The sequence below is a fragment of the Chrysemys picta genome, chromosome 3, assembly GCF_011386835.1.
Source record: "Chrysemys picta bellii isolate R12L10 chromosome 3, ASM1138683v2, whole genome shotgun sequence".
Lineage (NCBI taxonomy): Eukaryota > Metazoa > Chordata > Testudines > Emydidae > Chrysemys > Chrysemys picta.
The window spans coordinates 155,897,742-156,159,477 of NC_088793.1; the positions used below are offsets into that span (position 1 = coordinate 155,897,742).

Here is a 261,736-nt window from a genome sequence, read left to right on the forward strand (position 1 = left end):
AGAAAGGTTGGAATTGCCAGACTGGATCAGACCCCAGGGGTCCATCTATTCCAGTACCCTGTCTTCAACAGAGGCCAGTGATGGTTGCCAGAAACCATGCAGTAATTTGTAATAGGATAATTTGTCCCCTGGGAAAGTTCCACCAGCTAAGTGTGTATGTGTGAAAAGGTAAACTTGCTCCCTTTCAGTTTCATGTAATGCCTCCTTGCTCTTGTACTCAGAGAGGGCATTGCTAGTCACCTTCTCTACATTATCCATTATTTTGTATACCTGTATCATGTCTCTGGTTGTTCATCTCCACTCTAGGTAAACCATTTCAATCCTTTCATCAAAGGCTCTCTGTTCCCACTACTATTCGTCTGAGGCATCCAGTCCAATCTTCTGCTCCTTCCTACCCATCTGCTATAGCAATATCGCCCATTGCAAAGATAAGCGTCTCTGTAAATGCCGGTGGTTACAAATGAATGCATCCTTCAGAAACCTTTTATATCATTTTCCATGATGCACATTGTAAACGAGGAGTAACAGATCTTCAGCATTACCCAGGAAATGTTACTCTGCAAGTGATATAAAAGCTTTACAACAGCCGAGTATGCACCATTGCCAAAACATTTTATTGTGAGCCAGATAATGTCGTTTGCATTGTACACATTTTCATATAATAATTCCAGGAAAACATTCTTTACAATTGTGTAAGAGCAAGTCACATGGTTCAGTGTAGTTTATTGTTACAAATGCTTAGTGATACATGGCACAGATGAATTCTGTTCCTTTTCTGGATCAAATAATCAATAGCGAAATAATCTCCCTGCAATTATGTTGCTCAGCAGTAAATGGTGAGAAAATAAATATGTATAAAATAAACTGGATATAGCCAACAATCATACCACTGTATAACATAACAACCTTGGAAATGGGTCCCTCACCCCAATTCTAAGTATAACCAATGCAAGAGGCTATTCAAACCATGCCCAGCACTTAATCCTATTATTTTTGGCAAACTCCCCCAGCTGTAAATGATTCCTGTTCACCCTGAGCCCACTTTACATAACAAACCCAGTGGCAGGTCTTCCCCATCTGTAATGCCAGGCCCCAATCTGCAATGAACTGCCTACCCCAGGGAGTGTCTGGGCAAAGCTTGTGGCAAGATCAGGGCCCATGATTTCTCAAATGTCCATGTGGTTCATATGCTGTTGGTATTACACTCAGTAAATCAGTGAGCTGAGTGCAAATGAAATCAGCCTTGTTTAGTTTGCACTGTCCCAACATGTTCATCTGCAGGTCAGGAAGGAGGCTAGAGGGTTGCTTGCTTGTGGAAAGCCGCATGCTTTATCACAGGATCTGTTAAAAGCACCTTGGGGGCGCGGGGGGGGGGGGGGGGTTCTGGGTCTGGGATCTCTGAAATGACACCTATGCTCAGGAAGCCATGCCATTTTCTACGCACCGTACACAGTTCTGCTAACCCAAGGATGGGCACATTGGAGAGATCTGAACACTGGTATCTATCTATGTCGCAGCAGGCCACACAGGCAGATATGTTGTCTATTATAAATAAAACCAGATACAAAAAGTACAAAAATAAATATTTTAACAAGAATACTTCAAGTTAGAGTAACTACATGAGAACAGACTAACTATAACTGTAGAAATAGACTAACTGCTGGGGGACAAAGCATCGTACTTTAACTAGTCCAGCTAATGAGCTATAAACATGAGCAGCCCTTGGGCGAGGCTAGCCCCTGGCCCCACCCTTCTGCCAGAGGCCCCGCCCCCCTCTGCTCCCTCACCGGAGCCCAGAGCACACTGCCCCGCAGCCACTTGTCCCCCGCTCTGCCCCAGTGCTGGGCGGGTGGCGCTGCCAGTGTGCCTCCGGCCCTAGTGCTGGGAAGGCGGGCAGCCTGGCAGCCCAGCCGTAATAGTTCCAGTCCCAGGTGGGAAGGCAGGCGGTACAGCCAAAGCATCCTCAGCCCCAGCATGATCCCAGTGCCGGGAGGGCAGGCGGCATGGCGTGGCCCCAGCCTGGGGGGCTTGCGCACCGCAGCCCTCAGCCTGCCTGCCCCAGCCTCTTGGCCACAGAATGGAACAGCAGACAGGAGGGGGCCTGGTGGAGCGTGGGCGGGGCCACACCAGGCTATTTGGGGAGGCACAGCCTCACCCTGCCTATGATACCTGCCACTCATGGCTATAAAGATTATCTAATCTATAGGGGGTGGCATGTTATTAAGGGCCAACGCTACTGTCATTACACATGTGCTGCTCCATGGACTTTACTGGGGTATTGTACAGTATTCGGTAACCAGGATCTGAATTTGGCTCAGTTTCTTGTATTATCTCTCTCTCTCTCTCTCTCTCTCTCTCACACACACACACACACACACACACACACACACACACACTAAAAGAGCATTAGTGAGGCTGCCTGGGTAAACTTCATTTGCCCCCCTTGTGCGTATGCATTATGATACAGTCTTTAATTACATGATCACATGCTCCGCCCCACACAGACGCAACCCCTGGCTCATTCAGTGAGCCAGGCTGGACTTGCTCTGGGGATGAGTCAGGGTGGTACAATGCAGGAGGTGTTGTCAGTAGGACCCCTGCTTCATTTGTTGCCGAGCTGGAAGGTGTGTAATCAAAGAGGCAGGGAACTGCAGGAAGAGCAAGATTAAGGCAGCTGAATGCCACCCTGGGGAACTGGATTTTGTCCCTGTCTATGCCACACAGTCTCAGTGTGATGCTGGGCAAGTCATTTCAACCAAACTTACTCCGCGATTGTGTGACTGAAAGACTATCTCATAAGACATACACACAAGGGGGCTGAATAAAGGCTGTACAGGCAATCTTAATTCTGGAATTTCCTAACTTTTGAGTGTTTGACTTTGCAACCTCAATAATCTTCTTTGAATGTAGTTAGTGACTTCCTAGATCTGAAAACAGAACACTGCAAAAACCAGCATTTCCATTCTGTAGCATCATCTTGATGCCCACATGGGTCAATCAGCAGGGTGGGGACCTTTAGATCCATTGCACAGCCCTGGGCCACTTCAGCTAGCAGAGTATCTGAGAGCAGGAATATGTTCCAACTCTCATTGTGGACCAGCTCTAGAGGGGGATGGGACATTCTGCCAGTGGGTATCACAGCTATTTGCTGACAGCAGAGGAATGTAAGACTCAGGAATCTCTGGTTCCATTCCCGGTTCTGGAGGGGAGTGTGCTTTAATAGGCACAAACTCTTCTGTTCATTCCCCCCATGACCCCTTTTACCCATATCTTCCAACCTGCTCCCATCCCAGTCCTGTGTCTTCTCCTACCCTGGTTCCTTGTCCCAATCCCATTCTTCTCTCTTACCCAGGCCCAGTCTGTACTCCTCAGGCTTCTCATCCACCTCCCAAGTCTCCTTGCACAGACAATCTTAGTCTCTCCTCCTCTTCCAGTCTCCATCCCCTTGCCCAGAGCATACCAGTTCCCTCTTCCTTGTTCATCAACTGGCATAATCAGCATAGGTCCATTGACTTCAATTTCCACCTGAGGATCTGGCCCTAAAGCTTAGACTTCAGCTTCCAAATTCATTGGTAGTTTTCAGTGATTCTTTTTACACATGGCGGGAGGGATGGACCTGAATTACATTTGCCTGAAGGGGTTGTGGAATTTGAATGTGTTTGCGTCTTTAGAGCATAAGCCATTTGGGGCAGGGATCGTCTCTTTTCTAGGTTTGTCCATCGCCCAGCATAGTGTGGGCCCAATCCTAACTGGAGCCTTTGGGCATTACCATAATATACATATCTATTACTAATTGTAACAGTGTCCAACTACAATCAACCTGAAAACTATGGGGAGCCTTACAGATTCAGGGCATCCAATAAGGGACTTTTCATCCTGGTAGCTTTGCTAGTTATAAGAACTACATGTCACCCTGGTCTCTCAGTGAATCCACAACTCTGCAGCCCCATGCTAATGGTTCTCAGAGGGGTCTGAAATGATGTATTTAAAAATAAAAGCTGATCTTCATTTCACTGCATCTCGGGTCTTTAGATCCAATCTGTTCATAAAAGTAGATCCTCATGGGATAAAATCTATCCATATGGAAAGAGTCTGATCCAGCAACCCCTATTCACTTCAGTTCTCCTAATGCACTTAAGCCACCCCATTGGCTGACCTGGGACTGCTCGCATGAGTAGGGATTGCAGGATTGGCCCAAAGTATCCAGCATGTGTAACAAGTTGATAAGGAACAGCCCTCCATGTCCTGGGAGGGGCCAGTGTGTCTAAGTCCAACTCATTCCTCCTTCGCTGCTTTGCTTTAGGAATAGAGAGTCATCATCATCCACTGTAAAATAACGGGGAAAGTGGGTTGAACTAGCACATCCAACTTGACTTCAGTAACATTCACAATTGAGTAGGAGATCTGTGGGTTCTCTGTCTGTGGCAACACAGTATGCGGACCTCACATATGGTCCAATCCTGCTCACATTAGAGTCAATGGGGGCTTTACCATTGACTACAGTGGGATCACAATGAGGCCCACAGAGCAGGAACTAAGATCTGTGCTCTTCAGATCCCATAACACATAACCCATCCCAAGGGTGCAAGAGAAGCAGCTCCATTACAATGAGGAACATATAGACACTGGAGCATGTGTAGTATAGATTCCATCCAGCAGCAGCCAGTGATGTGACCACATGCACACATCCAAGCCATTTGCTACATTTTATATCACCAATTAGCCCTCCAAGAAAGTATGATCTCTTGCATTTTATTGGTGGGCAGATGATCTTGTGGCTAATGCAAAGGTTTGGGACTCCAGAGTTCTCAGCATTAATTGCTGTGAGACTGTAGTCGCTCCGTGATTCAGTTTCCCCCATGTATAAAATGGGGATAACTAACACTTCCCTATCTCACATGGGTGTTGTGAGGCCAGGTTAATGATGGTAGCATTTTACAGTCATTATGCACAGGTGCCTGGCAGTGCTGATTCAGGCCCCGTTGTTCTAATAAGCCCTTTACTACAGCCGGCAAAGAGGTCTAAGGCATGGAGCTGTATTTCAGGGAATGGCCTTACCTCAGATTCCTGGAGATATATCCCTTTGCCGTCTTTAGTTAAGTTCTGAAAGGCCTCTGTGAAGAAATAGAATGAGGAAAATTAATTTGATGGCCAACAGGGACAAAGACAACTCAGACTCGCCAGCCCAGGAGTGAACTGAAATGCAGAGCCTCTAGCAGTTCTAGGGGGACTCAACGCCATCCAGGATAGTTTGAAATGCCTGTGTTGGGCATATGGGACATTTGCCAGTGACAGGTGGGGTGGAGTATGAGCTGCCTCATGATGCAGTGATCATTTGACCCCCGTGGAGATCAGAAGGTTTCCCTCTCTATGGCAGCTCTGGCTGGGACACGTCACAGGTCCTCCTGCTTCCTGCATAATAGGAACATCTCTTATTCCCTTAACTCCTTGCACAAACAAACACTGCAGTGCCAGATACAAGACCTGCTCTCTCCACAGAACCAAACCTTTCCAGGTTGCCTGGCCTAGGAGTCTGGGAAAGAGGCTTAGGGCCTGATTCTCCTCTAATTCACTCCATGATTTCAGTGGGGTTACTCTTGCTCTACACTAGTTTATATGAGAAGAGAACCAGGCCCCATATCTTGGATCTTGCAGCCCCGGGGACTGAGCTGAATGGCTTTGCAAGAGGCCCCAGACTTGCTCTGGGGTCCAGCATCAGTGACATGCTGAGTAATGTCCATACCCCCCATGATCTCCACTCGCAGCATGAAGCAGACGAAGCTCTCAAAGCTGATTTTCAGGTCAGGGTTGCCGTATCTGATCGCCATTAGGTTACAGACTTCGTTGCTGAGCGAAATACCTACAGAAAGGAAGAAAGGGAACGATGAGGCACCTCGCAGCCATTCAGAGGATCACAGGGTAATTGCAAAACTAACAGGACTTCACCCTTCTCCAGCATCTTTCATGTGAGGATCTCAAAGAGCTTGATAGACATTAACTATGCCTCAAACGAGGGATTGACCTAAACCAGGCCCTCAGATCCAAATGCGACCCCCAGACTTTGAGTGGTTCAAAATCTGGATCATCTCTACTCACAATATCCATGGGAGGTAAAGCAAGTAATATAACGGATCCCTCTACCCGCCACTACAATGCAGCCACCTCTGGGGTAAGGCACAGAAATTGTTTAGCAGCAATATAACACAAGAGTTTAGGAAAAGAAGTGAAGAAGAATGTCCAGCTGAAACTAGTGGGGAAAATTATCTCCACACCATTTTCAGGGTCTGGATATCTCTCCAAGTCCAGGTGGTTGTTTTTTTTGTCTCACAAATAAATGCAGGTCAATTCACCCCAAGTGTCTTTCAGTATTTGTGCCTGGAAAGCACAACCCTTATGATTTAATGTAAATAATGGCAATGCCTGGATTTGGAGGTTATCTTTCACCTCTTTGGTATATTATAGCTACAGTTTTGAATGTTACCAAGCAAAATGACTTTAATTAACCAGATGGAGGCAAACTGCCAATAAATCATGAGCATTTAAAAGCCCTGATCCTTAAAAGAACTGTGTGAGTGAATCCTTTCTCCCACTCAGAGCCTCACTGAAGTCAGTGTGGCTATGCCCAGATCAGGGGGAAGGAAGGACCTGCCGCCGAATTGCCGCAGAAGAATGAAGCGGCGGTAGAGCTGCCGCCGAAGTGCTGCCAATCACAGCTTATTTTTGTATTTATTTTTTTCCCGCCACTCGGGGCGGCAAAAACGCTACAGCCGGTCCTGGCCCAGATGCAGGGGTCCATCTGTCTGGTTCTCCTGGCAGGATCGGGGCAAGGATCTTAAAGGAATAAAGTCTGACACTGCTACTGCTTGTGTGCTTGTCTAGCTGACATAGAAGGCCAGATCCTCAGCAGCTGTAAATCAGCATTAGCACCACTGACTTTGATGGGGCTGGACTGATTTGTACCAGCTCAGGATCTAGCCCACACACACACACCCCCAATTGGCTAAGGTGAAGTTAGTTATGACTCTGTGGGGATCCTATAGGTTTCCAAATAGGGCTTATAATGGAGAGTTAACTATGGAGTGGTTGCCTTCCTACCCCAGTAGAGAGCTGACAATGAGACGTGGATATACTGTACACAAAGCTAAAGTGAAACTTCACGCTGCAAATCACTTTCAGAAGCCAAGGTCTGGGGTCCTTGCGACACTGATAAAGTAGGCTTCATCTGACTGCTGGGAAAGTGGTTGGGAGAGAAGCTAGAGGGAGTAGCAGAAGTAGCTACGGTTATGGGGGAGAGGGGGTTCTGTGCTGTTTGCCCCTCTTACTGGCATTTAGTATTGTCTTTTAGTTCTTTCCCAGTTGGGGGGATTTTGATGAGGATGTAGTTACTTGCCAAAAGTCGGTGACCGGCTCACCTGTCTCCTGCACAGCTGCATGCAATTCCACTAAGTCCAGATTTCCTGATCTATCAACATCTTTCTTCTGGAAAACTTCCTGGTTTTTTTTAAATAAATCAAACAAGCGAAAGAAACAAAAATGAATCTGAGCATCTTAGAAGGGGAGATCTGTTGGTCAGCAGCATTGACACGCAACCCCCACTTCGCTATGTGTGGGGCTCATCAACGTGGAGGTGTCAAAGCAATTCATTACTTATACTTAGTAGTAGTAATAATATAGGAAAGTAGTAGGTTTTTCCAGGAATCTCTATTAACTTCCTCTGCAAAGCAGCCACAGAGTTGGGAGTTGTACATGGAAAAGTTACAGGCCAAAAGTCTGTCTTTATTTACAATCTGATTCCAGCGGGATTTCACAGGGGGTAAAGTCAGTGCAGAATTTGGTCCCAAGGAATCTGTTTGCAATGTGTGGATGAAGCACCTATTCAGGGATACGGTGTTCCCACATGCAAGAATACGCCCTGACTAAACTTCGCAGGGTCCAGAGTTCTGATCCCAGATGAACCAGTGACTTCCCTAAATCAGTTGGGGCTAGATCCACGAAGGGACTTATGCATTGCAATGCCTAACTTCTAGTGCCCTGCTGCCAGGTGGAATTCACAGCCCTGAGTTAGACGCCCAGGCTCCCTATACCAATGAACAGAGAGAGTTAGGCGCCTAAGAATGGGATTCTCAGAAGCCAGCAAGCTGAGTGGAGAGTTGCCTAAACTAGCCAACACAAAATGCTGGGGAGAGGAGCGAGCCCTAAGCCCTGCCCCCAAGAGTAGTTTGGTGCATAACTCCAGGCCAGAGAGAGGTGCCTATATCTGCTCAGGATTCACAGCCATAAACGCTCTCCTGGAGTTGGATGCCTCAGTCCCTTTGTGGATCCTAGCCCCTGACTTTCTTGTGCATCAGTCACAGACAGCAGGTCAATTGGGTTTTAAAATCAGGCACCTCAGTGAAAACAGATGCTGCACCAGCATTGATCTTTCTTAGCTATACACCTCTTACAAAGGGGTATCTCCATTCTCACTGGATCCTCCCTCACCTCTGGTGACTGACCAGCTTAAGACTATGTATTTCCCTGTGTCTTGACAAGCAGGCAACTTTCCCATCCAGTTCACATCCTCATGAGTCTTCATAGCTACCCAGAGATCAGACTGGTTTCTTGGGATTTAACTATCAGAGGGGTAGGCGTGTTAGTCTGAATCTGTAAAAAGCAACAGAGGGTCCTGTGGCACCTTTAAGACTAACAGAAGTATTGGGAGCATAAGCTTTCGTGGGTAAGATGCATCTGAAGAAGTGAGGTTCTTACCCACGAAAGCTTATGCTCCCAATACTTCTGTTAGTCTTAAAGGTGCCACAGGACCCTCTGTTGCTTTTTTGGGATTTAACTGTTTCCTAGCCAACACCGATTGAGAAGTATACAGAGAGGCACGTCACATATTTTTTTACCAGATAGAAAAGCAGCCTCTTCCACAGGACCCTGAATTCCTGAATACTCAGTGTGCCAGTGGCATTAAGCTTAGTGGAGGAGTTAAGGTTGATGATGTCTTGGTAAAGGGGCAGAGACTCCAAAATTGAAAAAAAAAAAAAAAGGTCAGTCCATATAATTTTAGGATAGTGGTGATGCTGATTCTGGGAAGTTCCCCCTTCACTATGGGCCGGCTCCTGCTCCCACTGAAATCAATGAGTGTTTTGTTACTGATTTCAATGAGAGCACAATCTGGTGCTTTACAAAACAAACTCTGTTTCTTCCTGACTGAATTGTTGTTATTGGGAGTTAGGAAATAAGTGAGCAGGGCAATGCCCTGATGATGTAGAAATCACAGTGTAAGTCCCTCCCCCATGAAGAATAAAGCTCAGGTAAGGTATTAGGTGCATCAAATAAATATACAGCCCGAGCTAAAGGATACGTCCAGCAGTGCCAGGATACCTTGGCAGGCATCCAGACTAAATCTCAGCCGAAAGCTCTGGAGATCTGGAAAAGAGAGGATTATTCCGGTGAATCACTCAACACTGCTCAGAAAAATAGACTCCCAGGGCCTGAGCCTGCTGCCCTCGAAATTCAGTGATGAAACTGCCATGCATTTCACTGGGGATAGGATCGGGCCCCCCAAACCTTTTATGACACCGTTCCTCTCATTTACAAGTTACATCACTTGTGATTCAACCTGGGCAAGGGAAAAACGTGAGACAGTAGGGCCAGATTCCACTTTCAGCTGCATGGGTGTAATCCCCATGGAAGCCAATGGGAGCTCCCTGCAGCCATGTGATGAAGAGCAGAATATGACCCATTACCTGTAGCTAATACAGGAAATAGCAGTTAAAGAGCACCCCAAATATCATTTACTGGGTGACCTGGAGCAGTCACTTGATCTCCTTAGGCCTAATTCATCTGTGGTGCAGCTTTACTAGCCACAATGAATTGAAACTCTTCTGCTTAGTGTTTTTCTCTGTGTCTCTTACAGACAGGCAGCTTTTAAACTCACAAGCATAATTGAAAACCTAATTCTGAGCATTCCTGGGCCATACACGAGTGACGTGAAAAGAAACAGAAATAAACTAATCTTGTTGCAACTCATGGTTATAGATTGCCTGTAGGCTTCCACAGAGCAGATGCCATAACTCACAGATCACTACTCTACAGAAAGCGAAGATGCTGTAATCTCATTATAGCTCTGTTTATTAAATATGCATCACGCACAGTAAAAGTTTTGAAACAAATGTCTTCAAACTGATAGCCTATGAAGAGTAAAGACACTCCACCTGGCTTGGTTAGTTTCCTTACAAATTTCACAACACCCAATGGGTGACTTTCGAAAGATACTGACATGAAGATAAAAAAGCAATCTTCATTCACCCTTGAAAAAATTAAAGGAACTTGCAACCCTTCAGATGTTTTATCTCCCCAGAGATAGGTGCAATGAAAGAGACTAGTGCTGATAACGCCCATTATTAGAACTGATCAGGAATTCTATTGTCTGCAAATGCCAATTTGTCAAACCAAAACTTTTTCATGGGAAAGGGTCAGTTTTGACCATTTTTTTTACTTGAAAAAATTTAGGAAAAAAAGTTTTGAAATTGTCAAAACTTTTAATTTTGATATTTTCTAACAAAGAATTCTGTTTTTCTGGTTTGAAGCTGGATTGAAGATGGATCACTTGATGATTACCAGTTCTGTTCATTCCCTCTGAAGCACCTGGCATTGGTCTATCAGAAGACAGGATACTGGGCTGGATGGACCACTGGTCTGACCCAGTCTGGCCAATCTTATGTTCTTAAGCAACTTTTGTCTTTAATTTAAGCTAATTATAATAAAAAGTCAAAACTGAAAATAAATGTTTCAACTAACTGAATCCCGTTTTTTTTTTTCAAACTTTCAGTTTGTGAAAATATTTGAGATTTCGACTTTTCATTCCCATTTTTGATGGGAAAATTTGTTGAAGTCTCAAAAGTTTGCGGCATGAGAAAGCCATTTCCCACCCAGTTCTATTCATTACCCTCCCATGCCTACATCAGCCCTTATCTGCATAAGTATAAAGGGACTCAGCCAACTTATTGCTCAAATGTTTCAGGCATAGTGTTTTTGGGCCATATCTGTACCAAATCCTGAGAACTGATCCTTTCCGGTTTGGAATCCAATTTGGAACCTAAATTATCAGAAAAGGTTCAAACCCGGGGTTTCAAACCAGCTCCTCTACTCCCAGAACTCAGGGAGGGAGTTTGGGAGTTACGGGTCCACTTCAGGCTCTACTCTAACCAGTACCTAATTAATGTTACTAAACTATTATCTCCTAGCACTTACGTGTCCAGACGACGTTATTCAGGATCCTCTGGAGTTGGACAGCGTTTATTTCCGGATGCTAGGGGAGACAAATACTATTGTAATAAATTTCCCCTCCTCTGGATTTCCCAGCATGTCCTGTCTTCACTATCTGCCTTTTCAACCCCAGTCCAACTCCCACGGAAAGACACCTATTGACTCTGGGGGTGTTCAATTAGACCTTTAGATGGTTAAAAGCACATTCTCATCTGGTATAAAATGGTCGAAGCTCCACAGACATTCATGCATTTACAGTTATTTATACCAGCTAAAAATCTGGCCCATTATTTTCAAAAGACCCTCTTTCTCTTTTGTACCATCTGTCACATCAAGCACATTGTCAGCAAAGATGGAAAAATTAAAAAAATATTTCCATTTCAGTTTTCAAAACAGAATTTTGTTTGTTTTATCAATTTTTTCATGGTTTCCAAAAACTGAAATTGAATTTTCTGGAAACTTTTGATTGCTGAAAAACTTCAGTTGCTGAAACCCAAAACTGTCCAAACCACAGAGAAACCCCATGTGAAAGACAGTTGGAATGAGATTAGCAAGTATTTATGTGCACACTCATCCAACCAAGGAGTCAAGAAAACACCCCATGACAACAATCAAAAGTTACACACGAAATGAAAATAATGAAAAACCTGGAAAAAAAATTTTTTTTTCTTCCCCCATGAAAAATAAATCCTCAAAAATTTTCAAAAATGTTTACAACCAAAAAATGTTTTCAGAACCAAAAAATTTTTGTGGAAATTTTCATTTGTGAACATATGCTGTTTTTTATGTGCAAAAAAAAATATGCACAAAATTTTGACCAGCTCTAATTCTCAGAGTTAAACAGGGCCTGATCTTCAGAAGAACTGAACAGCTACAGCTGGTATCAATGGGAACTGCCAGCACTCAGCACCTCTGAAAATCAGGTCCATAAATAATAATAATTAATAACAATCTGTAAGAATAAATATTGTTTCTCTACGAGCAAGACTAGTAATCGACTAATAGATTCCGAGGTCCATTGTGGTCATCTAGTGTGACCTCCTATAGAACACAGGCCATAGAACTTCCCCAAAATAATTCCAAGAGCAGAGCTTTTAGAAGAACATCCCATCTTGACTTAAAAATTGTCAGTAATGGAGAATCTACCACGTTGCTAAATTGTTCCAGCGGTTAATTACTCTCATCATTAAAAAGTTATGCCTTATTTCCAGTCTGAATTTGTGTACCTTCAACGATTGTGTTATATCTTTCTCTGTTAGACTGAAGAGCCCACTATTAAATAATTGTTCCCCATACATATCAGATGATTGGAGCGGCTTTGCTAATGCCTATGTTAACTTTCTGAGCACACCCAGAGTAAATTAGTGGCTTTCAGAAGCCTAAGCAGACCCAACGTGAGCGGAGTGCTCGTGAATTTAATGACGAGTGCTTTTCGCTAACTGGCATGTTTCTCGAATGCTTACGTATTCCATGTATCAGAGGGTTAGCCGTGTTAGTCTGAATCTGTAAAAAGCAACAGAGGGTCCTGTGGCACCTTTGAGACTAACAGAAGTATTGGGAGCATAAGCTTTCGTGGGTAAGAACCTCACTTCTTCTTCACTTGCATCTGAAGAAGTGAGGTTCTTACCCACGAAAGCTTATGCTCCCAATACTTCTGTTAGTCTCAAAGGTGCCACAGGACCCTCTGTTGCTTTTTACGTATTCCACAACTCCTTGAGTGACGTTCACACTGTACCCTCACGCCGATCTCCTACATTCCCCACCAGTTTCCAGCACACTCCAGCTCCCAATTTCCCCAGTACATTCTAATTTTTTTTTTTTTTTTGCACAATTGCTCTGGCAGCGCAAGCAGCTGGCCTTGAAGCATTTCCTTTGGCAGTTAATGTGTACACTTACTTGTTCAAAATGCTTATTGAAGAAATCCTCCCAAATCTTGCCTTCGTGTTTATCAATTATTTCCTTTAGGGAACAAAAAAGTCAACGTTAATTGAAGAAACAGAAGCAGGAGTATCCAACATACGATCACATTCTTCCCAAATTTCACTGCATTCCCTGTCCTGCCATCGCCACTGCAATTACTTGCCCAGCTCCCATTGTGGTTTCAACTTCGCTAGTACACAAAAGGAGAAGAGTGGAGAGGAACACAAGTAAATAAAAGGGAGACCCTCTGCAGGCAGATGGAAAAGAAAGAGTGAAAATGAATTGTGATGATCTCGCCAAAAAGAATGGTTTGCACAGCAGTGAAAAAGCATCTGTGTCTGCTGGCCTGTCTGTCTTGTTCTGGACATTTATACCATGTTCACCTTCATGGTACAATAGATTCAATTTATAGAACAAGACATGGCCTCTCATTCTTAAAGTGCTTAAAGAGACACGAGGTCTCACATTCCAACTCAACCCCGACCCATCGCTGCCACAGGAGAAAAGCCAAAGTCCTGATCTGAAACACAGCTTCCGACAGTCCACCTCCCTCGTTCCAACTAACCTTGGAAAGGATGAAACTTGAATTTCCGCCCATTTCGCTGAAAATGGAAAACAATGGAAATGTTAGACCGTGTCTCCCTTATCATATGTGATTTTCCACCTGCCAAGCAGAATGCCTTCCTCTGTATCTCATGCAGGGACCCCAACCTGCCCACACACAGCTGCTGTGTCTACAATAGGGATCTTTCCCACCATTGCAACTCCATTAGTGGAAGCAGTAGTGTCAATATGGCTCCAGGCAGCTACTGGCATTTTAAGCACTATATCAGCTAACCCTGCACAGAACAGGTCTCCTGGATGTGATGGAAAGAAGGCCAGTGGCTGGTTGGGCCTAGTCTGCATTAGAGCTTTCACCGTTGCTACCAGCCATGGTGATGAACCAGTCGTAGCAATGGTGGAAAATGTAAGAGGAAATATCCTAGTGTAGACAAGGCCAGTGTCCTGTGTCTCCCCATACAGTATGCACAGTGTCCCGAGTGCTCCTAGTTCTGTGCCCTTGCCCTGTTGCACTTCTCTGGAAAGACCAGGACTAATAGCATTGTTTAGGCTATGGAGCAGGTACTTATCCTGCCCCGTAGCAGACAGCACTGCCCTATGACTCCACCACCCCGGTGGAAAGGCACAACTATCCAGGAGCACCAAGAAAACACTACAAGTAAGGGAATGGCATCATCTCACCGAAGGATGTGTTTCCTGGAGAAGACCCGCAGGATGAACTCGGACTCCTGCTGGGGTTCCGCGGTGGAGGGGACGATGACATAGACCCCAGGCTGCAGCCGGAAATCCTGAGTCACTTCCCGCTCATTCAGGAAGAAATGCCTTTGGTTGACGGAGGGGTTCCTGGCAAAGAACGCTGGTGCCAGCCTTTTGTTGCTTTTGTGGTACTGTCCAGGGAAGAAATAAAGGAAATTCCCATTGGTTTCAGGGGAAAGTCATGTGGGGGGCATGCTTAAAGAAAACCTGCCAGAGCAGATCCAGTTTCCATAATCCACAAGCAAAGGAGGCAGACATTAGAGATCTAATCAGAGAGCCAAAAGATCATTCTCCTTGTCTGTCCTCCTGCCAGATTGTCCTTATGGTACATTCTCATTGCCCAGTTTTAAAAGTCACCAAGCAATGGGGCTTCCACCCAAGTCCCTCTGCAGCCTACTCAGATCTCACTAGGAACAGCGGCCCGGAACTTCAGCGGGGGACGGGGCAAGAGTGGCCTTACGCCACCTTTGCACCCTTCTTATTCTGGGCTGCTGCAGGGGTCATTTCAGCCCCCAGTGAAAGTTATAACAGCCAGGAGCTGCCCTAAGCTCCAGCAGCCTTCTGAGCACTGCACTACCCAGAGCAGCACACAACGCCCTATGTTGAGGGCTACATCCTCAGCTTTTTCCTCATGCTCCACAGCTCTGCCCCAGTATGCCCCATGCACAAGAGTTTTTTGGGGGGGACTAAGGGGCGTGGATTTATAGGGTCACCTATGGTGGTGGTCCTACACTGTGTCTGCACCAGGACAAAGTGGGGTGAGGGCAGAATTCCACCTTAAGTCTTTGCTACAGCTTCCAGGCCTCTATGTGTGTGTATGTATCCCCGATACCCCAGGTCCTACTCAAGGATGCAGCACTCTTTGCTCTTACAAATGGTTTTTATTCTGCAGGCCAAAATACTGCAGCCTCCTTACATGGGCTGTGCCTCAAAACCGCTCAGACGTTTCACTCTCTTGCAGAATGGTGGAGTTCCTATTCTTCTCCCTTTGTCCATATTTCTCTCATGCTAATGCAGCAATCTCTCATCTAGGGGGGGCGTGAGGCTGCCCCTTACCATGCATCATATATTACATTCATAGCTTTTATGCCTCTGTCAATACCGTGATTCACTGTAGTTCCAATTCCAAAAATGGTCTCGGTTTTACATCTCTCAGCATTAATCTCGGTGTTTGATACAAACCTGAAACTGAACTCCCCGCCACCACCATCCCTGGTCTCCCCATTAGCATGGATGCAGCACAGACAGTGCTGCGGTGTTCTCCTAATCCGTGTCAGGCCCATGTGTGCTAGTGCTAGCAAATTTAATCTCACTTGTATTCCTAATGGTGCCCTAACATACCTAGTTCAGAAAGAGCCCATATCTGAGGCTACTGTTTCTAACACAAGGTAATTAACATTGCAAACATTGCAAACATGCTGGGGTGACTGTTCGCTAAAGTTAGTTCTTTACCAATCCATGTTCCTGGGGACACTGATTTTGGAAGTGAGTTAAGTGGTTAGCAGGGCAGTAGGTGCAGGATTCCTAGATACAAGATCAGAGCTAGATCCTGCCCTGGCTTATACCTGCTATAGCCCCTTTCAGATCAAGGGGTATAAGTCAGGGCAAACTCACTCCTCAGTTTTTAACTCCCAGGAGCCCACCTTAGGTTCCAAAGTTCCATGAGGAGGTGAAAGGGTTAAGAACATCCTGTAAATGTTGGCAAAGCCCAGATGGCAGAAGACACCTGCAGCCTTTTCTCCGGGAGATCCCCAACAATGAGCTGGTGGGAGGGTGAATTACCTTGAGACTCCTCTAACTAATTCTGGGCACCTTCCCAGACCTTGGCTGATCCCAAGAGTAGGAGGGTGGTATGCCACTTTTCCCTCCCCCTTCCCCCATTGCTGCTCAGAGCACAGCTCAGATGCAGCCCAGGAGCAGGACCTTAATGCTGAATTGAGGTATGCTCCTCTCAACACAGCCTGAGTCATAGCTCTGTATTAACGGTGATTTCTTGTAATGCCTTCTAAAGCTTGTATTAAGGCATTTTGAACTGTGGGTCAAGAAACAAAGGCACTCGCAGCTCCACAGGTGGTGGCATAGAGTCTGAATGGCCCCCATGTGATGCCAACGGAAGGCAGAGAGGGACTTACCTCTGGGCCCACCTAAAGGGGAAGAAAGAGAGAGCATCCATCAGTCAAGGAGTTCAGAGCCCTTTGGCTCACAGCTAACAGCAGATGTAGTTTAACAACTGGAGGAGATTCAGTGGGGCTCCTTAGCTTAAAAAGCCCGAATTCCTCCCTTCGAAAACCTTTCCAAGGCCATCCACAGCCCATTCACCAGAGTGGGCCAGTAAGGCTGGGGTCGCTGAAACACGTGGTGGCAACAGGACCCTCAGCACTTTCAACAGTCAGGAAGGAGGCTCCCTGTGGAAGGGAGTCCCTTGCTAATGTGGCCCACAGGACGTTGGTGCTGCGGCTGGAGGAGCACAATGCCCCAGCAGGAAATGGGGGAGGCTTTGTACCTGACTAAGGCACAGTGGCCCTAGTTTTCAGAACGGCTGAGCACCCACAACTCCAGCTGAAGTCTGTGGGAGCTGGGGCTGCACATTACCCCAGAATGGCTGGGGCATAGAGGGGGAACCTATAGCACTCATTCACCAGTATGTTACACATGGCTGCAATATCATACCCAGGGCCAGCTCCCTGCCCCTCCCCACCCTTGGTGGGGTGATTTTGCCATTATGGATGGTAGCCTGAGAAGGACTCCGTATCCAGCCTCTGCTCAGGAGGCTCCTATCCCTTCCCTCAGCAGTACACACTGGGGTAGCAGGAGCTCCTTTACCGCCCAGCAGTCTGACAAAGACTATGCAAACACAGATCACGTCCTGAGCTTGATGAAAAGCTGAAGGAAAGACGTGTCTGAAGGGGCCCAACCCCGCCAATTCAAGAGGAGATTCTTGGATGAATGGGAGCCACATGCAGACAGGGAGGTGAGAACACAGAGCCCATTGGGCTTTGCAGGATATGTAACTCTGAGGCTCTGGAGAGCTCTCACTTGGTTCGGAGGTAGGAAGTTTCTCCCGCTGGGCAGAGCGGCCCATTTATTCCACCACAGACCAGATTTCTACCCACCTTGAAGATGGAAAACCCTATGGAGAGGTGAGGTGCCCGGTTTCGGTGTTTGCTGCTGGGTTTCTGGATCAGGGACACCAGCACGCTGCAGGAATGCAGGGACCTTTTGCTGCCGTCACCCTGCAAAACTTCCAGCCAGTACTGGGGATTCATCCAAAATGTGTCTGAGAAGCAAAACATAAAAACCTTCTGGCCACATTTTCCATCACACATTTTGTCGCTGGGTTTCCACGTGATACCTGGCTTCAGGCTGAGTGGGGGAAGCAGCTCATTTATAATCCCCAAAGGCCCCAACCAAGGCCAGAGCCCTGCTGGGCTAGGTAATACACAAACATATAGTAAGAGAGAGGCCCTGCCATGGAAGATCTCACAACCTAAGCAGACAAGACAAAGGGTGGGAGGAAGGAAGAATTATTTCCCCTCATTTTAGTGGGAACTGAATACTGGGGCACCAATTGCCAGCGGTGCTGAGCACCTGTGGTTCTCCTGGACTTCAACTGGACTAGTGAATGCTCTGCATCCCTGAAAAAAATCAAATCTTAAGCGGCTTGCCCAAGTCACAGAGTCAGGCATTGAAACCACTTCTTCTAAGTGCCACAATAGGCCCATCACCACAAGACCATCCTAAGGAAACCACCGGATTTCAGTGGTAATGGAGAATAAGCTGGCTCCCTTGCCTGTTCATTGCCAGGCTTTCTAACCTTTTTTACAAGGTGTCAAATTTTGGTTATGATAGGGAAACATTGGGCTTTGGGTCTTGAGCCAAACTTTGCTTTGCTTGAACAAATTCCTCTCTTTACTATTTACGCAGAAAAGTCTAAATCCGGATCCCCTAAAGGGCCACCCAAGTACCGTTCACCTTTGTAGGGCCTCAGCCTGCCGCCCGCCGTGCTTCCTTTGACCCATCTCCCAATCTGCAGAGAATACATCCACTTCTTCCCATCTTCCTGGCTCATCAGGTCGGGAGTCAATTTACAGATCATCAGATCTACAAAGTGGGTCTTAAAATCTTGCAGAGACATCCTGTGAAAAGACCGCCACAAGATGCTTAGTCAGCAGCCAATCCGTGTGGTTAAAAAAGTAGAGGCTGGCTATCCCCAGCATGCCCCATTCTGTGTTACATATGGTAATCCTTACATATTATTAGCTAGTAAAGAAGTTAATGTTTGCTCCAACAGCAACATGCAGCAGTGGTGAATGCATAACTAAAGGCCCAACAAAGGACAGCAGCAGAGAGATTATTATGAGAATACTAGCAAAAGAACAAGTATAATGAAACCGGCTGAAACATTGCCACCTAGTGGCAAAAATATATGGGACTGGGAAGCAGTTGAACAAACACTATCTGCCTGACCAAAGCTTTGCCCGGGTTTGTGTTGAAAATATAATGACAAAAATAGACTTTAAGGTCAGAAGGGACTGGACAAAGATTCTTCCTCTACTCTTGAAAGCGCTCTTGACTTCACATAGAAGAGCGCTTGTATCATACAGGCTGTTTCTCACGTCCCTTTACCACCAGATGGCAATGTAGCAGCCCCATGTAATTTCTCCCTTTTAGTTAAAAAACAAAAAGCGATCCAATTGCTATAAAACATCATGCACATATCTCATCTTAGAGCGCAGCAGAGAGACAGATCAGCATTAGCTGTGGCCTTGGCGCTGGGTGAAGGAGGAGCGGAGCTCAGATATTCACAGTTCCATTACCAGAATTCTCCATCATCTTGGTTTCTCCGCAGCAAAATCTTCTCCTTCGGGCTGAGCAGCTCCCAGTTCCCAGAGCTAGGGACAGAAACAAGGCAGCTGATTTTGAAGCAATAATTAAATAAATGCTCCAAATCTATCTTCAAGTTCAAGAAGCTCAATACAGACATCTGCCATAAGATCAGTTCCCGCTGTAACAAATCTCTGGCCCCAAGCAGTTCACCGTTCGCACTAGACGCTGCACTGTGGACACTCAGAATGGCATGGCAGAAGCAGGGATAGAACCTAATTCCCCCTATACCTAAAGCATAGGCTTGAGCTAAAGGCAAATCTCCATCAGTTGCTAGCCATAGAGATCCTATGTAAAACAGCTGAGCAGTTCTGTTGTTCTTCTGTAGAGAGCACTAATGATGGATAGCACACTGGCCAGCAGATCTAAGGGTTGTCCCATTCCATGAGAATTTTTGAGATTGTGAATTTTTTTTCCTGTCTTGAAAGAATGAAATGTCAAAATCTGGGGAAAAAATTATATACATTTTTTACTATAAATTCACTTATATTTCTAAAGAAAGTCATTTTGATCTGAAAATTTGAACTTTTTCATTTTGAAAATATCAAAATGGAACATTTCAACCATTTAGAAACTTTTTTTCTCATTTTTTTTTTAAATGGGAAGTTCATCAAAACAGGCCCTCTCCTGAAAACAGTTTTGGTTTCAACTAATCAGCATTTTCCAAAGAAAAAACATGTTGGAAAATTCCCACCCAGCTCTACTGGCCAGTTCATTAGATTATACATGCTGCTTCCAAATGTTTAAAATATAGACCTTGGGTTCTATTTTGTTTGTCAATTCTGTGTCAAAGGACACGTAATCGGACGAATATTCTGCATCAAGTACCAGAGGCAGCTGGAAGTGATTTACAAGTCAGGCCTACGGTATGCTCTTCATTCTTTCTTCAGCATGGCCAGCTTTCATGTTATCACATGACAGATGCAGATCAGAGGAAAGTTACTCTCTTTTCATATGAGGCAAAATCCAGACATGTTCCCAACACCCCCTCATAAAACCTGAGCAAAGAGGATTTGTGCAGGGAACTAACTGGAGCTGCCAAAGAAGGAATCCGCCCCAACCTAAAATGAGAGTAGGTTGCAGAGCTACAGCACAGTCCTTTTGCAGACTCCAGCCTCTGAGCTGGAATAGCAGCCACCGTCCCTCTGTGACTGAGGGGCAATGGCTACTGTACTTACTATGCCCTCCGTAGAGGGAAAGGAAGTTCCCAGCTGCTGCATCCATGTAAACACAGATTCGGGGCCCTTCCACCACTTCCCTTGCCATCTCTACTTGTGCCTTCCCACTTTGTCATATTCAGAGCCAGCCTGATGCCTACTTCCCTGAAGAGCAGGTAGTTCAGGCCCTGCCCCACTCTAATCTCAGAATCCCAGAAGTTGCAGTATATAGAAGATCTTGCATGATCCGCAGACAAAGGGATGAATGTCCTGATATATGATATCAGATCACCTTACTATTCTAGCTGTCCTGGGAGCAGCCTCGCTGATAATCAGAAAACACCTGTGTCTGATGCTAGATCCCACCGTGTTCATCATTTTGCATTATGAAGAACCCCCTTTACGTTATGTTTCTTTTGACAATAAAAAAGCAGAACCAACGTTCTGTGTTTTAAATACTCGGAAGTAGCATGTGTGAAATAACTAAGTTAGTTGAACTGAATTAGCACTGGCTGATCTAGCAAAATATCTCCATGAACTCATTGCCTTGAAACCAAAGGGTATCTAAAAGCAGCCCCATCTGTTCCATTAATGCAGATCTCATCAGCACTAATTTATGCCTGCAGGTGGCAGCATCATTTCATCCACCCAAACCTCTCCTCAGCACTAGCCCTTCCCTGTTTCACTCACCTATCGCTCCACTCTCCTTTCCATTCAGTTTTCCCCCATGGATTTCTCAGTCTCACTAAATTTTCCGGTCCATATTTGCAAGTCACCTGCACAAAACAAATAACATTGAGTTTACCGGGGTCTTTGTCTGGTTTATATTTGCATAATATGCCATGGTGACTCCTCTCCTTTTACTGATGTCAACACGTGTGATGATAACGGTGCGCGCGCTATTCTTTTCAATTACTCTGCTCAACGCAGAACTCTGAACTGAGGCTCAGAGTGATTAAGTGTCTTGCCCACAGTCACGCAGAAAGCCTATGGCTGAGCCAGGAATAGAGCCCAAACCTCCAGAGTCCTAGTCCAGGGTCTTAACAATAAAACCATCCTCCCACTACAATATCTGTGTAACTCCCTAGCAATCAACCTGGAGTAGTGCCTGCATAGCCGAGGGCAGGACTGGGCCATGAAGACTAATTCTATCAGTAGGATGAATAATCCAAGGCAGCCTAGAACGTTGCTACAAGAAGCTTAATTTTAGCACTTCCTGAAGTGGACTGTAACTGGGGGAATGGAGGGGAGGGGCATTGTGCCTGACCTAGGGGGCAGAGAGAGGGTGAAAGGAGTTTCCTCTCTCCACGCTCGCCTTCTTGTGTTTTTGCGCAGGTTCTAGGCACAGCAGCCGCGCTTGTGCTCTCCTGCATGGAAAGAATGTTTCAAGGCAAGTGCTGCTGGTGGTAGCCCTCCCAGACGCGACAGGGCTGTGGTCCCCGGGCACTAGGCACCTTGTGAATGGGATTCTGACTGAGCCTTTTCACCTCTTGTTCTGAAGGCACCTCATGTCAGCAATGACCTAATGCTGTTATAACAGACGGCTGTTTGGTGGCCTGTGTGAACTGAGTCTCAGTCCATTTCCGAACAGTGATCACACGAACCACTACCAGAACTGGCTCCCATCTCAGCAAAGACACCAAGGAATAAATTGGGGCCCAGGGAGGCTAACTCTTCTTTACCAGCAGAGGTTGAACCTTTGGGTCAGGGATGAGCCCAATGAGCAGGGTGAGGAGTGAGGACACTTGCCCCCCTGCTTGTGCCCCTGCTAACGAATAAATAGGATGCTGATCACTGAGATCATCTTTCACTCAGCGTTTGCCTCATGGCCCAGGATCTGGGAGACCTGAGGTGGGCAGTGGCTTGCCAAACCATCTGTTTGGTGGCCTTTTCTGCCCCGGTAACAGCAACAAGAGCTCTTCCCACCCATGCTCATTCCCATCCAGTTGGCTTCGGATCCGATGCTCTATCTACTGCCTATCTCTTCCACAAATCCCTCCCCCCGATGAACTGAACCGATCCGATCTGGAGGCCAGGCTGTCTGATCAGTTCCAGGCTTGGACAGGGCTTCTTCGGTGCCTTTCCCTTAACCTCTGTATCCTGCTGTGACACTAAATGGTGGGACATTCTACCACTCAGTGAAGGTGAGCAACCCCGGTGGGCCAGCCTTTGCTCCACAGTGGTCCCACAGCCAACCAGAGATGTTAGCTGGAGGCTCCTTCATGGAGCTGTGAGTATGAGCCATGGCTCATCCACAGACACCCCTAATGCCTGCCCCTTCTGCGGCACACCCTGGCACAGATCTACCCAGAGTGCATCAGGCTGCAGCACCTCTTGCTGGGATTATGGCTGCACTTTTCCACACATCTGTCCCTTTATGCACTCCATGCCTGTGGCCCACAAAGTCACAGATCCTCCTTGGCAGTCTTCTCCTGGTGCTGGCCAAGATGGCCAGCCATCAGTACAAAAGGATGCCAAGTGCTGCGGGTCTCAAACCCCAGTCCACAGGGCTCTTAGGAGCCTGTATGTTCCAACCCACCACTCAGTGACCTGTTAATCACCGGCACTCGAAGCTCAAGTCTGACAGAGCCCTGGGATCTGAATGGTGGAACACCAGGGATCCTGACTGGTTCCCTGCTTCTATTTAAACAAAGCAGAGAAACAAGAAGTCAACTGTGAAAGTGGATTTTCCCCGCTGAGGACTGCCTCCCCTGTGCTACCTGCTCCTATTGCCTGACTCAGATCTCCTGGTAATCTGACCCTGCCTGTTTCCTGACGCCTGACTCTTGGTCTGCCCTCTGGGCTGTCTTGGCCTCTGATATCCTGGCATCCTGACCCGGCCTGCCTCCTGGCTTCTGACTTCTCTTCTGACCACCAGGCCTGACTCCTACTCCAACCACTAGGTCCAACCACCCATGTCCCAGTCATGACCGAGGAGGAAGCTTGAGGGGAAGGTGCTCTGCGATTGTGGGGCCTATTCCCGTAACTTGCTCACAACATGTATCTGGGCAGAGTTCCTCTGGGCAATATCCACCATCTCTTCGAACTCCTTAGTGGAACAGTGGGCGCCATCTGGGGTTCGGTGCTTTGTGTCCCCATCCAGTTTCTTCATTTTAAACCTATGCCCCCACATGCCTATTCCTGGTTTTCATTTTCCGTCCCATGCATTCAGATGGCTTCTGGGCTCTGTGGCCCCTCACTTGGTTGCATGGGTGTCCTAGGTAGGCTTAGGCCCACCTGCCCAGAATTCAAATAGACCAGCCCCTTTCACTTTAAGATAAAGGGAATTTAGACAGCTCGGCTTAGCATGCTTTTGTAGGTTATACCGTCCGCAGAGCCCATGAGTCAATTACAGCCTGAGAGTTACACTGAGGTCGAGCCAGTGTCCCCTATGTTTTATTCCTGCTGGCAAAAAGAATGCAGTTTTGAAAGGAAACCTGTCTGAAGCACTCCTCATTTTCAAGCCACCCTGACATCACTTAAAAGGAAGTGGATGGCACATGAGCTCCCCAACACAGCACACAGCCTGCTCATGGTCTGACCAAAGGCTGCAACAGGGAATGCTGCTGGCATTAGAGACAAGTTTGGAGCTAGAGAACCAGCGTTGTCCTTACCTTTCTAATACCAGTGACTGTGTAGGCATGGCCAGCCACCAGCCCATTCTCTAGGACCCTTGCTGTCTGCATATAGGGAAGAAAAAGAGAAAAAACTGCAATAAATGTATTAATAAAGCAACAGCTGAGCCCAATGCTGCCCTCAGCTCTGAGGGTGCGGTTCCCAGTGGAGTCAATGGGAGCTATACTTGTGTATATGAAGATAGAATTTGGCCCCGTGTAACTACAGACTGGCTCCAGCTGCAAAATTCTGATCTGGGCTCCCAATGCCGCCTCGTCTGCAGGGCATTTAGAATGGGGGTTTTAGCTGAGCCCATTACAAAGACAGGGGCCATTTGCAAATCTCAGACATAGGTTTGCAGTTCAACTCCACTCCCTACCCCAAAGCCCAGACCCATCTCTGATGGTAAGAAATGTGGAACACCAAGGGCAGTTTAGAAAAAACATGCAAAACTTAAAAAGAAATCTGTGATTTTTAAATAAAGAATGTGAAACATGCTAATGTGCATCATCTTAGATACCACAGGGATGGCAGCTATAGAAAAATGTGAGAGAGATCGGTATAATAAACTGCTGCTCGGCTTGGTGGAGGGAAATATTCCCAGGAAAGATGGTGCTGGTGGTAGCCTATCCATCCATTTGACATCAGACTGGGCCTCACCCCTAAATGCGTCTGGCAACCCATAAGAGATCTGCTGTAGGTTGCTCTTGTCAGTATATCCCATAGATCAGGAGGAGCCTCTGCCAGTTTTATTGTCATATTAACTCCGCCTGTAAAATCCACCAGCGCTTCCGACACTTGTCCAATCTGCAGATCTTCATAGGAGCCATAGAGCCTAGCAAGAGAGATATCAGTTTATCGGCTATTAATTTGTGGTACAAACATAGCTAATAGGGATGCAGTGATATTAGAGAGGGGCAAACCCCAGGATGGGCTTGCAAAACCAAAGTGAAGGTTGAAATCTATGATTCATTTTATATGAATCCTCAATATTCAGGAGGAGGGGAATACAGATAATTGATTTCAGGTTTGGAAGGGACTTCTGGTTTCCTCTATTTCTAGTCTAAGCCCCTTCACTAAGAAGTATTGAACTTCTCCTACACTATTCCTTTCATAATCATATCTTAGCTAGTTTCTTCTGAATATCTACTGCATCTTAAGACTTTAGTCCACTGTCTGATTTTCCTCACCATTAACATATTATTTCAAAATAGCAAAGCAAAATGGAATCTTCTCAAATGTAGCTAGTCTCTCATTGACAGAAGGCTAGTGTCCAGTGAAATTAATTAATTTTCCCTCTTTCATATTGTCTCCCTTCTAATATTTATTTAGAATTCTCTCCCATTCTTGGGATCGTTTTTCAGACCAAATACGTTAAGCTCCTTCAATGTCTCCTTGTAAGATTATGAAGGTCATGTATCATCTAATTTGCTCTTCTCAGTGCTGTCTCTTTCTTAGTGTTGATGAATGGAGCTGGATTAACCACCCTGGAGGAGTGGGACTGGAGTGTTCAAACGTGACTTTGTGGAGTGGTTCAAAGTGAGTCCTTCAATTATTGGGTGCCCAACTGGAGTCATCTTAAAAGGGCCTGATATTTAGAGGGTGGCTGCTCAGCCCTGTCTGAAAATGAAGCCCCTCTATGGTGTCTCAACTTGGATAGCCAAAAAATGGAGGCATCCCAAATCACCAGTCATTTTTGCAAATCTTGGCCTAAAGAACTATATGAGTCACAGAATAAGTACAGGTTTCAGAGTAGCAGCCATGTTAGTCTGTATCCACAAAAAGAACAGGAGTACTTGTGGCACCTTAGAGACTAACAAATTTATTTGAGCATAAGCTTTCGTGGGCTACAGCCTACTTCATCGGATGCATGTAGTGGAAAATACAGTAGGAAGATATATATATATATATACACACACACACACACACACACAGAGAGAGAGAGAGAACATGAAACAATGGCTGTTACTATACACACTATAAGGAGAATGATCAGTTAAGGTGAGCTTTTATCAGCAGGAGAGAAAAAAAAAACTGTTTGTAGTGGTAATGAAAATGGCCCATTTCCAGCAATTGACAAGGAGATATGAGGAACTGTAGGGGGCTGGGGGGAAATAAGCATGGGGAAATAGTTTTACTTTGTGTAATGGCCCATCCACTCCCAGTCTTTGTTCAAGGCTAATTTAATGGTGTCCAATTTGGAAATTAATTCCAATTCAGCAGTCTCTCGTTGGAGTCTGTTTTTGAAGTTTTTTTGTTGTAATATTGCGACTTTTAGGTCTGTAATCGAGTGGCCAGGGAGGTTGAAGTGTTCTCCAACTGGTTTTTGAATGTTATAATTCTTGACGTCTGATTTGTGTCCATTTATTCTTTTATGTAGAGACTGTCCGGTTTGGCCAATGTACATAGCAGAGGGACATTGCTGGCACATGATGGCATATATCTCATTGGTAGATGTGCAGGTGAACGAGCCTCTGATAGTGTGGCTGATGTGATTAGGTCCTATGATGGTATCTCCTGAATAGATAAGTACAAATAAGTACAGTGTTTGCAGTGGCAACGTAAACTTCCCCACCCCACCAACCGTTTCAAGCCTACCCTAGAAGAACCTTCTCCCAGGGTGAGAGTGTGTTTCTGTCTCCATGACCACTGCTTCTTACAAGTGTTCTAAACTGGGGCTAATTATCATGGTGGTAGCTTTTAATTTTTAAAGTATAGAGATCAGAACCACACACAATATTCCAGATATTGCAAAATTTACAATACCTATTTGTTAGAGAGAAATAACTGCATATGCAGGAGGCAACAAATTGTAGACAGAGATTATCTGCATAAAGCACGATGATTCACTTACTTGGCATACGCCTTCTCCAAAAGGGCTCCCCAGAAGAGATTCTTACAAACGGAGGAGAGAAAAACCAGCTGACCAGCCTCGTTGACTGGCAGTCGGTCATCGACCACCACATCAACCCATTCACCAAAGTGCCAAAACTGCAAGGGGACAGGAACGAGCAAATATTTCACTGGGAAGTAACCTGCTCTTCAGCAATAGGAAAGGACCCATCTATTAGCTATGGGCTGTAACAGGCTGTCAGAGTAACGTGTAACCTGTTAGAGGGTGATGATTCTATTGTGGTCAGTGGGTTCTGCTGCCTCACAGGTGCAGCTAGTTTTTATACATGGGTGGGGTAAAGAGAGATGGGAGTAGCTCTCAGGCTAAAAGAGAGACCAAGTGTGTAAAGATTTGGAACAGATGGGTCCTAAGGGCAGCCATACTGGGGGGTGTAGGAGTGGCGAAGACTTAGGCTGGAGTAAGGTAACCACAGGGGGCAGCCAAAGCTGGATAGAAGGATTGAGCATAAGCTTTTTATATTCACCAAGAGGGGGGACTTTATTTTGACTCTCTGAGTGTGTCACTTCATTTAAAGAGGGGTTGGGATGACACCCACTTCCTGACTTGAGTTACCTATTCACAGCGCTCACTGAGGGCAACGGGAATTGCACATGGACTATCTGAGAACACGATCTTAGTCACGGCCCCGTCAAGTATAAGGAATAATTTTTGAGGACCTCCAGTGCTAGGGGGACGAACGCTCACCTGGAAATGGAAAATGCCAGCGTACTTCCTATCAAAGCTTTGGTTTTGCGGCATGACCACGGCCAAGATGTCTTGGTGGAACGTCAGCGCTTCCAACGCGGCCAGGAACCAGCAGTTTTCTGTACCAAAAGAATGAGCAATTACACTGGGGTGGAATAAAGACAGAATTATTGCTGTCATTGACAAATATTTTTGGAGGAGGCAGCGTGTTGGATGCTTTTAAGTTATAACTACATCAAAAAAATTAGGATGAGCTAGATTTGTGTTTTATTAAGTTAAAACAGGTTTAGTGCTTTAACTGTCCTCTCATAGCCTTTTCATTTGGAATGGAGTACAAATGAATTTGGAATTTCACAAAAAAAGTTTTCAGTTAAAATATTTAAGTTTTTTTTTTTAAATGAAAACACCTTTTTTTTCCCTATTTCAACAACCAGAATTGCCAAAATCCCCAAACTGTTGGGGGTTTTCTATGAAAACTTGAATTTTTTCACAGGGAAAAAAATCATTTCCTGACCAGCTCTAACAGTAATGATCTGTGTTTATTATACCTTGTGTCTGAGGATCTCAAAGAACTTTACAAATGTAATGAAGCCTAAGAACATCTGTTACCCTTTTAACCTGGGTAAACTGAAGCACAAATATGACTTGTCCAACCAGTAAGTCAGTGGTGGAGTTGAGAATAGAACGTGGCAGTTCTGCTCTAACCACTAGGCCACACTCCCGTTTAGAAGAAGACAAGTCTTCACACACCTTCACTAACTTACCCACCCTTCCTCGTCTCACTTCATAACAGATGCAAGTCAAGGTTGACACAAAGCCTGCTTTGTGCCCACATACACATATTGCAGTAGTCACAGGCCCTTCTGCTGTCTATGTGATATGAAATACATTACATGCTCTAATAACTAGGTACAGTGATGAAGCTTCTATTGTTATCATTTACGTAGGATGCATGGCACTTTATAGACAAGTATGAAGACAAGGTCCGTTCATGTTCCAGCACCAACATTAATAAAAGTCATGTTTATGGCATACAGTGGAGCTTTCAACTAGTTGGGACACTTCTCACCTCTTTGGATCACATCTTAGCCTAGAACATTAGCTTGTTTGTTGAGCATATTACATAATTACCTAATCCATTTTATGCAGAGCTGGAATGATATTGAAATCAACACCCTTTATATGCAGTCTTACACAGTTCAAATTAAGCTCAAATTGCTCTGTGTATAGCTATATATACAAAAGAGAAAGCAGCCATACCAACCAATCCTTGGCAGAGATCAAGCCTTCTTGTGTTTGCAGTATAAAATATTGGAGTTTTATGAAGCTCCTGGAAGGTACAAGACCAAAAAAGAGAGAAAGAGAGAATGTCAAATCATTGCAGTGGTCCTGCAAAACCCTGAGGACTGAATGGCTTCTTCTGAAGCCTCTTCACCACTTATGGAGTGAGTTTCTGAGGAGTCAAAGGTCTCTCTGACATTCAACCGCATTGCTTCTGGAGGTCTCTATCATGTGTCTAGAAGAGGGTGTAGGGAAGTCACCTCACTCCTTTCTGACTAGACCTGGACAAATCAGGGATTTTTTGCTTTGCTGGCAATTTCAAAAAGTCAGAAAAAAAAATCATTCTGGGTTGATCAAAACGGTCTCACTTTGAACAATTTGTAAATGTTTCGTGATTTTTTTTTTTTTTAACAAAAACTGCGAAACCGAAAAACCAAAACGTTTCATTTTGAAAATATTACAGTGAAATAATGTTTGAAATGAACAATTTGGTGAAACTGACACAAATTTGCAAAACAACAGTATTGCCAAATTGGTATTTATCACCAAAAAAAAAGAGATGGGGCTGAAAAATTTCACCCAGCTCTATTCCTAACAGGGCTATTCCTGCGGCTGAGCAGGTCAGGTATCAGATCCTGTACTGATGCCATGAAATTACTATATGATTATCACCGAGACATTGTTTGTGGTTCCAGAGTAAACTGATTTTTAAAGATACCTTAGGGATTTTTTCTCCCTTTGTTCCTCCCATAGTATAAATACACAGCAGAGTTGAGATTGTTTCAGTGCCATAACTATGCATTTGTTACCTTAACATGTTTGGATTTCTTTTAGGTGTAGCCTTAACTTTGAATTTCCTGAGTTTGAAATGCCTGATTTGGAGATAATTAAAACAATCCCTATAAGGTTTTTCACTCTTGAGTTACTAACACGTAGATTCAAACTTAACTTTAACATAGTTTCTTGTCTTGGAATTCTATAATGCTGTTCATTCTTTTACTCTTAGTACTGAGATTCCAGTGATGTAGTTCACAACAGAGGCTACCTCCTGTCATGTCTTCAACAGCTATGACTAATAACTGGGCTAGACAATGAAGAAAAAAAACTGATAGCTGCTGAAGAACTTTCTGTGACCGTAAAAACTCTGAGTAATAGTTCAGAAAGAAGACATATTATTACTCTCCAATGCCTCTCCGGGCAAATTCATAAAATAAATGCCAAACTTCTCTTTCACTATTATGATCCACAAATTGCTCAATTTAATTTTCACACTGTCGTCTTCCCCATCAGGGGTGGCAGAGAAATGCCAAGCACTCAAAAGACACTTAGAGTAATTAAATACTAACCCTTACCCCAGATGAAACTGCTCAGCCTGTACTTAGGCGAACAGTCACAGAGTATGTCTGCAATGCAATTAAAAACCCGCGGCTGTCAGCAGCATGGGGATTTCAGAGCAAAAGGCCTCAAACCTGTGGAGGTACTTCCAGATTATACAGGGAGAAATACAAAATTTGGAGGCTTTTCCAGAGCACTGGGCCCACATTGCCCCATCCATTCAATCCTGCCAGTATGTTACTTTATTACTGCGCCTATGGTGATGAGCAGAAAGGTTATATTAGACAGATGGATCGACTGTGGTATATTTTTCTCAATGCACAGACATTCTCTGCATATGTCACTCCCCATCGAATCAAGATGATATTTTACTTAGGGATGTCTGAACATTACAAATGCTCCATAGTGTCATGGGCCACAAAAATGTCAAATAAATCTAGCAAGTAGTTCTGGGGCATGAGAGTATGGGGAAATTCTTTTCTACCATAAATCAGTTCTTTATTAAAAGAAAGGAGAACCATCGTCTGTATTTTGGAGTAATGTCTTACAAAATCTAGTCTGAAAAAAGAACGGGTCAACACCTGGTCCTTTGATACATGAGCACGCATCTCTCAGTGACATTTTAGGGCATTTCTGTTTAAAGGGGAAAAGTAGACCCAAATCCAAATAGACCCAAATGCCAACCAAAGTTTGTTAATCAATTAAAACAAACTGCTCTAGGTCTGTCTGCAGAACATGTGTTAACCCAAGGTGAATGTTAATAGCTGAGTTATATATGAATCCTTGAAAATGGGGCTGTTACATCTGCCATTTATGGCCTGATTTTCAAAGATATATCTACAGCTCCTATTGATTGCAGTGGGAGGTGTGGGAGCTCAGCTCTTCCGAAAAACAGACCAAACCCTATGGCCAGAGTATAACTTAACCAATGAATGGAGCCCTCCATTAAATGGCAGGATTTGCGTCCGGACAGGACAGTGTGATGGGTTGAGAAGGAATCTCCCCTGCCCCTGACTGCCCCCTGCCACCCCGTCCAAACCCCCCTCCTTCCTGACTGCCCTCTGGGGCCCCACCCCCATTCAACCCCCTGTTTCCCCCCGACCACCATCCACACTCCTGTCCCCTGACCACCACCCTGAACTTCCCTGCCCTCTATCCAATCCCCTCTGCTCCCTGCCCCCTTACCACGCTGCCTTGAGCACCAGGGGCTGGCGGCGCTACAGCTGCGCCGCCCAGCTGGAGAAGGGCCATGCCGCCGCTGCCACCGTGCAGCACAGAGACCAGGTCAGGCTGGGCTCTGCAGCTGCGCTGCCCCAGGAGCTCACAGCCCCGCCACCCAGAGCATTGCACCGGTGGTGGAGCGAGCAAGCTGAGGCTGCGGGGGAGGGGGGACAGCGGGGGAGGGGGGACAGCAGGGGAGGGGCCTGGGGCAAGCCTCCTGGGCTAGGAGATCGGGGGATGTGGCCTGCGGGCCGTAGTTTGCCCACCCCTGCTTTAAGGCATAATTAAATGAAGACTGTAGACGAGTGGCCACCTCACAACACCCTTGGTGGCCCAAGAGCAGCACTGCAGGCAGCCTCTCACCTCATTTTCCCTTCTCGGGTCCCCAAATAAATTCTGCATACGGTTTTTCCAGTCAAATCACACCAGCTATGCTGATTTATTAACTTGAAGTTCAAAACTAGACACAACAGTGTTCCCTCCAGCCTTCAGCTGGGTACAGCCGAAACTCCCCTGGTCTGGTCAAAGTCCTTCCTGCCTTAGCCCTCCCGAGCCGAAGCAATTCCCCTGACCTCAGGGTCTTTCCTGCAGGAGGCTCTTGCTCTCTCTGCAGTCTCACTACAGCCTCCTGAGCTTCCCCCTTACTGTAGCCACTTTCTCCTCTTTATAGGAAATTGCCTGATTCCCCTCAGATGGGACTCATTCTGTAACCAGGGTTAACTTGCCCTAGGATCTTCAGCCCAAGGGCAAGCCACCCTGTTTCAAAGACCTATTAGTAGGTTGTTCCATGCTAACATGGAACATTAATGGCTATCCAGCGTAAACAATCCCTCACATAAGAGCCATTCACTGAACATGACTTACATGTGGCCTCTTCCACTGTAGGTTTGGTGGCAGTTTCTGCAGCAATGATCCCATTCCAATGGAACGAAGGTCAGCTGGGAAGTTCTCATCCTTGAACAGGCATTTATTCTTCAAGCATGTCTCCAGCAAGGTCTCGTAGTTCTGATGAAGAAGTTTGTTGGGTTTTTGAAAGGCTCCCCTGCATGAAGGCACCCGTGGTTTTGATTTCCCTCGTCTCAGGAACGAGAGCAAGGCCATGGTAGTGGTAGGAGAAATTCTCAGCTAGTGATACTTTAGGGGTCTTGTCACTACACAATGCCAGAGGACTCTCTCGACCTTCCTTGTGCAGAAAAGTGTCTCCTTCAGTAGAGTTCCTGGCTGTTAAAGTAATTGTAATAAGCAAGTTTAGTCATAACTGGTTTGTGCATTTTTCAAGAATAACCAGCAGGGAGTGATGAATCTCAAAAGCAGAGTGGGCATCTTACCATCTGTCTAGCATAGGTTCTATCATTGCACCCAACAGTGTGGTATCTGAGGCTTCAACTCTGTAGACCTGATCCAATGCACATTGAAGTCAAAGGAAGGACTCTCATTGACTTCAATGGACATTGAATTGGGCCTTAAATGCAAGACCTTGATAACTCATTTTAAGCAACGCACAAGGATATTCTGAGTCTCTCCCCATATTACCTCCCCGGCGCAGTAGACTATTCTAAATCCCTTCTAAGACCTTTTCCTATCATGCCACAATCTTAGTAACACCTTTATTCCAGTCACCTGGAGTCACGCAGACATTACTAACAAAATGCCCATCTCTGGTGGCATAACTAAATGAAGACCTAGGAGTAGGTTGTTCCATGCCAACATATAGCTAGCAATGTTATCGATCTTAAAAATCCCTTTATACAAGAACCATTTACAGTACGACAACAAATCAAAGAATAACACCAGCTAGAGAAAACAGAAAGCCATTACTCATAATCTGCTTTTGGATTTCCTCTGCTGAGTTTTCTTCCCCTTTCTAACTGTGTTTTGATGGATGGTAAATCCTCCTATTCTAATAGCCATTCCACCCTGCTGAATGCAACACACCCACTATAGAAATCACACTGAGGTTTCTTTTCCGTTTACATTCAAGTCAAGACAAGAATTTCTCCTCTCCTCTTATGTGCTGTAACCCAAAGCGTTAACAATGATCTTGCACATATTTTTTATGCCACATGCCTGTTGGATTTCCTTTAGCAGCCATGCTAAAAGCTAACAGAACAACATCCTTTAGCTCAAGTGGCAGAGTCCCCTGTGCATGGAGCAAGAGAATCCGAGTTCTATTCCTGCTGTAATTGGGAATTTCCACACAGCCCAGGTGCACATCTTTGCGATAACCAAGAAGTTCTTAAGGGACCCTGGTTATGCTACTACAGTATAGACTGAAAAAATGAATTAGTCTTGAAAGAAAAGTAGTTCCCAGGCAGTAATGAGAGGGTGAGCATTTGGGAGGCTTTTCTGCAGCAGATACTCCGCAAAATTCAATTTCATTGCGTCACAGTAACCTTAGAAATTGTACTCACTTGGAATCAGACATTCCAGGCTCAAATGTGGCTCTCATCAAGGAACTCAAGTTGAGCTGCTTTCCCCATTGATAGCTCCTCAAGATTCAGAAGCCAGCCAAAGTGCTATATTCTACCTTCATTCCACATACAGAATTCCCACTGGCACAGACAGGAGTTTTAACACAAAGAATGGGGGGAGAAGGTGACCCAGAGGCTGCAGTTTGTGTGGCTGGTGCCAAAGGGCCTGAGATGAAAAGAGAGGCCTCTCTTATTTTAAGTGTTATGGGGTTTTTCCTGTGTCGTGATTACCAGCCATTGACTTCAGTGGAGCTATGCTGAGTTACACCCACCGAGGAGCTGACACATGGGGTCTGATTTTTCAGATGTCCAGAGCCCCCACAATGCCAGATTAAGTCATTTGCAGCCCTACCCATCTCCGTACCTCAGTTTACCAATTCATTACATTTGTAAAATACCCACCCTTTACAGGCATGTTTTGAAACTTATTAATTATAAAAGCTAAGACATTCAAAGGGGGTGCCTAAAATTAGACTCCTAAATCCACATTTAGGTGCCTAAATAAATGGCCTAAATTTTCAAACGTACTGATCCAGCAACTCCTAGTGACTCCAGTAGGACCCACTGAAAGTCAATGACATTTGTGTTCCTAAATGCCTTGGGTACCTTTGAAAATTTCCCCTTAGGAATCTAATTGTAGGCACCTAATTTTGAACATCTTTGCCAAATTGCTTTGAGATCTTTGGATGACAGATGCCATGTAAGTTAAAAGTAATGCAACACCTAATTACTTACATCATGGGCAATTATTACTCAGATGGCTACAGGATCCTTTCCCCACTTATTTTAATCTTCTTCTTTCCCAACAGTCTCAGAGCCTTGGGTGGAAGGGGCTGAAGATGTGCAAAGTACAGTATATACAGACGCCTGCGTGTATGTCCGTCAGTAATGTTACTGAATGTGGCTCTGAGCATATACTATTTATTCCACCTCCTGTACTGGGGGCGGAGTATGATATGTGTCTTCCTTTTCAGTAAGTGCAGTTTCTAAGGACAAGCAGCTGTGGGTAACAGACAGAGGATAAGTGCTTTAACTGAAAGCTGTGAATGAGAAGGCTGGCTAGATCTGGCCCTGTTCTCTTTTCGCACCTCCCTCTGGTATGTTTACTACTGGAAGCAGTGTGTCATCTGACTTATACCTCTGCACTATGGATTAGCAGTATGTGACCTTGCCTGACCTTTCTCACACTGTTAGATGCTCTGAAGCTGCCAGGCGTTGGGAATGAGAGTCTCAACAATCCACAGTCAAAGCTTTTGCATGTAGTAAAAGCAGTAAGCATATAAAGTAACTCTCTGAAAGCCTCTCACTTCCTCTTTGCCGTGTGAGTGCACTTATGCCAGCAAATCCTGAAGCAGGTTGTTTTCAGGGGCCAGATCCTCAGCTGACGTAAACCAGCCTAGCTCCATTGAAGTCTTTACACTGGCTAATGATCTGCCCCTAAGTCTGTAGCTGTTAGGGGTATAACAAACGTGTCTGCGCTGAAAGGTGAATTTAGTGGACAATGAAATAGTCCTATCTTTTATAGCTGGTCATTCGTCATAGCAGAATGTTACGTATCAAAACAAAACACCAGTAGTCAATCTGGAAACCTCACAGCAAAGCTGAGTTTCCTAGGTTTTGGTAAAACTTGCTAGCACACAATAATACATTCTGAAGACAGCACGGCAGGCACAACATCCAATCTTTGATTAACAAGCGCATGGGTATTTTGGTACCAAAACTCTAATCCTGGTTTCCATTATTTTAAATACATTTTAGCAAATAAAGTTATTCTGAAAAGAATCACTGCCTTTTGTTTGTTTAAGTGAATTAAAGCACTTCAAGGTTAAAGACCTTCCTCCAAATCCTCAGTGCTTAAACCATTGCCCTAAAGGGTTAAGAGTAACATCTGTCAATGTCGAGATTTTCAAAGCAGTGCCAGGGATTTGGCCATAGACTTCTATTGATCTTAATAAAAGATGCCTGGCTGAATTGCCTGCACGGTTCTGAAAATCTCAGCCTATCAGTCTACATGCTGAGATCCACATCGCAGCTTTTAAGCACCTCAGCTGAAATTTTCAAATTACCATTCAGATCATCAGATGCCACCTGAGCCCCATGGAAACCCATGAAAATATGCCATTTACACCTGCAGAAGATCTGGCCTGTAGTGCTCATAGTTAAGCACCTGAATCCATATTTAGGCACCTTAATAACTGTCGTGATTATCAGAGATGCCGAGCACATATAACTCCAATGTAGTCAATGGCCCCTTCCAATCTCTGCAGCGTGGATTATGGCCAAATGTAGCCTAAACTGTATCCCCAAAATGCATAGCTCTTGATCTTGAAATGGAAGTGTGCACAAGGTGTAGATTAGTCACCCCTTTATCCCCCCGTTCCCAGGAATTTGGTGGGCAAGAGCCTTTGATGTGTGGAACCCAGATCATTTGATCGAGTTGGTCTAGTTGTTAATCTAACATGGATTGCACCTGTTCTGTTTGAACTGATCCGATATGAAAAGACCCCGACTTCTCTTTCTTTCCCATCTCCCGTTAAAGAGCAAAGAACAGCAGCAACTTCTCTGTTCTGTACAGCTAGTCGCAACATGTTGCAAATATGCCTACTTGAGCTGCTAAAAGAACGTCATCCAAGCATGATAAAAGAGAAGTAACTACAGCAGCACCACCTGTGCGCCTCTCCTCCACTTGGAAAATCCTAATCCTCATAAGCGCATGCAGGCACCAGACATCCTCTGAACTTCAGCACCAAATCACTCCAACTATCACTTACAGTTTAAATGTCCTACCTTCTTCCAGGTGGCTTTGCTTCCTCACAAGAAACAGTAACGTTCCACTGTCAACAACACTCCAGTGGCACCTGTTTTTATATATACACTGTATACATATGCACGTGATATATCTTGTCTATGCAAATCTGACACGTAGTTTCCACCTATCAAGCATAAGAGAGGGGAAAGAAAATAGGTTTCATGGTATTGAGCAATAATAGGCATTTTCTGGAGACCTGCCCAGGAGGCAACGTCCTGGTCCCACTGGTGGACTTGAAAGAACACGTCAGTCCATCGCCTTTACCAGAAACTTACACATCCACTGTTTAAATGGAAGGCAGTTTCCTTGTTTGTATAGTTGTTTTTCTACCCAATCTCAAAGATGAAACAGGTGACACTGTTCACACCCTGCTGATAATGCATGATGAGTGGATTTATTTGACTCCATCCACATGCATTTACATTGGATATCGGTTTTCAGGAAGGGAATCCAGCTCAGAGCGGAATGAGCCTGTACAGTGTTTAGAATTGTGTCACATCGATGATTAAGACAAGTGCGGTTTCTGAAAAAATGGAAATTCCAGGGATATGATCTTCTGCTACCACCATACAAATCATCAGAATTATTCAATAGCTATGGTCAAGCCCTGTCAGCTCTCTAGACAGAAAGGATGGTCTAGTGGCTAAAAGAGGGTCTGTCTTGCGGCATGGAGCTCAGGCAATTTGACTCTTCTGCAAACTCACTGAGAGAGACCTTTGGCAAGTAACTCAATGTCACTGTGCCTCTGTCACCCCTGTGTAAAACGGGGTTAATAATACATAACTTTCTCTATTGAGATTGTAAGCTCTTGGGGCGGGGCTCTCTCACACTCGTGTATGTACAGTGTCTAGCACAATGGGGTCTTCAGGCCCCATCATAATATAAATGACAAGCAGGAAGAGGCCATCTGGCTTTGTTTGCCAACTACACATCCTTGACTTTACCAGTTAACAGAGTTACTTATCCATATGCTGCAGTGCGTGTATCCAGCATATTATGGTAGCCAACGTTCATACTGGTAATCTAGACAGCTGCTCCAATAGAAGTCTCCTGCAAACCAAGCCAGTAGAAGCTGGGCTGAGATTATCACAGCTACAAGTTGTCTCTTTACAAGTATTAAACCATCTTATCTTACCAGTCTTTTTATTGTTCTGTTTTTAAAAAATGAATTATAATTCAATTATTTATCATATGACTATACCATTGAATGCAATATTAATTCCTAGCCAGACAGGACAATCTTTGCAAGAGAAAATAGGCTGCTCAGGGTTTCCTTGATGCTTTAGAAATGTGTTGGCTTGACAGGTAGGAAGAAGTAGGTACAGCACAAACAGCAGCAGTGCAGCTTTCTCCACACTGCCCCACCCACCAATGTACTGCAATGGAGGCCACCTCCAAGACCAAAGGGGAATTCAGATTCCATGGTTCCTTGAGACCTTGACCTCCCTGCCTGTTAGTGCTCCTCTGACTCTTCCACGCCTTGGCCAGGCCCAGGCCCACCTGCTTATACATCCTGCCACCAGCACAGAGAAGGGCCCATAGTCTGGGGAAAGGGGCTGCTGGGACTGTCTAAAAACCTCCTCCACCTGAAGCAAAGAGGATGCAGGAACATATGGAACAATGGAGTGAGACAGTGGAAGGGCAGAGCAGTGGAGAGAGAAAGGGTAGAGGGACATTTACTATGTGGGATCTAGATACCTGTAGCGGGGTGGTTACCCCGCTCCTACCCGGAAGGGCTTAAGACAGCCTTGGGAGAGGGCTGTTGCAGGGGGGAAGTAGCTAGTAGGCTGTTTGGGGCGTGGCCCAGTTGCGGCTGCTTCCCCAATCAGGCCTCAGCTGGCCCTATATAGGAGGCTGGGAGCCAGGAGCTCCGCAGTCTCTCTCTAGCTGTAGAGGGAGATGGACCTGGCTGCAGGGACCTGAGCAGAGTATCTGAGTGGAGCAGGGCTGGGGAAAGGCAGAGGAGCTGAGGAAGCTCCAGCCTGGAAAGCCAGGAGCTGCGGCCTAGCAGAAGGCCAATGGGTACTGGGGGTTGCAGAGGGCAGCCCAGGGGTAGGCAGAGGCAGCAGGTCCAAACCCCTTTGCCTGTGATGAGTGGCTGATACTGCAGTCTGCCCCAGTGAATGGGGACTAGATGGAGACTGGGCAGTAGCCAAGACTAAGGCAAAGTGGGGATAGTGGGTGGGGGTTCCTCTGGGAGGGGGGAGACCCAGAACTGTGGGAGTACTGCCAGGGGGCAGCACCCAGAGAAAGGGGCACCGGGGTCCTGGGAGGGACATGGGGCCAGTGGCAAGGTGGATCACTGGCCTGCAGAGGGCTCTCCAAGGTTGGCAGAGCTAATTCCTGGAGATGACCAGCAGGCGGCGCCGCAGGGCTGAGTCTCGCACTCCTACAAGACCCTAAAAGGAAATTGTCCCCACTTACACACACTTCTTCTGTCTCTCCATTGCAGCTCAAAAATCTCCCTCCCTTCCATCTATCACCCTCATCACCTCTTCTCTTCAATTCCACCTCAGATACTTTGTTTCTCCCTCCTTTACTCCCAATAGTGAGAGGCTTGGTCCATCAGTAAAAATGCAGCAAGGGAAACTCTCCTTTCCATATCTATTAAATTAATGACTGGTTTAACATTGGGGAACCCTATTACCCCTCACCTACCACCAAGCCCCATAAGTGCTGGAAGTAGGGGTGCTGGGGGAGCTGACGCACCACCTGGCTTGAAGTGACACTCCATTATATCCAGGGTTTACAGTTTTGTTCAATGGCTCTCAGCACCCCCACTATACAAACTGTTCCAGCAGCCCAGCCTCGCCCCTGCTCATTCTGCACCCATTGCTACCTGAACTCTTTGCCACTTTTCATTAGGTATTAATGCTTAGTAATGAACAGGCCTCAATGCCTCTGTCACTGTCCTGAGAGGAAGTGGGTTTTTTTCTGAATACATTCCTTCCTCAAACCTCCTGGAAAAGAGACAAAAAGCCATGAGTTTATGGGACTGACTGAATCACCATTTGTTTTCAAAGCGAGGTGCCCTGCTCACCTTACCTCAACCTCAGACAGATGCAATGGAAGACACACCTTCCAATACAACAGGGAAGTGGACAAAAACAAAATCCCAAAACATTGTGTCATCGACACTGTGCTTCGATGTGACCTTAAGTGAAACTAGCTGAATCTCAATGGTGTTGTGTTTAAACCCAAAGACTCACCTCCTATTTTACAGGAATGTGGGTGTTATAAGATTAAGAAAACTAAGGGCCTGATTCCACCACTCTTCTTCATACAAACAAGTACCTTATCTAGCAAACCTAGACAGCTGCCCCATTTATGTGATGGTCACCATCTTGACAGAAGAGATTGAACCAGGGACCTACAGAGCTAAAAGTGTCAGCTGCTACAGCTTGATCTGAAAAACCAACCTCAGCAGCTGGGCACTGTAACAGATTGACATCCCCTCTGTATCTGGGACACACAACATGGATTGACTAGTGGGTTACTAGGGGAGTATCTAAATTGTGACCTTTCCACTAGTTATTGATCAAACCATTTTATTGAAAACTGCCCTGTTCTCAACACTGACATTTTTCATAAAAACTCATTGTTTTTTGGAAACTTTTATCAATTTTAAAATAAGGCATTCCCAAAAATTATTTTTTACACATTTTTGATATAATTTCTCACCATATGACTAATCTGAGCAACATAATCACATCTGAAAATGTCCTGTTTCAAAAGATTAACAACAACAAACAATAAAAACTGGATTAAACTTTTCAATGAATAGGTGGGAAAATGAAACAAATTATTCTGACATTTTTCTCACTTTTTTTCTGCCTTATTTTTCAACCCGCTCTATTTTCCACAAGGTGAGGAGACTTTGAGAGACCATCAAAACAGACTGTCTCCCTCCTGGAAGGAGTTAGCAAGTAAGCCATTTTTTTAACCTTTGTAAAGATTGGGGGATAAACACCTCTGAAAAAATTGTGAGGCTGTGGGCTCATTTTGCTGAAATAAATCCCCCAAACTGGGGAACTTTCTGTTCATAAAAGTTGAGGATGTGCATTTTGCTTCTTATTGTTTGGCCTGTGATATCCGCGATTAGCTTAGTGGTTAATATAAAGCTCCTTTTGTAAGTGTCTGACTACTTCTCAGCTATAGTGGTTAGTTAGCTTAACTTTCACAACAAAAGTCTGAGACCCCCTGTCCTGCAATTCATGGCTCACAGACACTGACAGTTGCAAGATTGGAAACTTCGTTCAGTATCCGATAAGCACAATTCAACCAAATTTTCTACCTGGACTTTCCTAATAATACTAGCAGATGACATGTTCACATTCTTCCCATTTGGAAGACTGTCCGATCTTTTCAGCTATACTAAACATGAACTGCAAAATGCATATTTCATGTCTTGACTACGGTTCAAGATACTAGTGAAGTAGGTCAAACCTCTGACCAGCACTAGGCAGGTAATGTTATCATCTTGAGGTTCTGCTATCATCTTGAGGTTCTGCAAATATGTACATAATATGTTATACCTGGATGACACGTCTCTTAATAGATCACTTTAATTTGTTTGGCATGCATTTTTAACTAGACTCTCTTGTGGTTAGTTAGGACTGGGCAGAAAAACAAAAACAAAACTTATGAAGTTGTTTTTGTTTTTCAAATATTTAGATGGAATTGTTCTGACCAGCTATAGTAATGGTTAAAAGTTAGCATCAATCCAGTAAGTAAAAACACCCAAAATAAATGCTGTGAGCCCGATTCTGCTCTGATACAACAGAGTAAAGCCAGTGTAATTCTGTTACAGACTGCTGACTTCAATGTATTTATGTGGATTTACACCTGGGTAACAGAGCAAAATCTGGCTCCATTGTATTGATCAATTTATGCTAATAATCTCTGTAAATACTCTGCAATAACTCTCTTGTGCTCTCCTACTATTTATTGAAGTTCCCTTAACAGTATCGCTTTCATCAACATCAAAGCTATTGGGGACAATGTACATTTTAAAAGAGCATATTGTTCATTAGAGGCAGCTTGTATTGCACAGAGCAGAATAACAAAGCTTGGAGGTAGAGCTGATTGAAAACTTTTCTATAGATTGTTTTTCCATTGGAAAATGCTGTATTGTTGAAGCTGAATTTATTCATGGGAATGTTTCAATTTCAATGACATTTCACTTTGGAAAAAAATGAAAAAAAGCATTTTGATAACATCTTAATGTTTTCATTTGACATTTTTAGAATGGAACATTTTGATTTTTTGTTTAAAAAAAAAACCTCTTGGTTTTGAATGACCCAAAATATTTTCTGAAAAAAAATTCATTGTGGGAATCTTCCAAATTATTTCTGGTTGTCCCAATTCAGAACAAAAATAAATGTTGAAATCACCGAATAGCCTGAAAAAGTGGAAATTCCAGTTCCTGTCCAGCTCTATTTTGGAGCCACTTAGCCATACTAACCCTGTTAACAACAGTTTTAACATTTTTTTGCCATTGTATAGTTTAACTTTAGTTTCAGACACTGCCTAGTCACTTTAATGTGGCAAGCTGTCACAGAAGCCTGATAGTGCAGCATTTTTAAGGACATATCCCTATTAAAATAACATGACTGTACAATGCGAAATTCACTAGGTATATGAAGAGAGGTATCAATAACAGTTATAGATAACCCACAAAGGTTCATGTCACCATTGATCATATGACTTGTTTTATATGGCAGCTATATTTATCTGTCAGTTTTCGAGCAGGCTAAACCAGATTCCTTGGACAAGCAGTATTTCTCCAAGCTGCTCCACTGCCCAGAAAGTAGGAAAGAGAACAGGCTTTTATAATGACACCACTTCCAGGAAGGTGAGGGAGTGTTTGTGTAGAACTGTTTGAGCAAAATATTGTAATTACTATTACAATTTGTATTATGTAAAGCACCTACGGGACCATTAGAAATCAGGGACTCACTGTGTTTGGTGCGGTACAAATGCAGAGAGAGACAGTCCCTGACCTAATGAATTTACAATCTAAACACACACAAACTTGGAGGGGAAACCAAGGCACAGAGCGATAAAGTGAATTGCCCAAGATCACACAAGCAAGTCAGTGGCAGAGCCAGAAATAGAACATGTCTCCTGTCTCCTAGTCTCAAACTCTATCCACCAGACCAGGGGTGGGCAAACTTTTTGGCCTGAGGGCCACATCAGGGTATGGAAATTGTATGGTGGGCCATGAATGCTCACAAAATTGGGGGAAGGGGTGCAGGAGGGGGTGAGAGCTCTGGGGTGGGGCCAGAAATGAGGAGTTCAGGGTGCAGGAGGGGGCTCCGGGTTGGGATGCTGGGGGTGAGGGCTCTGGGGTGGGGCTGGGGATGAGAGTTTGGGGTGCAGTAGTGGGCTCCAGGCTGGGACCAAGGGGTTCACAGGGTGGGAGGGGGAATCAGGGCTGGGGCAGGGGGTTAGGGTATGGGGGGAGGGGTGTGAGGGCTCCAACTGGGGGTGTGGGCTCTGGGGTGGGGCTGGGGATGAGGGGTTTGGGGTGCAGGAGGGTGCTGTGGGCTGGGACCAATGGGTTCAGAGGGTGGGAGGGGGTTCAGGGATGGGGCAGGCTGTTGGGGCACAGGGGGGTGAGGGCTCTGGCTGGGGATGTGGACTCTGGGGTGGGGCTGGGGTTGAGGTGCTTGGGGTACAAGAGGGGACTCTGGGCTGGGATTGAGGGGTTCGGAGGACAGGAGGGGGATCAGGACTGTGGCAGGAGATTGGGGCACTGGGAGGCTCAGGGGTGCAGGCTCTGGGCGGCACCTCCGCAAGCAGCTCCCAGAAGCATGTCCCCTCTCCAGCTCTGAGGTGCGGACAATGGGAGCTGCGCGGTGCACCTGCGGATTGGACACAGGGCCGCCTGGCGACACCTCCGTGTACTAAGTAGGAGCCAGAGGGGGGTCGAGCTGGGGGGGTGTGGTGTCATGCCAGCTGCTTCCTGGGAGCTGCGTGAAGCAGGGCAAACCGCCGACGCCGCTCCCTGGTGGGAGCTGAGGGTCAGATTAAATGGTCTGACGGGCCAGATGTGGCCCCCGGGCCATAGTTTGCCCACCCCTGCACCAGACCATGCTACCTCCCCAAGTAGTGCCCACTTAGTTCTTGGATCTACACATATTGCACCTAGCATTTGTTCTCCTTAATTCAGCAAACATTTGTAGCTGCCTTCATGAAAAGCAGCACAATATGCTGATAACTTAAGTGTTGTCCCTGTTTTATAGATGGGAAAACTAAGACATGGAGGTTAGATGGCTTGCATGAGGCGTCACAAGAAATTCCATGGCAGGTTCAGGGACAGAATGCCAAACGCTTGACTTCCAGTGTGCTTTATCTCCTGAGGTATGATATGTCCACCTACCTGAAAAATGTAATGACACAGAAAGTTTGTGGCCATTATTTAATGTCTATACTTTTAAGATAGAAATAGAGACAATCATATTGGCTGTTAGACCCAAAGAATTAGTATTTTCCTAGCATTTTTCATCCAACAATCTCATGGATATTAGATGTATGTCCCTGTGGAATAGACAAAGGCTACATACAAATAATGATCACTTCACCCAGCACTAAAATATATCCACCCTGGAGTGTCTTGTAGCTGTTTAACATCAACACAAGGAACAGGTTTACACAGGAAACAAAGAAAACAGTATCCATTTGAAATTGCAAGGGGAATTTAAGTTGTAAGATGTAATAATACCAGAAGCAGAATTTAAGAGACATGGAGGTTAACATCTCTCTCTTACGAGCAGTACAATGGGCTCTCTTATGTTACTAGTGGTCAGGACCTTCATTTTACATCTCACTAGAAAGACAGTACCTCTAAAGCACCGGTGGTCACCTAGCACAATCATCATGGGGCATAGATTCAGTGCTTCTGAATCACCAACCCCACTTTCTACAGCATCTAGCTTCTTGAAGAGATTAAGGGGTGATTTGATCACCATTTATATATCTATAAATAGGGAACCAAAAATTGATAATAGGCTCTTCGATCTAGCAGACAAAGGTGTAAAAAGATCCAATGGCTGGAAGAAGAAGCTAGACAAATTCAGACTGGAAATAAGACATAAATTAACCATTGAAACAATTTACCTGGGGTTGGGGTTCATTCTCCATCACTGGCAATTTTGAAATAAAGATTGAATATTTTTCTGAAATATATGTTCAAGTTCAAACAAGAATTCAGGGAAGTCCTGTGGCCTGTGCTAGGCAGGAGGTCAGACTAAATGATACAGTGGTCCCTTTCTGCTTTATAATCTCTGAATCTAGGTTTTCATTGGTTGTCTCCCATCCACGGCCTGACCTGGGTAAGCTTGGCTTAGTTCATGACAAGCAAGGCAATCACAAACAGACTGTAAAGCAGAAGAGTCCAGCCACTCAAAAATAGCTGGATAGATACTAGAATGCTCTTGCAGGTGTAACCATTCTTGAATGGTAGAGACAACTAGGAGATGAAATTGGCCATTTTTAACAAAACAGAAACATTTTGCAAAGCCATGGTGATTTCTTCAGAATTATCCGTTTTAAAAAAAAAATAAAAAATGCACATTCAGTTGAGATGCAAATGCTTTAAAGTTGTTTGTTTGTTTTAATTTTACTTTTGCTCCATCTCTAATAACTAATGAAGAATCTGAGGTAAGAACCTTGACCTTCTGCAGAAAATGCAACAATATAATTTTCTGCCACAATGGATATATACTTGCAGAGCAGATAAATCACCACTTCGATTCAGAACTATCCAACTTACTAAGAAAGGAAGACCACATTTAAGAGCCTGAAGATCATATTATCCCTAACTTGTTCATTCTTATTCAATGCAAGGATTGTTTGTTGTCATATTGTATGGCAGACACAGAGGGCCAAATTCAGCCCTAGCTTCAGCAGATATATGCCAATTGTCTTTCATGCAGAGTTGGAGTTGTTTATGCGAAACACATTTGGTTGAGGGATTCTTGAATTTAGCTGGAATTTGGCCTAGGGACTCTTTTCACTATGAAGAGTGTGTTATATGAACCACCCACCACCTGCTGGGAAGGTGTCAGAGCTTATGACACTTTTCCAAAAACATCTCCTGACAGCTGGTAGCTTTTCCAAAAATGCCTCCTGACAGCGTTCTTGGCAAAGGACTCAGGGTTTGTCTTCACTACCGCGCTACATTGGCGCCAGTAGCCGACATAGCATGGTGTGGACACCGCTTTAAGTCGATGTAACTTACGTCGCTCAGGAGTGGTTTTTTCACACCCGGGATGATGTAAGTTACATCGACTTAATGGTAGTGTAGACCAGCCCTCAGTGGAAGCATAGGCACAGGAACTAGGGGTGGAGGGGATGCTGTAGCATGCCCAGGTTTTATGCTGGGTCCTGACTAGGGTTGCCAGGCATCCGGTTTTCGACCGGAATGCCTAGTCAAAAAGGGACCCTGGCGGCTCCGGACGGCACTACTGACCGGGCCATTAGAAGTCCGATCGGTGGCGCAGTGGGGGCCCGGAGCTAAGGCAGGCTCCCAGCCTGCCCTAGCTCCGCACGGCTCCCCGAAGTGGCTACCAGGTCCCTGTGGCCCCTAGGTGCTGTCTGCACCCCGAGTGCCAGCTCCGCATCTCCCATTGGCTGGTTTTATTGAGGGTTGTTTTGCATTAAAAACATTTAAAGGGGAAAAGTTACTCAGATTATGGGCCAACCAAATTAAGTGTCCTGTTAAATAATCTTTAGTTATTACTGTAAGACTATAGGGTAAAATATTCAAAGTTGGGCACCTCACTCTAAATTTAGGCATCTAAATAAAAGGGGCCTGCTTTACAAGAGGGGCCAGAGGACCTGTAATGCTTCAAAGGGACTTCACTGGGAGAAGACTGCTTGGCTCCTCTGGAAATCAGCCCCCTTTTATTTAGGTGGCTAAATGTGGCGCTAGAGACCTACCTCTAGGTATCCTAGTTTGATAATATTTGCCATGGTTTTCTTGTACCATGCCAGCCACATATATGGTATATGGTAGACAGGCTGGATTAATGTAGCTCATATTTTAATTGCATGGTTATATACCCTACTGTAATGTAACACAATTAAAGAAAAAGAATATGTTTGCTAACAGAAGAGCTAAAATGCCAATGAACTATACTACTCAGCTGGCAGGTGTGGTGCCAATGCAAACATAAGACAGATCCGGGAGAGCCACACTAGTGGCTGTTGACACACATAAAAATGAAATCCACCACAATACAAGCTTCCTTGCTGGCAGGTTCTAAGAAGACCTCAAAGCCCAAACAGGAGTTGGAATCTAAACTACCCTCTTGACCCCGGAGGTCATTCCTATGGGTCAGAATTGAGGTACATTTTGGGGGCAGTATGAGAGATCATAAGGCTTCTCTCACACATGCACAAATAGAGATATACAGTTAAAGAGCTCTGTCATTCTAGATTCTGTGGGATGACAAGCACCATAATACACATACATTACGGTCCAGCTTCTAACCTGGCCTGCCTCATCACATCACCATTGCAGTCAGTGGAGCTATGCCAATGAATGCCAGATTAAAAATGAAAAACGAAGTATTTTACATCAATAAACTGAGTCTGTGTGTAATCTGCTAATCGAGATCCTTGCGTGTCCCTCTAGAGGGCGCTGTGTCCTGATCCTCTCCCACCCCAGAGATGACTTTGTCCTTGATCGCAGCTTGCAATCTGACCATGCCCAGCCACTGCAGCAAATCCTGAGCAGGAGCAAAGCCAGCTCCTCCTCCAAACATGGTGCTTCCCTGCTCAGCCTCACCCTGCCCGCGAGAACGGCCAGACCTTGCCAGCAGCTGATGACTTCCGTCGCTCGTCAATTTCCTGAAAGGCTGGCATTTAAACACCAGCTGCGGCACCAGGGGAGGATGCTGTTGTGATTCAGCCACCTCTTCTCCGGAGCTGCAGCATGCACCCTCCGGGAGCAAATCAGCGCCTCGGTCCCACCTCTACGATCTGAAAGGAAAGAGTGAATGAAGTTGCATTTAATTGCCTCGCAAACCGGGCTGGGGGGAGGCATTTTCATTTTGCATTATAATTGCAATTCAAGATGAGTTTTTATGCAAATGCTTAAAAAAGCCTCCCTATTGCAGATTTAAACCCACAAAACCATCAAAGCTCCAGTTGTGGATAACAAGAGATCCTGGACGAAATCAAGGGCAATCATCTCATCTTCCATTGAGGCAAGAAAAAGGACGTTGTTTTGCAGCCAGTACGGGTATTTCATCCCCCCTCTCCACTGCATCCTGCCTTAGTGTCTTGCTTTGCGTTACAGAGAATGCTCTTTCCTAGAGGATAACCAGCAACCTCTGGAGATAAACAGAAATTTGCTGCTTTAACATAAACAAATATACAGTGACTAAATTTAGGAATTGTTGCCTGGAACCCTCCCCAGAAAGACCACCGGCTGAGCTATATACCTCTTCTGCTCCGTGCTTTGGAGACCAAGCTTCACTGAAAAGGAGAGAGCACTGAAAGGCAATCACCTCTCCGGCCATTCCATCATGTTCAGCTGGTTGGGTACCGATGACAGGAGGAGGAAAGACCCTGAAGTGTTCCAGACTGTGAGCGAGGGACTCAAAAAGCTCTACAAAACCAAGCTGCTCCCTTTGGAAGACTACTACAAATTCCACGAGTTTCATTCGCCAGCCCTGGAAGATGCTGACTTTGATAATAAGCCAATGGTGCTGCTGGTGGGGCAGTATTCCACTGGGAAGACCACCTTTATCAGGTAATAACTTGGCCTATTTATTTGAGGGGTGGAAAGTTTTGCTGGGGTGGAAGAAGCCAATTTTGATACATACATACATACAATTCCCATCACTGTCAATGGGGGTTGTACATGTCTTTCCCAGGGCAGGTTTTGGCCTATTGTATTCTTTTGCTTATGTTTGAGGGCGAGGGCAGCCCTGGTTCTCTTCCATTCATCTCCTGTGGTGCCAGCCACCAATGACTTACAAAAAGGCTGCTTCATAGGAAATTCTCAGAGCTGTTTCTTTAAAATAATGGGTAAGTCAAATTCTAACAGAAATGTACAGTACTCAGATCAGGACCAAATGACCCACAGCAAAAGTGCTGGAGAGTTAGGGCATCACTCACAAGAAATAAGTCGCATTGACACCTTTTTATTAGGTAAGCCAAACATTTACACTTTGGTGCTCCTGCAGTTGCATGGTAAGCATGACCCCTAATATGGCCTTACTATCAATTATCCCCCTGGCTTTTGGAAGGCGATGGAACAGTGTGGCCCCTGGACATTTCTCTCTCAAGGAATTCATTGATTTCCCAACTGACAAGTCCTGGATAAAACTTATTGTGGGTTCTCTGGGATTTATATTTTTAAGTTTATTTTAGGATTGTTTTTTCTTTGTATAGTGCCCTGAGGTGCCCTTATGAAGAAGGGTGGGAGGGTGAGGGGGTGGGTGTGAAAAAGGACGGTCAAACTTCAAGGCTCTAAAAGCAGCCCCTCCTACCTGTTTCAGATCCATCTAGCACCTATGTACTGACTGTGCTGCTGCAGGTGTCAGGTACATCCTAAAGGCGAACTGATTTCAGTGGAAGGTTAATGGCAGATAGCAGGTCTGGTGGAAGACTAGCAGAGGGAGGGTTAAACATATTCACAATCTCAGGATGAGCTGGTCTTGATTGCAGGTCAATTCAGATGCACCACTTATATACCTCAGCAGTAATACTAACCCCAGGTCAGCTCCCAGTATCCTCTCTCCTCAGATCATACTTGGGCTGCACCTTCTCCATTTTCTCTCTGGATTCACAAGATGAATATCTTGGGTCAGATTCACCACTGAGTATCGCTAGTGTGATGCTGGGGTAACTGCATTGAAATCAAAGGAGTAACACCGGCATAAAACTGCAGTAAGCCAGAGGTGAGGCCAGCCCTTTATCTACCTGGGAGGAAGCTTTATTTTGTACCAACATTTGAATGGGAGTGTGGGGAGAATAGGAGAGGGCCAGTGAAACTGGCTGTGCCTGAACGACCTTGTGGAATGCAGGCGTTTTTACCTGTTCTAATATTCCTGCAACCTAATGCTGTAACCAAGAGCTAGACCCAGAATGAATTTGCAATGCCCAGCCAGCCACCTGGCTGGCGCATGAACCCTGTGTGCTAGAAAGCAGACAGTGCAGGGGTCTTGCTTGGTCTCGTGAAGTTATTTATAAAGATGGGTTGGGTGCGGGGAGGGAATTGCCCTGCATAAAGTGAAGCCGGGCTGGCAGAGCTAACCCTGCCCTCCTCTCCTCCACACACCTGACCTGAATCTTTGTTCTTAAACTCTGCTTCAGACTTCTTGGAAGATCTGAAAGGTGTGGTGGGGTCGCATGTTGGATCCCTCCTCATTTTCATCCTCAGCCGCGCTTCAGAGCGGAGCTGACTCCAGATTTGGGGAGGTCATTAATTCTTCCCCTCTAAGCTCGCTGCCTGCACATCCACTCCCTCTCTTTGCCTTTCAGGCCCCATATATACGCAGTGCTTCTTCCCTGGTCTCTGCAGCCCCCACTGGCTTCCCCCCCCCACTCTCCCCTACTTCCATCACTAACCCTAGCAGCACGAGACTCACCACCACCTACCCGCCTTCCCTCCTAGATCCCCTCTCCCACTCAATCCCTCTTCTCTCCAGGCCTGAGAACTGGGCTGCTCACTAGGTGAGTATGCCCAGGTGACACAAGTGAGACTCCACAACCGCTGTGGGGTAATTAGTGGCCTGGGGGGGTAGCATCCCCTCACCTCTTGGATTGATGCACTTGTTTGGTGAGTCAGCTGTCTCTCCTGAAGCAGCAAGTTCTCATTAGTTACCCCATGCCTAGCTGCTCTGCTTTCCGCTCCTGCTGTGGACACAGATGTGATGAACACATGTGGGAGCCCTGGGCAGAGCAGAAGAGGCCAGCCTGTTTCTTCCCGGGAGCAGCTCCACCAGGATGGATGAGTGGGCCTTTCGAAGTGTGTCTGTCCCTCTGCATGTGCCAGTGGGTGGTGGGTGCAATTCGGGGGATATAGGGGTGCTGGGATTGGATACAAAAGCATTAAAATAACGTAAGAGACTGGTCTCCAGGTAGTTCCAGCCTGTTGGAAGCAGGAAAGGCCAGGAAGCCCGAGCTCTCAGACCCCGTGGGTCCAGATAGTTTGGATAAAAGCATCAGAAGCTAACCACAACAACAGAGAAGTAAGAAACTCCTCCTCTGCCTCAGCATTAGGATGAAGTTAGCAATGGCTCTGATCCATCCTGGGGACATTCCCCTCCAGATTTTTGACCACGACTCTGGAACAATGAAAGGACAGGCTGCCCCCGGAGAATCCATCTTATCTTTACATTGAGCTCTGTGTGCTTCAGGGCAGGACTTGGAGAGATTACTCAATCCTGTTGTGCAGTGCAGATATGATCAATAAAACTCATTCAGATACCTGACCATTGAGTCTCAGAGCATTGATTTAAGGAGCTCCCAGCGACAAACAGGGCCCAAGCCACAAAATTTGGGTTTGGACCCCAAGCCTCCTCCCTGAAAGTTGAAGGGGGGCATCTCTAGCCAAGGTTTAGATCCAGATGAGATGTTACGGGGTCTCGGTCTCTCTCGGGCTAAGCGGCAGGATCTTGTGATCAGACTCCTGCTGTATCTGGAGGTGGGGGTGGAAACAAGACAATCAAGGTCATCTGTGAAAGATTTCTAGCGGCCCGGCAGGGGGGAGGCTTGCTGCGTGTTTGGAAGTCGGTGAAGCGAGACTGAAATGCGCCCTTTGGTTTAGGTGGAACCAGCCTGTTCTCTTGTCTGCCTTCGGAGACGCAGGGGACTGAGCCTTATTTTGCTAGGTGAAAGATGTACTGTCCTGAATTTCAGCTTGTACATTTCAACCCTCCCATCACTCACTCCTCCCATTCCCTCCCAAGGTTGTCTTGGCAGAGTTTCCAGATCCGCAGAAAGGGCATACGTGCCCGAAGAGACGCAGTGAGCTGGCACTTTTACCTGGGAAGTTAAAAATGCTTCCTTTAACCACTAGCAGCCCAGTCTGATGTTAGCAGCGACGACAGGATCCCATCAGAGTCTGACTCTGCAACATTATTACCTTTTATGTTTCCTGCTTGGGGAGGGGACGGCAGGACAGGATGTTACTATTTTAATTAATTGGTGGGCTGTAGTCTCTGCTAAAAATAGCTCTGGCCTGGGTCCAGCCTCCCTGTTAATTAAATAAACAAGGGGCTAGAGCCCTGCTGTCCGTCAGCACAGGTTGCTTTTGGTGCAGGCATCTCCTCACTCCAAACATTCTCATGCTCTGCTCCCCAGGCCAGTTCCATGCTGCTCCTCCAGCCACTGCTCCCCACCTCCCCTCTACAATCACGACATCATCTCTGCCTCTCCACAGCATCCTGCCTGACTCATCGCTAAAGCAACCCTCCCCTCCCCACACACATCCTGCAGCATCCTTGCATGAAGATCATCACTTCTGTCCTTTCTAGCAGGAGGCAGCAGTGTCTTGGGGTTAGAACGGAGGAGCCTGCAAGCGTGCCCTGGAGAGGCTGCCAACACAGTTTGGACCTGATAGACCATGGGGGCAGTGGAGATTTGTCTTCCCTTTTATTCCTAGCAGGGAGTCTCACAGCTGAGGGTTAAGGCACAGTGGCTGCTGGGGGAAGCTTGCACTGTAGCTGCCCAATCTCAAGGGGTAGAGAACGCTGGTGCTGTCACCCAGCACCTTTTACAAGCCATTATTCACTGTGCCTGTGTATTTATAGGATTCCCCCTGCCCCCGAAGCGTGCTTTGGTTTTCTTCTTTCAGTGCATGCTCCTTGCTTCACTGACCATCAGCCCAACAGACGAGTGTACACAGCACTTCAATAGATCATCTTATGTTTGCCCACAGCATAGCAGAACCCTTGTTCAGTAGTTGCCCTGCTGTACAATGCGCCCAAATCTCCCGGAGAGTTCTCCCTGGGCAGTGTAAATTCTCAAATATCTTAGAATCTACTTCATTGGTTTGATTTCATACCAGTGGTTACACATCAATTAGCTTTAACTTGTAACTTCTTTTGTATCTGTTTGAGTGCTTGGGGGTTTTTAAAGTGTTTTATATAATAAACAAAAACAATTGGGGGGGAATTACTAGATGAGTGGGGATGTGATAAAATTCATCCATTCCAGGTGACTAGAAGAGGATCATTATTTGCTTTGTCTTTCTTAGAGGTCTTGTCTATAACAAAGGTGAAACCACAGGCTTTTTTTTAAAGTCTGTATTCACCGACTAGTTGCATGTTGTCATGGTGCTTGTGCATCACAGAAAGGAGTGTAAAAATGATTTTATTACAAAGTTAAAGGTCAGGGTGGAGGTCTTCAAAGGGGGCCTAACTCCTCTTTGTGCCTTTAGTATAATATCTATTTTCCTATCACATTTTAAAGTAGGAATTCTAAAATATCTAACTCTGGATTCAATCTAGGTCTGTGTGGGGAGAGCTTTTGTGTATATTGGCTCAGATAAAAAACTTTGCAAAAAGATCAGAGGAAAGACAATAGAAATGAAAGTATCTTAGGGCTAGGCTATTGGTCTAGGGCAGGGGTCGGCAACCTTTCAGAAGTGGTGTGCCGAGTCTTCATTTATTCACTCTAATTTAAGGTTTCGCGTGCCAGGAATACATTTTAATGTTTTTAGAAGGTCTCTTTCTATAAGTCCAGAATATATAACTAAACTATTGTTGTATGTAAAGTAAATAAGATTTTTTTAAATATTTAAGAAGCTTCATTTAAAATTAAATTAAAATGCAGAGCCCCCTGGACCGGCGGCCAGGACCTGGGCAGTGTGAGTGCCACTGAAAATCAGCTCACGTGCCGCCTTTGGCACACGTGCCATAGGTTGCCTACATCTGGCCTAGGGGCTAGAGTTCTGCACTGCCACACAGGAAGTCTATGTTCAGTTTCTAGAATCCATCAGTACAGCTTCCGAACTGGCTAACGGGGATGCTAAAATGAGCTTTCCAGGAAGTGAGCTAGCCCTTCCTAACACAGAAAGATAGGCCCAAGGAATTGAATCCAGGTCCATGAAGCACTTGGTGGTAGAAAGTTGGCTGGTCATCTAGTGCTGCTAAATCCCCGTAGAGATAGGAAAACATGGATGTATGTTTTACTAACATTCTTGTACGTAAAGAGCTGCTGTAACTGCCACAGAGAACCTATGTGATCATGATCAGGAAGGGAGGTGGCTCATACGATCATGAATGAGAGGGGAGCTGAGCCCATGAGATAATCTCTCTGTTAAGATATGGCCCATCTACAGTAGAACCTCAGCTTTATGAACTGACCGGTCAACCACCACATCTTGTTTGGAACTGGAAATATGCAATCAGGCAGCAGCAGAGACAACAACAAAAAAAAGGCAAGTACAATACAGTACTGTGTTAAATGTAAATTGCTAAAAAATAAAGGGAAAGTCATTTCTTTTGACAAGGTAAGGAAACTTTCTGTGCTTGTTTCATTTAAATTAAGATGGTTAAAAGCAGCATTTTTCTTCTGCATAGTAAAGTTTCAAAGCTGTATTAAGGCAATGTTCAGTTGTAAACTTTTAAAAGAGCCACCCTAACATTTTGTTCAGTTTCGAACAACCTCCCTTCCTGAGGTGTTCATAACTCTGAGGTTCTACTGTTCTGGAGAAGTTTGAGAACCTCTACAATAGTCAACTGCTCAGGAATTTCAGGTAGCCTAGTCTAGGAGCTATTAGGCTGTTGTATTTTCTTCTCTTCCTGTCCTAAATTATTGAGTGTTGCTGTGAATTGTTAAGCAGTTTCCACATTTCACCCCAAAGCTCCTTATATTTCAGTGGTATATTATAGTCTGTACAGAGCTTCGAAAGCATTGGGATGAAAGGCATGCACGATAAAATGATTGTGACAGGAGAAGCAGGGCAAGACCAGCTCCTACTGGAGACTCACCGGTAGAGTTAATGTTGCTGTAGCTGCACTGTTCGCTAATTAATCCCTTACAGGATCAATAGCCCTCAATCTTGGGTGCTTCCTTGCCACATGGCCTTTCAATTGGCTTTTAAATCTTATACTTGTCTGTAGTGTAGTTCCTCCTTGCTCAACGAGAGTGGAAAATGCAGCTCCAGCCCAGGTCCCTGAGTACAGTGTACCCGGATGAGCATAAAGGTTGACTTTCCTAATATGTCTATATGGTTTTGCTGGATGAGAGGACATTCATTAAGGTGATGAGAATTCACCCAAATGATTGACCCAAAGACCCTCACATGGAGGATGGATTATGGGTGGCATGCCCAGTATCACCCTCCTTCATAAAACTCATCCCATATTAAAACAACACTAGCTGTGAAAAAGCTATAACCTCCCGCTCCTCGTCTCTCCACTAGCTGTTAAAGACGGTAATCTCAAAATGCAGCCTATTTTTTACCTGTATTGACTTGCAGAGTCCATACCATATGTATTTTCCCCCACCTCATGACAAGGTTCAATGGTGTGCTTTAAACAACAGGAAAAAACAAAGTGCCAGCTACCCGGCTTTGATGATCAATACAATATTAAACTAATGTGCACAGTCCAGCACTCTATCACCTGTAGCAATCCAGTACTCACAAACTAGGCAATGCCAAGTCAGTATGTGCAGCCCTGTATTCACCAGCAGCCTTATAATCAATGCCCCATATACTGTGATAAACTTGCCCTAATTTTTGCAGCGTTCCAACTTTGTCTACGTTAAAAAATACCTGAGGGTTTTATTACTTGAGAGATGTTCTGTAGCACAGAATTGGTAAGTAAACAGACTTACCTCCCCTCTATCATTTTAAAGTTCAGTGTGCTATTGTAACAAGAGCTGCATTGTAGAAGCTGTCATGGAGGAAGGGAAGAGAGATTTTGACAGCAGAGTATGGGATAGTTGTGGCTTTCAGCATCTGCGAAGTAGTTCTGGATTGTGGGCTGAGCCCATCAGCTGAACGCTTCTGCTAAAATGATCAGCAGTGATGTTAATATGGAATGTTGTTAGGTTTCAGAGTTAACAGCCCCACTTGCAATTAATGGGGGCAGTTTGCACTTTTCTTGGATAAAGAAATGGATCAGTTCTAAACTTCTAAGGGGTCGTGACACAGATTTACAGAATGACTAATGACGAGAATCTCTTCACAGCATCTGACATTCTCTGTTTCTTCATCTGATTATGCTGAGGCAGCCGTAGCTTTGAGATCCCAAATGAAAACCTACCATTGCATTTGCAGATTTCCAGTGCTAAAAATAGTCTCAAGGGGCTGCACCGTGCACCTCAGCAGCAGCTCTGATAGGAATTCAACAGCTCAGATCTCATGCATCATCATGCCCTGTTTTCTCTCTCAAGGTACCTGCTGGAACAGGATTTCCCAGGGATGAGAATTGGACCAGAGCCTACGACTGACTCCTTCATCGCAGTGATGCAGGGGGACGTGGAGGGGATCATTCCTGGTAATGCACTGGTGGTGGATCCGAAAAAACCCTTCAGGAAACTCAATGCTTTTGGCAATGCTTTTTTGAACAGGTGAGTGTATTGCGCTTGTACACCACGGTAGAGCTGCTCTTCAGTGTCATAATGAGTCCCTGGCAAACACTACAATGAGTGTCATGGGGGCAAGATATCACCCAAGCTTCTCCCCACATTGCATCGGCGCAAAGCCACCCCAGTCACACTGGGCAGCACTCCTGCCCTACCATTCCTTGTCATGGGCCAGACGACCAGGCATAACGGCCTGGGCTGAGCTGTTTTGTAACACGGACAAACATTCACTAGAGAGAGCTGAGAACACCAAACTTGCCTTGAGTCATTTACTACCTTGAAACTAACAGGGTTGAAGGATCACTGCATACCACTCTGCTCTCCCCTGATTTTATATTCCTAGATTTCTCTACTATGCAATCACTTCAGTTCCTTGGCCAAATCAGTCTTTGGTGTAACTCCACTGAAGCCAGCAGAAAAATATTAGAAGTGAAAGAAGATAAAGTCATTGCGAAGAAACTAAATGAATTCTTTGCTTCAGTCTTCACGACTGAGGATGTTAGGGAGATTCCCAAACCTTAGCCGCCTTTTGTAGGTGACAAATCTGAGGAATTGTCACAGTTTGAGGTGTCACTAGGTGGTTTTGGAATTAATTGATAAACTTAACAGTAACAAGTCACTGGGACCAGATGGCATTCACCCAAGAGTTCTGAAAGAACTCAAATGTGAAATTGCGGAACTACTAACTATGGTTTGTAACCTGTCCTTTAAATCAGCTTCTGTACCCAATGACTGGAAGATAGCTATTGTAACACCAATATTTTAAAAGGGCTCTAGAGGTGATCCCGGAAATTACAGACAGGTAAGTCCAACTTCAGTACTGGGCAAATTAGTTGAAAGAATCATAAAGAATAAAATTGTCAGACACATAAAAGAAAACTTGTTGGGCAAAAGTCAACATGGTTTCTGTAAAGGGAAATCATGTCTTATTAATCTATTAAAGTTCTTTGAAGGGGTCAAACATGTGGACAAGGGGGATCCAGTGGACATAGTGTACTTAGATTTCCAGAAAGCCTTTGACAAGGTCCCTCACCAAAGGCTGTTAGGTAAATTAAATTGTCATGGGATAAGAAGGAAGATCCTTTCATGGATTGAGAACTGGTTAAAAGACAGGTTTCAGAGTAGCAGCCGTGTTAGTCTGTATCCGCAAAAAGAACAGGAGTACTTGTGGCATCTTAGAGACTAACAAATTTATTAGAGCATAAGCTTTCGTGGACTACAGCCCACTTCTATTCCACTCTGTATGCATCCGAAGAAGTGGGCTGTAGTCCACGAAAGCTTATGCTCTAATAAATGTTAGTCTCTAAGGTGCCACAAGTACTCCTGTTCTTTTTGCGGTTAAAAGACAGGAAACAAAGGGTAGGAATAAATGGCAAATTTTCAGAATGGAGAGGGGTAACTAGTGGTGTTCCCCAAGGGTCAGTCCTAGGACCAATCCTATTCAACTTATTCATAAATGATCTGGAGAAAGGGGTAAAAAGTGAGGTGGCAAAGTTTGCAGATGATACTAAACTGCTCAAGATAGTTAAGACCAAAGCAGACTGTGAAGAACTTCAAAAAGATCTCACAAAACTAAATGATTGGGCAACAAAATGGCAAATGAAATTTAATGTGGATAAATATAAAGTAATGCACATTGGGGAAAAATAACCCAACTATACATACAATATGATGGGGGCTAATTTAACTACAACAAATCAGGAAAAAGAGTCATCGTGGATAGTTCTCTGAAGACATCCACACAGTGTGCAGCGGCAGTCAAAAAAGCAAACAGGATGTTAGGAATCATTAAAAAGGGGATAGAGAATATGACGGAGAATATCTTATTGCCCTTATATAAATCCATGGTACGCCCACATCTTGAATACTGCATACAGATGTGGTCTCCTCATCTCAAAAAAGATATACTGGCATTAAAAAAGGTTCAGAGAAGGGCAACTAAAATGATTAGGGGTTTGGAATGGGTCCCATATGAGGAGAGATTAAAGAGGCAGCTTGGAAAAGAGGAGACTAAGGGGCAGGATATGATAGAGGTATATAAAATCTTGAGTGATGTGGAGAAAGTGAATAAGGAAAAGTTATTTACTTGTTCTCATAATATAAGAACAATGTGCCACCAAATGAAATTAATGGGCAGCAGGTTTAAAACAAATAAAAAGAAGTTCTTCTTCACACAGCGCAGTCAACTTGTGGAACTCCTTGCCTGAGGAGGTTGTGAAGGCTAGGACTGTAACAGGGTTTAAAAGAGAACTGGATAAATTCATGGAAATCAAGTCCATTAATGGCTGTTAGCCAGGATGGGTAAGGAATGGTGTCCCTAGCCTCTGTTTATCAGAGGGTGGTGATGGACGGTAGGAGAGAGATCGCTTGATCATTACCTGTTAGGTTCACTCCCTCTGGGGCACCTGGCATTGGCCACTGTCGGTAGACAGGATACTGGGCTGGATGGACCTTTGGTCTTACCCAGTACCGCCATTCTTATGTTCTTATGAAACTGACTCAATGTGTTCATGTTTCATCTCTGGATTTCAGCATTGCTTGAGCATGACTTGAAACAGTATATGGGGGTCTCTCCATTCTGTTGCACTGGTTTCAAATACAAACTGACTAGGGCTCCAACTTCCCCCAGGACAATCTCTGCAAGGAGGGATGTATGCTGTGTCACAGCTAGACGTGGGCCCTATGCTGTGCTGTTCAGATCTTAACTTCTCCAAAATTCAAGGTCCTTGGTTTGGGCTCATTTCTCCAGGCCCAAGACAGCCAGTGTGAGCATTAGGTCTAGGCAGCCACACAGACCTTTCCCACTCCAGAGGCCCAGCAACACACAAACCCTAATGCAGACAGGGCACGAGTCCCAGCCTTTCCTGTGGCCTTGTCTGACTCCAGTAATAGCATTGGCAACAGAAACTGAGTTTTCTAACTGCCCTTCCTCACTTTCCCTGATGGTTCCTGGTACACAGCAAAGGGGGGCACGCAGACACTCTGCCACATGTTCTGCAGCGTTGCACTTTGGCCCTACTCCTGGCTTCCAGGCCATGAAGGTGGTAATCAAAAAGCAGCAGTGCTACCATTAGGAGAGAAACATGGGGGTATTGCTGCAGCTGGGCAGGAGATGGTGTGGGCATACATGGCGGGTGGGGAGAGTTGTCCTGTGACACAGACAGCTAGATGGATTCCTGTAGGTGTCAGTTTGCAAAGAGCCTCGCGGTGCCTTTGGTTGACTCTGAAAGTGACATTTGATCACAGCACTCTAACAATGCCAATGTGATGTGGCACTAGTTCCAGAGAGATTTCCAGCTGTTTTCAGTGTCCCACAGGGCCCAGAACATCTGCATCCAGCCAATGACCAGGACTTGTGCCAACCCACTCTGCCGTCCGGGATAGGGGGTGGTTTGCACTGTGGAAATAACAGATCCCCTGCTTAGGGCACAGAGGCATTGGATCAAAAAAGCACCATTAAGAGCAGCTCAGAAAGGAGTTGCAGAAGCTTCCTCACCACAGAAAGACAATGCAGGAGAGCCCTTGCTGCCAGAAACATTCAGGGTAGGGGACAGGAGCAGTAATAAGGAGGCTACACAAAGTGTAAAATACAAATGCACCTTACTTTGGCTGCCTGATTTATGCTGGTGACCTAGTACAATCCATGAATCTTCATATTGTTGCTAAGCTTCCAGTGGACGAGCTCATCTCATCACGGTGTGCTGTTATCCTATCATCCTTCTGTGCTGAAGGAGCTGGATGTGTGCATGTGGGGTGCGTGGGGGCATTTGTCTGCACCCATGATTCAGTGGCAGGAGCAGCAGCACAGGTCCTGCTGTTAATTCAGGGAGTAGAATCATAGAATCATAGAATCATAGAATATCAGAGTTGGAAGGGACCTCAAGAGGTCATCTAGTCCAACCCCCTGCTCAAAGCAGGACCAATTCCCAGCTAAATCATCCCAGCCAGGGCTTTGTCAAGCCGGGCCTTAAAAACCTCCAAGGAAGGAGACTCCACCACCTCCCTAGGTAACGCATTCCAGTGTTTCACCACCCTCCTAGTGAAATAGTTTTTCCTGATATCCAACCTGGACCTCCCCCACCGCAACTTGAGACCATTGCTCCTTGTTCTGTCATCTGCCACCACTGAGAACAGCCGAGCTCCATCCTCTTTGGAACCCCCCTTCAGGTAGTTGAAGGCTGCTATCAAATCCCCCCTCATTCTTCTCTTCTGGAGACTAAACAATCCCAGTTCTCTCAGCCTCTCCTCATAAGTCATGTGCTCCAGACCCCTAATCATTTTTGTTGCCCTCCGCTGGACTCTTTCCAATTTTTCCACATCCTTCTTGTAGTGTGGGGCCCAAAACTGGACACAGTATTCCAGATGAGGCCTCACCAATGTCGAATAAAGGGGAACGATCACGTTCCTCGATCTGCTGGCAATGCCCCTACTTATACAGCCCAAAATGCCGTTAGCCTTCTTGGCAACAAGAGCACACTGTTGACTCATATCCAGCTTCTCGTCCACTGTGACCCCTAGGTCCTTTTCAGCAGAACTGCTACCTAGCCATTCGGTCCCTAGTCTGTAGCAGTGCATGGGATTCTTCCGTCCTAAGTGCAGGACTCTGCACTTGTCCTTGTTGAACCTCATCAGGTTTTTTTCTGCCCAATCCTCTAATTTGTCTAGGTCCCTCTGTATCCGATCCCTACCCTCTAGTGTATCTACCACGCCTCCTAGTTTAGTGTCATCTGCAAACTTGCTGAGAGTGCAGTCCACACCATCCTCCAGATCATTAATAAAGATATTAAACAAAACCGGCCCCAGGACCGACCCTTGGGGCACTCCACTTGAAACCGGCTGCCAACTAGACATGGAGCCATTGATCACTACCCGTTGAGCCCGACGATCTAGCCAGCTTTCTATCCACCTTACAGTCCATTCATCCAGCCCATACTTCTTTAACTTGGTGGCAAGAATACTGTGGGAGACAGTATCAAAAGCTTTGCTAAAGTCAAGAAATAACACATCCACTGCTTTCCCCTCATCCACAGAGCCAGTTATCTCATCATAGAAGGCAATTAGGTTAGTCAGGCACGACTTCCCCTTCGTGAATCCATGCTGACTGTTCCTGATCACTTTCCTTTCCTCTAAATGTTTCATAATTGATTCCTTGAGGACCTGCTCCATAATTTTTCCAGGGACTGAGGTGAGGCTGACTGGCCTGTAGTTCCCCGGATCCTCCTTCTTCCCTTTTTTAAAGATGGGCACTACATTAGCCTTTTTCCAGTCATCTGGGACCTCCCCCGATCGCCATGAGTTTTCAAAAATAATGGCTAATGGCTCTGCAATCTCACCCGCCAACTCCTTTAGCACCCTCGGATGCAGCGCATCCGGCCCCATGGACTTGTGCACGTCCAGTTTTTCTAAATAGTCCCGAACCACTTCTTTCTCCACAGAGGGCTGGTCACCTTCTCCCCATGCTGTACTGCCCAGTGCAGCAATCTGGGAGCTGACCTTGTGCGTGAAGACAGAGGCAAAAAAATCATTGAGTACATTAGCTTTTTCCACATCCTCGGTCACTAGGTTGCCTCCCTCATTCAGTAAGGGGCCCACACTTTCCTTGATTTTCTTCTTGTTGCTAACATACCTGAAGAAACCCTTCTTGTTACTCTTAACATCTCTTGCTAACTGCAACTCCAAGTGTGATTTGGCCTTCCTGATTTCACTCCTGCATGCCTGAGCAATATTTTTATACTCCTCCCTGGTCATTTGTCCAATCTTCCACTTCTTATAAGCCTCTTTTTTGCGTTTAAGATCAGCAAGGATTTCACTGTTTAGCCAAGCTGGTCGCCTGCCATATTTACTATTCTTTCTACACATCGGGATGGTTTGTTCCTGCAACCTCAATAAGGATTCTTTAAAATACAGCCAGCTCTCCTGGACCCCTTTGCCCTTCATGTTTTTCTCCCAGGGGATCCTGCCCATCTGTTCCCTGAGGGAGTCAAAGTCTGCTTTTCTGAAGTCCAGGGTCCATATTCTGCTGCTCTCCTTTCTTCCTTGTGTCAGGATCCTGAACTCGACCATCTCATGGTCACTGCCTCCCAGGTTCCCATCCACTTTTGCTTCCCCTACTAGTTCTTCCCTGTTTGTGAGCAGCAGGTCAAGAAAAGCTTTGCCCCTAGTTGGTTCCTCCAGCACTTGCACCAGGAAATTGTCCCCTACACTTTCCAAAAATTTCCTGGATTGCCTGTGCACCGCTGTATTGCTCTCCCAGCAGATATCAGGGTGATTAAAGTCTCCCATGAGAACCAGGGCCTGCGATCTAGCAACTTCTGCTAGTAGCCAAGAAATCTGATTAACCCCCTCTTTGCCAACACCAGGCAGAAAATAGAAAGGGGCAGTGTTTTCTGAACTGCTGGCTGAAGAGACTTCAAAGGGGGAAAGTCTGGTACAGTGCACGTGGCAGAGTTGGAGGTGCATTTTGCCTAGTGCATACAACTATATAAAGCAACAACCAACTGCTTCAGAAGATAAGTAAGTACCCAAAAGAATTGTCCTGCTGCTTTATCTGCAAGAGGTCATGGGCCAGATCCTCAGTGAAGTGAACAAAGTTATACGAGTATACACCAGCTGAAGATCTGGCCCACTGGCCAGAGAGAGGCAGGGTTCCCCAAAGAAGTAGGAAGCTTATTTTCCAAGTGCGGCAAGTGCTACAGTTGGGGAATATCCTGCTCTTGGTACGTATCTCTCTGCCAGTGAACGCTTGCAGGATCTGCATATGCAGGGGAGATGGGGCTTTCATCACCCAGGGAGGCATTGGCTGCTCCATCCCTTTGCATTGTGTTCCATGGGTCATTCCAGAGAATGAACTGCTCAGTTCATTAGCCTTTCGGGATTTCAGTAAACCCACTTCTGGAAAGAACGTATCTTAAATTCTGACAATCAGGTCATTAAGAGTTAAAGCCAGGGAACAGAGAGCCAAATACCACCCTCCTTGGCTAATTCTGCCAACCTAGTAACACCCAGGTGAATTTGGCTCAGTATGTTCAATCTAAGGAGAATGGTATGTGGATACAGAGCCTCTTGGAGTTCAAATCCAACCCAGGCTAGCAGTGGCTACCACCAGATGGCTGTGATTGTTTAGCCATTATATTGCAGCAACACCCAAAAGTCCCAGTCAAGATTAGGAAAGATTATATTCTGTCCTGTATGTATTTCTATTGATGAACCAAATTTCATAGCGCATCCCTGGCAATCCCCTGTATTTGTAGTGAACTGTGGCTGGTTATTTTAAGCCATCACTCTGGCACATATGATCAGTTGCCTATAGAACTCTTGCCCAGTGATACCATGGGGGGGCGGGGGAGGAAGAGAGGGAAGTAACATTCCCTAAGCAAATTAAGAGACAACCCATGTCTGAAGTGGGTGTTATTTCTAACAGATGAGAATTTCACCAGCCTGTTAAAGGAGGTAGCAAACATATCTTGGTCTAGTGAATGAGTCATCTGAGTAGTCAATCATAATGGTCAGCCAGTCACCCTGAAGATCAGACTACCTGTCCTTCGCCCTTGCATTTCAGGGCTGTAGCTGTGTAATGTGCTTGGAATTTTTCCTGGATGAAGATCCTGCACCTTATAGTGCAGTTCTACTCTGAAAAGTGGTATCAGCATGACATCATAGGGCAGAGGTCCCCAAACTGTGGGGTGCACCCCCTAGGAGAGCACAGAGAAATGCTTGGGGGGGGGCACAGCTGGGGTCAAGGCCAGTCCCCACAAGGGGCAGGGAGGGAGCCCCACAGGTCCCTGCCTGCCAGCTTCAGCCCCCTTACCACATCCCCTTTCCCCCTCACCCCAAGCCAGAGCCATGACAGAGGAAAGGGGGTACATGAGGTAAAAAATTTGGGGACCACTGTCATAGGGATTCATTTTTGTTGTTGTATTGGGCCAGGTTTTCTGCTGCATTCAGCTCCCACAGCAGAGACTGGGTAAGCAGGTAACAACTGTTGCTCTCAGTTTCTACAGAGCACCAGCTGCAGGACCCTCCACCAGCTGGGGATTGCTGAGGCAAAATCATGCTCTGGCCCCTCCTTGACCATGCTGTGCCATGGGGACTGAAATGAGGGAGACACACACGCACTTTGTATCAGCTGGGGCTCCCAGACTCTTGGAAGTATCCCCGGCAGAGAAAGTATATGCCCACATCTAGAGCAACTTGAATGGCACAAAGTGCATGGAGCAGGACCAAAAATCTGGCCCATCACTTTCACATCAAGTTTGCACCATTGGCCAAACTGGGTCTCCTTGTTTGTGTATTGTCAACAAGGAGAGACACTCTGTAAGCTGGTCTGCCCCCCACATATGAAACAATTATGCAATCCCTACTGTCTTCACATGGGTTTGGCCCTGCAGCTGGAATTGAGCTAACAATGCCTGGGCCAGAACAGAATCCAGCCTCCCTTTCTTTCTCCACCATCAAAGGAGTGTTCTTACTCTCTGGATAGAGAGGGGGTGGCAGATGGAGTTGCAGTCACACCTCCTTGAAGGCAGATCAAAACCCAGCAGAGAAACAGCAAGGAACCAAAAGAAACATTGTGGACTCAGTCCTGAGAAAACAGCCCAGCCCAGGCATGGTTCCCCCTAACCTTAGGTCCCAAGGCATGAACCAATTACAGGGCAGCTGCTTTCCACCTCACCGCTGTGTCCAAACAAAACAGAAATAGTCTTGCCATGATAATATGATCCTCTTGGGTCCTAGCAGGCCTTAACTTCCACAGTTACTCTCCCCTCAGCCTAGGACTATGACAGCCACTGCCTGAGGAGAATCTCCTCCTCACACCCCGCTGCTTCCCTTTTATAGGCTGCTTCACGCCCATCCTAGCACAGCTGTCAGTTGCTCCTCTCAGTCTCAAAGTCTGACAAGCCACACCTGCCAGCCCTTTCCACCAGATCTAGCAGCCCTGCTTTCCCAGAGAAAGTGTTTAACCCCATCCTGGTTTCCACAGTGATGGGTATTAGATTGTCTGCTCTAGGGGGCTGGCGCTATGTCTCATTAAGCATGTGAAGTGCTAAGCACAACTAATTAAGCATTATCTGTGGAGGAAGAAGGTGGCACTTGTATGTGGTTCCTTTCCCTGGTATAACCACATTTTAAACTCTGGTTTCATTGATCACTTTAGCAGTGGAATCATAGCAACTACACTGTGGAAAATACATTGTGGCTGCCTCCAAGTGATGCAGAGAACCCTTAATATTTAATAGACAGGCCTACTTTTTGCCCCCCCCCCCTTTTTTTTTCCGGAGAAAATGGTACCTGAGGTGAGTGTGCTAGTAAATAAAATGGTTTCAGCTCAACCCCTCCCTCCCAGCTACGTAACTACTGAGACACAACCATCTCTGCAGTGGAACATCTATTGCTGGCACAGAACAGCTGCCCGCACAAAGTTTTAGTGAGGCATAACTTATCCCACTGGAAACGACGGCAGGATTTCAAGAGCAGCCAGGATGCAATTACTTGTACTGGCATTTTATTAAATCCCCTTCTTCTGGCCTCAGAACTGATCTCCTCTGTGGAATAGCTTCCCCAAGGAAAGTGCTGAAAGTCCCATTGCATGGGTCATTTAAAACTAGCCCTGACAGAGTACTCAGGCATATACTGCAGGGAACAATCCTGTCTTGGTAGAGGATGGGCTACATGACCAAATGGGTCTTTCTAGCGCTGACTGCCCTGTTGATACGTAAGCTATGCAGTGAGAAAGCCACGACAGAAATGCTGCTGAATACTCCGGTTTTGTTAGCTAACAATTATGCAGTGAGAAATGGCCACTTGCCAAGCTGGGGTAGTGTTTGAACTGAAATCCCTAACCATGTGGGGCAGAAGTTTGTGGGACTCCCATTGCCAGATGACTAAGCCCATTCCTATAAAAAACGACTGTGTCATACTTCAGAGTGAAAAGGTATTGAAGAAACAACCGATAGCAGTGACACTAGTTTGTCCAGATGCCACCAGGGCCAGCTCTGGCTTTTTTGTCGCCCCAGGCAAAAAAGCCTCCCGCCGCCCCTCGGCGGGGAGCGCGGCAGGGGAGGGCACCGAGCCCGGCCACGGCCCCACTCTCCCTGGCCGGCCGGAGCACCGGGAGGAGGGCAGAGAGCCCGGCCGTGGCCCCGCTCTCCCCGGCCGGCCGGAGCGCCGGGGGAGGGCGGCGAGCCCGGCCGCGGCCCCACTCTCCCCCGGTGAGCGCCGCCCCCCTCCAGGTGCCGCCCCAAGCACATGCTTGGAGGGCTGGTGCCTGGAGCCGGCCCTGGATGCCACAGTGACTTCAGCAGCACTGTTGGACTGTGTTCCCCCATCCTGACTGCACCTAGCCGTCCGGTGTGCCAAATTTACTTCTGGGTTGGGCCAAAAGTTCTTCTGGTGCTGCTGCTTCCTCCCATGACAATGCATGGCTGTTACTTCTCATGCCAATTTCCACTGCCTTGCGCCTTGCCCCACACATAACTCCCCTCCCTTGTGATATGATTGCCAAAGGGGCACCCATGCAATGCTACCACGGGCCAACAAGATAAATAACAGTGTATGCTTTTGGTCTTCTTTTGGCTTTCTCATCAGTGAGGTTAGAATGGTCAGTTTTGCTTTCCGTTTATAGCCAGCTTTGCTTTTGGGTTTCCTGGCATTAGCACTATGCTGTTGCTTTTTCAGATGTGTTGCTGTTTCAGCTCAGTTGAGTCCAGAACCCTGCAGGGGAATGTTTACAGGAAGAAAAACAAAAATTCTTTCTCACTGCAATCTAAACAGCAAAAGAAAATAGTTTTCTCCACATTGGGATTTGCACATTGTTTTTCTTTAGCAACCTACATTTGGGGCCCACATGGAAAAAGCGCCGCATAACAGAGTGAACATAAAAATATTTTCCAGAAGAGCCAAAGAAGCATAGAAGGGACTAGATTCTGGCTTATTTCCACCTGTGTAAATCCAGAGGAACTCCATTGATATCAACAGAGTTCTGGATTTACCGCAGAGTAAATGAGACGAGGAGCTGAATCATACATCCTGAGGTATCAATTTATCACCAGATTTTTTCCCCTTCTTTCTACACAGATTTGTATGTGCCCAGCTACCCAACCCAGTTCTAGAGAGCATCAGTGTGATCGATACTCCAGGGATCCTTTCAGGAGAGAAGCAAAGAATTAGCCGAGGTAAGGGCTAGGCCATCTTCTGGCTTGGAGACACAAATAGAGACCAGTATTCAGAGTTTCTTTTCAAACTATTAAAACTCAAGAGGTAGGTAACCATAATGGGAGTCTTCAGAGTTACCTTATGGTCATATTGATCTAATATTGGACTTAGTGTGCAGTATGGTACCGGAAATGGTCCCAGAATGGGCTGCCAACAGGGACTGAATTAATTGCATCTCACCCAAGCAGAGATGGGAGAACTGATACAAATGGAATAAGCATTGACCTGGAACCTAAGCTGAACTTTTCTGAGGCTTGAGAAGGTCTGGTCGGCTGGTAATTTCCTCACCATTTTTTATTTTATTTTATTTTCTGCACTGCAGGTTCTGGGTGGGCATTCAGCAGGAGTGCGGGCTGTAACTGTCAGGTGTCTGACCTGACTCAAAGCAGAGAGTGGCAAGAGAGCAATGTGTTTTAATGGTATTCAGGACTCCTTTGTGCTAACCCCCGCTCTGCCCCTCTACCCCTTGCTATGTGATCTTGGGGGAATCATTGAGGACAGAAATGTCAAAAGTGTCCACTCATTTTGGGTGTCTTCATTTTTGGGAGCCCAGCTTGAGACATGCAGATGCCTCATCTTAGGCACCCAAAAAGAGTGGATAGTCTTCAATGTTTTGGCCATAACATCTCGGAATCTGTTTCTTCGTCTGTCAAGTGGGATTGGTGACACTTGCATTTCCTGAGATTATGGTGATACAGCAGTTCACGTCTGCAGAGTGTCTTGATGACAGAAAGCGCTATGCAGGCATTAGGATGAATAACCTAGTAAGCGATACCGACAACCCCAAACACAGGTCTGAAAAAATAAATGTTTGTGAAAGTCATATTTTAATGCTTGCTAATTAAATCTCAATGCAGGCCTTGCTAATCCCTTTCCCTAACCTTAATGCATGCCCTTCCCCTAATGTTTCTTATGCCCTGAATGCCTTTTCTAATATTACACTCGTCTCCATCCCATAAATAGGGCTTTTCTTGTGCATTTCACTTTCTCTTGTCATTGAGTAATCAACTCTGCAATGAACAAGGTTTAATGCTTTTTGCTGACACCCAGTAGCAGGTTCTCAGTTAAAAAATCAACAGAGGTATAAGATACACAGACAATATCCTGTAGCAAAATGGACCAGTGTTTTCTGCAATCTCTGCTGTAAATTTCCCCAGTGCTTTTCTACGTGCCTCTGAGGGTGTGTCTATGCTGCAATCAGAGATGTGACTGCAGTATTGTGGATATTTCCAAGCTTAAATAATGACAGCAGTAAAACCGTGACATTGCAGGCTGTACAACCCCACCCAGGAGCCTGTGTATGTACTCGAGTAGCTAGCCCATGCTGCCCAGGGCACAGCTAGCGTGGGTTACTCTGATTGCAGTGTAGACATACCCTGTGTCCTATTCCCCCATCTTAGCTATGGCAGGCAGCATAATGGGAGCTCTCTTGCTTGGAGCATTGTGTGAGTTGTTCACACAATACCCGTTTGCAGATTACAGTCTGGAGGACTGCTTCAGCACATGGGACCCAGTTTTTCCCTTGTCTCTATTGACTCTAATGCAGTCAGATGGTGATGGATTGGGCCTGTGACTTGAAGTAAAAAATCAAGGGTTCTGCTCCAGTTGCATCTTGGATCACCAGCAACCACCTGCCACACAGTTTGTGTAAGGAAGAACGTGGCCATCTGCTGCTGTCCCACACGCCAAAGCCCTTTCTACACTAAAATCGTAACCAAGTCAAGGGAAGCAGAGACAGCGTGGTTGTCCCCTGACCACCACCCAATCAGATGGTACAGTGTAGAAGAGACCTAATGTCCCCATAACTGAATTAAAATCCAGGACCATCTGAGGCTTTAGCTAAATTATGGGGATATGGCTGGGTTGTGTCTACATTCATCTTGTAGCAGGTTGTACAATGACCTGGTTAGGGTTGTAGGGCCAGATCCTCCACTAGTGTAAATAAGTGTAGCTCTGTTGAAATCAATGGCCTGATGGTGACTTGCACCACCGAAGGATCTGCTTTGCAGCACAGAAAGGGTCTAAAGGGGTCGGGGTGTGATGCATGAGGGAAGAGGCTGCCCACAGGAAAAACTTAGGAAAAACTTTTTCACTAGGAGGGTGGTGAAGCACTGGAATGGGTTACCTAGGGAGGTGATGGAATCTCCTTCCTTAGAGGTTTTTAAGGTCAGGCTTGACAAAGCCCTGGCTGGGATGATTTAGTTGGGGATTGGTCCTGCTTTGAGCAGGGGGTTGGACTAGATGACCTCCTGAGGTCCCTTCCAACCCTGATATTCTATGATTCACAGCTCTTCTCAAGGAAGCCATCTTTGAAAAGGGGAATTTTAACTCCCAACTATGATAGAGAAGAAACAAGAAGAGGTGGGGAGGCTGGCCCCACCCACCTGGCTAGCCAGTTGCTCTCATTGGCAAGCTGGTGTCAGAGGCGGGTGGAGTAGCAGTGTGGTTTCTGGGAAGAGAATGGGAAAGTGCCAGGAATTGCTGACATAGCAAAATGCTTTCCCCACACACACACACACCTTGCCAGCTCACTGAGATTTCACTTGGGCACCTAATAGAGATAAATGTCTGACAGATGTTTCCCAATGGAGACCTTGAAGTGTCTTAGCTGAGACTTCAAAATAGCTAGGAGCGGGGAAGGAATGGCTTTCTTTTGGGGAGCTCACTTGTAACAACTATGAAGCCTTGCTTTCCTCGCCCCAGCGTACCTGTGGTGTAGGGTCCTGAAGGGGCAGCTTCCATGGATCCCAATATTTGAAAACTATTTGAAGGGGAAAATAAGGCTGATAATAGGGGTGGTGAAATACGTAAGATGCAGCTGATTTATTTCTCCCCTTGAATGAACTAAATCAGCGTTTTATTTTATTTTTTAAATCCTTAAAGGTAGGGGCTTTCCTTCCAGCTAGCATCATCTAGCTGGCATCTATAGATCTCCTTCTCCCACTGATGCGGAGCGGGCATTATTGGGAAACGGAGACTAGAACTACACCAGGAGACTCCTGCATGCTGTGTTGAAGTGGTTTAACCCACAGGGGCCTGGCATGTTTCCACTAGTCCTCAGAAAAGAAGCATAGAAATAATCCCTGTCCCAATGGTTCAGGGAGTCTTGGGTGCCACAGGGACACACTGGTTCAAGGCAGAATCAGTATACATTGGTGTCTGCATGGCCCAGGGGACTGAGTGTGAGGTATGGAGCCTCTCACTAATTTGAACCCAGCGAAGGGTCACGTTGACCAAAACTCACTGCTGTCTGCTAGACTACTGAACAGCCACTGTCAAATGGGGGGTCACAGTCCATTTCCAGTAGGCAGGTGACCCTCAGAACACCAGCACATGTTAGCACTAACTGCCCCCTTGCTGACAGTCTCAGTAGAGAGAGCCTGGAGACTAGACACCTCACCCACTCCTGGGGGTGGTCCCTCCCAAGTAGGGATGAGGCATGCAGGCGTGCAGTATCACAGCCCACGCTGCAGCTGTGCTATGGGTAAACAGAAAGCCAATGCTCTCCTTACGTGCTAATGTTACCAGTGGTCACCCTCCAAAAGAAAGTCCTGAGGGTCCTTGAGAATCTGGATGTAGGAACAGACAGGCGCAGGACGCTGAGGAGCTGACGGCCCATACTGTCTGTCAGTGCAAAGGTCCGGGGCATCTAAGTGTGCAGTAAGAACTCCATCACTCGTGCTGCCGAGCAGAACAGGGCCAGAGTCAGAAGGCTGAGTGCCAGAGGGAAATTACACAGAGGGAGGTAAATGGCTGTGAAATCAGGAAAGGTGCAGAACTTTGCTGATGAGCTGCCTATAGCGATCTGCCCTGTTCCGCTCCTGGAGCATAGCACGCTCCTTGCCTAGGGATCACTAGGGTCAATGCTGCTGTGCTTCAGGGGTGGAGCTACCTCACTGAGAGGTAAAAGGTGGCTTGATTTAAAGTACCTGAGGGAAGTGTTGCCTGGAAGCCACAGCACAGGGCATCCCTTCACTGCTCTGGACTCTCCTGGGCATGAGAAGAGTGGTCATTTCTTTCTCTTGCTGAGATGGGTGTCGGTGTCCACGTTTAAAGCATTTGTCATTATCTAGCTCTGTCTCTCACTCCGTTTCCTTCCCCTTTCTTTTATTTCCTCCAGCTCAAGAAGAGGGCTATAGCAGTCTGCGTAGATGCCTGTATGGAGGTATTCTTACCAAAGCAGCGGTCGCTTTGTAGTCTTGGCCGCTTTGATCATTTGATAATAATACTGAATGCTTTGTCTCTTCAAAGCGTTGTTCAGATATTGCATAACTAATCCTCACCACGCTCCTGGGAGGGGAGTTTTATGCGCACCTGTAAAATGGGAATAACTGTGACACAAGGGGGGAGGGTGCAGCTTGTGCCATGTCACACAATGACTCGGTAACAGAGTAGGGACCAGGAGTCAGAGGCTTCTGCCTCCTTGCCCCTATGTGCAAAGCACTAGGCCATGCTGCCTCTGTTTATTTTGCAGTGATGCCCTGCACGGAGCAGTAAACTGCATCACACTCCTAAATAAGCCAATAATCCTCTGATAACAATTACTCATCCTCTGCTATAGCAGTGCAGCACTGGAGGGCTAAGCATTGCACACTTTGCTAACCAATGATTGACAGCTTCACACTGGCCTAAAGATAGATCCTCAGCTAAGCAAATGGAATTCCACTGAATGCAATGGTGTTCTGGCTGGGCTGTATTGGGCTCCTGGTTGAGGTAAGGGTTGAATAGACATCCAGAAATCTGAGTTCTTGTGTGAACGAAATCTTCTCCTAGTGAAAATCCTTCAAGCCAGTCTGCTTTTCTTCCCGCACTAGCGGTTGAGTGTGAGGCCTGGTCTACACTGGTGGGGAGGAGTGGGTGATCGATCTAAGTTCCGCAACTTCAGCTACATGAATAATGTAGCTGGAGTCTATGTACTTAGATCTACTCACCACAGTGTCTTCACTGCGGTGAGTTGACAGCTGACGCTCCCCTGTCGACTCCGCCTGCACCTCTCGCTCCGGTGGAGTACCCCAGAGTTGACGGGAGAGCGCTCTGTGGTCAATTTATCGCGTCTAGTCTAGACGCGATAAATCAACCCCTGCTGGATCGATCACTGCCCATCGATCCTGTGGGTAATGTAGACAAGCCCTGAGAGCCTAGCCTGGAGATAAAGGATGAGAGCTGCTAAACTGGCTTTAGGTTTCATTTCCAACATATGCATTTAGCCATGTCCATTTTTGCTGGCTCAAGTCCAGCCCAGGGATCTGCACAGCCAAGGAAATGTATATTCTAGCCCAGATGTCTCTCTTATGAAGAATAAGCCTCAGTGATGACAAATGCAGGGCAAAGTCATTCTTTTTAGAAGCAAGTCTGTCCATGAGAGTCCTGCATTTTCATGGTACAGTGTAAAGTTGAAATCAATAGCAATCTTATGTGACTACAGGTTCTGCCTGTAATGTCTGTGCTTGGAGCAGAAAGGAGAGCAGTCAGAGGGCTTTTCACCTCCTATCCTGCATGAAAAATTAAGTTAAATGGACACTATCAACATGAAACTAATTTTACAAAAAGTTTCTTTACCAATATTTCTTTACCAGTATGATACAAAATTACTAAAGATAGTTAAGACCCAGGCAGACTGCGAAAAGCTACAAAAGGATCTCTCAAAACTGGGTGATTGGGCAACAAAATGGCAGATTAAATTTAATGTTGATAAATGCAAAGTAATGCACACTGGAAAACATAATCCCAACTATACATATAAAATGATGGGGTCTAAATTAGCTGTTACCACTCAAGAAAGAGATCTTGGAGTCACTGTGGATAGTTCTCTGAAAACATTCACTCAATGTGCAGCAGCAGTCAAAAAAGCAAACAGAATGCTGGGAATAATTAAGAAAGGGATAGATAATATGACAGAAAATATCATATTGCCTCTATATAAATCCATGGTATGCCCACATCTTGAATACTGTGTGCAGATGTGGTCGCCCCATCTCAAGAGATATATTGGAATTGGAAAAGGTTCAGAAAAGGGCAACAAAAATGATTAGGGGTATGGAACGGCTTCCGTATAAGGAGAGATTAATAAGACTGGGACTTTTCAGCTTGGAAAAGAGATGACTAAGGGGGGATATGGTAGAGGTCTATAAAATCATGGCTGGTATAGAGAAAGTAGATAAGGAAGTGTTGTTTACTCTTTCTCATAACACAAGAACTAGGGGTCACTGAACGAAATTAATAGGTAGCAGTTTTAAAGCAAATAAAAAGAAATATTTCTTCACACAAAGCACAGTCAACCTGTGGAACTCCTTGCCAGAGGATGTTGTGAAGGCCATAACAGGGTTCAATAAAGAACTAGATAAGTTCATGGGAGATAGGTCCATCAATGGCTATTAGCCAGGATGAACAGGAATGGTGTCCTAGCCTCTGTTTGCCAGAAGCTGGGAATGAGCGACAGGGTATGGCTCATTTGATGATTACCTGTTCTGTTCATTCCCTCTAGGGCACCTGGCATTGGCCACTGTCGGAAGACAGGATACTGGGCTAGATGGACCCTTGGTCTGATCCAGTAGGGTTGTTCTTATGTTCTTATGTAACATCAAGAACAGTGTGATAACCAAAATTAAAAAGGGAAGAATTTTAAACCTGTGCCTAGTCTTCACCACAGATGCTGTTTGCTTACATTTTGCATTTCACTCAACTCACAGGATGAAACTACATTGGTCAATTTCAACTTCCTCATTCTCATCCATTAGCACAATGCTGTTACAGTTTTGCCAGCTCTTGTAATATTATCACAATATTTGGTGTTTTACCAAATGCCTCTGCTCCTGGAGTCATATGATTGCATGCAACTCAGGTTTCTTTTTAAAAAAAGCAAGTTGTAACCATTCAGGTTGCAGAGAAAAGCTTGAAAATGTGACCTGAGCGTAACACTAAAGGCTCAGAAACCAGAACAAATAAAAAGAACCCAAGATTTATTTTTAATGTCTCATGAATTTTAAGCCAGTCTCATGATTTTTTTTCACGGCCTTACTCATGAATCTTGAACGTTCAGTGATGGAAATGCTGCAGTTGTGTTGTGTTTCCACCAACAGCAGAGAGGCAAATGTTGCATTTTTGAAATAAAACATTTTAATTCCTAATAGGTTTCTGTAAGATATTTTATTTTTATAACCATAGTGACTTATAGATGTTTTCTAAGTGTCTCATTTATTAATCAGGGAATGTTCTACCATATTTATGAATCAGATTTTAAATCAATTCACAGTATTTAAGCAGATCACTTTTTCTTTCAATGCACTGAATAATGATTGATGGTGAAGGTATTTCGAAGTTGTCAGTAGCTGTGGCTGGAGGAGCGAAGGTTCTTACTGCAGATAGTCATTAAGGGCTAGATTTTTCCAAGGCCTCAGCATCTCTCAGTTGGGGCCAGATTTTCAGAAGTCAATATTCATAAATGGGATCAGATTTTCAAGAGACACCTGGCCACAAGTGTCATGATAGGAGCTGCTGGATGCTGAACGCTTTTGAAAATCTGGAGCTTATTTATGTGCCTAAATGGGAAATTCGCTCTTCTGAAAATGTGGTCCCAGTTGTGGGTGCTGAGCACTTAAAAATTGCACTTTGAACTCTTTTCAAAATGTGGTTCCAAGTACCAAGAAATGCTTAGTCTGGCTGGTACAAACGATGAGATATAACACTTAAAGAAAGTAGCAATTATATTTTGTGTAGAAATAAACAGTCTGTTGCCAGGAACATGGGTTCGGTTTAGAAACATGAGAACTGGCTCATCTCCCCCAAGTTTTACACCCATCTGACTCAAATGCTGTTGTTGAAATTATTCTTGATTTACCCTGCGAGAACAGAATCAGGCCCCATGTCTCTTCTTAGCCCTGAAACCACTACAATAAACACCACGAAAGCAGAGATTGCTCTGTTCCATTCCAAATACTTGTTAATGTAAATGTTAGTGTTATAAAGTTCACATTAACACATCATTCCTGACTGAGAAAGCACTTGCACTGCAGTGTGGTCACTTGTACCTTTGCTTTGGAAACATTTACATATCCAAGATGTGTGAGAGGATTCCACTAGCCAGTTTCTCTCTCTCTCTCTCTCTCTCTCTCTGGCCTGGTCCACACTAACCCCCTACTTTGAACTAAGATACGCAACTTCAGCTACGTGAATAACGTAGCTGAAGTCGAAGTACCTTAGTTCGAACTTACCGCGGGTCCAGACGCGGCAGGCAGGCTCCCCCGTCGACTCCACATACTCCTCTCGCGGAGCAGGAGTACCGGCGTCGATGGTGAGCACTTCCGGGATCGATCCCAGAAGATCGATTGCTTACAGCCGGACCCGGAGGTAAGTATAAACCTACCCTCTAACACACACATATCCACCCACCCACCATTTTTCATGCACTGTTAGTACTTTAAATTGCTAGCTCTGTGTTGGATTGTTTCCTTAAACACAGGCAAGGGCGTAAGTATCATGGTGAGCCCTGCTCTGGGAATGATGACATGTTACATTCATATAAGCCTTTTCATTCTGAAGAGTTCCTATGCACTTTACAAATACATCTAGAGAGGGGGAGAGAGGAATATCTTTACCCATCACTGAAATGCAGCCACCTCTGCAGAGGAACAGGGCAGCTGCTTAAAACAATAGGTTAGGACAAGATGTGAAGAAGAATATAGGATCCATCATGTCTCCTTCTGTTTTCATCTTCCCTTCCCTTTTGCCCTCCTGTTGCTGCTGCTCCCCCCAGCTCTAACTATACTCCTCACCCTATCTTCTCCCCATAAATCCACTAATCCTCATCTCAAGAGGCATCTGCCCAAGCCTTGGCCTTCCTGCCCTCCTTCTCACCTTTGTCTCCTCCCTTTCAGACTTCACCCCCATGCCTCCACCCTTTGTTCCAGCTGGAACAGCCACTCCACCTCAAAGACCATCACTACCATCCATGACCTCCTCAGCTCTCCCTCCCTCCCTCTCCTGGCTCCAGCTGAAACCTAGATTCCCATGTCCCTGCGGCCACTGTCTCTGCAGCATTTTTGCACACTCCCTACCTTGATTCATGACAAAGAGCCATGGCAATGGCACAGGGCTCCTCCTGTTTCCACCTCTAGGTCCTTCCTCTTCCCCCTTCTCACTCATTGTTTTCTAAAGAACTCTCCATCCAACTCTTCTCCATTTGTCCCTCCATGTAGCCATCACTTATACCCAGCTGACTCCCTGCCCACTTTTCCGACACTGCCTCTTGCCTCTCCTTCCACTGCCCAGTTTCCTGCCCTCAACCTTGGTGGTTTCGGCTCCCAGGTTGATGTCCTGTCTGATCCATTAGATCCTGACTCCTCACCACCTAATTTGATTTCATCTCTCTGACCAAAGTGGCTACCTACTCAAACTTCTCACTAAACTCTGATGCTTAGTGTGGCTGCTTCCTCTCCTGACCATCATCTCCGCTCCTTCAACATTGCTCATGTGCCCCTCTCTGACTCTGCAACTGACTAACCGTGCAGCCTTGGGCAAGTCACTTAACCTCTCTGTGCCTCAGTGTTCACATCTGTAAACTGGGCATGATAAAACGTCTCTCCCTCCCCGGAGTGTTATGAGACTCAGTTCATTAATGTTTGGAAACGCATTGAGATCCTTGCTTTAGAGGTACCAAGTATTATTATTATTATTTAGAACTGATCCCTCCTACCTGGTGACATCTGATAAGATCACAGGCTGAGGGGGATGCAATAAAGGGATTACTCCAAAGTAGGCTGATGGAAACAGGCTTATGTTGCCTGGTGGGAACTCATTTGGCGTTAGCATGGGCGGTGCCAGTACAGAATGCAAAAGGGCCTAGAATAGTGCTGAAGACTGAGCTACAGAGCAATCCCAGGTGCTCTCCAGAGCTGATATACTGTCACAGCAGTTGAGCCTATTAGTATTCAAGTCATGATATGCCTCACTGGTTTGTAGCCCAGTGTAGGATGCTCTTAGGTATCCAGGAGGAGCTTTTTTGACTCAGAACCAATCTTTCCATCGGTGGAAGATGCAATCTCGCTTCCTTAGGGTTTTCGTTGGTATAAATTCAGTGGCCAGGTTCAAATTTGCAGGCAACACCAATATCTGAGGTGTGCGGGGGTGGAAGTCACCAAAACACTGGTGGACAGAGCCAAACGGCTCAGGAAGCTGCGCCGTTTAGCACAGTGGAGGCTGCTGGCTACGAAAGGCAACTTGGGGTGAATAAATGGCTTGTCTATTTTATCCCCTCTTGATCTTATTTCCCCATGTAACTAAGCTCTAAGTGCCACAGAGAGTGCGTGGAGCTGGGGCTGGGCACAGAGGTGCTCACAACAGGACCTGTATCTCTTTCAATTTAGTCCACCTGATGAAAAATCCCCCCCATCAGACTTGCCGATTTGAAATGCTTGTCAGCCCTGGAGCTGGGATAAATCCGTTGACTGCCTCTCAAGCTGGCAGAAGGAAACCTGTCCCATGAAGAAACATCTGATGGAAGCAAATAGTTTTCCTGTTTATCTTGTCTGGTTCCCCTTCCACTGTCGGGACTCATTTTCCATTCATGCCCGAGTCTTACGTAGCGGCGGCAAGGAAACGTGATTTCAGAGCTAGAGTAAATGCCTGGGGCAGGGCATCTGCTTATATCTCTTGCTGCGTTTTGCCAGTGAAGTTCCAGCAATCAGCATCATGAAACTCACTAACTCAAGCAGGCCATGGAAAGCCCAAAGGAATTACATTCTACTCAGATGTGTTGCATTGCATTTGACACTCAAAGGAATTTATGAGCACAGCTCCTATTTGTGCCAAGCAGAGTGATAAATAGCCCTCTAGCGTGCACGAGTGCTGCATTCCAGTCCTCCCTGTAGTCATTTGCACTGACAGGCACAGCTAGACTCAGAATGAAAACACGCGCAGGTGGGGGAAATTTTTAAAAAAACCGACAAAAGAGTTTAGAGAGGAGGAAAAGAGGGGGTGGGACAGCCTGCACTCTACAGCGCAGGATGATCTGTGAAAATGAAAAGGGGAGATGGGTATGTAACCAAGGCTGGCTGCGGAAATGATTGAGTTGATGCTATAGCTACTCCCTTCATTTGGGTCCTGATAAGGTCATTAAATGTTAGTAAACGTTGTACACACACAAACTGCTGAAAAAGTATTTCCACTGATAATCATCGACCTTTACAGCTAGGCAACATAAAAAAAAATGCTATTTGAGAACTTTAAATTAGAGTTTGCTTTAAGGATATTTATATATTTGTATATTTTGACATGATGTTGACAGTTTTTGTTTTACTAGTTAGAAAGCTTTAACTTTTTGAATCTCAACATCTGCCATCATTAAATAATTATTGTCTGTACCCTCCTGTAATTTCCTGCAACTGTAAACATGGATAAAAATCTAAAAAAAAAAAAAAAGTTTAAAAGTAAACATCCATATTATCCCTCAAAATTATATATAAAAAAAAAATACAAACTGAATTTTGCCACGGCTAAATATTGTTAATATGGAGAAAGAAATACACCTCAGAGCAGCCAGGGTACAGGTTATAATTATCCAGAACCCTGCAGCCTTCGTGGGTTACCTTGATGAAAAGTAATTAAGAGGCTAGCCTTTCCTGTCATGTGACTGTATGCAGGGATATACCCGTTTGCGTTCTGAACATGGCAGTTTCTTGTGTGTGTGACTTTTAAAACTTGTCTGGCTGCTCCCCTATAGCCAGTCCAGAGAAGAGGACTATTGTCTGTAAAAAAAACTGTGCATGTCTTAGGCAAAATAGTGTTGGTCAGAATGAGGTGCGGGAAGCACACATGTTGGAGTCAGGGATATGGTGGAGGGGAGAGTGATGTCTCCAGTACCTCTCTTATCTGGCTCCCACAGAGCTCTGCACAATCTGCAGCATGCTGCCTATTCTTTCTCAGCCTGTCAATGAATACAGCACTGCATTGCCTCTCTCGTCTCCCATGTGTCTCTCTGCTCTTCCTCCTCCCCCATTAGGTTATGACTTTGCAGCCGTGTTGGAGTGGTTTGCAGAGCGGGTCGACCGCATCATTCTCCTCTTCGATGCCCACAAGCTGGACATCTCAGACGAGTTCTCTGACGTCATCAAGGCGCTGAAGAACCACGAGGACAAGATGAGGGTGGTGCTCAACAAGGCTGACCAAATCGAGACCCAGCAGCTGATGCGCGTATATGGCGCCCTCATGTGGTCCCTGGGGAAGATTGTCAACACGCCCGAGGTGATCAGGGTCTATATTGGCTCCTTCTGGTCCCATCCGCTGCTGATCCCTGACAACCGCAAGCTGTTTGAGGCCGAGGAACAGGACCTGTTCAGGGATATTCAAAGCCTGCCCCGCAATGCAGCCCTGCGGAAGCTGAACGATCTCATCAAGCGGGCACGGCTGGCCAAGGTGGGTCTTGCCAGAGAAACTCAGCCTTGTAGAGTTTACGGTGGGGAGGATGGAGGAGAGGTCTTGGCTATTTCAGCTCACTGGGTCATAGCCACTGTCCATCATGTTGCACGGGGGGGGGGGGGGGGAGAAGGGGGACTGTGTATATGAAAAAACAAATGTCCCAGCAGCAACTAGCCCTTGTTGCTGTACCCAGAGGTGCTGTTATAATAATGTGTGTGGGAGTAGGGTGAAGCAAAAGCAATCATATCAGGGAGGCTGTCAGCACAAAGTGGCAGGCGATGGACACCATCTCTTACAGTCTCTTTGCTTTAAAGTAGCAACTTTAAAATTCATCCCGGATCACCAGACTTAATAAAACACATATCGGCGCTTGGTCAGTTCTGGGCCTTTGGCTTCCAATTTTGAATAGTCTTAACAGAGCAAATCTGGCTCAGAGGAGACCCACAAGAACAATGCACACTGGAGAAGGAGATATAGTGCAATTCACGGAAACTGCTAGATCATACTTGAGCTTAGTAGCAGCCTGTGGAAGAGTTGCTCAAAGCAAGTGGTGGAAACCCACTGGAACTATTTGAACTGGGCCGAATGTAGCTCTTGAGAATATACTGTAGGGCACAGTCCTGCACTAGCTGAAAGAGGGACCAGGTGATACTTCAGGCTTTTGTATCATATCTGGACCAGCATAACACACTATTAGGGGAGGAAATAGAAGGATGGCCTCACCCAGTACTGTAGGTCAGGTTAGCAATGGAGGCACTGAGACAGATTCTGCCCTTAGTCACATTGATATAAGTCAACATCAGTGGAATTAGTTCCCTTGGGTCGGCAGAATCCTTGCACATAAGATATTCATTTTATGTATTCAGATTAAAGTCAGCCACACAGAAAGTATGAATTTTAAGATTAAACTCTAGCTAGATCCAAAGTGCATGATGTCTGCTAACCCAAGTGGCATTGCTAGCTGGAAGGATGCTTTGTCCTGCAGGGAGGTGTAAAATTAAACAAAACGATTCCCCGTGACAGGTGACTTTCAAACACATCTCCCAGCATGCACAGTGTTCTTGTGTCAGACCAATCAGGACGCACAATTCAGAATGGTATGTGTTGTGCAGCAGTGATAACCAGCAAGAGCAGGCAGAGAGAAAGAGCTCAGTGAAGGGGAAGGGAGAGAGGATAGAGTTTACTCCGAAGCTTGGATGCATGAGTACCACCTGCTGGAGATCATGTTCAGCTGTACCCATTAATGCTCTTCTTGGTCTTCTTTCCCATCTCTTTTTTATGCCCGTCAGGTCCATGCCTACATCATTAGCTCCCTGAAGAAGGAAATGCCATCAGTGTTTGGTAAAGACAATAAGAAGAAGGAGCTTGTGAACAATTTGGGGGAGATTTATAGCCGGATCGAACGGGAGCATCAGATCTCACCAGGAGACTTCCCGAATCTCAGAAAGATGCAGGTAAGTGCTGGAATAACAAGGCTGGAGCATTGACCAGCTGTAGGGAGTCAGTCAGAAGCAATGCTGAACTGATGCTGTTACAAGTGTGTCAGGACTTTTGTAAGGCAGAAATGAAACCTGTGTTATGTCCAGGCTATATTTAGACATAGATATTTCAACAATGGCAGGTTAACGCCCTCGCGAGAGGGAAGACTCCTTCACTTGAGTCTATGGCACAAACAACTCTTACAGTGAGTTACTTAGCTCCTTCTGCCTTTTATTTCAGACCTCAGACTTACAGCTTTCAGGACCAGCCTGGCCTCACAAATGCTACTAATGTAATATTTATAATATTCTGTATTCAAATAGGGGCTATTTTTTTTTTTTGCTCTCTACTCCCTTGCTTGTTTATTTCTGGCAAAGAAAGACTCCTGTAGAGGAAGAGGATGTGACAATTAAAGTATCCCTCTGTGTTTTTAAAAGGACAAGCAGGTTTTCTGTGCTACACATTTGGGGCCTGCGCCAACGGCCATGTAAGTCAATGGGAGCCTTTCCATGACTTCAATGAGTTCTGGATCAGGTCCTCGTGTAGTGTATGCTAACCATATTGGAGATGTTCAAACCACCGGCTGGCTTCAATCCAGGCTGCAGCCTGTTTCCAGCGGTTGCATAGTGAAGATTATTACCACATTTTTATGGAGCAGATGGAATCTGCTGTTCTTTTAAAGAGGAGGAAAATACTCTTAAGTCCTTAAGAGCCAGCTGGAGGATCTAGTTCATTAGTTGTTAAGATGTGAATTTTATACCACTGTTAGGAGTAAATGGATGCTGTTTAAGAAGGAAGTAGAGGTTGAAGGATAAAGATGTAGGTCACTTGACTTCTCTCAGTAGAGGATGAACTAGTAACACTTGCTCTAAGCACTTTTACTTAGCTGTGAAAAGTCGGGCAGTCGAGTTTGTCACATCAAATAAGGCCAGAACGCAGGTGCAGAGAGTGACTGGTATCTGATGTGTCAGAGGAAAACAAGTATACACTCCACCATTTGTGCAATGCTGAGCTTAAGGGGAACCTCCCCCCCCCCCCCTTATTCTCATGGGCAATCAGTTTATGCCCTGAAGTACAAGGGGTAGAATGAAATTATAGCTCACGTCAGGCACTTTCTCAGTTTGCTCCATAAGATAATGGAGAGGGGCGCTCGTGCATTTTTAAAGGAAGGATTACTCCTGAAATGTCACAGTTGCTTCTAAAACTATTTGGATGTAGACTGAACCGTGCCTCTCTTTATTGTAATATGAGATAGTACATTCCCCTGTAATACTAGGGTTGTATGTCCCCACACAGTAATATGGAGTAGTACATTCCATAGTACATGCCATAAAGTACTGGCCTCTTTTTGATGTCTTGAAATTGTGGTTCATGATGGCTAAAATCAAAGCCATATAAACAAACAATTCTTATGGCCCAGCAGTGGCCTCCCTCCTCTGTGGAGCATGGGTATGGGAGCTCTGCTGTGCAGAGAATCAGAGAGACCAGCTGGGGTGTAGCAAGCCATGCAGAAGTGCTCTGAGACGCAGAAGCAGATGTTGGGCTGAATGGGTCAAGGAGTCATGGCTTGCGGGGAGGGTACTCTGCATAGTACTACTTGTGCCTGCTTTTGGCAAGAAGGTTCTATTCCTGGTCCTTATGTAAGTCTCTGATCCTCTCTGCACCTTGTCTCTCCCCATCTATAAAACGGGGATAATAATCTTTACCAAGGGTTAAAGTTGATTGAAGCAGGAGTGAGAGCTTTTGCCACACCAGCCAGGAAGGAAGGGGTCTGTCTACCTACTGCTCTTTTACCAGCACCAGCAAAGGGGACAAGAGAGCTCTCCCTTTGCTTTTGGCAGAGGAGGGGGAGCCGTGTTCTCCTCTAGTCCCCCTCACTCGAGTCCCCGATCTTTACCCACCCCCCTTTTTGAAAGTGCTTTGGGATCTGTGATAGAAAAGAGGTGTACTGAGCGTTGCTGTTGTGTCACCTCCTGCCCGGCAGCCTGGCTAAATCTTACTAATGCTTGCAGTTTACCCTCTCTTTGTTGTTGTCCTGCTTTAAGGATCAGCTGCAGGGTCAAGATTTCAGCAAATTCCAGCCACTGAAGAGTAAACTGCTGGAGACAGTGGAAGACATGCTGGCCAATGACATTGCACAGCTCATGGTGCTGGTACGCCAGGAAGAGTCCCAAAGGCCCATGCAGATGGTGAAGGGAGGTGCCTTTGAGGGCACCCTGCATGGCCCATTTGGACATGGCTACGGCGAAGGAGCGGGAGAAGGAATCGATGATGCAGAGTGGGTGGTGGCCAGAGACAAGCCCATGTACGATGAGATCTTTTACACGCTGTCGCCCGTCGATGGTAAAATAACTGGGGCCAATGCCAAGAGGGAGATGGTGAGATCCAAGCTGCCCAACACCGTGCTGGGTAAGATATGGAAACTGGCTGACATCGACAAGGACGGGATGCTGGATGATGAGGAATTTGCCTTGGCTAATCATCTCATTAAGGTCAAGTTGGAAGGTCACGAGCTCCCAAATGAACTTCCTTCCCATCTCCTCCCTCCATCCAAGAGGAAACTGACAGAGTGAAAAGAAGGTCACCGGAGAGACACAGGAGGAGGGGGAAAGAGAGAAGACCCAGAGACACGTTTACTTAAATTATACCTTTAGATGTGAGATCACGTTTGGATTTATAACAATTTTAATGTACAAAGGAAAACCTAAAGCAAAACAAAAAAGCTCTGCCCTTTCTCATAATAACATGCAACTAACTCTTCCTATGTAATGTCCTTGCTTCCTAATGTGTAGTCTGTAAAGATGAAGGGAAAGGAAAAGCTTAGAGGCAGTGGCAGAAGTTGACAGAAGGGGATGGAGGGAAGAATCAAGTAGGCTGTGTCTTCTGGGGTTGGATTAGGCACAAGTTATCTGAGGATAATCTCCAGAGTCATTCCTGAACTTCATCCACACTATTTAGTTGGGTTCAGACGCAGCCTGAGATTTGTGAAATTCCTGGTGGGAAAGGAGAAGCAACACAAAAGTCCCTGAGCTGCAGATCAAAGTAAAAGACCACATCACCGTTAGTGATGAGCCCCCACAGAAACCCCAGATAAAAGCCCTCATGGACAGGGTCTATAGAGGTGTCTGCAATCTGGATCCAGATCTAGTTATGAATTTTCCAAATGGCCCTTGTCATTAGGGCGGGCTCAGCCAAAACAGCAGATCTGAACACACGCAAACTTCATTGCTTTTGAAATCTGGATCTGAATTTGGCAGCTTGAATTCCTCTAACCACAGTGGGTCAGATCCAACAAGCTACTGAGCACCTGTATCTCCCATTGACACCAGTGGGAGATTCCGACTCAGGGCATGGCCAAGCAAATGATAATACAACCCACAGGAAAACAAAGAAGGAGGGGACGAAGGCATGGAGATAGTTGAATGTTTAGAGGCAGAGATCAGATGGTTTAGAGGGGAGGAATTTCCCCCGCTTCATCATCCTCAAATAATCCACTGAATGTGTCATACGGAACTGCTCAGTGTTTTCCTCTTCTGAAAGCTTTCTGGACAATGGATGGTATTTATCATTCCGAGAAAGTGATATGTTTACCTGTTATCACAGAAGTGTGTACAATGAAAACCGCAAGCTCATGTTCTTATCTTATAAAAAAAAATCCAACACTGTCAGATGAATCATCTATTATCAAGAGTACAGAGGCACCATGTAGCAGTAGGAAGGGCTTGCTGTATTTTCTGTGTCCTTGTGAGCAATAGCCTGGATACCGGTAATGAGCCCTTGCTTAGCCCTCAAACAATTACTCTTTATTCCATCCAGAACTTCCATCCTGAGCCAAGAAATGTCCAACTCTTCCTTTCATTCACTATGAAATTTCTGATTTCCGGGGATTTTACTTTGGTAATAATCCCTCCATTTTAGATTTGTTTCCCCCCTCGCCCCTTGTACTTTTTTCATTTGGGACGGGGTATGGCTCCACTTCTTGTTGTCACTTGATATATGCTGAGCTCCTACTGTGATGAAAAAACCAAGACAAGCATAACTTATTTTATATCTGTGTTGATATTATATAGAGAAATATATTCTATGTATGTAGGATGTGCTTACTGCAGTGCATTTATCTTTTAAAAATTAATGCATTAACCTTTTTGTACCCTGGTCCTAAAATATTATTAAAAAAGTTAAAAAAATAAATAAATCAGGACTGTTTCTTTCTCTATTCCCTTATATAGTGGAATAAAATATCAGTGGTTTCTTAAAGAGACCCCTGTTCCTACCTGGAGGCTACAATAGAAGCAAACCATTCCAGGTACCATCTGTATTGCCTGTGTACAGAACAACCTTATTGGCTTGTGTTGGCTCATGGTTGGTTAATATCTGCATTAAAATTTCCTGCTACTTTCTGGGACTCTAATCATAATCACAGGTGTAGCTTCACTGGAGCCAGTGAAATTGCACCCAATATTAATTTAGCTCAATATATAGGAAGGGTAAACCCAAATAAGCTCATTTGTACTCAGCTCAGTTGAAGTTTTGCCACTAGCTTCAGTAGCAGCAGGAATGGTCCCAAGTACCCCTCTACCCCGATATAACGCTGTCCTCGGGAGCCAAAAAATCTTACCGCGTTATAGGTGAAACCGCATTATATCGAACTTGCTTTGATCCGCCGGAGCGCACAGCCCTGCCCCCCCTGGAGCGCTGCTTTACCGCGCTATATCCGAATTCATGTTATATCAGGTCGCGTTATATCGGAGTAGAGGTGTAATTTCTTTCCTGCCAGTCATGGAAGGAGAAGGTGCCAAAGCTCCACAGCTTCACTGGGACCGGAAATGAACCAAACCAGGTAGTCCCACGGCCCCTCACATAGTCTTCTGAGCTTGCATTAATCGACCACTGCAAGATGTGATACTTCATTTGAGTGACCTTTATCCCAGGTAATAACACAGTGAGGGCCCAACTGAGTGCTGGTAACATGCAGAAAGTGGGTGTAAGCAGTAACACAGCACAGATTTAGCATTCAGTGAGTATAGCTAAGGCTGTCCCGACACTATGAGCTAGGGTAATTCCCAGCAGGTATAGGTATAGTCGCACTAGCTCGATGAGGGCTAGCATGAGTATAAATAGCAGTGTAGCCACGGGCGCGCAGGCAGCCGCAGCATGTCTTAGCCAAGCCACGTACAAACCCGCCTGAACCCTGTCTGTATGTACATGGCCCAGCAAGGCTGTGCCTCTGCTGCCGTCGCTGCTATTTGTACACCAGCTAGCTCTCAGCGAGCGCGCGCGAGTATACGTATGCAAGCTGGGGATCCCAGTAGATATAGCCTTTGTGGGTAGTGTCGACAGAACAGCAATTAACACAAGGTTAGATGCTAAAGTAGGCTGTGTCTGTTTTCCCACTCCATTATCAGGGTCCACTATTTTGCCAGTAACACCTGTTTTCCAGCTAACTTGCATTGCAATTCACGTGTCCGCTGCATGTTACTAGCTTCCTCCAACGAAGTTGCTTTCACTTAACTCCAAACCCTGAGTTTCTGTTAGATTTCAACAGGGGCTGGGGCTGGCTGGGAAAGTGAGGGAAGCACCTTGTGTCACTCCTTCATGATGTTCCCACCTCCAGGCTGGGTTCAGAGTTCTGGGGACTGGCTCTAGAGGGGGTTTCTAATCTGGAAGGGCTTGTGGTGAAGTTGTGACACGTTTGCTTTTAGCAGCAAAAATCCCAGTTCCCAACATCAAAAAGCTGAGTGTCTATCACCCTTTCTTCCCGTATAAAGTTCCTCTGGCAGGAGTATTGAGGTCAGCCATAAATTTCATTCTAGTGGGGGCTGGAGGATCCAGAGATACAAAGCCTTCCATTCTGGATCAACTCAGTCCAGCCTTGTACTGACTGAAACGTCATTAGCGGCTTCAGTTGTTGAGCTGTCCATATGAAATTAGTCAGTGGTTTCGGTCCACATTACAAAAACCTTCACACCATGTTTGGCCACTTGATCTTAGCGGTCTCAGAAAAAGAGGCCAAGGATTGAACAGGCTGGCAGCACAGACAGATTTTGTCCCAAACTGAGGACAAGTCAGCAGAGTGGCATGTGGCATGGCTGCTGCCCATCCTGTATCCACACTGTATGGATATACAGGGGACTTCAGTCTCCATAATAGCCAATCTGGTAGCTTTCATCAGCTCTCATTTAAAGATGCCAACAGGAGGGGTCCACAGAAGAGCTCTACCATCTGTTACAAGTGCCCAAAACATAGAAGATTTGTAGGTTGTAATGCAAAAGCCACTTTGCTTGGTCCAAATGTAACTTTTCAGGAGAGGAAAAACTAAACAGACGTGAATGTTTTGTTGCTTAGAGATCTGATTTATTATGCATTATGGTTTAACAAGAAGACAGAAGAGGTGAAGCACCCTCAGCATTCAGTGAAAATGGGACGGTATGAAAGGGCAGGATGCCAAACAGGAAAGTTACAAATAAAAAGAAATCCATGTACAAATAATACTAAATTGCATTTACATGTTACATTTCATCCTCATGGGTTCCAAAATGCTCTGCAAACTATGAGACAGAACCAACCCCTTGGAGGGTAAAAAGATGCTTAAACCCCACACATCTGCATACATAAAGTACATACAAACTTCTCTGGTAAATAGAGCCAGTCAAAAATAAATAAAAATTGAAAACTTTACAAATAAAGTGTTGAAATTCTGGCTATTTGAAAAAGTCTGGCCAAGCTATAAATTGGATGAAAAACAGGAAAAAGACTTTTCAAAAATAATTCTTGCCAATGTTTTTGACCAGCTTTGCCGCTGAGTAGGTGGAGTGGCCCCTCCAAACCTATGACTGCCTCAAAATCCACTAGGCAGTCCCATAGATTTCAAGACACTCATGCTACTCCTTAAGCCCCAGTCTCCTTGGCCGTTCTTCTCCAGCCTGAGCCATGCTGCCATTGCCTCTCTGTCTGTACCTGTCCCCACTTCCTCTTTCCAAGAGATGTTTGCCAGTGTTGGGCAAGAAGTCCCCAGGAATTTGTGTGGAGGACTCAGCATTCATTCATTCATTCTGGTTTGTTGGAAGATGATGACAAGCAGAGGAATGCTTCTACCACCCTACTCAGCCACTTTCCTTTTTGCTCCAGTCATGCCCTCCTAAATCTGAGGCGCCCTAAGCAGACAGAGGAATTTTCCACAGACTCAGAAGGAGGGGATGATAAGATGCCATTTGGCTCAACTCCTATTGCTCCCATTTTTAGCCATTGTAATGGATTTTTCCTCTACTTCCATTCCTCCCTGGACATGTCTCAGAGGGGACTATCTGACCCTATGGATGATAGCTGCATTTTAGGGTTGCTGCATGTATCTCTAGGGTAAGACAGCCACTTCGTACCGACAACACGACACAACAAGTTGTTCCGGGAGAAGAAAATGTAAATAAATGGAATAAATTGTTCCATTAAAACTTTAGGGTGCATTTAGGTTGGCAGAATGCAGTTAATTAGCCCAAGCTGGTGCTTTGTTAGGACAGTGAGGTCAACATTCCTACACTGCAGTGGATCTTTAATCAAACAAACAGTCAGAACCTGTTTTACATCACATTAACTAACTGGCATAAACTGCATACAACCAAGAAATTCAGCGTTAAGGCTGAAAACTGCCCTCTAGTAACTCCCGTTCTTATGCCTAAACATTTTGCCTTTGCATAGAGCTGTGGGTGACCTGACCTTACACAGACCATGATCTGCATCACCCACAATACAGCACCGGGGGAATACCTGACGGAGTGTCTGCAAAACTCATCTAGGCGAGTGCTGCCGCTTTTCCAGTTGTCTCCTCCACTATTATTTCATGGTTTCCCTTATTATGGGGCTAGCTGTGGGAAGGAAGATTGTGGGGCTATTTATCTGGGCTTTGGCAGTCAAGAGAACATTGCAGACCCAGTGAAATCTTTCCCCAGCCTCAGGATTGCTTGAGTTCGCTAAGTTTGGAGTGTCTGTGCTAGGAAAGAATTGTGGTGAGGAGGAGGATACTGAATTGTTACACAGGAATAGCCGGACAGTAACCTCGCCGGTTATTTTTTATGATGCTTTCATAATACAGCATGCATCTGTTATTTTTGGTCTTTCCCTTTCCTTCCTTGTGCTTCCAAGTCTCTCCCTCCCTCCTTCCCTTCCCAAGGCTGGACTGGGGATGTTCAGACCAGAGTTTAGTTTGAGAACTCTGCACACGGAGAAAGTTCAAGGCTAATGTAGGCAATTCACTCAGCATGTCATTTTCCTATTCCTGCAGGCAGGTCAAATGGAACAATGAATCTGATATTTCAAGGGAGACGCAGTGTACCTAAAACATCTAATCTCTGCCTAGGCAGAAGGAAATCCCCTATGAATGTGGCCTGCCTGCTCTGGGCTTTATTATATTGTACTGGTCCTGTGGATGGCATGGGCCTAAGAACGCTGCAAAAGTTTCCAGGGTTTTAGATCAGGCCCATTTCCACCTAACGATGTGTCATGTAAAGAAATGAGAATAAAGGCTCTAGTAGCATATTTTAAATGGTCTTATTGGCACAAACCACAGGAGGTATTGTTAGGAATAGTCCTGGGTGGTTGGGGGGGGTTGGGTTTTTCTGTCGATCTCTTTCCCCCATTGTAGTGAACAGCATTAAATCAGCTGTAGGGTCTGAGTGTAAAATTCCTCTCTTCGGCCTTAGCCCTAAATTGATTGCAACACTAATGCTAAGTGGAGATTTTCTATCTCTAGCTTTGTACACACTACTTGGCCTATGAAACTATGCCCTTACCAGTAAGATGAGAATGAAATAGGCGCCTACAAATATACACACATAGGGAAAGAAATTGCAGTCACTCGGAGGGATAGGATTAAGCTCTCTCACTAGCTTTCCACTGACTTGGGCACTTTATTATTTCTGAAGTCAAGAATTTTAAACTCTTTGAAAATAAAGATACTAAACAGGAATAAAAGCCAGATCCACCTGCATCTGTGTTATTTAAAAGATTCACAGATACAGCAGAGGGAATTGTTCAGATACAAACACCCTCAAGATTTACATCTCAGGCTTGTAACTTGGGCCCATCTCTAATCTATACCCTAACTATGTCAGTGGACTCTCAAACTCCAGATCTGTAAGACCACAGGGGCTGGAACTAAGGGTGCTGCCACACCCCCTGGCTTGAAGTGGTTTCTATCATATACAGGGTTTACAGTTTGGTTCAATGGCTCTTAGCACATGCACGCACACACACACACACACACACACCCCATTATGCAAATTGTTCCAGTCCCACTGTGTAAGACTCTCAAGAGCCTGAATGTAACTGACCCATAGTTTTGACGGAAGGCACATATAGCCAGGTACAGATTTCCTCAGTATACAAGTTAATTTTTCTCTTCCTGGTAGGACATTCTGTATCTCTGTACACCTTGAAACGCTACAGTAATGTTACATCCAACGCACATTTTATGCATCCATCTAAATCTAGCATAGCAAAAGTATCTGTAAAGTCAGCAAACAAAAGGACAGTGGTGACAATTCTCTGGCAGTCACAGCTTGTAAGTTCAGCCATAAAAATTGTCTAACTCATCCAAGCTTTCTTATTAGCAGGTGCCAGGATCTGCTAGTTGTGGGCATTCATCGACCCCTTCCTTTTCTTTAAGGTCATATATTTGATCTTTTCTTTTTGACACACATGACAACTCAATGTCTAATTCTTTAAGGAAAATCTCCTGGACCCCAAGCAGTGTTAATTTTGATCCTCGAGTCTCGGTCTATGGCTTTTGAGCTGTAAGTGTCTGCTCCTGGGTTGGAGTAAAATGTCCTAATTCTGATGCTAACCGAGCACCTGCTACTGAGGATAGCTAGTAATTTAAAACAAAATCTCAGAGACTCACTAATACACATGTGGGTGGAAAGGAATATCTATAGAACTAGACTTCTTGAAATTGATGATGGATTGTTACCACCAGATGTCACAGTGAGCCCTAAATAAAATATTGACATAATGGGCCAAATCCTCTGAGCCTTATGCCCTCTCTGCTAGCAAAATTAGCAATACTGCTTGAGTATTTGCTTGAATGGGCACTCTTTGTGCTGTGTGATTGGACATCAGTCACAGGATAATGTTTCTGCTCCCTGACTGGACGATTCCCAAACCCACCAAATACTTCCAAGATAGCTGCCAGACCCGTATGGTGCAAGTACAACATTTGCACAAGCTCTCACGATGGGTGCCAGCTGCTGCTTTTTGTTTCTGTGAATATTCTTGTGAACAAAAATGTACTGACACAAACATTTGTAGGAAGGGACTAAAGGGGTCGCCGAGACCCTTTGTCACCTGCAGCCCTGATAGAGCACCCCTTGGCTGGATACTCACCTACCTGCTGTGTTTGGGCCTCACACACGGGGCCCGTATGCTCTTAAGCGTCTCCTGGTCTGAGTAGGTGGCAGTGTTGTCTCTCCCCTTGGCCTCTGTGGTACACTTCCCTAGGCACAGGCTCTCCATTACCCCTTCATAGAAACCAGGCCCTATAAACCAACTACCCTAGATCCCCAGGACCAATGCTGCCCCCCACACCGAAAAAAGACCTTCCAGTAGCTTGGGAGCACAGCCTTTCCCAGAACTCTAACCTTGTGGGTACTCTGGGTTTACAGTTCACCTCTTCAGGGACATTAAGGACATTCAGGGCGTTGGACTAGATGACCCTTGTGGTCCCTTCTAACCTTATGATTCCATGACATGCGATCACTGAAGCGAATAGACCCAACGGTTTTGCAAAGGTTTCTAAACACAATCATTCTTTACCTTATATAACACAAAATATATACAGAGCCAGACAAAAATAATAAACACACCTACAGACATTTCCCTACCCCAGTTTCCTCACCACTCTGGAGCATTATCTGGGCTTAGGTCAGAGTCCTCTAGATTGTTCAAGATCCTTGCCCTGCAGTTCATGACTTCTCCTCTGAATCATGGAGTCTCTTTCTCTCCCTCCTCCAGATTAGCTTCCTTTGGTCTTGGCTAGTTCCTCCATCAAAAACAGTCCCCCATGATACAAAAGCATGCCCTGTTTTGTTCCTATCTTGTGGTAGGTCTATACTTACCTCTGGGTCCGGCAGTAAGCAACTGATCTTCTGGGATCGATCCCGGAAGTGCTCACCGTCGACGCCGGTACTCCTGCTCCGCGAGAGGAGTATGCGGCATCGACGGGGGAACCTGCCTGCCGCGTCTGGACCCGCGGTAAGTTCGAACTAAGGTACTTCGACTTCAGCTACGTTATTCACGTAGCTGAAGTTGCGTATCTTAGTTCGAAGTGGGGGCAGAAAGTAAAGAATAGCACATACAGTTGAAACTGCAGAGGGAATTTTCATAGGCAGAATTACTTGAGATGGAATTCAGCCAGGATACCAATGTTAATGTCCCTACTCTTAAAGAAAACACCAACAGATCTTAGAGGTCTACATAAGATCAAGACCTTGGTTTAATGTCTTGTCCTTATAGAAAAGGATATAATTTCCCCAAACGTCTCAGAAATCAGCAGTTTGCTCTGAACAGCAGCAGCAGAAGTCAACCATGATATGCCCTGAAAAATCAATGCATATTTTAGTAAAAACAAACTTCCAGCCCATTCCAAGATTCTTTCTGATTGTCCACCTTTTTGTTTTAATATACCCCTCCAAGGAAAAAGCTGTAGGGTATTACAGTGCTAGTGATTCAGTAGGAGGTGCTCTTCCCTCTGGGTCAGTTCTGATCCAATGCTCCAGCATGGTGGCTGGGGCACACAGATGCATGTTGCCAGTAGTAGATCGATTGTTTTACAGAGTTGTGTGTGTGTCTTTTACCCTGCCAGGTGTAGCCATTTCATAAAGAATGCTATGCTATGGCCCTGTCCAGATACCATGTAATGCTCTAGTCCCGCGGTTTTCAACCTTTTTTCATTTGCAGACCCCAAACAAATTTCAAATGGAGGTGCAGACTCCTTTGGAAATCTTAGACAGAGTCTGCAGACCCCCAGGGGTCCACAGACCACAGGTTGAAAACCACTGCTCTAGTTCTTTATCTGCAGCTGCTTCCCTGGCATTGCCCTGGTGTCCGCCTCCAGCACAGCTATACAAAGAAATTTCTGCTGCAGAAAAAAAAAAAAAAAAAAAAAAAAGCCTGTTGGAGCAGAGGCAGAGCACCCTGATGGGATGAGGCACCTCAAATGTGACCATGGACAACTTTTTTTTTTTAAATCTTCCCTATATATCCCCAGGATGAACACCTTTCTGGTCTCTTTTTACTTCTCTCTCTCTCTCTGTTAGAAGTGTATTGACACACACATCCCCCTCCGCCAGATGTGGTGCACATCCTGTCCCACCGAAGACCCCTTAGGCTTGGCAGAAGCAGTGGTGCTCTGGCCCCTCAAAGTGCCCACCTGTGGGAAAGCAGCCAGCTGGCATGCCCAGAAGGGCTTGGGATGTGGCAGAGGTGGCTTCTCAGCCCAAAACTCAGAGAGGTCCACTGGAGATGTCAAAGGCAGCTAGTGGAGAATGGAGGGGTGGCTAGTGAACCTGTGAAAATTGGCTGAGGCACAGTTCATCAGTGAACCACTCACGCAGACTCAGGCATTTCACACAGCCCTAAAGCGTCTCTGCCAGAACCAGGCCTTTCTGAGTGGCTGCATCCTGTCATGAGAAAAGGGTCAGCCCTCCTCACAGGAGAGGAAGTAGTTGGGTTTGGAGAGTGGGAAGAGATTCACCCAACATGACAGTGAGGATTCTTTGCCCAAGTTCCTATCCATCTTGCGTGTCCCTGCCTTAACCCCGTAGCTCCTTTAAGAGCATGTATATTTCTAGCTGTGTTTCTACAATTCTTACTGCTAGATTAAAAAGGGGCAGTGTTTTTTTACCGCCTCCTTTTAATGCATTGTTAGGAATAAAACCTGGGATATTATTCTCTTCCAGGTTTAGATTGCTGTAGAATATCCCACAGTTGAAGGAAGGAAGCAAGCACTCTCCATGCAGTCTGCAAAACCCACTGAGATCCCATGCAGCAGAAATGTAGTTTATTAGATTCTCACTAGAGACAAGCATGAACCTCAGCGTTCAGATCTGTAGCCAATGCTCCAGAAAGTCAGAGCATTCAGGGCTCATGTGTTTGGTTTAATTCATTATAGAGTTGGAGATGAAGGCCGGGACAGGGACATTCAGATCTGAAGTTCCCTCAAGTATGGGGCTGTTCAGACTGGTCTTTCATGTTCACAGTCAATTCTTACTTATTTAATGATTTATGTTGATTGTTACTACTCTGTAATGACAGAGTGCCCTTCCAGGGATCAGAGCACCCCGGATAGTCTTCTAAAAATTCAACAGACATGTCACTTATCCCAGATAAATTCAAAGCAAATAACCCAGCCCTAGCATAAACATAACCTCCATGCACAACTAGATGCAAACTGCAACTTCATCCAAAAATGAACCTATCCAGCAGAAAAAAGGCCAGTGACATTAGAGGTCAAACAGTTACAAAATGGTAACACATCTGGTCTTGACAATATTTCAGCAGGTCTGCTGAAACGTGGAGGCCTGGACTTAGTTCACTGGCTTCACAGCACTGTCTTAGAAGATTGGAAAGGGGGCTGCATCTTCCCTTTTTTCAAAAAAGGAGCGCACTCAGCTTACTCAAGTTATAGGGGAATTACACTACTGTCAGTCCCAAGGAAGGTGTTTATGATCATACTTCTGAACCAACTGAAATAGTGTTTCAACCCTAAAAAGAGACAACCAGTGTGGTTTCTGTACAGGTTGTTCTACAATCCATGCTATATATGCTCTGTGGAATGTTACTGAAAAACAACTGGAGCAACAAAAGGAAAGTAACACTGCATTTATAGACTCTGCAGCCACTTTTGACTTAGTACATTGATCAGCACAGTGGATATTGCTATTCCAGTATGGGGTGCCTGATAACTGAGCGCACCTAGTGGAGGAATTCTGTTGTGGTAATTTAGCTGTGTGAAGGACAATGGTTGTCTTACAGACTGACTTTCAGTAGAATCAGGGGTACACCAGAGATGCATACTCTCATCTATGTTATTTAGCATTCTATCTAGACTAGCTGATGACAAAGGCGAAGGAAGCCAAAGTAGGAGGTGTGAAATTTAAGAATCATCTTTACAGGATCTTAAGTATGCAGATGATATTGACTTACTTGGAGAGACTATTGACCAACTACAGCTAATGCTGGAAGAGCTGAAAAAAAATGCAGAATCTATGGGCCTTAAGATCAGTGGTGACAAAAGCAAAGCTACGCATGCCGCCTATAAAATGGAAATGAATGACCTGCTGATGCTGCATGTAGAAGGCAATGACATTGAATGGGTGAATAGTTTTATCTATCTGGGTAGTTGGTTGACAGCAGGCGCTTCTGTAATTGCAGAACTTAGAATATCAGGGTTGGAAGGGACCTCAGGAGGTCATCTAGTCCAACCCCCTGCTCAAAGCAGGATCAATCCCCAACTATTTTTTTTTTGCCCCAGATCCCTAAATGGCCCCTCAAGGATTGAATTCACAACCCTGGGTTTAGCAGGCCAATGCTAAAACCACTGAGCTATCCCTCCCCCCAAAACTTACACGTTAATTCAGTCTTGCTTCAATGGCATTTCAGAGTCTTCAAAAGTCTCACTTTGGGCGGCAGGATGTCTATGCGACAATTAGGATACGACTGTTCAACATGATAGTGATGACAACTCTGTTACATGGAGCAGAAATATGGCTGTTAAAAACAACTGAGGAGAGGAAACTAAACAGTTTTCAGTGTCAAAAGTTACACTGTATTATTAGCATATGTCCGTTTGATTTTGTCACAAACAAGGAGATACGCAGAAGATCCTGGCAAGTTGCAGTCTAGCACCAGCTCCAATGGCGGAGTCATGTCCCACATGCTGAAGAAGGTATGCTTTTATAGAAGGTGTATAGAGCGGAGGTTGAAGGAAGCAGAGCACGAGGATGACCATGAACAAGGTTAGAAGATGCAATTCTGAGGGATTTAAGAAGCCTAAACCCTCCCATATTGTCAAAGGAAGAAGTCTTGTAATGGATCATTCAACTTAAAAGTCCATTCTATGCATCACCACAGCTATATCATAGCCATCTGAATCTGCTGCCACACAAAATCTCTACCCAGCCCAACCCAACAGCCTTACCCTCAAGGGGAGGAGAGAAGAGCTGGCTCCGGCCATGCACCCTGAGGACTAATATACTCAAGCTATTGCACCGGGGAAGTGAGCTCTGGAGCCCTGGAGCCCTTGTAGAGAATGGCCTGCCAGCCAACCCTCTCTCATACCAATAAGGCTCCAGCTTAGACACCAATGCTGACCACAACTGTGGTGGTATGTCATTGGGAGAGAGGCCATTTCTCACATAGATAGGTCATCACAACCTGGTTTTTTTTTGCATGTTCATATCTGGAGAGCTGCTACTTGAGAAGTTACACCCTTTGAATCATTCCTCTTCAATTGTTTACCCAGAAAAGCACTTGACACTTGACAGAGGAAAAAGCCCTGAGGCACAGGGAGAGGAAGAGTGATTTTACAGCCCCAGCAAAAAGCTATTTACTTCCTAGATAAGTACAATTGGAAATGTTTTATCTAATCCAAGGACAAAAAAGCCATTAGCTGTGTTTACTAAGCCTGAGATATGTTTCTTCAAAAAGCCTAGTATAGAGGTAAGCAGATAAAAGACAAAGAGATGCACATACAACGAGAATTCTTATGCTACACATCTTTTTGTATCAACAACCTCTTTAAAAACACATAGACCAAGATTCTAAACAACCTAAAGTTTATAATTAGACTCCGAAATCCATATTTAGGCACCTATATAGGTTGCCTGCATTCAAAAATGCGGAATCCCCAGGGATGATATTCAAACACCAAATGAGAGGAGAGGTGGTCTGTACAATTTTCAGTGAAAGAGGAGGTGTTCACAAGACACTCTCCCTATTAGGATGTGTTCCACACTATGACAAAGTTTGCGAACTCCTGTACTAAATCATTTCTGCTTATTAATTTTTCTCCGAGTAAATCGTACTATTGGGATAGGAGGATGTAAGTTTTACTGCTCATCTGGGGAAATCAGCTAGAAAGGTCCCCAATTAAGATGATGACAGAGACGAACTCTAAAGGGTTCATGTGAGAATCATCAGAACATTGGACATGAGACATGCAGTGGAAGAGAAATAATATGCCCTGGTGGGATTACTGTATTTGAAGGGTCATGGTTGGAAGTGACTACTTAAAGTGAATGGGATAAAGCCTCAGCTGCACTGAGTTCACATGGAGCTGGGGAGGGGAAGGTGGCTCTGAATATTCGCTTTCAGAAAGTGCTGAAGTGTGGGGAATTGGACCTGGAATACTACTTTGGGCCCATATGAATAAAAAACCCTAAAAAACCCAAACCACTTAACCAAACCTTTAAAACCTCAACAAAGAGTCAGCTCATATTTTTAACACAAACAGATTTCCCAGGCTTAATGATAATATAAGATGAACAAATAATGGACAGACACTTTGATCGCCACTCAGAGCTTTGAAAGTGATAACGGAGCAACTGGATGCTATTAATGGGTTTTCTTCTTTGTATGGGGGGAGGGATAGCTCAGTGGTTTGAGCATTGGCCTGCTAAACCCAGGGTTGTGAGTTCAATCCTTGAGGGGGACACTTGGGGATCTGGGGCAAAATCAGTACTTGGTCCTGCTAGTGAAGGCAGGGGTCTGGACTCAATGACCTTTCAAGGTCCCTTCCAGTTCTAGGAGATGGGATATCTCCATTAAAAAAAAATTACACATGCACGATACAGTTTGCAGATAATACATGATTCCATTGTAAAGATATCCAGAATAGGCTTGACCACAGTGATGAGAACAATCCAAAATAGTCAAACAAATATAACAAAAGGGATCTAATATTGGGTAGTGAGCCAGTGCTGCCAGTTCAGTAGGAATTATTACGTACACTCCAAACCCAAAGAATACATTGCACTCAGCCTCTAAAAACCAGGCCCCTTTAAGCAGTCTCATTTCAAAATTGAGGTGCCCAAAAGTACTACTCAGTCCTTTATGAAAATCTTACCCATTATATAGTTTGATATACATACATATACATATATATACATATACACACACATTCTTTGGGTTTGGAGCACACGGACACACACATTATTTTATATGCTAAGAGTTTAGCAGATGCTCTTCCAGAGAATTTCATATCTTCCTGCATCCCTCCAGATCTCACATTCTATACATACCGATTTCTATTGAATAACAACGTCCAAAAAGGCTAAGACTGTGTATTTTTTAAAAGATGCAGGTTCCCTGCTTCCTGTATCTGAATATGGAACAAAAACAGGATCGTAATTTACCATAGAGGACAATGAAAATATTATCAATGTGAATGTACATTGTAAGATAATACAAGCTATTTCCCTTGTCATTTCCCCCTTCCTCCACCCCTCTGCCGCTACCCCTCCCAGGCAAAGGGCCACTCCTCCTGTTCATGGAAGGCTTGACGCCTATCTCAGACCATAAATTACTCACAAACAGCTCCTTAAAGTAGCAATGACCCTAAAGTAACACTTCCACAAAGCAATAGAACTTCCTGCTGAGCTGATAAGAGTTTCCTGTTTTGAGGTTTTTTAAAATAATTGACTCCCTCAGACTTCTGAGAGAGGACAGCAAGAGTCACCACTAGGTATTTTTCTCCCCCACATTCCTTTCATGCCATATGTACTAATTTGGGTTTGTTAAGTCTCAATTAAGAATTGAGTCTAAATACACAGACCACCAGGACAATGCAGGGAAGAGGTAAGAAGTTCTCGATCCAGGTCCATCACACATTCCAGTCAATGGATTTAGAATGTGGATGGCCTGTAGATCCTACCTTTATCACCTGCTGATCTCTATTGCCTTAAGAGCCCAATTTTTTATTTCACACATCATAGAAATGTAGGCCAGGAAGGGACCTGGAGAGGTCATCTAGTCCATCCCCTGCACTCAGGCAGGAACTCCTAGGGTGAGGTTAAGGCTGCCACTACTGTAACTGAAGAGGTGACTGATACTGTGATAGTATTAGTTGTCTGTGCTATACAGGGCACAGTGACGGGGTGTTCACTCCAGCCCTGAAGGGGTTAAGGTGGCCCAGAAGAGGCCAATTAACCTTCACAGTTGCACTTGAAGGGAGGCCCAGGAATTTACAAATACTCATTGCTGATGAAGCCCAGCTGGGTAAGGAATATAAACAGGAGGAGCTGCAGGGGGAGAGTTCCCTGTCACTCACTGAGAGTAGAGAAGTGGGGAGGGGGAAACCCGGGCAGGGGGAGAATAAGCCCTGGGATCCTAGCCATGGAAAAAGGGTCAATCCCAGACAAGTTGTGGAGAATGAAAGCCTGAGAAGGCAGGGAAAGAGCAACAAGGAAGGAGACTGTGTAGCCTTTGCCTGCTGATTACAGGGTCCCTGGGCTGGAACCAGTGTAGTTGGGGGGCCTGAGTTCCCCTGCCAGCCACTGGGAAGTGGCATAGGACAGCCTGAGGCACCATCCGAACAGCTGGTCCAGTGAGACTTTGAAACCCCAGAAGTGGGGACCATGTAGCAACTTAGCAGGAGGGCTCAGTCAGGAAGAGGCAGCACTGTGAATTACAGGAAGAGAGGCCACTTACAGTGATGAAGTGACCATCGGCAGCAGGAGCCATCTGGGAATTATCCACTCTGCCACGCCTGGCCAAGAGGAGACTTCTTGCAGTGAGTGGACCCTGCTACAGGCACTCTCACAGCTAAGGATAGTAATGGTGATTTAGGCCGCACGGTCGCCACTTGGTACCAAAAATAACTTTGATGCCAAGAAAGTCAGTGTGGAGACCATCTGTATCATAGGGGTCAACACTGGAATCAAGGGCATTGGGGTGCACAAATGTTGGTAACAAGAAGTCAGTGCCAGTTGAAGTGTGGATCTTGGCCTGTGACAATACCATATGTGTTCTGGCACCTTGTCAAAACCTGGTCTCTGAGGGACCCGATTTGGGCCATTACCCTTTGGCTGAGTAGCCTGAAGACATCTATGCCTTCTTTAACTAAGTCCTGAGGAGGGTGACCTAGGCCTGTGCTTACTGTGGGAATGATGTTCCTTCCCACTCCTTTCAGATAACTGGGTGGCGGACGACATAGCTGCTCTGCCAGTCTCTGTGGATGAAGGTGCCTTTGAAGAGCAGGCCTGAGATCTGGGCGGTAGCTCACAGGAACACTGACAGATGAAGCCTGTTCAGGCCCAGTAGGCCCCTTCCTCTGGTTCTGAGGGGGCTCTCATTGAGTGCTCCAGAGAAAAAGGTTAGGATTGGCCTCTCTTGTCTTCTGTGTCCTCATAGAGAAAGAGTGACTGACAGATTGAGCATCTACCAGGGATAGGCCCTTCTCCCAGAGAAAGAGGCACTTCAAGTGCCCTTTCTTCAACAGAATAGGTACGTCACAGGAGGCGCATGTACCAACCCTGGGGACTTTGTTTCAGCCATAGCTTTGTACATTTGACAGAGGATGAGGTAACCCGAAATGAGGTAAGAGCAGTTTCAGGTAGTACACCTGTCCCTTAATCCCCCAGCCAAGTTTTGGGGGCTTTATGTATCTATTTTCCTCCATGTTTTTCTCTCCCCAGATGCTATATGAAAAACCCATAGGAGCAAAAAAAGAAGCAGTTCTTTTGGATATACAGGGGAAACAGTGAAATGGACTGCCAACAAAGTGCGGTCAAATGCACAAAGTAAACAAAATGAATTAAAAAGAAATGAAAATATCTGATTTTAGGTTTACTTCTAACCACAGAAGATTTAAAATATTTCAGACAGAAGCCTGATTTTTAAGTTGCTGGTGTCCCCCAAGGAAGTCTTAAAACCCTGTTGACTAGTGCTTCTTTAAATCAGAAGGAATTAGATTTTGTTCTATTTCTCCTTTAAAATAAATTGTGAATTTTTGTATAGTGCATGACTAAGCAAGCAACTACTCACATGCTGTAGCTGAATAGCTGGGGCATTCGTTTTCATCCATTTGGTAGCAGGCTTTCATTCTTCTCCATCCAGGGGCCAGGCACGTGGACTGGGATTTCCTAGCGTGAGTCAAGTTCTTGCTTGCTCTGGTAACTGAAAGTTTCATATTTATGACGAAGTCACTTGGCCCATGCACATGCCTAATTCAAAGTATGAGGGTGAAAATATGTAAAATGAACAATACCATTAAGTTGCAAAGTAAGCAGCTTAAAAGATCAGATAGTAATAGGGGCCTTTGTATTGTATCATTCACATCATTTGCAGATCTAGATTTCCCCTTTCTCCCCTCAAGTATAGCCAAAGAAACGGCTAGATGATTGGTAATTACAGAATTCAGGCTCTATTCCCACCCAATCAGAATTCGTAATTTCTCTCTCTCTTCCCAAACCCGGTGCTCTGTGCACTAGTGTCTAACCACAGGGAGCTCTCCCGGTGCACCATAGCCACCTTACTGCCAAAACTTTTGATAGAGTTTAGTTGACCCAATCCCTCCCCATGTCATTTTAATTTGTTTCTGCGTTTGCCTTTTCTAGTTAAGACTGCAAATACTCCAATGCAAGGAGAAAGGCTGCTCTCGTGACATTTCTGGCCATCTAGTTCTACGTCCCACCTGAAATCGCACTGCGAAGCGTAGGATTTCCAGCCCAATTTAAGTTAAGGGAACAAGCTAAGCATCAGACTATGCAGGATTGTTTGTAAACACATATGGCAAACAGGTGGAATGAGCGCGCTTCCAGATGAGAGGGCAGAGTCAAGATTTAGTAATGCATTAAAGAACAAAATAGAGTGAGCACACTGAGCTTAATAAATTAAAGAATTTGCCCACTATCACTTTCACTTCAGCAATGTTTCTTCCCCCCCCCCGTTAGTACAAAAAAAAAGTTAACAATTTGTTGGTTTAAACTTACAATAAGAAGTTTTTCAGATCATGTGGGGTAAAGAGGTCATCGAGCCACTCCAGACAGAAGAGACCTATGATCTGCTCTGGGTTCAACACAGCTATGCAATTACATAAACAAACACATTCACCTGGGCATCCAAATTTTTTGGTGCCTGTTTATCAGATCTGAACCTTTTGTGATTCCCTCTCCACCCTGTTTTTCCTGAGTCACTTCTTTGACTCATTACTTTCCTGGCTCTTTTAATGTAACTAATACCTACTTTGTTCTTACACTCACTTTCCTAAAATACCCACCCCCTTCTCTGCTTTAATTCCTTCTTTTAAACTGAGCTGTACTCATCAGTGTCATCTGTGTGGGAGACCCTTCCCCGACTTCTGCACCCAGTCAGCCAACTGTTCACAGGGTCAGCAGGCTTAAGCCATCTTTCATTCATGACTGAAAATCCTGTTTTACCACAGACAACCCACACAGCTGCCGTTAAAAACCTTTCTGTATTCAAAAGTCATTTTAAAGTGATTCTTTCAGGGATCTCTAAAAAGAGATTATGTACAAATGGCATCTTATAAGTCATTCAACAGATTTGCCCCTTGGGTGTCATGAGTCACATCTACTGACTTTAGTGAGCAAGATTTAGCTGCTTTTTGCTCCTAATAGCCCTGCAGAGCCAGCACAGATGAGAGAGAATGATCTGGGTTCACTTTGTTTTTCTCTCTGATCAACAGACTTGTCTACTAAGTACCACTAGTTACACCTGAGCAAACCCATGGGTGCTAATGAAATTGCACAAGTGTCACTGAGGGCTTAATATAGTCTGCAGAACTTTTGCTGCCAGTGACAGCACACAAGAAGGAAGGCCCAGATTCACAAACAGACTTAGGCATTGCAACACTCAGTATCCCGGCCCCTAACTTTTAAATGCTTAGAAGTCACAGGAACAACAGTTCACTCCAGAAAGGCAGGTTAGGTGCTTAGGCTCCCTATGCAATGAATGGAGAGAGATACCAGTCTTAGAATGCAGTCCACAAAAGCCAGCATCCTAGGGGGAGAGCACCTACAAGAATCATTGCAACACCCCAAGTAGAGGAGTGTGTCCTTAGCCTCACCCCTCTCTCGGACATAGGTGCCTAAGTCCACGCCGCTGGAAGACACCTATCTCTGTTTAGTCATCCATGAATGGGATCTCTGGCCCACTGACTGTTCCCATATGGATAAATACATAGTCATTGGGTAAGAAAGAGAGAGAGAGAGAGACTTTGACATTTAAAACACTTTTCATAAAATTAGTACAGCAACCCAGTAAAAACAAGAACATCAATTATAAATCCAAAACAATTGCCCATCCCAAACAGTACAAAGTGCCTTTCCAATAGCCTACTGCTGAATAAATTGATCCAAATCACTTATAAGAGTATAATATCTAAACTCCACATGAAGGTGGAAAACCAATAAAAACCTACAAAACCGAAGAACAACAGCAACCTCAGTACCAAATAATTTACATCATCTGCTTTTTAAAATGGCTGTCTTTGCTTACCTCAAATAAAGTTTGCAAGGCATACCACCGATCTATTTGTGAACCTATACTCAACAGTAAAAATAAACACAGTATGAGAAAAATGAAGGGACAATAACCGGAAAATACCCTGAAATAAAACAAATCATATCTGAAACAAGTAAGAAACATATGAAAAGAAGTCTCCTCCATGTCATAAAAAGGACATGACACTGACACGTCCAGAGTCAGATGATGCACAAACACATTCATGGCAATAGCCCCGTGAAGAATTCTCCACTAGAGATCACCCATCCTCTCTGCAATCAGAGGCTTGAACATGTGAGAACATAAGAATGGCCAAAGGTCCATCTAGCCCAGTATTCTGTCTTCTGAGGCACCTGGCATTGGCCACTGTCAGAAGGAATGAGCAGAATAGGTAATCACCAAGTGATCCATCCCTGTCACCCATTCCCAGCTTCTGGCAAACAGAGGCTAGGGACACCATACAGTTCACTAGGCTGGATGGCTGGAGCCCATTACCAGCAGCTGTCTCCTCCATATCATATCAGGATAACCAACAAGCATTTGAAAATTATGACTCTTTTACCACAAGCATATACAATGACTTATGGCTTAAGCTATGAAGAAGACCCATTAAGGGCAAGCAAGCTACAAGGCTTGTCAACATCCCAATCCTCAGCAGGAACAACAGGCAAGAAGATAGAAACATTAGTATATTCAGGAATGGCTCGCTCAAGGAAGCAACTGGCCAGCCTGGCAATACTGCCCCTAGGAAGGGCTGATTCCGCTTCTGATAAAAACCAAGAAACCCTGCGAATGGAATGAAAACCAAGCTTGACAGCCAAGTTAGCCATGAGACCCATGTAAAATTAGTAACATCAATTACATGAACCAGTTTTGTTACACCTGCTGCCATAACGGAAGAGACAAGACTCCTAGAATCAAGATTACCAATCCTCACAGCACGGTTATAAACAAGGAGTTGCAGCAAGCCACCTGTCCTGAAGCCTCAACTTTAAAAATCTCCAAGCATTAAAAGGATAAAAACTGAGTAACACCTCAAAATGGAGGCACCCATGGTCCAACAAAAAAGAGCCCAATCAAAACCCAAATCCCCCACCCGCTGAAGAAAAGCAAAGTCCAGTTGCTTCCAAGGAACAGGCTCATCCACAAACAACAGGCGCTGCAGAGACAGTGACCAAAAAGTAACAACTCTGGTCAAAAGATCAATGAGACCTTGAGCTCCTTCCACAATGGGCAGATACAAGATACTTTGCCTCTGCCAACGATGGCCACCCCGGAAAAAATTCACAAGAACCTTCTGAACTTTTTCTAAACTTTTGGCGGGGGATCCAAAACAATACACTGATGTCACGACACAGAGGCAATTCAATTCTTAATGACTAACACCCGCCCTTGGGAGGAGAGCCGAGGCAAACGCCACTTCCGCCTTTGCAACCTCCCCTCCAACCTTTCCATAACTCCCTCCCAATTCTGACCCAAATATATCAGCCAGTCCCAGCATAATCCCAGTGCCCTAAAGCTCCACAATAGCCCCTGCCCCAGCAAAATCTCTTTTGCACTCAGTAAGCTGGCACTGGGGTACACAGGATTACTCAATTGTACAGGCCGAACTGGGGTCACCTAGCACAGTGAAATGCTGTGTGGCTATTTACTGTCTGAATGATTTTGCGGGGCTGGGAAGGGAAAACGTCTTCCAGCTTGTCCTGAAGCATCAAAACCCTAGAGACTTTGCACACAACTCATAGCCTGCAGCTTTCGCCTTAGCCTACCTCTAAAATCACAGCCTGGTCTCACTAGAATATCTCCAAGAAGAACCAGTAGTCGCCACCTGCCAATTGACAAATAGTAAGGTAGGGTGGTCTAGACCATCTTAGAACACAGGCCTGGGTTCTATTCCCAGCTTGGCCACTGGCTGTCTGGATGGGCTTAGAAAGTCATCATTGTCTCCACCTACAACGGTGAGATTATGATGATGATGATGATGATACTTCCCCTCCTCACAGGGGTATGGGGTAGTTTAATTAATTCATGCTCATAAAGCACTTTGAGAATAGATGCTCAGAGGAAAGGCACTACAGAAAGGCGAAATACCATAGCAGTGTTAATTTACAGTACAATTCTTCTTGTAGTGCAGCACCGGTTGTTCATGGAGGACGGCACCAGGAACAAGCAGAATGGTTTAATTTTAGCACAACCCTTACGCAAGCGCGTGTGCTTGTGTCTTTCTCCTGTATTTTTAATTCAAACATCAAGTAAAAATAGAATTTCCTGTTGCGCCGATAAGAAAATCCTGTTTTTGCTCCGTCTCGTTGGGGAGCCGGCAGTTGCAGGGTTATTGATGGATTCTCCGAAGGGTGACAGTATTCAGGAGGGGATGGAATCGCATTTGTTACTTGCATTGTTCATGGTCTCCTTAAATATAATAAGTAGTACCACCCCCAAAGTAACTATAATGGGATTACAAATTTCCGGAACAATCTGTGCTTTGGAAAAATCTCTCCCCTTAACCCTGATTGGCTGGAGTATTTTTAGTAGCAGGGTTTGTTTTTGCATTCTTCCCAGGTAAGTATTTGTGTGGGGAAAGAGAGCATCGTGAGCTCCAAATGGGTGCATCCTGCTTTTCAATGTCAGTAAAATATGGGGGGAAAATATAATCACAGAAGAATATTGTCTTTCCCACCCTTTCCCCTCCCCTGCACTGTGGCTCCCAAACTCCTCAGTGGATGTGTGAGGCCAGGACAGTCCCACAAGCTGAGTGCTGCCCTTCAATGCTATTCCATGTGTGCACTGGAGAGCAATACGTGGCTCCCATTTGTGTCCCATCATCAGGGCTGAGTGTTTCCCTCTGTGCAGCACTGCCAAGTTTGTCACGGTGAGGAGCAGAAGATTGAACTTGAAGCCCAAATTCAGATCCAGAATTCAGATCTTAAATCTGGATATCGAACTTAGATACCTAAATTTAGGCCACAAGCCTGGGGACACTGGGGCCCAGATTCACAAAGGTACTTGGGCTTCTAACTTTAATTGAAATGAATGGTGGTAAGGAGCCCAGGCACCTTTGTGGATCTGGACCTGAGTAACTTCACACATGTGAGTGCTCCCATTGAACTCAAAAAGTTACTCCAGTGTGTTAGCAGAACCGGGGTACTGCTCAATTGAGATTCAAATCTTGACTCTCAGATTTAGCCCCAGAACTCAGATACCAAACTTGGATCCAAAATGTGGATAACATAGGATCCAAAATTTGGGTGCAGAACCTGGATCTTAAATCTGGATGCAGACATCTGATACCAAATTAGGATCCTGAACTTGGACATCCTCTCCCCCCCGGGTATGAATTGTTGCCCAAATTTTGGTCATGGTTTCAAAAGGAATTCCATTAGGAAAAAAATATCTATTGCGTTTTAGAATAGTCCACAGATTAATCAGTCATCCCATTTTTCATGTTGCGCCTGGCTATTTATGCAGCTAAACTCACAACTACTGCCTGCATGTATGCTTTCATCATTAATCATATGGGTCTCTTTCTGTCTCCTGCATTCCCTCTCTGCCCAGATTGATGAAATTGTGAGAGTCTGGGGCTGAACAGTCTCCTATGCAGCCCTACTGGCTGGAAGCCCCATCCAGCACAGTTCTTACATCTGTTTATTCTAATCTGCTGTTACTGTTTCGGTGTTATAGCGCCATATACAAATCTGAAGGATTTATAAAGCAGTGTGATTTATAAATTGGAAAGGGGCACATGCTCTTCAGCCAGTTGTGCAGCAGTCTTCACAGGATGGCGTTCAGCTGGCTTGAGAAAACCATTTTCATTTTTAACACTACACCAGGCCATGATGAAGAGCCGGGATTAGATATTTTCAAAAAGGATCAGAGACAATGGAGTTTTCTCTTCTGTGGCTTAGTAGGTAAATAACACAGAGAGAGACGTTTCAGATGTGGGGAACACCACTTGCCACACCATTCAAAGATCCCTGGAAAAATACCAGACTCTGCTAGGTATACAAGTACCTGAGTCTGCCATTTGACATGATGTCCAATGACTGCCATGTTCTAGATTCTAGAACATTCCCAGACGCGTGATGTTCAATTTCCTTAAAGGCACAGTCTCCATTACCACATATGGAAAACAAGGACATAGTAGCTATGGAACTGTGATGCCTTTGTTTCTGATGTACTCCACCTTTAAACTCTAAGCCCTCTGCCTGTGCACAGAGAAAGTAGCCATTTTGTCCTCCAACTCGCAGCAGCCACTTGCAAGGGAAACCCAAACACTATGCTCTCTCACATGAAGATGTTTTTTTAGTGCTGTTATTTTCCTTAATCTAAAAGAGAGCCATTTGGAGGGAAAGCATATGGCTGCCCTTGCCTAAGGAGAAACATAAAAAGAATTCTGGTGATGAGGATACAGTGTAAAACAAGAAAGTGGCTATTGTCTCTGCAAACAGAATGTTTTAAATGCAGGACAGGAAACAAAGATCTCCCAATTTCAAAGCTCCAGGTATCACACAATGTAGGTGGTTAGGCACGGAAAGCTGTTATCTTCTTCAGCGGCTTGGGTGAAATGAGTTAGGTGTTCTCAGTCCAGATCCTTGCTGAACAGGTAACCACATAGAAAAGCCACATCAGAAGAAACTAAAAAAGAAACATTTGCAAGTGATTGTTGCTATCAAGGATCTTTCACTCACCAGCCTCTGCTCACTACTGGGTATTTCTTCTGCTTGAAGTTCCCTACAGTCCTTGTTACCAGTGAGGTAACTCATAGCCAATCTAAGAGCTAAGAAGAGAAGCCAGAAAAGCACAAAATAGGTCATACATTTCTCAGGCCTCTAACAAGGAAACTTCTCTCAAGCCCTAGTAACCTCCTCACCTGCTCCTGGAGATGAATGGGAAAGGGCTGGTATTTTTGCCTGGGGAAATGGAAGATATATGTCTGTTTTTAAGCAGAAAAAGTTCTTGATTCTTATACGCTGAAATGCATCATAAGCAGTGATGGCTCAAACCTGCTCCTGCTGAAGTCAATGAGAGGGCCTGATCCTGCTCTTACTGCTCGCATCAGTGATCACCCAGACACACAAACACTGATTCTCCTCCAGCTTGCACTGGTTTGAATCAGGAGCCTGTGCACTGAACTCAATAGCACTACATTAGCAGCTGTGAGAAGAGAATCAGGTGCAGCGGCTCAGGAATAAACCTGAGTTGAAAGCAGTGTGCAGTAACAATGTCCCTGGTGGGAAGCGAGGCTGTAAAAATGTCATCCTAGGACAACACCAGAAATCTTGTTCCTGCCGTTTTGAATGTTGGGAAGAGGGAGAGAGAAGACAGTGATAAGAACAGTCTGTCATTAGCCCACTACCTCTGGGAGAAAATTCTGGGCTTCACAATAGACCGTGGCAAGACAGAAAGACATTTTGTAAAGTTTCATGATGATCCAAACTTACCAATTCTCTGTTAATTGGCCAAACCAGAACAGACTCCAAAGTCCCTAAAAGTTTGAGAACATTTGCAGTTAGAACCACTTCCAGGGCTGAGCTTCCCCATGATGGGGCCCATCTCTACTAAATCTATAGCATCTTTTTGCATGTGTGTGTGTGTGTAATTTTCCAGATCCCCTTTATATGTCAGTAGCACTTGCTACCAAAAGTAAAAGATTTTATTCTAGCAATGAGACTGGGTAAATGGAAACTCTGAAGCACCAATAGTGATGCGCTGCTGTCAAATCTGATAGTAAAAAGATAAGACTTTGATCCTCTGAACATGTCATCACTGCGTTTTAATGTCTGATCTCGTTATGCCATTCACAAAAACTAGGCTGGTTTCTATTATGACTTTTCTAGGCAGATCCCCTGCAATCCCATAATGCAGTAACAGGTCATGAACTTGTATTGATAGAACTAGCAAGGACTGACTCACCTACTATGACACCAAAATGGAGCTCAATAAAGGCAGTCCGATGGGGACAAGGAAGAGGGGAGTGCTTCCCCTTTTATTTTCAAACCTAAAAATAGGATCAGCCTTCAAAATTTGGGCTACAATTTCCAAAAGCACCTAAATGACAAAATAGGACTTGGGCTCCTAAGTGCCTAAGTCACTTTTGAAAATGAAACTTAAGCTCCTAGATTCATCTGAGTGCTTTTAAAAACATTGCTCTTGGTCTGTGCAGGGTGTTCAGATCTAGGGCTTGGATTCAGGCTCATCTCCACTACAGCTGGGATTTTCAAAGGACCCTCTGGGAGTTATGAATCCATCTCCCATTGGAATTCAATGTGATCTGGGTTGGGTATCTCGCTCCCTGAGACGCCTCTAAAATCCCAGGATAAATAACTACAGAATGTAATAAGGCTAATTATCCCCATCACAAGGTCTGTTCACACATGTTGTATAGGTGGGGCCGCCATGAGGGGGGATGCAGCAATTGTGTCTGAATGGATAATGCAACATATTATTATTGTTTAGCATCATAAATAAACACACATCACTTTCCAAGGTACACAGAGACATGCCACCTGCCACAAAGCTCAGTCTTTATTGAGGCAAATACAAAGCCATAAGATTTCAGTGACAGCATGGGAAAAATCCAGGATCCTTGTGAGTGAGAAAAGTGTGGCACAGACAAAGCCTTCATAGAACATGCGGGATTTGAGGGGGGGAATGGGAGTAAGAGAGGGTGAACACTGGGCATAGGGAAGTGACAGGCTGTTTTAAGTGTAGCAAGCAGCATGGAAAGAAAAGCAATATCATGAATGAGAGAGGACAAAGGGAGCAGTTATATATTCCCCTTACAGTAGTGCACTGTTTACTATGCTAGCAACGCCCTTCTACGCAGCAAGGACCTGGAGGCAGCTTTGTGATGTGCTGATTCTCTGTCTGTCAACTAAACTAGACAGATAACTGATAGTGACTGATTGATATATATAGTTCCTTACATCGAAAGCTCCCAAAATAGTCCTCATTCCTCACACTGGTTAATGAGTTCACACACACAGAGCATATGCACATCTCTTCACCCACCTCTGAAATGAGCCATCTCTGAGGCTCACTGCAGCAGCAGCAGCTTTTAAACTGCACAATAGCCCAGGAGAGGCAATTAGGGTGGGTTGAGATTTTTCATTCACAATTTTTTTTGGCAAAAAAATGGCTTTTGGGGGGTCAATTTCCACAGGAAATGTCTGATTTAAATGAAATGGGGGGGGGGTTCATTAACAAAACAAACCAGCTTTTGTTTTCAAGGGAAACTGTAGCGACCTTGTGGCTAAGATGAAGTGGGGCTTCTGGCCAAGAAAAGGCACGCGCAGGAATGCAGCAGGGAAACTCCCTTCTAACCCAGGGGTACCTGTGCCAAACCCCCAGGATCAAATACACACACACACACACAATGAATAGTAGGATGAATATACGAAAGGAAATATTTATTTACAGAGGGATGAATGGAGAAAAACAGGGGAGAACAGATAGAGGGAGCAGTAAAATGGGGTTACATCCAACACGAAGATCCAGGTGCTGGTGGTACCACAGTATAAAAGGATAATAGATGCACCTACTAATGTGCAAAGAAAAAGAAAATTAGTTGAACCAAACTGAGAGACACAAAGAATAAGCAACAAACTGATTTTTCAGACAGTGTTGTTGGCAGTTAGACGAATATTGCAAATGGTGTGGACTAACTGATCCAAGGCCTAATCCATTAACACAGAGAACTCATCTGATACTTTAATATTGTTATATTAACAACGCTGAACTTTGCAACTCAGGCTGGGTCTGGCTCTAAAATTCACTGCTGGGCCGTATCTCTCCGATGGATCAGACCAAAACCCAAGATCAAAACACCTTGAGCATTGGGGGAACTCAGCTCTGGATCCAGAAGTGAATTTTGCAGGTTAAGCCCATATCTCTTGATGATGTTTACGTGCTTCAGTGAGTCAAGTAAAGTTGATCTTGAGATCCTGAAAGAGCAGAAGATCAGGTATTGCAATCACCTGGTATTAGAGGCATGTGATATAAACTTGTGTGGGTCACTGCCCTGTCTTTCTGCCTGCCTGCTCCATTCTTGTTGGTGATGTGTCCCTGGAATAGCATGGGAAATGGGTATTGGTTTCTGGTTTACTGTCAGTGTGTTCTGAAACAATGGCATTTATGGGGAAGGGAGGAAGGGGAAGGGGTGACTTCTTGGCACCACTGAGATTGATGATGGCAGGTTGGGTTACATTGTTTTCCCACTAGACTCAGGGCCTCCAGATTTCCTTGGATGTGTTCAGAGGACTTTCAGCCCACAAAAACATGCACTCAGAAGGGGGGAGGAGGTGGAAAGTGGGTGATGTCAAAGCTTATATGATTCTATGCAGGCTTGTGGTCGAACTCTACCTTTCCTGCATGTTTGCCCCAATAACCTAATGCTGCAAATGGGGAAAAACAAGGTTACACAGCTCTCCTCTTATTCGTTGTCATCTCGGGCTTGGCACTTAATGCGGGTTCAGGCCTGAAGTGCATAGGCACTGACTCCGTGGGAGCACCCACAGAAAAAAAGTAATGGGTGCTTAGCACTCACCGGCAGCCAGCTCCTTCCCTCCTCGCCCAATGCCTCCCATCCACTGTCAATCCCGCCAATTAACTGCTCCCCCTCCCTCCCACCCACCCGCCGTGATCAACTGTTTTGCTGCATGCGGGAGGTGCTGTGGGGGGAGAGGAGCGGGGGGTGCGCTTAGAGGAGGGGGCGGAACTGAGCGGGAAGAGGTGATGGGGGCTGATTGGGGGTGGGAAGAGGCAGGGCAGGGTGGAGGCTTGGAGGAAAGGGTGGGGTAGGGGCGGGGCCTGGGGTGGAACTGGGGCAGGAAGAGGCGGGGCAGTGGGCGGGCTTGGGGGATAGGGAGTGGGTGTGGGCGGAGCGGGTGGTTGAGCAGCCTGCGCCTGTGCTGAAATGTATATCCAATCAAATTCATCCCTGGTGTCTCTCCACTGAGATCAACACAGTTCCATCAGGGCTGCCTTTGGCCAACTCTGTTTTTCTTACACTGCTCAAGAAATTATCAGAGCCAAATTTTCCACCAGCCTCAGCTACAGCCTCCATGTGCCCACAAAAATGTCCGTGCACTGGGCAGCTCACAAAAGGAGCTGATTTGCAACAAGGCAATTACAAGTGTGGGTGTGCACATGCAGTTTTTGCTTGTGCATCACAGCGGTCCTGGGTATAGCTGGCAGAGTGATAATGAAAACACTGATCCAGTGTAGAGTGATTCATCCCCAGCAGAGCTGGAGGCAGGATCATTAGTGGCAGTTGAGATCGATCCCATGCTTCTCTGATTTACTGTGAATGCTGTCTGCATTTAATCTTATGGGGATTAGCTGCATTAGGGCCTGATCCAAAGCCCACTGAAGGCAATGGGAGTCTTTCCATTGACTTCACCAGGCTTTGAATCGGGCCCATAGGGAGACTATGTGCTTTGTGACATTACATGAGAATTTTGGCAGAACTGTCCTAGCATTTTTCCCCTTGTGGTGCATTCGTTCAGTAAGAGCAGGAGCTCGGCCCGGATGTGCCGATGACAATGTTTCAGAATCCCAGATTCTTTTCACCTTGAAAATGTAATAACTAAAACAAAACTGTGGCTGTGGCTGACACCGATTTACCTGGGGCTCTTTTTTATTTCTGATTCCCTGGGGTAAATCTTAGCTACATCGTGGTAAATCTGGAATAACCATATGAGAGTCAATAACTTTACTCCAGCTTTAAATCAGTTAATTCAGCCCCTTGTGTACACTGAGCCGCATTCTAATGTGTGGAGATGCCCACCTTTCATGCAATTCTGGGCATCAGGTTTCTGGTTGCCAATAGTTGCTTCCCAGTGTCACACTGAAGAGACAATGGGCCTGTTTCAGTGCTCACCCCAGTTTTATGCCAGTGTAAGTGGGATCAGAACTGGACTCAGTATCTTGTGGAAAAGGCCCCTTTCACTCACTTGCTACTGGAAACGGTGGGCCAAATTCTGCTCTCAGTTTACCATGGTGTAAATGGAAAGTACCTCCATAAAGTCAGGGAAGTTACACCAGATTTGGGCCATTATAAATGAGAGCAGAATTTGACGGAGTGGGTTTAATTACCATCTAGTATTTCGAGCCAAAGGGGAGGGGATGCTGCTAGACAGGAAAGGGCATCTACTCAGGAAAGGCTGATACTGTTATCTAGAAGGCAGAAGGAGGAACACCTACCCAGACTAGAGGGTTATTGCCACTAGCCAAAGGAGGGACAGTGCTCCTAGCCAGAGGGTAGGGGACACATGGTTCTCCCAGACAGAGAAGGTGGCGAGGGAGGGAAGAGATCACAACACCACCATACTTGGTAGGTTGAAGACAATCCTGTCCACCCCCCTCTCCACCTTTCGATGAACACTCAGCAGAGTTAGCAGTCAGCTCACCGAACCAGGCCCTTGTCGCCAGAACTGTTTCTCTGAGCTGCGTTCTGATGTACAATGGAGTACGTCTCAGTGAGAGATGAGAGCCTCCGGACAACTGCCATTCTGAGCCACTCGGTTGCCTCTCTTTCTCTTTTCCCACTTCATACCCAGCTGAGTTGCATCTCTGCCTTTACTTGCCTGTGGCCAAAGGCCAGGGTAAAGCAATAACAAAGGCAGAACGTGCTCTGTCTTGACCCAGCTCTGCGGTGACAAACACGGGTAACAGCAGCAGTCACAAAGCACTGACTCAGGCCCTTCAGCACATACTTTCAGCCACGGCCAAGCACTATCGGAACAACACACCTTTCATTCAAACAGCTGCTCACTGCCCTGACAGAAAGGTCAGGGCCTGGGAAAAAACCAAATGGCGGTGCCATGTAGGGAAAGAATCAGCCGTGCATAACAACTCTGTTAGTCTGGTTAACTATACAATTTGTGCTTGTTCTGAAAGTCACTGGGCAGCAAAATGCATGTCTACTAATAGGAACTATGTGATGGTAAGAGGGGTGCTTTGCATTTTTCACTGTCACAGTTTTGGGATGATTGTTTCACACAAGTGGTGGAAAAATCATTACTATTATTTAACTATTATTTATATGACAGTAGAAAATTAGAAGCCTCCACCAAGATCAGAGCCACATTGTGCTAGGCACTGTACATACACAGGATTAGAGACAGGGACAGCCCTGAAGAACTTACAATCTCAGCAGACAAGGCAGACAAAAAGTGAGAGAAAGGTTGTGTTGTTATCCCCGTTTCACAGGTGGGATGTTGAAGCACAGAGAGAGTGAGGGCTTGTCTAGACAAAGTGCACAGCACGCTGGAGTATAAATCTACCTCACACTAGCCTGCTGCACAGGAAATATCTGTGTGGACCCTGCTGCCCACAGTTCCCTAGTGCACTTTGATCTACTGCCGTTCCAAAGCAAAGGAGGTCAATGCACACTAGGGAATTTTTAATGCGTGGTAGCAGACAGTGAGTGTGCAGCAGACTAGTACAAGGTGGATTTACACTCCAGCTTGCCACAACCTATCAATTAATCTAGTCAAACCCTAAGGAGCTTACCAAAGATCACACATGAAGCCTGTGGCAGAGCAGAAACACGAAATATGAGGCTCTATGTTCCTGAACCTGTGAGAATCAGTCTGTATAAATGCTGCACCGGTGGTAGTTCAGGGAAGCACGTCAACCAACCTTGCACACATTTACACACACCTGAACCCCCCCTTCACTTTGGTGCACGGATCACAAGGGAGAGATCAGGCCCTGGCTCCGTGAGCGGATGCTTTAGGTTTGACTTTTCCTCTCCCTGCACTTCATTTTCACTTTCTTTTCTAGCAAGCTCTGAGGGCTCTTTGATTTAAGCCTTCTCTGCTGTACAAGAGCCTCAATCCAGCCAGCATTGCCTCAGATGAAAAACAGAGGACCTGATCCTGCCGTCAGTTTGTATGAAGAATTCCCATTGGCTTCAATGGGAGTTCCACAGGGGGGATTACCAATTAATTGGGTCACTCCCTCATTCCCTCCCCAACACACACACACACACACACACAAAATATTAGGCTAAGGCGACAAGGTGGGACTCAGACATATTGTGCCATAAATCTGAGTTATTGTGCTGATTAGGTATAGAGGGTTATTTCATAGACAGCTCCATGAATCTAGCCTGTAATTAGCTACGTCCAAAATAGGATGGTGGATTGGAAATGATCCGAGTCTGAGAGAGATAAGTGTGTGGAGACCTAAACTCATCATTTACCCCCTACCTATTTCAGATCTCCGTGGATCCTAAGATGTAAGGTCAGTAGATAACCACAGCCTAAAGGAGGAGGTAAACTAATGGCCAGCACAGGAGCAGACTTTTCCTTCCTATTAAAAATAGATGAGCAAGGAGAGGCAGAGAGCTAGATTTTCAGAATTAAGCATGCAGAAATTCACAGCACCTAGTTTGTGGGTGCATTTTGGCAAAGTTATAAACAGCTGAAGGCAGGGTCTTACAATGGGAAGTATCTGGCAACCTTTATATTAGATGGCACTAACCAGCTCCATCTATCATTATGGGCCTTATTCTTCTCCAGAGTAAATCAGGATTAAAACTGCTGAAGTGAATGGAGTTACACCAACGTAAATGGGAGGTGAACCAGGCCCTAAGTATTGTAACATTCATGCAATAAACCTATGTAGAGCACACTAAAGCACTGATATTTTGGACCAATTTCCAACTCCCAACTGACGTCAATGGGAGCTGAGTACTTGCACACAGGCCTGAATTTAGCCAACCATGTCCAATTTATTCCTCTGCTGTTACAACACCCCTCACTTACAAGAATGCATTTCTTTATCTTCCCTGATAGTTGAGGCTGTGAGACAACTGGTAACCAATGAGAATAAGCCCCATTGCATACCTGGTTTTGTTCTAACAGACCTTGCAGATGCCTAGCTCCTAAAATGGGAGGGGGGCATGACATCACTAGAAATGCAATGGGGGGAGGGGGTCTCATGTGGCTGAGTCTGAGCTGATTATGTTTATCACAATTAAGTATTAATGTTAATGCGGTCTATCTGAGTGGATGTGTTTAACGGCTTACATTGTAATTAAGCAAAGCCTCTCAATGCAGCGTCACTAATGGTATGAATCCCCACTAAATTACCAATAGTCCCCAGCATCTTGTCAAATCCTTTTATAATAGCCGTAGAAAATGACATTCTGAGCGGGCAAGAAGCCAGCCAGCCTGCATGGCAATCGTTAAGAATCTTGAGTGTTTATGGCCCTTTTTTGAGTGTTTATGGCCCTTTTAAAAAAAGCGTTACTGAACACTTCCCCCCCCCCCCCCCCCCCCTCCCCGACTCTGTTCCTGGGAGTATTAAAAGCAGCACCTTGACTCAGTCTGCCATATAAACATCCTGCTGCCCTCATACAACCTGATATTGTCTTCCTCCCAGGATGAGACGCTGAATAAGAAGTGACAATCACTACTCCTGGCCGGAGGAAAACAGGAAGTGTCTGAGTTGTACAACCCTTTTAAACATTGTCCTACCTGTTTTACTCCTTGAATGAAATGTGAAATGTCTTTCCTTTCCCCTCTTATGTAACCATTTCTGACCCGGGGAGATGATTCATCTAGCAATACCATTGCCTGAGGTTGCCCTGAGACTGCATAAGGCACTGGGCTTAGGTGGAAGACACATTTGTGACTTGGACCAACCATGCTGCGGGTCTCTTAAAAACATAATGATATTGGCCCAAAGGCCTTGCCCTCAGACACCTTTCTGATGGCCCCTGAGTGAAATGAGCGTGGTGGCATCAGGCCAGATGCTAGTGGACAAGTGTCCACATTCCATCTGCTACTTTTGGTGCTGGAAATAAGCACAGAGAAAGGAGCTCAAAGAACGGACTGATTCCTCAGCACTGCAGCCTGGCTAACTCACTCAGAAACAAAGTAGCTTCCCAAAGCCCCCTGAGTTTTGTCCATAGTGCCACACTTCCTTAAAGGGCTCCACCTCCATTTGGTGGAGCCAGGCAGTAGAGAACCCAGGAATTCTGGTACCCAGTCCATTGCTTTATGACTGTATCCTTTCTTGATACGGAAAAAAGATTTTTCCCATTTAGAATGCCACTCTTGGAAGAGGGCTATTTATACATTGCCATTTCTTTGGAGTGACTGATGATACAAAGAACTTGGCAGCATTTTCTGCTCTAGAGCATTCAACAATTAGATCTCAAATCCCGGTTTCCAAGTGCTGGCCTCCCAAAAAGAAACAGGAGAAAAAATAGGTTTCCGATGTGCTCCTCTTTCAGGCAGCAGGGTAAAAATATCCCTTGATGAATTGGATGGTATTTGCCATCACATAACAAAGTTCACATTCCCATAAACAGACACCAACACACTCTGCCCTCCTCCACCCACACACAATCCACAAAAGCCATTTTAAGGAGGATTCCGGTGCAGCTTTGTCTGTTATATGCAGTGCGGAACAATAGCCCAGGATTTGCATATTCTTTGATTAAGGTCACAGTCCCAAACAACAAAGCTTTGTAAAAGTCTTGACATGTAGGAGTAACTCTTGGGACCAAAAATGAGGGTGGTCATTGACACACAAAAATAGCTTGGAATGGGGTTAGGTGCCAATGAGCAAAACAGAATCTAGCCCAAATAGTTACCATGTAGTCATCTTTGGGGCCAAATCCTGCAGTCCTCTCTCAGGAGAAGCTGCTGCTGCTTTTTCTTTTGAGGTAGGAAAGTAGTGTTATCACGTGCATTTCATTGGGAGTTTTGCCTAAGTCAGGAGTACAGGATGTAGCCCTTAATGAGGTGCATTGTCAGATAAATCCCGGATGCACTCTCCAGTATCAACCATTGTATGTTTGCAATGAACCACACGCTGTGTGTACATTGTCCTTTCTTGGCTGAGTTAAATGCTGGCCATGGATGCTGCATGGACACACTTTACGCCTGGAGTCCTCTAGTCATCTATTTGGAAGTTTCAGGGGGCGGGGGGAGCAGCTATGCGAGTTTTCCCCCACGCTGACCTCACAGTGCATCTCAACTGTGTCCTGGAGGATCCACCTCCAGGGGTGCTGGCACAGTCTCCATGCCCCACTCAGTCCACGGCCGCTGCGCTAAGTGAACAAACCAGGAAGCCTGTTGTGGGAACGATGCTGTTTACAAGGACTCCGGCTGACTAGGAGAAAGACTGAGACCATCAGACTCATTTTATACAGACCACTGAAGAGATTCAGATGGGAACACCCTTCAGGCCCCATTGGCCTGGGTGGGACCCAAGCCCCGACCTAGGTAGTGACACCACGTTGTCCTGTTAATCAATTTTTGAGGGGTCTTGAAATTCATCCCTGCCCTAGCACTAAGGCAAGCACTGGGACAGAGACGAGGTGACTTGCACCCAGGGCCGACGAGGGGTGGGGAAGCCAGTACAAATTACTGGGGCCCAGCGGTCCAGAAGGGGGCCCAGGACCCGGCTTCCCTGGCTTCCCACCCACCCTCTCGTCGGCCCTGTTTAGCCAGTCCGCCCTTGCTGGGGGGGCCCGAAAATTCTTTTTCACCAGGGCCCGAACCAACTCTCAGCAGCCCTGCTTGCACCTCCCCTATTCGGGGGGGGGGAGGGGCAGTTCTTCCCCTGGTGTGGATCAGAGCTGTCCTAATTTGTACCCTTAGCTGGAATAGCCCCTATGGACCTTGCATAAGTGGTAAACTGCCAAGGTGCAGGATTGCCCTGGCCATGTGACTTCCCTGCCCCAGTCTGCTCCTTACATGACCCCAGCCTACTGTAGAATGCCCCAGGCACCAGAGGCGCCTGAGGTGGGCTCTGCACTTGTCTCTGTGAGTGGGTGTTTAGCATTACTGTCCCTATTTGCACTGGCTAAGCTGGTGCATATCAGCCTCAGCACAGAGGTCAACTCCCCCCTTTGCTTCAAACCAGCCAGACTTCAGAAGCATGCATTTCAAACACCATAATCTGAACCCTCATGTGACAAGAGTTTGCTGTCCCCAGCACGCCTGCTGCCAGAAATAGATGCTGTGACACTGGGGCCAGACTTGCAGAATCTGTCTGTGGGCATCGCTGGTAAATCACAGGGACCAGTGATGGAAAAGACCTACTAGGCCATGTAGTCTAGCTCTGCTAGTCCAGCATATTCACAAGCCATGAGAGGGGACAGGACTGGAGCACACAGTGCTCCAATAGGGTTACCATACATCCAGATTTTCCCGGACATGTCCGGTTTTTGGGCTCCAAATCCCCGTCCGGGAGGAAATCCCAAAAAGCCGGACATGTCCGGGAAAATCGGGACATGCGGAGCCGGCGGTGCTGGGCCGGGGGCCGGGCCGGCGGTCGGCGGTGCCGGGCCGGGGGCTCGGGGGCCGGCGGTGCGGTGCCGGGCCAGGGGCTCGGGGGCCAGGCCGGGGACCGGCAGTGCTGGGTGGGCCGGGGGTGCTTGGCCAGGGACCCGGGAGCCGAGCCAGGGACCGGCAGTGCTGGGCAGGCTGGGGGTGCTCGGCCGGGGGCCCGGGAGCCGGGCCGGGAACCGGCAGTGCTGGGCGGGCTGGGGGTGCTCGGCCGGGGGCCGGGCCGGGGACCGGCAGTGCTAGGCGGGTCGGGGGTGCTCGGCCAGGGGCCCGGGGGCCGGGCCGGGGACCGGCAGTGCTGGGCGGGCCGGGGGGCCGGGCCGGGGGGCCGGGCCGGGGACCGGCAGTACTGGACGGGCCGGGGGTGCTCGGCCGGGGGCCCGGGGGCCGGGCCGGCGACCGGCAGTGCTGGGCGGGCCGGGGGTGCTCGGCCGGGGGCCGGGCCCAGGGCCGGCACCCCAGGGCCCGAGCCGACCCATGCTGGAGACGCTGGGGGGGCCAGACTGGGCTGCGCCTCCTCCCCCCACACCTCCCTTACCTGCTTCAGGCTTCCCGCGAATCAAATGTTCGCGGGAAGCAGGGGAGGGGGCGGAGTTGGGGCGGGGACTTTGGGGAAGGGGCGGAGTTGGGGTGTGGGCAGGGCTGGGGCGGGGCCGGGGCCCCGTGGAGTGTCCTCCTTTTGGCGGCTCAAAATATGGTAACCCTAGCTCCAACAATTCACTCATTGGCCTTATAGCTCCTGGGAGGCAGGGCATTGCTAAGCAGCAGATGTTAGAGCAGCCCTTGGACTGTTCTAACTGTTGGCAGGGGCTAGGTCAGCCACTGGCCAGACCCAAGAACAGGGCAGGAAGAAAAGGACTCAAAGTCATCTCTTTGGTGGCTGCTAGTTCAGCTCAGGCCTGGCTGGGGCTTGAGCCCTATGTCTCCATGTTACAGGTCTGTGTGAGGACAGGGTTGTATAGCGGTAAGATCATATTGTTCAAGTCCATCTGAGAGGCAGAACGATCGTGTTGGCAGAGCGCTATTGCCAGCATCTAACTGTCATACAATAGCTGCTCCTCACTGCCCCAGCACCTGCCAGCAGAAAACACACACAAAAACCTCCCATCTGCATTTAGGTTCAACCTATTGGCAACCTCTGGTGGCCGTAGTGCAAAACTGCAGGCAGGGGTTAGCTGAATCAAACAGCTTTTGAAATACGTTTATTACACTAGATTAACAAACATGAATCTGAATTTGTGTCGTAATCCTGTTGATGAGAGCCCAGAGACATTTACTCAGCAGAAACAATAAAGCCCCCTACTGAACTCAGTCAGCTCTTTTGATTCACAGCATAATGCTGCTTATCATCTCTTTGGGGGGTTTTCACTGTACATCAAGCCTTGAATACACAGTAGATATAGTTCGCTTTTTTCTCATGTTTAGCTTTGGGCTGCCAAAGTTTTATAGACATCACTTTCTTGAAATGAATGTACAAAGGTGGAATACACTTATTTTTCAACCAAAGACTGTCTCTTCACTTTCATCTTATGACTTTACCCTGATCAGCCCTGATAAAAATATATTACCCTGTTTCATAGCAGCAGCTCAGTTGTAACCCTGCTAGGAGTGGCAGAGTTTGGATCAGTCCTGTAGAATATGAGAGCATTTTTGAAATAAAGGGGGAGGTGCCATCTGGGTTCCAGTGACAAATGCGTAATAGAGGGACTTCTCCTCACTCTCTTCTGGCCCATCTATTTATTAAACATTTGCTCCTGATTAACAAGAGGTGTTATGTAGCCTACAGGATAGCACACTGGGCTGGGACTCAGGAGACCTTGGCTCTATTGCTGGCTCTGACACTGACCTGCTGAGTGACTTTGGGCACATCACTTCACTACTCTGTGCCTCAGTTTCCCCATCTGTAAAATGGGGATAACTATAGTGACCTCCCTTGTAAAGCGCTTTGAGTTCTATGGAGGAAATGTGCTTGATATTATTATTTCCCCTTCATTTGATTCCAGGCATCATCCTCTCCTGCAGCATGGAGAAAATAGTTTGTTTCTGTTACCTTCAGGTCTGGATCTCTCTCTTGCACCGCCGTACTGGCTGGGCTGTACTCTGAAGATTTGATTCCTTACCATGGTTTTGCAACTGGATGCAAAGTTCCGTGCCTGTCCTCCACTAGAAAGTGAGCAAAGGAGCCCACGCTGCTGCCGCCTGGGTAATCTAGTCCCTTTGATAGTCCAAACCCAGGCGCTAGTCAAACTGTGTTTCTGTGGGCAATGGGTAAAAAATTAGCCGACTACTTCTCTGCAAGCCCTGCTGAAAGTTCACCTGTGACTCTGACCTCTTTAGTGCTGTCCTCTGTTGAATTTGTCAGTGCACGTGCCGGGGGCATGACAGTGGTGATGGGCAGTACTGCATGGGCAGGGATGCTCAGTCCTTGCCTTGGAAACGAGGCCCTGACATTGAGGGGTTTTCACTGCCTGGCTTCCTCTGTAGCACTAAGATACTGTCATGAAAGAATGTTGCCAATGACATTTCTCAGCAAGTGCCTGAGATTCCCATCTGAACCCCATGAGCTCATTGAGACCCAGCTGGCTCCTACACCCACAGCCATTACTACGAACGCATCTAACCTAAACATTTATTTATATTGCAGCAGGAAAGGGGCTGTGGTATAAATAACCACATTCTATTCTCTGTTTTCCAGCAGGCACACATTGGAATCTGCAATGATTTCTCATGTCTGGAGCCCCCTCTAGTGGAAATCTAGAGCTTAACTGCCTGTAGCAATTACAAGGAAACATATAAGAGCCAAGATAGGGAAGGTTCGGTGCAGGTTCTGTGCAGCTAGCATGAATGTTCACCGTTCCTTCACAGGAGACCAGGGTAAGCAAAATGCCCTCTGGGCTTTCAGTTTCATATTTCTACGAGGTTCTTGTGTAACAAAACACTTGTACACACACAAAAAATCCCTCCCACAGATTTGCTACCATGCTGCTTAATTCCATAACAGTCACACAACGCATGCACACTAATCACTACAAAGGACATTTTGCTATCAGTCTCGAGCTCCCTCCCTCCCTTCCCTGGCTATTAGAAAGTAGCTCCTTTTTCTTGCCTTTAAGTAGCATGGACTCATTGGGTACAGAGGCTAAGCTGCAACCAATTCCTTCCCATGGAAGAGTGCCACCCTGAGCTGAAAACTTGCCAGGATGGCTGGGCCTCTCCCAGGAGGCGACATGGCTGCAGGGCTATATGCCATGGATGGAAGACCCTGGCGAGGAGCACATCTCTGCATAAAGAGAAGGTTAAAAAATACTGATTTTACAGCCTTTGTTAACATCAAGATTCATCAGGCACCATCAAATTGGGCCGGAGCTAATCATAGAATCATAGGACTGGAAGGGACCTTGAGAGGACATCTAATCCAGTCCCCTGCACTTATAGCAGAACTAAGTATTATCTAGACCATCTCTGACAGGTATTTGTCTAACCTGCTCTTAATAATCTCCAATGACGGAGATTCCACAACCTCCCTAGGCAATTTATTCCAGTGCCTAATCACTCTGACAGTTAGGAAGTTTTTCTTAATGTCCGACCTAAACCTCCCTTGCTGCAATTTAAGCCCATTGCTTCTTGTCCTACCCGCAGAGGGTAAGGAGAACCCTGGGGACTCCTGGTTGAGAACCGCCACTCTAGATGCCACAATAGGACAAATAATGATAACATTGCTAAGTGCAAAACAAAACAAAAGCTATTGAGCAGAGTGCCTCAGAATGATCCCGTATGGGGGACCAGACATGGCTACCCCCTGCCAGACCCTCAACTTCCCTTAGGAATTACGAGGTCACTTCCTTGGTTTGATGGCACTATATCTGCTTGTGAACTACTATTTGTTATTTGTATTACTAGACTGCTTAGGAGCCCTAGTCAGAGACCAGGACCCCACTGTGTTAGGCAGTGTATAAACAGAGCAAAAAGACAAGCCAGGGGGCAAAGAGTTTACAGTCCATGTAGAAGACAAGAGACAGCAAACGGCTAAAGATAGACGTGGGTAGGAGACTCCACTGTGTAACCTTCCTGTAGGAATTGTTTTTCCCCAGAGGTTTCTCTGACACTGGGGACGGCTATCCGTGAGCTGCGCAGTTGGACAAATAGTACTTTAACCCTGCTCCTGAGTAAACACACAGAGAAATGTTCTCGTGCCTTTATGTCGGGCCCATGCCTGCTCTTTGCTGTCGTTGTCAGCTCCTGGTGGGGCAGCTCAGAGTTGCCCAAGATGCGGTTCCTCCTCCGCCTGCTCATCTTGGCTCTGCTCTGCTGCCTTTCCCTCTTGTGGTGGGGGCATTTTCTCAGGAGTCACCCTTCCCAGCAAAGAGGTAATATTTGCCTGTTCATGGTGATGCAGGACAGGTCAGAAAAGCTTTGAACATTATTTTCTATTGTCCTTTAAACACCCCAATCTGCCCAGTTTGGTGGTGACTGAAATTCGTTACCAGCTGGCAGCTCTTTTATGGCTCTTGTGAAATGAACTGGTGGTTTCCTGTCCAGTTCTCAGTGGACCAATGTCCACATCATGAAAGACACCCCCACAACTGGCACTATGGGCCCCCTTGTCATCAGCAGAGATGCCAAGGACTGACTAGGCCACAGAGACTGAACTACCCCCTTCCAGCCCTGTACCTCAGGAGCCTGATTCTTTGCTGCACTCCTCCTTGTACAGTCATTTATACCAGTATATGGTGAGAGCAGTGTGGGGATTAAACACTAGCATTCCTGTGGGGTCACATTGAAAACCCACTTTGCACTGGGGTAGATGACTGCACACAGTGGAGAAGGGTGGAGGATCAGGCTCTGTAGCTTCTGGTCACATGGAGGAATATTGGTGGGACAGTGCGGGAGGGTGGGGGGAAGGTTGCACTTCTTCTGTACTTCATACCTGATCAGTGGATGAAGAGATGAATTCTTTCTTCCAGAGCTCTCAGTCCAGCACTAAATTCGGCAGACACCATCCGTTTGAAATGTAGTCAGTCAAAAGAAGTTACAAATAATTCCAGACACCAGTTGTGTCCCTGAATCCCTTGCTCCCTGTCTTTCCAATGGGCCTTTCCTAGTTTTAAAGTGTTTTCACTTCCCTGTTGCTGAATGAAAGATCCGCCCAAACAACAGTAGAAATGGGCAAACTATCCAACTACCCAGGGGAAACTGACTATCCCCTAAGAGCTGCCAGATGCATATAGGAACAACTGATAAAACAGAGACTAAGTCTTTTTCTCTAATCTCTTTTAGCTAGAATAGACATATGAGTAGGGCTACTGGTTTGGGGGGGAGTTATTAAGATCATTGTTCAGGCTTTATTTTTAGCAATTTTCGAGTTGTATGTAGCTGTCCAAAAATCAGGGGGGACTGAGGCTTTCTCTTTGTATATACTGTAATGAGTAAGGTATATTGTAGACATTATGTGTAGTATATACCGTAATGAGTAATCTCTTTGTAATGTTCCCTAGCGTGATTTAACATAGTATTGTTACTGTTTCAAACAGCACTATGTCAAATCGCAGTCGGAAACCTTTACTGCACAACAGCAGAGTCTACATGAGCCAAATAATACACAATGCATTCATGTGCTGTAGAAATACACCCCCGAGGTTCTTATTATTGCTCTGTGTAGATAAACCCTTAGATAAAAGTAACCATTTCTGGTGTTTTTCCAGTGTTTATTGGATAAACACCAATTTCTTCCTTTTTTAAAATTAGATGTGTTTTATCAATCCTTATCAGTTAAAACTGAAAATCAGAAGCTTTCCATATGAGTTACCTGTAACAATAGTAAGGAAAACATACCTAGCACTCCAACATTAGTGTGAGTTTTAAGCTGATGGAGTCCCCTTCATTTTAGAAATCAAATTAGAAAAAGTAAGGAGTGAAATTTAAATTTGCCAAATTAAAAGCCATCATCACAAAAAAGGACTGGGCACTTGCTTTTTTTAAAAAAAATGATTGCGGTAATATTTTCAAAAGTGCCTAAGTGACTTAGGAGCTTACGTCATTTGGGGGGGGATTTAGAAGCCTATGTTCTTTTTTTTCTTTAAATGACAAGCTCCTAAGTCACTTTCGGAAATGTTACCCCTAGTCTTTAATTAATATCTCATGATTTAATATACCTTTGATAGCTCCTGAGTCCATAATGTGTTCTGATATTAATCATCAACTGTAAAGAGGCTATCAGGGGGTGAGTATGTTCTAACTCACAAATCAATTTACCATTCCTATGGTTTTTATACTGTATCTTACTATTTTTGCTAGTTATTAAACCCATCTCAACTAAAACCTGGAATCCTCACACAGGCAAAACTTCTTTAGGCCAAATCCGGATTGTTACTCATGTTGACACTTAAGATAGGCTAAGAAAGATTTTAAAGCTTGCCTCAGAGCAGGATTCCCATGATGCTTTGCAGTTAAGATAAAGATGTCTAATGAGGTATAGAGAGTTTTCTTCTTCAAGCTTACGTCTACCCAGCTCTGTAAGCATCTACATTAAAATGTCTCTTCCGCCAATGTAAGTCACCCACTATGCCGACTTTATAACGCTTAAGTCAATGTAGTTAGGTCGATTCAGTGTCTGTGGAGACACTGTGTTGCTTACATTGCCTGTCCCACACCATAGTGTAGAATCCTGCAGCACTGGTATGAGTGGAGAATGTTGCCCTAGGTTTCCTTATGTAGCTGACCTGTGGGAATAATGCCCAGTATACAAATGCTGTTTTGCAGGTGATCTGGAAGCAGACATGAAGGATGATTTACCTTTGACATTTGACACCCTCCTCCATGTTCAACAGCTCAGGAAAAAGACACTGAGGTCCTTCTGCAGCAAAACTGCTAAAGTCACCAAGCTTCCAGCCAGCCAGCAACAAGCAGCTGAGGTGCTTTCAAGGATCGCAGTGAGCACCAAGCTGGATTTCCTGTATTGCCAAGTACCAGCAATTGGGCTGGAAATCTGGGAATGGCTTTTGGAGGTGCTAGAGGAGAAAGCAGATGTGACACTGGAGGTGCCAGTTCGCCAGCCCCAGCAGCGTGGTCTACAGAAGCGACTCAGTGAGTACAACCTGACAGCAATGGAGACTATGCTGAGATCCTACACCAAAGTGCTGTTCATCAGGGACCCTTTCCAGAGACTCATCTCGGCTTACATGCAGAGAATGGCGGATGGCCTAACTTTCAAAGAGTTCATCCAGAGCATTTTAAACAGGGGACCCCAGAATGCCAGCATGGAGTGGAAGCCACTGGTCAGCCTGTGCCGGCCATGCCTCATCCAGTATGACTACGTGATGATGTTTGGCTTCCTCAACAGGGAGGTGCATCACCTAATGCGTCGCATGGGGCTGCCAATGGATGTCCACCTGCCCGAGTTCACAGACTCGCAGATCCGGAGCACTTATAGCTGGCTATCAGAGCAGTTACTCAGCGAGCTGTCACTCAAAGAAAGGAAGCAGCTGGCCCACTTCTATCGCTGGGACTTTGCTGCCTTCCGGTTTTCTAGCAGTTTGCTTTGGGACCTCCCCAGTACTGAAGGGAGCAAGTAATTAGGAGAACAATTACAGACAGTAGCCATCCAATGACAGTCCTCAAATATGTTAAGGACTATTATAAAGAAGGTGGTGATCAATTGTTCTCCCTGTCCACTGAAGGTAGGTCAAGAAGTGATGGGCTTAGTCTACAGGGAAGGAGATTTAGGTTAAATATTAGGAAAAACGTTCTAACAATAAAGGTAGTTAATGTCTGGAATAGGCTTCCAAAGGAGGGTGTGGAACCCCCCTCATTGGAGGTTTTTAAAAACAGGCTGGACAAACACCTGTGAGGGATGATCTAGGTTTACTTGGTCCTGCCTTAGCGCAGGGGGCTGGACTTAATGACCTCTCGAGGTCCCTTCCAGCTCTACATTTCTATGATTCTGTTATTCTAAAAGCAAATGCTTCACAATTCAAGCTAATCACCAGCTGGAGTCAGGAAAAACCCTCCCTCCATGGTACAGTGCTGTACAGTTGTCCAAGCGCACCACGCAGGGCCGCACCTTCCAAAGATGAGTCTAGTACAGACCACTGTCAGAGACAGGTTACCGAACTAGACTGATCATTGCCCTGTGTTTAAATACTGCAGTGACGGGGGCTCTAGAAATGCATAGGACAGATAGGTGTATTTTGATGTAGCACTTCCTATGATTCTCGAGGACTTTTGCCATGAGAAAGCCCATTAAGGACAAGACAACTTTGAGAAAAAACAGTATTTCACAGAGCAGGTTTGCTTAGAGACCACAACAAAGCACAGGCAGTCGCATCTCCATCAACATCATTCCTTCAGCAATCTTCTGTGCCCCAGTGGAGCCCTGAATATCCCCAGATTCTACCCACCTTTGGGGTTGGAAGCGTCTCCCTTTACAGCCTGTAATCATATCCCCACCATACACACATGCCCCAACAAGAAGGGAGCCTGCAAAATAAGCAAAACAACTTGTTCTACAAGAGAAAAAATAGAGGCAACATTTGAACTGTGAGGCCCTCTGTGGGGAAAATGCTGACCGTGTTTCCATTCCCGGCATGTCCTGAAGAAGGCCTTGCACTAACCATAGCTTTGCTCTATCTGTTCTACCATTACCAGTTTCCATTTTCATGGGCTCACATCCCTGCTGCCGCATTGGCCAACAGAGCTGGCTGGCCCAGAGAGACATGCTCCTTAAGGTGGCACAGTGGCTGCTCTCCCTAGGAACTCTGGGAAGCATTGTGCGTCCTTTCATGGTTCTGGGCTTAATGGGCAAAATCTCAGCGAGTAGGATCTGTAAGCACTCACCATTTCACTTTGCTAAGTTACAGATATGTTGTGCAGATGAACTACAGTTATTGATATATTACTGTATATTCTGTCTTGTCTCAGCCAACTTGACATGACATGTTGAGATGAATAAAGCATCAGCGCTTACCTTAATAAATGCTTTCCATAACAACACAGCTAAGTGGTTACTATAAACCTCTCTCTGCATAATGTGCACTTCTTGATTGAACATGAAAAGCAACGGCTCTTAGGGAGAGGCTTTAAAAGAGTGTGACCTCTCTTCAAGAGTCCTGGAGTGCAGGTTACCATATGGTGCTAGAGCTACCTGGATATTTATGCTCATTATTGGCTCTAAGAAGAAGAACTTGTAACAAGTGTGTGGCTGCCCATATGAAAACATGATCATCTGCTAAACTACAGCAGTGCAGCGTGGGGAACTTTTTCTGCTTGTGAGGTACTGAGTGTCCTCAACTGCTTCTGAGGTCAATGGGATATTGTGTAGTTTAATTAATAAATGTGTCAACCACTGAGCATTTGAAATGGACAGTGCTATTGAAGCACAAAACAGTGAGGCAGTGTGGCCCAATGGATAGGGCACAGGCCTGGTACTTAGGAGACCTGATTGCTATTCCTAGCTCTGCCTCTGACCTGCTGGATGATTGTGCTTCAGTTTCTCGTCTGTGAAATGGGGATAATCATACTGACTCCTTTGTAGAGTGCTTTGAGATCTATTGTTGAAAAGTGCTATATATGAGCTTGGTATTACTAAAATATCATTACAAATTTGTGAAAATGTCCATTATTAATGCACTAACTTCTAGAATAACATTTATAAATGTTTATTTTGTGATAATGTTCAGTTAATGCAGAATTTCATACACGTTCATGTGACAAAGGTACCGACAACAACAGTGCTAATTAAAAGAATATATGCAGCGTTGTTGTGGCTGGGTCAGTCCCAGGGTATCAGTGCAAATATTTGTAATAAAAAATGATAATATAAAGTGAGCACTGCACACTTTGTATTCTATGTTGTAATAGAAATCAATATATTTGAAAATGTAGAAAAACATCCAAAAATATTTAATACATTTCAATTGGTATACTGTTGTTTAACAGTGTGATTAATCATGATGAATTTTTTTAATTGTGATTAATTTTTTTTGAGTTAATCACGAGTTAACTGCAATTAATCAACAGCCCTAGTAAATTTCCTTTTTTTCAGACAGTCTATATGACAGCCTGAGACATACCAGGGTACAGTCCAAACTAATGTGTGGCTGTGTCACCCCTGCCCTGGAACTTTGGGTGAAATCATTTTGGGAAAATTCTATGGCCTGTGTTATACAGGAAGTCAGATTAGAGGATCACAATGGTCTTTTCTGGCTTTGGAATCTACGAATCAATCAGTGCAGCCATTTAAATGTCATAAAACAGAGGCCAAATTCCAACCAGATATAAGTGGGCAACACTCCATTTAAGTCAACAAAGTAATATCTGCTTACACCAGATCTGGTTAGTGACTTCAACGTGCAAAAAGGAAAAAAGGCCATTTTGACTGGATTTAGCACATCCAAGTCCTCCCCAGTTTAACACATCTCAGAGTTTTATAATCATACTTAACAAAAATAAATGCTTTTACAAACAAGCTTGTTGTAATCATTTCTCTGATTCTTGCAGCAAACTTAAATGAACCTTGTAAGATTTTCAATTACACAGACAGCAAAGCCATCAATTTACTCTTCATTTACATTTTCATCCCAGCAATAACCTGCAATGAATACCCTTTCCTCATGGAATTGATGATTCAACAATTGGATTATAGAGCTTCATGAATCAATGGATGAGACACATGAATACAGATTTGTTTTCTGCTACAGAGTTTTTCTTTTTGGTCCCATGGGGTAAAACCAGCTTCATGAACAGACCTTGTTCCTTAAACTTCCCTTTTATACCCTCACAGACCATGGCTTAAAGGTCCCTGATTTGGCAGGTGGACACTGTAAAAAATGAACACAAAAAGTTAAATTAACTGATGGCAGCAACAAATTGGAGGCATACACTGAATTCTTAATGCAGGCAGACTGACCAGATTGTTACCATTTGTGGTAGGTGGGCTTCGTACTATTAAATATCTAAGCTTAGAATCCCCATCAGACAGAATACAGGATCTGTACCACATGTAACTAGCAATGAGAGAACTGCAACAGTTCTGGTTCAGAGGCCGGATGACAAATATGCTGGGCATAATCCTAGTATCCTTACACAGAGCTAGATGCTGCTCATCTCATTCACAAGACAAGTAGTAAGGCATGAGCAAGGCAAGAAGGCTTTGGCCCATAGTCTTTGCCCTTAACTACAATGGGGTTTATATTTGAGTAATGACCGATGCCCCAGTCTTGCAAATGTCTGCACATGGACAGATGCCTGCACAGAGCCCCATTACAGTCAACGGGGCTCCACTGGGATGCAGGAGTCCACCTGCACACACTTTCAAGGAGCAGGGTCAATGCAAGCCGAGACAGATGCAGGATCAGGGCCTGTAGGAAGACTTCAGGATAGGCCCACAGATGATCGGAAGACTGGAGAGGTCATAATATTCAGTGATGGGTTTCAAAACAGAAAGCACAAAGGCAGGCCTTAGTGGTACTCCTCCAGTCCAGTATGGAGACCAACAATGTTAACGATAGACTTGCTAGATGCATTAAAGTTTGGGAGGCCCTCAGAAATAAGGGTGAGGAGCACCATGGAGATGCCAATGAATCATTTAATCTGTGCCTTTGCATTACAGTAAACTGGAGTCCCTGGGAGTTGCCCTATTCGCATTGGTTAGTAGAGCCTGGGAGCAAGCTAAAGTTGAGACAGTGTTGCAATTTGTTCTAGCCTGAGCCCTGTTTTATTAATTAGATTGGAGAGACAGCTGTGCAGAGAGCTGGCTTCTAAATTTGTTAGAATGCTGTTCTAAGCTCTGTTACTCTGAGAAAACTCTCTCTGTTTAATAAAAGCAGTGTATTCTTTTGAGAAGGAAATGCAAGTGGCTGCTTTAGGATTCTTCAGTACACAGTAAGAATTTCCTCTCAACTATATAATGCAGATAAATAGAAGGAAGAGTTTATGGGAGCCTTTCCCCCACTCTCCAGGTTCGGCACATGCAATATGGTCTAATAACAAGAGCTCTTCTTCAGGTCTGGGAAAGGTAATCCCAGTGTCACAGCAAAATGAAAGATGGAAAAGATAGTTCAGCATAAGTAGTTAGCACACACTGTAAAAAGGGACCATTCAAACTAGAGTGGCCTGTTAACATCTCTGCAGTCATAGGACAAAAAGGGGTTAATGGGTTACTGATCGTTGTAATAAGCCATAAATCCAGTGTCTCTGTTCAGTCCATGATTAGAGCAGTTACTCACTAAGAGAAGTCGGTCCAATAAAATATATTACCTGACCCACGTTGGCTCTCTAATATCCTGGGACTCACACAGCTACAACTACACTGCATACAAGATTCTTCAATACCCACTGTATCTTGTGCTCAATACTGAGCTGTTACTTAATAGGAAATCCAAACCCTGGTATGAAAGATTGTATATATACACACACATTATACACACACACACACACTCTTTAAAATTGTACCAATGTTGTTATCATTACTTTTAGTTTTTAATTCAAAGATTTCTAAAAATCTCATTTATTTGTCATTGTTTATGCTATATATTTTTCACACTTCACTCAGTATGGACGGTGTGCAGTGTAGTTGTAGCTGGGTTGGTCCCAGGAGATTGGAGAGCAAGGTAAATGAGGTAATATCTTTTATTAGACCAACTTCTGCTGGTGAGAGAAACAAGCTTTTGAGCCACATAAGGCTGAAGAAGAGCTGTGTGTGTATCTCAAAAGCTTGTCTCTCTCACCAACAGAAACTGGACCAATAAAAGGTATTACCTCACCCACCTTGGCTCTCAGTATAGCCTGGTCAGTTTCACTTCCTGCTTAAAGCCAGGGTCAATACTGAGCTCTGCTTGCACTAACACTGATGTAGGGGTTGGGTTTACAGCACAGCAGAAAAATGTATAAATTAAGGAGGTAAAACCTGCATTCATTGACAAGGTTTCCATCCATACTAACTTTTGCAATGTCTGTTCCCTGCCATGAAATTTTATTTTGTGGGTGAGGGGTATCCTGAATTAGGTGGATAATGTCCATTTAACATACTGAAGTCACAATACCACATTGTATGGAGGCCCTTCTTGTAATGGAAGCTCTCCATAAGTGGCTGATGTTTGGATTTGCATCTCTCTTTTAATAGCATCAAACCGTTGGACACAATAGAAAGCCACTATCTCTATTAAATGTCCGAATCTGATCACATGATCTGCCCCACAATGACTCATCTACAACCTGGGATGGGATAGTGTTGTTGAATCGGACATGGAACATTATGAAGCCAAGGGAGCCTAAATACTGTACCAATTTGGTGAACATGTCGACGCAGGCATTGCGGATCCTCTCCGGGGTGGCAGGGCTGTCTAGTCTGAATGGCTCTGTCAGGCCAGATTCTGCCCTTGCAGCGAAGATGGCATCTTTAATGGCATAAAACACAGAGGCAGACAGGAACAGGGGAGGCTCACCCACAGCCTGGACAGACAGAACACATGAGAGAATCAGACTGACTCCAAACAGACTCATCATAGTCTGGATTGTGGCTCTATTGGAGGAAGAGGAGGAGCTAGCAGAGGTCATTAGCTGTTCAGCTTACTCTTGACTTCCTTCTTTTGTAGGGTCTCGACCTCCTTTCCCGCTAACAGCATGAGTACATGATCATGATTAACAATAATAGACAAAAAATAGCCTTACTGATTTGCAAGCACGTTTCCATGGGGCCAGGGAGAAGGCGATGAGTGGGGAGACAGACAAGGTATAAACAAATATTTAGATAATGATGTTCTGGGGTCTCTTTGTGTGCCCCTTGAACTGACAGTAAACTGGACACTCTTTGATCCTGTGCTAGATACTGTTCAGTCCTAACAATATGACCAGCTAAAGAGAACAGAGACGATCTGCAATGGCAACAGCTGAAGAACATTTACAATACATTATTAACCCCTTATGGCGAGGGACCTGGCAACCCCGAAGGAAAAACAGCACTCTGCAACCAATGGGGGAAAAAGATAATGGAATTATAACAAATCTGTGGGAGTAACACTTTTGTAAATCTGTAGCTTGACAGTGGTTTCTGTGCTGCGTACCACAATTGCTCAGAGCTTTCAGAACAACAGGACGAATAGAACTCAGAACACCTGCGCCGAAAGCCCAGGCTACTTGAGCTAAAGACGAATCTTTATTAGTGTTAGCAGTATAGGGTCTAGGACACAGGTGAGCAGTTCAGATTCTCTCTGGTACAGGGCAGCGGTGATAATGTATTAGCTGTTTCATCATTAAATCTTTTAATAGGGGTATTATCATTCATATTAACAATTACTGGTAGAAGGAATGCAAACAAACCGATTATAAGATGAACAGCTAATCAAAATGCTCTGATCTCTTCAAAGCCAGATACATCATTAACCTCCTCATTACTGTAAATGTGGTCTCTTTGCACAACACTGTTATCAAGTACAGCTTCCACGGAAATAAGGATTAGTAGAGGGCATGTGGATGCCAGGAGGATACCTTAGATGAATAAATCGCTTTGCTGTTGGGACAATCCCGGAGAAGAGAGACACAGAACTCAGTTGGGATGTCTCCAAACGCTGGGATCTTGTACGCTCCAGGCCCTCGGGTATACAAGTCTCCTTCAGGGGAATAGCGTAACTCCTCCATGGTAAAAAGCCCAAGGCCTTGGATAAATGCTCCCTCTACCTACAAAAGAAAGAAAGACTAAGTCACGTTCTTCTTTGGGCTCCTTCACACAAAAAGGCAATGATCAGTCCAAATGGGACTGTCCTGGCCAAATCCGCACATGGATAATTACATTCTGTGTCCTAACATTCCACTTGCATTTTTAATTGGATATGGTATTCTCCTTCTGTCCCTGCCCTATACTTGCTGGGTACTGTGGCTGTGCCCACCCAAGAAGTGGCTGCATTTCAGTGGTGGGTGGAGCAATTCCATTATATCACAAATTGATACATGTAAAGTGATTTGGAATCTTTTGGGATAAAAAATACTATATGCAGTAAATGTAAGATACCATGTTTCTTATGCAGTAAATAAAAATCAACACCCATAAACGGCAAGCTAGTGGTTTCTTCATAGAAGTTGTTATTGCAGGCCTACATCCAAATTTAACCCTTTCGTGAATCCAATGGTAATTCAAAGATTTAGTGCAAAGACATCCTAGAAGCTGAAGGTGACACAAGATTTCTTTGAAAACAAATGATTTTACTTATTTTATGTATTTCAAAATAAAACCTCCCACTTGCTACACACTGCATATTCCTGCATCATCAGCACAAGCAGAGATACTTGTACATATTTGCCCATGTCTCTGGGTATCTCTGTGGCGGTTTGCACACCGTAGCAATCAGGTAGGGGTGAAATTCCCTCAGCCATTGCTTAGACACTATAATGATGGGAGCTATAGAATAAACTAAAGTAGATTGGGTCAATAGAGGGCAAATTTTTCACAAGCATTTAAGTCTCATTGAAAGTCAATGGGAATTAGGCTTCTAAATCCCTTAGGTGCTTGTGGAAAAATTTGCCCAGACAGACTAGAGAGAGGAGATAGCAAATACTCTAGAAGAACAGGCTCTGAATGCAAATGGGTAATCATAAATTCACAACAACTCACTCCAAAGAAAAGGTTAGAAGAAGGGAGAAAAAAAGAGCTGCTTGTTGAAACACTAGAACTGTCTTTTAGGGGCAAGTCCCACTCTCTGTGCCAACCCTGAACACCAGTACATGGAGATTTGATGCAGGGGTGTAATAATCCCTGCATGTCTTGTGCTTCCTTCTTCCCACAGGCTCCATATATTTATGGATCTATCAACCATGTCCCCTGGCCGTCTATCACCTGTCCCCTAGCCTGCTCTACCCTCAAATCTTCCTTGTGTGGCAATACAGAAGGAGGCTCCTTGGAGCAGGCTTCAGTTATCCTGCCCCCTTCTTATGCATTCAAGGCCCAGCATGACTGTGGAGACAGTAAGTAGGATTTTCCCCATCGGGATTTTTGTTCCACAGAAAGACGTCACTCTAAGTAGAAATTTCATTCTAACCAGGATAACAACCTGTACCTGGTGATGCACGGGGATCACTTGAGACTTTCATCCAACTTCATTATAAATGGAGTTTCACTCTATCCCAGTCCACTCTCCGTGGGAGAATACCATTGCATTCAGTAGGGCAGTGTGTGCAAACTTCCAGTCATTCAGCCTCCAGAATAAGGAAAAATCCCCAACTCATTACTAAAGCTAAGATTTTGTCACAGATATTTTTAGTAAAAGTCACGGACAGGTCATGGGCAATAAAGAAAAATTCATGGAAGCCCGTGACCTGTCCTTGACTTTTACTAAAAATATTCATCACAAAATGAGGAGCCGCTAGGCAGCTGCGGGGGCCTGGCTGAGAGGTCTGGGAGCCCTCACCACCCATGGGGGCTTGGTGCTCCAGGGTTCCCCCCTCGCCCCCGGTTCTGAGCTGAGAGGTACCCCCACCACCAGAGGCTGGGAGCTGCGGGGTCCCCCTCACCCACAGCTGCTTGGAACTTCCAGCGCCCATGGCAGCAAGGAGCTACGGGGGCCCCTGCCTCCCGCGACAGCCAGGAGCTGCATGGTGCCCCCTGCTACCTGTGGAGGCCAGGAGCTCCAGGGTCTCCCACCACCTGGGAGCTCTGGGGGTCCCCTGCCGGCACTGGCAGCTGGGAGCTGCAGGATACCCACGCCACCTCAGAGCTTGGGGCCCCCACTGCCTTGGGTGGTGGCGATACCCTGCAGCTCCTGGCCACCCCGGGCAGTGATGGGACTCTGCAGCTCCCAGCCACCTGTGGGCTGATGTCATGGATGTCTTCAGAAGTCACGGATTCCATGACTTCCATGACCTCCGTGATAAAATCGTAGCCTTACTCATTACTGCTAGTTACTGAAAAGTGTTACTGTCGCTTGTTACTGTACAGAAGACGGAGGAAAACACAGTCCCTGCTCAGGGAGCTCACAAGCTAAACTATTAATCTAGGTTTTAATACAGCTCCCAGCACCACTTGGGTATCTGAGCACCTTGGGCACTGATCCTGCAACCCTTACTGATGTAAGTACTCTTTACCCACACAAAACACTCCCATTGACTTTGACTGGATTACACACTGGGGTAAAAACTGCAAGATTGGGGCTTAAATTAGCCATCCTACATTGCAGACACAAAACATGCCAGATGAGGATCCAATCTTAAAGCATTGCAAATCTTCTCTTCCCCCCAAACCCAGTATGTTCGCTTTCTCTGAGTTCATTCCTCACTTGGGTTGAGGTGTAGAAAAAAACATCAGTGTGGTGATAACTGAAGGCCACATAGGAGTCTTAATAAACAATACCAAACAAGAGGATATTCCCCCCTTCTGCCCACAACCCTGGGTCTATTCCTTCTCCAATTTTGGCAGTCGGTTATTTCTCATCAGCCAGCACAATATGCTTCTCTGTTTAAACCTGCAGTGCTATGTTTGCAAAGATATGGCCCGTAGAGAGAAGAACAGGAGAGGTTGTCTAGAAATGGCCCATAGCAGCATAATTTCCTGACCAAACAAAACGAGGGTGAATCGGTGACAGTAACACTTACCTGTCCTATATCTATGGCTGGGTTCAGGCTGGTGCCAACATCCATTACTACGTCTGTGCGAAGGTTCTGAAAGTTACCGGAAGTAAAGAATAAATAAGCAGAGAGAATAACTGATCATTGGGCCACTGTGACTTTATACTTTTTAGTTAATATATCCAATACTATCCACATTTTGGCCAGCGTTTCTGTTTTCACACATATATGTGTATGGTATATAAGGACTTCTCACTCCCCATAGGTCATATGTTAAACAAAGCTGATTGTTGTCTTTAAACTTAATATTGAGCCTGAAACCAAATTCAGCCCTGGGGTAACTCAAATGAAGGCAATCAATTTTTCTCAGAGATCTGTTTGACCCATTATCCAGGTTGCCAGTGATCAGTGCTTTGTATCTGAACACAATAAATGAAATCAATGTCATGTTCAGGCAAGCATTTTTTAATAAAAATTTCCCAGCCCTACTTTTAATGAGTAACACAATTCTCTAATCTTTTACTGCTGCTTTGGGCTTACAAAGTGCTGGCACCTTTGATTTAACAACCTCAAATGGCTCTGCAAGGCTCGTAATACACTTGTGAGGTAGATAAATATTAATATATTATAACAGCTTTACATATGGTTACATTGAGGAACAGAAAAGTTAAGTTTCAGAGTAGCAGCCGTGTTAGTCTGTATCCGCAAAAAGAAGAACAGGAATACTTGTGACACCTTAGAGACTAACAAATTTATTAGAGCATAAGCTTTCGTGGACTACAGCCCACTTCTTCGGATGCATATAGAATGGAACATATATTGAGGAGATATATATACACACATACAGAGAGCATAAACAGGTGGGAGTTGTCTTACCAACTCTGAGAGGCCAATTAATTAAGAGAAAAAAAACTTTTGAAGTGATAATCAAGCTAGCCCAGTACAGACAGTTTGATAAGAAGTGTGAGAATACTTACAAGGGGAGATAGATTCAATGTTTGTAATGGCTCAGCCATTCCCAGTCCTTATTCAAACCGGAGTTGATTGTGTCTAGTTTGCATATCAATTCTAGCTCAGCAGTCTCTCGTTGGAGTCTGTTTTTGAAGTTTTTCTGTTGTAATATAGCCACCCGCAGGTCTGTCACTGAATGACCAGACAGGTTAAAGTGTTCTCCCACTGGTTTTTGAGTATTTTGATTCCTGATCAGGAATTATATTACAACAGAAATGGCTATATTACAACAGAAAAACTTCAAAAACAGACTCCAACGAGAGACTGCTGAGCTAGAATTGATATGCAAACTAGACACAATCAACTCCGGTTTGAATAAGGACTGGGAGTGGCTGAGCCATTACAAACATTGAATCTATCTCCCCTTGTAAGTATTCTCACACTTCTTATCAAACTGTCTGTACTGGGCTAGCTTGATTATCACTTCAAAAGTTTTTTTCACTTCAAAAGTTTTTTTTCTCTTAATTAATTGGCCTCTCAGAGTTGGTAAGACAACTCCCACCTGTTTATGCTCTCTGTATGTGTGTATATATATCTCCTCAATATATGTTCCATTCTATATGCATCCGAAGAAGTGGGCTGTAGTCCACGAAAGCTTATGCTCTAATAAACTTGTTAGTCTCTAAGGTGCCACAAGTACTCCTGTTCTTCTTTTTGAGAAAAGTTAAGAAATTTGCTCTGGGTCACAGTGAGTCAATGGCATAGCTGGAAATAGACTAACTCCCAGTCTTTGATCTAACCACTAGACAATGCTTTCTTCACCTTAACTACAGAGGGTTTTTTAATCATCTACCCCACTCACCTTGTGGTCACCTGTCAGGCAGTCTATCTCAACCTCAGAGCAAGCAACCCCATAAGAGAAATAATTGAAAGGATGTCCTTCATTTTCCTCATAGTCATACCAAAGGCCAGGAATTCTTAACAGAAAGAAAACAAAACATTTCTGATTGCATGAACAGCCAAAATAAATAAGTTATCACTGACCCATTTTGGTCTTCATAAGATTTTATTTTCTTATACTTCACCCATTTTTCCCTCTGTGTAGACTAGATACGCAGAAAGTAAAAAAAATAAAGAAATCCGAGGCTCTCCTGCACTTCATAAACGTAGTAAGACTCCGTGAAGGATTTTTTATCAATCAGTTGTTTCTCTGGAACATACACATTTATAATGCCCACATACAATCCCAATCCCAAGAGTCCAATATTAAATACTTTATGCAAGGCATACATTTGGGCATGTCCCAGAACTAGTTAAATTCTGTGCTGACATGAAATGGAGCCAGAGAATAAGACTGAGTTGTGGAGCGATTCATTTTTTGGAAGTAGTTCACAGCAAATCCTGTGTTATGCAGCTGTGACTGTTTATGTAAATACTGGTGTTTTGTTAAACACCAAGGAAGCCACTTGGCTCGGAGACAAATGCATTTCAAAGATGCAATGGAAACTGGCTCATATCATACATTTCAGTCCCATAGGATCTATTCTTAATATCAAGTTTAATGTTTTGTGATGAGTCCTATGCCTTTTATAATGATGGGGTTGAGTTTGCCTCTGACAGTAAGGCTGATTGATGGGAGAAATGTTTCATTTTAGAGCTACACAAGAACCAGCATAAAAAAGAAAAAGCATGTTTTTAAAATGTGAAAATGAAATTGAAAACAATGGGATCAGCTCATGCACTGGAGGCCAGAATGTGGCTTTATTTAATTGACTGCTTCGTCTAGTACCATTCTGAAAGCAACAATGATCCCTTTGGAGGTTTTCCTAAGGAGCAAATCGTGAACCCTTCTCCACTGGGCATGGAAAACCTAAAAGGCAGTGAAAATCCACCTTGTTCTAATCTTAAGGGAAGGCAGAAAGCTGTGAGCCAATTGCCTTGCAGACCCCTGGGTCAGATTCACTTACATCTCTTTAAATCTGAACTAATTCCACTGAAGTCAACAGAGTTACATCAGGTTTATAATCGTGAACATGAGAACTGAATGTGGCCCCACACTTGTCTCAGAACTGTGCTCCACTAATGACTCATCTTCCCTAGCTCAGGAGCATGCTTGAGAGTAGAGGTGTGGCTGATGGATGGGCTGCTACAAGCATCCCTCAGCTGACTCTCACCACATAGGCCAGGACATGCAACTGCTGAGAGGGCTATTGCAGCCTTCACCAGCCATAATAGCTGCAGAACAGCTTCATGGCCTGAGAGGAGAGTAATTATCCACACAATGATCATCATGGAACGCTCCTGCACATAGACTATGTGGCTAGGGAAAAGTATTACTGCACTACCCCAGCTTTAATACTCACTCACCTATAAAATCCTGTGGCTGACAGGCTAACACTGTTAACGTAGGCTGCTCCCACCTGATAAAGTAAGCAGGTTTTTAAAATGTTAGTATTATTAAACTAATTCTTGTACAATAACCTTCTGCGAATGCATTCTGAGGAAGCCCGGGGCCCACCTACTCAATAGGGGATGACAGTCACAGTAGAGCAGAGTGAATAATTGATTTTTGGGAGCCAAACATCCTGCAATTTCTTGATTTTTTCATCTTCCTTGAAAGGTCTGCACCATGGTAAAAATATCCCCAAGCACAGGAGACTTGGAACTTGGAATCTGGCTGGGCGATTAACACATGGAGGTATTTCAACTTGAGTAGTCCTTGACAATACAATACAAGGTGTGCCCATTCTTTAGATGTTGGAGTAAGGAAACTATTGTCCCCACTGAGGATGGTTGAAAAGTGTGCTGGAAGTTTCTTACAGAGAAGTCTTCTTTTTTTCCCCACAGAACCACTTTGCTGTGAGCAGAGATTTCATTCTCATCAGGACTGCAATATGACCATTTAGCTACAATGGGACCATTTGGGATTTTTCTCTTAACTTCATTAGAGATCAGACTTCAGTACACCCAAATTAATTATAAGCAGGTTCCTGTGTGGGAAATCTTCCTTGTAAAACCACAAGTGGAAGCTAGATGTCACCCCTTTGGAGTTCACCCCTCTCAAGTATCCTCTTCCTCCCAAGCTAAGTTGCTGCTATACTGTCTATCCTAGAGCCTCCTGGAACCTTTCCTTCAGGATGAGCAAGGATGGCAGATTTGTCTACATGCTTGATTTACCAACAAAATAATTCTCCGAACAGCCCACATCTAATCGGTACCAGGTATAAACAACTTACCCAGTCCTTCCAGGATCCTTCGGGGTTTGAACATTTGAATGGCTCTAGCCTTTCCAAAATAGTCTGACACGCTTTCTAAAAAACAAAACAAAATAAAGAGCAACACTTTTTAAAGTAGCCCTTGAAAATATGAGCTTATTACGCAATTGTTCACAGTTACTCTCTGCCTAAATCAATGTTGTCCTTAGGACACTGACGTATCATTAAATGGACAAAGTTCAGTAACTGGGAGAGCTGATCAGAAGGGCGTAGTTTAACTGGGAAATAAAAAGATTCTAAAGCTGATTGGTTATGCTTATGGTAAAGGGAGATCCCAGTGATGGCACATAGCCGGGCCAGTTCTAAGGGTGGGAAAGCAGGGCGGCCGTCCGGGGCACCAGCTTGCAGGGGACACTGTACTGTAGTGGCCTGCCATTTTGGCTCAGCTCTGATTGGCTGGCTGTGGTGATTTTGTTATGTTTTTTGGCTCAGCCATTGTGGTCAGGGGTGCCAAAAATGTTTTCCATCCTGACAGGCAAAATGGTTCAGGCCACTCCTGGTACAGGGTCTTGTGAGTCATGACACACACTATTGGATGGATTCTAGTTTATAAAGAAAACTTGGCCTATTTTAACCCCATCCGGCCACTTGAAAATATCTAGCAAGGCGAGCTTGTAGCAACATGGAAATAATTCACCATGCCTTCGTGCAATTCCCTGTCCCATGCAGCATGCCTGTAGATTTGATGCCAATTCCAACTGTAGTCCCCAACCCATCTGCATGTTAACAGTGTGCCAGGCTTGCGGTTAACACCACAGACATTACTAGGAAGCTATTCCTTTAAATGGCTGCCTTTCTTCCATTTACTAATTGGCAATAGACTGAACATGAGAATTTCATAAAAACCTTGAAAGAAATATGGTCATTCATTATCTGCTGCAGCCTAATAATTGTGGCCATCACAAGGAATTATGAGGTATCACGTGCTTAATATTTCCTTTTCGAGGACATTGGGCTCCCATAGCTTTTTAAAGAAACATGTAGACAGCATGTTTTTCTATTCTGGAACCCTCGCCTATCAGATAAAGGTTTGAGTTACTCAGTTGCCTTACGAGGACAGCCATCCCATTGATGTCTGCGCTGACAGAAGCGGCTGTTGGAGAGGTATTTGGGACCGTGTTAGTGCTGGTCTCGCTGATGTGAATGCTGGTGGTGGGGATTCCCAGAGTTTTGCTGGCAATCTGCAGAGCAACAAAAAATGACTGTCTAGTGTACATATTTGTGAGGCATGCCATTCCCTATCCACAATATCCATGCTGCAACCTTCTCTTCTCTCCCATCCCAAATTTCACCTCTTTTGGTTGTTTAGTTGCTGGAGTTAGCTCTAGGCTTGTCATGGTCAAGCCTGAGAATTTGTGTGTTTGTCAAATATCCTTACAACCATTTCATTATTCAGGCATTTTTTTTCTCCAGCCCAAGATTCAACAACTGTAGAAGATAGAAAGGAAAAAGCCCCAGTACATCACCCAATCCATCTTCTTGCCAATGCAAGAAGTTTTGTCACATCTAGCTTTAAATGCCTCCAAACAATGGGGGGGCATATGCTACCTGTACATATAAAATATGGAGCAATATATGCAGCAAATGCCCTTTAATTGCTATAACATTTATTGCGGTTACTGTTTCTGTAACCTTCCAGAATTTAAGTCCATCCTAGGTATGGGCACTCCTGAGCTCTTACTGCAATTTTCCATTAGCACTGCAAATTTCAAACTCAAAAACATTACAATCTACTTGGCACTCTAACTGTTTAAATGAGCCATTGTGCAAAAGCTTCTGGTTATCAGAAGATGATGCTTGCTGCAATACTGTCCTGCATGAATAGGTCACAATGACTTCCAGATAACTGGCTTTATATATGTCATGTAGCATCACAGACCAGGTTATGGGAAATCATGGTGCGAAGGAGGGATGGAAGAGCCCAGAAGTTTGGGGTAAAAGGTTTCTGAACATCTCTCTCTTTGACGTGAAATAAAATCTTAACATGTTCTACGAGTCTTAGGGTGAAATCTTGGCTCCACTGAAGTCCGTGAGAGTTTTGCCATTGACTTCGATGGAGAGAGGATTTTACAAACAGAATTCTAGAATCCATTAAGTTATAAAATGTTCTGAATTATGGGTTTCAGATTCCCCCATTTCTACCAAAGCCTTTTAAAAATAATTAAGCTAGATTCTAACCTTGCTTATCCTAATGTAAATCTAGAGCAGGGATCGGCAACCTTTGGCACGCGGCCCGTCAGGGAAAGCCACTGGTGGGCCGAGATGGTTTGTTTACCTGCAGTGTCCGCAGGTTCAGCTGAGCACAGCTCCCACTGGTCGTGGGTTGCCGTTCCAGGCCAATGGGGGCTGCGGGAAGCGGTGGCCAGCAAATCCCTTGACCCGCTCTACTTCCCGCAGCCCCCACTGGCCAGGAACGGCAACCTATGGCCAGTGGGAGCTGCGATCGGCCGAACCTGCGGACACTGCAGGTAAACAAACCATCTCGGCCCACCAGTGGCTTTCCTGACAGGCCGCGTGCCAAAGGTTGCCAATCCCTGATCTAGAGTAACTCCATCAACATCAGTGGAATTCCTCCAAATTCACATTGCCGTGAAATCAACATCTATCTTCATTAGAAGTTTAACAACATATGTCAAAATACAAAAGACAAAGAGAAATATTAGTTTAAATATAATGTGAAAATTACAGTTTTATAGGATCAGAAAGAAAAGATGTAGCTTCTTCTGGCAATAAAGAGTACAGCCTTATTCATACTGCATAGTCTGCACAGCTACATTAAACTGAACACATTAGTGTAAACCAATGTGTATAGATAATGCAGATTATAATCTTCATTTCCCATTACAACACCATTTTAGAAATCTAGCATTGGTGCTGATGCAATGAGGGTGATTATTAGAGTTTAGGTCCCTAAACCTACTAGCCATTACAGAAGCTCCGTTACTGCCTGTTGAAAGAATATTAGGGAAGTGAGATTGGAATTTGTTTTTAAAGAGGTCTCATGCTAATGTGTCTAAACTCATCATTACCTGGATCATCTTGGTGTGAAGTCCTTGACCCATCTCAGTCCCACCATGTGTAAGCAGCACTGAACCATCTGTATACACATGTACCAGAGCCCCAGCCTGCAACAGAGATTATTAAAAACATAAAGGGTCACCATAAATGAGCTAATAAATTACCTGGCAGATTTCAGTTCCAGGGCACACAAATAAAAGCAGACTTTGGGACTCGCCTAAAGAGGCAAGTCTGGTGTAGAAGCTATCAGAGACAAACTCAGGAGATCATGTTCCTCTTCGGTATAACTCTCTGAGGCCAACGGTGTTCAGACTCACAATGAATTTGGCCCACGATCATCAGTATAACTAGCTTCAAATTACAGAATCAAAACATTAGCCACAGTTTTCAGCTATGGGAGTTGGATGAACCAATCTGAACCTGCTGTTAGTTACTTGTGAAACAGAGGAGCACCCTCTCATCCAAACCTGACAGCGTCCCCCAAAACCCAGCTAGCCCAAGATGTGTATGGACAATAACGATTACTGAATTTCAACAAAGCCAGCATACTTCACACTGCTATTATTTTTGAGGAGATTGGGGGGGGCATGAAACTGGCTGTGTCATGGGGTCTTCTGGACATATGTAAACCGGTAATTGTGGCATATAATGTCTGCATTGGTTTTGAAAGAGTCATGTCATTTCTCCAGTGGGGACTTTCAGAGAAGGACTCAACCATTTTGATACAGAAGGAGAACCTGGACTGGTGAGCATAACATCTAGTTAATCTCCTGCAAAGATTAATGAGACTTGCACACCTGATTCAAAAAGGAAAGAGTGAAGCTGATCCCAAACTTCGTAGGAATAATGGCTATCCCCCTCTTCTTCCATCGATTTTGTCTGGAAGAACAAAGCACCGTTAGTACTCCTTCCCCTCTCTTCTGTCAGGCTTTCATCCTAAATAGGACACTGTGCTTTCCTCTAATTCAGTAAAGACAAGTACAAACTACTACAGTTAGGAAGGAAAAAATCAAACACGCAACTACAAAATGGGAAATAACTGGTGAGGCAATAGTACTGCTGAAAAGGCTCTGGGGGTTATAGTGGGTCACAAATTTAATATGAGTCACCAACGTTATGCAATTGGGAAAAAGGCTGATATTCTGGGCTATATTAACAGGATTGTCATATGATGCCAGGCATCTGGTTTTGGACTAGAACACCTGGTAAAAAGGGATCCTGGCGGCTCCAGTCAGCACCACTGACCGGCCCGTTAAAAGTCCAGTCAGCAATGCAGCGGGGCTAAGGCAGGCTCCCTGCCTGCTCTGGTTCTGCGCAGCTGCTGGAAGTGGCCTGCATGTCCCTGCGGCCCCTAGGTGGAGGGGCAATCAGGGAAGCTCTGCACACTGCCCCCACCCCCAGTCCTGGCTCCACAGCTCCCACTGGCTGGGAACCGCGCCCAATGGGAGCTGCAGGGGTGGCAATTGTGGGCGCGGGCAGCGTGCAGAGCCCCCTGGTCCCTCAGCCTAGGAGCCGCAGGGACACGCCAGCCGCTTCTGGGAGCCGCATGGAGCCAGAGCAGGCAGGGAACCTGCCTTAGCCCTGCTGTGCTGCCAACTGGGAGCTGCCTGAGGTAAGCGCCGCCTGGCTGGAGCCCTGAACCCCCTCCCACACCCGAACCCGCTGCCCCAGCCCTGCATCCTCTCCTGTACCCTAACTCCCTCCCAGAGCCCGCACCCTTGCCCCAGCCCTGAGCCCCCTCCTGGAGCCTGCACCCTGCACCCCCTCCCACACCCCAACCCCTTTCCCCAGCCCTGAGCACCCTCCTGCACCCCAAACCCCTCATCCACGGCCCTACCACAGAGCCCGCACCCCCAGACAGAGCCCTCACCCGCTCCTTCACCCTGAACCTCTCATTTCTGGCCCCAGCCCAGAGACCACACCCCCAGCCGGAGCCCTCACCCCCTCTCACACCCCAAACCCCAGCCCAGTGAAAGTGAGTGAGGGTGGGGGAGAGCACATGACAGCGGGAGGGGGAATGGAGTGAATGGAGGCATGGCCTCTGAGAAGGGGAAGGGCAGGGGCGGGGCCTCTGAGAAGGGGCATGGCAGAGCCTCGAGAAGGGATGGGATGGGGTGTTCGGTTTTGTGCGATTCGAAAGTTGGCAACCCTAGTCGTATGTAAGTCACAGGAGCTTATTGTCCCATTCTAGGCAGCATTGGTGAGGCCTCATCCTGGAGTATTATGTCCAGTTTGGAGCACCACACTTTAAGAAAGATGTGGGCAAATTAGAGAGAGTTCTAAGGACAGCTACAAAAATAATGAGAGATTTCAAAAACATGACCTGTGAGGAAAGGCTGAAAGAATTGGGCATGTTTAGCTTAAAGATGAGAAGGCTGAGGGGGGACCTCATAACAGTCTTCAAATATGTAAAAGGTTGTTTATAAAGAGAACAGTGACCAGTTGTTCTCCATGTTCACCAAGGGTAGGACAAAAAACAATCTGCTTAATTTGCAGTGAGGGAGATTTAGTTTAGATCAACAGTTCTCAAACTATGGGGCAGGCCTCCCAAGGGAGGCACAGGAATGTGTCAAGGGAGGCACGAGCTGTGTGCTTTTTTTAAAAAAGAGCTCTGGCTGTCAGCCCCGGGTGTCTGGGGCTCAGGCAGAAGGGCCGTGCACACCTGGGAGGTGGGGATAAAGAGGCCAGCTGGAGCTCCACCACCCGAACTGGAGCTCTCCTCCCCCCCCCAATCAGGAGGCATCAGGGCTCCGGCTGTCAGCCCCAGGGTGGCAGCAGCAGTGCAGAAGTAAGGGTGGCAACGGGGCGCTAAGTCTGCTGTGAAAGTGAAATTGACAAATCCATATTGCCACCCTTACTTCTATACCGCTACCGGCATGCTGCAGCCTTCAGAGCTGAGCACCCAGCCAGCAGCCGCTGCTCACCACTCTGCCTTTAGAGCTGGGTTGCTGTATATGTCCTTGGCGGGGGCAGGGCACATAAATGACTACAGACACAAAGAAGGGGGGCCCGATCAACTAAGATTGAGAACCGTTGGTTTAGATATTAGGAAAAGCTTTCTAACTCTAAGGCTAGTTAAGTACTGGAATAGGTTACCTAGGGAGGTTGTGAAATCCCTGTCATGGGAGGTTTTTAAGAACAGGTTAGACAAACATCTGTCAGAGATACCCTACATATACTTAATCCAGCCTCAGTGCAGGGGGATCGGCTAGATGACCTCTCAATTGGTCTATAACTTTAGCTTGCTTATACATTTACCATGGAAAGTAGGGCAAGTTATTTTCAAGAAGGAATGTTACAAACAGATGCAAAAGAACCAGACAGAGACTAAATTAATCCAAACAAAAAGCCACATTGATATAATCCAAGGGCTGTTGAAATGATGCTTATTAAAAAACAAATGATGTGGAGCCACAAGTTAATGAACCGAAATTGGTGTGTCAGATATTAGGCCTAATGGGTGGACAAAATAATAAGGGGATGGGCTATTCCACCCATTACACCCTTTATGGATCCTTAAAGGAAAAGACTTTGGGGGGGGGGGGAAAGAAAATACAGAAAGAGCAGATGGAGAGGAAGATCTGATGGAAGCTACTGAGGTGAGTTTCACCATCCTAGCTGCCACCCCCACTATCTCCTTCGCCATCCTAATCCTGAGGGATGTCCTGACCAGATCAGGCCAGAGAGAGAGAGCCAAATAACATTGCTACCTCTACCGGCACCATCTGAATCCCAACCACCAACTGGGATGAAATAGGATCGTACTTTAACAGCAGCATCAACTACAACCGCTTCAGTCCATCTCATCTACCTTCTCTTTTCCCCAAAAGGACAATTACCATCTTTGATACCATCTAAGAGATTGTCAGACAATCCTTCTAAACACTCTCTCCAGCTAAAAGGAAAGGGAACAAGGGATGTTGTTAAAATGAATGCCTTATTTAATACTTTACATTTTAAATGTCTTAGCTGTTTCTCCTTCTTTTCTGTATCGTTAATACAAGATTTTTAATGGTGTGCTCTCCATGGTACTAAGCAGCCTCATGTCTTTATATCCCAAACCCCTAACGTTGTTTAACACTGTTTAATGTTGGACACTGGCATGGTTACATTGACACCTGTGGCCCATTTATTCCATCTAACTGAATATAACAGGTCCATTGCAGCCCTACCTTTCTAGGATACTAATGTAAAGCATTAGGCCAAATCAATCCCTGGTGCAAGTCAATAGGATGACTTTGACCCACTATAGTACTAAGGGTCCTTCCCACGATGGGACTGAAGAGGCTTCAAGAAAAGAAAAGGGGGGAAAAAGTCACACCTTTACCGCATGACTTTGATTCTAAATCACCTAGGTTACTGATTGGACTTTAGTGCCTGGTATCCCAGCAGAGAGTAAAACACCTACCTATTGAATTCATCAATGAGTCTCCTTCTGAGACAATACTTTGAGTTCTCTAGACACTCTTTCCAGCATCTTCGCAAAGTGAACTCTTCAAGCTTTTGGTTAAAATGGGTCAGGTCTCCTTCATTGTAAAGATTCAGCTTTCGCACCTTCCCAAAGAAAGAAATATTGATAGGGCTCGTTAAGAATAATGAAATCAGTGCTTTAGTGCAAGTCTTTTTATTGAATAATATCAAGAACAAATTGGACTTTAGTTGTTCCTCCTACTTTTCTGGCTCCACTGAACAATATGATTCGTTCATGAGAAAACCTGGTGACAAGAATTTAGAGTGGGATTTTCAAGAAAGCCTAAGGGATATAGGAACTCAAATTCCTTTTGGTGGGATTTGGGTACCTAATTGCCTTAGATCCCTTTGAAAATCCGAGCAAAGCTGATGTTACAGAATGAGACACAACTGAAATGACAAAGGAAATTCAATGAGGCAGAAGATAATGATCCAGATTGCAATTTGGCCTATTGACTTCAATGGGCACAGAACTGGGACCCCTGGCAAAAATAAACAGAATTCCTGTGCTTATTATCTAGTTGTAGTGGCGTGTCAAATTCCCAAGACTTAGCTAAAATGCTGCACTGTACTGTTTCAATTGATTTGTACCTGCTCTGCTGGCAGACCACACGTCAGGATAACGTCACTCATCCAGCACTCAGCGACCATCATTCCCTGGGGACCTCCAAAGCCACGAAATGCTGTGTTGGAGGACAAGTTAGTCTTGCAAACTGTACCCACACCTTTGATGTTGGGGATGTTGTAAGAGTTATCCATGTGAAACAAAGCTCTGTCCATAACCTGATGAAAAACAAATACAAAACGGGAGGGGAGGGGAGAGAGAGAATCACTTAACATAAATCCCATGTCAGATTTTACACGTCTTGCTAAAGCAGTGATATGATGCAATAAGGCAGCAAGGGCTAATTTACAAAAGGAGGACTGCTTTCTGTGTAAGCCCTGGGATGCAAATCACCCCAAAGGAAGGCAGTGAAGGAAGCAAGGCCAGGCTCCAACCTGGACTGCACGGGCACATGGAGTTGACTGGCCCCAGAAGGAGGAGCTTGCTGAAGCTTCCTGAAGGATAGCGCAGCGTGTACACACACCCTGTGCTCTATGGAGCAGTAGGAGGTATTGTGACTCCTGGAGCAAAGTCCTTCTGAAAACTCCTCCTGAGATGGTGCTGCCCCACATTGGCCCCTACTCTGGACTGCAGCTAAATGGCACAAACCAGCCCTTAAAGAGGCACTATTTGTGAGCTTGACTTTGCCACCCTTATGTAGGTTGAGTAGTATGTTACTGAGCAAGTAGCCTTGCTGGCTTCAGTGTGAGTAAGGGAAGCAGAATCTGGGCCCGTGTGAGTGAGGACGACTACATGAGTAAGGGTGGTCAATGGGACTATACACAGAAGTGTTTGCAGGATCAGGTCCCTTGCCTTCCTTTCTGTTTTGTACAGCACCAAGCACACTGCCAGCACTAGGGTGAGGTTTTCAAAAGCACTCAGCATAGGTGCTACTCAGCTCCCACTCAAGTCCAAGGGAGTTCTACCATTGACTTCAACAGGGATTGGTCCTGCTTTTGGGGATTGGTCCTGCTTTGAGCAGGGGGTTGGACTAGATGACCTCCTGAGGTCCCTTCCAACCCTGATATTCTATGATTCTATGAACAGAGTGAGGCCAATGCTGAGCTCTTTTAAAAATCCCATCCTAATTTAATAACAAAAGACCCTTAATGGGCAATGAGCTAATCTCTGCATGAAGGGCCAAAATCCATGTGCTGTTATGTAAAAACCTGATAGAGGCTGTGTCAGCTCTTTTTACAGGCCCAAAGTCCAGAGTTTGGTCAAGAGGCCAGAGGCCCAGTAAACAGTGAACAATATTAGCTAAGAAAAGCAGAGCAAACAAAAGACAACCTTGCTTTTTACTAAGATAAACTTGGTCAGCAAAATGCCAGATGGGGAGCAATAATTGGTACTTTTATCTGAAGCTGCAAACAGGCCAAAGGAATGAAAGGAGCCCATATGTTTGTGTCCACTCTTCTGGCAAGAGGAGGTGGCTATACTCTCCCCACACATAAACCTTGAGTTTATGGAAGAGGTTCAAACATGTCAGTATGAGATATGACATCCTCCCTCCTGCTTCCCACAGATACCAGTGCCTGCCTTTAGAAGCACAATGAGCAACATGGAAAAACAGTTTCTATTGCCATATACTTTTCAAGTGTCTTTTTGTTTTAACCCCTAGGTATGTACCTGTTGGACAATCAGAAGGACTACCTCATACCTATTAACTAAAATCAGAATTCAACATATATATTTTATACTAATATACTTTATACATTATTTAAAGAAAAACACCTGTGTACTAATTGTATGTTACTTGTTAACCTGAAACCATGGGCAGAGACATTATGTAATCTTTGACTACAGGCTACCGTACTTATCTTGTCTTGCTGCTAGACCTATCCAGGGGCTTGGGACCACCCACCCCGTCAGTTCCCTCCGCCTATGGAAAATCCATATAATCCTTTGTAATCAATTGTTTGGTAGTGTCTCTGAGCCTAATAAGCAAAGTGACACTCGGCCAGTGCTGTGTGTAATAAACCCATGTGCTTGATTCTACACAGTGTCCATTCTGATCCTTCACTGTGCTCCCATAGAGCATGCCCACCCAGCTCATGATGAGTGCAATGCGAGCGATACTGATGCAAAATGCAGGTCACTCTAAGAACCTGACTCCAAAATTGTGTTTAAAATTGTTGAAAAGCTACTGTAGCCCTAAAATTCCATTACTGTACTTTTTAACATTTCGTATCATCTAATGTGTTTAAACTAGGTGTATAGACCAAGTGAATCAGTTTTTTTGCAATATGTTGTTTTACTATTTATAATAATTGAACAGATAAAATCATGTCCAAATGTTAGTCCGTGGTTGCAGAGTGCTTTGAAAATATAAAGCACCATATAAGCACTAAGTAGTACTATCAATATCAAATAAAGACATGCATGGTCATTTATTTAATTATATATTAACTATGACTTTAGGAACTACATTGCTATACTGATGATATAGCATCCATATTGCACTGTGCAACAAATCTACTGCCACCACCATTTGTGTTCATCTGTCTTATAAAGTAAGCTTTCCTGAAGTCTGTTGCACAGTCTGAGTTCTTACAGCCGTAGTGAGGATTGTGTACCGTGTGCCATGGCAGTCTCTGCTGGAGCTGGCTCAGACAGCAGTTATTGGTACATCAGAATGGGACCATTCTGTCTTCAGTTACAATGGAGAACCAAATAAGTGAGTGTTGCTGGGGACAGCTGAAAATGAATGCAACTCTGAAATGAAATGTGGCAGGCCTCAGTCTCTAACATGTCGAAACACCAAGACAAGCTTCTTTCCCAACATTTCTGTCAGGTTGGTTTCTCTAGTTAACAGCCAGGACATTTTTTCCTACTTACGGCCACAGAAAGATCTTCAGAGTTGCCCCCGTTGCTGTAGTATGACACCTCCAAACTATTGATCTTACCACTCTTCATGAAGCCAACCTGTGAAAAAACAGTCCCTTCAGGTTTAGTTAAGCTAGTTGCTTAAGACCGTACAACCCTTCCTACTGACATCTTGACAAGAAGATCTCACTCCTCAGGTAGAGAAGATAAAATGTCAGAGAAACAACTTTGTTCCAAAAAAAACCCCCAACCCTGAATGGCCCTCATGTTGATAAAAGGTGGCAGCTTGTCAGCCCTGGTGGGTGATGTCTTCTGCTTAGTCACAGAACAGCTACATCATAGACAGTACCAGTGGAAGCTTCTCTCACAAGGGGTCCCATCAATGAGCCTCAACCTTCCCCCAGAAAGAACACCTCTTGAGTGAGTGTCGTTCATTCATGGTGGCCAAACCCTCTTTCCTCCCCCCCCCAAAGAAAAGTCAAATATAAAGAGAAGCTCAGGAGGTTTTGAGAAGACATGAGGTAACAGAACTTTACATCAGTGAACAATCACAAATTCATGGCCATCTAAAGAGTGTTACATTTGTCAATATGCCACATGCTGTGGTTGCAGTGGAGACAGAACTTAGATACTTCTGCTCCAAAAGCCCAGGCTCTTCCTTCTTGAGCTAAAGGAGAATCTCAGTTAGGTGTCAGCGGTTTAACGAATATGACCCAGGTGAGCCTCTCTGACTCTATCCAGTTCAGGTCAGTGACATTCACACTAGCTAATTCATTCCAATACCTCACTACTCAATTACACTTGTTAACGTGACATTATCTAGATAACAGACGTATATTTCTTCACAATATCTGTGTACCTTATAGCGTCCCAAAAAGGAGTGTCTCCCACCAGTAATCAGCATATCCTCATCTCGATCCAGCATGCATCGTACGGGGTGACCAGTTCTGTTAAAGGATACATTGATTATGCTGAGATCATGTTGAGTCTGAAACTTGGTAACTTCTTGGCACAGGGAAAGGCTTCTCTCTTTTTGTAAGATTTTTCATTACAACTAAACTGCAGATTGGCAGTGGCTGCATGAGCTAGGAAGTAAATCACCTGGATCATTCTCTTTCCTCTCAAGCAATTAGCATTATTGATGGGCAGGAGAGGCTAAGATCTTTCTTCTTATAAAGTGGGGTTTGGTGTTTTATATTCTTGCAACAGTGCTTAGATACCAGGGCTGCTTAGAAACATGGGCACTAATCATTAAGTAATTCATCATTAATTAACATCCTCTAGCCAGCTTAATTATGTAATGGTGCTAAGAGTAAGTAGCCTTCTGTTTGACAGCCTGGCTTTAGTTGTTTAGATACTTAAGTGAGTTTACATTTCATCCTTTAGGGGAAGAGTTGTTCTTCCTTGTCTAATGAGCCTTCTGCCTTTCCTCTGCTTTTTCTGAGGTTTCAGAGCAGAAATGTCCAGGGATATGAAATACTTTATGTGGCTTACAGAGGGCAGAGGAAGAACAAATAAATTGTTTTACTGATTCCTCAGAAAAGGCAAGAGATGTTTCTCCACCACAGCAACTAACCCCAGTGGACTCCATCAAAGTTACTGCTGCAGCGCAGTCTCCAGGCAGTATCCTTGGCAGAATGCATCCCAGCTTTATGACGGGGGTTGCAGACACATCTCTCACTTCAAAGTACATAGTCAGTTACAAAAATGGAAACTGTACAGTTAGAGATGGGCCCCCATCAAAGCTCCAGAAACAAAAACCTTAAATTTGGGGTTTGTTTGAAATCCTGATCCAAATTTTACAAAATGGCCATGCTCTTTATGATGGTCTGAACCAAAACCCCAGATCTAAACACCCCTGAATTTGGGGGCATTTGACAATTGGGTTCAGTATTCTGTAGATTGGGCCCATCTCTAGGTACAAACCAAAGGTCAGAGGGCACACAGAAAGAGCAGACAGAGAGACACCAGTGGTGGTGTGGGGATAGTAATAACAGCAAGAATCAGGGTGGGGAACTGGTTGTCATATCCCTGTCGGTACACAGTGTAGCTGAGGTGAGGTTTGTGCTGGGTTCTGAAAGCGGCTGGGGAATCAGTGAAGTGAAAGAAGGGGACCAAGCATTTCAGATATAGTAGCTATACGGAAACACAGAAGTATCAACAACGTGGCTTTATTTCCTTCAGGTTCCCTCAGTTGATGTTAGAGATGGCTGTCATCCTGCTGCTCTGCCCACCCTATTCACATGTATTAACAAACCATTCAAGGGCTGCATCTGCTCGAAAGCTATTTAAACTTCCCTTTCCAGCTGAGGATCCCTCAGTGACCTACCCTAGAGACTCTCAACCCTGTTAAATGCCTTTGGGAGTAAGAAGCTGAGAAAGATTCTGGTCCAGGCAGCAAGTGCTTCAGCACCAGTCCTGAATCAAAAGCACTCCGACCTCCCTCATCTTGTTAAAAAGGACAATGATATGTGACTCCTGGGTCTATGCAGTAGGTGACAAAGGAGCCCACCTCTCAACAGCAAACCTTACTTGAATGCAGCCACAGCTACTGCTGTTGACAAAAGAGTACTTCTGGACTCCTTGCCTCCAAAACCTCCTCCTATTCTCTTCACTCGAACTAAAATTCGATTCGCTGGGACCCCTAATGCACTGGCAACACAGTCCTAAAGGGAAAAGGAAATAGGTTAGTCATGCAGGCAGCAGTGCAGGCACTGGGAGCTAGAAAAAAAACAGCCTCTGTCTTAACTTTCTCTCTCCTATGTCTATAGCATCAACATAGGTGCTCAGACACTGTGGTCATGGGGGGAGGATCATACAAGGAGAATGATGGATAGATAGATAAGATAAAGCCTCCAGACAAGTTTGTGCATCATCTCCACCTGCAGCAAAGGCTACCTGACCCTCGCTCTGTGTTTTTCAAGCAGGAAGCTTGTAATCAAGGAATTGGAATCTAAAGTCATCTGCTTGCTAGGTTCCTTACCTATCAATAGAATCTTTTTACCAACTTAAGAAGGAACAGAAGAATTATCATGCTGGATCAGACCAGCAAGTCCACCTAGCCCAGTATCCTGTCTCCAACAGTGGCCAGCACCAGAAGCTTCTGAGGAAGGGGCAAGACCCCTGCAGAAGGCAGATGTGGGATAATCTACCACCCACATAGAGACCAGAATGAGATAGACTCAAGATCTGAAGCATGAGGTTTAATATCCCTTCCAAAAATTTTACCGTAATTAATAATAACTATGGATATTCCCAAAAGCCATATAAAAGTCCAGTCTCTTTTTGGAGTGATTGTAGAGCTCATTGGAGGGACATTATTGGCCTTCAGACTTCAAGGTTTTAATTTATCCACAAGAATACAAAAGCACAGGCAGAGCCAGTGCTAGCTCCCCCACATTTCCCCAATTGGTCTGAAGGAGGGTGACCAGATGTCCCAATTTTACAGGGACAGTCCCGATATTTGGGACTTTGTCTTATATAGGCGCCTCATCCCTGTCCCAATTTTTCACACTTGCTGTCTGGTCATCCTATTCTGAAGGGATCACCCCTACAGAGGAAAGGGTTGTTCCAGTTAATTGGATTTTATACTACCCCCATCTCTGTAGTGCAATTCAGCCTCTGTGCCCATTCAGCCCTTGGCCTCTCTGCTGAGATAGCCAACAACTAATGCAGGGGTGGGCAAACTTTTTGGACTGAGGGCCACATCGAGGTATGGAAATTGTATGGTGAGCCATGAATGCTCACGAAATTGGGGGTAGGGGTGTGGGAGGGAGCAGGGGCTCCAGCTGGGGGTGAGGGCTCTGGGGTGGGGCTGGGGATGAGGGGTTTGGGGATACAGGACGGGGCTCCAGGCTGGGACCAATGGTTTCAGAGGGCGAGAGGGGGATCAGGGATGGGGCAGGCTGTTGGAACACCGGGGGGGGGGGGTGAGGGCTCTGGGCTGGAGAATAGCGGTTTGGGGCACAAGAGATGGCTCTGGGCTGGGTCGAGGGGTTTGGAGGGTGGTAGGGGGATCAGGGCTGTGGCAGGGGATTGGGGTGCAGGGTGGGGCTCAGGGGTGCAGGCTCCGGGCAGCACTTACCACAAGCAGCTCCCGGAAGTATGTCCCCTCTCCGGCTCCAAAATGCGGCAAACCCATGACCCTGCTCCCCGGCGGGAGCTGAGGGCCAGATCAAAAGGTCTGATGGGCCCGTTGTGGCCCGCAGGCCATAGTTTGCCCACCCCTGGACTAGTGCAAGCTAAAATGGAAGGGTTTTTTGCAACATGAACACTTGCCACCAGGAACTGGATTGCCACTGGTTACCTAAATGTAAAAGACATTATAGCCTAGTCCCATCTCTCTGAGCCAGCTTTCTATTTTCACACAAGAGAAATCTAGCATCTATTGCTGATGCACAATTTATCCCAGTCTAATAGGAGTGATCTCCACAGCACAAATTCACTATGGACAGCTGGGTGAATAAAAGAAGTTACCTGTGTCTTGGTAGGATTCTGGGTGGAAACAAACAGTTCCATCTCTCCATCTTCACCTTTAGGCACGGCAATGGCGCAGTTAGTCTCCAGATAAAAGTGGTCCTGCCCACCAATGTACATTTCCCCTACAGAACCAATGAAAAGGTGTGAAGAAACATGCAGGCCTGTGCTGCTACGGGGCTGTTTGCAGCTCTGTCACCTTTCTGGTCTCTCTGAGTGCACCCCCTCAGGTGGTAGGCCCCATGTCTTTATCTGTTTTGGGGTGGAATGTCACAAGTCTCACACAATTGGACCAGGATCTGGGTACAACAACCCATCTATGACAGCTTATTACCCTGCAGATTCAACCGGACACCTGTGTTTCTTTCCTTCGGGAGCCAGTGACCAGTGATATATAGTGACCAAACAGCCTTCTTAAAACCAAAGTTTTTATTTAGCAGTAGGAACAAAGCATTAGAGAAACGGAATTTTAAGACAACAATCAAGTCTACACACATGGCTACTTTATCTAAGGTCCTACTAACCTAATGGTTACCCTAGGCAGTCACCAGACAGCGGGTTCCTGTGTCTGATTCGCCCTTCACCTTTGGGAGAATGTCCTTTTCAATCCCTGCCAGAGTTCTTTGTTCTCCTGTGTTTGGCAGGCCATGGCTATTCCGGGTCAAACTAGTTCCAGTGGCTGGCTGGAGGCTGAGGCAGGCATTCCAGCTAACACTTCTGGCACTGTCCCTGAACAGCTCTTAAGTGTTTGCTGATAAGTGGCTATTCTTCTCCGTCCTGCCTATATTCCAGAGAGGCCCCTTTTGAGTTAAATCAAGATATTCATACAGACCCCAATAACTAGGTGTGATGGGGTGTCCACCCCACACATGACTTGAAGGGGTTAAGGTGGCCAGATGGGCCAATTAACTCCCCAGGCTGCACCTGGAGGAGGAGTCAGAGAGCAGGGATTGATTAAATGAGGCTCAGCTGGACAGGAACAGTAGGGGACTGTATAAAGCCCAGGAGCTGAGAGCAGAATGGGGCTGCAGGGAAGTAGTCTGCAGTCACTCCCTGGGAGAAGGGAGGTGTGCGTGGGGACAGAGATAGGTAGCCTACAGTTCCTCCCTGGGAGTAGGGAGTTTGGGCTGCCAAACCCAGAGAAGGAGGAGAGCCAGAAAGGTAGGAGAGGCTCAGGGGAAAAGCAGCAAGGTATAGGATATCAGCAGGCAAGCTCTGCCCTGAAAGGGCCCCAGAGTTGGAACTTGGAGTAGAGGACAGGCCCGGGTCCCCCTGTCAGTCACTGAGGAAGTGGCACACACCAGATGGCGGAGAGCGGACTGCCTGGAACAGTTTGCCTTGAAAGACTTTGATACACCAGAAGGGGAGGATCAAAGTGACCTGAGCAGAAGGCCAAGTCATGAAAAGGAAGCTGCAGCTCCTGGAGTGAGAGGGATGAGAGAAAAAGATGGATGGAAAGACCGCCAGAGGAGGGTGCAGCACCTGGACAGAGCTAATCCTCAGAGCAGCCAGGAGGAGGTGCCCTAGTGGTGAGTGCACCCTGCGACACCAGGCCAATATATAATATTAATAAATTACTACAGGACAGCTCCATATTTGTCACAAGACCTAAAGCCAAAAGTCATTGGGGAAAACTTTCAAAAGGGACTATGCCCCCATTTTCAAAAGGGATTTAGGCACTTAGAGGCCTGAACCCATTGATTTTCAAGGAGACACAGGCTTCTGAGGCCTTATCTACATGGAGAAACAGACTGGAATAAACTGTTCCGCAATAGCTCCTTGTGTGAGCACTCTATTTCTGAATAAAAGTCACTAAGTGGAGTAATTAATTAGCCTATAGTTAAGTGACTTTTATTCCAGAATAGTGTTCACACAGGGATCTGTTCCAGTCAATTTCTCCACGTGGACGAAGCCAATGTGTCTAAGTCACTTTAGAAATTTTGACATGGGAACTTTTGAAAGTTTTACCCATTGTCTATTTACACAGTTATTTTCAGTAAAATGAAACCTTGCGCCCAGTCCAACAAACTTTATTCACATGATAAATCTTACTCATTCAATTGCTTCTCTTGATTTCAGTGGGATTTCTCATGTGAAGGTTGCAGGATAAGGAGCTGTATCTGTTCGAAAAATAGAGTTGATATCTTTGTGCTCACCTTCTACAACATGATCAGATTCTTCAAATCCTTTCTGGACATTTCCTTTCTCAATCTTCCTTGGAGACTGATAAAAGGATTGTTTCTCGATAGCTTCCTGAGAAAACATAGTTACACATTAAGGTTTCCTGGAAAGATAGTAGATCAAAATATTTCAACTAGAGTGGCATCAGTACTTTTCTCTGATTCAAGAGGAAGTATGTGGGACAAAGCCAAGAAAACTGGCTTGAGACTAATTACGTTTTTAATTGTAAAGGCCTGTTGATATCTGAGTTAGGGCTGTTTGAAAATTTTCCATCTAAATTGTCTTTGACAGAAAATTGGGGTTTCAACAAAAAATTGTGAAGTGTCTGCTTTCTGTGGAAAATTTTTTTTTTTAGTGTTTTGGCCAAAAATAGGAGTTGTCATTTGCTCATCATGTTCCCATTATTCTCTGTGGGCTGAGATCCCAGGCTGGACTACATTTCCTATAATGCACCACAGATAGGGAACCTGTGATGCATTATGGGAGATATAGTCCCATGAGGGATCCCAGCTCATGAAAAGAATAGGGCCACAAGAAGCAAACTCCCATTTTCAGCCTAAATATTGGTTTTTTTTATTTTTTTCAGTGGAAAATTTTCACCAAAATGAAAATGCTTTCATTTTTGTCAAAAATTTCCATTAGGAAAAAAAATTTGTTTAGACCAGCTCTAATCTGGGCCCTTCCATGATCTGACATTTTTATACTAAAGGTCACATCAATTATTTGATAGCATCCAAAAATGAGCAATTTTTAAATACAGTTTCACAAGGAAACTTCCTCATAAAATACTCCAAAAACATGAAGAGCTCCATTCAAGCTCTGTCAACAAAAGATATCTATATATCTATACGCTTTATACCTGTACAGTCAGATAAACCCATTTCATGTTACATGTCACATGGGCATGCAGTACTGACCATTACAAAATTCACTAGAATCCCATAGTAACTTTAAATCCTTAGAATTCGTATTTAAATCTTATAAGTATTGTTAGCAACAGTTTGTTTCTCCTATCCAGGAGTGATTTATGATTCAATATTGCCATTTGCTTGTATCATCAGAAACACATGCAATGGTCACAAATTGTATATACCCAGAGTTCTTCTGCTTTGAAAACTAGCTGACTGATAGTATTTTCATGGGTTTGTTCTCAATGTGTCAATGGAAATGTATAAAGTAAGTTTCAAGGGTCATTTCCTTAATTTCATTAGTCTTAGAAAAGAGGCAAAATGTTCTGCAAAGTCTCACATAGAGTTAATACAGTAATGTCGTTAGAGGGCTCAATTTTCCTCTCCCACCAATGCAAATTAGGAGTAACCCCAATGAAGTCTCCCCAAGTGTGCAATCTGAATCAGGCCCAGAATATTGAAAATTAGCCAAATTCTGTGCTGATATACACCTGGTGCAAGCCCATTGACTTCACACTGACTGCGCTATTTCACAGAACTTGAACCATTGCCTTCACATTAGACAACATGGTATGTATTGGAGTATTCCTAAAATACTCAAGGAGCTGGCTGAGGAGATATCTGATCCATTAGCGATTATCTTGGAAAAATCATGGAAAATGGGAGAGACTCCAGAGGACTAGAAAAGGCCAAATATAGTGCCCATCTATAAAAAGGGGAATAAGGGCAACCTGGGGAATTACAGACGAGTCAGCTTAACTTCTGTTCCCCGAAAGATAATGGAGAAAATATTTAAGCAATCAATTTGCAAACACCTAGAAGATACTAAGGTGATAAATAACAGTCAGCGTAGATTTGTCAAGAGCAGGGTAACAAACCTAGTGGATGGGAGGAGGGGGGAAGCAGTAGTTGTGGTAGATTTGACTTTAGTGAGGCTTTTGATACTGTCTCACATGATCGTCTCATAAACAAACTAGGGAAATACAAAAAGTGGGTGATAACTGGCTGAAAGACCATTCCCAGAGAGAAGTTATCAGTGGTTGACAGTCAAGCTGGAAGGACATAACAAGTGGGGTCCTGCGGGGCTCAGTTCTGGGTCCGGTTCTGTTCAATATCTTCATCGATGATTTAGATAATGGCATAGAGAGTACACTTATAAAGTTTGTGGATGATCCCAAGCTGGGAGGGGTTGCAAGCGCTTTGGAGGATACAATTAAAATTCATAATGATCTGGACAAACTGGAGAAATGGTCTGAAGTAAACAGGATGAAATTCAATAAGGACAAATGCAAAGTACTCCACTTAGGAAAGAACAATCAGTTGCACACATACAAAATGGGAAATGACGGCCTAGGAAGAAGCACTGTGGAAAGGGATCTGGGGGTCATAGTGGATCACAAGCTACATATGAGTCAATAGTGCAACTCTGTTGCAAAAAAAAGCAAACCATCATTCTGGGATGTATTAGCAGGAGTGTTGTAAGCAAGACACAAGAAGTAATTCTTCCACTTTACTCTGTGCTCATAAAGCCTTAACTGGAGTACTATCCAGTTTTGGGTGCCATATTTCAGGAAAGATGTAGACAAATTGGAGAAAGTCCAGAGAAGAGCAACAAAATTATTAAAGGTCTAGAAAACATGACCTATGAGCAACAATTGAAAAAAATTGGGTTTGTTTAGTCTGGAGAAGAGAAGACTGAGGGGGACATAATAGTTTTCAAGTACATAAAAGACTGCTACAAGGAAAAGGGAGGAAAATTGTTCTTGTTAACCTTTGAGGATAGGACAAGAAGCAATGTGCTTAAATTGCAGCAAGGGAGGTTTAGGTTGGACATTAGGAAAAACTTCCTAACTGTCAAGGTAGTTAAGCATTGGAATAAATTGCCTAGGAAGGTTGTGGAATCTCCATCGTTGAAGATTTTTAAGAGCAGGTTAGACAAACACCTGTCAGGGATGGTCTAGATAATACTTAGTTCTGCCATGAGTGCAGGGAGCTGGACTAGATGACCTCTCGAGGCCCCTTCCAGTCCTGTGATTCCATTCCCAACCAATATAATATCAGAGATTTATTTTGTTTTATTTAGGCTCTTCTACCACACCCATCAGGATAGAGCTATGTCACAAATGCTAAAAACATGAGTGACTTAATACACAACAACAACGACACAATTAGCCATATTCAGGAAAACAGGACTGAAGCAGGCATTAGGGGTCTTAGACTCACTAACCATATGATCAAAGCTGTGCCATCCTACCTGAATGGTGACAATAGGTGTGAGGTCTTCGTATTCGATCTTTACAGCTTTAGCAGCTCTTCGGGAATGTTCATGTGTGTCTGCAACCACTCCACCAATGATATGGCCAACACAAGTGACCTATGCATAAAAAGAGATTCCAATACTCACCATAATAAATCACTGAAAGGCTCACATTGATTTCTTTTTGTGCAACATATTTTTTTGAGCAAATCAATTAAAACCAGCTTCAAGTATAGTGAGAAATATTCTGATTTTATCTACACTGATGTAAATCCAGCTTAATGATTTGTTGCCACCAACCTGGGGCTTAAGAGTCACCCAGACAGGTGGAAGTCAGTAAATACTCATATCCCGTTGCGTGAAAACATGGCATCTTCTATCATTGGTAACAGGACTGGGTGAGTTTGTTGCAGCTGTCTGCTGTTTAAAGAAGAACATTCAGGGGCAGAAATCCTGGCCCCATCAAAGTTAATGTCAAAACTACCACTGACATATTGCGGAGAACTTCCCCAGAAGTAATTAACCCCACAATCTCTTGGCCTTTTATATTCCATACAGACAACTTTTTTAAAAAGGATAAGAAACTACATACCGTGAAAAGCAACAGAGAGTCCTGTGGCACCTTTAAGACTAACAGATGTGTTGGAGCATAAGCTTTTATCGGTGAATACGAAGCTTATGCTCCAACACATCTGTTAGTCTTAAAGGTGCCACAGGACTCTCTGTTGCTTTTTACAGATCCAGACTAACACAGCTACCCCTCTGATACTACATACCGTGTTATCAGCAAAAACAGGTTCATCTTTAGCAATCCCAGTGACATTACTCCCAGGAATATCCTTAGCAGAGACGAAACACACAAACCCGGGGACACTCTGGGCTTCAGTTGTATCTATAGAACTAAAGAAGTGAGGAACATAAACAGCAGAGAATTACTATTTTTCTTGTACATGGCACTATAAATTTGCATGGCATATTAAAGATTCTACAGGGCCTGATTTTCTGCCCTGACTCTCTTGCCCTCTGTCCAATCATTCACAGGTGTGCAGGGCGGGTGTAGAGTGATGCCAGATCAGAATGGTAACACTTTGTACTCCTTTAGCGCAGGTGTAAATGGCTACCCAAGGGGCAAGGCAGTGAAGAATCATGCCAATAGAATCCAGGAGTCGGGATGGTCAAACACTCTGGAAGGATGACTGTCTGGTTGTTGTCAACATTAAGAAATTAGTAGTCCATAAAGGAATATATTTAGATCCTTCTACAATATGCTACTCTGAGAGATAAGCATCTCACTCACATGAATTGTTAACCAATAAGAGAATGCATAAACAAAATATCTTAGTTAGTTAGATAAATAGATATACACAGAGAGAGCTCCTTGTATTGGGTATTGATCTCCTTGTATTTTTCGGCTCGCTTGTAAACCATTTACACTTGCCTGTAAGTGTGATTACAATTTAAAATCGTGTAAACAGACAGTCTGATAAAATGGTTGTTTCAGTGACCACTGACAATGACATTTAGCTAAAACTTTTTTCTGTAGTATTCTGTTTTCAGCTACAGCTAGTCAAAGGTGCTTCAGTTATCAATGAACTCGTAGTATACCAACATTTTCCAGACAAGTGCATGCTAAGGAGGATGGAAATATCTATTATTATGGTTAATACAGGAAATAACCATTAAATACTCATGAAGTGGTTTTAATATATTGATTTCAAAGTGCTTTCTAAAAGGTATGTACGCACTATTATCTCTGTTTACGGAGGGGAACTGAAGCACAGAGATGTGGAGTGACTTGCCTAAGTTTACACAAGGAACAGAATCCAGGTTTCTTGACTTCCAGTCTGACTCCCAACCACTGAATTAATCTACTTTTCCAGACAATACTATAATATACAACTTTCAGATAAGACATAACACTGTTTTGGCCTTCTGATCATTGTGGTTCTTAAAAATCTCATGGATCTTTTTGCAAGAGATAGTTTGTGGTTTGATGTGATGGCCTACTAGCCAGTTATATTCTGCCTACCTAAATTCCCCTCCCAGCTGCTATGTCACACTTCAGGTATGACTAATAGTGCCAGGACTGATCTCTGTATATAGTTTGTGAAACCTGGGATTCCTCTGGGACAAAAGGTGCAACATAAACATAATAAATAGGTCTATTTATCAACACTGAGATGCAACCCCCTCTGAGGAGAAACAGGGCCGGTGGTCTGGACGATGCTTGGGTCCTAAGCGTTCATTTATGATTGATGTGCATTTGACTGGATATGAAAGAAAAGGAAAATCCAAAGACAAAAGATTTCATTAAATGTCTTCATTGGTCACCAAATGAGGTATTTAGCCAAACATTTGTCTTCAGAAGCTGTATACAGACGTACCATTAAATGTTTGTGAGTGATGGATGGAACAATGACCAAAAAACCCATAGAACAGTTGATTTTTATATAAAGCTCTTCATAAAAACATATTACAAGAGACATTAGAGCTCGCTCTGCAGCATTTTGTGATGTCCACATGTAATTGGCTGGATTAACAATGGAACCATTTGACATAGAAAGGGCTGTGGTTTGTTTGCCCCAACTGAATGATGTATTGTCTTCGGCAAAATAGCTGCAGTATTAGCACAGTCTGTTGGTTTAGGTTTCTAAAACTCCCACACAAATTGTGCCCTAAAGTAGTAGTTTGTGAAAAGCCAATAGCTAATCAGGATGCATAAAAAGAACATCTTACATTGTAAACTGGGGAGTCTGAACGATCACACATGAACTCTCACACAATCAGGAGCTGAAGGTCATGCCATATTTCACTGACCAGTTCATTTTCCTCTATTCAAATATGACCCACAAATGATCTCCAAGCCAGTAATATACAGGCATGCGCACACACACACACACACACACACACACACACAGTTTTGCTAAATGATTATTGCTGGAGACAGTGGGTGAAATCCTATCCCTGTTGAAGTAAATGGGAGTTCACCCAGTGAATCTATAGGCTGACATGCTTTCCTCCAGATCTGAGTAACTATTCTCCCGGCTCCTCTACAGTTTGGAATGACTTTACTGTTTGCAACACATACACAATACGCACAAGGAGAGTAGGCAAGGCACCCACCAGAAAATACTGTACACTGTAGGGAAGGATCCAGATTTATTCAAGGAGGATAAATAAGACGGTCTTCTCCTTCTCTAAAGGCCACATCTATGCTATAAGTACAACTGTTTTTTGTAATCAGTTTACAACATTCTTTGCCCAAGTTACAACATCAGCGGTTGAGTTATCAACTTATTTCCCAACCAGTTGTTCAACCGAGGTTGTGCAGCCGTGATTACCACACTGCCTGACATGTATTAGTGCATTCTGGGGAAAATCTGGGGAGCTATCCCATAGTGCCCGAGGAAGGGGCAGAATGCCTAAAGGAAACTCACACAGCAGCAAGTGGGGCAATGCACTCTGGGGTGTCCTGCCCCATAGAGAACTAGGAGAAAGAAGAACTAACCAACACAGAGAGTTAAGGGGTCCAGTCAACACTGCAAAATAAATGTTCTGACATCATGTGCCAGGCTAGGACATAGGCAGCTGATCATGTGTCAATTTTGCCATAGATACAACCCATGCATTAGCCATGCTGTGTCTGGACAAAACATGTCTAGAGCCAACTGTCTTTCTAATTAGTAAGGATGTATATAATTTGTATAGTGTATAAAGAGCTTTATTCCTATCATTAGAAACTCATTCATCCATTCAGTTATCATTCCACTGAGGCTTGAGCCTGTCCAGATCAGGTGTGCAGGGTTATGTATTTAAGGTAAAAGAATGAAGAACAGGACAGGGGCACAAAGGAACGCAATCCTGCATTACCAAATGAGTGCTGATGTGGAGCGATCAGTTGCTCCTGCCTAAAAGGTCAGCATGTAGCTAAGCAGGTCCCAACTGCGCATGGAGAATGGTATTTAAATCCACGTACCCTCAGACACACCCATTCAGTGCCCGTCCCTCTCCCCATTTTTTACCCTGCCTTCTTGAGTATAAAAAAGTGCAAGCGCAAAGGACATGGGACTTCCTTCTGCTTAGTGCAGAGGACTTTGCCTAGAACTAAACTCACATCCATGCTGGAGCACAGCACTAATTTCACACTCTCTGCTGGACACCATGCGTGCATGAGCAGGAACGTTGTTTTTTTTTTAATATTTTCTTTAGGGCACAAACAGCTGCAACTTCCAATGCTCAACAGTTCATCTGCAGCTAACAATACTCAGTTAGCTAGAACTTCCTCAGAAAACAACCTCCAGCAGCCCAACAGGAATGCTGGATACACAATACAAACGCCAGTGCACAAAAAGGGCACTTACATAATTTTGGCATGGGCTTTTGTGCTGGTGACCAGTGTTAAGTAGCGTTCGTTTTCATAGCAAGGTATGTCATCACAATAGACAGCCTCTCCACATGCCTGTTTGACTGCTGAAAGGTGCACCACGGGCCGTCCCACCATATCTTCCACAGACTGTCCTGCAGGCACTTCCTATAACAAAACACACACTAGGTATCCTTGCTCCTACCATAGGATACCCAGATGTTGAGGCTGGGGGGTTGGGGGAAGGCATGTTCTATGACAGTGATGAGGGACGTAGGAAGTAGTTGGAGTGGGGAGGGGGAAAGTAAATATGGGTAAGTGAGTATGAGAGTGGAAGAGGACAATGTTGTGGCAGAGAAAGAGGTGGGGCAGGGAATACAACTCTAAGCTAAGGAGAAGAGAAGGGTCTGAAGTGTTCTTTGACATGACCCACCAGCTTGAAGGGAGGGCTAGCATGGGAGAGTGCAAATTTAAAAGCATCTTCCCCACTCTCTGCTGAGCATAACTGGCCGTGAGTGGAGGGTTAATGTTAGCAGGCAGGGGGTGTTTGTGGATATGAAGACAGAGGTAGAAGGGAGCCAGCCCAAGAGCTTTGGGAAGCAGAAGCACAGTTTTGAATTGAATTTGGAACTGGATGGGTAGCCAGTGAACTTGACAAGGATGGGAGGAACGATGGAGCTGAATGGAAAGAGCTCTCTAGCTGCAGCCCACTGGGAGTCATACACTTAGACAATCAGGTTTCTGGGAAACTAAGGGAGAAAACATCATAGTACTCCAGTAAGGAAGTGCTTAAAGCCTCAATAAAGATCTCAACTGTGACAGAATCCAGGCAAGGACAAATGCTGGCCATGCTCAGGAGGTGAAATAGAATACAGTGAGTCTGGAATCACGGAGGAGGCAAGCCTGAGCCGTGCGCATATCGCTACTTACTTGGAAGAGTTGGACGTTGGCAACAGGATCTTTATGAAACACCTCAGTGGCACTCACGTATTTGGAGGGGACCAACTCATCAAGGTTATTCTGCAAAAGACATGTTAAAAAATGACCATTCCTTTTATCTGTTTTCTGTTTCACTTTTCTCATGTCTCCCAGGTAGACTCTGGCCTCTTCCTCTTTTTCACCTAACTTTCACCCCAGACTGTGCAATTTCACATCTAACATGGTTCAGTCTGCCGATGTAAGCCATTAGTTCAGTAGTGTGATGTGTCCCCTTTACAGGATGGTCCACATAAAGGAGTTAGACAACATCTACTTTAGCTTAGGCAGTAGAGGCTCATGCTCAGGGCCGGTGCTACCATTTAGGCAAACTAAGCGGTTGCCTAGGGTGCCAAGATTTGGGGGCGCTCCAAAGCGGTGCCCCCAATTTTTTTTTACAGCGTTCCTATGCCCCCTCCCTGAGCGCGCAGTCGCCGCTCCACTTCTCCCGCCTCCCAGGCTTGCAGCACCAATCAGCTGTTTGGCGCCACAAGCCTGGGAGGAGAATTAGAGCAGGGGCGGCGTGCTCGGGGAGGAGGCGGAGCAGAGATGAGCTGGGGTGGGAAGCTGCCGCACGGCTCCACGGGGGGGGGGGGGGGGGGAGTTGCCACAGGGGGGCGCCTCAGGGCAGGGGGGGAGCTGCCGCGGGGGGACGCCTCAGGGCGGGGGGGGCAGGGAGCTGCCACAGGGCGGGGGAGCGCAAGGTGTAAATTTTGCCTAGGGTGCAAAACTTCCTTGCACCAGCCCTGCTCATGCTCTTAGCATAGAAGGTCCAGGCTTCAATCCCCAGCAGGCTCATCCATCTTTGTACAATGCAAGAGGCAATGTTGTCACAGGCCTCTATGGACAGCAACCGCCCTGACAACAGTGTGTGGAGAGAGCAGAAACCTAGGAGCCCGCTTGCCTGCCAGAGAGCACAGCCCACTGTAGGAGGAGTGAGGGTTGAGCTAGTGGATCTGCTATGCAGATGTTCTGATCTCTACCCTACACAGAAGAAGCAGCAGCGCAGGGCCACAGCAGCTATTACAACACTGAGCGGCTTGGCAGAATGGATTCCTTCTGCACCCCCTGCCCAGCACAGGGACTGTGCATTGAAAACAGCACTTTTCACTATGTGCTGAGAATCTGCCCACTCTGTCTGGGTTCAGTTCCTGTGTGGAGTCTTTTATTTAACCCTCTCTATTCCAAGCCCAGCAAGGGGAGAGCGGCACTCACATTCCCATTGGGTTGCTTGTTTAATTTCTGAAGCACTATCAGATAAAATTTAAAGAAGAAACTGAGCGTGAGCGTGCGTCGGAACTCCACCATCCCACCGACAGCTGAAGGAGACAGGTTCATCTCCTCTGCCAACAGGCGGCAGGCTTCCTGCAGCAGATTTTCATTCCACTCTCTGCACAGGAACAAATAAATAAATAAATAATAATATGGAGCACTTCCCTAGCACTCTACATTGTCAAAACATTTGTCAGACGTTCACTAACTAATCCTTCCAACACCTCAACATGACCTCCTCAAATGACAAATCTCTGTCTCATTTCTCATGCCTTACCCCTAGCAGAACTCCCACTGGTTTCATTAAAATTAAGAGATGCTGCAACTATGCAGTGCTCTGCAACTGCATAATTGAGACCATTTCTCCATAGTACCCACTCTGCTTCTGCTCTCTAAAACACTCCCCTGGTAGCCACCGTAGCAATGGTGTAATCAACAGCACTAACATTCCAACAGAATGTTTTTCCATCAGAAGATGCTGATTCGATGAAATTGAAAAGTTCCTGCCGGGGAATGTAACGATTTCATCAATGTTTAGGAATGATCAAAATGTTTCATTTCAACTTTGTTTTGATTATATAGGATATAAAAGTCCAATTGATAAATTGAAAAGGGAATTTTTGGAATATTTTGCTTCTCTAAAAATTCTGAAATTTCTGCTCTTCGTCGTGATTCAGGATTAAATAAAATGAGAAAATCTCGGAATTTCTCACAGGACAAGAATTCTATTTTTTGAGCAGCTCAATCAGTATATTCCAACAAACAGTGGCAGATCTAAAACATGGCTATGGCTTAATGAAATAGCATCAGTGACAGACTCCACAGTTCTTTGAGGGTGCTCTAATCCTTGCAGGGAGTACTGGAAATCACATGAGATCATGAAGAGGTCTGGGTAAGGTCAGACAAGCCCCCAGATCTATGCAGGGTTTTATCCAAACTTCTCACTCTTCTATCCCTTGGTTTTCATTACCTCTTACACATACCATAAGTGAGGATTCAGAAAATTTGGTCTGCTACTATAAAAATAACCCTTTAAAATGAACACTGTTGAACTAAGAGGCCCTTCTGTGCTAAAAAGACCAGATTATGATTCTCCTACCTGCTGATAAGATTCTGGCAAGTTTTTTCTGCCAGTACGGTTGTGGGAGCCATTCCTCCATAGGCCAGCTTAATCTCCTGGACTCGGTTGCTACCTTCTTGAAACAGGACTCTCATTCCACAGGTCACTATAGCAATGTCATCCTCCCGACGGGAAGCCTGCTTAAAGGCTGAGAAATACTCATCCTAGAAGAAGGGAAAGAATTTGTTCTCAACCTGGGTCACAAGCAAGGGCAGCAGAATGTGGACAGCCCTGTGACCAGGATTCCCAAGAGAATCCCAGATGGAGAGCTGACTTTGCATTCTGAATGAGGAATCATGCTTCAGACAAGACCATTTTTCACATGATTCAAAGCCAGCTAAGAAAGGTGCAGTCCATCAGGTACTGTTATAAAGTCACTCACTCTTCCTGGGAAGGTTTGAAAACTGTTAGGGAATATTCTTTTGATACCTGTCCTCTCTCTTCTCTAGCCTTGGAAAAGAAATGAATGACTACGGATTTTCACACTACAGCTATATGAATAACTGATTTTTTGGTTCACTGGCCAAACCAAAACATTATTTTAAAAAAATTGTTTTAATTTTTTGGCAAACCAATAAGTTGAAAAAATGTTGTGTGTTCAAACAAAATGTTTCATGCCAAACTAAACATTTAATTTTGTTTGTGAGGATTTTTACCTTTTAAAAACATGAAATAAAAGTAAAGTAGATTTCTAAATGAAAAGTCATTTCTATTCAAAACAATCAAACCATTTCAACAGCAAATGTCAAAATGAAATGCTTTGCGTTTTTTTGTGAAATTTTTAAATTATTTTTTGAGCAAAACATTTTGGCAAATTCAACATGAATTCATTAAATGTTTGGGTCACCACGTCTGCATTTTTTTGGAGAAAAAAAGCTTCAGAGGAAAAATTTCACTCAGCTCTATTTCCCTCTCTCAACAATTCCATCTTTTTCTCATGTTAATTAAATACAGGCCTGATTTAAAAAAAAATAGATCCAAATAACCTCAGATCTAGGGAGTCCTTGAAATTTTAACTCAAATACAGAACTAAATTTCACACCTGGCTCCCAGCTCTAAAATGGGTCAGACTAAGAGCATAGATCCAAACACCTCTTAACTTGTTTGTTCGGTTTGTTCTCTGGCGGGGTATTATCCAGTCTCCAGCAATGGGACTTCCACCATTCCTTTTACTTTTTAAAAAAATCTCAGGCAGTTCTCTTCAGCAGATCCTAGTATCTGGCATGGACTCCCTGCATCGCTCCAACTTATTGGCTCTTTGCCTCATTCCAAAATATTCCTCTTCTTTTCTCTCTTGCTTCCATCTCTTAATTTCTGCCTTATAACTAACTGCTCAAGTTTTTCACCATACAAGCCAAATTTTGAGCGAGTCTCCATTAAATTAATTAATTAATTAACAAGAACTGCAGGTGGATCAAAGTGTGCACTCAAAAGCCAACATGAATGTGTGTAAAACAGGCAATTGCTGAATTGCTGAGCTAAACGCAGATTAAGTGAAATCAGCTAAACAGCTGGGGCCAGAATCTAAGGCTATGTCCACACTACCACTTATGTTGGCAAGCGTTATATTGCTCCGGGGTGTGAATATTACACACACACACACACACACACACACACACACACACACACACACACACGAATGACATACATTACGTCGGCATATGGGCTAGTGTGCACAGCACTATGTAGCGGGAGAGCTTCTACCGCTGCTTGTTGCGGGTGGATTAATTATGCCGACGGGAGAGCTCTCTCCAGTCATCATTGAGCGGCTCCAGGGGAGATCTTACAGAGTCGCAGCTGCATCAGTACAGCTGCGCCACTGTAAGCTCTCTAGACATACCTTAGTCAGTGTAAATCAGTATAGCTTCAGAGGCACAAGGGAACCCAATCCTGCTTGCCTGGGACTGCTGATGTGTGGCTACAACTTACCCCTGTCTAAAAGGTCAGCATGCAGCTAAACTTGTCCAAACTGCACACAGAGGATGGCATTTGACGGAATAAGGGAGTTGGTGGGCAAGGGGCTTGCGACTTTGTTCTGCCCAGTGCAGAGGACTTTGCCAAGCACTTGACTCACATCCATGCTGGAGCACAACAACCTTTTCTTTTTCAGAATATTTTCTTTAGGGCACAAATAGCTGCAACATACAAAGCACACCAGTTCACCTGCAACTAATGATGCTCAATGTGTACAAATAATGCCAGCTTCAACTCGCTGATAGGGAGGGCCTTAGTTCATATTGGACCCAGTCTTTCCCTGCCATGCAGGATATGAGAAACTCCCACTGAAATTACTGGTATCCTGCGGTAAGCAAAGAATCAGTCCCTTTATATCGCTCTTTTCAGTAGTTTGCTGTAAAAAAGTGTTCAGTGATGGCATGTATGCAAGACACTGAGCAGCAGAAAGTTCTGGTCAGTTAATTATCCCCCGGCAGCAGCAGCCTCTATTGTTTGTAATGAGTGCACTCTCTCAAGTGCCTGGTTTTGTGCATTGCGAACTCATTACTGGAAGTGCACAGCTGAAGCTTTCATTTCACATCCTCCATGCATCTTTCCACACATGGCCCTAATTAGTGGGCAGCCAGCGGATAATATGAGAGCAGCATGTATTGGTGCCCTCCTTGCCAGCGCATATCATTCTGCCACTTTGCTTGTTACACTTGTTAACTATCAAAGAAGAGGAAATGCAGCCTCTGCCCTCACTTTGCATTTCAATGAGCTTTCCAGTAATGAAATGACAGTGAGAGGTTGACACTCAGCAAATCTCCTGCAGACTCCATATCTGAGGCTATGTCTTCACTGCCCAAAAGGTGTGGTTTTTACAGTGAGATAACTAACACAAGCTAAACCAGGCACCTGCAGATTGCCCCACCATGTACCTACACAAGGTCAACACTATGCACACTGCTGACCTTGGCTAGCTATACTACAGTAAAACTACCATGCCTTGTCTCCACTAGGATTTTACAGTGGTTTAGCTAACTTGCATTAGTCATCTGTCAGTAAAAACACATCTTTTTGACTCCGAGCTGTGAAGACAAAGGGAGAAGGGGTTTTCCCAGTAGCAGCAGGAGTTACAGATGCAAATCAAATTACCCTTTTCTTTCCCCTTCCCGACATGTGTCAGATGACAGCATCCTCAGCTTATATCACATTAACAATGCCAACTCAATGGACAAAGTGTAATAGCAAATGTTCACATTTTCAGGAATATCACTGCCACGTGAGCTTCTTCCCCCATCCCACCCCCCTCGCCCCCGTCAATCATCACAAAAGAGGGAGGCCAATAATGGAGATGTCCAATAATAACATTACAATCAGAGGACACTAATGTGAGAGATGAAGGAGGGGGTGGTTGTCACCCTTTGAATTTTCTCCTGCTGGGTAAACCCATTTACATCATGAAGCTGAGGATACAAGCAAAAATCCACCAATGAATTCACAGCATTCACCAATACAAACTAGAGGGATCAGCATTCACCCATCTCCATGGGATAAAACAACAGTGTAACAAAACTACAGCAACACTGAACAATAGTGAAGATTGCTGAATACAGGGCTTGAAATCTCTATTTTGTTATACCAGCTTTACACAGGTATGACACCAGTGAAATCAACGGAATTACACCAGTATAAAACTGGTGTAACACAATGGAAAATCAGACCCTTTATACTAGCACTGTGTTAAACCAGCCTTTCTTTAGCTTGGTTTACCAATTGCCAAAAATTGTGATCTCAGAATACCTTGACTGCCACTTAGAAGAGGGAAAATCCTCCTACCATATAGATTTGCGTATCCATTGAAGAACTTTAGTCTTGCTGAGCTGATCGCCATAAGCCAAAGATCAGTCAACAGCTCATGATATGCCAAGAGTTCAAAAATAGCTTTGGTTTTTCAAGGTCAGCTGGTGACCATCTAGCATGACCTACAGGTCATGTCAATTAAGAACATAAGAACATAAGAATGGCCATACTGGGTCAGACCAAAGATCCATCTAGCCCAGTATCCCATCTTCCAACAGTGGCCAATGCCAGGTGCACCAGAGGGAATGAACAGAACAGGTAATCATCAAGTGATCTATCTCCTGTCACTCATTCCCAGCTTCTGGCAAACAGAGGCTAGGGACACCATCCCAGCCCATCCTGGCTAATAGCCATTGATGGACCTATCCTCTGTGAACTTATCTAGTTCTTTTTTGAACCCTGTTATAGTCTTGGCCTTCAAAACATCCTCTGGCAAAGAGTTCCACAGACTGACTGTGTGTTGTGTGAAGAAATACTTCCTTTTGTTTGTTTTAAACCTGATGTCTATTCATTTCATTTGGTGACCCCTAATTCTTGTGTTATGAGAAGGAGTAAATAACACTTCCTTATTTACTTTCTCCACACCAGTCATGATGGTCTTAATGGATATGAAAAAATTTAGGTTCTGAGGAGGACAATAGTATGATTCATTACTGATAATGCTATATAGAGCCTTTTACCTCTGTGTGACTTATTAAAATTCAGACCAGGCCAGTAATGAACAGATCTGATCATTGTTCAGTCTAAAGTGAGTTTCATGGCCTCAGTCCAGGTCCCAGCAGAATGAAGTCCACATTGCAAAAACCACCACCCTGACCAGCCCCTCTGTTTACAGTCTCAGCAAATAGGCCAAGGACTGTATGGACACAGAGATTGCCCTACCTTCTTATCCCTAGAGACTAACTTTTCAGTGCATAGTCAAGAAACATAGATCCATAGATTCCAAGGCCAGAAAGGACCACGGTGATCATCTAGTCTGACCTCCAATATAGCATAGGCCATAGAACTTCCCCAAAACAATTCCTATAGCTTTTAGAAAAGCATCCAATCTTGATTTTAAAATTGTCAGTGATGGAGAACCCACCACAATCCTTGGTAAATTGTTCCAATGGTTAATTACATTAGAACTGCATGGGGAAGTTTGCAGTGCCACCAGCTTCACTGTGATCAATAGGGAACTTGAATCTGCAGGAATGTTAAACTAGCACCTTCTGACAGATCTAAACTCACCTGGCGCGGGGAGAGAAGCCCCAAAACATTCAGGTGAAATGTTCTGCTGATCTGATTACTTCCTGTACTAGTTAAAGGCCTGTATTTGGTAGACTCCTCTCTCTGTTTTCACTTATGTATAGCTGTACATTTCTCCATAATGCCTGCTTCCCCATATCAGCCCTACTCTTGTTATAGAGGAATGGCTCACAACTTCACTGGTCAACCAATCAATGCTCTGGTACTTTACCTCTTGAGTTGTCATCCTGCTCCTTATGGAGATGGAACTGAACTACAACACCCCACCACAGTGCAAGCAGAATTGCTTTTGGACAATTAACTAGCAGTGAAGAGTCCAAGAAACAGCTGTACTGGGGAACTGGCTGAGGATAAGAAGTCCAGTTTTGGCCTTTCTTGGGGAAATATCTTGTTAGACTAGCCAAAACACTGGGTAGAAAAGCCTTTCAGCTTCTCCCACTCACGTCTTTACCCACCTCCTAGAAAATCACCCAGAAGGAAGTAGAGATGTTCATAACACTTAACATTTATTTTTAAAAATTGTATTGTCAGATAGCATCACAGAAAAATATTCTCAACTGTTACAGTTAAAAATATTCCATTAATTTCCATTGGCTTGTTTTTATCTTCTGTGGAACCACCCACATTTCTTGATAGCCTAAAGGTTAAGTACATGGAGAAGGTCTATATGTGTCTGGTGGACAGACACTAGAAGAGACTTAAATAATGTCTGGAGTCCCTCATTTGGTGGCATATTACCATAGCCAAAATGGACACAGAACACTTGTGATCCAGAGGGGGGCAGCCATTCTAAAAATGACCTTCTTTCTAGCTGACCCTGTAGGGGGCTAATTAAGCACATCTCTGCTGGAAGTCCGTCTTCAGGGAAAGACTAGTTTAGATTAGAAGCATTAGGCATTTTGGGTTCCCTATAGGGTAACACCAGATCAGCTTTACACAGCCATTAGACTATTGTTAATTCCAGCATCTCACCTTCCTAGAGTAAGGCATCTCAATGGAGAGCAGTATTTCCTTAGGTTTTAGTACTGTCTTTCTGTAACCAGTAAAGAACTTTTCATCCATCCTTATAGTCCTTTTGCCCTCTGTAGAACAAAGAGAGGAAAGAGAAACAAATGATTGGGCAAGTGTATCAGGTAATAGTCTCCCATTTCATCCATGTAAAGAATTATTGTCAGGCATGTAGAGAGGACCTTGCAGTTACATAAACGAAATTTGATCTGATCTCCGTTATTTTTCCTCTTAATTTCTAACTCTTTTTAGCCAAATCCTGAACTATTTCCTCAAGTTCAGCTCAGTCCTCACACAGGCACAACTCCCACTGACTTCCATGGGAGTTTTGCCTGCATAACGCTGAGCTAAACAGGAAATAAAGATTTGGGGATGTGTCCCTTTGATCATAATTCATTCCAAACACCCAAGTGAACCAGTTTCCAACATCCCAATTAGGGATGTGTGAATAAATGATTTTTCAGTTTGCTGGCAATTCCAAAACGTTGAAAAAAACCATAATCTTCCAAAACACAATTTTTTTCAAAATCTTCAGCAAGACAAAAAGTAAATAATAGTTTATAATAATTAATTGTTTTGTTTCAATTTCAAGCATTTTTTGACTTTTAAATTAAAAAAAAAATTAAAATGGAAGACAATTTTGACTTTTTTGGATTTTTTTTTTTAAGAAGGGAGATTTTGGCTAAAACAATTTGACAAAACTGACACAAATTCCTAATGTTGTTTGCAATGTTGTTGTAGCCTTGTTGGTCCCAGGATATCAGACCTGAAGAAGAGCTCTGTGTACCTTGAAAGCTTGTCTCTTTCACCAACAGAAGTTGGTTCAATAAAAGATATTACCTTACCCACCTTGTCTCACAAGTTCTCAACACATTACAATGTTAATGAATCTTTATTCTTTTCCCCCAAAACAGTTTTGGTTAAAAAATTTCACCCAGCACTTATCCCAATGTGCCTTTTTCACCATTCACAAGAGAACATTACAAACCAGCACTTCTTCTTAATTCCCAAAAGGATCCTATTTAAGCCAACCCCTTCAATATCTTCTAAATAGCAAATGCCATATATGATCTTTAACATATTTAGTATGATAGTACGTGTCAGCAGTGTAGCACTGTCGCAAAAAAATCAAACATCATTCTGGGATGTATTAGCAAGAGTGTTGTAAGCAAGACCCGAGAAGTAATTCTTACGCTCTACTCCGCACTGATTAGACCTCAACTGGAGTATTGTGTCCATTTCTGGGCACCACATTTCAGGAAAGATGTGGACAAATTGGAGAAAGTCCAGAGAAGAGCAACAAAAATGATTAAATGTCTAGAAAACATGACGTATGAGGGAAGATTGAAAAAACTGGGTTTGTTTAGTCTGGAGAAGACTGAGAGGAGACATGATAGTTTTCAAGTACATAAAAGGCTGTTACAAGGAGAAGAGAGAAAAATTGTTCTTGTTAACCTCTGAGGATAGGACAAGAAGCAATGGTCTTAAATCGCAGCAAGGGCAGATTAGGTTGGACATTAAGGAAAACTTCATGTCAGAGTGGTTAAGCACTGGAATAAATTGCCCAGGGAGGTTGTGGAATCTCCATAATTGGGGATTTTTAAGAGCAGGTTAGACAAACACCTATCAGGCATGGTCTAAATAATACTTAGTCCTGCCATGAGTGCAGGGGACTGGACTAGATGACCTCTTGAGGTCCCTTCCAGTCCTATGGTTCTATGAAAAGTCAGGCAACAACCCTGATCTCAAAGACCCACAGGGATCATAGAGTCATAGAATTGCAGGATTGAAAGGGACCTCGAGAGGTCATCTAGTCCAGTCCCCTGTCCAGTACATGGAACTATGGTGACAGAAACACGGACTTCACTCCTACAGTCACCATAATCCCTTTACTTCTTCCTCAGGAATGGACCTTTTCAGTTAATTTTCTGTGTGTGGCGGGGGAGAAGGAAGGGGTGTTAGTGGGATTCCTTTGAACATCTGCCATTACAAAGGCAAAAGGGATTCTTTATTGAGACTGTTGAACATAGATAGGCCTTGTGGTTCTTTAGCGTCCAGAAAGACTAAAACAGAGTCCCTAATGTTACATGCAGGGTTTTTTCCCCTATGTTCTGGCCTGAACTAAGCAGTCATGGCAAAGGACTACTGATTACCCTACATCCCACACTGTCATTTAGAACTTTGAATAAACTTACCATTTGACACCAAAGTCAGTTTGCTACCACATGCCATAAAGACAGGGTTGAGATCGGAAATTGGACTAGCAGTCATTATATTTCCCCCAAGAGCCTGGAATAAAGTAAACCAAACACATGAATTAGAAGACAGCTGGGAAGGGTTGGCTAGTGCTACTTCACTAACTATCACTGATTCACTGATATCACCTAGAGTTTGTCTAGATTCAGGTTTGTTTTGCTACCGTGACAATTTTAGGGCCTTAATTCAGTTCCAATGATGAACACACAAAACCCACAGAGCCAGTATCAATCCTAAGGCATTTGACTGAAATGGTTTTCAAGGATGTTCCTTACCTGTACATAAAAAATGCCTCATGCTCTAATCATTCATGATAATGGTTCCAAAATTCAAATATTGGAGCCATGATGAAGGGCCTGATCCTGCAAGGTGCAGAGCACCTCCTGAGAAATGCTCAATGGCTCAGTTCCCATTGGCTGTGCTGGGAATTGAGGGCACTTATAACCTTGCAGCATAAGGCCTCATGTCAGGTTTTTCAGCCTGCTTTAAAAGTGATTTTCTTAGGCTAGGTCTACACTACCCGCCTGAATTGGCGGGTAGAAATCGACCTCTCGGGGATCGATTTATCGCGTCCCATCGGGACGCGACAATCGATCCCCGAATCGACGCTCTTACTCCACCAGCGGAGGTGGGAGTAAGCGCCGTCGACAGGAAGCCGCAGAGGTCGATTTTGCCGCCGTCCTCACAGCGGGGTAAGTCGGCTGCGATACGTCGAATTCAGCTACGCTATTCATGTAGCTGAATTTGCATATCTTAAATCGACTCCCCCCTGTAGTGTAGATGTAGCCTCATTCAACAGGTCTCTGAGCCTCAAAAAGCATAGCCCTAGATAACTTGCAAAGCACAGAGGAGATATCTAGTAGGATCATTAGATTCTCACATTCTTGGTTAGCCCTAAAAGCAGGGCTTGAACTGGGCTTTGCAGAGGACAGGGAAGATGCACCCTCTAAGCATCAAGGCAGTATCAGCTTTCACACTCATCACTGAGCAGGATGACCATGTTAGAGTCGCACTGAGGTATGACAGGCCTTGCCAATCCACCTCTGCCCATCTCTCATCTTCCTTACAGAGTCAAAACACCGTGGGCATCGGTAGACTCAGACAAGGAAAAAGCCACGTCAGGTCTGCTTTTCAGCACCCAAAGAGCACCTGGACCCAGGTACGGCCAGTGTCATTCAGGCAGCCCTGTCGTAACACCACTCCAGATAAGCCCCTATCAAGGGCTGCCTTCTGAAGCTGTAGCAGAGACTGTAGAAGACAGAGTGGCCTTTGCTTACAGAGAATTATGGGGTCAATGCTCTGAGGCTTCCTGGTCAGGCTTTTGTTTTAATGACCCTTTGAAGTTTTGGGTTCACCCTAAATGCTTCTTTGTTAAATGTCTCCTCATTTCCAGGCTGCCCTAGAGTTTTCCCATTTGTCTGGTAATAGTAATGAATGCAGCAGATTCCTTCTGCTTTTCCTTGGTGAGCTGCCCATGTCATATAGCAGTGGCTCTCAACCCTTCCAGTCTACTCTACCCCTTTCAGGAGTCTGATTTGTCTTGCGTACCCCCAAGTTTCACCTCACTTAAAAAGTACTTGCTTACAAAATCAGACAAAAAATACAAAAGTGTCACAGCGCACTATTACTGAAACATTGCTTACTTTCTGATTTTACCATATAATTATAAAATAAATCAATTGGAATGTAAATATTGTACGTATGTTTCAGTGTATAGTATAAAGAGCAGTATAAATAAATCATTGGGTGTATGACATTTTAGTTTGTACTGACTTCACTAGAGCTTTTTATGCAGCCTGTTGTAAAACTAGGCAAATATCTGTATGAGTTGATGTACCCCCTGGCAGACTTCTGAGTACCCCCAGGGGTACATGTACCCCTTGTTGAGAACCACTGTCATATAGCAACCAAAGACAACACAAGGCAAAATAATCTACCTGCAGTAGAGTTTTATTGGAAAAGAATCCACAAGAAAGGGACATAATGTCTTTCAAATAGGGGCACAATGTCTTTCAGATGTCCCAGCATAATAAGAGGAGCACTAGGCATGTGATACTGGCAGGGTCAATTATTCAATCTGAGTTTTCTTCATTTAAGTTTCCTGCCCCTCCCTCCAGCATTAGCTCACTAGCTTTCCTGAGTCACTTACTGCAACGTTTTTGATCTGTGGGCCTGCAAACCATCGCAGCTGTTCTAGTACAGCCTGGAACAATTCCGTTTTGTAGGCAGGAAGTTCAGCCACAGCTTTTTTCAGCACCACTTCTACAAAGCTCAGGGTGCAGGCAGCACCAAAGGTAATACCTACCAGGGAGAAGAACAGAATTTTTACCAACAGCCAAGGTGTACGTTTCCCAGGAAGACAGTTACACCGGGGCACTTGCAGAGGAAGGTGCGTGGGGCACTGCATTTTTCCCATAAAAATATTTGTTTTCATTCATTCACTAATACCATTTTCCGGTTGAAAATTTTCAACCACTTCTCCTAACCGAACATGCACTGAACCACACAGTCCACCAACAACAGGCACACGCACAAACTGCACCCACCAATTAGGAACCACCCACAACTATACCAACCACCACTCTTATGACAGCACTTATTGGGAGACTAAACGCGTCTGGGAATTGCTCATGAGCTACGGAACCTTTCACTCGTAGGCTGTCGGTGTGACATACAGGTTGTTCCTATCTAACGGGAGCCCCTATCTGAGATGAGTCTGGTGGATTTAAATTCCAACTCTCACATAATAAACTGAACACTAAGCTTTATATGAGTTGCTAGGCTCAACAAAGAGGTGAAGAACTGCATTGGACCATGGATACTGAATTACTTCTAGGGTATGTCTACACTGCAACGTAAACCCATGCCTGAGCCTGGACTCAAGCCTAATCCCCTTGCGGCTACACTGCAAACGTACTAACTCAGGGCTCGGACCCACGGTCTCAGGACCCTGCAGGGCTGGAGGATCCATGCTCAAGTTATATCAGGACCCAGGGTCCATCCCTATTGCCCCGCATGACTTGGGTCCTGGGAGTCAGCCAGAAGTATCCCACAATTCCATGGGACAACTTCCTTACTCTCCTTTATCCCAAAAATCTGCCATCCACTCTATTGCAAATGGCAGCCGCTCAGGTCAGCATTATCCTATTCTGTTCTTATCACCAATCTGCAAGCACACTATCATAGAGCCTCCTGGGTTTGCAAAGGAGCACAAACTGATCATGCCTTTTGCAAAGCGAGCTGCTTCCTGCTAATGTGCAGGGTGGGTAGTAAAGTTTTCCCACAGTGCGCCAAGGTCGTAGGGCTAGAGCAGCCATATTTGGCGGTGGAAGGAAGGAGAGGGAGTGCTAGGGACTCTGGGATATGGTTATTTTGACTTGGGTCTGCACCCTGCAGGGCAGGATGCCAGAGCCCTAGATTTGAGCTTGGGTTAGAAAAGTCTTAAGATAAGGTTAATATACAACATAGATGCTCAAGTCCAAGGTTCCCTAACATGGGTCATCTCACTCAAGTCACATTAACCCTGTGCTTAAATTGCAGTGTAGACATATCCGTAGAGGTTGAGTCATACTGGCAGGGCAAAGTGAATGGGAAGTTTGCCCTGCTTCTGCCAGCCAGATAAGCTCAGGACTTCATTCATATGGGCTATCAAACCACTGCCTTATAAGCACAATTTTTTAAAACGAAAGATTATGGTCACTTGCAAATTATTAGCTAATATGCAAATTAACCCATTAATTTGCATAAAGCACCTCACATGGAACTGCTATGAAATTTCTAATATTTTTCCCAGTAATGACCATTCCTGGCCCTTACTACTATGTGTTTCCAGATCTTTACAACATCTGGGCACTGTGAAATCTTTGTATTGAAATTTAACTCAGATCTGCCTTCCCCCTCATCTACTCCCAATAAAGGGGAAACAATTCAACTAGTTAATCTCAGAATAATGATGAGCGGCTAATAGGTGCGTCCCTTACTCATGCAACCTGTCCTATTGATTTCAGTGGCACTCCTAGCATGAATAAGCTGAACAGATCTGGCCTCAGAAAAGGTGATGGGAATAAAAGAAGGGGGTCCTTCATCCTAATCAATGCAGTTCTAGTTTCTCTGTTTTTGGGGCAGTGTACCCAGCCCCTCCCTTGTACCTTTCCCAAAGGTCACACTGACTACATAGCATTATGAATACTCGTTACCTACCTGCCTCTGTGTGCTGAACAAAGGTCATTTCAGGGATCCAAGCTGGTGCTATTATCACTGGATACAGCATGTTCTTTAACCTCATCTCAATACCTCAAAGAAAAACAAGATTCCCTGAGTTAGTCGCTTCTCAGGGAAAAGGCAGCATTATTGTGTAACAAAGATCAGTGAACTTCAGTAACCACAGCCTATACCGGTTATGTAATGGCTTAAAGAGTTCCCAAAGAAGGGCCACATTTATCACTGGCCAATGGTGGCATTTGTGTAATGACATTTCAGGGCTAGAACCCATGAGATGTCTCTCCAATCTGCAATATCCACCAACCTCTTCTCCTGTGAAGGAGCTCCCAGATTGCATGTGGACATAACTGACTCATTGCTATCATCATGTTAGGCTGAACAGCACTTGACCAGGAAAATAGGATTAGATAGCAGGAGGGAAATTGTTCATGAAATCAGATTGGCTTTGCAAATCTCTCTCTCCCTCTCCACCCCCCTGCCAAAAAAAAAAAAAAGTTTGAGAGCACTGCAAACCCTCACTCCTAAGAGGTTTGCCCAGTCCCTGGACAACTTCAGGTAAACGGCTGAAAGTTTCAGGACTGGATTCACCCAAGTACATTTTCAGTGTCTCTCTTCCCTTCCTGCGAAAACCAGAGCAGTCTGTTGTGTATCTGTGTGCCTCTTCTTGTCAATAACCCATTAATAACTGGCACCAAGTTAGAACGAAAGGCCCACCGATCTGAATTAGCACTTATTTAGCTTGCTCCAACAAACAGGACACAAGGATGTTCGTGAGACTGATCCATGTGGGAAGAATTAAAATCCTCCTCGACATGCTCTGCAGAAACCACTCCCATGGGGGTTTAACTTGGGCTGCTTTAAGGAAGTCCAGACTGGTTTTGCATTGTGCTTGGGAAAACCTTTCTGTGGATAACTTTAGCAACTGCTCAAACTGAGCCTCAGCTCTTCCTCTTACCAACTTCTGTGTTCCCTACAACGAGCTTAGCATCGGGGTACTGGGCCTTGAGTACAAGCAGCTCCTCGAGTGTCGTGGGCCGTATCCACATCACACGCTCGCCTTTGAAGCACAGCTGTTCCTGGGGTTTGTCTTTCTGCGTCTGAGAAAATAAAATGGGACAGACTCAGATCGTGAAATGTTTCCATCAAGAATCCCTGCCCCGGCTTTGTTTTTGCCAATTCTCCTTACCGCATGACTGCTGCTTATTAGGAAGCGGAAACTAGATAGGAGTCAGCCCAAATTGCTGCCCTCCAGTAACACGCTTCTTACAAACGAAACAGAGGGAGCTGGTGTTGGCATAAACAAACTCAGTGTGACCCTCACAAAGGGAGCACCAGCACACTGGCTAATGTTGAGTTGGGTCAAGGGGAGCTGCCAGCGGCCATAACAACTGAGTTTTAAGGGTGATTTGTTAAATGTATAGGAGGCAGAGAACACACCCACCTGGTGGACCCCACTCTGGGCTATGATGGTGCAATCAGTGTGCAGGGCATCTGGTGGTAGAAAGTCTGCCCAGCCTGGGATTGCAGGGACACAACCTCCGTAATTGTTCCTTTATAGGGAGTTGGGGGATGATCGGAGAGGAAGCCAGAGCAGCTCTGAAAGTGAGTAGTGCTGACCGGAAATGGGGGATGCACTGATTCAGCTTATCCTGTGTATCCCATGGAAAGCCTCTTCTGGCAGGGCTCTTATGTGAAAGACTGGAATGCTAATGCCTGCTCTGGGTCAGCAAATGTGTCTTATTTTATTGGTGCCTGTCTTTTACACTGTAAGCTCCTTGGGGCAAGAGCCACATGGGTCACTCAAAGCCCAGGTGAGAGAAACAGACCAATGAGCTGCATTCACTGCTGCATGAATGCGCCTACCAGCAACTCTGGAGGGAAGATAGGCTCCTGGGTGGGGTCCAAAGGCTGGAACTCAGCTGGGTTGAACAAGATGGAGGACACCATTGCCTGTTAAACAAAGCAAATTCCTGTTAGAGAAATTTCTTTTCTCAAAACAAGAGAACTTAACTCTGTCTACATGTAACTCTGGTTCATTTTTCCTTTCTGATACAATGCTTTTCATTATTTTGTTAAATGATGAACAGTACAACTAATAGAGTGGAATTACACAGACAGATGAATTAAACAATGGCCCAGAACTTGAGCTCCCCACTTATATTTATATGTTCTTAGCAGGAGTTTGCCTGGCAAAACACACAGGGTTTTATTCCAGTCTCACTTATAGCAATGTTAGATTGGGGTAATTGAATAGATTCAGCAGTAGATTTGCCTGAGCACAGATCAAATAAAAGCAAAGTGAGGCCTGGTTGGTTTAACGAAATCAGTCAGGGTGTGAAAAATCCACAATCTGAGCAGTGTTGTTAAGCTGACCTGAGTCCCTGTATAGACAGTGTTAGGTCGACAGAAAAATTCTCTTCAGAATTCAAATTCGACTTAGCTACCACCTCTCAGGGAGGTGGATTACATAAATTGAAGGGAGAGCCCTCCCATTGGCATAGGTAGTGTCTACACTGAATGTCACAGTAGTGCTGCTATTGCATTTTAAGTGTAGACAAGCCCTCAGTCTGAGGTGCTTTGCCTGAATAAGATCAGAGGAAAGATTCAGGCTTTGGCACGTACAAAATAAAAGTTGAATTACAAAACACTAACAAAGAAGCGGAGAAAAAATAAAGGTGTGGCAAGGCCTTACTGCATTGTCTTTTGTCTCATTCATGCAGCAACCTGGGTCCTTGACTTTTCTACCACAACAGCCTCCATCCTTTCCAGTCATACAGCAACCTGGCCCATTGATTCCTTCCCCACAGCAACTCCAGTCCTGCAGAGGCAAAAAACTGCTTAGAGAAAAACCTGTAGATTTCAAAAAAGCTAAATAAGTTTCATCCACTTGAAAAAGCAATTGTTCCCCCATTTATAATTTCTATCATAGAAACAGAGAAATTGGAGATGGAAGATGCTAAATAATTAGGTCTCTCCCTTTCAGTGGGTCTGAATGGCCCCTTACAGCATATTCTATGCCGTTTACTTTTAAATAACTCAAGTAGTGGAGCTTCCACCATCTCCTTTTGGAGATTGCTCCAGTATCTAATGGGTTTCACAACTACCTATATTTTCCTCTTTAATTTCATCCATTACACAGAATAATATACATGTCCACCATGCTAAATCATTGCTTTATATCTTGGTGTTCGCTACCCATCTGAGGTATGTCCATAATACCAATCAATGTAGTATCTAGGTGCTCCATTTCTCCATACACCCCCCGGAGGAGACTTTTTAAAAAATAAGTAAAAAGTGTATGGCTGTGCTTAATGCCCCACTCCAGGTGGGTAGTGTGTGTGGGGAGGGATATATTCAGCACTGACATTTCAGCTTAACACCATTTTCATTTTAGTTTTGCAGTTCAACTCTCATAAAAGTAATTGCCCAATTGGGCTCTGCAGCTGTATGTCCCTAGTCATGCACCGTAGTTAGGCACCTTTCTATACCTGCACATACCCAGGTGATTTGGGAGCTGCTCTGTTTTGTGGGATGCTGTATTTTTAAGAGCCTTAGCAAAAGCACTGTAAAAAGAAGCCTGCTTACTGGTGACCCGACATGGGACCACCGCACTGAGCACTTTAGTGATTAGAGGGAGCTAACCTGAGCAACTGCCGTTAATGAGTAGGTCTTGTCATGTTATCAATATGTAACGCACGTACTGATAGGATCCAGGGCTGTGTTTAGGATTTGGTTGGGGAGTTGGGGGGGCTGGTTGGCAAATGGATTCCCTTTTTCTCCCAGTCCAACAGTGTCTTTTCTCAACAGTTGAGCAAGTCAGCCTGCTGAATGCCTTCCAGAAATGTGCAATGTTATCTGAGGCCACTTACCCTAGCAAATGTCCTGTACCCCTGCAGAATGGGTCTGTATCCTGTACAGCGACACAAGTTTCCTGCATGGCCAGTGCAAAGGGAGAAAGGTTAAGAGTCATTCAGTGTTTTCTGTGCACACGTCAGAGGCTGATTCTGTGAGGGTTTTCCCCAGCTCAACTTTAGACAGAGCTAATCAGAAAATGGGGGGAAGTGAAATTTTGGGAATATTTCTGCACAAAATCCACCACTCTCTTTTTTATGTAGAAATTCAAAATCGCAATGAAAATTTTCACTGACATTTCAAAAATTTCAGCTCTCTCTATTTAGCATTCAGCTGCCTTGACTGCACGTGTTTAATCTCAACATGCCAGTTATGTAATGTCTGGAACAACAGAGAGCTCATTTCTCTCCTGTGGCCGACCTCTCTTCAGCAGCCGTGGCCACTGTAGTGCAGGTCACAACTCCATGATTCAGCACGAGCCCAATCCCAGCCCCAGTATTAGTTAAAGCAACCAAGAGATTGCTCTAACCTACACAAGAGGAGAATTGGCATAATGGAGTTTTGCTCCTCCACATCCCCAGCCCAGGGCACACCTGTGGGGCTGGTGGTTGGTGCAGAAGCTAGCTCTGTCATCTCCATTGGCTCTATGCCAGCGAGGAGTTTCCCCTACCCACCATAAGGTGATTTATTTAGTTTGTGAGCTCTTTAGGGCAGAGACCACCCTTTTGTTCTGTGTTCGCACAGCACCTAGCACATGGGGCTCTGGTATACGACTGGGGCTCCTATGCACTATGGTAATGCAGATAATTCACAACAACAATGGGAATTCTCCTCTATTTCCGGCCAGAATCTGTTCACGTCACACTCCTGAGCAATGTAATGTGAACAACTCATTGTAGACAATCCAGGTCTTACTTTGATAGTACCTGGCCAGTTTTAAAGCAATCAAGTTAGGTGCACTCTGTCCCACTTGGGGAGGGAAATGTAGCCCCCGAAAAAGCACAAGATGCCTGCCTGCAGGTCTGTTTTGGAACAGGCATTACCTTGGAAATTCTCTTCAATCTCCTCCATGCTTGGTTGAGGTCTGTTGCGAAGTAATGCATACATGGACATGACAATGCCAGGAGTGCAAAAGCCACACTGGGATCCATGGCTTTTTGCTATTCTCTCCTGAGAGGAAAAAGTGACCAAAACACAAACAAGCTCTTGTTAGCAGCACTACACTGATTTCCTGATCTCATTAGTCAGTGCTTCCTCGCGTCTCTGGGCAGCTCCTCCCAAAGGAGTTAGGGCTTGTCTACACTTACCGGGGGATTGACGCACGGTGATCGATGCATTGGCGGTCAATTTAGCGCTAAATTGACCGCAGATCGCTCTCCCGTCGATTCCTGTGCTCCACTGGATCGAGAAAAGTAAGGGGAGTCGATGGGAGAGCATCTCCCGTTGACATCCCGTAGTGTGGACCGCGCGGTAAGTAGATCTAAGCTACATCGACTTGAGTTACGCTATTCAAATTGCGTAGCTTAGATTGACTTTTCCCTGTAGCATAGACAAGGCCTTAGTCCATTCAGATGGGTTTCAGACAGACTCATGAGGTGAATTCATACTGCAAAATTGGGGTCTGGATTTCAGACACCCCCCTAAATCCTGGCCTACTGAAATTGACAGGAGTTTTGTCATAGAATTCTTTGGGACCAGGATTTTACCTCAGAGTATTTGAGTCCCTGGGTTTCCATTTGCTCCATCATAAAGATAGGGGCTATTGGTCAGAATCAGCTGTGCCTTTGGATTTCAAACCCTTTTCCCTCAAAGCTTATGTGTTTGGATCCTGGGGGGTGGGGAGGTGGTAGGGAAAGGAAAAAGCTCTATCCAATTGGAGCCACCCAATCTCCATCCATCTCACTTTAGGTCTAAGTGTTCTCTCTTTGTGGTTTACCATCATGGAAAGAATCTATACAAGCTGCTAGCTATGTGCAGAGGAAAACTTAATTTCCATCTAAAGGGCAGCATCTCTGGCAAAGATGAAACAACTAGTATCTCCAAACACTGCACTGTAGTATCACCAGTGTATAATAGTAACATGTTGTATTTCTCTCACAACTTCCAGAACCCTTTGGAAACATTACTGAATTAATCCTCAGCAATGCCCCTGTGAGGGAGGTAAATAGTAAAATCCCAATGTTACAGGTACAGAAACTGAGTTCCTGACCGAGGTCATCCAGGAAGGCCAAGGCAAAGCCAAGAACAGAACTTAGATTTCCTGACTCCCAGTAGGGGCCACACATTGGTTTCGAGGGACCCCGGAATGACAAAATCTGAAACTGTGGCCTCCGGCCTTTCCAAAATATTACGATGGAGATGAAAGAGGTTAAAGAAGAGGGGAGGGGATGGCAGGTAAGAGAGGGTCCAGGCCTGTAGTGTTGCTTCCCACCCCATGAGGATGTGGGGGTTCTGCCTGCATGCAGCCAAGGGGCTGCTTCCAGTCCTGCCTCTCCCTGAGCTCTGGCCCCACTGCCAGCTGGAGTGGTATTCCCAACTCCCGACCCTACTCCGACCTCTGGGCTACCAGGATGGTGGGTTGCCTCAGGTCTGGTTCAATGATGCCAGCTCCAGCAACAGTGGGATATGGGCCCAGCTGGGGCAGGCAAGTCGCTCTTCGCACTATTGATGGTGGGCGCCAAGCAGGTGTAGCACTGCAATCCCATGCACCAGATCACACTTAAATTTGCCGCAGCCACCTATCCATCATTTTGGGCACCCTCGGGCAAACTGCACTTTTTGTTCTACCTAGGCCCTGCGCAGCCCTGCTCCGAGTCCTGTGCTTTAGCCACAAGATCACTCCTGGTGTAGGACTTGGAGCAATACAACGTTGCAGGGCAAAGCAAGAACACTAGCAGTGTAGCTGGAATGACACCTAATATCATGTTTGCTTATAACAGAGAGTTACAATATAGACATATGCGGAGGCGCCATTCCCACTACCAGCAAAGTCTGCGCATGCGGTCTAAGGTGAAACCCACACCCTCCGGGCTTTGGCTTTATTCATATGGAAAGTAAGAACAACACAAGATAAACCTCAACCTCCCAGGGTAGGCTGTTCCAAGAGTTCTTCCAGTAGAAGCTGTCTGTCCCAGGCCCATGGTCCCACTGCCCAAGGAGCTGTTCCCACCTCCCTTGTATCCAGGGCAGAGCTAACAAGCCATGCATGCCCCTAAGGGGTCAGCAGAAAGCAGCAACTTACCAGGTGTTAGAACCCTACGCTAACAGGGTGAATCTGCAAAAGAGGCCTGCCACAGGTTACATTGTCTTAAGACTTAACAGCAAAGACAGCTCACCTGGACGGGATGCAACCTTGTCTTTGTGCTCCCTATGCCTTCAACAGTAGTCACTGCTACGTTATGCAATGCGCAGATGGGGAACAGACAAGCATTTACAGAGTAGTGGCTAGAACCATAAGTTAAGGTCACTTCATTTGTAAAATCATTTGCCCACAGTGCTCAACAAAGGGAACAGGGAATCATGATGCTTGCCTGCTTTGCAGCCTCTGATATATACAGTGGCAATTCCAGGCAGCCTGGTTATGACAAGCAAATGGGCTAAAGAAAGGCAATGCTGCCTGTGACAGAACACCGGAATCATGACAGCTCCACTCAGGCAAAACAGAGTCCTTGTGAAGTCTGAAACTCTCAGGGACATATCTAGACCTTCTTCATTGGATGGGAAGGGCCAGGTGGAAATTTCCAAATGCACCCTTTGTTGCTTAATGCACCTCTGAAAGGAACTCAAATGCCATGGTGATGGGTGTAGCGTACAAACCTAAATAAGACAGGACAGACTGGACATATTTATTAACAACCAGCCAAATCCTGCCGCCCAAACTCAAGCAAAACTCCCAGTGACTTCACCTGAGCAAGAACGGCAGGATTTGGGCCAGTGGTAACAGCACTAGTCTTTCTCAAAGCACAACATCTCTGTAGGCAGTTTAAATGAGTATACAGCAAATAGGGAAACCGGCAGAGATGTCACATAACTTGCCCAGGCCACACATGAGAGCTAGGAATAACAACTCTGGAGTTCCTGGCTTCCAGCCCCGTGCTCAGACACCTCAGACACACCTCTTGTAGGTGGTGAACAAAGTGACAATGTCTCTGATTAAAGATGAAATCAAACAATGTAGCTGGAACTTTCCTCATAATTAGCTCTCCTGATCCCTGCAACCTGTGTAGCCCCAAAAATAAATTAAATAAATAAATATTCTGGCTGCTAGGGGACAGAATGATTGAAGGGATTTATTAATGAGACACCATCCTTTTTCTTTTCTTGGTCACCCTTTGACCTCATTAGAGATGTTCACCAACCCATGGTAAAATATCCACAGCATTTTCACTATTTGAAGATTCTGCCATTCTCCACAGAAAGAATAATCAGTGTTTTACTTCTTCTTGGTTTGATTTCATTGCTTAGCTCCACAAACGATCAAGAACTAAGAAGGACATAATTCCATGTGCCAAACAGAAAGAATTGTTTTGCAGATTAAATGGATAGCTGCAGATACAGTGGATATCAACAGACACACAGAAGCCAGATGATTCCAAAAATGTAATAGTAATAAAGATCCTAGCAGGGTAATTGTAATTTTATTCTTGCCAGGGCAAAAGCGGGGCTGCATTGCAACAGGAGAATGCTACATTAGGGTTATAAAGGTTACCATTTCGGGAAAGGCCATCTAAGCTGCCATCTGGTCTGTCACAAGAGCCTGTGCTCATCCTTCAAGGCAAGATGTAAAATCTTCATAAGCATTGTACAATACTGTTGGAGGAAATAACTTCTTGTACCTGCTGAGTTTATGTCCTGAATTGTGGATTGAGGCTTTGGCAGAAAGATAACATTATGTAACAACATTTCTTTAATCATAAACATGCTGCATCCCGAAGGGAAAAATCTGGATTCATGACTATTTTCATTTCCCTCTCAGTTTACAGGTTCAGCTTGCAAAGGATACACGATTTTCTTCTGGGAGTTGTCAAACTTGGATATCATAACAGTGCAAGCACCACATCCACCTTCTCCACAGCCTAGCTTGGTTCCAGGTAGCCCCACTGAGAGAACAAGGGTTAAGGAAAATACAGAAGCATAACAATAGCCCTGGCAAATGTACAGCCCACAACTCTTTTACAGACAAAGTTTTCCAAAGGTTCTGGCTGAAAACTGAGTTCCTAATTTTCTTTACATTTTCCCTTATCAACAACTTAGTTTTTACAGAAGAAAAGCCTCAAATACTGACGTGAAGACTACAGGATTGACACATGAAGATCTGATAATAAGGCAGTTAACTACCTAATATGCTTATTAGAGCTGGTTACAATTTTTTGAATCTTGACATTTTTCAATAACTTTTCAAATTTTGACCCCAAAAAAAATGGGGGGGTACGGGAGGAAATACTGCTGAAAGTTGGTTTTTTCTTAATTTGTTTTTTGCAGTGTTGTTGTATGCATATTGATCCCGGGAAAAGAGAGAGACAAGGAAGGTGAAGTAATATAGTTTACTGGACCAACATCTGTGGGTGGAAGGTACAAGGTTTAGAGCTACACAAAGCTCTTCTTCAGGTCTGGGGAAGGAAATCAGAGTGTCTGAGCTGGACACAAGTTGGGGCTGGCTGTTAAGTATAAGGGGTACACGTTGTAGGCAGCCACTTGAAATGGAGTGGGCAATAAGAATTAGACTGTTATTCAAAAGGGGTTTGAAGTGGACTATTGCAGATTAGCAGGCAGGTGTGTTACAAATTGTAATGAGCCATGAAACCAGCATCTCTGTCAAGTCCAGGGTTTTTAATGTCTTGTTATGAATTTAAGTTCCCAGGCTCACCTTTTGAAGATGTTGTGCAGGTTTCCTTTGAGGACAAGTACTGAAAGATCAGGTATGGAGTGATCACTTTGTCAAAAATGTTTACCCAAGGGTGATGTAGTGTTTTTGTCTTTTATCATTTTTCTGTGTGAGTTCATTCAAGAGTGTAGTGATTGGCTGATTTCACCCGCAGATTTGTTATGGGGCATTTAGTGCACTGGATGAGATACACAACATGTTGCAATAAGCATGTGTAGAACCCATGAAAGGTGTGTTGTGGGGTGTATTGATCATTGTAGCAGTGGAGATACGTCTGCAGGTTTTGTATCTATTGTTCTGGCAGCGTCTGGTGCCGCTTTGAGTTGGTGGGTCCTGGTCTGTGGGGAGCCTGGTTCTGATGATGAGCTTGACAAGGTTTGGGGAGTTGTTTGAAGGCCAAAAGAGGGGGTTCAGGAAAGATTTGTTTCAGGATGTGGTCCCCATCAAATATGAGTTGTAGTTGTTTGATGATACCCCATATGGGTTCCAGTGTGAGGCAATAGATGAAAACCAGGGATGTTGAAGTCAGTGTGTGTGGGGTGGGGGGTGTGGTTCTGTACTGAAGCAGGTTCTATGTGGGTATATGTTTGTGTACCTGCATCTGAGATTTTGACACCAATACAAACATGTGGAACAAGTAAGTGAGCAAAAAGGTAGGTGCTGGTACACACAAAAACATATAACTTGAGAAAACTAAGTCAGCAAAAACATAGGTAGCCAATTTTAGTCAGACAGATTTAGAGCCCAGTTTTCAAAATTTGTTTCTGATGGTCAAATTCAGGAGTCTGTAGAAAAACAATGTAACTAAAAAGATGATGAAAACAGAAGTTCTCTCCTACAAGTGCAATAGCTATGGAGATTCATGGATAACAACAGGAATTAAAGTAAGGCCTCGATTCAGCAAGGTACTTGAGCACATGTCCCATTGAGGTCGTCTACTCCGTAAATCCATCACCCATATGTCAGTTTATTGCACATACAGAAAGATGAATATACACTAGCAAATACATCACACATGCAAAAAGAAGTACGAGTGCATGCACGAAAATAAATGAGTTCTTATTTCCTGGGGCTGTATTACCTTTTCCATGGGGACATCTCCTGCAAAGGGTCCTGGGGCAGCCACAGCCAAGGGAAGTTCTAATGGAGCCCAAAGGAAGGAGGTGCTGGGAGCCAGAGCCAGTAGAGAGGCACAGGGGGATCCACCAGATGCATGGGCTGGCCCCATGACCTCATCCACAGGGGTGGAGAGCATCTCCTATACCTCACAACAAGTTGATATGGGAAGAATCTACAAGACTAGTCTAGTGGTGATTTTCTCTCTCCAATCAGTTCTTGCTCAGGTTGAATTTCACCCTGAGTATACTGGATTCTCCTAGCAGTCTTAACTCAGGGCGCAGTCCCATAAGCCCTTTGTACACTGAAATCCCATTGATCTCAACAGGTGTTTCTTGCACAGAGAGAACATGCAGCATCAAACCCAGGAAAAATGCCCACTTAAGCCCAGAAACATATTAGGGCTTTTCATATCATCCACAAATCATCTGGGTTTACCTGAGGAATGTCAGAAGACAAACTTTTGCAAGCCTCTAGGATGAGAGGTGCTGTGTCAAAATCATATATTATTACTTATAACTATTTATCATTGTTTATAGTGAACTGGATCGGGCACTGCAGAGGAAGACAGAACTGATTTTCAAGGAGAAACCACCTTTGATTGCAGTAAATATATGGCCACGCTGAGATAATCAATTTAGGCTTGCTCCTCCACTGTTGAAGTCCATGGCAAATTGACTTCAATGAGAGCAGGACTGGGCCCTTTCATACTAATGTCATTGAGGTTCCCACCCGAATTGACATGAAACTGATTATCTCTGCACAACCATGTGTCTATTATAGCAAAACACAGCTTGTTCATGGAAATCCATCAAGGCATAATCTAAGGGTTTTCTCTGCCAATGTCAAGTCAGTTTTATTAGGATGTGTGTGAAAAGCTCCCCAAGGAGCCAGAATTCACCATGTAGACAAGGGGTAGGCAACCTATGGCACGTGTGCCGAAGACAGCATGCGAGCTGATTTTCAGTGGCACTCACACTGCCTGGGTCCTGGCCACTGGTCCGGAGGGCTCTGCATTTTAATTTAATTTTAAATGAAGCTTCTTAAACATTTTAAAAACCTTATTTACTTTACATACAACAATAGTTTAGTTATATATTATAGACTTATAGAAAGAGACCTTCTAAAAACATTAAAATGTATTACTGGCACGTGAAACCTTAAATTAGAGTGAATAAATGAAGACTCGGCACACCAATTCTGAAAGGTTGCCGACCCCTGATGTAGACTTTCCATAAGCTCTGGATTTTTAAGAAAACAACAGAATCAGGAGCTTTCCCCACAGAATATGATCATCCCAAACATTAAATTATTTGTATTAGACATTCACAAGCTCAAACACCTAAGACCAAATGGTGACTCTTCGTGAACAGGAGTGCCTGGAGATGGCTGCTGTGTCCTCTCTCTTTCTTCCCCCCTCCCTTGTGCACCCATGCTGCATCCAGACAGAACGCTGCTGTTAGCTCTCCCTGAGCACAAGCCGGCTGGTGCCCCACACCCAAAACAAACATGGCTAATGTCCTCCTTCCTCCTCCAAACCCTGTGCACCTGCCAGAACTTGGCAGCAAGCCTGGGGTAAGTGCGAACTACACCCTTGTAAAGGGACATAGAGTCTAAATTGGGAATCTCTTTGCACCGATGGCTTTGATGTATTGAAACATAAATGGAAACAGCCTTAATTTGTCAGTGAGGAAATTGCTATGCAGTTTATATGTGACTAGAAATTAATTGTTCTCTCAATTTTATGGGCCTCTTTTTTGTATGATTCTCTCTCCCTGTCATATCTTGAATCACTAGCAACTCTCAGAGGCTTCCCTTCCAAGTACTAGCTAGATTTGATACTGCTTAACTTAGATGAGCTCATGAACTCACAGTCCAAAATAATACAAACCTGCATACAGCTCTCACCCCCAAACACACTGTCTGTTTAGGGTTGGATAGCAACAGTTAACAACAATGAAATGCCGTAACCATTTGAAACCTTATACCGTTCTTCCTGACATTGGATACATTTTCTCCGTAGGTAGGTCAGTAAAGTTGTTTCTGGATCCACATTTTTTTCCACCACCTGAAAGAAGAGAAAAGTATTGTAAAACATATAATCAAGATTTATATACCTACAGAGATAGACATACAAACTCTGAAGATGAACTTCAGTCCTGGTGCAACTCTGTCCACATCAACGGCATTACACCAGTGAACTTTGTCCCTTCTCCCACTGCCTGTCACTTTTAAGATCTGCTTATATAGCACAAGAAAGGTCAGGAAAGTGGAGTGTCCCAGAAACAGATTTAGCAGCATATTAAGGCCTTGTCTACACTACACAGTTTTGTCAACAAAAGGCAGCTTTTGTCAACAAAACAATGGAGGTGTACTCACTGATTTAACTCTCCTGCTCCGCTGACAAAATAAAACCACCTCAGTGAGAGGCATAGAGCTTTTTGCTACATAGTTAGAGTGACGCAATGTCAGTGTAGACACTGCATTCCTTATGCTGCCGTAACTGAGTTCCAGGAGATATCCCACAATGCCCAACGTGACTTCTCTGCTCACTGTTTGAACTCCACAGCCCTGGTGCCAGCTACACGGACATGTGCCCCTCCCCTTTCAAAGCCACGGGAAGTTTTGAAATTGCTCAACACAGAGAACTCACATAGCTACTGCCCAGCTGAGCATGCTGGCTCCCTGACAGCAAACGCACTCCTGCCTGGACTACAGGGGAGGGGGTGGATCTCCTCGGTCTGTGGGCAGAGGAAGCTGGAGGAGAACTTGGAGGGAATCACAGATTCAAAACATTAAGGTGGAATCCTGCTCTCCCCGGCAGTAGGACCGCAGCAGCAGGCAGACAGGGTGGGCTGATGCTGGGGGTGGAAAAAGAGACTGCTGTGCTGTGCAGAGCTGGGGAGGGAGGCGGGGGCTGGTGTTGGGATGTCCCCCTCTCCCGCCAATGTACTGGTCTCCACTGAGCTGAGGTGGGAGTTCATGGGGGCGCCTGTCTGTGCACCAGCTTCTGCCTTACTTGCCCAACACACACACTGTCTCTCTGTCTCACACACACACTTCTGTGGGCTTCTTGTGTTAGTGTTCAGCAATGTCAGTTTGGTCATATTACTGAGTGCTACTTTAAGAAGTGATTTAAAATGTGTTACTTTTCAGGCACACACAGCAATCATTACAAGGTTCATAGCACGGTACAAACAAACAATGCCAGGCTCAGCACACTACGGCAACACACATTACTGTGGTTCCGTGTTAATATACTCCTTCAAGGCATCCCTCAGCTGAATAGCCCCCCATTGAGCTCCTCTTATGGACTTGTGTTCATAACGCACAGCACAATACTGAACAGCAATGCAGGATCCATGCGTTCTGACGGAGACGGCTGGGTTGCAGGTTACCAGGGCAGTTGAAAAGCGGCTGGAAATCTAGTAGGATGCCCATGGAACAATGGGATTGAGAAACCATCATGTGACTCTGCACCTGCCCCCGTGAGACATTGAAATCCCTTCCCAAAACACCCTGTGGCCAGTTGCACAGTGGGATAGCTACCCACGGTGCACTGCTCTGTGTCAACACAAGAGCGGCTACTGTGGATGTGCTCTGCTGACACAAGGATCATGGTGTGAACATACAGGAGCAGTTTAATTACAGCGGTGGCTGTGTGTCGACATAATTTAAGTAGACTTAACTTCGTAATGTAGACATAGACTAAGGAGGGACAAAGCACTTGGCATCTTGGAGTTTATTCCATTATCTCTCCTGCAGAAGCCCTGGTCCAAACACCATGTTCTAATAGGTTTGGACGTATGTAAATAAATTCTGTTAGTGATGTGAGACCCTCAAGAAGTTCAGAGGTTTGGTTCAGATGAGCAAAGAAATGTTAAGTGATCCAAAGTTCAGGATTGCCTGGATCAGGATTTGGTTCATGCCCATCTCTAATACTGAGTAAAATACTCACTTAAACCCAAATGCTGACCTTAGAAAGTTATTTATTAAGATAAGATGTTTCATTCTTGCTAGATGTTATTTATTAAGGTAACAAGCTATTTAATTCTTGTTGGATCTGGGGATACAACCTAAGATTCAGCACTGATTCTGACTTGACATGAAGTTTATCAGGCTTCATTTTTTTAATGTTATATTAAAAGTTGTTACATTAATAACCATCTTGAACCTGGACACGGCAGATTTTGGTGTGGAGGAATCTTGATCTGCGCAATTTCAGTCAACTCAGTCTTGATTTTTAATAATGTTGTTTACTGTTACCTATTTTATCAGATTTAAAACTAGGTTCTACTTGAACCTTCTCCCTGTGGTCAGAAATCAAAGTTCTTTATTTGTTTTCTTCTCACCTGCAGGCCTTGTTTTGCTCCGTCAGTATTAACAGAGTATCAAGGCACATTTCCAGTAAAGTTACATATAGGATGTGATAATGTATTCTTGACTCTTACAATGTAGGAGTCCTAAGTACAGTCACTGCAGTTTATTTAAGATAATCTCTCTCAGTTTTGAAAGTCTGATTGAAGCAAAGGGCGCTTTTAGAACCTTGTCTTCCCCCCTTCAAGATAAGATAATTTACCACCCTTTGTACTTTGAGGTTTTTTTCCCATAAGACCCACATTTTCATAATTGGCTCCTGCAAAATGTAGTTGGGCAGCGGTTACATATACAGCTCCTATATTTGTGACCACAAAACAGATAATTTGCCCGGCAAATGGACTCTGGCACTCATCACTATTCAAATCTTTACAAATATAATCTTTTCAAGTGACTGGCATCACAGAAGTATTTGCAGCATTCCCCTGAATGTATATTAAGCGTGGGGATTACCATCAGAGATGAAAGTAAGCCAGTATGGTCTGGTATGGCACACGGGTGAGAAAGTGGCCCCCGGTACACAGCTGACTGTACCGTTAGGGCCGCTGATGTGGGGGCAGGGGAGAAGCAGCTAGCCCGGGGCTCCCAGCGGCAGCCAGAGCACCTGGCCCTTTAAATTGCCACCGGAGCCCCGGGCGGCGTGGGCCAGGCAGCGCTAAAGGGCTGGCTGGGGGAGTCTGGCCCCAGCCCTGCCCCTTCTGCCAGAGGCCCCGTCCCTTGGCCAGAAGCCCGGCCAGCCTGCATACTGGTAAATCCGTTAAATTACTTTAATCCCTGATTACCATACATATCTCAGTAATGCTGGCTCCTTTCAAGGACAAAGTTGCAAAGATTATAATGGCATCAGTGTGAAGGTGCACATCAACCTGTTTTCTGCACGTGATCTGGGAAAGTAGAGTAACATACTTGCAAAGTCAGATTTTCGTTAACATGCTGCTGAGCCTTTCAGGTTACACTGGGACCAAATTTAAACTGTAAGATGCACAAAGTTGGTTCATATTGTAACATACTCATTCTGTAATTTTTAAAAGCCTACAGTAGTGCAAAATTAAGTTATAATCACACGAAAGTCCAGAATTTCAGAGTTTAGATTCCCACAGCAAATCAGGCCCTATTTTTTTCACACAACCCTAGTTATGATAGCTGGATATATACGCCAACATCCCTGACTCTGAATTTCCTGACTTTTGTGGGATTCTAATTCTAGAATCTTCACTGCAACAATCTGAAGGAAGGGGCTGGCATCTCACGACCTTGATTTGTTTTTTTAAATAAGCATTCAATCTGAAAGGCACCTACATTCCAGCGTGCTCCGTCTCACACTGCCACTGAGCAATTGCTGAAACTGACCGGTGAAATTCACCCCTCTCCCCTGCCACACACACACAAAACCCAAGTAAACAGGCTGCAAGTCTTTGTGTGAGAACTGCTCTGGTGAGTAGGGGCATAGAATCCCCTCTCCCAACCTGGGGCCAGTATTCATGGCTGCCATTCTGGCCACCAGTGGCTAGTGGCCTCCATTCCACCTGCAGCAAATGGCACCTCATTATGTGTTTACTTCAGTAATGAGAAGCAGTTCCCTATTTCAGATCATTCCGAGAATTACTATTTTAAAATCATACTATTGTCAAGCACAGCAAAATCCACATCCCTTTCTGTGGTCTATGCACGTGCCCGGCCTGGCCCTTTCAAGCAAAGCTCTTTTTGAGTTATCCAGGCATAAAAAATAAGCCACTGGACAATTTTCTTAATGGTTCAATAAACCCAAAATGGCCAAATAGGTTTTCTTGAGATTTTCCTAAAAATATGCAGTTGTGGACCAAGAATAAACACAAGAAGTCTCATCACTAAATGTCCATTATTTGGGAAGTTGTAAATGGCTGAAAATATGGGCTTAGGCCCTGATTCAACAAAGCCTTTAGACACCAGTTATTCAACAGAGCACTTAAGCATGTGCGTAAGTGCCACAAAAGTTAAATCTTTGCCAAGCTGGGGCCTTGGAATGGAAGCGGCCCCTCATCATTGGAGCAAATATGTAACATGCTGGGCACCCTCACCACACCTCCTTTTCAAGTCAATAGACCAGATTCACCTCTTACTCCTATCGTTGTAAAGCAGCATGAACACCATTGTAGTAAATGGTGTTGCTTAAACGTAAAACTGGTGTAAGCAGGAGGCGTATCAGGCCTAATGGGAGTTATCGTGCTCAGTACCACTCGGGATCAAACCCAGGGCTTGAATCAGACCACACACCTGTGTAAGTCAGGAGTGACTTCACTGCATTCAATAGAGTCCCCCAGGGTAAAACTACTGTGAGATCAGAACAAGGCCCATCTTGTTGGCCCTGCCTAATGACACTGCTGTGAACACTGTTAATCTATGTAACTACCTGAATTTATTACTGTTATTTTTGTCCTCCCTCGGGTCTTCCCCCCAACTGTTTGTTAGGCTCATTTGTATCGTCTCTAATTGGCGTTTAAACTCTCTGGGTGGAAATAATGTTTACTTATGTGTTGCACAGTGTGTAGCATTATAGGACCCCAATATTCATTCTGTCTGTCTGCTTAAGTACTCGACCCTTCAAATAGGATCTGAGTACCTCACACCCATACTCCTGCACGGTGCAAAATGAAATAATCCCCACCGATTTCAGGAGCAACCCCTTACAATTACAGTTCCAATAGGCAATGGAAGAGGAGTGCCACCAACCAAGTTCTCTGCTGACTCGGTCCTTCTGCTGTGTTATGTCTTGACACACTTGCATAAGCAGCCTCATGATCAGTCCCTATTTCCAACCAGAGAACTAAAGCATGGTGTCTGCCAGAACACTCTACACCAAATCTCGACTCTCCTCAGATGTTGGGTAGGCTCAGATCCAAACGTCATGGCTCAGCGCACTCTTTGGTACAAACCAGAGCTCTTGACTTCAAACATCCCCGAAATCTTAGGGAAGTTTGGATCCAAATCCAGATTGGGAATCAAACTCACAGCTCAGCCCCATCTCTACTTGGGATAGGGTCATATCCTGCCCTCATGCACAGCACGACCAAGCTGATTAACTCCACAGCGCACAGCCTTGTTAGGTGAAAACTGGGATGATAGGAATCCTGCCCCCAGAATGCAGAACAGCAGCACAGTCACTACTGCAGCCTCTGAACCTAGAAACCATACAGCATGTTCTCTCCATGGGAAAGAAAGGCCAGTGAATCAGTGTACTGGTTCTCTGGCCCAGCCCCAACTCCTGCTCTACTCCTGAGCAGTGTGCAAGAAATCTCCATAGATCTGTGCTCCACAATGCACAGGGGGTGGACACCTCGACATGGCTTCCCACCATGCTAGTCTCTGGACAGTAGCACTGCACTGGTCTCATTGTATCAACTGCCATAAAAAGAGGGGCAGGGTTTGCCCCACACTGAACACGGACATAGGTAAATTCTATTGAGAGTGCAGTAGAGTGGCAGACCTGACTTGTTTCAGTGCCTTGCAGGATGCAGACCACAATCCTGGTTAGCGTTAAACCTCTGCAGAGTGAGGGGATGCTGTTAAAAACAGAATTCACTGTTCCACTGTGTACAGGAATCACACCACCCACCTCTGAAAGGCAGCCACCTCTTGGGCGATCATTGGTATCTGATCGGCGCAATGTATGCGTTTTTATTAGTGCAAAACCAGTTTGATTGTAAACTGTATTCCAGCTGTTTAAATGCAGATGGGATGAATGCTTGACTTGAATTCAATTTCTTATTGCCTACTCCGAAGCACAGTCACCTTGAATATATTGTGTACACACACACACGCATACACACATCTTCAGCAGCCTTCTTCAGATCTGCTTTGGCTATTGAAACAGTTTAAAGTAATTACATAAAATTAGTGCACCTCTTTACTTTTATGGTAAAGTAACTTTCTAAGAAATGCTATTGAAGTGCAGCGATGTCTTCCAACAATGGCCAGTGCTTCAGAGGGAAGGAACAGAATGGGTAATTATCAAGTGATCCATCTCCTGTTGCCCAGTCCCAGCTTTTGGCAGTCAGAGGTTTAAGGACACCCAGAGCATAGGTTTGTGTCCCTCAACATCTTGTCTAATAGCCATTGATGGATCTATCCTCCAATCTAATTCTCTTTTGAAGTCAGTTATACTTTTGACTTTCATAACATCCCCTCACAGCAAATTCCTCAGGTTGACTGTGCATTATGTAAAGAAGTGCTTCCTTATGTTTGTTTTAAAACTGCTGCATATTAATTTCATCAGCTGACCCTAGGTTCTTGTATTATGTAAAGGGGTAAATAACACTCCCCTACTCACTTCCTCCACATCATTATATTTTGATAGACCTCTAAAATAGCCCCCTTTAATAATCTCTTCTCTAAAATGGACAGTCCCAGTATTCCTAATCTCTCTTTATATGGAAGCTGTTCCATACTTCTAATCATTTTTGTTGCCCTTTTCTGTATCTCTTCCAATTCTAATATATCTTTGCTGAGATGGGGCGACCAGAACTGCACGCAGTATTCAAAATGTGGGCATACTGTGGATTTATATAGTGGCATTATGATATTGTCTGTCTTATTATCTATCCCATTCCTAATGGTTCCTAACATTCTGTTAGCTTTTTTGATCGCTTCTGCCCACTGAGCCGATGTTTTCAGAGAACTATCCACAATGACTCCAAAATCTCTTTCTTGAGTGACAGAAGCAATTTAGACTCCATCATTTCATATATATAGTTAGGATTATTTTTTCCAATGTGCATTAATTTGCACTTATCATAACTGAATTTCATCTACCATTCTGTTACCCAGTCACCCAGTTTTATGAGATCCCTTTGTAACTCTTCATAGTCTTCTTTGGACTTAACTATCTTGAGTAATTTTGTATCATCTGTAAACTTTGCCACCTCACTGTTTATCCCATTTCCCAGATCATTTATGAATATGTTGAACAGCACTGGTCCCAATACAGATCCTTGAGGGACCCTACTATTTTCCTCTTTCCATTGTGAAAACTTACCATTTACTTCTACTCTGTGTTTCCTATCTTTTAAGCAGTTACTGATCCATGAGAGGACCTTCCCACTTATCCTATGATTGCTTACTTTGCTTAAGAGTCTTTGATTTGGGACCTTGTCAAAGGTTTTCTGAAAGTCCAAGTACACTATATCTACTGGATCACTCTTGTCCACATGCTTGTTGACATCCTCAATGAATTCCAATAGATTGGTGAGGCATGATTTCCCTTTATAAAAACCACATTGACTCTTCCCCAAAAAATCGTGTTCATCTATGTGTCTGATAAGTCTGTTCTTTACTATAGTTTCAGCCATTTTGCCTGGTACTGACGTTAGGCTTACTGACCTGCAATTGCCAGGATCACCTCTGGAGTCTTTTTTAAAAATCTGCAGTGCATTAGCAATCCTCCAGTTATCTATACAGAGGCTGATTTAGCCTATAGGTTACATATCACAGTTAGTAGTTCTGAAATTTCATAATGGGGTCCTTCAGATGTCTTGGATGAATACCATCCTGGTCCTGGTGACTTACTACTATTTAATTTATCAATTTGTTCCAAAACTTCCTCTCTACTGACACCTCAATCTGGGACTGTTCCTAAGATTTGTCACCTAAAAAGAATGGCTCAAGTGTGGGAATGTCTCTCATATCCTCTGCAGAGAAGACCGATGGAAAGAATTCATTTAGTTTCTCCGCAACAGCCTTGTATTCCTTCAGTGCTGCTTTTAGCACCTTTACATCCACTGGCCCTACTGATTGTTTGGGAGGCTTCCTGCTTCTGATGTACTTAAAACATTTTTTGCTATTAGTTTTTATGTATTTTGGTAGTTGCTTTACAAATAGGTTTGTTTGTTTGTTTGTTTGTTTATTGCCAACCTAATTATATGTTTACATTTGACTTGCCAGAGTTTATGCTTCTTTCTATTTTCCTCAGTAGGATTTGACTTCCAATTTTTAAAGGATGTATTTTTGCCTCTAACTATCTCTTTTACTTTGCTGTTTAGCCATCGTGGCATTTTATTTGTTCTCTTACTGTTTTTTTTATACAATTAGTCTCTATTACATTGTTCTTTTTTAATTTCCATTTAATAGTGTCTTCATTTTTGTGTAGTTTTCTTTTTTGACGTTAAATGTTACTGTGGTGGGTGGGTTTCATTGGCATCCATCCCCCCACCCTAAGGATGTTAAATTTAATTATATGCTTGTTATTACCAAGCAGTTCAGCTATAGTTACCTCTTGGACCAGATCCTGTGCTCCACTTAGGAATAAATCAAGAATTGTCTCTCCCCTTGTGGGTTCCAGGACCAGCTGCTCCAAGAAGTAGTCATTAATGGTGAATAGAAATTTTATCTCTGCACCCTGTCCTGAGGTGACATTACCCAGTCAATATGGGGGTAGTTGAAACCCCCATTATTATTGGGTTTTCTGTTTTTGTAGCCTCTCTAATCTCCCTGAACATTTCACAACCACAGTCACCATCCTGGTCAGGTGGTCAGTAGTATACTCCCACTGCTATACTTCTATTATTCAAGCATGGAATTTCTATCCATAGAACTATTATGATACAGCGCTAACTTTAAAGGTTGTTGTTGCTGCTCTGTTAGAAAACTTCAGTGGAAGAGAATATGATAAAATGATTAACACAGCCAGGATCCAAGAGCAAAGAGAATAAAAAGTTGGAATATCCCTTACCTTTTTGCCGTTCACAAAGAAAACCAGTTGATCTGAAGCCATCCTGTGCACTTGCCCAAATTCACTCGAGATCACAGAGCAGGCCTACACACCATAAGAAAATAACCACTACTGGCATCAAGACACACAATGTGAGTCGACTTAGGAATGTTTGACCGTATTTTCACCCCCAAGTTATATAATAATCAATCTGGAGGCGTGCCAGCTGCAAGTGGCTAGTGCTTCTGCAGCAGTAATGATAGAACAGGAGAAGCTGAAAGAACAAAGTGACCTGCCCCCCTGATATAGCAATAGATTAATTTGAAAAACTATTTAATTGCATTTCCATTCAGAAAGACACTGCCGTACTTGATGCACCCAAAAATCTGGCTCTATTAGAGCTTACAGAATTAACAGCATTTTGAGCTCCACGTAGTTTTTCCAACCATTTATCACTGCACTGAAACAAGAACACTTGTGATTTTTTTAAACTTGCCCTTTCCAACAACAACCAACTTCAGCATCAATAACTTTATAAGATGTTTTCCCATCAAAGCAGTGAGGACTTCCCCTCTTAATTTTCACTTGATATACAGTGATCAGTTAGCAGAGTCACTGTGAGATTATTTCATCATTTTTCTGCTTACAGTTTGTAACATTGCAGTGCTTTCCATAGGAAAGGAAATAAACAAACAAACAAAAAAAACCCACTCTCTGCATGCTTATAAAGGACTACAGATAACTAGGTCCTTATGCCCCAATCCAGCAGTGCATTTAAGCACCTGTGACTTTAAGCATGTAAGTAGCCACACAGAGGGCAATGGGGCAACTCACGTGCTTAAAATCACAAGTGTTTAAACGTTTTGAAGGATCAAGGGCTAGGCAAAATTTAGACTCAGAGTGCTTGGCCGTACTAGTTTGTTGTAACCTTACCTTATGTGGATCTGGCATTTGGCATGACAGCAAAAGACAAGGAAACAGTCAATTCGCTGGGAACGAATTTGTGTTCAACTTCTTTGTTTTTGTTTTTTCCCCAGTTTCTCTGTTACGCAACTTTCAATTCTCCTTGGTTTTAATCCTGGCTTCTCAGTGGCTGTTCCAGAGCATTCCACAAAGCCCTCCGTCAAGGCATGGCAAACTTGTGCTGCTGTGCATTTTTTACTTAAGAATCATCATCATCATCTTAATTTCTAGATCCATGTGAATTACCTTGTAGGTTCCAACACAGTTCCAAAAATCGAAGAAGAGAAAAATGGTCACAGTGTAATGACCAAATCTTTTTTGCTCTACTCTGCTTTCTGTAACTTTTCCTTTGTTCAGTTCCTTTCTTTATAGGCAGTCACTTCCAAGCACTTCTTTTACTAGTATTAACTGCCTTTAGGATCTTTAAAATACCTGGGAAAGAGCCATTTTTAGCTGTTTTCCACAACTGCTCTGACCAGCTCAAGCAATTTTAAAAGTGAAACCAAGAAACTGAAACCAACTACCGCACTCAGAAGCAGCCTCATTTTGAGTACTCTGGCAGACTGTCAGGGCAGCCACCACTGGTTCATGCATTATTTTACTAGCACGTGTTTGTTTGTTTTCTGCACTCCACCTCCTGGGCAACACAGTAGGAGAGTTGAGGACAATATGTGTCATCAATGGGTTCAGCATTGCCTCAGCAGCACATTGGGTAAGTGCCAGCATAGCCCAGGGCAAGCAGTGTTCAGCTTCAGCCCCATTTCAGAGAACTCTGAAGACTTGCTCAGCAGGTTTTGTGAAATGGGGCTGAACACTGTTTGGCCTGGTCTACATTTGCAGTTAATGCCTGTGCATCATTCTGAATGGGTGCTGAAAGTGCTGTTGAGACCAGTTTCCTTGCATCCCTTATTCTGCTGCATGCAGTGCTGGTTCCAGTTTTTTTGCCGTGCCAAGCGGCGGAAAAAAAAAAAAAAGAACCCAATTGAGCTGCCGCCAAAGTGCCACTGAAGAGGAAGACAGCGAGTGAAGGACCTGCCACCGAATTGCCGTCGATCCGGAGCGGGCTGATTGAGCTGCCGCCGAAGTGCCGCCGCCACCGATCCGGACATGCCGCCCCGACAACGGATGGACTGCCACCCCTTTCTATTGGGCGCCCCAGGCACCTGCTTCCTTTGCTGGTGCCTGGAGCCGGCCCTGGCTGCATGGTAGTGTTAGATGGGCCACGATTTTTTTTTCCCCTCGAGGCAAATCTTTTTCCAGGGAATTGTTACCTCGGTCGATATATGTACGTGATCACACAGATATATCGACCGAGGTAACAAAGGATCAACCTCGAATTCAATGTAATAAAGGATCAACTTCGAATTCAGTGTAATGTTTTAAAATTGGTTTGTAATATTGCAAGTAACAAGTCATAACCATTGGAAATGTATCAAAGCCATCTTAAAATACTATAAACATGTAGAGTACTAATTTAATAATCAAGCATATTTCAGTTTCCTAATCCTTTTTTTCCCTAATGCAAGATGTTATTTCTATGTTCAAAGAACACTGACAATTTCATGTGTAAATCACATGTTGCTTAAGTAATGCCAGGCTCTGTATTGAATATTTTAGGGTCATACCCATTGGTAAGGGTGCAACCGGCTTTTCATTATGAATCTTATTTTTGCTCTGTCTACTTTATCCATCTATATAGCGCTGGACCTCATCCCTCTAGTATTTGTGCACCACACAAACATTAATGTACTTATATTCCAGGCACCCCGTTGATGCAGGGCAGTGCTATTATCCCCATTTTACAGGTGGGGAACTCAGGCATAAAGGAAGACATTTTCAAAAGTCCCTAAATGATTTAGGAACACATGGAACTTGTTCCGCTAAGTCTCTTAGGTGTTTTTGAAAATCCCACCCAAGGATGCTGACTGTTGTATGAATTTAGACGGAACAAATAGACCCAAGAAGACAGCGCTGTTATCATGATCCAGTCGCTGTCTAACATTAAACAGTTTTAAACGAGGTTTGGGATGAAGATACAGAAAAGAAGGGAAAACAGTTAAAGCATTTGACATGTGAAGTATTAAATAAGGGTTTCATTTAACATCCCCTGTTCCCTTTTCTCTTTAGCTGGAGAAAGTTTTTAAAAGGAATAAAAACCTTTTTGACAGTCTCTTAGATGGGATTAACTCATTTTTTGAGAAAAGAGGAAAGTTCGTTAACATGGTCTGGAACTGTCATTATTCCTGTTAATGCCCCCCTCTCCCTCCCCGTTTTCTAGAAGACAAAAGGAGAAGAGAAAGAACAGCAAAGGGAGAATACGCAGCTTCTATCTCTGGTGTTGACTCTCACTTGCAATCTCAGTGCCGGAAAAACAGACAAAGCATACAATTTTATCAGCTAATATGAGATCTGGTGAATTTGTATGAACATCAGGTTGTTTAGGGCATTGCTTTTAACTGCCTCTTTCAGATCACAGGCTTATAGTAGTGTTGCAAAATATGCGGTCTTGGCCAGCTAAACCAGGCTCTTATTAAACAGAAAAAAAAAATGGTAGAGATAGGGAAGAGATGAGATAAGGTAGAGAGGGGAAAGGACACATTTGGGGGGTGGGGGAGAAAGAAAGTTTCACATCTGAGGTGGTGTTCGGGATTCAGCCAGAGCTGATGGAGGTGGCGATGCTACCTCTCTGGCCTGGTCTGGTCAGGACGTCCCTCAGGATCAAGATGATGAAGGCCTGGAGTCCCAGGAGACTGTGGCCATGATGGTGAAGCTCACTCCAGCAGCCAGTTTTTTCCTAACATTCCTTTCTTTGAGGATCCCAAAAGGGAGTGAAAGGGAAAATAGCCCATCCCTTCATTATTTTGTCCAGCAATTACTCAATCTCTCATACCCCAGTTTTGGTTCATTGCTTTCTGGTCCTCTACTCCTTTTGTTTACCAGTCACAGTCTTAACATAGTGCTTGAGTTATATCCGTAGGCCTTTTTGTCTGTACCATTCAGTCTGTCTCACTTTTGTAATTTTTTCCATCAACATTTGTTGTGATAGGCTATTGTGACATCCATGAACTTTCACTCACTTCTTACAGTTGAGCTCACAATTAGGATAGATTTGTAGACCCAATTAACACAACAGGCCCAGACCCTCAAAGGTATTTAGGCACCTAACTCCCACTGACTGCAGCTCACTTGCAGTCAGTGGGAGTTAGGTGCCTAAATACCTTTGAGGACTTGGGCTCAAATGACTTGCCAAAGGCCACACATGGATCCTGTGTCAAGACAAGGAACTGAACCAAGAATTTCTAAGTCCCATATCAGTAGTTTAACCACACGACCATCCCCCTCTAACTTTAACAACAAAAGGCATCCCTTTGGTATAAAAAGCCTCATATTTAATCTCAGGCTATAAGAGAAGTTTGAGTGTCAGAAGCAAATTGGTTACGGGCCACACTATTTTTGTAGGGCACTGAAAGTGTAACCAGTTTCTGACTGGTAAAAAGTGTCCTTTGTCCACTCATAACTCAGAAGTGGGTTGATTTTACGAGTTCACATTTCCCACACACTCACAACTCCTTACATCACTAGTGCAGAGGGGAATTTGAAATAAACTGAGTCTAAAACCAAAAAAATTATGGAAGATTTTTTGCAGTCTGACTGGTTAATACTGTGGATCTAGCAAATGCAGTGAATTAATCATCCAATTCTTTAGGTGATTACTATTACTGATTATATGTATAGTGTGGTTGTAGGGTGCACTCACCAGCAGAAGGCCCTCCTCGTGTCAGGATGCAGAGTTTCAGGGACTCTTCCTTTCCAACATCCCTTGGGTCCTGGTTCTGCAATGATCTGCTGCCTCTGTGGCTTAGCCCTCCAGCCAAATCAGCTTTCAGTCCAGACCCCTTCTGAGGTTAACGGAAACAAAGTAAATCTCAACTCAAAATAGCCACTGACCATTGAAGTCCATAATATAAACTAATCCTTCATACAGACCCAAAGCCAGGAAAGGGTTACTTGGGTTAAGGCAGGGAGAGCCTGCCTTTCCAATCCTGGCTTCATCCAGATCTGGCCTTTATCAAAGCAGCCAGACCTTTTTTTCTAGCTGGCTGGACTCTGATTGACCTCTGCCTGCTCCTGGCCTTTCTAGATGCTAGAGGATCAACTCTAGCTGATTCTGCCTGCAGCTGAGCATGGGAAGCCTCTCTAGGCACCTCCTGGAGGCCTGACCTAGCGGCTCTTCCCTTTGTAGACTTTTATTTTTATTTAAAGTAAATTTAGTGGTTGTATGACAACATCCATGGGTTCAGCTCTGGTGGCTACAGTCTCAAATTCAACAGAGTTACCTGTGCTTGTTTTAGATTTAGAGCTCACAGGAACACATGAAGCCATGGGCAAGTAACACATACAATTACAAGATCAAGGTCCACCATCTTTTATCCATTTTATTAAATTTACCAACAAAGTTATGAATGTCACAACATATACAACTCCTAGATATATCCATGCACCAATTATAGCTACAGACATACTCACATCCTAGTGTTAGGGACTGATGGGTTTCTCATGGATTGATCGTCAGTAGATGGATGGTGCCTGCTGGAGTTTTCCTGCAGGAAGCTCAATTTTCCCACTCTGGGCAGCAAATGCCTGGTATACCCCACCACAAGTGCCATAAAAGTACAGAACTATAAGGAGACACAGTTCCCGTCCTAAGGCATTTACCATCTACATTGAGTGAACACATGGCAGGATAACAACAGTTGACAAACAGATGGAAGAGGAAATGGAGGGAAAGAGTTACAACAAATAAAGATGATGAAACTTGGGTTTTTTATGGTGTCTTTGCAGCTTGTTCTGATTTTGCTGTCAATGGAAATAGGGGAAGTGAGTATGTGTGGATAGCACTGCAGGGCAGATGAGTGATGGAAGACTCAGTTAAAGAAATGGCTTCTGAGCGGAGATTTGAAGGAAAGTGATATAGATTGATGCCCTAGAAGGAAGCTGTCATAACTATAAAGGGAAGGGTAACAGCTCTCCTGTGTACAGTATTATAAAATCCCTCCTGGCCAGAGACTCCAAAATCCTTTTACCTGTAAAGGGTTAAGAAGCTCAGGTAACCTGGCTGACACCTGACCCAAAGGACCAATAAGGGGACAAGATACTTTCAAAACTTGGGGGGGGGGGGAGGCTTTTGTTTGTGCTCTTTGTTTGGGAAGTCGTTCGCTCCTGGGACTGAGAGGGTCCAGACATCAATCCAGGTTCTCCAAATCTTTCTAAACAAGTCTCTCATATTTCAAACTTGTAAGTAAACAGCCAGGCAAGGCGTGTTAGTTTTACTTTGTTTTCTCAACTTGTAAATGTACCTTTTACTAGAGTGTTTATCTCTGTTTGCTGTACTTTGAACCTGAGGCTAGAGGGGGGGGTCCTCTGAGCTCTTTAAGTTTGATTACCCTGTAAAGTTATTTTCCATACTGATTTTACAGAGATGATTTTTACCTTTTTTCTTTAATTAAAAGCCTTCTTTTTAAGAACCTGATTGATTTTTCCTTGTTTTTAGATCCAAGGGGGTTGGATCTTGATCCACCAGGAGTTGGTGGGAGGAAGGAGGGGGGATGGTTAATTTCTCCTTGTTTTAAGATCCAAGGGGGTTGGATCTTGATCCACCAGGGAATTGGTGAAGAGTTTCTCAAGGCTTCCCAGGGAAGGGAATCCACTTGGGAATGGTGGCAGCATACCAGATCTAAGCTGGTAGTTAAGCTTAGAAGTTTTCATGCAGGCCCCAAAGTTCAGAGTGGGGAAGCAGCCTTGGCAGAAGCGGTGAAAAAAAGGCATGAAGGCACTAATGAGAGGGAGAGGAGAAGAGAAAAAGAGCATTTGCTAGAAGCAGTCAGACTTTGGAATAGTCGAATATCTTTGGGAAATTGATTCCACAACTGGACACCCTTGATGGAGAATGCCTTCTTTTCAGGTCTCAGTGCTTCCATGTTAACCTAAGATACATCTAGAATGGTGACTGAGCATGGGTCCAAGTATGTGGTTGTACCAGAATCCCCCTACCTTCCACATCTCAGCCTCAGAAACATGGGTTTCAGGGCATGTACGGGACAAAAACACTAGCATGTCTGAGGGGTGTGTAGTGTGGAAGGGGCATGAACGGTGTCCTGAGTTTAATTGTCCTCCAGTCCCATTCCTACGCTGTACTGGACTTTCTTCTTCCTGATCCTTTGTGATCTGCAGAGGTCCCTGTCCCCCCATTCTCACTGGTAGTAGCAACCTGCACTGACCACATCAGAACAATTTTCCACTGCGCTCTTTTCACAAGTACATGTGATCATATAAAATGCTCCAAGAGCAGCCACCTAGTCCGCTGAGCACACCTGGGTGCTCATCAATGTGTGGTCAGAGGTCACCGTCCTCCACGACTTCTCCTGCAGCACCAGGAACTTATACCTGTATCAGGAAGTTTTGGAGGAATGCAGTGAGCATTGTACTCGGGCCCAGTACCAGGCTCTGATATTGGGGGCAAAAGACTCCAGCTGTCACTCCTGGAGGGGTCCTCCAACATGCCCATTCTTCAAGGAGCTGGGCCATGTGCTCTCCAGGGCTCCCAGTACTGAGCCTGAAGTGACACACACAGGGCCGCCCAGAAGATTCAGGGGGCCTGGGGTCTTTGGCGGCAGGGGGCTCCCATCGCCGAATTGCCACCAAGACCCAGCATTTCGGTGGCGGGTCCCAGGGCGGAAGGACCCCCCGCCACGGGTCTTCAGGGCACTTCAGCGGTGGGTCCCAGAGCGGAAGGACTCCCCGCCGCAGAACTGCTGCCGAAGACCCGGAGCGGAAGAAGCTCCGGGGGCTCGGGCCCCGCAAGAGTTTTCTGGGTCCCCAGAGCGAGTGAAAGACCCCGCTCCAGGGGCCCCGAAAAACTCTCGTGGGGGGCCCCTGCGGGGCCTGGGGCAAATTGCCCCACTTGCCCCCCCCCCGGGCGGCCCTGGACACACAACCCCCTCCTCAGTCCCGCTGGCCTCACCATCCAACACAATGCCCATGAAGGCCAGAAGATGGAGGCAGTGGGGACCACAGAGGAAGAGGTGCACATTATCCCACACTTCTACTCAGAGGAGCTAGTTTAGCAAGCCCTTCCTGACAAGCCAGAAGAGGACCCCGAGACTCAGCAGGAACTGGACCCCAAGGCTGATAAGTTCAAATCCCACACTCCTCGCCAACATCCCCTCCCTCTTTGTCTGGGACTGCATGAAGGACTAGAAGGCCACCCCCCACCCAATGGTCCCTAACCAAAACATAACTGTAGATACAACATTTTGTTGAATTACCACAAACTACTATAAAGCTTTTGTCAGAAGCCTAAAAAAAAAATAAAGGGAAAGCAGCATTTTTCTTCTCATAGTAAAGTTTCAAAGCTGTATTAAGTCAACGTTCAGATGTAAAATTTTGAAAGAACAACCATAATGTTTTGTTCAGAGTTACGAACATTTCAGAGTAACGAACAACCTCCATTTCCGAGGTATTCATAACTCTGAGGTTCTATTGTATCAGCAAACTATCATATTGCCCCTGGGTCTGTGCGTTTGTCTACCAACAGGCTGACAGTGAGGGATGGAGTGGAAAAGTCCAGGTTGGTTCTCCAAAGTTACATCTGTTTTCCAAGTATCAGGGGGTAGCCGTGTTAGTCTGTATCTACAAAAATAACAAGGAGTCTGGTGGCACCTTAAAGACTAACAGATTTATTTGGGCATAAGCTTTCGTTGGTAAAAACCTCACTTCTTCAGACATTCACAACAATAACCCTCCCCCCTAAACACACACACATGGAGCCACGCAGAAGAGTAGGTTCAGTTTAGTAGCAGGGCTGGTTACGTACAGGAAGGAGAAAGGGAGTCGTTGCTTCTCCAAGGAATGTGACACAGTCACAGTACAGGTGTTTTCAAGCATTCCATGCCCTGGTGTCTGGAGCCTCCCTGCTCGGAGCCATGCTGCACAACCCAGGAGAAAAGGGGGTGGGTGAAGGATCCACTCCAGTGGGCTGCAAAAACACAATGCTGTGTCCCTTTGCAGCAGGGAGTCGAGTGGCTTGTGGTCTTGAAAGTTCAAGGAACAAAGTACAATTGTGACGTGACTTTCTTTTCTCGTTCCTTTCTCTGCTTTTCGCTGGACGAAGGGGCCAAATTTCCTGACGCTGTAGGAGCTGGTTTGGGGATGGATGGGCATTTACAATGATTAGCTTTTCCCCCTCCATGCAGGCTCTGTCTTCTTGCTTACAATATAGTCTATCGCCATTCGAATTGCCTGCCAGTCCCATAAGCATATGTCAGCAATTTTCTGTTGTAGGAAAAACTCCAGTTGGCTCTTAATGTTCAACAGCAGCACAAATGTGCTCTGTCCACCTTCACAGCTCACTAAGCCCCTCCACTCAGTGATACGTAGGGGGTGGCAAGTAGCATAAACATCTCTCTGGTATAGAATGTCAGATCCACACTACAGGACTGGAAGTTTCTAATTTGGTACTTTCAAAACCGCTATGTTCTCCCACTGATGGCCAGCCTTAAAAGAAGAAATTAAGAACCATTAATGTTGCACCTGAAATAAATGTGCACACAGCCCAATCATACACAATTTTAGACAATATATTTAAAAAAAAACTTTGTTCATGCTACCTACCATTTTCAGCAGTGCTCCTTTCTGCAAAAGTTGTCTGCGGACCAAGGATAATGAAACAATTTTGTTCCTGAAATGCTGAGAAGAATCAATATTGTGGCCTTCAACAACAAAGTTATACTATGGCAAGGCGGATTTCTTACCCACTTTCCAAGGAAAGATAAAATATGATGCTGTTCTTCTGACTGAACTGGCAGGAGCAGCAGCCCAGGGACAATAGGGGCAGACAGAGGAGGACACTGGAGGACCTGCTCATTGGGATCAATGGAAGGAGTCAGGAACAGTATGAGGGAAAGGGAGGAACAGGCTATTGAGTGGGAGGATCAGGCTGTGCAGCAGGAGGAACGTTTTTTTCTGAAGGCTGGAGGCATTAATGATCTTAGCCATTTCAATCGTAATTTCATTTGGGCTGCAGTGATAAGGTATGTTTTTCCCCCCACCAATTGGTGCCTTGAGTCACGTAACGCTCCAGGGCAGAGAACTGAACAGTCCTCTCTGTCCCTCCCAGAACCCAACACTCCAAACCCTTCTGTCCAGGTATATGTGCATATAAGTCAGACAGAGACATGCCGAAAGTGCAAGGTGCACGGAAATAACAGATTCGTTTATTAACTGGGGCTCAGGGGCGGGAGAAGAAAGAGTGGATACACTTCCCTATGGGTTTGACAAAACAACGAACAGGAAAAGCAAAGTGAAGTAACTGTGCCTTCATATGTTGAACAATGCCAAAATGTCGCCTCCTCCTCCCCATCCCGCAAAGAACCATGACCACTTGTAACCACGGGGTTACTCATGTTAACAGTCGTAAGTGCTCTTATCCCCCCCACCAATCATAGTCACCAGAAATCAGTTGTGAAAGCCCCTTCTAATCCCTTCATCCATTATTCTCAAGGTCCTTCAATTCCTTCCCTAAACTGTGGGCTGGCTAACAGTTGTGAAGATGAACACAAAACAAAAGAACAATAAGTGCAGACAACCTGTGCAGAACAATCACAAACCAGAGGGTGCCATACTTTCAGAGGTGCCCTGCCCCAATTATCCTTAATTAAATGACCAGCTAATGACCGTCGAACAAAACTGACTTCAGACATAAGAGTCAGGATGTTCCCTCTTGTGTTTTACTGCATCTGCATGAGGTGTGATGCTTTGTTTGGGACCAGGCTGAGGTCATCCCTTGCCTGCCCCCGTTCCAAAAGGTAGGCACAAATTGCATCTTTGATTCCCTGGCCTGCTGTGATCCAGAGCCAGTATGAATGTTCACTAAATCAGGCTGTCTGGAAAAGGCTTCACAAGCCAGTCCTGTCCTGTGCCCACCCTGTCCTGAAATACTCACCTTTAGTCTCACAAATATTAGGAAAGGCACAGCATAATAATGCGGATAGCACTGCCACATTGGCATCCAATTGGGTGCGTAGGCATCACCAATGAGCCTCCCGCTGTCCAAAAGCATACTCCACTACCATCAGCCAGCTAATTAGTTTGAAGTTGAATTCCTGTTTGTTTGGTCATTGATATGAGCATAGAGTTTCATTAGCCAGGGTAGGAGTGGGTATGCAGAGTCCTCCAGAATAACCGTCAGCACGCAGACACCATATAGAACCATGTCGTTTCTGGGGAATAAAATCGCTTCCTCTCCATTAAATACAATCCCTATCTCCTCAGCACCCTGGTGTCATGAACTTTTCTTGGGGCCTGGCATTAATGTTCATAAACATCCCTTTGTGGTCCACTAAGCCTTGAAGAATAGGTGAGTAGTAACTTTTTCGATTGACATACTGGGTCTTTGTGGTAGGCAAAGTATGGGGATGTGGTGCCATCAATGGCTTCCATGCAGTTCAGAAACCCCTTTCTCTGGAACTCAGCTGTCATTTCCAGAACTTTAATGATGGCAGCTGCTATGGTTAGATAAGAGTGTTGATAGCTTCACAAACCTGCACCACCACAACCCCGACAGTGGATTTCCCCAGGACCCATCCCAAAGTGGTTTGCAACAGACTGGTAGCTGTCCAGCATTGCCAGCTTCCAGAAGGCAATAGCCACCCACTTATGAGTGTTCTGCCAATGGAGGGCTGGGGCCAGCTCCTCAGGGAGTTTCAGGAACATTGGCTTCCTCGTTTTGAAGTTCTGCAGCCACTGGTTATCTTCCCAGGTTTCCAAGAAAGTTTTCTTTCAGAAAACTAACAAGTAGCAGACAGTTTTTATCAGACTTGCAAAAAATTCAGAGATATTTTCTCTTTCTATTTGGTTTCTTAGATGAAAATTTAAAAATTTTGGGTTAGGCAAATAACATCCTTATAGTTCAGTTCACCAGATCGTGTAGAGAACATGAGTCATTATGCACTGTAAACAGCCTTTTGATTATCAGTGCCTTCTCTATCATTTGCATAAAAATATTGCTCAAGTCTCTGAGTACATGTTGCGAAATCTTCCTCTTTTTCATTAAATTAGACACTGACCATATGGCCAAATGCAGAGACGTTAGATAAAAACATAAAATAGGCTTTCTGGAAGGTTGCAGTGTAACACTACTTTATTTCTTAGCATACCACGCCAAAACAAAAACAAAAAGAGAGAGACAAGGCAGCTGCTCCTTAAGCCTTTCACAATGCAATCCTTGGTTTCTGAGCCACAGTCTTTCCCTCTGTATAGGCAATGAGATAATTGTCCATTGCGCACTGCTTTGACCTATTTCTTCTACCATCACCGAGATCATTTTGTCTCATTTCTAAAGTGAATGTTTAAAGAGGTTTCACTGTTATTATGATATTATTATCACAGAAAGCCCATGAGAAGGCATTAGTTTCTCTTGATTCCTGCTTTGTCCTGACACATGTTTTCTCTCCCAAAGAGAATGGTGGCCAAAGTGGTTTCCTTAGTACAGAGGTTCTCAAACTATGGTCCATGGAGCACCAGTGGTCCGCAAGCTCCATTCAGGCGGTCTGCAGATAGTTCCTTGTAAGGTGCACGCCTGGGCGGCCACACACAAGAGAATGAAGGGCCACCCACCTAATTAGTGGAGCCACACTAATTAGGTGCCTGGACCCTGGAGAAGACGCACATGTAAGGTGAGGTGGTGGTCTTGGGGGGATTAGGGGGTAGGTGGGAGGGGGCACTGGAGTGTGAAGAGGGGGTGAGGGAATTTGGGACGTGCAGGGCTGTAGCAGCCAGAGAAAGAGGTGACTTTCCCCAGCTCCAGGGCTGGGGCTGCCGGGGAGAGATGGCCTCCTTCCCAGCCTCAGCTCTGTGGCTGCTGTGGCAGGGGAGAGACACCCCCCCTTCCCATCCCCAGCTCAGGGGCTGCTACGGCAGAGGAGAGAGGGCACATCCATCGCATTAGAAAGGTAAGATTACTGGTATTAAAATATGAGTGGTGTGCTTTTACTTGTAGAACAACAAAAGTTAATTATTATTAAGTTTTTTTATATAGCGCTTTTATCCAAAGCACTTTACAATAGTTAGCTAATGGTACAAACAACGTTTGGAAAGATCATTAAGTGCTCCACTGAGACCCTCAGGAATTTTCAAGTGGTCCGCGAAAAAAAAAGTTTGAGAAGCACTGCCTTAATACGTGGCCAGTTGCTTTCAGTTTCCCCTCTCAAAAGACAGTGCTTGTCACAGAAAGACTTGTACTGTATTCCTTTCCTAGCTCTCCTCAACCTCCTCTCTCTCTCTACCTTCCCTATCATTAGCCACCCTGTCACTCAGGCCTGTAACCTGCCTCTTCTCCCTCCATAATATTTCCAAGAACCAGCCTTTTCTGTCTATTCTATGTCAATTAAAGCATGATCCTTGAGGTAACATGGGGGAGGCTGACTCAGCAGTGACTTTACAAGAAATCGAAACTCAGTCAGTTGTGGGGGGAGGAGTAAGCAGGGAAAGGGTCCAGAAGATCAAGGTGTCTATCAGTGTGGGAGAGAAACAAGGTACAAGAGTCTTTCATGGGCAGGGCCGGTGCAAGGATATTTTGCGCCCTAGGCGAAACTTCCACCTTGCGCCCCCCCTCCAATGTCCAGCCCCCACCTTCCTACAGCCAAGTTCCCCCCAGAGGCCCAGATGTTCACAAAGTGCAGGGGCCATGGGGGGGGGCTGCAAAGAGGGGGGTCGTATGGGGACTCTTCCAGGGGGTGAAGGTGGCAGAGAGGGGGGTGCATGGGATTGTTGCAGGGGGTGGAGGTGGCCAAGAGGTGGAGGGGTCAGGGGTGTAGTGGCAGAGAAGAGATTGCACAGAGGCAAAGGGGACTCGTTGCAGGGGGTGCAGTAGCAGGGAGGGAGTGGCACAAGGGAGATGTGGGCAGGAGGGGGTTGTTGCAAGGGGCTGGCAGGCGGGGGAGTGTCTGTGCCCAGGGTTGTTGCAGGGGGGTAAAGGTGGCACGGAGGGGTTTGCACAAGGGAGGAGTGGGCAGAAGGGAGATGGAGGGGGGGTCCCCGAGGTTGATGCAGGGGTGAAGGTGACTGTGGCTGGCTGGGGGGAGAGGGGGGGTTGCCCAGAGGCAAAAGTGGCAGGAGAGGGTGGGTTGTTGGGGCTGGGGGTGCACAGGGAAGAAGGTAGCTGGTCGGTGGGTGTTGAAGGGGGTGGCGCTGGCTGGGGGAGGGGTGGCTGGGTTGCTCCCACATACACCAATCCCCAGGCCAGGGACTGGACCTGCCCACCCCCCCCCCAGCGCTCCGCGGGCCCGTGCGGCTCCCTGTGGCCTGGCTAGGTACCTTGCAGGAGGAGTAGACACCCAGCTTCTCCGCCCGAAGAGCAGAGCGCAGCTGTGCCTTCTTCCCCGTGCTGCGGGCCGAGCTGGGCTCTCCGCCGCCCCCGGGGCTCTCAGCGGCTGCACAGGCAGCCAGCCCCCCTGTGCCCAAGCCTGCTGCCGCCACCGCTGAGAGCCCCGGCGGCGGCGGGGAGCCCTACTCGGCCCGCGGTGCAGGGAAGAAGGTGCAGCTGCTAGCACTAGACCCTCCCCTTCCCTGCTTTGCCGCCGGCTGCTCCCCCGGGGGGAGGGACTGGCCCCTCTGGAGCCGGGGAGCAGAGGAAGCCTTGTGCTCCGCTGTTTAAAAAAAATGTTTGGGGCACCGCTTTTTGGCACCCCCAACCACTTGGCACCCTAGGCGGCCACCTAGTCCGCCTAGTGGTTGCACCGGCCGTGTTCATGGGTAGAGTTATTGCAAGAAAGGTCAAGGCACCAAATGGGTGGTGCCTGAGATGAAGAATCTTGGCAGGGGTACTTGTTTTTCTTTTTGGACGGTGGGTCAGGCAAGCCAGGATGTGCGTAGCTGTGCACTCCTCTCTTCAGCCTTACCGCAATAGACAGGGCTCAGGTTTAATAATTGGATAGCTGTGTAGCAGCACTCTCATTAATGTAGCATTAGCCTCCTGTCTGGTTCATCATTTGCCAGGGGCGACTCCAGGCACCAGTGCAGTAAGCGCGTGCCTGGGGCGGCAAGTTGCGGGGGGCGGCGTGCCGGTCGCTGTGAGGGCGGCAGTCAGGCTGCCTTCGGCGGCATGCCTGCGGGAGATCCACCGTTCCTGCAGCTTCGGCAGCAATTCAGCGGCAGGTACGAAGGCAGATCACCCACAGAAACGCCGCCGAATCCACCTGACTGCCATGCTTGTGGCAGCAAAAAACACAGAGCCGCCCCTGTCATTTGCTAACTTGCATTTATTCATACAACACCCCTCACCTGAACTATGCAGGATGAAGATCACAGTCAGAAAATCATCTACTAAAACTGTAAAAAAGGAAGTGTAGAAAAGGTCTTGGAGACATCAGGCATGGCCTTGCCCTTGGTCCGCATAATAGCTTGAAGGTGCTGCTGATTTATTTTCTCCAGAAGTTTGCTGTGCCCGTGGTAACATGCCTGTGGTTCACAGCCCAGCCATAGAATAAAATGAAAAATCAAAACAATTTGTTCAAGTAGATTTGGAGCTTATGTGTGATATTGTTCTGGTTCATTCTGCCATATTCCTTTTTAATTTGGGTAATTATTTCTTGGCCACTATTTGGAAAATTCCTTCCCAGTAAATAGATCCCATAATGACAATGAAACTGGCACCATTAATGCAATGCAAGATCCTATATTTACTTCTCCAAATCTTTGCTTTCCTGTTTTTTGAAGTTTGCTCCTTACAAATAGCAAAGATGCTTGGCTCAAAGACCTTGAGGTCCTGGTTGCATTGATAATTTATCCCAGTTATAGCCACCGGAGGAAATGCATTGGTACAAATCGCTGGTGGAGACAACCAAAGCCATCAGTTGGAATTTATCTCTACTTGAAACTGGTAAACTCCATTGATGCAAATCTTAGCTTATAGTGAATTACTCTGTTTATGTTAGGGATTTGCACATGTCCAGATACACCTGTGGCTGACTGTAAGGCAAATCTTCTGTGCAGACAAGGCCTAATTTAGGGACTGCAAGACTTTGCTGAGAGACTTTCCATTTTTCTTCTAGGAATGCTGCTAGTTCATGGTATAGCGGGGTGGTCACCCCACTCCGGCTAAGAAGGGGTTAAAAGCCAGCCATGGAGAGGGCCGGGGCGGAGAAAAAAACCTAGGCTGATTGGGGAAATAGCCACAGCTGGGGCCATGCCCCAATCAGGGCGCAGCTGTCTTGGAGACATCAGGCATGGTCTGAAGGGACAGAGTGGGAAAAATGATAAGCATATTTCTGGGAAAACATGGGGAGAATTGCCATGTATTTGTGCATTCTGTCTTAGTCAGTTTAGATTTATCTACATCTAATTACTTTACGCAATTTGCATGCTACAATCGATAATCTGCCAACTTGTCTTGCTCTTGTACTGTAACTGTGGTTTCACTAGCTATCCTGAGAAGCTATAAAAAATTAACATGAAAATCTATATTGTGCAATCAACAAGCTACTAATATTGCACAAGCTGTTTGTGCAGCTGAAAAATGTTACATAAGGACATTTTGAAAACATCTTTAACGTGTGTGTGTGCGTGTTCATTCACTTATAGTCATCTTTATACATATTACATATCACAGAGATATAGGACTTTAGCTTATGCTACATTTTATTTAAATGTTTCCCTTTTTTCAACTCTGTACACCTCTACCCGGATATAACGCTGTCCTCGGGAGCCAAAAAATCTTACTGCGTTATAGGTGAAACCACATTATATCAAACTTGCTTTGATCCACCAGAGTGTGCAACCCCCTCCCCCCGCTCCCGGAGCACTGCTTTACCGCGTTATATCCGAATTCGTATTATCACGGGTCGCGTTATATCGGGGTAGAGGTGTATTTTCAAAATATACCCAGAGAGAAACTCCATTAGCTACCTAAAAAACCAGCAGCTTCATTAACACTGAAATATTATAAACCTCAGTAAAAAGCAGAAGGAGACTTTGCCCAAAGCCCTATTCATTCTATCATAAAAGCCAGTCAGGTTCTGAATGTCAGCTGACTTTGACCATAGGTGATAGCTACAGATTGTACACACATCAGCCACTGCCAGCCGGAGCTGAAAGAATAATTCATAGCAGATAATTCACTCAAAAAATCAGCTTTTTTCTGTTTGCAATCTGTCAAAAAGATTGCAATTATCTTGAATTACCTTGTTGTTTGAAATTACTCATCAGATCGTTTCAGTCAATGGCTCTGGGCCTGTAGATAATTTATAAGCAGCTTGTTGCAAATTTTGCTATTCATAATTTAAACAGGTTTTGGTAGTTGTGATTGGTCTCAAAGGTCACATGGTGTTGTGTTCCTTGACTGGAGGTGTCTAGCCAGTGGAGGTTTGAGCTAAAGGGGCCTGTGCCCAGCTAAAGGGGCCTGTGCCCAGCCAATCGGGGAGCCCAGGAAAAATGGGTGCCCCGCACTCCCACCTGCTCCGCCTGCCCACCCGGCACTCCTGCTGGGGAGCAGGGTTGGATGCAGGGACTTGCCCTGCTCTGCCCACCCAGAGCACCATCCGGGGAGTCGGGGAAGCCCCCGTGCCCCAACCACATTTCCCCGACAGGAGCACGGAAGGGGCGGGGGGACTGCAGGTGGAAGGGGTGGGGAGGGGTCCCCACTTGCTCTGGCCCAGGGCTCCACAAAAGCTTAATCTTGCCTCTCTGTCTAACCCTTATCATCAGTTCCCAGTGTTGACTTCTCCTCTCCCTTCCCTGGCTGAATGCCAGTTCAAATGCAAAATTCTCACTGGCTTGGGCCCAGGCAATATCAGGGACTGTCTCTCTTTCCACAACCAGGAACTCATGACTTATGTATGCCGCAGGGACAGTGGAACTGCCTATTTGGTTATGTAGGTGCCTATACCACACCCACCATTTTATCTAAGCACCTTTCAGCTCCGGGAGTGAGACTTGGGAGAACAGAAAGCAGAGCTTTCTTAGTTGCTTGGCTTTGGAACTCCCTTCCACAAGAGACTAAAATGACTCCTCCTTCAGAGAAAGAGCGTAGAGAATCATTGATTAAAATGGATAAGATTGCATGGCAGACTCATGTCATTTTCTAAGGGGCTCAGATACCATGATGCAGACCCTTAATATAAATGCCTAAATATGTGGATTGCCATCATTGTGACTTATATGAAGATATTTCTGAAGAGCGCCGATCTGCTATTAGTTAAAAATAACTACAGCAAAAACAAACCCAGCAGCAACCCCCCGCCCGGCCAGCAAACATGAGCAAAACTCTACCCCTAACACCACCCAACAGAAAGAACTTTTCCAACCCAATCTCCATAAACAATCACTCCCATCAGGCCTTAACCTCTTCAGTCACCCTGAAGGTCAACAGTCTTTATTGATTTTGGACCAAAGGTGGATGCTTGTTCCATAGCTGATGGTCCCCCACAAAGAATGTTATACAGCTAGCTCAGCGTGTGTTAAATCGAGGGGGAGCCATTCATCCATGTTAGCCCGGAAATTCCCTCCTTTGATCTTTATTGTTCTTGACAGGTATCAAGACAGATAAAAACTAGTTGCACACCAACTATCACCTCCCGCGATTGCTGCTGTAGCAGTATTGTTCAGAGAGAGAAAGGCAGTCTTTCAAGCAGGCAGGTCCCAAGCCACTTAGAGCTTTACAGAGCCAAACCCACATCTGAAATGCTACCTGGAAACCATAAGCAGCCAGTGTAAATCATGGAGAACTGGTATCATCACCCCTGAAATAGCAGTGTGAAACAGGGTCACGTTGCCAGGGCCAGCTCCAGGCACCAGCCGAGCAAGCTCGTGCTTGGGGCGGCAGATTCTAAGGGGTGGCATTCTGTGCAATCCTAGGGTGGCACGGCCACCCTTTTTTTTCTTTTTTTTCTTGGTTCGCCGCTCCGGCCACCCTGTAAGGGGCGGCAGCGCGGAGGAGGGGAGCACCCTGCTTGCTCCGTCTGCCCCAGCCAGTGCCAGGTCTGCAGCAAGCCCAGCAGCCCACGTCCTTCCCTCCCCGTCGACCTTCAATTCACCTGCAGACGGGAGCGGTGCAGAGCCCTCCCAGCAGGCAGTGTGGTGGGAGGGGCCAAGTGGCGAGCACCCCAGCTGAAGGAAGCCCTGGCTGCCCCCCTTCTCTCTCTCTCTCTCCCCCCGGCTCCTTCTCCTTCCCCCACCCCCGCTAGCCGGGGCACGTCTGCAGCGCAGGGAGTCCCGCTAGCCAGAGTGCAGCCGCCGCCCACCCAGGGGGAGGCAGCCGTGAGCCGCCAAGTAAGTGGCACCGAAATTTTGCACCCTGGGTTTTTTGGGGTTTTTTTGTTTCGCCGCTCCGGCCACCCTGCATGTTTTGGGGGGTTTTTTGGTTGCTGTTTTTTTTGCTTGGGGCAGCAAAAAAGCCAGAGCCGGCCCTGCACATCACTTTCATTAGTTACAAAGCATATGGAACAGTTTGCCCCTCTTCTCCAAATTTTCCCCATTCTTTCTGTTCAAAGGGTCTGCCAGCACCATTTTCCTATCTCACTTGAAACATGGTTTTCCCTCGAAATAGACTGGAAGTAATGACTCCTATATACTAAACAGAGCTCCATTGAAACCTAGAGGCTAAATTCAGAGAGAAGCCTAAGTGAGTCTAAGATAATATAATTTATTACTTCTCAGACTTTTCAGCACATAAGCTCCAGCAGCCTAGAGTCTCTCACCCCCACATAGAGTTTACACTTTCTTATGCATCGCCCTAGGTCTCCCTTTGAGCTACATTCTATAAAGGAAATGGCTTTCCACTGCTTTCTCTCTCAAAAGATTCATGGCCTAATGCCTATTTTTCATATACTGTTCCAAATGCTCCTCCACTAGAGAGCCATCAGTTTGACTGGAAGCAGAATTTGACCCACTGATGATGGATTGGGTGGGCTGAGCTATGAGATTTTTCGTCCAAGTCTTCAAACATTTTTTACATTTTCTTTTATTAAAGAATTAGCCTCATGTCCCTGGCTCAAAACGTCCTAATATATTAGATTGAAATCCTTATTCTTTCCTATGTAGGTCATGAGCAAAGGGGAACACTGTTCTACCAGATACTGCCTCCCATGTCTGTAATGGGATCTCTGTAAATATATGAAGATTATATGCATGGCTTGGTCTAAATATTATATACTACATGATAACGGTGGGAATGTAATGTATTTGTATGTTAACATTTTAACTTCACCTTCCTTTCCAGTCTCTGGAGGATTTTTCACTTATTGGGATGCTCCCCTGCTTTGGTATCCCACTTCCCAACAGTAATGCATTACTTCGGGGGAAAGCCGACTGCTGCAGAGGAGCATGTGGCTCGGACAGAGACTTCTCTTAGGGGAGAGTCTAATGATAGAGAATCTCCAGGTTATAATCAGGAGCAGAGGATGGAAGAGGATAAAGTAGGGGCCAGACCAGATGATAAACATTCACATAAAAAAGAATCTGATACATCAGAAAAGGGCAGACAAATAAACAGTGACAAGTTTTTAAAGTGCTTGTACACAAATGCTAGAAGTCTAAATAATAAGATGGGTGAACTAGAGTGCCTTGTGGTAAAGGAGGATATTGATATAATAGGCATCACAGAAACCTGGTGGACTGAGAGCAATCAATGGGACACAATCATTCCGGGGTACAAAATATATCGGAAGGACAGAACAGGTCGTGCAGGGAGGGGAGTGGCACTATATGTGAAAGAAAATGTACAATCAAATGAAGTAAAAATCTTAAGCAAATCCACATGTTCCATAGAATCTCTATGGATAGAAATTTCATGCTCTAATAAGAATATAACATTAGGGATCTATTATCGACCACCTGACCAGGACGGTGATAGTGATGATGAAATGCTAAGGGAAATTAGAGAGGCTATCAAAATTAAGAACTCAATAATAGTGGGGGATTTCAATTATCCCCATATTGACTGGGAACATTTCACTTCAGGATGAAATGCAGAGATAAAATTTCTCGATACTTTAAATGACTGCTTCATGGAGCAGCTGGTACGGGAACCCACAAGGGGAGAGGCAACTCTAGATTTAGTCCTGAGTGGAGTGCAGGAGCTGGTCCAAGAGGTAACTATAGCAGGACCGCTTGGAAATAGTGACCATAATACAATAGCGTTCAACATCCCTGTGGTGGGAAGAACACCTCAACAGCCCAACACTGTGGCATTTAATTTCAAAAGGGGGAACTATGCTAAAATGAGGGGGTTAGTCAAACAGAAGTTAAAAAGTACAGTGACTAAAGTGAAATCCCTGCAAGCTGCATGGGCGCTTTTTAAAGACACCATAATAGAGGCCCAACTTCAATGTATACCCCAAATTAAGAAACACAGTAAAAGAACTAAAAAAGAGCCACCGTGGCTTAACAACCATGTAAAAGAAGCAGTAAGAGATAAAAAGACTTCCTTTAAAAAGTGGAAGTCAAATCCTAGTGAGGCAAATAGAAAGGAGCATAAACGCTGCCAAATTAAGTGCAAGAATGTAATAAGAAAAGCCAAAGAGGAGTTTGAAGAACGGCTAGCCAAAAACTCCAAAGGTAATAACAAAATGTTTTTTAAGTACATCAGAAGCAGGAAGCCTGCTAAACAACCAGTGGGGCCCCTTGATGATCGAGATACAAAAGGAGCGCTTAAAGACGATAAAGTCATTGCGGAGAAACTAAATGGATTCTTTGCTTCAGTCTTCACGGCTGAGGATGTTAGGGAGATTCCCAAACCTGAGCTGGCTTTTGTAGGTGATGAATCTGAGGAACTGTCACAGATTGAAGTGTCACGAGAGGAGGTTTTGGAATTAATTGATAAACTTAACATTAACAAGTCACCGGGACCAGATGGCATTCACCCAAGAGTTCTGAAAGAACTCAAATGTGAAGTTGCGGAACTGTTAACTAAGGTTTGTAACCTGTCCTTTAAATCAGCTTCTGTACCCAATGACTGGAAGTTAGCTAATGTAACGCCAATATTTAAAAAGGGCTCTAGAGGTGATCCTGGCAATTACAGACCTGTAAGTCTAACATCTGTACGGGGCAAATTAGTCGAAACAATAGTTAAGAATAAAATTGTCCAACACATAGAAAAACATAAACTGTTGAGCAATGCTCAACATGGTTTCTGTAAAGGGAAATCGTGTCTTACTAATCTATTAGAATTCTTTGAAAGGGTCAACAAACATGTGGACAAGGGGGATCCAGTGGACATAGTGTACTTAGATTTCCAGAAAGCCTTTGACAAGGTCCCTCACCAAAGGCTCTTATGTAAATTAAGCTGCCATGGGATAAAAGGGAAGGTCCTTTCATGGACTGAGAACTGGTTAAAAGACAGAGAACAAAGGGTAGGAATAAATGGTAAATTCTCAGAATGGAGAGGGGTAACTAGTGGTGTTCCCCAAGGGTCAGTCCTCGGACCGATCCTATTCAACTTATTCATAAATGATCTGGAGAAAGGGGTAAACAGTGAGGTGGCAAAGTTTGCAGATGATACTAAACTGCTAAAGATAGTTAAGTCCAAAGCAGACTGTGAAGAACTTCAAAAAGATCTCACAAAACTAAGTGATTGGGCAACAAAATGGCAAATGAAATTTAATGTGGATAAATGTAAAGTAATGCACATTGGAAAAAATAATCCCAACTATACATACAATATGATGGGGGCTAATTTAGCTACAACAAGTCAGGAAAAAGATCTTGGAGTCATCATGGATAGTTCTCTGAAAATGTCCACGCAGTGTGCAGAGGCGGTCAAAAAAGCAAACAGGATGTTAGGAATCATTAAAAAGGGGATAGAGAATAAGACTGAGAATATATTATTGCCCTTATATAAATCCATGGTACGCCCTCCTCTCGAATACTGCGTACAGATGTGGTCTCCTCATCTCAAAAAAGATATACTGGCACTAGAAAAGGTTCAGAAAAGGGCAACTAAAATGATTAGGGGTTTGGAACAGGTCCCATATGAGGAGAGATTAAAGAGGCTAGGACTCTTCAGCTTGGAAAAGAGGAGACTAATGGGGGATATGATAAAGGTATATAAAATCATGAGTGATGTGGAGAAAGTGGATAAGGAAAAGTTATTTACTTATTCCCATAATACAAGATGACTAGGGGTCATCAAATGAAATTAATAGGCAGCAGGTTTAAAACAAATACAAGGAAGTTCTTCTTCACGCAGCGCACAGTCAACTTGTGGAACTCCTAACCTGAGAAGGTTGTGAAGGCTAGGACTATAACAGAGTTTAAAAGAGAACTGGATAAATTCATGGTGGTTAAGTCCATTAATGGCTATTAGCCAGGACGGGTAAGGAATGGTGTCCCTAGCCTCTGTCTGTCAGAGGATAGAGATGGATGGCAGGAGAGAGATCACTTGATCGTTGCCTGTTAGGTTCACTCCCTCTGGGGCACCTGGCATTGGCCACTGTCGGTAGACAGGATACTGGGCTAGATGGACCTTTGGTCTGACCCGGTACAGCCTTTCTTATGTTCTTATGTTCTTAAGTTCTTCACGAGGTGGATTTTTTTTTTTGAGGAATTAAAAGCATAACACTGCATGAAAACCTGTGTGAAAGTGACTTAATACAGAAACTGAATCCAGCTCACTTTGCGCATTCTCTTCCCCCCCACCCACCTTTTTTTTTTTTAATGTATTTGTTTAACATCAGACTCAATCCATCTTGACAAATCTGGTCCTTCCCAGCTGTATTTAAAGTGTGTAAGTGTAACAAGTCATGGGTGTTCTCCGTGAGTTAAGCATATATTAGACCAGGGGTTGGCAACCTCTGGCATGCGGCTTGCCAGGGTAAGCACTCTGGCGGGCCAGGCCAGTTTGTTTACCTGCTGCGTCGGCAGGTTTGGCTAATCACGGCTCCCACTGGCCGCGGTTCGCCATCCCAGGCCAATGGGGGCTGCGGGAAGCAGCACGGGCCGAGGGATGTGCTGGCCACGGCTTCCCGCCGCTCCCATTAGCCTGGGACGGCGAACTGCAGCCAGTGGGAGCCGCAATCGGCCAAACCCTTTGGACTCAGCAGGTAAACAAACTGGCCTGGCCCGCCAGAGTGCTTACCCTGGCGAGCCACATGCCAGAGGTTGCCAACCCCTGCTTTAGATGTAAGTCTACTGACAGTCTTACTGAAATGAACATGTATGGAAAACTCATGGCACAGAGTTTGTTAATGAACTGTAAACACCACACATGTAGAGTGCTTAAATCCAATGAACAAATCCACGTAATGCCAGAAGCTGACCTTCATAATACTGCTCTCCTGAAAAATAGTCTCCTTAATGTTACCTTCCAGCTAAAGCAGCTGAACTGGAAAATGTGTGTCTATACAAGGTGGCAGAATGGTATGATTAGAAGATCTGTCTCACCAAACACAGAACCATATCTGCTACCTCTAAAAACTCCTATTTTAAGCTAAATGACAAAATTGGCTGATTAATCATGAAAGTTCATAGAAAAGGTCTATTCGATGGACAATACATTGTATCTTTATAGCATAGTGTTCTTTGGCGTGCACATGTGTAGAAAAGGATACGTTAGATACCATTTAGAAGTTTATATTTCCTGTAAAGTTTTCATTCCAAATCAAGTTAAAAAGATCAGAGTTAAGGGTGTAATTTCAATTTTTCAGTTTGATTTGCATATTAAAAGGCATTGCAATTAGTGAATAAGGAATACAGAAAATTCTGTGAAATATTCAGTTTGACTGTAACTATGAAAAAAACTTAACTTTAAGCGAATTAGTGTTTATACATCACTTTGAACTTCTAGATTGTTGTAAAGTGGCAAAATATCATTATTATTTTTCAGGTCATACGGTGCATGCCTATAGCTCTCAGGATCTGCAATCATTTTACAAACATTAATTAAGATTTACCCAACCCCCTAGGAGGTAGTTATCCCCATTTTACACACAAGGAAAAGTGAGGCACCTAAAGTGACTCTCTGATTATATAGTGAATCAGAGGCATCACTGGGAATAGACCCCAGAAATGGTGACTCCCCATCCTGTAACAACAAGTCTATGCTGGTTTCTGGTTCAGTTTGAGTGGATATAGTGTACTATCAAATACTCCAATCATTTCAGAATTTTTTTAAACTAACCTCTAGATTTAGATTTGTTGGAATTGTCATTTAAATTCATCAGCCAAAACCAGTGCACTTTCACTTTAGACCAACCTCCCATCATGAGAAGAATCAGGGCTCCTTCTTGAAATACTGGAGATCAGCTGCTGCATAATTCCAACAATGAATACAGTTCTAAGAAAGTTCCCAGGATTTCACCTTGCACTTTCCTTTTGTCTGCAAGTAATCTTTTTCTCTTGCTGTTGACTTTGTCTTGCTTCAACACATTCTGCCCCAGATGTTATTTTGGTTTTGCCAGATTCACTAGTTTGCAGCTGTAGCTTCCCACATGTCAATAGCTATATAAAAATGAGCAATAACTTAGTGTCCTTTATGAGTAGCCAGCGAAGCTGAGCTTTTATAGGCGTTGGTACAGTGCTGATTGTTGCAACCTTTGCCGAATCGTAATATTTGTGATTTTACCTTGCCCTTGGTCTGCATAATAGCTTGAAGGTGCTGCTGATTTATTTTCTCCAGAAGTTTGCTGTGCCTGTGATAACATGCCTGTGGTTCACAGCCCAGCCATAGAATAAAATGAAAAATCAAAACAATTTGTTCGAGTAGATTTGGAGCTTATGTGTGATATTGTTCTGGTTCATTCTGCCATATTCCTTTTTAATTTGGGTAATTATTTCTTGGCCACTATTTGGAAAATTCCTTCACAGTAAATAGATCCCATAATGACAATGAAACTGGCACCATTAATGCAATGCAAGATCCTATATTTACTTCTCCAAATCTTTGCTTTCCTGTTTTTTGAAGTTTGCTCCTTACAAATAGCAAAGATGCTTGGCTCAAAGACCTTGAGGTCCTGGTTGCATTGATAATTTATCCCAGTTATAGCCACCGGAGGAAATGCATTGGTACAAATCGCTGGTGGAGACAACCAAAGCCATCAGTTGGAATTTATCTCTACTTGAAACTGGTAAACTCCATTGATGCAAATCTTAGCTTATAGTGAATTACTCTGTTTATGTTAGGGATTTGCACATGTCCAGATACACCTGTGGCTGACTGTAAGGCAAATCTTCTGTGCAGACAAGGCCCAATTTAGGGACTGCAAGACTTTGCTGAGAGACTTTCCATTTTTCTTCTAGGAATGCTGCTAGTTCATGGTATAGCGGGGTGGTCACCCCACTCCGGCTAAGAAGGGGTTAAAAGCCAGCCATGGAGAGGGCCGGGGCGGAGAAAAAAACCTAGGCTGATTGGGGAAACAGCCACAGGTGGGGCCATGCCCCAATCAGGCCACAGCTGGCCCTATAAAAGGGCTGTGAGGCAGCTGCTGAGGTAGACTCTCTCTAGCTTCTGAGAGTGAAGGACTTGGCTACCAGGGAGCTGAGCAGGGTACCTGAGGTAGAGCAGGGCTGGGGAAAGGCAAAGGAGTGGGGGAGCTCCAGCCTTGCAATTCCCCAGGCTGCAGGCCTTGCTAAAGGCTGAAAGCAAGTACTGGGGTTGCAGAGGTGCTACCCAGGGTTAGGAAAGGCAGCAGGTCCAAACCCCCCTTGCCAATGATGAGTGGTTTATAGACTGCAGTCTGCCCCAGTGAGCGGGAGCTAGGTGATGACTAGCAGTAGCCACTGAGGCAAGGTGGGGATAGAGGGTTGGGGGTTCCCTGGGGAGGGGAGACCCAGAGACTGTGGGGGTACTGCAGAGGGCAGACCCCTGAGGTAAGGGGCACCGGGGTCCAGGAGGGACACAGGGGCCTGAGGCAAGCAGGATATCGGCTAGCAGAGGGCACTCCAGAGCTGGAGAGCTAATTCCCAGGACGACCAGCAGGAGGCACTGTGCCAGTGAGTCATCGCCACACTACACATGGGTACTATAATCAAACCAGTCCTGGTTCCAAATCTGGCTCTCATTTACATCCATATAATTCCAGTTATTGCTATGAATCCAGCAGTGTCCATACTCCTGTTCTTTGTTCTTTTTGCGGATACAGACTAACACGGCTGCTACTCTGCAACATTGCATTCTGAGACACACAATATCCATTAGTCTTTTCCCTTATTCCTTTTTGGTCATATTAATAGCTACCAAAGATGGCGTTAATATGTATCATTGGACTAACTTCTGTTGGTGAAAGACACAAGATTTTGAGCTTACACAGAGTTCTTCTTTAGGTCTGGGAAGGGTACTCAGAGCATTATAACTAAATACAAGATGGAACAGATTGTTAAGCATAAGGAGTTAATGCATGTTGCAGCCATATTTAATGCAGTGCTGATGTTCTCAACAAAAGCTTTTTCTGTGTTGAAAGCCTAAGGGATTTAGATATTAATACACTTGGAAGAGCTACCTGAAGCTAGATGCTGGTGTTTCTGGATATTTAAAGATAAGGTTGGTCATAGCAATAAGTCTAGCAGTTTGCTCCAGATGTGACATAGCAATTGTGGCATCTTGCAGTTTCTGTGCCTGATATTATAATCAATAAGGGCTAGCGTTTACTCCATAAGTGGTATCATGACATTTTGTGTGCTGAAGGGCAGTCCGAAGATAGTACTTATTGTTGTCAAATTATGATCATGACAGTTAATAATTAGCAGAAACCATTGCTGATTATCTTACACATAACATTGTGTCCAGTCCTCTCTTGAATAGTCACTTCCAAGTCAGGTTTCAGAGTGGTAGCCGTATTCATCTGTATCAGCAAAAAGAAGGAGGAGTACTTGTGGCACCTTAGAGACACAAGTACTCCTTGTTCTTTCTACTTCCAAGTCAGGCATTGAAGTAACCTAGAATGACGTGTTTGCCATCATTTGGAGTGAGTCTAGTAGCTTCATTTAATTCACTCAGGCTGTTCCTTTGCCTTCTTGCCATTAGTTGTAGTGATGAGTAACTGTAGTGACTAATCCTGATAGCGTGCCTTTCTCCTTGAACACACAACATTTGGGCTTCAAGATGTTCACTTGTTCTCTTTGTAAGCTGTGACTCTTCATGAGAGCCTGTCAGCTTACAAAGCCCCAAGTTGGAATAAATAATTATTAATAATCCTAGCACTTTAATAAGGGTTTACTTGAGAAAATGTTTCTACACGTCTAGCTTCCTCTTGTTGTTTGCCACATCAGAGAGAGGCGTATCCCACACTGACTCCAATGAAGTGAGCCTCCACCACAAGTCTAGAGTCACTATTACAGATATATTTACAGTATGTGGTACCATGTTCTCTCTCTAGCAATCGGGTAACAGGGAACTTTTAGGGTATGTCTACATTACGAAATTAGGTCGATTTTTATAGAAGTCTATTTTTAGAAATTGATTTGATACAGTCGATTGCATATGTCCACACTAAGTGCACTAAGTCGGCGGAGTGCGTCCTCACTACCGTGGCTAGCATCGACTTATGGAGCAGTGCACTATGGGTAGCTATCCCACAGTTCCTGCAGTCTCCGCCGTCCATTGGAATTCTGGGTTAAGCTTCCAATGCCTAATGGGGCAAAAACATTGTCACGGGTACATGTCGTCAGTCGTCCCTCTCTCTGTAAAAACAACGGCAGACAATCATTTTGCGCCAGACATCAGGGTGATTAGAAGAGCACAGCAAGGCGCGCTGCGCATCAGAGAGGCTTTGAAAACCAGTTTTATGACTGGCCAGGCTTCGGTGTGACAGTTGTGTGTGTTTCTCCTTGATGCAAACCCGCCCCCTTGTTGATTTTAATTCCCTGTAAGCCAACTACCCTCCCCCCTTCGAAATAAATTAACTATTGTTTTGAAACCATGCATTCTCTCTTTATTAATTAAAAAAAATGAGATAACAGACAAGGTAGACCAGGCGGGATGGAGGAGCAGGGAAGGACAAGGCAACATTGATTTTTAGTATGGCTACAATAAGCAAACTGTTTGAATGACAGCCTTCTGTTTCTTGAGCCATCCTCTGCAGCGGAGTGGCTGGGTGCCCGGAGCCTCCCCTCAGCGTTCTTGGGAGTCTGGGTGAGGAGGCTATGGAACATGGGGAGGAGGGTAGGCAGTTATACAGTGGATGCAGCAGGGGTCTGTGCTCTTGTTGGCTTTCCTGCAGCTCCAACAGACGCTTCATCATGTCTGTTTGCTCCCCCATTAGCCTCAGCATCGTGTCCTGCCTCCGCTCTTTGCGCTCACTTAATTCTTTCCTGGCCTCTGCCACTGAATGCCTCCATGCATTAAGCTGTGCCCTATCAGTGCAGGAGGACTGCATGAGCTCAGAAAACATGTCATCACGAGTGCATTTTTTTTCACCTTCTAATCTGCGATAACCTCAGGGACGGAGATGATAGGGGGAGCATAGAAATATTCTATGCTCTACAATTCTGGGGGGACTGCATGGTCACCTGTGCTGTTGAGTTCACCACGCTGACCAAACAGGAAATGAAATTCAAAAGTTCCCAGGGCTTTTCCTATGTACCTGGCTAGTGCATCGGAGTTCAAAGGGCTGTCCAAAGCAGTCACAACGGAGCACTTTGGGATAGCTCCCGGATGCCAATACCGCCGATTTGCATCCGCACTACCCCAAATTCGACCCAGCAAAGTCGATTTTAGTGCTACTCCCCTCACCGGGGAGGAGTATAGAAGTTGATTTTAAGAGCCCTTTAGGTCAACAGAACTGGGTTGGTTGTGTGGATGCATTCATTTTTAAATTGACCTAACGCGGCTAAATTCGACCTAACACTGTAGTGTAGTCCAGGCCTTACTGATCTGAAGTATCCTGGAGTTGCTTATCAGTTCCTTGATCCTTATTTTTGTAGTCACTATCTAGATGACTTATCAGAGGTGAAATGCTGACCTGGTTAAAGGAAGCAGAATTTGTGACATCTTACCCAGTCTCTTTCCTACTTAGGTTGAGTGATACAAGCCTAAATAGAGCCACCAAATCCTCCAGGATATACCAAACACTGTTGCTACTTCCAATTCGAACAGTAAGTGACTAATTAAAGATTTATCGGTGACTGGAAATTTCCATATCATGAGTCCCCTTGGCTAATGGAATACAAAACTGCCAGGCTCGAACTACCAAACTGGAGACCTCTGAAGGAGAATGATGTAACTTAGAGGCCTGGAAGAGAGAGGCTGTGTTTATTATTTAAAAAAAAAATCATGAAGGCACTAGTGGGAGGAGGAGGAGCAGAGAAAAAGAGTATTTTATAAAATTGATCAGATTTTGCAATTGTCTAATATCCTTGGGAAATTAGTTTCACGGCTGGACACCTTTGACAGAGCATGCCTTCTTTCCAGGTCTCAGTGTGTCCACAAAAACCTAGTATGGATCTTTGTCCCCTTCTAGTGGCTGAACCAGGTATTACAAGTTTATGAAATGCCTACTGCTTCCATACTAGTCAATGTGAAATAGAACCTCACTTCTTTAGATCCAGAGATTCCCTGGTTGGGTTTGAGCAGATGACCCATATAAGGCATTGCATTAGTCTTCATTTTTAAAATATAAGCTTCATGCCTTTCCCTTGTAAAGATTCCCCTTCAGAATGTTTGAGTGGTGGGCCTGAAAGTCTGTCATAGTTTAAATTTATTTTTGTTCCAAAGTAATGGTAGAAGCAGGAGGAAGTGCATGCACTCTGTTAACATATTGACAATTTGTTAATTTTTTTCATTAATTTTACAATGAGCAGGTTAATTATTCCCCGTACAAACCCAGCTTTGAAAGAAGTTCATGATTACAACATACAGATTATGAATTCTCACTTAGTGTTATCAGTGAATATTACATCATTATTATTGAATGAATGACAGTGTTTTGAGCTGCAGTATTATAGTGTGTTGTAATTATATGGATATTACAGTGTTTTGTGGATTATAAATCACTGAAAGTTATAATCTCCTCACCAGCATCTTGAAAACAGGTGGAGTTTAATTACAGGCTTTTTTCTAGCATTACCAGGTGGCTTCCCTTAACAGGAATAAGAGAGGGATACAAAGAAGGTTAGCACATCATGCCTTTTGATGAAAGGCCTGGCTTGTTACCATCAGCCTCCAGAAGTTTCAGTAGTTGGCAGAATGTCAAGATCTCTGAGTTCCTTCTTTCTCCTTCCATAATCTAGCTCCAAATTATGATGAGGTGGCAATTTCAAACGCCTATCCTTCTGAAAAACTTCCTTTTCTAATCAGCCAGATACTTTAATTCTTCCTCTTCGTCTATCTGCCTTTTCAATTATTGTGGCACTTGTCTGTCTTCTTTACTGAGTACAGCCTCTAGGCTACATTATGGCTGCCCCAGCGTGGATGCACCAGAAGGGGGCAAGATACGATCTGTTTCCCCCAGCTTGCTTCCCTGTGCAGAGGCCAGCCACGATCTTTGTCAGGAGTGGAGCTACTCTTCTAACTAGCAACAGAGGGTCCTGTGGCACCTTTGAGACTAACAGAAGTACTGGGAGCATAAGCTTTCGTGGGTAAGAACCTCACTTCTTCAGATGCAAGTAATGGAAATCTCCAGAGGCAGGTATATATCAGTGTGGAGATAACGAGGTTAGTTCAATCAGGGAGGGTGAGGTGCTCTGCTAGCAGTTGAGGTGTGAACACCAAGGGAGGAGAAACTGAGCTCTCCAGAGCTCTCCAACCTGGAGACAGAGCTCTCCAACCTGGAGACTTTCATAAATAACCAACCCGCCACACAAATGGACTTTACTAAAATAAGACAGGAGATCTACATTACACACTTCACCTCTCTACAAAGGAAAAAGGACCGTAAGCTGTCTAAAATCCTATCTGCCACATGGGGCCACAACAGGGGTACCCCTAACTCACCCAGCAATATCATCAATTTATCCAGCTACACACTCAACCCAGCAGAAGAGTCTGTCCTATCTCGGGGACTCTCCTTTTGCCCCAGCATCCCCACGAACATGATACAGTTCTGTGGTGATCTGGAAGCCTACTTTCGCCGCCTCCGATTCAAAGAATACTTTCATGATAACACTGAACAGCGCACTGATACACAGATACCCTCCCACCAACAACACAGGAAGAAGAACTCCACATGGACTCCTCCTGAGGGTCGAAATGACAGTCTGGACCTATACATAGAATGCTTCCGCCGACGTGCACAGGCAGAAATTGTGGAAAAACAACATCGCTTGCCTGATAACCTAAGTCGTGCAGAACGCAATGCCATCCACAGCCTCAGAAACCACCCTGACATTATCATCAAAGAGGCTGATAAAGGAGGTGCTGTTGTCATCATGAACAGGTCTGACTACCAGAAGGAGGCTGCCAGACAACTCTCCAATACCAAATTCTACAGGCCGCTTTCCTCAGATCCCACTGAGAAATACACTAAGAAACTGCACCATCTACTCAGGACACTCCCTACACTAACACAGGAACAAATCAACATACCCTTAGAACCCCGACCGGGGTTATTCTATCTACTACCTAAGATCCACAAACCTGGAAATCCTGGACGCCCCATCATCTCGGGCATTGGCACTCTCACTGAAGGACTGTCTGGATATGTGGACTCCCTACTCAGACCCTACGCCACCAACACTCCCAGCTATCTCCATGACACCACAGATTTCCTGAGAAAGCTACAATGCATTGGTGACCTCCCAGAAAACACCATCCTAGCCACCATGGATGTAGAGGCTCTCTACACAAACATCCCACATACAGATGGAATACAAGCTGTCAGGAACAGTATCCCTGATGATGACACAGCACAACTTATTGCTGAGCTCTGTGACTTTATCCTCACGCACAATTATTTCAAATTTGGTGACAATATATAATTCCAGACCAGTGGCACCGCTATGGGCACCCGCATGGCCCCACACTATGCCAACATTTTTATGGCTGACCTGGAACAACGCTTCCTCAGCTCTTGTCCACTCATGCCCCTTCTCTACCTACGCTATATTGATGACATCTTCATCATCTGGACCCATGGGAAGGAGACCCTGGAAGAATTCCACCATGCTTTCAACAGCTTCCACCCCACCATCAACCTCAGCCTGGACCAATCTACACGGGAGGTCCACTTCCTGGACACCACCGTACAAATAAGCGATGGCCACATTAACACCACCCTATACCGAAAACCCACTGACCGCTACGCCTACCTTCATGCCTCCAGCTTCCACCCTGGTCACACCACACGATCCATCGTCTACAGCCAAGCACTGAGGTACAATCGCATCTGCTCCAACCCCTCAGACAGAGACCAACACCTACAAGATCTTCACCAAGCATTCTCAAAACTACGATACCCACACAAGGAAATAAAGAAACAAATCAACAGAGCCAGACGTGTACCCAGAAGCCTCCTGCTACAAGACAGGCCCAGAAGAGAAACCAACAGAACTCCACTGGCCATCACCTACAGTCCCCAGCTTAAACCTCTCCAACGCATCATCAGTGATCTACAACCCATCCTGGACAATGATCCCTCACTTTCACAGACCTTGGGAGGCAGGCCAGTCCTCGCCCACAGACAACCTGCCAACCTTAAGCATATTCTCACCAGCAACCACGCACCGCACCATAACAACTCTAACTCAGGAACCAACCCATGCAACAAACCTCGATGCCAACTCTGCCCACATATCTACACCAGCAACACCATCACTGGACCTAACCAGATCAGCTACAACATCACCGGCTCATTCACCTGCACGTCCACCAATGTTATATATGCCATCATATGCCAGCAATGCCCCTCTGCTATGTACATTGGCCAAACTGGACAGTCACTACGCAAGAGGATAAATGGACACAAGTCAGATATCAGGAATGGCAATATACAAAAACCTGTAGGAGAACACTTCAACCTCCCTGGCCACACAATAGCAGATGTAAAGGTAGCCATCTTACAGCAAAAAAACTTCAGGACCAGACTCCAAAGAGAAACTGCTGAGCTCCAGTTCATTTGCAAATTTGACACCATCAGATCAGGATTAAACAAAGACTGTGAATGGCTATCCAACTACAGAAACAGTTTCTCCTCCCTTGGTGTTCACACCTCAACTGCTACCCTGTTTCCCCGAAAATAAGACATCCTCCGAAAATAAGGCCTACTTACAGTTTTGCCTCTCGTTGTAATATAAGGCATCCCCCCGATAATAAGACCTCCCCGATAATAAGGCATCCACCGATAATAAGGCATTTTTCATTTCTGAAAAATAAGACATCCCCTGAAAATAAGACCTAGCGCATCTTTGGGAGCAAAAATTAATATAAGACACTGTCTTATTTTCGGGGAAACAGGGTAGCAGAGCACCTCACCCTCCCTGATTGAACTAACCTCGTTGTCTCCACACTGATATATACCTGCCTCTGGAGATTTCCATTACTTGCATCTGAAGAAGTGAGGTTCTTACCCACGAAAGCGTATGCTCCCGATACTTCTGTTAGTCTCAAAGGTGCCACAGGACCCTCTGTTGCTTTTTACAGATTCAGACTAACACGGCTACCCCTCTGATACTCTTCTAACTAGCTGTGCTAGCCCCCTGGAAAGGGGAAGGTGTTATGTTCATGGCATATGATCAGAGATTAAGAACATAAAATATTTTTGCTGGAAAGGTGCAATGTAACGTCCAGAACTCTAACACACAAGAACCAAAACACAGAGAGACAAAGCAGACAGCTCCCTAAGGCAGCAAGGTACAACTCACCACACCTTGCTCTAGGCTGGCTCTTTGCAGACTGACTGCTGCTAAAATCAAGCTGCATGCTTTCCTGCAGGGGCCCCCAGCCTCCAATCAGGACCAGGACAACAAAATGATAGCTTACAACTTTAACACTATTTTCAATACACCACACTAATCACCTATAAATTCCTCAACACTTAACCAAAAAAAAGTTACAAGTTTAACTTGTGGGAAATCTGTGATTTCGCTGAAGCTGGTGGTGCCTGCCAGGGAGAGAATGTGACAACTGACCTTTGTCCTGTTCCTTATTGATACTGTTTGGGTCAACCCCAGCAGGAGCACTCTCGTTCTCCCTCTCATGGCAGCCATCTTCCCACTCTGCCTCTTCCTTCTCCAGCTAAGAACACCTACAACCATCTCTACTAACTTCAGGGGCAGGATCCTGTAACCCACACAACTTTTATCTGGTAACACTTGATCAATGTGCCTCTTCACTAGCTCCCCTTTTATCTCTAACAAATATGTCACTGGTCCCAGTATTTGCTTTACCATACCTTTCCTTCACTTCATCCATGGGAAGGCACTATTTCTCTTCATTCCTGCTTTGTCCTGACACAGGCCTTCCATCCCAAAGAGAAGGTGGCCAAAGTGGTTTCCACAGGATGTGGCCAGCTGCCTTTGGTTTCCTCTCTCAAATGAGAGTGCTTGTCATAGAAAGATTTCTGCTGTATTCCTTTCCAAGCTCTCCTCAACTGCCTCTCTCTCTCTATCTTGCCTATCACCAGCCTCCCTGTCACACAGGCTTGTAACCTGCCTCTTGTCCCTCTGTAACATTTCCAAGAACCAGCTTTTCTGTCTGTTCACAACATTAAAACATTTGACTAGGTACTCACCAGGCCCCGTCTTGACTATTGCAATCTCTGCCTCCCTGAAATCCACATTGATCACACGTAACTATCAATTCACTGGCCTCCCATCCCCCTAGCCTGTATGTCCCCAATCAAGTGTCCTTCATTTTTTAGGATAACTTCCACAGAGCACACTTCTCCACTTCACATGGGAGCGAGGGCCCACTGCGCAGGGTTGCCCTTCTGCACAGCAATACTACACTGGTTCTGCTAACGACATGGTCTTCCTCACATTTCCTTGTTTTACTGCTAGGGAGGGCTGGAGGTATCAGAGCTAGAAATTACAGCATATCCTGGAATCTGATGTTAAAGCACAGACACTCCCTGAAACATTTCATTGACCTATTCTGTAATAGGGAGTGTCCACGACAAGCTAGACTGGAGAAGATTAAAGAAGCTGTGGGAGTAGGATGCCTTAGCACACATCGTGGAATAAATGCTGGGTGAGGTAACCGTGTTGAACAATTTAATCCCTTATTGCTACAGATTCTTCTGAAATGCAGTTCAGGTGTTTATTCTATTCTATATCCTACTGTATTACTGCTTCTATTGTTATTTCTGCAGCACCAGAGATGTGCATAGAATCATAGAACTGGAAGGGACCTCGAGAGGTCATCTAGTCCAGTCCCCTGCACTCATGGCAGGACTAAGTATTATCTCTGCATGATACTTTACAGACAAAATAGGATTTATTATCTGAATTGGATTTTAAACAGCAAGGTATGACAGTGAATAAAGGGTGGGTGAGGAAGTTTGAGAGGATGAGGATTGCAACAGGGCAAGATCATGGGAGGTGCTTATGGTTAGTGTGGTTGCAATGTTATCCCAATTCATACCCACTTGCTTTGCATTGGAGGCCACTTTTGCAGCCTTGTGGAGAAGGGAGGGTGTCAGGAATTTGCCCAGGAATAAAGCTGAGGGAGTAATTGGTTGGGGTTTTTTTAGTTCAGTAGCTGAACCAAAAAAAAGTTTGGAGAGAAAATTGGTTCTTTTTTTAACCAAAGTAAATGTTTTCAGTTTTTCCCTCAATTAAATGAAAAGCCTAAAAAGTTTTGTTCAGGTTCAATGAAATGTTTCAATAATGACATTTTGAAACTAAACAACTAGTTTCCAAGCAGAACGTTGAAACAAAATGGCAATTCAAAAAGACATTTCAAAACAAAAACAAAACAAAGTGTTGGCACAGTTTGTTTTGAAATGTCAAAACTAATTTGACTTTTTCCAGAAAGTTTCCCTTCATTTTTAATTCAGCCAAATTCAAGCCACATTCACAAATAGTTTGGATTGATCCAAAACTTCATTTTTCACCAAATTTACCTTTTGACTGAAAAATATTCACCCAGCTCTACTCAGAATTAATTACAACACGCAGATAAAGTCCAAGAATAGTTTCAGCCAGCGAGAGTATTAAACCATTATTAGAGGAATAATTAAGGAACCATTAGTGAAATCACACATACACCTAGTTAACCACAGCAATATCACCATGGCATACATGTAATCTCAAGACACTTGACTAACGTAACTCTGACTAAGCCAATACACAGTCCAAACTCTCTCTCCGGCCTTGGTCCCTGGGCCTAGATGAAGAACACCTCCTTCTCTCTGCAAGAATGACACCTGGTTCAGGCTTACCTGTGGTCACACACCCAGGCTGCTCCTCAGTCTGCCTCTCAGCAGTCAGCTCTGCCTGGGTTTGGCCCTACTGTATCCTTGCAGCCAACACCACATAGTCATCACACTGCCCTGCCCTGCATGTCCTCTTTCAAAGCTATCTGAACCAGCTGATTGGCCCAGAGCAGACCAGGTGGTGGCCCATAACTAATTACCTGTCCCCACTTAGGAAGGGCTGTGTTCCTCATCTAGAGTGGCATTCACACTGGCAGTGGAACTCAGGGGTAGGATTTTCCTGTCAGCCCCCTAACCAATCATGGCTCAGAGCAGTGGAGAGGCCAGATGCCCATAGCCAAACAGGTCTCTGGGGTAAGGAGCAACCCCTTCACAGCATGCGTCAGACCCATGCAGCAGGTCTCCACATTGTGCAGACATGGGGCTCATTTCTGTAAGGTTCTCATTCCTATTGCCTTCACTGAGAGCGCTCAGCACTTTGTGAGAGGCACTCAGCAACCTGAAGGGTCTGGTCCCCTGTTTTAAAGTAACGAACTATATATTAATGTTTGCAAAGTGTCTAGAGGGACTGCTGGGGTGGGTGACAGCAATGGAAGGGTGACCAAAAGAGGAGTCTTGAGGAGGGATTTGAAGGAAAGCATGTGGTTGTCTAGGATCAGGGAAGGTATTCCAGCATAAGCTATAGCATGGGCTGTGTTCTAGGAGCTGTTTGCAGGAGAAGGAAATGAAGGCTTTCCTTACACTGACCCCTTTGTTTAATCTGGTTGTTCAGGCACTGCAGTGCATAGACCGGTATGTTACCCAGATGGGTCAATCTGTTCTATAGGTGAGGGACTGTTTCTTTTTTTGCAGAAATCCCCAAGATGCATCACGTCCTGACTTGAGGCATATTGAATGTAAAAGCATTCATCACAACAATTCACCCTCTACTGCTGGCTTATTTCCCCAGGAATCCAAAGACCATGACAGGAAGCTGTTGCATTCTTACTGTCATTCCCCATTTCAATGCCAATTATTTTGGTGTTATGTTCTGTGTTTATATGCTCTCTACCTGTTGTTCCATGCATTCATTTTGCTGTCTTGTTTTCTAAGTGTGGAGGTCTCCTCGAAACTCAGGACCTCATATCCTAGTGCTTAATCTTGGGTGAGTGAAGGAAACCGGCCCCATGCCACAGATGTTGTCTCAACTGCCAGGCATGGAGGTAAAGATCTCCCAGCAGAGCAGGAAAAGTTTGGGAACAATCGGTGCCCAGGTACAGTGCCCAATCTTATTTCCTTTTAAACCAATAGGAGTTTGGCCAATGACTTCAATGAGAGCAGGTTCAAACTCATAAAAGGGAAAATGATCGTGTCCTGTCTCTTTTTGTGGTTGTTTAGCTTCCATTCTGTGAAGAAAGGATTGATTGTTTTCTCCCAGAGGAGAGGGAACGGTTTTCTTTTACTGAAGAGAAGACGGACTTGTCCAATGAAATCCTGAGCTAGAAGGTCTTTAAAACCTAACCTGGCTACTGCTGCTCACAAAACTGGATAAATACCTGACACATCCCACAACCAGTCACCAGCCTGTTTCAATGCTCTTTAAAGATCACGGATGTGGGCACTGACATTTTTATCTACAGAACTTCATTTCCGGGGTTTGAGTCTAACTTATAAATGCCACCTTCCTGTTATAATTGGGTGCTGCAGAAAAATCAATATGGATGCATAATGACAGCTCCTCTTGGAGAGCCAACAAAAGAGAGAAGCTACTGCTTAGTATCAGGTGACTGGAAACAATTCTGCAAATTTCATCTCACGCCCGGGAGCCCTTTAGGTATTTTGAGCTGCTAACAATGGTTTGGTTACTTAGGGATGCTTTCAATTTCTCAGAACATGGCAGCTTAATTCATGTGATTTTCATTAGCATTCATGGAACTCACATTTGCAAAGCTCCGTACATTTAGATGAGGGGCCTGATTCTCCTTTATACTAAGGCCCCTTTACACTGCTTCGGCAGATATTGTATCCTTTGGGATTATTCTCAGCATTGCGCATTTCATGTCATTCCCATTGACATACATGGGAATCCAACATGCAGAGGCAAGGGACTTATTTGTTAGCAATTTGTAGGACACCCGTCACCAAAGTAGGATGCCAGAAAATTCATTCTGCACTAGCACAAGCTGCCTGGTGGCTATGTAATTAGTGCCTGGCAAAGTATGTTGCAACAGTCTGTGCTGGATATTGCAAAGGTGAAGTTAATCAAAGTGAAGCCTTCATCAGGAGCTGGGGGGGCAACCTTACTGGCCAGACCTAGAGGACCATTTTGATAACTGACAGACACCATTGGATGCTGCAATCTAGATGCCACCAGCTCTTCAGCATACTTCCCTTACAATACTCCATATCACTTTAACCTACAGTAATCTAATATACACTTTTTAAGTGTATATAATATATAGATTTTTTTAAACCTGTTGGGCCTAATTATCCTCTCACATGGGTGTAAACCAGGAGTAACTCTACTGAGATCAATGGAGTTAGATTTAACCTCGGTATATGTAAAGGCTTGACCCACCACCCATAGAATTTAAGTAGAAAGGCTCCAACTGACTTCACTGGGCTTTGGATCGGGTCCTAGTGAGAGGACAACCAGGCTGTTACCATGCATGGTCCTGAAGATTTATTTACCTTCAGGTCTAGAAAAGTTTGAACAAATTCAAGGTATCCTGGGTCCCACCAAGACAACACTGACTTTTTTCTTAAGTTTCTCACCATTGCTACCACTAGTGAAGCCCTACCAGTAGTAACAACAGTGGGAGCATTAGTCTAGGCAAGCCATTGGTATGTTAACCATTGTATCATTTACCTTGGCTCAGAGTAGGCCTGCATGATATAGTGGTTCAAATGCTGGTGGCTTCTGATGTCTTGTTAGCAACAGTGGGAAATTTTAATAAGAGAAGTCTAGTGTAGGAAAGCGCATAGTAAGGAAAACTGGGATTACCACTCAGGAGTTATTGGCTTCTAGATCTGTGCTCAGTAACTTGTCCAAGGCCCCACACACAGGCATGGCTGAGCTGAGATTAGCATTCAGGAGTCTTTCCAGTCCTGTGCTAAATCCATTATTGCTGGTTTAAAGGGGGGCTGCAGCCCTGGGACTCTGTTTTTCTGAGGCGCACCAATGCTTGAAATATACATTATCCACAAGGGAGATTTGGATCATATTAGTGCTAACACTAAAAAGAAAAGAACAAAATAAAATCATTTATGCCCCCCACTGACATTGATTTTTGTCCCAGTTTTTTAACATTTCACAGTTTAAATTAAATTTTTTTCAGACATTCAGTTGTTGGCAGTGCTAATCTCCAGTTGCCGCCTGCTAACACAGTACTTCTTTAGTATTGTTTTAACCTTCCTCCAACAAGATGTCTCAGCAACAAATTTCTAATCGGAGTAGAGAAAAGGAAAGCTAAGTTAGAAAGAAATAAAATTGCAAGCAAGTTACCCAAACTTACTAACTACACCTCTACCCTGATAACGCGACCTGATATAACACAAATTCGGATATAACGCGGTAAAGCAGTGATCCGGGGGGGGGGGGGGGGGAGGCGGGGAGGGGAGGCTGCACACTCCGGTGGATCAAAGCAAGTTTGATATAAGACGGTTTCACCTATAACGCAGTAAAAAATTTTGGCTCCCGAGGACAGTGTTATATCGAGGTAGAGGTGTATTTCTCTGCTTGTACTGCTTCAGAATCATCTTCCAAAAATGTTGGACCGTCTTTCTCAGAAAACGATAATCAAAGTGAAAATATAGATATGAACGTGTTCCCAAAAGAGAGGGCAGAAGAAAAGGCAAACTTTCCTGAAATCCAGGACAAAAAAAGCGATGATGAAAGAAATGACCCACTTTTCCTACCACATGTCCACATAGGTGAAGAGAATAGTAGTGATAAAGAAGATAATGTTGCTGTTAGCATCAAACAAGATCCCACTAAATGGCCATCTTTGATAATGGAGGAGTTTAGCACCCTGAGTATCAAGAAAGGACCTGTCATGACTATAAAGGGAAGGGTAACAGCCCTCCTGTGTACAATACTATAAAATCCCTCCTGGACAGAGACTCCAAAATCCTTTTACCTGTAAAGGGTTAAGAAGCTCAGGTAACCTGGCTGACATCTGACCCAAAGGACCAATAAGGGGACAAGATACTTTCAAATCTTGGTGGGGGGAAGGCTTTTATTTGTGCTCTTGGGACTGAGAGGGACCAGACATCAATCCAGGCTCTCCAAATCTTTCTGAACAAGTTTATCATATTTCAAACTTGTAAGTAAACAGCCAGGCAACGTGTGTTAGTTTTTATCTTTGTTTTCTCAACTTGTAAATGTACCTTTTTGCTAGAGTGTTTATCTCTGCTGGCTGTAACTTTGAACCTAAGGCTAGAGGGGATTCCTCTGGGCTCTTTAAGTTTGATTACCCTGTAGAGTTATTTTCCCTCCTGATTTTACAGAGATGATTTTTACCTTTTTCTTTAATTAAGAGCCTTCTTTTTAAGAACCTGATTGATTTTTTCTTTGTTTTTAGATCCAAGGGGGTTGGATCTTGATCCACCAGGAGTTGGTGGGAGAAAGGAGGGGGATGGTTAATTTCTCCTTGTTTTAAGATCCAAGGGGTTTGGATCTGTATTCACCAGGGAATTGGTGAAGAGTCTCTCAAGGCTACCCAGGGAAGGGAATTAGCATTTTGGGAGTGGTGGCAGCAGACCAGATCTAAGCTGGTAGTTAAGCTTAGAAGTTTTCATGCAGGCCCCCACATTTGTACCCTAAAGTTCAGAGTGGGGAAGCAGCCTTGACAGGACCGCTCTCTTTTCAGAATTGCAATGACAAGTTTATAGCTTCTGAGCAGCAGTATAAATATCAGAAAAGCTCTCTCATATCTCTTCTTTTCAAACAAAAACTATCAGAGGCTTTGGCTGATGTATTATTATTCCACAGGAGCGATATTCAGTTTCATCTTCAAACTCTTTTCACTGCCTAACAAACCTAGCACCTTTGTAATCCCAGGCTTTTCCAACTGGAAAAAAGCAGAGAAAACATGTTCTCATAAAAACAGTGTAGAACATTTTAATGCCATGGTTACACGAATAGCACATATGCGAGACTAGAATCACCTCTACAGGGTGTTACAGCCACTGCTAACGCAAACTGTTTACTGGAAGGATGTTATAAGGTGCATTGGCAGGTTACTGGAGAAAGTATGCGCCAACTCAAGCCTGCCACTGCACAATGACCTTTTTAAGCCACCAGCTCCACTTTGCCGTCACATCGCCCATTATAGTCTCATCCACCACGCCAGGATGTTAGGGCAGAAACACTCTGGTGAGAGGAATGGATATCTGTTATAATCCCCAACCAGTCCCACGTCGCCGACCCCACAATTTGCCTGCCTGGTTTTGACCTGCCCCGTCATCAAGGGTCCCTGTTGCACAGGTTCTGGACTGGGCAAGGTCTCTGTGCAGCCAATCAGTATCACTGAGGCCTTCCTGACAGCCCTTTGTGCAGCTGCGGCGCAACACAGATGATGACGCACATTGTCGATGAATGCCTGCTGACTCGGTTCAGCAGTGGCCTAGAAGAACTGCATCATGCCACTGAAGATGCCATCGCTTGGCTAGATGACTATGCACATGCTAAATAAATAAGGTGCATTGTGACAGTTGTTAAGCTTCTTGTTGAATATGGTTTAGCTTTTAGAGAAAGGGTAGAAGTTATCAGCTCTCCTCAGAACAGAAATTATCTAGCTATTCTTGAAGCCACTGCTGAATTTAACCCACTTCTAAGTAAGCATATTAAAAGTTATGGAAACAAAAAGAAATGTCACCCATCCACCTGTCAAAAACAATCTGTGATGAGTTCATTGAGTTAACGGGATATAAGGTTTTGGAATTCATTACAGCTGAAGTCAAATAGTTGAAATACTACTCTGATAGTAGATTCAACTCCTGATATCGCTCATGTTGATCAGCTATCTGTCGTCTTATGTTACTACTTACATGGTGCTGTATATTAGCATTTCATTGGGTTTATACCAATTGAAAGCCACATAGGCAAGTCACTCTTCCAAACACAACGTGTTTTTTGGGTGCAAATGACATTGCTATTGAAAACTGCAGAGATCAGTCATATGCAGGGCCAGCTCCAGGCACCAGCCCAGCAAGCAAGTTCTTGGGGTGGCCAAGGGGAAGGGGCAGCACGTCAGGCTCTTCGGCGGCAATTTGGCGGCGGGTCCCTCAGTCCCTCCGAAGAAGAAAGCGGCGCAGTGGAGCTACTGCCAATCGCGATCGCGGCTTCTTTTTTTTCCCCCCGCTGCTTAGGGCGGCAAAAACCCTGGAGCCTGCCTTGGTCATACGATAACGCAAGTAACATGTCTGGAAAGTATAAAGGTCTTCGAGTTCAGATCAAAAGATTAAACCCATTAGCTATGTATGTGCCCTGCACAGCTCATTCTCTGAATTTAGATGAGCATTTATGGAAGCCATAAACTTTTTCAGTTTTGTTTTGTCTTGCCTTTTTTAGCAGCAGCATCCAAGTGATGACATATTCTGTGCAATAATCTCACCAAGAGTAAACAAGGAACTTCCCTTGTCCTAAAAACCTTGTCAGATACAAGATAGTCCTATCAGGATTAATCTTATAAAACTATTGTAATTAACTATGAGGACATTCCATGTAGTTTGAAAGAAATAATTAACAATGTTAAGGAAAATGGTGAAACTCAAAGGGAAGCACGATCATTGTACAAGGCAGTATGCCAGCTGGAAACTGTATTTATGAATATCTTATGGAATGTGATACCAGAAAGGTTTGCTAAAATTACCGTAAAGCTTTAAAAGCCAGATCTGGATTTTAGAGAGACAAGGTAGGTGAGGTAGTATCTTTTATTGGGCCAACTTCTGTTGGTGAAAGAGACAAGATTTCGAGCCACAAGAGCTCTTCTTCAGGTCTGGGAAGGTACTCCCAGCATCAGAGCAAAATGCAAGATGGAACAGATAGTTTAGCATAAGTAGTTAGCACATACTGTAAGGGACCATTCAAAGTAGAATGGCCCATTAACACCTCTGCAATCTTAGGCAAGGCTACAATTTTGGCACAGGTATTTTTATTAAAAGTCATAGACAGGATGTGAGCAATGAACAATAAAAAATGGATTTATTGAAGCCCAAGTCCTAGCCCCACCATCTGGGATGGAAGCCCTAGCCCCGTCGCCCAGGACTGAATTATTGGAATTTTCAAGAAGTCACAGAGATTTCATAAAATCATGGAATCCACAACAGATTCACAGCCTTAGGTCATAGGACATGGTGTGGATTTTGTCATTCCTCTTGATTTGCTGACTTCCATGCAAGAGTTTGTCACAAGTTTGCAGTTTACAGTCTCAGTTTGACAAGTTTGAGGAGCAAGCAAAAAAAAATTGCTGTAAAGCAAAAAATTTTCAGATAGTGTCATTTTTGCTATGAGGAAAAAGGAAATTTGAGATTGAAAGCTTGTATGTGGTCCTCAACAAAATAAGGAACTAAAAAGAAGAAGTGAATGTGAGCTGAACTATTCTTTAGTATTGTTTTAACCTTCCTCCAACAAGATGTCTCAGCAACAAATTTCTAATCGGAGTAGAGAAAAGGAAAGCTAAGTTAGAAAGAAATAAAATTGCAAGCAAGTTACCCAAACTTACTAACTACACCTCTACCCCGATAACGCGACCTGATATAACACAAATTCGGATATAACGCGGTAAAGCAGTGATCCGGGGGGGGGGGGGCGGGGAGGGGAGGCTGCACACTCCGGTGGATCAAAGCAAGTTTGATATAAGACGGTTTCACCTATAACGCAGTAAAAAATTTTGGCTCCCGAGGACAGTGTTATATCGAGGTAGAGGTGTATTTCTCTGCTTGTACTGCTTCAGAATCATCTTCCAAAAATGTTGGACCGTCTTTCTCAGAAAACGATAATCAAAGTGAAAATATAGATATGAATGTGTTCCCAAAAGAGAGGGCAGAAGAAAAGGCAAACTTTCCTGAAATCCAGGACAAAAAAAGCGATGATGAAAGAAATGACCCACTTTTCCTACCACATGTCCACATAGGTGAAGAGAATAGTAGTGATAAAGAAGATAATGTTGCTGTTAGCATCAAACAAGATCCCACTAAATGGCCATCTTTGATAATGGAGGAGTTTAGCACCCTGAGTATCAAGAAAGGACCTGTCATGACTATAAAGGGAAGGGTAACAGCCCTCCTGTGTACAATACTATAAAATCCCTCCTGGACAGAGACTCCAAAATCCTTTTACCTGTAAAGGGTTAAGAAGCTCAGGTAACCTGGCTGACATCTGACCCAAAGGACCAATAAGGGGACAAGATACTTTCAAATCTTGGTGGGGGGAAGGCTTTTGTTTGTGCTCTTTGTTTTGGGGGTTGTTCGCTCTTGGGACTGAGAGGGACCAGACATCAATCCAGGCTCTCCAAATCTTTCTGAACAAGTTTCTCATATTTCAAACTTGTAAGTAAACAGCCAGGCAACGTGTGTTAGTTTTTATCTTTGTTTTCTCAACTTGTAAATGTACCTTTTTGCTAGAGTGTTTATCTCTGCTGGCTGTAACTTTGAACCTAAGGCTAGAGGGGATTCCTCTGGGCTCTTTAAGTTTGATTACCCTGTAGAGTTATTTTCCCTCCTGATTTTACAGAGATGATTTTTACCTTTTTCTTTAATTAAGAGCCTTCTTTTTAAGAACCTGATTGATTTTTTCTTTGTTTTTAGATCCAAGGGGGTTGGATCTTGATCCACCAGGAGTTGGTGGGAGAAAGGAGGGGGATGGTTAATTTCTCCTTGTTTTAAGATCCAAGGGGTTTGGATCTGTATTCACCAGGGAATTGGTGAAGAGTCTCTCAAGGCTACCCAGGGAAGGGAATTAGCATTTTGGGAGTGGTGGCAGCAGACCAGATCTAAGCTGGTAGTTAAGCTTAGAAGTTTTCATGCAGGCCCCCACATTTGTACCCTAAAGTTCAGAGTGGGGAAGCAGCCTTGACAGGACTGCTCTCTTTTCAGAATTGCAATGACAAGTTTATAGCTTCTGAGCAGCAGTATAAATATCAGAAAAGCTCTCTCGTATCTCTTCTTTTCAAACAAAAACTATCAGAGGCTTTGGCTGATGTATTATTATTCCACAGGAGCGATATTCAGTTTCATCTTCAAACTCTTTTCACTGCCTAACAAACCTAGCACCTTTGTAATCCCAGGCTTTTCCAACTGGAAAAAAGCAGAGAAAACATGTTCTCATAAAAACAGTGTAGAACATTTTAATGCCATGGTTACACGAATAGCACATATGCGAGACTAGAATCACCTCTACAGGGTGTTACAGCCACTGCTAACGCAAACTGTTTACTGGAAGGATGTTATAAGGTGCATTGGCAGGTTACTGGAGAAAGTATGCGCCAACTCAAGCCTGCCACTGCACAATGACCTTTTTAAGCCACCAGCTCCACTTTGCCGTCACATCGCCCATTATAGTCTCATCCACCACGCCAGGATGTTAGGGCAGAAACACTCTGGTGAGAGGAATGGATATCTGTTATAATCCCCAACCAGTCCCACGTCGCCGACCCCACAATTTGCCTGCCTGGTTTTGACCTGCCCCGTCATCAAGGGTCCCTGTTGCACAGGTTCTGGACTGGGCAAGGTCTCTGTGCAGCCAATCAGTATCACTGAGGCCTTCCTGACAGCCCTTTGTGCAGCTGCGGCGCAACACAGATGATGACGCACATTGTCGATGAATGCCTGCTGACTCGGTTCAGCAGTGGCCTAGAAGAACTGCATCATGCCACTGAAGATGCCATCGCTTGGCTAGATGACTATGCACATGCTAAATAAATAAGGTGCATTGTGACAGTTGTTAAGCTTCTTGTTGAATATGGTTTAGCTTTTAGAGAAAGGGTAGAAGTTATCAGCTCTCCTCAGAACAGAAATTATCTAGCTATTCTTGAAGCCACTGCTGAATTTAACCCACTTCTAAGTAAGCATATTAAAAGTTATGGAAACAAAAAGAAATGTCACCCATCCACCTGTCAAAAACAATCTGTGATGAGTTCATTGAGTTAACGGGATATAAGGTTTTGGAATTCATTACAGCTGAAGTCAAATAGTTGAAATACTACTCTGATAGTAGATTCAACTCCTGATATCGCTCATGTTGATCAGCTATCTGTCGTCTTATGTTACTACTTACATGGTGCTGTATATTAGCATTTCATTGGGTTTATACCAATTGAAAGCCACATAGGCAAGTCACTCTTCCAAACACAACGTGTTTTTTGGGTGCAAATGACATTGCTATTGAAAACTGCAGAGATCAGTCATATGCAGGGCCAGCTCCAGGCACCAGCCCAGCAAGCAAGTTCTTGGGGTGGCCAAGGGGAAGGGGCAGCACGTCGGGCTCTTCGGCGGCAATTTGGCGGCGGGTCCCTCAGTCCCTCCGAAGAAGAAAGCGGCGCAGTGGAGCTACTGCCAATCGCGATCGCGGCTTCTTTTTTTTTCCCCCGCTGCTTAGGGCGGCAAAAACCCTGGAGCCTGCCTTGGTCATACGATAACGCAAGTCACATGTCTGGAAAGTATAAAGGTCTTCGAGTTCAGATCAAAAGATTAAACCCATTAGCTATGTATGTGCCCTGCACAGCTCATTCTCTGAATTTAGATGAGCATTTATGGAAGCCATAAACTTTTTCAGTTTTGTTTTGTCTTGCCTTTTTTAGCAGCAGCATCCAAGTGATGACATATTCTGTGCAATAATCTCACCAAGAGTAAACAAGGAACTTCCCTTGTCCTAAAAACCTTATCAGATACAAGATAGTCCTATCAGGATTAATCTTATAAAACTATTGTAATTAACTATGAGGACATTCCATGTAGTTTGAAAGAAATAATTAACAATGTTAAGGAAAATGGTGAAACTCAAAGGGAAGCACGATCATTGTACAAGGCAGTATGCCAGCTGGAAACTGTATTTATGAATATCTTATGGAATGTGATACCAGAAAGGTTTGCTAAAATTACTGTAAAGCTTTAAAAGCCAGATCTGGATTTTAGAGAGACAAGGTAGGTGAGGTAGTATCTTTTATTGGGCCAACTTCTGTTGGTGAAAGAGACAAGATTTCGAGCCACAAGAGCTCTTCTTCAGGTCTGGGAAGGTACTCCCAGCATCAGAGCAAAATGCAAGATGGAACAGATAGTTTAGCATAAGTAGTTAGCACATACTGTAAGGGACCATTCAAAGTAGAATGGCCCATTAACACCTCTGCAATCTTAGGCAAGGCTACAATTTTGGCACAGGTATTTTTATTAAAAGTCATAGACAGGATGTGAGCAATGAACAATAAAAAATGGATTTATTGAAGCCCAAGTCCTAGCCCCACCATCTGGGATGGAAGCCCTAGCCCCGTCGCCCAGGACTGAATTATTGGAATTTTCAAGAAGTCACAGAGATTTCATAAAATCATGGAATCCACAACAGATTCACAGCCTTAGGTCATAGGACATGGTGTGGATTTTGTCATTCCTCTTGATTTGCTGACTTCCATGCAAGAGTTTGTCACAAGTTTGCAGTTTACAGTCTCAGTTTGACAAGTTTGAGGAGCAAGCAAAAAAAAATTGCTGTAAAGCAAAAAATTTTCAGATAGTGTCATTTTTGCTATGAGGAAAAAGGAAATTTGAGATTGAAAGCTTGTATGTGGTCCTCAACAAAATAAGGAACTAAAAAGAAGAAGTGAATGTGAGCTGAACTATCCACAAGGTTGGCTTTCTTATGTCTCTTGATCAAGTACAAAGTGAAGAGAAATGAAAACATTCCCTTAGGCACTGCTTGACACTCATCTAAATGATCAAGAACCTGAACTTTTTACCACTATATCAGTTTTCAACATTTATAAGATATTGTAATATGGATAACAGTGCTACTGGAATCATCAAATTTATGCACGACAGAGAGCTGAGTAACATCTTCCCAAATATTTCCATGGTGTTGAGACTGTCTTTGACGGTACCCATTGCCAGTTGTGAAGCAGAGCAATTGTTCTCTAAGCTTGCCTTAATAAAAAAAATGTCTTTGGTTAACTATGGTAGAAATGAAGCTTAAGGCTCTTGCTATCATGTCAGTTGAATGGGATTTACTTCACACACTGTTGTTGAGGATACAATAACGGAATTTGCGGCATTTAAAGTTTGCAAAATGCCAGTTTAATCATGCAGCATGTCATTTGACTCTTAATGTTTTCTGTTGACATCATATGCAAAGGAGAGCAATAAAAATACAGTATTTACATAATCTGATCCCTTTCTCCCAATAGAATCTAGGTAACTAATATATAATTGGCCAGGCTATTCTCAGCTGCACTAGTATAAATCCAGAGTAGCTTCACTGAAGTCAGTGGATTTACCCCAGGTTTATACTGGTGTTATAGAGAGCAGAATTTGGCTCAGTATCTCTTTCTAGCATTAATTGGCTGGTATGAATAATAGATAAAATCAAACCACAGCAAGGAAAATTAGAATTTCAAGCATCAATAAAGCTGCAATTCTCCTAAATCCCACAAGATGGCAAGAGCTGCTCAAGAAATCATCTTAAATCAACTCTGAAGGCCTGAATGCTTTTGTAGTTCTCTTCTGGCAAATGATTGCTTCATAAGGAGTTAAACGAAGCCACATTTTTTAATAAGACAGAAGAGCCCTGGCAAAGGCATATCAGTAATTGCTCATGGATTTTCTCTGGGGCAATGGGATGTTATGCCAGTGATTCAGCAGCAGTGACAAAAGATTTGAGAGAATGTTTCATGTGGGAACAATCTCCAGTATTTGCTGTCGGGTAAGGAAAAAAAGGACAAAAAGCGGCCATAGGAAACAGTTATTGGCTCACACAAAGATTTTATTTTTTAATATCCCAGCTTGCAGACACACTGCCTGGAGCATTCCTTACATTGCTCGCAGCATGCAGACACAAGAAATCCAGGAGAATGCAGGCAGCTTGTCAAGGCAGAGAGATTTTATTTAACCCCATTAGTTTCCAGCCTACTTATCCTGGTACCGTCCATCTCCTTCCACAAGGGCCTGGCTTCAACAAGCTTGTCCATTAGATCCCATTACATACCAAGAATACTAGTTTTCAGCTGTGGATATTGCATTGTTGAATGTTAATTGATTAATTGTCAATTATTAATGTAGGTTAGTTGATGGCCCCATAAATGGTCCTGGTACTTCACAAAACAAAGATGAAGACAATGTTTTTAAAAATTGAAAACAGTCTTGAAACAACACCTGGAGCAACAATTCAGATGTGGGAGGTACTTCAGGCTAACCTTGGTGTGGCCAGTTTAAGAAGGATTTGCATATGGAGGAGAGGGAGGCTACTCTGTGAATTAGAGAGAGAAAAATTGCAAATGCATTTAGTGCTGGTGAATGGTGTGAGAACAGCCGCTTCAAAGACAGAACTTCTTTGCCGATCTATAGAATCCATCTAGCACAGGCAGTAGCAAGACAAGCATTCCCACCTCTACCCGCCAGCATGTCTCAGCTGGGACCTGATAAGACCACTTGTATGAGGAGACATTTCAGGCTTCCTGGCCCATTCAGCTCTTGGCCTCTCTGTTGATAGAGCCAATAGAGGTTCCCATTAGTAACAGGAGGTGGACAACAGTCTACTGGACCTCAGTTCTTCTTAGATGGCCACCAAACAGCCCTCAAAGGGCAATAACTGTTCACTGTCAAGTTTGCGCATTATTAATCCTCTGAACCATCCGGTCTCTCTTTTCATGCCTTCTTTTATTTTTTCTTTTTTTTTTTTAATAATAGAGCTAGAGCCTTTGGCAGACATTCTGCACTATTTCATATTTTGCTTACTTAGATCTCAGGGTTGGTTTTTTTCCTCCTTAGCTATAAATGTTTAAAAATTTATTGGGTTGTTTTTCTACGCTACCCATGGAATGTACATGCTTTAAATTCATCGATCTTCCCTATGCTGTGTGGTTTTATGTCTGGCTGTTACTGACTGGTATTTGTGTTCTCGTCAGGTTTGCTGGAACTAACTCATAGCTGTTACATTAACTGTTCCTGATTCATATATAATGGAGAGTTTTCTATTTGCCTGGTATTTTCCCCCCAGTGGCCAGACACTAAATTGTACATCTCCACTTAAGTCTCCTATTCAGTTGTGTGTGTGTGTGTGTACACACATCTCCACTTACAAGTCTCCTATTCAGTTGTCTGTCTGTGCATGTGTGTGCGCTGCACATTGCCCCACCAAAGATGTTAACGGGGACCCCATGCTCCAGAAGTGACATTTCTCTCCAAAAGGGGAGTTTCCTTCCAGCGGCACCAGAACGAGTCTTGCTAATCTTCTCTCTCTCTTTATAACTGGTGAGGGCCAGGGTTGACAATATATCCTCAGTAAGCCCCCTGCCAGGTAGGATGCCCACCTTTTCTTCTCTCACTACTGCCTGCCCTGAGCACTTCCCATACATATCAGCACACACTAGAGCGCAGATTTTGTGGCTGCCTCTATCACTGCCTGGCAAAGCGGAAGGGCAAAGGCATGTTTTCCCATCTCCCTGCAGTCCTTCCTTGCTATACAGATCTCATCTGTGTAGCAAGAAGGATTAGGGCATGGTCATATAGCAGGAGCCCTGTCTGGAGGTCTGAAACAAATCACTCCAGTGTGAGTAAGAGAACATCTTCTTATAAGTGTTTTGCTGGAGGGCAGCAGCGCTTGGATAAAGTCTTAGCCAAAGGATAACTAGAGCCTCAGACGCATCTGACTTTATTATAACGGTGGTCTCAAGCCTCAACATTCAGATTGGATTTTGAATATCCCAAAATTCAAGCATGTTCATCACAGGATAGTTTTATGTAAAAACTGAATCCAAGCTTGAATTTCTGGGTCAAAGAACTCTTTATAAAGATAGAGACAACTTGAAAATACGTGGCTACAGATACGGGTTCAGATTTCCAACAATCCATCCAAATGTGGGGAGTGTTTGGATCCAGGGGTTTTGAGCAAGTCCATCTCTAACCAGAGCAGTAATCTTTTATTAACAATAGTATTGATAGCACTTATCATTCATTACGTGAGAGCTAAAAATAATCTATGCTCCTTGACCCTACAAGTTGAGATCCAGCTTCTACAAATGCTTACACGCATGCTTTACTCATATGAGTAGTGTTAACCACTTGGAAAAGTGATAAAAGGATAGAAGCCTTAGTTTTTAACTTGGACAAAAAACAGAAGATGCAGCCAGGATTAGAAATGAAGGGTGCTGTGCAGGGAGAGGTTTGACACAGGACTCTACAGCCTGGGGGAGAGGGAGTTCAATTCTTATTCAATTTATAATCTGGGCTTGGTGTGGGTCACTTGACAAACTTTCCATTCTGTTTGTTTTCTTCCTCTGTATTTTTTAATTATATAAACCAACAAAAGGACAGTTTTCAAAAGTAAATTCATCTCATGTTATGGAGGTTTCATACATGCAAAGATTTCCTCCCTCCTGATGTGTTTCCTGAAAGCTGCTCCTGGATATATTGACACTAATCTATTTCAGTGATAGTGTTTCATGAAGCACCAAGTATACTCTTGGCAGCTGGACTGTTTGTGCATCTGGTTGTAATAAAGAGTTAGGCTCCAGCTGATGCAGTGGCTCAGTACACTGAACCGCCAGGCGCTGGCTGGTCAGTTTTTTTTCCCTGCATCTTGAGTTCAAATCCCAGCAGCAAGTTGGAAGCTGAACACAGAACGAGTCTCTCAGTCAAGAGAGCCAGGCCACAGAGAGGAGAGGAGGGGGAGGGCTGCCAGGAGGTTCATTCTTCTATAGGAGTCTCTCGAAGTAATTAAGTGACCACCTGAAGGAGGGGGAGACACCCACAGAATAGAGTAAGAGAGTGTCCCCGCAAGGGGTCGGGCAGGTAGGACAAGAGAGGAAAAACAATTCCCAAGCCGTGTGGGAGAAAAGAAAGAGGGACCCTTGTGACAAGTTTAGTCATAGAGACCCCTTTGGGACTATCACCTGATGTGCTGAAACTACCTCTGAGCCTGTTTTCTTTGCCAGCTTGGGACTCCAGAACCCTGTCTTGTTGAGTCAGACATACTAGCCTGCTGTAACACAGACCCAGGTCTGAACCACGCTCCCAAAGCTGCAAACTTAACTGAAAACAGCACAGCAAGTACTCCTGTCTCCAGCCCCCAGACACCCAGTTCCCAATGGGATCCAAACCTCAAATAAATCCATTTTACTCTGTATAAAGCTTATACAGGGTAAACTCATAAATTGTCCACCCTCTATAACACTGATAGAGAGATATGCACAGCTGTTTGCTCCCCCAGGTATTAATTACTTACTCTGGGTTCATTAATAAACAAAAGTGAATTTATTAAGTATGAAAAGTAGGATTTAAGTGGTTTCGAGTGATAACAGACAGAACAAAGTAAGTTACCAAGCAAAATAAAACAAAACATGCAAGTCTAAGCCTAATACATCAAGAAACTGAATACAGGTAAATCTCAACCTCAGAGATGTTCCAATAAGCTTCTTTCACAGACTAGTCTCCTTCCTAGACTGGGTCCAATCCTTTCCCCTGGTACAGTTCTTGTTAGTTCCAGTTCAGGTGGTAACTAAGGGATTTATCATGACTGGCAGCCCCTTTGTTCTGTTCCACTCCCTTTTATAACTCTGGCACAAGGCGTGAATCTTGTGTCTCTCTGGGTCCCCACCCTTCCTTCTAAATGGAAAAGCACCAGGTTTAAGATGGATTCCAGTTCAGGTGACATGATCACACATCACTATAATACCTCCTTCATTACCTAGTAGCTGGAAGACAGTACATAGGAAGACTTGCAGGTAAACAAATCCATTCACAGTTCATTGATTCTGAAGCACCCTTAATGGCTGCCACTTAACAGGTTTACATCTTATTCTCCTAACTCCAGACATAGAAATAATACATTCAAACAAATAGGGTGAACACACTCGGTAGATCATAAGCTTTGTAATGATACCTTATGAAGCATATTCCAGTTACATCATATTCATACTTATAAACATATTTCCATAAAACATATGGAGTGCAATGTCACAACCCTCATGAGTGAGAAAGACACCCACGGGAGCATGGGGGCAGGGGAATGAATGCACACAGCACTTCAAGGGTGGGAGCTCATTTTGGATTATTTATTAAATATAAGGTGGAATTCGCCCTGGGTAGAGGGCCAGTACAGGCCTCTTGACCACTTAAGCCTTTATCTTAAGATCCAGCTGTGAAAAAGGGCATAAAGCTGCCTTCAGTGGACAGGTGAGGAATCCACCATCAGAGGCGGAAATTCCTGGCTGATGTAGAGCTGGTGTAGCACAAGCTACACCCCCATAGCAGGCATGTCAGAAGTGTGCTGGGGAGGTGGCAAGAATACATTGCACTCCAGCAGTCCCCAGCTGACAGAACAGCCCCTAGGAGACAGTATCAGAAGACTAGAGCATCAGAAGGACCGCTCTAAATTCCTCTGGAGATCAAGGCAGCCCCAGGGATTGAGGAAGCACAGAGAAGGCTTAGAGCCACTTTTCCCCCCTTCCTCAGATCCTGTACTAAACACAGCTTGTCCAGGCCCAAGTATTGTTCCATTGACCCATTGTCCACATTGGGTTTGTACTGAAGTGAGGGCAGAAACTGACTCTTAATTAACACTCACAGAATCCAGCTCACTTTCCTATAGGCATAATGGCTCTCCAGGGCTCACAGATGCAAAACAGAGTACAAATCTTCATTTAACCATTATTTGAGCAGATATGACTCTCAGGACACATGGAGGAAACGGATGCATTGAGTAGGAAAATGCCATTTTTACATTTCTATTCTTCAGTGTTGAGCCAAGTAGATCAGATTGAGCCTAAACTCCTTAGTTACACCATATAATATTTACAACAGTTACAAGTCTGTGGACAAGTCTTCTTTATCAACCTCAGCACAAGGTGGCAGTGTATCAACACAAATAGGCTATTAAACCATTTTGCCCTATATCTCCCTGCTGATCCACACAGACTCCATTTTAGAGTTACATTTGCCTTACTACAACTCCACAAATCAAGGGTTACTTCTCCTTTAATCCTCTAATCCTTTACATTGGGGTGCTAGATTAGCACACAGAGATTATAGTAAAGTTGTTTATTTTGCAGAAATGAAGCCTGTATTAATTTAAACCTCTTGGCACTATTCAACGTTTTCCTCTAAGACTCTGTCCCATATTTGGGCTTTGTCTAGCTGACAGGAATGCAGTCTTTATTTAAAGTGATAGTCAGTTAGTTTAATACCAAAATGTAGGATTTTAAGAACAAAGCCAAAAAAGTTGGCTAATCCTCTATTCAATTCCTCATAACTTTCCAAAACATTCTCTTTTGGGCTGAAATTTTCCATGTTTGGTCTTTGTCCAAATGTGAATTTTTGGACACTTTCAGCCAGTTGTGTTCAGTCAATTTTTAATTACATGAAGCTGGAACATAGCTTTAGTCCTAAAAATAGGAAATAAAGTCTATATTTTCTCACAGATAACTCAGAACTATCTGAAGGCCGAAAGTTCTAGGTGTAAAACGGGCACCTTCTTCCCCCACATACTTGCTGCCTGTGTATACTCAGAGTTATGTCTGCTTATTAACAGACAAAAATCAGTTTATACTCTGTTATTCCTATTAGCCCTGCACAGCCAACACAGCTATAAGAAAGTGAGCTGGCTTCTGTTCTGCCTCAGACAAAAGTTATCAACTAAGGCTGGGATTTTGAAGAGCACTTAACAGAGATGAGCAGCTAACTCCCCTTGACTTGCAATGAACAAGGAGTGGTTAACTCCATCAGGCACTTTTTAAAATCCCACCCTAAATTCCAGCTGCTGGTTGTATTGCTGGTGATGCACAATCCAGAAAAACCCAGCTTGACTGTAAGGTTGCAGGTAGAGCTCCCAGCACAGATAGTTAATTAAAACTGAGCAGATTGGATCTGGAAATATTGTCAAGACCAATGAGGAATGCCAAGATACCATTCTGACAAATCACTTTTCACAGCAAAGTCCTCACCTTACGTTGTGACTCTTTGAGAATGCAGTTTGGAGCACGAACAGAGCCACTATCAGAATCTGATGAGAGTTTTGCTGGTATAAGGACAAAACTCTTCTGTCTGCAAGTATGGATACACGAGAGGGAGACTGACAGCTACCTATGAAGGTCCATAGATGGAAGAGTGTGCAAGGGGGCAGATTCACAAAGGGACTTACACGTTGTGACACTCACCGTTGTAACATTTAACTGTTAGGCACCTAGAAACTCATTGGGATTCACAAAGCCTGAGCTAGGCACTCAGGCTTCCTATAGAATGAGTATAGGGAGATAGGTGCCCAAGAA

The 261,736-nt window shown here is 44.7% G+C and overlaps 4 protein-coding genes and 1 long non-coding RNA gene across 9 annotated transcripts; 2 read left to right on the forward strand and 3 right to left on the reverse strand.

The window, feature by feature from the left end:
* Positions 1 to 600: 600 nt before the first annotated feature.
* Positions 601 to 37,751, reverse strand: CAPN14 (calpain 14). The gene is made up of 21 exons (XM_065589368.1): positions 36,843 to 37,751; positions 32,449 to 32,805; positions 29,008 to 29,077; positions 27,748 to 27,866; positions 27,004 to 27,140; positions 24,810 to 24,984; positions 24,149 to 24,214; positions 21,225 to 21,310; positions 19,311 to 19,385; positions 18,466 to 18,629; positions 17,592 to 17,770; positions 14,419 to 14,624; positions 13,742 to 13,778; positions 13,153 to 13,215; positions 11,242 to 11,299; positions 9,350 to 9,414; positions 8,889 to 8,957; positions 7,413 to 7,491; positions 5,744 to 5,860; positions 5,059 to 5,114; positions 601 to 4,326 (listed from the first exon to the last, which is right to left on the reverse strand). The coding sequence occupies exons 2-21, from the start codon at positions 32,683 to 32,685 to the stop codon at positions 4,300 to 4,302; spliced, it is 2,085 nt and encodes a 694-aa protein (XP_065445440.1). The 5' UTR covers positions 32,686 to 32,805; positions 36,843 to 37,751; the 3' UTR covers positions 601 to 4,299.
* A 9,786-nt stretch (positions 37,752 to 47,537) lies between these two features.
* EHD3 (EH domain containing 3) lies at positions 47,538 to 85,720 on the forward strand. Of its 2 annotated transcripts, XM_005289548.5 has the most exons (7): positions 47,637 to 48,628; positions 56,233 to 56,409; positions 67,498 to 67,595; positions 71,756 to 71,800; positions 79,631 to 80,043; positions 81,336 to 81,500; positions 83,571 to 85,720. In XM_005289548.5, the coding sequence occupies exons 1-7, from the start codon at positions 48,402 to 48,404 to the stop codon at positions 84,096 to 84,098; spliced, it is 1,653 nt and encodes a 550-aa protein (XP_005289605.1). In that variant the 5' UTR covers positions 47,637 to 48,401; the 3' UTR covers positions 84,099 to 85,720. The 2 variants fall into 2 exon arrangements, with proteins under 2 accessions (XP_005289606.1, XP_005289605.1); XM_005289549.5 differs by lacking the exon at positions 71,756 to 71,800 and having other exon boundaries at positions 47,538 to 48,628.
* Positions 85,721 to 87,857: 2,137 nt separating this feature from the next.
* Positions 87,858 to 109,403, reverse strand: LOC135982672 (uncharacterized). 2 transcript variants are annotated; one of them, XR_010600187.1, is made up of 4 exons: positions 108,908 to 109,403; positions 108,726 to 108,814; positions 96,141 to 96,258; positions 87,858 to 93,109 (listed from the first exon to the last, which is right to left on the reverse strand). It is a non-coding gene; the product is annotated as an uncharacterized LOC135982672 (long non-coding RNA). The 2 variants fall into 2 exon arrangements; XR_010600186.1 differs by lacking the exons at positions 108,726 to 108,814; positions 108,908 to 109,403 and adding an exon at positions 101,557 to 106,458.
* Positions 109,404 to 124,460: 15,057 nt separating this feature from the next.
* On the forward strand, positions 124,461 to 130,812 carry LOC112061508 (carbohydrate sulfotransferase 9-like). The gene is made up of 2 exons (XM_024114536.3): positions 124,461 to 124,717; positions 127,110 to 130,812. Exons 1-2 carry the CDS (start codon positions 124,549 to 124,551, stop codon positions 127,919 to 127,921), a joined length of 981 nt encoding a protein of 326 aa, XP_023970304.2. The 5' UTR covers positions 124,461 to 124,548; the 3' UTR covers positions 127,922 to 130,812.
* XDH (xanthine dehydrogenase) lies at positions 129,988 to 209,870 on the reverse strand. 3 transcript variants are annotated; one of them, XM_024111569.3, is made up of 37 exons: positions 209,759 to 209,870; positions 205,060 to 205,143; positions 195,990 to 196,047; positions 191,982 to 192,078; positions 190,315 to 190,423; positions 188,023 to 188,149; positions 186,997 to 187,058; positions 185,820 to 185,945; positions 184,991 to 185,077; positions 184,083 to 184,224; positions 183,107 to 183,199; positions 181,056 to 181,207; positions 178,846 to 178,939; positions 176,615 to 176,724; positions 170,573 to 170,757; positions 169,417 to 169,591; positions 168,157 to 168,246; positions 167,225 to 167,394; positions 163,640 to 163,763; positions 162,861 to 162,980; positions 159,674 to 159,770; positions 157,518 to 157,642; positions 155,574 to 155,707; positions 153,901 to 153,988; positions 153,054 to 153,140; positions 150,203 to 150,394; positions 149,550 to 149,695; positions 145,939 to 146,020; positions 145,153 to 145,248; positions 143,176 to 143,304; positions 142,085 to 142,159; positions 141,216 to 141,268; positions 139,711 to 139,825; positions 137,925 to 137,990; positions 134,832 to 135,020; positions 133,629 to 133,796; positions 129,988 to 131,164 (listed from the first exon to the last, which is right to left on the reverse strand). In XM_024111569.3, the coding sequence occupies exons 2-37, from the start codon at positions 205,099 to 205,101 to the stop codon at positions 131,114 to 131,116; spliced, it is 4,056 nt and encodes a 1,351-aa protein (XP_023967337.2). In that variant the 5' UTR covers positions 205,102 to 205,143; positions 209,759 to 209,870; the 3' UTR covers positions 129,988 to 131,113. The 3 variants fall into 3 exon arrangements, with proteins under 3 accessions (XP_023967337.2, XP_008173252.2, XP_065446628.1); XM_008175030.4 differs by lacking the exon at positions 209,759 to 209,870 and adding an exon at positions 205,972 to 206,589; XM_065590556.1 differs by lacking the exon at positions 209,759 to 209,870 and adding an exon at positions 205,972 to 206,526 and having other exon boundaries at positions 184,569 to 185,077.
* Positions 209,871 to 261,736: the final 51,866 nt, after the last annotated feature.

Coding starts and splice junctions, on each gene's coding strand:
- CAPN14 (XM_065589368.1), bottom strand. CDS start 32,685: ATGGCCTTGCTCTCGTTCCTGAGACGAGGGAAATCAAAACCACGGGTG. Junction 18,630..19,310: donor CAAGATGATGGAGAATTCTG/GTAATGGAACTG, acceptor GTCTTTTCACAG/GATGTCTCTGCAAGATTTTA. Junction 5,861..7,412: donor TGCAGCTGTGCAGGAGACAG/GTGAGCCGGTCA, acceptor TCCTTTCTGTAG/GTATTTCGCTCAGCAACGAA.
- LOC112061508 (XM_024114536.3), top strand. CDS start 124,549: ATGTCGGGCCCATGCCTGCTCTTTGCTGTCGTTGTCAGCTCCTGGTGG. Junction 124,718..127,109: donor TCACCCTTCCCAGCAAAGAG/GTAATATTTGCC, acceptor GCTGTTTTGCAG/GTGATCTGGAAGCAGACATG.
- EHD3 (XM_005289548.5), top strand. CDS start 48,402: ATGTTCAGCTGGTTGGGTACCGATGACAGGAGGAGGAAAGACCCTGAA. Junction 56,410..67,497: donor GGCAATGCTTTTTTGAACAG/GTGAGTGTATTG, acceptor CTTTCTACACAG/ATTTGTATGTGCCCAGCTAC. Junction 81,501..83,570: donor CGAATCTCAGAAAGATGCAG/GTAAGTGCTGGA, acceptor TCCTGCTTTAAG/GATCAGCTGCAGGGTCAAGA.
- XDH (XM_008175030.4), bottom strand. Junction 196,048..205,059: donor TCTTTGTGAACGGCAAAAAG/GTAAGGGATATT, acceptor CTCTTCTTTCAG/GTGGTGGAAAAAAATGTGGA. Junction 185,078..185,819: donor ATGAGACAAAAGACAATGCA/GTAAGGCCTTGC, acceptor TTTGTTTAACAG/GCAATGGTGTCCTCCATCTT.